This window comes from Euleptes europaea, chromosome 2, assembly GCF_029931775.1.
Source record: "Euleptes europaea isolate rEulEur1 chromosome 2, rEulEur1.hap1, whole genome shotgun sequence".
Lineage (NCBI taxonomy): Eukaryota > Metazoa > Chordata > Lepidosauria > Squamata > Sphaerodactylidae > Euleptes > Euleptes europaea.
This window is the reverse complement of record NC_079313.1, coordinates 86904144-87192501: the sequence shown is the minus strand read 5'-3', so window position 1 is coordinate 87192501 and position 288358 is coordinate 86904144. Positions and strand designations below refer to the sequence as shown.

The 288358-nt window shown below is 43.6% G+C and overlaps 2 protein-coding genes across 8 annotated transcripts; both read right to left on the bottom strand.

The window, feature by feature from the left end:
* Nucleotides 1-12967: 12967 nt before the first annotated feature.
* On the bottom strand, nt 12968-57570 carry MDFI (MyoD family inhibitor). Its single transcript, XM_056845247.1, has 4 exons — nt 57453-57570; nt 26464-26682; nt 15086-15358; nt 12968-13278 (listed from the first exon to the last, which is right to left on the bottom strand). Exons 1-4 carry the CDS (start codon nt 57547-57549, stop codon nt 13022-13024), a joined length of 846 nt encoding a protein of 281 aa, XP_056701225.1. The 5' UTR covers nt 57550-57570; the 3' UTR covers nt 12968-13021.
* A 50874-nt stretch (nt 57571-108444) lies between these two features.
* Nucleotides 108445-267928, bottom strand: FOXP4 (forkhead box P4). 7 transcript variants are annotated; one of them, XM_056844085.1, is made up of 17 exons: nt 267884-267928; nt 223221-223422; nt 193083-193172; nt 168484-168606; nt 163604-163690; nt 152708-152858; nt 151021-151225; nt 147561-147665; nt 143205-143292; nt 138819-138902; nt 134749-134950; nt 134231-134307; nt 130171-130272; nt 115975-116096; nt 113853-113919; nt 111222-111388; nt 108445-108971 (listed from the first exon to the last, which is right to left on the bottom strand). In XM_056844085.1, exons 2-17 carry the CDS (start codon nt 223404-223406, stop codon nt 108827-108829), a joined length of 2001 nt encoding a protein of 666 aa, XP_056700063.1. In that variant the 5' UTR covers nt 223407-223422; nt 267884-267928; the 3' UTR covers nt 108445-108826. The 7 variants fall into 7 exon arrangements, with proteins under 7 accessions (XP_056700063.1, XP_056700066.1, XP_056700064.1 ...); XM_056844088.1 differs by having other exon boundaries at nt 267863-267902; XM_056844086.1 differs by lacking the exon at nt 267884-267928 and adding an exon at nt 267596-267695.
* Nucleotides 267929-288358: the final 20430 nt, after the last annotated feature.

Genomic DNA, 288358 nt, shown 5'->3' with positions numbered 1-288358 from the left:
CCAAAAACAATACACGACACACCCCAGTGTCAACACCAGGAGTACTTTTCAGCTTTCCTGACACACGGACCAGCATGAGCCAGAATACTCTCTCTACCTTCCTACAAAGCTGAGCAGGACACAAGCTGAGATGTGCAGTCTGCTTGGCTGGCTGTGTACTGTGAATGTAGGGATTCCCTGGTGGAAAAAGGTTTCCTGGAGATATTTCTTGCACTTGAAATTGCTTGCTAGACTGAGGACCAGAACAGGAGAGTGGAAGCCTGCTGGTCGGATGAGAATCTGACAGACCTTTTGGGAGATGCCATGATTGATGCTACTGGATTCCTCAAGGCTTGTGGGACCAGCACTTGGATCTAGACCTAATCTTAGATGCTCCAGCCATGCTTGAAGTAGCAACACAAATTGGATGTCAAAGCATTTCTGTTTTGGAAGAAAGTTAAAGAGATTGGGGAGAAGTCTGTGAGAGAAGCCAATTTGCATTTTGGCTTTATAAGCCCAATCACACAGCTTTGTATAGAGTTGAAGCTCATGGGCTAATCTTCTAGCATTTGTTATATTTCATTCTCACACCAGCCTTGTGTTGTGGGTTTCTCTTATCTTGTTTTTGCAGATGAGGAACTAAGGTTGAGAATGACAGTGATTTACCTGAGGCCACCCACTGGGCCCATAGCAGACCCATGACCTGATCTCAAGACTCCTAAGAGCCACGTCCAGTGTTTATATGTATTAGACTGCATTGCCTCAGTAATTCCATTTAACCTCACTAGTCTTTGCCCAGGTAAGTAAAAGCTGTGCCCACATGAAAACATTTCAGAGTAGAAATATTGACATAAATAAGCAGATGGCCAAAACAGATTAATGTATTATTGGCTCTTCAAGCTGATTAGGTGGGTAGACAAGAGGAAGTGGTCTCCCCCGCCCCCCACATCACCAGACAGCACTGAGGGGAAGGCGCTTGCACTACTGATCAGGATTTATTTCAGCACAGTGGCTATTTCATTTTTCTTCATCCATTATGTTCAGGGTCAACAGACTTCGTCTTCATCTAGCTGGACTCTTTCCCTGGGCCAGGACTTCAGCCAAACCTCAACTGTTAATAAAAAGAAGCACATTTCCAAAAAAGCAATTCCCTTGCAGAGGCAGAAGACTGAAAGAACTCTGCGCCTTAATGCCTTTTCCCCAAGCTGTGCTGCAACAGCAGTGTGTGGGGAATGTAGTTCCCTCACAGTCAATTAGCAATTGGACAATAAACTTTCATTATTAATATGCTCCGTAATAAATCGCTGGTAGTGAAGCTGATGAAAATTAAAGCTCTCCTAAACGTGATCAGTCAAAGGGGCCCTCTGGATGAAGAAGCCATTGCACAAAGCCTATCTCTCTTGCTGCTTAATAGATCAGTCTGGAGTTCCAGAAAATGGATTCATATCTAGGGTGGCTTATTGAATTCTGGGCTCAGTTAGGTTTCAGAAACATTTTGGTGCCCGTCCAAATCCCAGGGCTTGGCAGGGGAGATTATCGTATTCAGGGTCCTGTAAAAAGACATTACAGGGGGTGTGAACAGAGGGACAAAGTGACTGAACTAGGACCTTCTTGCAGAAGAATAAAGGTTCACCACTGGCCTAACTAACATAAATAAATAACCTTTATCTGTCCTCCATAGGGAGAAGAAAAAAATTGAGTTCATATAGAAGGGACCGTCTAGTTTGGTTAAATTTGCATCACTTGCACCAGCAATGTATCAGGCTGGCACAATCCGATTTTGTCACTCCCCAGATTTGTAAAGTGGGTTGTCTATCTGTAAATGAGGGCAGGGCAGGAGGCATTCAAAAATAACAGGGAGTTAGAACAGCCGTCTATCTGCCTCTTCTCCCAGATAGATCCAGGCTAAACACTGAGTGTGATGCATACCACTGTTTCCCCAGGGGATATCACTGGAGATTTGCATACAGATGCTAATTTTTGGCAGGTCGAAACTGGGAACGTGGGCAACTGGGAAGCAAGGGGTCCGCTGCTTGCTTTCCTTTCAGCATGGTCCTTAAAGGATGTGGTGAACTGGGCTCTGAGAATGTGTGCTCTTTGGTGTGCATCATCCATGGCAAATTCTCTTCTCCAGTACCCTTTTGGCAGCAGGAGCCATCCCCTTGCCATTCTTTACGGGAAGGGGAAAGAGGAGAATGCATACCCCTTGCAGTCTTCATGAATACTTCACGAATCCCACCTTGCTGAGCTATGGTACATGGAAAACAAAACGGTCTTTTCAACAGTGGCACCCGAGTTTTGGTACTCTCAGTCTCGCAAGGTTTATGGTATTCCACAGAGTTGAAATATTTCAAGAAAAGAAATAATTGCACCGCAGTAACCCCCGCCCCCAGAAAATAGCAATTTGCTGCAGGGAAGGAGGCATCCACCAAACACATTAGCTCCTCTTTATCGGGCTTGCACCCATGGCCAGAAAATTCTAACAGCTTGAATTGCCAGGTCCAGTTAGTAGGAAGGTTCTTGTGCTTTTGGGAATTCTTTGAAGTGTGGCTTCTACTGCAGTGGCAGAAATGTGATGGAAAAGAACTTAGTAAAGTTATCCTTTTTTGCAACTGTAAGGGTGCTGAAGCCCTTCCAGAATCAGGCCATGACAATCTCCCTGGCAGCTTTGTAGCAAGGGATATTGCTACGTAGCAAACATTTTGTGCGAGCAAGCTTAAGTTTAGCCAGACCAAGCCATATTTTGTTAAAGGCCACCTAAAATCCAACATCAATGCTCTCCATTCATCAGATTCAACAGATCTCAAGTTCACATCTTTACCTAATCTGGACTGCTTTTCAAAGTCTCCCTGAGCAGGCAGTGCCAGGTGGCAGCAATTCCTGGGCAATGACCCACAAACCCCTGGGAAGTTGTCTGAGAAGTATGATGTGCAATGCGTCACAGCGGCCAACGTCAGGGGAAGCGTGCTCATCTGGCCAGCTGGCACAGTGCAAGTGGCAGAACAACAAACCCATTTACTCCCTGCCCCAGCCCATTCAGGCTGTGAGGGCACCACGTGACCCCCCCACCCCAAGGCCTGTAGGCATACAGCTTTCCCTGGCATCTGGACAGCAACTCATTTTGGAGAGGCTTCCAAGGGAACTGTAAATATCAAGTGTGGCAGGAGATTAATTAATTGAAACAGGAGACATCTGTTGTTAATTAATCCCCCAGAAGATTGGTTAACTCTTAATTTGCCTGTTGCGCTGTGGGTTTTAAAGCCTGATGGTAATCTCAAAAGTCCTCTCAAGATTCAAGGCTGTGTCTCCATGCAGCATTTTTGTACAGTGGACGAGTTATCAGGTGCAAAGAAAACAGCGCTCTTGTGTCTTTACAAAGTGCTATAGGAGAATTCCAACATGCAGCTTTTCTCAGTCTCTCACCCCCATAACACCATGCGACAAGCTACACCTGCTGAAATGTCTTCAGCTGAGTAACTAATTAAACTACACACACACACACACACACACACAGGTCTTCTGTTACTTCTAGTCACTCTTTGTAATGGCAAAAGATGTAACTGAGAGGAGGAGACAGAGGCTGGCTCCAGCTGCCTCGGAAGTGAAAGTTCGTGTGCCTTTAAACATTTCCAAACAGGTAGGTGCCCAGTTCACAGAAAACATAATCAAAGGTAACTTTAAAAAATCACTGCAAACAACAACAACAACAACAACACATGAACTCATGAAGCTGCCTTATGCTGAATCAGACCCTTGGTCCATCAAAGTCAGTATTGTCTACTCAGACTGGCAATGGCTCTCCAAGGTCTCAGGCAGGGGTTTTTCACATCACCTACTTGCCTAGTCCCTTGAACTGGAGATGCCGGCGATTGAACCTGGGACCTTCTGCATGCCAAGCAGAGGCTCTACCACTGAGCCACAGCCCCTCCCCATAACAATACCACTATGGAGTCTGCCATAGATTATTCCTTCATTGCTGTGTTGGATATACTTTTTTTTTTTACACGTTAATTATTTCTTTCCCTCCACTACCTGGTTATAGTTCCCTCCTTATAGTTACTGAAATAGATTTACAGGTTTTGTCAGATTTCTCATAATGTGACACTGGTACTTCCAGCTCAATGGTGAAAGTGGGCTTAAAAAAAAAAGAATAGTATTCCAATCCACTCCTGCCTGAAAAGCAGTACCAATTTTTCCACTTGTGTTGGAAAGATCCCTTTAAAAGCAGCTTGATGTGATCATTGACAGGTTTTAGTGTTCATCATCATGCTAGAGAAGAACATCTGATAATGCCTGCATATCGAGGAACTGGGAAAGGCGGTGAAACAGGTCGGGGTGGTTTATTTTTTCCCTAGCCATTCTGTCACTGGTCCATGACTCGGTTACATCAGGGTGAGTTTGTGTTGTTTAAAAGATGGGGGAGGGGATGAGGCAGTCGGGGCTTCCCCTCCCCTCCTTCAATGTTATGCGGCAAACACATTGATGCTGCAAGAAAGGATTTTTAGTGGTCAGATGAAAACATTGGCACATGGTCCAGTTTAACTAGGAACGTGTCTGCCAGCCGGTGTTCCTCCCAGCTGACCTGAAGCAGAACCAGTTGTAGGTGCCATGCGTACAAGAGGTGCAGGAACATTTTTTTTAAGTGTAGTTTCAGGGTAGGAGAAAGCTTTGCTATAGAACAGACATTTTAAGAGGAATGGTAAAGAAAGAATCTGGATGGAAAAGAGTTTCAAAGAGATGAGAAGCACAGAGAAAGATTTGGGATGCTGAGTGAGGACTAGTGAGCACTTTCCTGTCTTGTCAAACCAGACGGGTTGTTGGGGAAGAAATGCGCTGATAAGTATCCCATCTGGGAATAGAGGGTCACTAAACTAATTGTGGCTTAGATGAAGCCAAAGATTTAGATATGTGTTGTCCTCAGGTAATGGGCTCTGTCTATATGAACACAATATTTTAGGCTGTTTCAGCAATATCACCTAACATTCTCTTGATCATCCACAGCAACCTGTGCTTTTCAGTAAAATCTGAACATTCCATGTATGGCTTACTTTTATCATTTCCCTGGGTTACTAGATGTCAACCTCTGGAGCTCTGGCTGGTACCTTTAAAATGTCCAGATCAGCAAAAGAGGATACAGTTGTGTTTAGGCTTTTACACATTCTCAGTTTCCTCATGTCTAACTTCCTGTTTCTTTAGGGGTGAGGTTTCAGTTCTGCATGCGTTTTGCTCCCTTTGATGGTCGATTCGACATCACACAGCTTTAAATGAAGCGTTTCTCCCTGTAGTTTATATCAGCAGCTTTTTCTGCTTAGTAAAAATTGAATTGACCACTAGAGGGAGGTAGCAAAATGCAGAAATGACCCCCTCCAAGAAACAGTAAGTTAGATGAGAGGAAACGTAGAATGCATAAAAGCCCTTTTTCTCATTTACCAATCTCCATCTCTGCTTTACTGGTCTCTTTGCTTACTCTACCTTGCATGAGCATGCCAAGAGTCACTGATTCTCCTTCAAATCACTTAGATCTCTGAGTCACCTCTGAAACCTGTAAAACTGAAGACAATTCAAGGTTTATAAGTTAGGGTTGCCAGGTCCCTCTTCACAACTGGCGGGAGGTTTTTGGGGTGGAGCCTGATGAGGGCGGGGTTTGGGGAGGGGCTTCAATGCCATAGAGTCCAATTGCCAAAGTGGCTATTTTCTCCAGGTGAACTGATCTCTATCGGCTGGAGTTCAGTTGTAATAACAGGAGATTTCCAGCTACTATCTGGAGGTTGGCAACCCTACGTAGCATAGTATTCTCCATGTGAATTCACACATTTACTGTATTGACATCCGAGGCCATTTCCTTGCCATTTCCTTTCTAGTATACTTTTTTCTTCAAAACACGTGAGGAAATGTTAATATTGGAATGTGGTTTAAAAAAAAGGGGGGGGAGAAAATGCATTTTACTGCTCCCAATGCTTACACCAAAGAGTGCCCTCTATGCTTTTCTACAGTGGGTGCTGGCTCAGATGGAGGAATCTGCTCCCCATTACTGTTGGCAGCAGAGTTTTTTAAACAGCTGGCGTGGATGGAGCAAGTGCCTTGAAGCTGCCAGCAATGGCTAATTAGCACCATAAGTGAGGCCTGTTGTTGAAGGAGGAGGAGATTCATTTCCCTGCCAAAAGTGTGGATTGTTTGACTTAGGTTGGAGTCAATAAACATGTAAAAATATTTGCCATTGATTTCAATCAGCTCTTTTATCTGCCTAGGTTGCTATTCATGGTATTTCCCAGAGCATGGGACAAAATGAGCTGTATCCAAGAAAGATGTTGTAGATGTTTACCATAGGCTTGGAAGGCACACAAATCCACTCCAAAATCTCAGGGGACTTTAGTGCCTTTTAACACTCATTTCTGCCATGTCACCACAAAATTGTTAAGAAATGCAGTACTTCTAAAATGTTGAAATGTGTTAGGTTTCAGAGCTGCAGCAGGCCTAAAAACAGATCTGGCAAAGATAATCTGTTTTCAAAAAGTTAGTTGGTTCAGATGAGTCATACATAGGATTGCCAGGCCCCTGTAGGGCCCACCCACTGTGAGGGGCATGGCCTGGCAACCAATGGGAAAGGGACGTGGCAACATGAGGGGGTGCTGCCATTGGCAATGCTGTAATGTCACTTCCACAGAAAACCCCAACGTGCTGGAAGTTCTCTGTTGGCATTGCTGGAAATCCTATGGTAAAATCATAGAGTTTCTGGTGATTCCTAGATAGTACTGACATCACTTCTGCTTTTTCCCCAGATGTGATGTCTCACCACCAGACTGATGGGGGTCAGGGGATTTCCCCACCCCCTGCAGGGGGCTGGCAGCCCTACGTCCCAGCTCTGATTTCCCACTGCTGCTCTGAGAGGGCTTGAGGATTGGGTCTTGGGTCTTGGGCTAGCACTTAGTTGCCCCAGGATCTGTGGGACAGATGGAAGTTCTGGTGGAGAAGCCTCAGCTGTAGGCTCCTCAGAAGTGTCCTCTGGAACAAGTGGGTCAGAGTCTTCTACTGTGCTGAGGTCTCCCCGAGTTCCCTTCTCTTCCCCAGACTCTGTTTCTGGCTCCCTGGGCTCCTCCTCTGAGGCTTCTGAGTTTTTCTGAGAGAAAAAGCATGGAATCAGAGAGCAAGCAGAATCCTTGCCTTGCTTCCTTCAGGGCTGTGGCATCAGGGCTGTGGCATCTCTACAGACGCAGTGCGGAAATGCCACTGACAAAGCAGCTCCAACTTCTCCCTGACACAAGAACCCACGTGCGAACAGCACATTGTAAAGGAATATGAAGGAGCAGAGCTGTACCCAGGGGTTTTTTTGGGGGGGGGGGGCTGGGCTTATAGTGCCCAGGGCCCCCACCTCCTCCTTTCCATCCCCAGCATGCCCATGCATCCTCCTCTGGCTTGCAATCCCTCCCACTGCTCATACTCCATCCTCTGCACACCCTTTCCCCAACAGCACTGGCCAGCGTATGCAGCTGGAAGTGCTGCTGCCATGGCAACCAGGAGTGCCATCCCTGTGGACCACCAACATGCCCTTCCTCAGTTATGGATACAGACAGATGGCAGGGGAGTTGCATGGGTGGGGGTCAGGGGCAGTAGGCCCCACTAGAAGTCCTGGGCCCTGGCAGCTGCCCCACCTCAGGATATGCTGATTCCCAGCCCTGCAAGGGAGCTCTAAATGCCCGTGGTTCAACACTTACTGCAGCAGTTCCTCTCCTACCAAGCCTGCTTTACTGTACTTACAGTTAAAGGCAAACATTTGCTGGTTTATATTATCCCATGTTTAGGAAGACCCGGTGGCTTCTGAGCCAGCGGTCAGGGTCATGACAAAACCCGTGGGTCAAAATACACGTTGTGGAAGATCTGTGATGAGACGTCCCACTTTATTTCCATTTTAAAGTGGCCACAGAGGAACCAAATTGAGTCAGAGCAGCAGCACCAGAAAGTTACTAACCTTTTTTCTCAGTCAGTAACCTGATTGGGGCAGCAGCACTGGAGTATGTGTGTGTGTGTGGGGGGGGGGGGGTGAATGCTGTCTGCCTACCATTTCCATGTGAAAAATCACCAGTGTCTTCCAGAGCTGTCATTAGCCAATGTGTGGAGAAGGAGACAGCTATAACACAAGCCTCTGCTCCCCCCTCCCCCCAATTTCTCCCAGGAAAACAGAATGGGAAGAAAGAGTAAACCCTCCTCCCTCCCCATCTCTGCAGTCCAAATACAGATCCCCCCACCAGGTTCGGGGGCAGAGTGCCATTGGCATTGCAGCCAGGAGCAAGCCAAGCCCCAGTTATCTCTGCCAGTGCAGCAGGGGTCACTTGGTTCAGAGCTGGCCGGGGACACCAACAATGGGTGTCAGCTCAGCCATTGTCTCCTCCTGTACCACTACAAGGGCTGTGGCTCAGTGGCAGAGCATCTGCTTGGCATGCTTGGATGCTTGGCATCCCAGGTTCAATCCCCAGCATCTCCACTTAAAGGGACTAGGCAAGTAGGTGATGTGAAAGACCTCTGCCTGAGACCCTGGAGAGCCGCTGCTGATCTGAGTAGACAATACCAACTTTGATGGACCTAGGGGCTGATTTAATATAAGGCAGCTTCATGTGTTCATGTGTACTAACTGGGACCACTCAGCCTGGCTTGCTCATGAGCCATTTTAACTTCCCAGTCCGCCCCAGCCCAGGCAGCTTATGGAGCTTAAAATTACATAGCAGCGCTCTTTTCACACCAAGGATTTCCCACGTTTCAAGCCAACTGGTGCTTTTTTCATGTTTCTGCATGACATCGTCCTTTATTTTTGTACAGACTGTTAGCAGACTGTTCTTTCCACAAAAAACTGGTTTTAAATTTGCAACCCCTACCCCTGCCCCCACTCCGTGTTTCCTGGGCAGGCCACTATCAGCACAAGCAGTTTCTCTTGCCTGAAGGGGAAACAGCATGATTGAAGTGCTCATCAGTTACTCCATTCATTTGTTGTTGACTGCAAGGAGCCAGTCCCCAGCAGAAATTAACATAACAGAAGGGAATCGCCTGCCTTTTCAACAGAGGGGCGGGGATCCTTGATGTCTCTGCAAATATGAGGGTTTTTAAAAAGTTAAAGATTTTACATTATTCCCATCCAGTGTTACACATGCTTGTGGGTTTCTTTAAAAAAATCACTCATAGCCCAGCCTGCATTTGTGGGAGGTACTGAAGAAGGTGTCTGCAAATACATAGTTTTTTAAAAAAGTTATTGTGCTGTTTCTGTGCTCCTTAAAATAAAATTAAAAAAATCAAAACAGGGTAGGTGGAGAATCCTGAGGGTCACATGAAAACACAGCAGGATTGGGGGGGGGGGGGCTTCAGTGCACATCAGGTATGAAATGCAAACCACAGCTAAAAATGGAGAGAAAATGGATTACCCATTCCAAGGGCAATTTCACACAAACTCACATCAGCAACAAAACTACCACGGAAAATCGCCCTGCTGTGGAAGTAGTCTCAGAGAGCTGATCATAGATCCCCTAATATGATGAATATTTTTATTTATTTATTTAGCACATTTATATTTCACTTTTCTCTCCAGGGGGACCCAAATCTGTTAACAATGCTCAGAGATAAAAACAAATCAAACAAGACAGGGAGGGGGATGCTTCTGATGGTCAAGCGGATCTTCTCTCTCTGCCGGCTGATTTTCTGTGCAGCTCTAGGCCTGACCCTCAGGCTAGGAGCTGTGGGATACTTCAGCCCTACGTTATTTTCAACATCATTTGATCTGTGCCCCCAAGATGAGAAAAGGGTCATAACTTCTCATAGAGAGCAAAAGCAAGTCATGGGCCAGTCTGGTTCAGGGAGGCAATCCTGTTAATGATCAAGGGCATTTACAGCCCAGGGATGTTGCTCTGCTGGAGATACCACTTTGCATAAGATTCATGGTTGCCATTACTAGCCTTTTTGCCAAGCATCATTTTATTAATTGCACAGTGCAGCCTATTTCCAATTGTGCTAATTAAGTATAGCTTTAAAACTGCCTTTACACCCTCCCCTTCTCATTATTTTACTTTCCCTTTAAATAAAATGTCAGTAGAGGTTGCTACAGCAGTGAACGGGGTAGAGGCCCGGGAGTTCCAGGCAAGGGTATGCTATGCCCCAAGGAAATAGACTAAATAGGGGTGGAGACAAAGGTGATTAATTCCAGACTTCTGCATGCAAACAAGCCGATCTTTCCATGTGTCTATTTATTGTTTCTCCATGACCTTCCTGAAAGCAGATCCAGCAGAACAAACCATAAAAAACATGTACATTGGCAAAGAAATGAGATGAGGATTGTATTTGTGGGTTTCAATGCCTTTAAGAAATTCAACAGCTGAAAAGTTTCTTAGTTCTTATTTCTGTGGAAAAAACCCCTCAAATAAGGCATTGTGCGTGCAAAGTGTTGTCAAGTTGCATCCCATTTATGGTAACCCAATAGGGTTTTCAAGGCAAGAGACTTACAGAGGTGGTTTTCCATTGCCTTCCTCTGCATAGCAAACCCTGTTATTCCTTGGTGGTCTCCCATCCAAATATCAACTAGGGCCGATTCAGCTTAGCTTCTGAGATCTGACAAGATCAGGCTAGTTGGGCTATCCAGGTCAGGGCCAAATAAGGCATTATGGGCACATAAAGGTTTAGAAAGAAAAACACAAGAACTACAGGATTGGAAGCAGGCCTTAATTCATCAACACCATTAATAATGTGGAGACAAATTACTGGATACCCTGAAGTGATTTGTCTCTCATACCATTCCTCACATTAAGTGGGAAGAGGGGAGGTGACTGTGGCTCAGTGGTAGAGCATCTACTCAGCATGCTGAAGGCCTCATATTTCATCCCTGCCATCTCCAGTTAAAAGAATCAAGTAGTATGTGAGAGGAGAGCTGCTGACAGTCACAGTAGACAATAGTGACCTTAATGGACCAATGGTCTGACTTGTTTATAAGGCAGCTTCACATGTACAAATGTTAAAGGCCCTCCCATGGCATCCACAGTTATGGAAGGGTAGGGGAGATAATTTTAAGTTTTAATATAATCCTGGAAAGATATCTAGTGAGACCCACCTCGGATATTCCTATCTGTCTCAAAAAAGAAAAGGGGGGGGGAAACCCCAGCTATTCAAAAACCCTACTTGGATCAATTCTGCCTTTAGATACTAGTTCAGCATAGAAAAAACTGTGTATGATGTATGCATATGTATCAGTGGATTACCCTCCCCATTTTAAAAAGGACAGGTGGCTAAAAATACATGTATAGTTCAATAAGAGCCAGCGTGGTGTAGTGGTTAAGAGTGGTGGATTCTAATCTAGAGAACAGGGTTTGATTCCCCATTCCTCCACATGAGCGGCAGACTCTAATTTGGTGAACCCTGTTGGTTTCCCCACCCCTACACATGAAGCCAACTGGGTGACCTTGGGCTAGTCACAGTTCTCTTAGAACTCTCTCAGCCTCACCTACCTCACAAGGTGTCTGTTCTGGGGAGAGGAAGGGAAGGAGATTGTAAGCTAGTTTGATTCTCCTTAAAAGGTAGAGAAAATCGGCATATAGCTCTTCTTCTTCTAAGATATGTGGCATGCACATTTAGTATTTGGATTTCATATTCATGTACAAAAATATTTCATTTGACATGGCTGATGAGAAGAGTTGCACATCTAAGGCCAGAATGCAACACTGAACCACTCTCTGGGTCAGAAGTGAAAAATGTTTTTTTATTTACAATAACAAGTAAACAGACAAAATATAAACCCATCCCACACTACACGGAATCTGGAAGTCAGTAAGGGCCCCACCCCACCCTGTGGACCCAAGATGTGCTACCAATTTGATTGCTCACTTGGGAGGCTGTTATGTCAGTGACTAATATTCCTTTTATAGCGCTCCAACTAGGCTGTGCCTTTGTGTTAGGTCTAGTGTTTGTTTGCTGAGGAAAAGAAAACAGAAACACAGCTTTTCTTTGCAATGACAAATTGCCTCCAATTTATAAAGAAGCCTCTTTAAAGTATCTTTGTCAGACACCAGAGGTGGCAAAGAGGTATGGACTGAGCACATGGGTGGCAGCAAGTTGTGAGTTCTGGTCAAATCGGACTACCAAGTCTCAACGACAGTTGGGGGAGGCTGGGGGTACAAGGCAGGACAGGACACGTTCTCCATCAGCTCACACAACAGGTCAGCATTTAGCTGCTGACAAATGAAGAGACAGTGTTCAGAAGCCCATTTCTCATGGCATCAGGGACTGCTCTGAGGCTCTGGCTTCCCTTCATCATGCCACTGGCAGTATCCAGCCATAGCTACAGTTTCAGGGATGGGCCCAGAGCAGCTGCATGAAAATATATATTTTTTCCCCTTGGTACACTAGGCAGCCTGCCATTTCCCTGGGCGCCTGAGATGTTCAGTAGCCAGTCTGGAAACATCAAGGCTGCCAACTACTTGGCACCAATACACCCGAAGCACTTTTGCCAGACAATAAGCACCAGCGCTCAGAAAAAGAATGCCAACAGTCCGATAGCAGCAGGGCCCACGGGCCAGCAGCTGACACTGCTTACCAGCACACCCACCAGACACCCCTGGCTAAGAGTGCCTGAGATCTCTGGCCCCGTGTGGCTGCTTCAGGTCCCGGCCAAACACAAAGGCTGGCATCTGCGCACCTCTTCTGCTCCTGCTCTTGGCTCAGGGAGCAGGAACCACTGCTCTTCCCCAGCTTCCATCTGGAGGAGTCTGGAAGAAGGGGGGAGAGTGAGAGAGACCACATCCCCCCTTATCTTAGTCCTTCAAGAATCCTGCAATTTTTTGGCAATAGTTTGGGAAGAGAGCTGCCAGTTTCCCAAGCAGTTTTGCGCACCCAATACTGATTCCAACTGACTAAAAAGACATCACCTCCTGTGAACTCATCTCGTTTTTCAAACCTTAGTGTCTTTGGTCCTTGATTATTTGATAGCGGAGGTCAACAGAGACCTCATTGCCCGGGCGTTCCCCCGGGGCCTCCCTCTTAGAGCTCCTATCCAAGGAACGAGATCTGGGTCCAGGTTTCAGGAAGAGAAGCACAGACCACAGCACTCCATGCAGATCTCCAGGCAGTCAGCTGACTCACAGCATGCATCAATGATGCCACAGTCCATGTCACAGGGCAGGTCGCAGTCAGCGCATTCCCCAGAGCCGCAGCAGCAGCAGCAGATGCAAGAATCTTCAGAGCTGCAGGAGCCGCAAGTGGCACAGTCCAGCATGATGTTGCAGAGTGTCAGGAACTCACAGAAGAGGCAGGAGAGGATGCAGTGGACACAGCAATCTGGAAGCAGAAAGAGAAGAGCATCAAAGAGCAAGTATTAGCAGGGGAGTGTGGGAGCTGGAACAGGAAGGGAAGATAAGTGACGGGGGCACAATGGGAGGGCCAGAAGAAACTGTGGGTAGTGAGAGCATAAAAAGTGAGAGCATAGAAATTGTGGTGAGAGCACAGAAAGAATCTGCCAAGGCCATTTCTGGAGTTAAAAGGTGTTGCTCAAAAATTCTTGTGACAACAAGAGTACCATTGTCGAAGGCTTTCATGGTCAGAGTTCATTGGTTCTTGTAGGTTATCCGGGCTGTGTGACCGTGGTCTTGGTATTTTTTTTCCTGACGTTTCGCCAGCAGCTCTGGCAGGCATCTTCAGAGGAGTAACACTGTCCTTCAGACCCCGGTCACACAGCCCGGATAACCTACAAGAACCAACAAGAGTAACGTTAATATTTGAAAATAACCATCTACATTCCACCCTTCCAAGGTTTTGGGGACCAGCTTGGTGATAGTACTCAAAGCCATTGCAGATGTTGAAGAGCTTCTGAATAGCCCTACCAACGATCATAACAGGAAGTGAGGGCATATTAAAGGAAATGTAAATGGATGTGTGACTGGCTGGGATATTACAACTCGGAGAAAAGCATCTAATAATCTATCTGGCAGTTATGAGTAGAAAGTCTTATTCATTGTGGGAAAGTATGACAAGGCTATAGTATTAAACCAATAACCTTCTTTCTGAACATACTTAAAACTAAACATTGTACCCTGGCACCCATCATAGATTTTTCAAAAAAGGAGGACAGACAGCAAAGCTGTTGTGGACCAATTTCTCTTTCTCTTGCCTCTTTGAGGCCAGAAAGGTCAGAAATACAGCAACTGCCAAAAGGATGGTGAGCGACAGTAAGGCCCTATTGATTGACTGACTGATTTAAACATTTATACCCCACCTTTTCTTGTGGTTCAAGGAGCCTTACAATAATAGTTTTAAAAACACACACATAATTCAAATTACAAGCAAAATAAAATATCCATTGGCCTGTTTGGAATCTTGGACCAATTATTTTTTTGAAAAAGTTCTGAAACCTCCAGTAAACATTACATCCAGAGATCATTTGTCTGCACATCTTCATACTCTTCTGTGCTCTTTCCCAGTTGTGCCTTGTTTTTTTTAGCTTGCTCTTTGGGGACACAGTTACAGCTTTCCAATACTTGCATGTACACCATACAATCACTATATAAAGAAATAGATGAGATGGTAGCAGTTAAAACATTTGTGTTGGAAGAAAAGGTAGACATGTCTACAGGAGCCACAAGCAGCAAAAATGGAATTTGAACTCCTGGCCTCCCCATGTTTTAGCCCAGACAGCATTCCTTAAACATATGATTGTCTGGGTTCTGGGTTCAAGAAAACTGCACTGCCCCTATGCCAAACGAGAATGTGCAGTTTTCACAGGTGAAACAAGCATCCTGCAACTCCCTGCATCTGCCTATGGCCAGGTGGGTAACCAGGATAGGTTGTGAATGTGATCCCAGAAGGTGCACTGAATTAGTGGACCCAGACCTCCAAAAAAAACCCTCGGGAAGGCTTTAAATGGAGGGTCATGGTCAGATTCCACGGTTCTTGACTGTCTTGTTTAGGACCTCAATTTTGTCTATTTTGTCCCAACATGAAGCTATAATCAGGGTTACCAGTGTCTCCATCATCACATTTCCTTCTGTCAGTGTGGCTGGTGAAGTGGTTCTTTCTATCCTCTGATACTTGGAGGACTACATGTGTTTTAACAGCAGCTGAAAACCAGTAAACTGTGTGGGAGAAGTACCTTCCTGTGCTTCGGTGGGGATTTGAGATGATGCAGATTTGGAGCTGCCTTTGCTCTTTTTACTGATCTGGCTGTTGATGGAGTGATGTGACTGGAGCTTCCGATGAGGCTTCTGTGAGCTTGACAATGAGCTGAGTTCAGAACACAGGACACCATTCCCGGCCTCGCCGTTAGAACTGCCCAGGTCTGGCACACACCCAGCACCATTTTGCAGAAGAGGGGTATAAGCTGTAGTCGAATGCGTCTGGACAGTTACTCGGCTCTGGGGCTGGCCTGTTGGGGACAGGGAGAAGCAAACTGAGCACAATTGTGATACAACACATCCAGGGCATTATACTTAAGATGGATTTAAACTTTGCCAGCTCAAAATGAGAAACTCCTTTATGTTTGTTTCCTGAGAGCTAAAGATTTACAACCGTTTGTCGCTCCGCATTTTGTTTTATTTACCCCCCCCCCCCCCCCGCAATGTTTATGAAGAAAAATGTGAACAGGCAAATAAAAAAGATAAGTGCAGCATATTTCAGAACCTTAATTATCCATTCCTCATCCAGGTACATAGTGTGTGTCCTGTGCTGTGTAGCCAAGCACATCTGGTGCCCCCTCCACCTCCAAACTGAGTTTAAAGTTGCACAGAGCTGTGTGCTGGTATTTGCACAAGCTATGGCGTAGAAACTGCTCAGAAAGCTAGTTAGAAAAAGACAGTAACTGGTCCAACTCCACAACTTAGTACCCAGCCAGAAATTTTCAGACAGGAGCAGGCTGTATGCATGCTTCTGAACCTGAGGTTTGTCTACTACTGAACAGATCAGTGTTGATCAACTTCTCGGCAGAAACAAAGGTAAGCAAAGAATCAGCCTCACCATGTCCAAATAAGCGACTTAAGCCTGCTTTTTTCAAATGAGGGTACAATGACTCTGCAAGCCAGGCCTTTGTAAGGACAGAGGGTCTTTGTAAGACCTTCTAACACCAATCCAACTGACATTAAAAGGAGCCCTCTCAGGGCCAAATTGCATGTAATACCAGAAGAAAAATTAGTTTTGTCCTTAACTCACAAGCCCACAGATTAAAACTTGCTCATATCAATTAAAATTGACCCTCTCCTACTAATCTAGTTAAAGTTTAACTGCCCAATCTATTAACTAAATCAAACTGTACTTTTAATCATCTGAACCCATTTTTTTCTTTGTACATGGGTATCAGAAGATGTCTGTATGACAAAACATGTTCAGCATATATACACAGCACACATTTTTGTTGCATGTGAATGAACCCAAAATCCACACATGGATAGATTTAAAATCTTTATACCCCACTTTTTCTCCTTGGACACAAGGTGGCAGATGACAAAAGTTGCAAGGGCACAATCCGTAACAATCCATTAAGATACAAACAATTCACAGATTTAAAAAAAAAAAAACCCACACAGATTAAAAATGCAGCCGCATCTGCCAAAACAGGTTACTCACCTCAAAATGCCTTATGAAATAACAGTATCTTAGATGCACTGAGTGAAGACATTCTCTACCCCCCCCCCACTTCTGATAGGCCATTCGAGAGGACGGGACATACCACAGGAAAAACCTGTGACTTAATGGTTGCTGTACAGATTATCTAGGAGCCCCATGGCGCAGAGTGTTAAGCTGCAGTACTGCAGTCAAAAGCTCTGCTCACGACCTGAGTTCGATCCCAACGGAAGTTGGTTTCAAGTAGCCGGCTCAAGGTTGACTCAGCCTTCCATCCTTCCGAGGTCGGTGAAATGAGTACCCAGCTTGCTGGGGGTAAAGGGAAGATGACTGGGGAAGGCACTGGCAAACCACCCCGCAAACAAAGTCTGCCTTGGAAACGTCGGGATGTGACGTCACCCCATGGGTCAGGAATGACCCGGTGCTTGCACAGGGGACCTTTACCTTTACCTTTACAGATTATCTAAGAGGGGCAACACAAGCAGAACGCTCTCTGAAGAACATAGCTATGTGAGAGCATATTGGGAGATGCAGTTCAATAAGTATGAGGGCCCTAGGCCATGAAGAGCTTTAAAAGTAATAACCAGCACTTTGAATGGGACCTGGAAGCAAATATGTAACCTGTGCAGTTGAGGCAGCACTGAAGTTATATGTTCCAACTGGCTGACCCTGGACTGAATCTTGCTGCTGCATTCGGTACCAATCGAAGCTTCCCAGACATCTTCAAAGTCTGCCCCATACAGAGTACATTGCAGTAGCCCCGACTGTGGGTTACATTAGTATGGATCAGTGTGGCTAGGCTGGCAGAATTGAAATAAGGGGCCAGTTTATGATCTAGCTGTAATTAAAATGCAGGACTCCTAGCAACAGTGCCAACCTCTTTATCCATCAACAAGGCTTGGTCCATGAGTACCCCAAAGCTCTTAACCTGATTTGTTTAAAGGAGATTAAACCCATCTAAATTTGGTATATTGACACCAGCTGAACACTCAGCCTCCCAACCAGCACCACCTTTGTCCTGTCTCAGTTATATGCCTTACCATGTATATGTGTGGTAAAATATAGATGTGTATGTGTGCTTCACATACAATAGTAAGCATACATTGTATATATTTCACTGTCCACAAACACATAAATGCAATGAATATCTATGTAGGTAATGTGAAAAGTGCAAGAGATCACAAACTACAGTTTGGCACTTGCCTGGTTAATTTAAAAAATAGGTTAGATTCAATAACTCCTCTTCCCTCCATTGCCATGCCAAGTGAAAGGCTCATGTAACTGGGGTCTATGATTTCCCCTAAAATCAGGGGAACTGATTACTTCAAGAGCCCTCCCCAGCCCTCAGAAATAGCTTTTTTTTGGGGGGGGGGGAGAACAGAGAGCTGCAGCTGAAAGATGAAGGAAGCAGGAATGATCTGTTCTACAAACTGAAGTCAGCTTATGGTTCTCTGGATTCTGCCTAGAGAATTATCTTCACCAGGTAAGATATTTTTGGGAGGAAGGGATTCATACACAAAATTCACTGTTTGGAATCTTGTAGTTTCCAACTAACACACCAGCAGAATCTAGACCAGGACAGAGTTCTGGATTGGCCACAAAGCAAACAAATACCCAGTAGGAGGACCAGTGTTTTTCCCTGCTAGACTTTACATGTCTCTCCTCTCTGATCCATAAACAAGCAATGATTCAGCAGAAAGGTTTTAGGGCAGAATGTACTTTGAGCCAATTTAGGGAACAGAAGCTGTATTCTCTTTGGAGTGTTGGCTGCACAGGACTCTAAGACTTCTGAGATGGAAACGGTCACTATTGAATCATGCTGAAAACATCATGCAAGACTTCTAAACGCAACATGTTTCTTTTCTTGTGAGAGCAGGGCATTAGGCAATACAAGTAGCAGAGACACAATCTTGATGAGGGTGCCCAGCAAAAGTTATTATGTTTACACAGGATTCTTTTTTAATGCATATGGTCTTAAAGGACAGAGGAAAAATAGAGGTGGGTACTGAGAAATGCAGCTGCTGTGTCCTTGAACAGACTACAGGAAGGAGGCCTCCTGCCATGGAATTTAATTGTCTGTCAAATAAAGTGCCCTATGTTCCCTGACCTTGGGTATGAACCCACTTTCTACTCAGGTTTTCAGTCTGCTGCAATGCCAGTTTCAAGGCACCTTTTGACCCCAGAAACCATACATTAGTATGCTAATGTCCATGAGATGCAGTGGTCACATGAAAGTTTCTTACTTAATGCAAATGGCTTGAAATTTCCAAGAGTACCTACTTGGTCTCCTTATCTGTGAAAGGAAGAGAGTAGATGCAATTTCTGTACTTAAACTTTTCTGGAAGGAGACAGCCCCTTGCTATATGTATTTCCATCTAGTTTTCAAATTCAGCCAGAAATGAATTTCATCATTTGAGTTTAAATGAAACCCATGAGAATATGGGTTCACAATGACATGACCTTAACTGCAGTGGCACGAATGAACTATTATAATCATCATTATTTGGGGGGATGAAATTATAGAGTGGCGAATCCCCTAATCAGATAATTACAGGTGGGAATGCCACTGATGATAAGAATTTCATTCTCAGCCTTTTATTATTGCCCACCCTGTAAAATGCTCTCCAATATCAAATCAGGCTAATATTTAAGGCTTCTCTAGTTCAGGGGGTGAAAGAATGTGAGTAGGCTGTAGATATAGTAGGTACAATTAGGGCTGCCAACCTCAGGGTGGGACCTGGAGATCTCCTGGAATTACAACTGATCTCCAGACTACAGAGGTCAATGCCCCCTAGCTACTTTGGAGGGCAGACGCTACGGAATTATAACCCCCGAGGTCCTTCCTTCCCCTCCCCAAATCCTGCCCTCCAGGCTCCACCTTCACATTTCCAGGCATTCCCCCCCCCCAGAGTTGGCAACTCTAGGTGCAACGCACAAAGAGTTTCTTTTGTGCAAGCCAACCCAAATAAACTAGGCACAGAAATTATAGTAATATTCCTCTAGATTTTCCCCCCTGAGAAACAAAAACTCAATCCAATGGGCTGGGGGAAAACATTTTTTAGGTTTACAGCACTATCAGAGATAATTTGGGATTTTCTTTTCTGATTTTGAATTTTATTCTTCATTTTTCAAGGGTAGTTATAGTAATGAAACACAAGAAGTTGAAATTAGGGAGGTGCGTTCAGATATATTTAGTCAAAATATATCCAAAAACACCTTATCCATATTTTCCAGATATATTTGGGTCTCTGGATGGTATCCAGGATTTTTCAGGATACCAGGAAATAGGTCCCAAAAAGTCCTGGAAATATTCTGGAATAAACAGAAATATTGGGACCCGGTGTTTTAAGGCTTCTGGGACCGTTTTTTATTTTTCCAGTGTGTCTGTGTCTTCCCAAGGCTTGGTATCAACTTGCCATGTTGCTTTGGCTTTGATTGTGTCCTTTTAAATTGGTTTTGTTGGTCTTGCAACATTGTATTCTTTGTATAGATTGCTTCCTGTTGGGCTTGCTTTTTGTGGTGGATTCTCGGGTTCTACATTGCCTTTGATTCTCATTGGTTCTGATTGATTGTACATTTGCTGGGCTTCCAACAGAGGTCTTTTATGCATGGGTTGGATTTCTCGGCTTGGACCTGGGTTCATTGCACATTAAAGTAGCCCAGGTTGGGGAAAACTGTATGCATTGGCTTGAATGATCAGGGACAAAACTGTTTGCTAATCGAACCATGAATACAGAAAAACACTCTCCCAAGCTCAAATCATGTCCCACCCCTTTAAATGCTCTCTGTAATTGGCATACCTCACAATGCTCCCCGTGAGAGAAGATTTCCTTTTCCCCAAACCCAACTGCAGCATAAAAAAGCATTTTAAGAACAAAAAACGAAGCAATCTGAAAGAAGGGGAGGGGAGAAATCCAAGCCTCATTTTAAAAAAGCCTTTCTTTTGCTCAGAAAGCGCTCCAAGGTAGCAGGAAGCAGGAAGCACTTGAATCCCCGCCTCTTTACACACTGCTTTGTGATTGGCTGTGAGAGAAGCCAATCTTCTGTTTTCCCGTTTAACCATTGGCATGCTGCTTTGAGAAGGGGGTTGGAAAAGGGTGGGGTGTGATGGCGCGGGGAAGCTCAACCTGAGAACGGCGTATGCCTGCTCTGTGACTCCGGAATGAGCCAGGATGAACTGTTTAATTCGGGCCAGAAGAGGAATGAGAAAAGCCGGGTTCATTATGCGTCAAAACAGCATTGAGCTTCCAATGAATGAGATATCGTGCATACTGAAAAAATTGATCCTGGATGAAACGGGGAATAAAGGAGGTTAAAGCGACCATGCATAAAACACCATTAGGTCCTATTAAGTTTGGCTTGGATGATTCTCTGGTTTGAAATTGGGTTGGATTCTCACATTGTACATTTGTTATGTTAGGCTTGCCACATTGTCCTGTGGTTCTGCCAGGATTTCCTGCTTCGGCATTGGTTCTTTGGGTCTGTTGGTTCTGTCTGCTTTGAAAGGCTCTGGGCCAGGGGTTGCTTTGTTTGTTCTTGTGACCCTGGCTATTTTTTGCCCAGGGGAAAGCATGGAATTTCCCACCCCATTCCCCAATAGCAAACAATGGAAGATGGCTAGTGTCACCTTGTTCACGTCCAATTCACTTCAAATTTGGGAGTTACTTAGTGGACAGGCAACTGCAGGTCTGATGCAATTTAGGTGCAATTTGCTCAAAAACAAAACAAAAACAACCTCCAGCCTTCCAGAAAGATAGGGAATAATGGAGTCGAATATTATTGGAATCCCCCCCTCCCCCCCCAAAAAAAAACGGGATCAGAAAACTAAACCAGTATTTGGAACCCAGGATACCAATATGTTTGGGCTCCCTGACATCCAGATTTGAAAAATACTGATTTTTCTTCCTGAGCTCCACATCCCTAGTCAAATTCCTTTCCCCCTTCCTTGTTCTCTATATTGAATCCTTCCTAAAAACTGCTGGCCCTTCCTGCTGTATACATGCAGCAAAAAGGTTCAGTTCAGATTCTGAAATGACAGGACCTTTTGTTTGGAGGAAGCAGGAGTGCCATGATTATGTCCTTGATCAGGCTACTTATCTTTATAATGTTGCAATAGAGCTAGGATTTGTCTTGCTCTATTTACTTCAACAAGCACTATTTTTATGCAGAAGTTACAAACCGACATTCCAGTACTAGATCAAAAGAACCAGCTCTTCTTTGAAGCCAAATAGTCAGTTGGACAACTACTGTTCCATGGTCCACTGTTCCCATCTACCACTGAATTTTGTAGTTCCACACTCTGTCCCCCTACCCTCATGTCTCAAATAGGAATGTTTTACATGGAAAAAGTAAGGTGAATTTGCTTGCCTATGAATCTCTTGCAAGTGAAAATTATATAACGAGGACAGAATATGTAACATAAGAATCTCTCTCTTTTTTTGGGGGGGGTACTTTTGCCTTCCCCCACATTAGTATTGTTCCGAGAACTTTCAAACTGACCCATTAGTAAAGCCACATTAATATAGCCCGACAGAACGACACAGCACTGATCTTCTGGCATCTTTTCATATACATTAGCATAATAATCACAGGACTCCATACATGTTCAGGATGCATTGCACCAATCAGGGGATGTGCACATATTAGAGGAACTTCCTGCTCCCGGCAGCTACAGAGCCACCTTGTTTCATAAGCCAGCTAGGGTGGCATTAATACAAAAGCAGAGCTTTCATGGTGAGGGGAATCACACTGGCTCAATAAAGCTTTGAACCGCTACTTAGTGTAGAGCAGGGGTGTCAAACTCATTTATTACGAGCACCGGATATGACATAAATGTCACTTGGTTGGGCCGGGCCATGCCTCACCAGCCCAGATTGGGAGCAGGGGGTGGTTGCCTTGGCTGGCGAGCCAGCAGTGGGCTTGCCAGCAGCAGGCTCACCAGCCTACATCCAGGGTGTGTGTGTGTATGGCTGCCTTGGCTGAAGAGATCACAGTGGGCTCCCCAGCCCAGATTGGGGCCCAGAAGGGTGGCCGCCTTGGCTGGTGAGCCCACAGTGTGAGAGTGGGGGAGCCCAGATTGAGAGTGAGAGGAGTGGCTGACATGGCTGGCCCGCGGGCCAGATAAGAGCTCTCAAGGGGCCAGATGTGGCCCCAGGGGCCTTATGTTTGACACTCCTGGTGTAGAGCCTCTGGAGTGTGGAAATAACCTGATACAAATGGAATTTCAGAGCCACGTTTGCAGGCAACAGTCATGATATATACATCCTTCATAAGAGAACCCTCTACATGTGTACATTGTACTCAGGAATACATTGCTCAGTGCCCTGAGGCCTTAATAATTCAGTTCCATTTAATGAAGATATGAAGTTCCTTACAGTCTTTATTTCATTCATCCTCACAGTAACCCTTATGGGACTGGATTGATGGATTTAGCAAGCTGGTCATGCAGCAGACTTCAAGGCAGAGCAGAGATTTCAATCAGGCCTTTCCATATGGAAACCCAACATTCCACACATTCCACCGTTCCGCCCTTCAGCAGTATATGATTTCTGTATTCTTCTTCTAAAGAAAAGTTTTTTGTTGAACTGTTGGTTGAACATTAACTATAAAGCCACCTTGCTCTTAGGGCCAGACTGCAGGAGAAGGTGCACTTGGCATGTAATTTGGCTGCAAAAAGCTGCCAGTGAAGGTCAAATGTGGATTGGGCTGTGGCACTAGAGAAAGGGAAGACTACCTCTTATGCCTGTGGCTCCATCCCACCTATGGAAAATGTTACATGCAGTTCCCCCCTCCCCCAGCTGCTTTAAAGGGAGGAGGAGAAGGCACAATATAGGGACTTGTCTTTTTTTTTTTCCTACCAGAAATTAAAGCTGCCTGGGAAAGAAGGGCTAATAGAGAAGGTGTCTCTCTCTCTGTGTTAGGAGAGTTACAGCAGAGTTAGGAGGCAATGCAACATCTGGGAGCATAGCTGCTAAAAGCTCTCTCTGCACAGAGGGTGCAGCATGACTGAAGAGTGACTCATAGGTGCAGAATGTCAACAGGCAGGCAGCCCAGTACCAGATGCTCACAGACATGTGGTCTTGCAGTCGCACACAGTTTCATTGCAATGGCATTTCTTGTACCCGGTCTCCAGTCACCTTTTGTTCTACGCATCTGCCTGCACAACAGACGATTTGCAGACATAATTAAAATCCTTCCTGCTCTTCTCTTCCTCAAAGGGAAGATCCTTTGCATGGCTCTATAGATCAAGGCCCTTTTAGAATACATCAGGAACCAGTACACTTAATGTTAATGGTGAAATGGTAGCCCAAAGGTCCAACGTGGATTGGGCTGTGGCACTAGAGAAAGGGAAGACTACCTCTTTTTTTGTGAGAAAAGCTGCACTAGCAAGTTGCAACCAGAAAAAGGGATGATGGGAAGGTGTGCATTTTTGCAGGTCCTGTCCATGTTGATGTCATTTTGTTTCCTTCAGTCCCTGCAGTGGCCATTTCCCCACTCCACTGGAGGGCTTTAAAAAACTAAGTAGTAGCTATATTCCTTAAATGTTTAAGTTGCATTTTAAGAGAGCTTGTAAAACAGAACTCTTCAGAAGAGGTTTTGGCTCCTTAAGATGACAGTGCTGTTCTGTGAGTGCACTGAAAGACAGACATTCTGTTGAATTTTATATTAAGTGTTTTTCTGTTGGTTGTTTTAATATTGTTTTAGCACTGTGTTATCTTGTACTGACTTTGTTGTTGTTACCCACCTTGAGTCCCCCTTACATGAAAGAAAAGAGGGCTTATAAATGTTTTAAATACAATAATATGTTTTAAATAAAATAAAGTTAACAAAATAATGGCAGCAGCAAACCAGTACATACAACTCATAAAACAACAGCAAAATAGACCCACACAATGATGAGCCAGGTAACCATAAAAAGCATAAATGAGCAAACCATGAATGGTAAAATCAGAACTGAAGGACAGAACTGAAGGACAAGACAGCCTTCATACACCAAAGACTTGCAAAATGCATTCCGCTTCTTGCTTTTATTCCTTGCTTCACCCCAAACTCAATTCCTCTTTACCCCTTCTCCATCCCTTCTCTGCTCACTTCAGCCCTGTTCAGCTCAGTCATCTACATACCAGCAGGTGCCACAGGATGGCAGTGGAAGAGAAGGGGTGGACCTGGCAAGTCTTATCAACATCACTATGGTGTCTCCTTCAGTTACAGAAACAGCTGGTTCGTGCTTCTACAGAATGCTACAGGTTACTATGCAGGAGAATCATGTTGATATCAGCAGTGCCTGGACCCGTCTTTCCATATACACACTAATGCAAAACATGTACAGAAGCTCTCCTTTCAGTTACTACTTAGTGGTTACAGGTCAGTGCTTTTCACAACAGTGTATTAGCACAGCATTAGTTCCATCACCCAGTGTTTGACCCCTCCCCCCAAAATGAAATCACGCCTGCCAGCCTCTCACTCCAAACTGACTACATGATTTCCAAGAGTATACAGTGGTCACAGTTCAAAATGTTCTGCATTGCCTTGAATGTTAGACAAGGAGGTGGGGGGAGGGGGGAGTCAGGAAAAAACCTATCTAGCGAAATATTGACTAAGACCATAAAAGGTGAGATAAACTGAAGACATCGTTAAAAAGTGTATGACTACAAAACTGGCAAACAGCTCAATTTGCTAAATTGAGTGAAACTGTCAAACTGAGCTATGATAGAGCATAGAAACATTTGTTAAAAACCAGTGATCTTTTGTTGATGCAACCAAAGCAAGTATTAATTGCTTTTATAAACTTATTCATTTATCTGATTGTTTTTAAGGATTTATTCTATGGAAAGGACAAGTGTCTTTGATTATCAATATAGCTATTTCTCAACACGGCCAAATCTATGGATACTTAGATTCAGAGATCAGAGCCATGAACAGGGGCTGTGGCTCAGTGGTAGAGCATTGGCTTGGCATGCAGAAAGTCCCAGGTTCAATCTCCAGCATCTCCAGTTGAAAGGGACTAGGCAAGTAGGTGATGTGAAAGACCTCTGGAAAGCTGCTGCTGGTCTGAGTAGACAATACTGACTTTGATGGACCAAGGGTCCGATTTCTCTCAGTGGCTGTTGTGGGGGTTGCTGGGCAATCACAACAGTATCGCCCACCTTTAAGCCTTGGCATCTGTCAGTAAAAGGCAGTGGGAAGAAGCAGGGCCATTTAAATGGTGGTTTTGGCCTTTGAGGGAGGGACTGGCCTGGATGCAACCATTGGGCAGCTTGATACCACAAACTTGCATAACTTACTCAGGCCCAGCTACTTGCCCGGACCCAGCTATGTTCAACAGCAGCCACCCCAAAAAAGCCAGAGTGGTTAGAGTTTCATATTAGGTTTTGAGACCCAGATTTGAATCACCACTGTGCCATGGAAGCTAGATGGGTACACTTGGGCAGTCTGTCTCTATCTCACAGGTGAAAGGTGGGTTGGTTGGTGGACAAGAAGAGAAGGAAACAGGGAAAGTTGAGGATATGGGAGTTACCAGGAGGAAGGAAAGAGGAAAATCCAGTGAGGTACCTTCGACAAGTCCTTGCGGGTTCCCCACCCACAACTGTGTCTGGTGGCTGGCACTGCACAACTGGACCATAGTTTTCCTGGGTAGGGGCTGCTGGTGGAGGGAAAGATGAAGACAGGGGGGGCAGATAACAGTAGGATGGTTGGTGGGTGGGAATGAGAGAAGGAAGCAGGAAAAAGGGAGAGGATATGGGAGCTGCCAGGAGGAGAAAGAAGAAATAGTGTGTGTGTGGGGGGGAATACAAAGGAAAATGACATGCTCCCTGCAAGTCCTTGCAGATCTACCATTTGTATTTATATTATTTCAATAAAATTCACATTAAAAAGGACAAAGCAGGAGATGAGAGGAAGGGAGGACAAACGTACGTGTAACGGCTTCTGCAGCTACAGAAAAGTCACCCTCTGATTTTTCCTTGGAAGGTGCTTTTCCATTCACCAAGGATCGATGAGAGACTGAATGTTCTTGTGATGGCTTGTCTTCCTCCACAGCTGTGGACTGACTTTGAGAAGGGATAGAACACCGTGGAGTAGGTGGTGCTACCGCTGAATTCGGCATGGCGGAAGGGCTCGTGTTTGCATCCTGACCTGAAAGAGATGAGAGGTTCCAACATGAGCATTGTTTTAGTCTTCAATACAGCAGGCTTACTTGGTGTCAAAGGCTCTGGAAAAAAATGCATCTTCAGGCCAGCTCCTCAAGTATAGGATTGTGGTTAGAATGTTTGACTAGGATCTTGGAAGAGCCAGATTTAAATCTCCACTCTGCCATGAAAGTTCGCTGGGTAAACTTGGGCAGTCACTGTCAAATAAACTGGTAACAGCAGGAATATCATGGAAACATTAGCAGGGTTGCCAGCCCAGCTCTGGCAACTGGCAGGAGACAGTTGTGGGAGGGAGACATGTAAATTGCCATTGCTCCAATAGCACAATGTGACTTCCCATGCAAACCCGGAAGTGATGCCACCAGGAGCCACTCTAGGATTCTACTGAAATTCTGTAGTTTTGTGTTACTTCCAGGTTCACACCATAAATCATATCACACACGCCCCCATTTCACCCCACCACCCTACCAAATGGTAGAAGGGGACCAGGGCTGCAGAATGGAGGAGTCCCAACAGCTCCAGCAACAGAGCTATTTTTTTAAAATAACACAATATAGAAATGAAAGACTTGGTACAATAAATTCTATTAATATATTTTTTTCCTGTCCTAATGCAGGATGGTTCAAACATGCATTAAGCATTGTGTAAATAAAAGATGTGCATACAGTAATACTTTAACAATATTAATGAACATGAAAGAAGAAAGCAAGGGTGATATTCTGGAATTAATTAAGCAATGCGGGGAGTATGACCTTATGAATGCCTCCACCTTCACCAGACAGTAAATAATCTGCAGGCAAGTCCACATGATTAAACTAATTTGAATTAAGCCTTTCCACCTTTCTGCAGTTTGGTCTGAAAGTAAAGAAAAGAGTTCTGAGTTGGCATCTTTGTATTAAAATTAGACATGCTTGCTATAGGTATAAAAATAAGGGTTATTCCTCAGTAATCTATTATTATTCACAACTCTCTGTCATTTCAGGAAAAAGCAGAAAACTGGAATGCTGACATGACAAGAACACTCAGGGTTGCATTCTCTTGTGAACAAATTCCAATAATAATTGCTGCTTTTATTCTTCCATCAGTGCCCTTCTGTCCAGCAAGCAGAAACTCAACAGACGCTGCTTTCCTTATACCTACACCTCCATGTTGGGTCAAGCCTTGCCATGAAAAAAGAGCAGCAACTCTTCCTCTAGAACAGTGCTTCTCACCCTTTAATTCACTGCTTCCCTTCAAGTACACATTATCAGTGAATGCCCCCACTGATGTATTTATTAGGATAACTACATTCCACCTTTCCCACCCAACCGTGGCTCAAGGCTGCTTACAAAAACACCCCAAAACAAACCCTGACTCACAGGTAACAATTATAATTTTATGAAAAAGACAAGAAAACTCTGGGAAGATCTGAGGTGTCAAACAGGCTCATAACAAGTTTTAGAAAGGGGGACATTACAGCAACACTCCAGACAAGTTAATGTTATTTATATAGGTATACTTAGGACTTATGCATAAAATACACAGATCCCAGGCATAAATTCAACGTGACCCTTGTGCCTGATGGCCATTAGCCAACTTCTTAATGGTAGGGTTGATTCCTCTTTGCTGTGTGCCACTTTTTAAAGTGCCTGTCAGAGAAATCCAGGAACTCGGGTTTTATTTTCAGTGTGGGATAAGCTATTATAAAACTTTTCTTTTGTTTGCAGCCAGAATCCACTGCAAGTAAGGAGAGAGGGCTGCCTAAAATCTCAAATGCCCCGCAAGCTTAGTAGAATATCTTATGTGGGGAATCACTGTTTTAAACCTTCTACAAGCATGCCTGGTGTTTAAAGCCTGTTGTATTTTCACAGTAGTCACTCTACATTGATACATCATGACGACCCTCTGTTTCTTTATCATAGGTGCCAGCATGTGGACATCAAAGAAAAAGTTTCCCAAATCAATAAAGCCTTCAATCATGATTTGGGCGCAAAGGGGGGAGGAAGGGAGTGTGTGAGCACTGGGAACAAACAGATGTTTGTTTGTGACACCTGAATGCAGTTTTGGCAGACACCTGCTACTTGTGCATTGCAAATTACTTTTCAAATGTTTATTTTAAAAGGTTTAAGGAGTTACGCTCTCATCGATTATTGATTTTGGTCTCAGCACCTATGTTCCCTGAAGTATAAAGGTATGCAAGCTCTTTTAATCCACACAGGCCACACATGGCTGGCAGAGACAAGAGCAACCTGTCATGGGGTGTTCTGGGAGAAAGGTCCCAAATTTTCACTGGGATATGTCTTGGCCAGACAACAGTGTACTGCACAGGGGGGAGGCCTCCAAGAGATTCCACCTCTTCCTCGCCCCCAGTTCAAAGTCTGGTGGGGAGGAATGGGGGCACCAATGTTGCGCTGTTGTACAATATTACTTCTAGCGAAGACCAAAAGTGATGTTCTGTGCTGGCAAGATGCCAGAGCACCTGTCCCTGCCCCTCAAATCCTCCTGGCAGGCTGCCAGCTGCAGTTGACAACCATAATACTGCAGCTGTGAATCATATGCCATGAAAGTTTGCTGAGTGATCCTGAGCCAGTCACTTTCTCTCAACTTAACCTACCTCACAGGGTTGTTGTTGTGAAGATCAAATGAAGGAGGGGAGAATGATATTGTAAACCACTCTAGGTCCCCAGTGGGGAGAAAAGCAGGGTATAAATATCTAAATAAATGTAGAAGAAGAAAAAGAAGAGTTGGTTTTTATATGCTGACTTTCTCTACCACTTAAGGAAGAATCAAACCAGCTTGCAATCACCTTCCCTTCCCCTCCCCACAACAGACACCCTGTGAGGTAGGTGGGGCTGACAGAGCTATGACTAGCCCAAGGTCACCCAGCTGGCTTCATGTGTAGGAGTGGGGAAACCAACCCAGTCCACCAGATTAGCCTCCGCCGCTCATGTGGAGGAGGGGGGAATCAAACCCGGTTCTCCAGGTCAGAGTCCACCACTCCAAACCACTGCTCTTCACCACTACACCACGCTGGCTCTCAGGCACTATCTGGAAAAAACTTGACTCAACTAAGGAACTTAGTTCAGTGGGTTGAACGGGGTTAAAAGGGAATACAACATTTGATTTACTGAAATCAGTGGCATCAATCCCACTGAGACTCTGGGAAAGCTGACTGACTCATCCTTCTTCTTCCCTGCTTGAGGACACACTCCCCAGTGACACCCACAGATCTGTTCCCCTTCCTGCTCCTGCTTGGCACTGAGAATAGCAACAATTTTCAGAAGATGAGCTCCTGGAGCACAGCAGCTGGAGGGGGGGGAGGAACCGCACTTTATATAAACCAAATTACACCTTAGGCAAAGAGAGCGAGACCAAACACCCATAATTACACTGATGGTAACAACAAGGCCTACTCGTAAGCCAGGCAGGGGGCAGAGGACAGGAAGAAAGAGACCTTAGACCCCTCATTTTATTCAATATAACAAGAGGTCCTACATGCAGGCAGACAGGGAGGAAAGGAGACAGACTCACATATATAATTATAGTGACTATAACAAGGAGCCCCACATGCGGGGAATGGGCCGGATCCAAAGTCTACTGCAGTTAACAGGCAACTTTCTATAGGCTTCAGAATGCTGTGTACCAACCCAAAAAAGCATATAGATTAGGGGTTGCTGGCAGTGTGGCATTTTAGCCAACATGCTCCAAATACACCTTTGATTAAAAAAAACATCAAGCTTACCAAGAAAAAGTAAAATCAACAGTTGAGAGAGGAAAAGAACCATGGAGAGAGATAATGAGACCCACACAGGAATTGTTTTATTCTAGGAAACTGCTTTGGAAAACTGCTGTACAAATCCAGTGCTTAGTTTATTTCTTGTGAAAAAATGCCAGAGTTCAAACTTGAAGTGTATCATGATCTATCATATCATAAACCAGGAAACCCTGGTTAGTTTTATTTAATTATATCTCACCTAAATGGCTCACACTAGGTCCTAGTCAACTCACAATAAAATACAATGCAAACCAAAATGCAGTAAGATGCAGCAATCAGAACAATAACAACAATTAGTAAAATAGCAGTCAACGATAAAACACACCAAAACCAGTAGTAAAATCGCTCTGCAACAACACATTCAACATTTGCTTTCTGAAACAAAAGTCCTCACTTTTAATCCAACAGCCAGCAGTACAGGAACTTGATGGACCTCTCTGAGGAAGAGAATTTAAAGGATGGGTACCACCACCAAAAAAGCCCTGCTCCTTCTATCACCCGTGTAGCCTCCGAAGGCTATGGTACTCACAGTCTAATCTCATAAATGATCTAAAAATACAGGAGGGCATATATGGGTTCCTCAACTGTTCAGGACAAAGTGATCTTTGTATGCTCAAAGGGCTATTTTCTTATTGTTTTAGTTTATTATTCCAGGGCAGAAGTAGTGGCACAAACGAATTACTGTGTGTAGTGGGTTCCTGCTGCTAATACCCAGAATGAGACAGTTCACCATTTATGTTTTATAACTGCTTTCTTATAGCCATATTAGAGCCAACTGGCAATGTAACTGCAAAAATTGTAGTCATCCTGAGATTACTTGAATTATGTCAATTTCAAAATATTGTCGAAGGCTTTCACGGTCAGAGTTCATTGGTTCTTGTAGGTTATCCGGGCTGTGTAACCGTGGTCTTGGAATTTTCTTTCCTGACGTTTCGCCAGCAACTGTGGCAGGCATCTTCAGAGTAGTAACACTGAGAGAGTTATTGTCCTTCAGTGTTACTACTCTGAAGATGCCTGCCACAGTTGCTGGCGAAACGTCAGGAAAGAAAATTCCAAGACCACGGTTACACAGCCCGGATAACCTACAAGAACCTATGTCAATTTCAGTTTAGGAGTAGGGGAAATGGCAGTGGCTCCACGACAGAGCAAACACTTCGTGTGGAGAATGTCCAAAAGTCTAAGCCTTGGTATCTCCAGTTGAAAGCTCTCCAATCGCTGGGGCTGGGAAACACCTCTCTGCCTAAGACCCTGGAGAACAGTTGCTGCTCAGAGCAGACAATACTGAGCCAGACAGATGAAGGACCTGACTTGGTATAAGGTAGTTCCATATAAAAATAGGAATATAAATGAATGCACCTTCATGTGATATGAATCACATACGACATTAAAAAGTAGGGATCATTAACAGAATCCCTTGATGAGAGGCGGCAAACGAGTCTCATTATGTGTAACTGAGGTAGTTAAGATGACCTGAAAAAGTGCAAATGTAGCAAGTCATAATCTCCACAGGAAAAAAGAAGTCTAAAGAATAGGAGAAATCGTCAAGGAACTCAAGCCTTTGTGGTAAAGAAAAGATCTGACAGGCTCACGCTTTCCACGGAACATAAGCATTAAGAGTACACGGCGCTTTTCCTGACCCTGTTCGACTGTGCTCACCAAACTGCACTCCAGGGGAAACGGATGGCTCCCTCCACAGTCTGCTGTATCAGACTGGCCTATGATGGAAGAAAGGAGTCTCTGAAAAGCACTCTCAGTTGCATGTGCACATGTGCGCGCACGCACACACACACAGTCGTGTCCCAAAACAGGAAAACAAATATTGATTTGACCTACCATTTTTGTTTTCAATACTGGAATTATTTTAAGACACAATGTTTCCATGAGACTGTTTATCAGCAAAGCACCTCCTTAATTTTTTAAAAAAAAAGATACTCTGGAAAAGGTCCAAAACTATTCTAAAAGAGAACTGACTATTTATGAAAATGAATAATTTTGGAGTACTTGGGAATTATAATATTAAACAACGGAAATGGCAGATTAATCATTTTTCTGCCACACCTCCATATCCTCTCCTACTAGGAGGATGTAGTCACATACCAGGAATTACTTCAGTCACTCCTGCTTGAGCAGAGGAATGTAGTTGCAACACTGCAGCAGATTCTGGGTATAATAAAGAATATGACAAAATACAAGTTGCAACATTTTTGAGAGCCTTGGGTTCAACAAAGGTCCTTTTGCAACATGGCATTATCATCTAGTTTTATTTAGACACCCAATATTGTCAAATCAATGACCTTCGCAATCTGACTCTCCTGTTGGAATTGGAGATTCACATCTGCTAAACTGTTATCTTTCTATAACACCAAGGAAAACTAACATGCCAAACGGTAACTCACTTCTCACCAAACCAATATAACAACTGACTTACCTTTCAGCTTGTTGTTATTACTATAACTGTTAAGATGGAAAATGTTGAAGTTGATTAGTAATTTACCTTTCAACCAATTAATCAAATGGAAACATATCTGCACATTATCAAAACCTCAGTGTTGGTGCTTCTTTTTTTAAGAGAGATTTTGAAGGAAATGTGGGATAACATACATTGTAATTGCCAAAAGATGCCCTTCCTTGTTAGCAGGATAAACCATCTTTAGTATTTTCATTCTTATTACAGCATCAAACATTATCAAATAGGCAGGGAAACAGAACCGCTAACCTGAGGCTAATAGGCCTTGCCTCTAGCTTTAGCTCTTGCAGAAAGAAAAGAATCATATCCACATGCTCACTAAAGAAATGTTAAGTTAATTAACAGGCAATTTCTCAGTTTTTTAAAAGCCTCTTTTGAAAGAAGGGTTGCATGAACTATGGTACATATGCAATTTGCAACTATATTTGTCAAGAGCTCTGAACTTCTATAATGTCCATAAAGCTTTTTATAAAATGCACTACACTAAAAATCACTAAAAGCAGTGATTTCTAGGGCTCCACTTATCATTTTAGTCCACTGGCATTGCGAGGTTAAAAAAAATCTTTGTTTTTACAGTGATCTCCTGCTTGCCCAATGACAAAACTGAGCAATATGATTCAACCTCTGTGATAAACACTACAAATGTTTGTGTCTGAACAGGAAGACTGAAAGCAATAGCCATTGTGGTATCAAGTTGGCTAATTAGGACGTAGCTTACATATTATTCTTTTTCCTGGGTCCTGTCAACAAAGGCCTGGGAGTTCTGTGCTCAGCAGGATTCAAGGAGGATGAGGCAGGGATAAGGGAGTCAACACCTGTGATGTACTGATGTTACTTCTGAGAAAACCCCAGAAGTGATGCCATACCTCTCTAGCAATCACTGGAAACTCTATGGTAAAAACCAGCATTTACCACCATCTGTTTTGTGTCTGCACTCCCCCCCTCCCCCAGGCAGCTGGGGAAAGGATTTAGATTAGAAAAACTGCTTGGGGACAAAGCTATTTTCCTCATTAAAATCAGACCCTCCCTTGAGGGTCAGTGATAGAATATCTGTTTGGCATACAGAAGTTCCCAGGTTCAACCTCTAACATCTCCAGATAAAAATACGAAGTAGTAGGTGATGTAACAGACCTCTCCATGAGAACCTGGAGAGATGCTGCCTGTCTGAGCAGACAGTACTAACCTTGATGGATCAAGGGTGTGATTCATTATAAGACAGCTTCATGTGTTCATGACCACCCTTCACAACTTCCTTTATTAAAATGAGACCACCCCTTCTCACCCACTCACAGCTATTTTTTTTAAAGGATCCCGGAAAGCCAATCACAGATCTCCTACATTACACCCATTTTGGCCAACATTGTCTAATGTTACTTCAGGCACTGGCCCTTCAGTTGGCAATGCCTTTTCGATTTGGTCACTGTACAAATGAGGAAACTTCATGCATTTCCCATTAAAGTCACAGTTGGACTACAATATATTCTACCCAGGGCTGCCCTCAAAAGTGCTTCAGAAGTTACAATTGGTTCGGAAGTGGTCCACATACAACCTATTTGTGCTTCTCAGTTGTTTCTTTTCAGCTCTCAACTGCATGTGGAAGTACAACAAAGGAGCCAAACATTGTTGGATATTATGCCACTGAAATAATTTACTTCCTAGCTTTTCCCATTTCTGCAATGGTTTGGTTCTGTTCGGATTGAAACTCCACCCTTCCCCATTAGCCAACATCAGTGGAGGTATATCTCTATTTTATACTACTGGTACCACATCACTATTCCCACTAATCCTGCATCTAATCCCAGGGAAAATGTGTGCAATTCTTTCTCCCCCACCCCCAAATAAGGCTGCACCCATGTTTCAGCCAACTCTAGTCAGAAACTCCAAGTCCTTCCTTTAAAATTTCCCCTTTGGAAATAATACACTGAGAAATTGAGCTAATTCTTAATGCATTACAGTGCCAATGGTGGGGGAGGCAGTTGCTCGAAGGTAACAGATCAGGAAGTTCCAATGAAGAGGAAGGATTGACAAACAGTAGCACAGGGACCATCCATACCACAGAAATTGCCCTTCTATTCCACAACAGGAAAAATAATCATAACAAATTGGTTTCAGGGGAAATCAGGTGTGCAGGGGGAAAGAATGGGAGAAATGGAGACAGTTGCTGACATCTTCTGGAAACATCATTAGAACTGCCTGTATAACTAATGCCAATTGCACCACAACAGACTTGTGTGGAGTCAGCCTAGAATGCAGCAGCCAGGTTGGTATCTGGTGCAAGTCTCAGAGTCAGGGAGCAGGTATCACCTCTTTTGTGTGAAGTCCACTAGCTATCAAAGTGTTGGTTCTTACCTTTAAAATACTTTATGGCCTTGGCTCTGGGATACTTGAGAGAGTACCTTCTCTTGTACATTCCCTCCTTGCTTGCTAAGATCAGCTTCGGACAATTTCCTGGTGGTGCTGAACTAGTCAGAAGCTGATTCCATAGTTTTCTGTCGGCTGTGACAGAAAATCCTCATACAGTTGTGGCTACCAGTCTAATGCCACAACTGGGTGAGAATTTTCTTTCACAGCCAACAGATTATGGAATTAGCTTCTGGCTGCAGTTCATAGGGTTCAGGACCTTTGTAGTTTTTAAGATGACTTTGTAGACTCATCCGTTAAGGTGTCTGGACTGTAGATTAGTTAGCCCATAATTTTGACTATGATTTGGTTTTCTTGTTTGTTGGTGTTTAAACATTTTAATGTTCAATGGTATGATTGTTTAATATATTTTTCACTTATATGTTGGGTATGTTTTGTTGAAGAGTTGGATGTAAACTGTACTGCAAATAAAAACTAAATTCAGACATATGAATAGGAATGTACATGATGCTAAATCTATTAAAACTTAGAACCAAGAAAAACTGAATCTTGAAGCAAGGTTAGCTTTATTATACAAGTTCAGCAAATATATGTAGTCATTCTGTATATTTTATTCGGCTTCTGCTTGTGATGTAGCAGGTCACACAGAACTATGCATGGGAGATCTTCCCTCTATACCATTTGAAATCACGCGGTGCTCTATTCTGGCTTCTGACATTTTGCCAAGCATTGCCCACATATTTCCAAGCCTTCACGGCCCAATAAGGGCTAGAAACTTACTTTCATAATATAAAAGTTGAGATTCTCAAGATGCACTGTTTTTATTTTGTAAGGCACCTCAGGAGAGCTGGCATAAAAAATATTCTAAACAAATAAATACAGACGTTAAGCCAAGATATCAACATTGCTACTTTTTCCAGAGGATAAGATTCCTGCAATTTATTCTACAGGATGCAAAATGCTTTCAGAAGTGAACCCCCCCTCCCCCAGGTTCCTGTGCCAGGCTGAGATAGAGTTGCATTGCAAAACTTGTCATCTATTTTGTCAACTTGTCATTGCATGTTAATGCCATTCTAACTTCCCAATGCACTGAACATATCTAGGCAATGTCATAATATGAAGCATTAACTACTTACAATGTAAGAAAACAAAAACAAAGCACAATCTCTGCATTCATACTCTAGAATGTGTAGGAGGGGAAAGTGGCAAGGCAAGAAAAAAATCAACAATTTATGTTTGTAAGGAGAGCTAAGAATGTGTCAGCAGTGAACCTTCCCCCAGTTCATGGAGATTTCGCACTGTTCTTTCAGAGAAAGATGTATAAAAATAGCTTTGGTTGCAGACAGAAACCCACAATTGGGAGGATGTGTTTTGGTGGCAGCTGGGCTCTGTGAATTTTCTTCAAAGTTATACTGTTTGTGGGTAGACATTTGGACTTTATAAGGCAAAGCTGTGGCTTTATAACCTCCACGGATGCAATCCCGCATAGTTGACATAGACCGACATTCTATTGTTCACTCATGATACTTTTCTACTAAGAAAATTATATCAGGGTTGGGCAAAATGATATTTATTTATTTATTTATTATACTTGTATGGCACCTTTCATGGGAGGCAAGGCGGCATGGTATAAGCCAATCTTGGAAGCTAAGCAGGGTCCATTCTTGGAAGGGAGACCGCAAAGACTGCAGAGGAAGGCAATGGCAAACCCCTTCTGCTTAATCACTTGCCTTGAAAGCCCCTAACTGGGATCTCGTAAGTCGGCTGCAACTTGACGACACTTTACACACCCACATGTCACCTTTCCATTCACTGAAGGTTGCATAGATAGATTTGAGTCCAGTAGCACTGGGATTGACTCTATAAAGGAAGCCATGGCCCTCAATTTGCAAGATCTGAGCAAGGCTGGTAAGGATAGGACACTTTGGAGGACATTGATTCATAGGGTTGCCTTGCCATGAGTTGGAAACGACTTGACGACACTTAACACACATACATACACAGCACCTTAGAGACCAACAAGATTTTTGGGGTTTGAGGTTTTGAGAGTCAGACCCCCCTTTGTCAGAAGAATATTGCATGTTTTGGTTTCCTAATATATATCTTGCCCCAGACTGACAAGTTGACAGTTAAAATAGTTTCCCCTACTTGAAGATTCAATGTGAAAAGTCCCTTATACACACCACACATTACCAAGCTTTTGGATGCAAGGAAATGCAATTAAGCATTTAAACATGCAATTAAGCATTTAAACAAGATCACTATTTATCTAATTAAAACACTGTAGGGCAACAAAGAATTAAAACATGATCTGCCATTAGGATAACAATATTCACAATTCTTTTCAGGGATTTTGGTTTCTAAATGGATTATTTAGATTTAATATGAAATTAAAGCACCAGAAATATTCAGATTAAAAAGATACCTAGAGAAAAGACACTGGTTATAGAGGTGTCCATTGCTCAAGGACATCACAGCTGATCTTACTGAAGGAGAGCAGATTTTTCAGGTTCTTTATCTCATGGACTATCTTGGCCAGGGCGTCTTACGCGATGACTTAAAAATGCTTTAATTACTAGGCGGGTATTAAACTGGTTAAAAATGGTAGTTCCTATTCCTTAAGGAAAAAATAGCTCACCAGAATGGGGATGTAGTACTTCCTTTCCCACAATTTGTTTTATTTCTGTATTAACACCAAGATGTGCTTGAGGGCTGGGAGAAAGATAATAATGGTACATATCACCTTGAAGAGGTTCTGGAAACTGCAGCCCTTTCACACAGACAGTCATGCCAAGGAAAATTATGGAGAGTCTAATTAAGGACATGCTGGTACAGTAATTGTATAACCTTCTCAGGTCAAACCAGCACAGGTTCTTCAAGGGGGAAACTGTGCTTCTCTAACCCGTTAAAGAGATCTTTGGAGAAGTTAATTGAAGATTAAATATATGGGAGCTAGTGGACATTATTATTAATGAGAATTGTAATTTGAACTTATCCAACTCTTTCATTGTAAAACATACTCATCCCTTAGCTTTGAATAAAACCTAACAGTATCATCTGGTCCAGTTACAACACAAGATCTTTGTGATAATTTGCAGGCCTGAATTCTCATCCATTGAAGTTTCCAAGAACTCAGTTGCATGGACACTATCCTTTGTAAGATCTAGGGATGGTGTACATGATCTTTACACAAATCTTTTAGTACCCAAATATAACTACGTGATGCTTAACATGTAACAAAAACAAAAACAGCATGGGATTCAAGCTTGATTCCGAAATCTGCTTGCTCTAGCCAACTATTTCCTGCAACACTCTTCTGATCTTCTGTGTTCAATCACTTTTAAAATCTGCATGGGACATTCAGAGATAATATTACAGCAGATCAGTAGTTTTAGCTGCTAACTCACTCTTGGACCATATATACCAGTACAAGAAAGCCTTCAGCCAGCATAAGTTTAAGTGTTCTCCTCAGTTTTTTTACATCTGAGGAAAAAGATCAGAAAACAAATGGAATATGTATTTGCATATAGAGTATGGTTTAGTCAAATGAACCCAGATTGCAACACTTCCTAATCTGAGTCGTCATGATCTCCATGAAATAAATTTGCCATCTGGATAGCTTTGTGGCTAACCACAAATTGTGCAAAGTAGTTGATATATTGGCTGCAAAGCAGGCCAGTCACATGGGCAAAGCAAATTCCATCACACAAGGATAGCCAAAATTCAAACGCACCACCTTTTCCAAAAAAGGGCTTTGTGGCAGAGCTTTAAGTGTTGCAATTAAAGTTGCTAAACTGGGTAAACCTGCTGAGTGAAACTGGATCAACAGCACAGCAGCCTGAAGCCTTCTGGGATTTTCATACAGGCAAGATTCAGCATCATATCCCCATTCAAACGTTATGCGATTGACATATTTGCATGTCTTTCAGTGAGTACTATAAAGGGGAAGTATGTCATAGGGAAGGAAGCAGGTCTATGTGGTGGATATGGGAGACATTTTTGGCCCCTTGCAGGTGTCCACTGCATCTTGACAGACAAGCATTTCTCTATATTCTATGGTGTTTGCTATGGAAAACATGTCTGGTGAGTACAATGCAAATAAGCCCTCACTTTTGCCAACAGTGTACCTACAGATTGGACTTCGACACAAAATGAGAACCTCCAGCAGTATTATCCATTTCGCTGAATAAGCACAACTAGTAGAAGAAAAGACAAGCGGACCCATGGAGGTTATTAAGGGGCTGTCATTTCACATTTTTCAGTTGCTTCTAAACAAGGCTCAGCTTGAAACAATGCTCTAGTTATGTTTGCATAAGTAAGGCGCAATGGAAAATGTGTGATGCTAAGCTATGTGTGTTCAAGTAGGGCATGCTGGCCTCAGAAAATGAGAAACAGAGCAAGGAAGATTTCTCTCTTCATACCAACTAGAGCTCAAAATCCCGGAGGCAAGATTTCAAGTTACTTAGAACTCTTCCTCACCTTTAAGTGAGAGCTGGGAAATGCCTCTGAAGTACATCATTGAAATCCCTGATCTTTAGAACTATGATGTGGTTGTATTGGTTAGAGTGTTAAACTAGGATTTGGGAGACCCAGGTTCATATCCTCATTTTGCCATGGAAGCTTGCTGGGTGACTTTGAGCCAGTCACAAAGTCAGCTTAACCTACCTCAGAGGGGTGATGAGAGGAAAAATGGAGGAGAGGAGAACGATGCAAGCTGCTTTTGGTCTCTATGGGAAGAAAGGCCATACTTAGGACTCCAGTTGGTACAGAATGCCACAGGTCGATTATTATTGGGAGAACAGGCAGAGCATGCATATTACATCTACTCTGCAGACACTCCATTGGGTGCCTATCCGTTACTTAGCTCAAGTGTTGGCTAACACATTCAAAGCGCTTCATGGCCTTGGATCCTCATATCTGTAAGACTGCCTCTCCACCTATGTCCTACCACAACTTCACTTCGGCAGTAATTAAACACAGGAAATAATAGACATGGTGAAAACATGATGTATACTTTCATCTAGTGGGTAAACCCCACTCACACACAAATTATAGGATTTAGAGACAGTATTTGCTAATCCAAGTGGTCTAAATTACAGGACAGGTAAACTGCACCTAATTGTCTTACTAAATAATATGTTATAAATGCACCTGAAGGCTTTAGACTTTATGCCAGCGCTAGGTTGGGAAATACGTGGAGATTTTGGGGGTGGAGCCTGAGGAGGGCGGGGTTTGAAAAGGGGAAGAACTTCAATGGGGTATAATATCATAAGAGTTCACCTTCCAAAGCAGCAATTTTCTCCAGGGGAACTGATCTCTATTGGCTGGAGATCAGTTGTAATAGTGGGAGATCTCCAGCTACCACCTGGAGGTTGGCAACCCTACTTTACAGTGGCCTCTTGACAAGAGCAGACTTCACCTGACCTGCCCCATGCCACTTTGCAATACTTACCAGAATCAAAAGAAATGGGTAGGAGGCTCCAGTTTATGCTGTGAAAACCACAATACAGTACAAGGCCCGAAGGCCATGGTATGACTGTCTGGAAGACCCAGCCCAAATTTGGTACTATGTCAGCTCAAACATAAGACTTAGAGAGCCTGGCCTGAAATGGATCAGATTTCTACCAGACCCCCAAATCCTAGCCCAATAATAGCATTTATAGTAGCATCCTTATTCTATAAGGCTGCTAACCTCCAGGTACTAGCTGGAGATCTCCTGCTATTACAACTGATCTCCAACCGATTGAGATCAGTTCACCTGGGGAAAATGGCTGCTTTGGCAATTGGACTCTATGGCATTGAAGTCCCCCCTCCCCAAACCCCACCCTCCTTAGCCTCCACCCCAAAAACCTCCCACTGGTGGTGAACAGGGACCTGGCAACCCTATTATTCTATGTTGTTCCATTAATTATTTACTTCCACACTGCCATGAGAAAACAAAACACAATATGCTGACAACAGACTCCACAGCAGCATAAAAACGAAGTAGACAAGGCCTAATTGCTACCAAACTCTTATGAACAAAATAGAAATTAATGCAATGTAAATTTTCCAAAATTTAAGGCCAGTGTCAAATCCTGCATCCAACAAGTCCTGTTGTTGTCACAGGTTTTTAAATTTTGACCCTTCTTGTCCAAGGAAACAGTTTACTTGGAGACACTGTCCTTCAGTGTTACTCCTCTGAAGATGCCTGCCACAGCTGCTGGTGAAACGTCAGGAAAGAAAATACCAAGACCACGGTCACACAGCCCGGATAACCTACAAGAACCAGTTTACTTGGAATTTACAAGGCCGGTTGAGGACAGCTCTTCTGGCAATAAAAACACTTAACATGAACTGTGTCAGCAAGGATATGACCCAGGTGCTCTGAGCAGACCTTGAAGGGAATGGAAACTAAAGGAAAGGTTAATTTATCCAAGACACAACTTACAAAAGAAATGGCCACAGGTCAGCTGTTGACTCCTTTATCTCTCCGTCTTGTACAGATGAATAAACTTTGACCAGACTTTTGTTTGCTATCTTCCATGTCTTCCAACACTACAAACCTGGTTTACCCTGAGACCAAAACACTTATCTGTTGACACCCCCCATCCAAATTCATTCCTTGTTGCCCTTCCCACCCCCAAAACTGCAATCAGCTGAATAATAAAACAACACATGCCCAAGAAAAAAGTAACTGAAAACGTTTTAGCAAAAAATGCAAAATAAAATAAAATAATTCAGGGCAGCCCACAATGGAAGTTACCAAACTTAGACAATTTTGTGTAGATGGCAGTTATTTGCTTGGCTTTTTATAAAGTCAGTAAACTGTCACAGAGTCCAAGTGATAATCTGTTTGTTAATCTTTACAGCGTTGACCACCCTTGAGGGCTCAGAGCTTAATAATTAGATTCAGGATCTTTATTTTGGACCCGACTCTGGACCCACCCTGAAAGAAGGATAATTTTTAATATAAACATGTGGAACATCTTAAAGCTCCATAAAGAGTTTTCTCAGTATAGCTCAGTGAACAGAACAGTTGGCAATCAGATAATAATCAGTTGTATTACTGAATGTATTCCTGTCTGAGAAGGCTGAACCAAAACCAAGGGTCCACAATGGTGAGTACTGTAAAAACCACAAAGTATTTTACAGAGTCCTCTCACCTCTACTATATATTTAGAACAACAGAGATGAGACAGTCAGCGGACAAGAAAATAGACAAACTGTTAACCTAGTTTGAAGACAGCATAAGTGAGATTTAGGAATAGTGAAGGTTTTTTTAAACAGATAACCACAGTTTTTGGTGCCTACTTTCCCCAATACCATTTTGAAGACTCCTGAATTTCAGTTGCCTTTTAAAGGGATCTTAATTTATTCAAGCAACGAATCTTAGTTTTTTTTTAATATGCTACCAAATTCACAAACCACATCAGAAGCTGTTTGTGACTGTTCTCCCAAGATACATTTTTAATTTTTCTTTTTAAAAGTCTTATTTGCTCACTTTCCCACTCCCTCACTGTGTGGAATCAACCATAGAGCACATCAGGCACAAAAACAAACAACAGTCAAAGAATAAGGAATCCTCCATTTGGGGGAACAATGACCATGTTAGCTTTAGCACTATCAGCATGGATTAGGCTAAAAGGCATGTTGATGGAAAGCCCAAAGCCTCAAGCCTGGCATGCATGTGGCTTTGCAGTTCTGGGAAAGAATGAGAATTGAGAAAAAGAAATCCGAGAACACTCAAATGGGATGCTGCTTGGTTTCTGCAACTAATAGAATCTAGTCAGGCAACTTCAAAGAAAATTCAATTAGAAATTAATGCAAGAATACAATGCTTAAGCAGCAGGGAACAGATCCCAGACAGGGAATTTATTCATTTTGTTTTAAATCTGGGACCTTTGCAAAGAGCAAACGCTCATGTTTGTTCCTCCCCCCCCCCTTTCTTCGGTTTATTATTTTAAACACATGCAGAAATTTCACAAGTTGCAATAAAACCCGGAGAAACATGTGCCGCTCCACGTCTTTCAATGGGAAAAGGGCTAGTAAGAATCCATGGTTGAAGAAAACTAGCACTGAAGGAGGGTGGGGCAGGGAACAGAAACTGACTTGAGAAATGTCACATTTGATAAGGACATTAACCAGGAACTTGAAATTCTGGAAAAGGTGTGTTAATAAGAATATGTCCCCCCCATATGGAAATAAGCTTCAAAATAGCACAATGGAAATAATTCAGTCCCCAAGGGCTCACAATGTAAGAATTGTAATGGTTTGGAGGAGTTTAGTAACAGGCCAGATGAAGTAAAAATAAAACAAAACCCCAGTGCTGGGCTAAACCATTTCTACAGGCTTGGTATTTGTTGAAGAGGGGGGTGCAAAGGGCAACGACCTGGGTGGGAAGCAGAATGGTGTCTCGAGCATAGTAGCCTCTGTAGAGCTCTGCCCAGGAAGTTGGTAGATTTTCACTCTGAGGTCCTGAAATGCTGCTCCTCTCTAACAGCAGGACAAATTGATCCGGCCATTGCTATTTCAGTACTTACAAATAAGGCATTGGTTGAGCACAAAGGATAATAAGGAATAGACAGCAACTTAACTTCTTTTGAAAACCTTTCATTGAATTTAAAATCTCCAAAAGACCTCCTAGAGAGCAAAATGTTTTTGTTTCAAGCAGAAGCAAACAGTAAGACAAAAATTCAAAAGTTAAAATTCAAAAGGTGTAAAGACCATGTTGAAAGGAAACAGACGTTGCCACCTTTTAACAGCTACTAATGAATGTAGCATCAGTAAAAACTTTCACTTATTACAGTAAGTAAATTTAATATATGTGCACTCAGTATAAGTTGGAGGTGTTCAAGATGAAATGTTGATGATACACACAAATGGTGGAATTGTGAGACAATTCAGTACTATTTTTATGAAGTAATAAAAACTGTTCAAAATGTATCTTCATACCCATTACTCTTTGAAGTGTCTCTTCAAATGCCATGACAAACCATAGTTTGCTGTTACGCAGACATATCTTGAAAGTTCTTGGGTTCATGCATGGTTGGATTCCATTGAAGATTTCCACAGACAGAAAGGAAGAGCAATTTTAGCCAATCCCCTTGTCATGGCAGACCTCCTATCATGCTTTCCCTGTTCCCCAGATACAGCATTTCGGGGTTAACTTAGGGCTGCAGTGGATCCAAGCCACTATCCCTCCCTACTCCTATTATGTGTGGCTTGGAGAGTGAAGATTTCCTGGTTTCCAACAAACCACTTTTATCATGAAAATTATTCAATCCTGGTTTCTAGACAGAAGAACCACAGCTTGCTGCTTATAGGAACCAGTAAGTCTTCAGTCTCTGAGCCACGCATGACCCCAAGGGCTGTCAACTTTGTCAATATGTCTGAATGCCAGTTAGGGTTCCAATATGGATTTTCTCAGCTGTATAAAACCTTTTCTAAAAATGGAAACGGGTACAAAAAGAACATAAAGAAACTGTTAACCAATTTAATAATACAGCACGGATTAGTTAATGAATGGAGGACTAAATCAATAGACCAGTTAGAAATGACTTGGAACATGTTGAATTTGGTTAAACACTTGTATATTTGGTAAGATCTGGTAAAAGAACAGAGAGGTTACCAAGAGAAGACACTACTACAATAACAGGAACCAGTTTAAACCATTCCTTCCGGTAAATTATAATTAGAATATTCCCTTAGATTGAAACACTGACATTTGTTCTTGGCAGAATGAAATGTACATATACAAAATACAACTAACATTTTCATTTAGGCCATTGATATGCTGCTTTTCTATCATATGAAAAGAAAAATGATACTGTTGATATTGACATCTGATGTAGAGATAGAATTACAAAGAGTTTTAATTTTTCAGAGTAGGATTGTGTTCTTTTTTAAGATTGGCTCAGCAAATACTTGACAAAAGAATACATGAATGGAGGATGAATGTATGGATTTCAGTTACTGTCTGTATAAATTGCAAGTGGGATACCTGCAAGGACTCATAGGGGAAGGTATATCCCCGTCTCCCCTCCCCAGTTGGCCCATGGCCCCATGCTGTGTGGGACCCAACAGCCAGGAGATCAGTGGTGGCTTAGGCTGAAAGCATGTCCTGTGCACCTTCCGACCCAAGCCTATGGTTGCCTAATCCAGGTTTGGAAATTCCTAGAGATTTGGCGGTGGATCCTGGGGAGGGCAGGGCTTGGGGAGGGACCTCAGCAGGGTACAATGTCATACAGATACCTGTCTTTTTCTACAGCAGGAACAACAGCCACTTCAGGGAGTCAATTGAGATTTGGAAATGATGCGTGGCAGCAGAGCTAACTACTCCCTCCCCCAACACTACTGCCCATTCTAATTTGCAGCCCCTAGCTACTTTTAAGTTTTTTTAAAAAAAACTTTACAAAATGTCATGTGATTTGATCACAGATATCCTGCACCACATTTCTCTTGGCTCTGAAATTTTGTCTCTTCCCCTCCCCCTTTATTCTAACGTGCCTTGAGGGTCTACATAGGCTGCAGCACCAGTATAATCCTTGCTGGCCAATAGAGAAAACCTCTATTTGTGTTGGTACAACACTTTGATCAGAAGCTGCCTGGAAGGTTCTATCTTCAGTTCAAGGGAAAGCATTTCCCTCATAGACAAGAACAATCCTGATCTCGAAAGAAAACCAAAATAAACTCAACTACTCTTTCTCCAAGCAGTCACCACTTTCCTTGATCCCTATTTTCCTACTTTTATCTGCCACAGGATCTGAAAGTAGATCTCAGACATTCAGCAAACTGTCAGGCAAATTAGTGACAAGTGGAAGTATGGATTTAATATATTATAGAAAAGTCTCCAGACCTGAGCTAGCTAGGGTCGTGAAAAGAAGAAGTAAATTTCAGGTTTGAGTTTATTGGGCCCGATTTTTTTTGGTAAACCCAGAATAAGCCATATATCCATACCGGTAAATATGGATATTTGGCTTATTTCCGGGTTTACTGAAAAAATTCGGGCCCATTATAGTCTATGGGAATTTTTTTTAAGCTCCCGTGGGGGCAGTTTTGGAGGTAGAGTCACCAAATTTGCAGCGTGGCTACTAGGAGCTCTCCTTAGATGGTCAACGAAGTTTGGTGAACTTTGGGACAGGGAGTCCAATTTTATGGGCCAGCAAAGGCATCGCACCCATCCTCCAGGAATTTGTGAGCCGAGCTGTCCATCTGTTTGCAGGTTCAGAAGTTCAGCACTGATGAGGACTGGTGGAAAGAGCCGATTGGCAGGCTGGTGCCTCAAAGTCTGGGGCTCACTTCATATCTGGGGTGCATAGCCATGCAAATTAGCTTCCAAACTGAGGGAAAAGGCTTAAATGCAAGAAAAATAAGGCACGGAAAGCATTTCTTTTGGTGGCAAAAGACATCCTGTGAACAGTCCTTTATTATAGTCATCAAAAATCTAATTTCGAAAGATGATCACGGTGAGGGGAAACAAAGCCTCTACTCAGGGTGACCTTCAGTTTGAGAGCAGGTTTTCAGTGTGTGTGTGTGTGTGTGTGTGTGTGTGTGATATCAGAGCAAGGTGAAGTCATGACCAAGGCAGCTCTTGTGAAGATTGCTCATCTGCACAGATGAGGAGTCTTCTTCAAAAGCTTGGTAAGTAGCTGTAGAAGCTGGCGTTTTTTGGTTGGAGGGTATATCCCTCCAGATTTGACCAGATGAGCCCCATCTTTTAAATAACCCTTATGCTTGATGCAGAATTACAGATCAACCCACTGAATAGTTGTCAGATCAAGTTGGCTCCAATTACATGACCCCTACCTCAAAAGAGCCCCAACTATGGAGCACTAACAAAACCAGTCAAAGATAGAAAAATGGGAAAAAACACAGAGCGGTGCATCTGAGCAAAGGTGAATAGCTGAATCGGGAATTGCCTATTCGGCTTCGGGCAGATTCCCAGGTTTTGGTATTTGGTCCACCTGAAACCCAAATATTGCCTAAATGGCTAATTTCAGGTTTATTTTCGATTCGGGTATGCACAACCCTAGCCTGAGCTTTTAGAACATACAATGGATGGGCTGGAGGCCAACTGCAGCACTCTGTTGGCTGGATAGGCTGAACTCTGAGCAAAGCATTGGTTGAGCACTCTTGTGAAAGATGCTTTGCTTGGAACCATCTAAGGCTCAGTTGTTACAAGGGTTGATTATGACATAAATGTCACTTGGTCGGGCCGGGCCATGCCTCCCCAGCCCAGATTGAGAGGGGTGGATGGCTGGCTCGCAGGCAGATAAGGGCTCTCAAGGGGCTGGATCTGGCCTGCAGGCCTTATGTCTGACACCCCTGATTTAAAGGGCTGGGTATGCTGTGCAGCACAGCTAAAACAGGACCTGGAAACAGAATGGCTTTCAACCCCACATTATACCTCAGGGCAAACTGGCAGAGAACAGTTAGAATGTTCCTATGTATGACTACAACCAGTTAGTGCTCTCTGCTCCCCTCTACTAATGCAGAGTGAAGAAACCACAGAGATTTTTGGCTCTGGTAGCAAAACAGGGACAAAGGAGCAGTAAGGCAGTCAAAAGAGAAAAGTACTATAGGCCAAACATCATCCTAAAGGTTGCTAGTAAAGAATGTGCACTTTGTAATTGAGCTGGGGGGGCGTTGAGCTCTAAACAGAATGGAAAAGGGGTGTTCATTGAGAAAGGGAGCAGATCAAAGTGGGGCACTGGAAACAGAAGAGGGGACAGAGAGAGGTGACAGTCTGCAAGAAAGCAAAATTGAGCACTTGAGCAAAAAACCCGATCCATATACTGCTCTGCAGAGGGTTTGGCCTACTTGGCTCACTTGTTTGGCCTTGTTTTAAATAGTGTTTGTCTCCTGTAGTTCAGACGGAGAACAGTGAATTCTCATCTATGATTTCTATATTGTGACATCCAGAAGTGTCTTTACCCATACTGTGAACAACTGAGTTTCAGAGAAACTATTAAATCTATTCAAGGAAGGGTGAACAAAGATGCTGATCTTCAGTTAGGCTAGTTCACCCCTGAGTATTCTGCCACAGGGAAAAAGACATTGCAGAATCTGGAGAGCAGGGAAAGAAGCAGATTGTACATCCAAGCTATTTCTGCTGGAGCCATTTTGGCAAGTCAATAAACCCCTTGTTCTTCAGTGCTCCCCAGCCAGCTCATTTGCTCATCAAAGATACTTTGCAAAAGGTTCCTGGGATTAAGTCCAAGGAAGGAGCTCAAATTTGGGGTCACACAAGTGTAAAAACTGACACCTTTGTCAGATGTGAAGAAGCAAGCACCAGACATCAGATGGATATTTAACAAATGGCAAAAAGGAACAAATAATTGCCAATTGAGGCTGCAGACAAAAGAAACATTTCCTTCACCTCCTCAACATTCTTCAAAGTAGAGGACAACACTGAACATGCTTTTTCAATTGGACCTCCTAGATGATGTGATAGCCTCCATCTTGGCATTCACATATGAAAATCATCCAGTGGCCCCTTCTCCTACAGATAAATTCTTTACAGCTTTCCAAAGATCCAAGCGTCAAATTCAGGAACCCCCAACCTTGTCCTTGATAAATGACACAATTCACAGAAGCATATAAATTCTACACGTTTGTACAGATCCCAGTGGACAGTTACAGCACTTCAATCAGTCCCTCTTTTGTTCTCTTCCTGCAGTGCTGTACATGGCTGGACTTTAAGTTCATGGCTAGATGCTGCTGTAAATAAAACATAACAGCCACTGCCAGAATTGCAACTTTTTTGTGTGGAATATTTATGAAGGGATTACTACATGTGCCTCTTGTGGAAGGGAACAACAATAGCTCTTGATGAGCAAGGGCCAGACTAAACAAAATGGTGGCAGATCTGTGACTGAATCTCCCAAATCGTTTAAGGCAGGGGTGGGGAACATCAGGTCCAGGGACCGTTTAAGGCCCGCGAAATCATTGGTCTGGCCCTTCGTGGGTCCTGGCAGATCTCTAGCTCATAAGGATCTAAGACTGGAAACCCGCCTCTTCCCATGGACAGGAATAGCAGATGTTAGTTTGTTTTGCTGAGAAAAGGAACCTTTTCCCCCCTTGCAGAAGAGTTGTTAGCTATGGAGCTGCTAGGACCGCCCAAGGAACTGTGTTAACTCTTTCCCACCCGGGCAGTGGAGAAACGTATTCCCTCTGTACTACAAGAGGGCTAGGGGCAGAAGTGGTGACAATGAAGGGGTTAAAGGGGGCAGGGCCAGAATGTGCAAGGGGGGAAGTTCTTAACCAGTGTGTCCTCATTTCATCCCTGTAGGCGGAGGTAGTAGGAGCCGGCAGTAGAATCTGGCCCCAACCATGCAGAGCAGGAGCAACTCCAGCATGCGGCTGGACGGCTACGCCCGGCTGGTGCAACAGATCATCCTGTGCCACCAGGTTGGCAAGTGCACCACTGGTTGGATGCCTGCCTGCTTGCCAGCGCTGGGGGGGGGGTCATCTGGGGCAGCTTCCTGCTTGGGGCTTGGTCAGCTAATTTTTAAGTTGATAATTTTGTATGACCCGCGAATGATGTTATAAATATCCAAATGGCCCTTGGCGGAAAAAAGATTCCCCACCCCTGGTTCAAGGGGTGAACTGCAGCTGGGGGCCCCTGGTCTGAAATGGTTTTAATGAGCAAAAGGGGATTAACTTCTCTCTCACACATGAACCATTTTCCTTCCCTTAAAGGTCCGCCTTGAAGTGCTGTTTGCCCTGTTGAGAGAAATGTGTTTTCCATGTATTTCCCCAACAAGGCAAGTAGTAGCTCTTGTAGGGAGGGGGGTTCAAGTCAGGAAAATAACATAAGGCAGGAAAAGGTTAACCCACCGTACATGCCATGGTCCAAATTCAGTCAAAGATCCACTCTCCAGTAGCCATCAGTCAAAGAACCACTTCCAGTAGCCATCTATTTATTTAGTGTTTCACCATGTTTCTCCAACACAATCAGGATCCAAGGTTGATAACCCACAATAAACGCAAAACAATACTATAATAACAGTCTAACAAAACATTAAAACAGATAAGCCAATGATTATAGCCCTCAAGCTGCTTTGTAAGCTCTTCTAAAAAGGTCTTTCAGCCTCGCTGAATGGTCTTGTGAGCAATAAAGATGATCAGGAGATCCAACCACATACAACGTCTCATCTAGTCAAGCTTTTAGGCCGCCACAACCTTGGAAAATATATATATACCCAGAATTACAACAGATCTCCAGATGACAGAGACCAATTCCCCTGAAGAAAATGGCTGCTTTGGAGGGTGGACTCTATGGCATTATACCATGTCGAGGTCGCTTCCTTTCCCAAACACCACCCCTGAAGGTTCCACCCCAAATCTGCAAGAATTTTCCAACCTGGAGCTGGCAACCCTATGGGGGAACTGATCTCTGTAGTTGGGAGATCGGTTGTGATTCCAGGAGGACCTACCTGGAGGTTGGCAACTCTAGAAGGAGAAAAGGAAGCCGGGAAAGGGGAGAGGCTATAGGGACTTTCAAGAAAGGGAAAGAGGAAATAGTGGGGGAAAGGGAAATGAGATGCGGGTTCCTGCTTCTATAATACTATGAACGTTCTGCGTGCTGTCTTATTTTAGTAATCCCTAGAATGTAGATTATTATCCTCCTACTGGCTTGGTTCAGATGCAACACCAAACCATGGTTACATGAACAAGCTTGGAAGAAGCCTCAGGCTCCCACCACTGTTAAATTGCTGGTGGGAATAAGGCAACAGCATGCTTATTACATTTACAGCACCCAATATCTAGCCTGCATTCATTTAACAAGCTGGTAATGACTTTCAGTCCAATCAGCCTTCTATGTCCACAACAATGTTCCAAGAAAACATGCTGCCACGTTGCAACGGGCACACTAACCAGCCAAATCTATGAACGAGTTCATATCTGAGGATTAAGTTGCCTGTTAGCTTTTCCTGTGCTATTTATGTGAGGGCCATACTAGATGGGATGGCAGGCATTCACAAGAACATGCCATGTACAATTTCCATTTCTTCTTAAACCATGTTATTTGAAACAGTAACATTTACCACAATGATAAACTCATTAAACGGCAGCACAGCAAACTGAAAAAGTTCCTTTGGTTCCCTCCTGCTACAGGGTTCCTTTGCACTTTCTCCTTCATTCCTAGTAGTGGTGTAGTAGAGACTGTTGTAAAATTAAGTGTTCATGGGGACTGCAGGGCCTGAGTAAGATGCTTGCAGAAAGATTTTTCCTGCATCCCCCTTTCACCAGCAGCCATGCATGAACATAAAAGAGGGAGATGCTGAGGGTTGGGGGAAGAAATAAGCCATGCACATTGAGGAAGGTAAAGTGGGTAAAATCACTCCTCCCTGCCTTTTCTACCTGCAGAGCCTATTGGCAGAACAGGCATGAAGGGGAAATTTTCCCTTCTCTGAGCAGTGGTCTGTGTTGTATGGTTTTTCATTCACAAAGGTTCCCCAGTCCTTGACATTACCTTTTCAAGGCTCACAGGCAGTAGGGGTGGGGGGTGGGGGTGGGGAGGCAGAATCTACCTCTGCCAGCCTTCAAAACTGCACAGAACTCAGCCTATACAGAACCCAGCACCATACAGGTGATTATTTGTTTGGGACTATAGTGTATTTTGAAGGAACGCTTTGAAGGCAGGTTTACTCAGAAGTTTCATTGAGGTACAGTGGAATCCAAAGTAGAGTTACACATTTCTAAGCCTATTGACTTCAGTGGACTTAGACGGGGTAACTGATTGTGATTGCAATGTTACATAGGATTTGCGTATATATGTACTTAGGATTCCATTCCATGCTTACTTAGAAACAAGTATCACTGCGTTCAGTGGAGCTTATTCTCTGATACATGAGCACAGGATTGTAATCCTCAAATCAAATTTTCTATTACACAGATGCATGTAATATTACCCTGAAACAGCAGAAGTCACTTGCAGGAGGGTACTTGGGATCAGCATAGTGGCAGGGGGAAGAGGTGCTTAACTTCCTTCACCTCCTGTTTCCTTCTTCCAAATTGCATTCCCTCCCGCAACAGAGTTAGTTATCGCTTGATCACCTTTTCAGAATTGCTATCAACAATTGCAAAGCTGTGTTTACATTGCAGTTTGAAAAGACTACAGAGAATCCACAGGGTTCAGACAAGACTAGAGAAGTCCTTAAATAAAAATTTCCAACACTCCGCCTTCAGCTTCCTCTACTGCTCCTGACATCTCCCCAGAAATAGCAAAGGCAAAACAAAGTTACACAAATGAAAAAATGAAAAAAATCAAAATTGTTGAAGGATTCTGCTTTTCATGTTGCAAAACTCTGACCTTTTCCTTTAAGTCTAGAGTATGCATAGTTGTGGCCACTTGCTACCTCATACTTAGATGTGCAATTGTTTGTAGTCAACAGTAGTCACAAGCAGTGCTGAGCGAGGGCCCAGTGAATGGATTACAAGGTCTTGTTAGGTGACATACAAAATCTATGAAGGTTGCATGTTATACAGAAGAAACAGTATAGTGTTGTGGTTAGAGTGCTGAAAGTAGGACTAGGGATACTTTGATTCCAATCCCCACTCAACTATGAAGCTCACTGGGTGACCTTTGGCCAGAAGTTCTCTTAACCTAATCTATCAGACAGGGTTGTTGTGAGGATAAAATGGAGGTGGAGTGAATGATGTATGCTGCCCTGAACTACTTGGAGGAAGAGCAGACTAAAAATGTAATAAACTTAAGCTCCTATTTAGTTATAATGTTCACTGTATGGTCTTGGGATGTCCCCATTTCTGGGCACCTGGGTGAGGGATTCCTTGGGAATCTCATACATTCTGCTACTTTAACTCGCTCTACATAGGGCTGCCCTTGAGACTGACTCCAGCTGGTACAGAATGCGGCGGCAAGACTCCTTACAGGGGTCTTGCCCCGAGAGCATATAGTCAGTGCTCGGCCAACTGCACTGGCTCCAGCTAGAATATCGATTCAGGTTCAAGGTGCTGTGTTTGACCTTTAAAGCCTTACACGGCCTCGGACCTTTGTATCAACGAGACCGCCTCTCTTGGTATACCCCCTCAAAGATCTACTGGTGGTCCCCGGCCCTAAGAGTGTGCTGCTGTCCTCGACGAGAGCCAGGGCCTACTCCGCCCTGGCACCAGTCTGGTGGAATGCTCTGTCTGCTGACATCAGGGCCCTACGGGACCTTAAAGAGTTCAGCAGAGCCTGCAAGACAAAGCTTTTCTGCAAGGTCAACAGTTGAGGGCAGTCGCAGGTATCATGTTTTGCTGGCCTCTCTACTCCCCCCACATTTTTATGCTAATCTTGTTAATTAGCGGGGGGGGGGGGACCTGCTACCTGTTCCAGTCACTATGGGTTGAATTAGGCACCATCTGGAGTTTTAAGGCTTTTAATTGGGGTTTTACTGTTTAATTTTAGAAATTATTATTAATTTATTGTTGATATTTTGATGTATTTTAAATGATATTACCCGCCCTGAGCCTGGCCTTGGCCAGGGCGGGCGGGCTATAAATCGCTAAATAATTAAATAAATCTGATGTCTGCAGAACACTGGAAGTTTTGATCCGCAGGCGCTCTTGCCTGTCCACATTGCAGTGATCACAGGGCGGCCGCCCACAGCACTTTGGAGAGAGACGTGGAAAAGGTCCTCCTAGCATTCCAGTTTCACAGGAGGTACATTCTTCACCTGGGCACATTTCAAGTCCAATTTGCATGACCAGCATGCTCACAGTCAACACTTTACCTTCAGCCTATGTGTCTTGCTGCTCACAGCGAGCAAACATATCCTAGTGGGTTTTGATGGTACAGAAAGTCATGAGAATGGAGTGGGAAGGGCAACTAAAAGCAGGTGGGAATTTGCATTGAACAGATACCACACATACAAATCCCGATGTTTCAATGAAAGCTGATGGCTTACCACACATACCACAAACACCACAGAGCTGGTGGTGTTCTGTAGAGGTTGGGAACACAAACTGTGGTTCTAGGAATTCCATAATTTGAGTCTCCCCACAGCAAAGAATTCACCAGGAGCCCCAGGGTCAGTTCCAGGTTTTGGGAGGCCTTGGTCAGAAAGTGCCTGGGAGCCCCAGCCAAAGAGTGCTTATGCCCCCCCTGTCTCTGCCCACCGCTGTGCCCACTGCTCATAGCCCCATTTCCTGTTCAGCCACCCACATGCCCCTCTGCAGCTAGCCTTCTGGGCATCTTTCCCCACCAGCTCACTTGCTTGCAAGTCTTCCTAGCCGCATGCACCACGTACCATGCCCTTATACTGACAGTGCTGGGAACCGTGTGCAGTGGAGAACATGGGTGGCAGCAGGGCTTGCCAGGGGGCGGGTGGAAAGGTCCATGGGAGGTGGGGAGGTTCAGGCAGGGGATGGCAGTAATGGGTCCTGCAGGGAGCTCTGGGCCCTACCAGTCAATTCTGCTGGCCCCGAGGAGCCCCTCAAGCAATCCACTTTTTCCTAGTAAACAGGGATGACAAGCCTGATGATGTTCTTCTATGGATTTTTATGACAATGTTCACAAAGCGATAGGGGCGTTTGAACGAAGTTACTAAGAGTGCAGAGTTACTCCAGTAGAAATTGACTGAAATTAATGGGATGGAGTAACTGCGTAAATCTGTGCTCTACGTATTGTAGCTCCTGAGAACTGCACATCAGTAGGTTCTGTAAACAAACAAACAAGCCTCTTCCTCCTCTTGGAAAAAAATGGAATTTGGATGCTGCACACTGAAGTAGCCATTGGGCATATGCCCAATCTCAGCCCATACTCCAATTAAGAAAAAACACACCAGGTTCTAGTGTCCAGTGAATTGGCTGCATTTTAACGTGTCTGCACCAGCCAGGAGCATCCCTGCAGTTTCCTCTCCAGATCCAAATACAGCATATGTTGCCAAGGCTGCTGCATGGAGGCTGGAATGTACACTCTTAACTTCATAGTGCAGCCCCGCCTCCCACTCCAGCTATAGCGCCTGAAGCGCGATCTGTGGAACGGATTAGATGGAACAAAGAAGAAAGCTTTCCTGGCTACAGCTAGGTCTGGAGGATGTTATTAAGTTTAATATGTTCAGGACCCAGAGGGGAGCAGGGTGAATCCCACGAGGAGTTGGCCCAGGCTTAAGAACGAACAATGCCGTAAAGTTCTGGTTGAACAACCGGTTGAACAAAAAGTTGAAACAGCAAAAAGCCCCATTTCGCCCTTGCACACTGTTCCCATCCTGCATAGCAAAACCCCGGGGTGGTGATGGGGGGAGTGGCCCACAAGAAAATGGCTTTGGAGAGAGAAAAAATGGTGGGCTGAATGAATCTTAGAAAAAGAGACCCTCACAATCCACAGCGCAAAGGTGCTGGGTGAATAGAGCCCCCTAGGCACACAGAGCAACAGCGAGCCGAGGAGGCACCGCACCGTCAAGATCTGCCTCCTCTTGCCGTTTTCAAGTCGAAAAAAAATCATAACTTTTTAAAGGAGAGTCCGGGAAATACAACAGCAAGGACAGTGCCTTAGCGGGAGTCGCCTCGAGGCGTCCCTTCCTCGGTGAAGATGGTGGGGGGGGGGTGGATCTGCCGCGCAGGCTCGTGCATTACACACGCGCAATACCGGCCAGCTGGCGATGGTTGGCGTCGATCACAGTAGCTTTTAAAACTTTGGACTTACACGCGAAGTTTCGGCCGGGAGGAGGTGGGGAGAGAGCTGCGGGGTATGGGAGGGGGGCGTGCAGCCCTTTCCCCTAGTTGGAGCTGACTGTCTTTGAAGCCGATGAGAATCTGGTCACCACAGCTCACACACAAGCGCAGATCCCCAGTTCCTTTCCTTTATTCCATTCTTTATGCTCGTGGACCAACAGGTCCCGAGCAAAACAAATTCAAGACATTCCGCAATACATAAATAACCAAACATACAAAAATGTAATATCTAAACCAGTGGTTCTCAAACTTTTTTTGCTCCGTTTCACCATTGTTCAGAATTCCCCCCCTTCCCAAAATAGCCTATCTCAAAAGGTGCATTCCAAACAATATGAACTTTGCTGAATAGTGGTCCCAATTCTCCCCCCCAACCCTAAACCCCCCCGGGGTGGGGAATTCCCCCCTTGTTGAGAACCCCTGATCTAAACAGTAGTTAAAAGGAGGTATCATTAAAAAAAAAACCATAGATAAAAATTCTGCCAGGGCGAGGGTTACATTTGGATCGTTATCCGCCAATAACTTTGCAACTGTAATTCACAGCGGGTAGCCGTGTTAGTCTGTCTGCAGTAGTAGAAAAGGGCAAGAGTCCAGTAGCACCTTAAAGACGAACAAGAATATTTTCTGGTAGGGTATGAGCTTTCGTGAGCCACAGCTCACTTTTCTGGTAGGGTATGAGCTTTCGTGAGCCACAGCTCACTTCTTCAGAAGAAGTGAGCTGTGGCTCACGAAAACTTCTTCTGAAGAAGTGAGCTGTGGCTCACGAAAGCTCATACTCTACCAGAAAATATTCTTGTTAGTCTTTAAGGTGCTACTGGACTCTGGCCCTTTTCTACTACTTCAGATGAAGAAGTGAGCTGTGGCTCACGAAAGCTCATACCCTACCAGAAAATATTCTTGTTAGTCTTTAAGGTGCTACTGGACTCTGGCCCTTTTCTACTACTGCAGACAGACTAACACGCCTACCCACTGTGAATTCTCTTCATGGAAGGCACCACATTTAGCCGCACAGAATGGAAACCCATCAACCTCGTGAAGAAACTTGCACAGGTACAGACAGACATCATTTTTTCCCCCTCCCCAAACGCAGAAGGCTCAACATCCTACCTAAGGGACTAAGAGTAAAGAATCCACCGCAGTCTACTCACCCCACTAACCAAGGTGAAAGATTGGGTCCTGCTTTCTCCAAGAAACTACTAAAACATTTGATTGGCAACTATAGCTTGTTTTAGGGCAGGTCCATCCCCCCGCCCGCCTCTGAACGTGGATTGAGCCACAGTTCTGTTTTCAGAACTGAAGTAGGAGCGCTTTCTTATATGTGTGTGTGTAAAGTGCCTTCAAGTCGCAGCCGACTTATGGCGACCCCTTAGTATTTGGATGGGAGACCACCAAGGAATACCAGGGTAACTGTGCAGAGGAAGGCTTTCTTATATAGATGTATGTGTAAAAGTTGGAAAACTTTTTGGGGGAGGGGGAGGGGGGCTTCAGAAGTGGCGGGAAGTTGGGCGCTTACCTGTGCCGGGGGCTGGGCAGGGCGCCGGCTCCCCCTGGGGCTCCCCATGGCGCGCGTCTGCCGAGCGGCTGGGGAGCTGCCTTCTCCCCTGGGACATCGGCCTGAGCCCCGCGCGAGAGACGCCCCCCGCGGAGACAGAGCGGCACCGACGGCGAGGCGCCCTCCCTCCCGCTCCGGCCCGGCCGCCAGGCGCGCTCCCCTGGGGGGGGGGGGACGAAGCAGCCCGGGTGAGGCGCGGGACCCGCGGCGCGCCGGCGCAGCCTGGCTCGCGCCCGCTCCCCCCCCCCGCCGGGACGCCAAGGGACAGCCCTTCCCCGCCCGCGGCTCCCCGGGGCCCCCCGCGTGACCCCCCGCCCCGGAGAAGCCAACGCGCGTCAGGGGGACTCACCGTCTGGCGCGCCTTGAGCGAGCGGAGGGTCGCCCCAGGGTCGCCTCGGGCCGGCGCTCTCCCCCGCCGCGCAGCCTCCGCCCGCCTCGTCTGCAGCCCCCCTCTCAACTTTCGCTTCCTCCCCCCCCTTTTTTATGTTCACGCGCGCCGCAAACTCCCGCGTTAAGGGGAGGCGGGGGGGGCCCTCCGCAGAGACCGCGCGCCTCCACGAAAAGCCCCGCCGCTTCTCCTTTCCTGCAACGTGCGGTCAAAAGCGACAAGTTTCAATGGACAAGTTTCTGCTCTCTCTCCCCCCCCCCTCCAGCTCTGCCTCCAGCCTCTTACGCAGGCAATGGCACGCAGCCTTGAGCACCCCGTTTCCTTCAGACGAAGAGGTATTTGGGGCTCATGTCATCGACCGAAAGTTGCTGGGCGCTAGGGTTTTTAAAAAGCAGTCAAATAAACCGGGGGGGGGGGGGTAAAGCCCAAGCCCAAGCCCAAGACCCCCCCCCCCAACAGGAACAGGAAGGCAGGGGACTGGGGGTGGGGCAAAGTGGTGTGAGGATGATGCTCAACCGTTTGGCCTGGCAGAAATATCATCTTCAAATGTACAGTGGGTCGCCATGTCGGTCTGTCTGCAGTAGTAGAAAAGAGCAAGAGTCCAGGAGCACCTGAAAGACGAACCAAAATATTTTCTGGCAGGGTGGGAGCTTTCGTGAGCCGCAGCTCACTTCTTCTGAAGAAGAAGTTAGTCTGTCTGCAGTACTAGAAAAGAGCAAGAGTCCAGTAGCACCTGAAAGACGAACCAAAATATTTTCTGGCAGGGTTTGAGCTTCCCTGCCAGAAAATATTTTGGTTCGTCTTTCAGGTGCTACTGGACTCTTGCTCTTTTCTACATCTTCAAATTTGTTTGTGGCGAGCCTTTGAAGGCCCATTTTTGTGCCAACGCCGTGGTCGGTCGGTCTGTCGTTGGCCATTTATGCATGGGAGGTTTTGCCTTGGATTGGCCGCTCTTGGGGTACACGTTTCCCCCATCGGAATCATCAAAACTCAACAGTGGCTGTCGCCGCACTAGGTGTCCCCAGCAATGCAGCAAGAGTTTGGAAATGTTATAACAAACATCGCTTTAATAGGGTTTTTGGATGCCACGGCTAAAAAAATGGTTGGGAGACGTCTTCACCGCTAAAGGGGCCAAACAAAGTGCGAACAGTATTTTTAAAGCAGTTTCAAACTCTTAATACCTCGGTGGGAATACACAGAAAGTGCAAACTGTTTTTTGTAACATTTTCAAACTCTTAATACATCGGTTCTTGTAGGTTATCCGGGCTGTGTAACCGTGGTCTTGGAATTTTCTTTCCTGACGTTTCGCCAGCAACTGTGGCAGGCATCTTCAGAGTAGTAACACTGAAGGACAGTGTCTCTCAGTGTCAAGGGTGTAGGAAGAGTAATATATAGTCAGAAAGGGGTTGGGTTTGAGCTGAGTATTGTCCTGCAAAAGTATTGTCCTGTAAGTATCAAGATAATGTGCTAATGAGGGTATGGTATGTTAATATGGAACCATTGTATCCTGAAGTGATCTGTTAATGTGTGTAATCCAAAACTAATCTGTATGGCTATTGTTGAATGTTGTCTTTGTCTGGAGGTTTTTCAGGGCAGGAAGCCAAGCCTTATTCATTCTTAAACTCTCCTCTTTTCTGTTAAAGTTGTGCTGATGTTTATGAATTTCAATGGCTTCTCTGTGCAATCTGACAAAATAGTTGGTAGAATTGTCCAGTCTTTCAGTGTCTTGGAATAAGACCCTGTGTCCTGTTTGTGTCAGTCCATGTTCAGCCACTGCTGATTTCTCAGGTTGGCCAAGTCTGCAGTATCTTTCATGTTCTTTTATCCTTGTTTGTATGCTGCGTTTTGTGGTCCCGATGTAAACTTCTCCACAGCTGCAAGGTATACGGTATACTCCTGCAGAGGTGAGGGGGTCTCTTTTGTCTTTTGCTGATCGTAGCATTTGTTGTATTTTCTTGGTGGGTTTAAACACTGTTTGTAGGTTATGTTTTTTCGAAAGTTTCTCCATCCTATCAGTGACTCCTTTAATAAATGGCAAGAAAACCTTTCCTATGGGAGACTGTTTTTCTTGAGTTTTCTGATTTTTGTTTGGTTCAATGGCCCTTCTGATTTCATTCTTGGAGTAGCCGTTTGCTAGCAGTGCGTGATTTAGATGGTTAGTTTCTTCCTTGAGAAACTGTGGTTCACAGATCCGTCTTGCACGGTCCATTAATGTTTTGATTATTCCTCTTTTCTGTCGGGGGTGGTGGTTGGAGTTTTTGTGTAAGTAGCGATCTGTGTGAGTTGGTTTCCGGTAGACCTTGTGACCTAACTGAAGGTTTGATTTACGGATGACAAGGGTATCAAGAAATGGGAGTTTACCCTCAATTTCCTTTTCCATGGTAAACTGAATGTTTGGATGGATATTATTAAGATGGTTTAGAAAGTCCATTAATTTTTCTTCACCATGGCTCCAAATGGTAAATGTATCATCTACGAACCTGAACCAGACTGTAGGTTTGTAAGGTGCTGATTCTAATGCTGTCTTTTCAAAATATTCCATGTAAAAGTTTGCTATTACTGGACTGAGTGGACTTCCCATAGCTACTCCATCAATCTGTTCATAAAATTCTTGATCCCATAGGAAATAACTTGTTGTCAAACAATGGTGAAATAAGGCTGTTATATCTTCTGGAAAAATCTGGTTAATCAATGAGATTGTGTCTTTAAAAAAACATAACCTACAAACAGTGTTTAAACCCACCAAGAAAATACAACAAATGCTACGATCAGCAAAAGACAAAAGAGACCCCCTCACCTCTGCAGGAGTATACCGTATACCTTGCAGCTGTGGAGAAGTTTACATCGGGACCACAAAACGCAGCATACAAACAAGGATAAAAGAACATGAAAGATACTGCAGACTTGGCCAACCTGAGAAATCAGCAGTGGCTGAACATGGACTGACACAAACAGGACACAGGGTCTTATTCCAAGACACTGAAAGACTGGACAATTCTACCAACTATTTTGTCAGATTGCACAGAGAAGCCATTGAAATTCATAAACATCAGCACAACTTTAACAGAAAAGAGGAGAGTTTAAGAATGAATAAGGCTTGGCTTCCTGCCCTGAAAAACCTCCAGACAAAGACAACATTCAACAATAGCCATACAGATTAGTTTTGGATTACACACATTAACAGATCACTTCAGGATACAATGGTTCCATATTAACATACCATACCCTCATTAGCACATTATCTTGATACTTACAGGACAATACTTTTGCAGGACAATACTCAGCTCAAACCCAACCCCTTTCTGACTATATATTACTCTTCCTACACCCTTGACACTGAGAGACACTGTCCTTCAGTGTTACTACTCTGAAGATGCCTGCCACAGTTGCTGGCGAAACGTCAGGAAAGAAAATTCCAAGACCACGGTTACACAGCCCGGATAACCTACAAGAACCAATGAACTCTGACCGTGAAAGCCTTCGACAATATCTTAATACATCGCTGGGAATACTAGTGCGGTAACAGCCAATAAGCCCCCATGCAGAGTTCTGAGAATTCGGATGGGGGAAATGTGCATCTAGAGAGTGGCGAATCCAATGCAAAACCTCCCATGCATAAATGGCCATTATGTTTTATCCCACCCTTCCTCCAAGGACCGGGGGTTGTTCCTACATGTGTCTCCCTTCACAACAACCCTGTGAGGTAGATTGGGCCGACAGTAAGCATGACTAGCCCCATGGCCACTCATGGCGCCTTTCTAAGCAGGTTTATTTAGAAGAAGAAGAGTTGGTTTTTATATGCCAAATTCTTTACCTTTTAAGGAGTCTCAAACCGGCGTACAATCTCCTTCCCTTCCTCTCACCACAACAGACACCTTGTGAGGTAGGTGAGGCTGAGAGAGCTCACTGTGACTAGCCCAAGGTCACTCAACTGTGTAGGTGTGAGGAAACCAACCCGGTTCACCAGATCAGAGTCTGCCACTTATATGGAAGAGTAGGGAATCAAATGCGGTTCTCCAGATTCGAGTCCACCACTTCTAACCACTACACCACGCTGGCTCTTTAGAACCCCCCTCAGTTCTATTCAATGGGCTGTATTCCAAGGAAAGTGTTTTTAGAATTGCACTATCATTGAGCTTCAATGTGGCTTAGTGAGGATTTGACCCCTGGCCTCCTCGGTCGTAGTCTAACATTCTAACCATCAAAACACACAGGCTCTCCTAATTTATTTCACTTTCAAACAAAAAAGAGGTTTTTGAGGATAAAACAGTGGCAGGAGATGTAATTTTAGACTTTGTATAGCTTGTATGAAGAAGGAATTTGATCACCGATAATGGTGTTCCAAGTGAAGAATAACTTACCCTTCACCGAAACAACAACACAAGTATTTTTTTTCTCTTTTCAAGCATAGTCACATGTTTATTGTCTGGGGGAAAGTGCTAGATCTTTATTTGAAAGTTGATATGTTTTCAGTTGTCAGAAAAGTGATGGGAAAGATTCTGCTCACAACAACTGTCAGAAAAGGGGAGAGAGATATTTCTTATTGCTACTTGCTAGGGGAAACTTTTCAAAGTTAAATGTTGCATTCTAGGCAGTACTAAAATACTACACCAGAGCTCTAAATCTGAGAAGGAAAAGGTGATAATTTCAGTGGGTTGCCCGAATTCTTGCATCCATTAATTTCAACTCACATTGATATACTTGTTGAGCAACTGCATTCTTTTTTGCCCACATGGGAGAGTAAAGGAAGCTTCTGATATGGTGTGCAATGCACATGCTTGAAGTTTTTACCATCAAGTGGTGAAAAGAACTGATTAAATAATACTGGGTTTTGACTGCGTCCAAATCAAATGATACCGATAAACTACAGTTTTAGGGGTGGAATAAAACAAGCCACAGAAATCTCAGACTCCAAAGTAGTCATCTTTAGCTGTATAAAGCTGGAGATGTTCCAGTGAGTCAAAAAACAACTAGCGTAGTCCAAATATAAAAAAGAAGGGAATGGCTTACCTAGGCAATTATATCCACTTAAAATTCTTCCTGTAAGAAGGTATTACGGTAAATAATAAATCAAGTAATTGAAAAGCATTTACAGGAAAATTGGGCCATAACTAATAGTCAATGTGAACTGAACCTGTGGACAACAAGTATTTCCAGACAGTCCGTTTTTCTTGTTTGACTGGGTGTGTTTCCTCTACAAAGTTTTTGACACTTGAAATAATGTCACATGGAACGGTAAACTGAATGGCAGACTTAGGGCTACCATTAAGTGTCTGAAGCATATGTCAAGTTGGTGGTATTCCAGGGAGAACTACCTCATCTCCTTCTCAGCATGTTAAATACTTAAAACCAGATTATGGAACTATAGAAGAATAATCCTCCCTTAAGTGGAAGGCAGCATGGTATAGCCCAATCACGTCAGATCTTGGAAGCTAAGCAGGGTCAGTACTAGGAAGGGAGACCTCCAAGGAAGACTCTGCAGAGGAAGTCAGTGGCAAACCATCTCTGCTTAATCATTTGCCTTGAAAACCCCACCAGGGGTTGCTATAAGTCGGCTGCGATTTGACAGAACTTTACACACACAAGCCATACAACAGGATCATCTTTACATCAACCCTCTCTACAGGTTAAAGTCCAGGGAAAATGAAGTACAGGCAACAAAAGGACAGTTAGGAGACTCTTTCCAATTGATTGGAATCACTAGATAAATGGCAATGGATCATATGCATGCAATTGCTTTAAATAGGTGTTGCCCCATTGAAGAAGCAGCAGTATACATCCAGAACAGCTGGCATGAAACAAGTATGAGGAAACATTTTTGGCAGTTAAGAAACAAATTATTCATTATGGGAACAATTTGTTAACAACAGTAGCACCTATTCAGAGCAAGCCTTTGAAGAAATTTACGTTGTGTATGATTATGACACATGAGGGCAGGTCCTCTGGAGAGGTGGCATAATTTATTTCCCTAAATAAATAAATTCTAAATTAATTTATGCTTAATTTTTAAAAGGCAGTACTTGGCTGTTAGTTCATGATCTGAAATGTCTTCATGATGCTTCTGTTGTTGGTGTATCTCACCTCACTGATAGTACACTCCCAGAAGAGCAATACACCAGAGAATGAAGGAGGAAGAAGAGTTGGTTTTTATATGCTGACTTTTTCTCCACCACTTAAGGAAGAATCAAACCAGCTTACAATCACCTTCCCTTCCACTCCCCACAACAGACACCCTGGGAGGCAGGTGGGGCTGAGAAAGCTCTAAGAGAACTGTGACTAGCCTAAGGTCACCCAGCTGGCTTCATGTGCAGGAGTGAGAAATCAAACCCGGTCCTCCAGATTAGAGTCCACCGTGCCTAACCACCGCTCTTAACCACTACACCACCCTGGAAAGGAGTAAATCCTGGGCTGCTGGTGATTGCATCATTCACAGTGGCATGAGTCCACCTAGGAGCACGGGGGCCTGATAACAGGCATAAGAAGGAGCAAAGAGTACAGCCAATGAGTGTGTTTCAGTCCTTCAGTCCATGTGCATTCTACTGGTTTCAAGACTGAGAATTCACTTGCCATATAGGGTTTTTCCCCCCTTCTTACTTCTCTGACTTTGGAAATTCCCATCCCTTTGCTTGGAGAGACAGAGCCGGTGTTCATCGGCCACTGCACTACTCCAGTCAGTCAAGGCCACCAAAAGCACCCTGCCAGTTTTTCCACAAGGCCTCATTGACCAGCCATGACAGAAAAGCTGGCATGACTTGTGACACCCAGTGAGCCTGGCTGTGAGCATGCCTCACTGGGCGTGCCTTGGATTTCCTGACTACTAGGCAGTGTGGCTGTGAATCACCCTCGAAACATGTTGGTGCAGCCACTCAGGCAGCTTCTGCTTCTTCTTTGTTTGCCTGTTGGCCCTGCGTAGCTGATGCGTTTTTTTGTATCTGCCTCTTCTCTCTCCCCCACCCCCAATTCCACAGCTGGGAAGGGTGGATTGTATGCGGAGGAGGTCAGTTTCATAAAAAGACATCACAGCCCAGATTCCCCTCCCCCATTTATCTTTCTGGCACTCATCTGGGAATGCTGATCTTTTCACCCCACCCACCTTGCTGCCCTCACTGCCTGCTCCTTGGTGCCTCTCTACAGATGGGAGGTGGCCCAGGCCTGCGAGAAGGGAAGCCGAGTCTTTGATGATGAAATGCCAGCTCATCTCTTTCATCTCCCCATTAAGATTCATGCTCCCAGGCAGGTGTGATAGGGTTCCCCCCTTCTTCCCCCCCTTTTGCCTGATGGTTCTTTATTTATGCTGAAAGTAAAGTGGGTGTATTTTAAGTCTTTTTTGCTTATGATGATGAGAAAGCACCTTTCATCTGAGGTTCCATAACCGCTAATTAAGCCTCCTGGCCCCACTGCAAGGTAGGGCACTTCTGTCAGTCAGTCCAGGTTTATAGATGTGTAACACAGGAGAACTAAGTGGGCTGCCCAAGGTCTTATGTGAAATCTTTGGCAAGGCTGGAAATTTAGTACACGGTGCATTTTGAGATGATACAAATTTGTTGCTTCTTAATGCAATCAGCACAAGCCTCTGTGTGTTTACTCAGAGGTAAGTCTCACTTTGTTTAAGAGAGCTTACTCCTAGGTAAATGGGTATGGGATTGCAGCTGCAGCCATTCAGGGTGGTTCCATAAATTAAAGGCAAGCATCATCCCAGCTTACCAGTTCACATGTATGCACAGAAGGGCAACTCCAAAATGTTCATGACTGAGAAGACAGAACTGGGAATCGCAGTTATTTCATAGGAATGAATTCGGAACACACTCCTTGTTTCAGAATGTACCGGTATATAGAGCTCTTGGGTACTATGGGACAGAGTGCATTGTAAACTTAGAGAGCTGTTTAAGCAAATTAAAATCACAAATAAATAGAGCAGCTATTAATTCTGCCTAAAAGTCAGTTTGTACCCTGCACAGAGCTACTGGTAGATTTCCAGTGGGACTGAGTTCCACAGGCAGAGCCCAAGCACAAAGAAAGCCCTCTCTCCCTCATACTGGACTCAGTTCACCCTGCGATGAATGGTCTGAATTGCGAAAACCAAAAGATGATGTGGGGCATGGAAGAGATCATTGCCCAGTTAGCTAGGCTCTATGAAAGAGAATTAAAGTGTGTGATCCTGTGACTCATGTCTTTCCTAGGCAACCATTTGGCTGAACAGTCTTCAAAGAACTGGAGAGTCTTGTCTACTACGGCCAGGATTGTGTATATACTGCAAAACAAATAAAGACTCTGCACCAAGAAAAGTTGGATTGTGCAACATGTTTAAAGTATGCAAAGTATTAACATTTGCCTTTATTCTGCAGAATCGATTATTTTCTGTTAATCACAGAGTGGGTCACAGAGCTATGCAGAACACTGACCCCCTCCTCCAATGCCCAAGCATTGCTACTCTGCTTCTCGCTGGCTTCAGAGGTCTTATATTTCCAAGGCTACCTTCACAGCTATCATGGATAGCACAGATTAAAACTGAGCTGCACAGGAAACTTAATTCTATGCCCAGTATCAAATCTGTAGCAATTGGACTCTCAGAGTCAGCAAGTCACAGCCAGGCAAAAACGGGAAACAGCCTCAGCCTGGATTTCCCATATGGTTTCTCATGTAGGCCAAAGCAGAAGCATAGAGTGGACACAGAGATGGAGCAATTGCCTAGGGTGCCAGAGGGTGGTGGGTGCCAAAAGAAGCTTGATGGTGACTGCACATGTACATGGCATGAATGATCAGCAGTGGGTCATGTTTGCCTGGCCTGCCTTCCCCCACCCCACCCTGCAAAGGATGGAGGAAATGTAGGTAGCCACCATCTCTGCTGCTGCCTGGTTGTGCACCCACTCAGCTCACAGGGCAGCAATAGCACCCTAGGTTCACCCTGGGACCCATCTCCATTTTTAAAAGTGAGTACCCAGCTGGGAACTCCTTTAAATTGCACCATGGGGGCTCAATTCTGGTCCTGTCTCCACCCCCCACACCATTTTCCCTCCCCAAAACAGCACCAGGGGAGGCATGTGGACAAATAATGCCCACAGGCACTATTTCAGGGTGAAAAAATGGCATGGGGAGGAGGCAAGATCACCTGTGCAAGGTGGTTCCAACCAGAGTCAGGCCCTCCTGGTATAGTTTAAAGAAATTCCCAGCTGGGAATTAACTTTTTAAATGGCGGTGTATTCCCAGGACAAACCCAGAAATGCCCATCTCATCTAGATGGGCCCATAGATACATACGGTATTGCCCAAGTAAAAACGTTAACTAGAAAGGGGTGGGTTGGGAAGGGGTGCACAGAGTAAGGGAACATCCCATAAGCCTCTGGGTGTGCTTTCTCTTTACATAGGGGCCAGCTATAAGTCCCCTGGCACACAACTGCTTCTCCTTCATTATACTCCCCAGCTTCTTTTACCTGTTACAAAGGAATCTGGGGCAATGGGATGTCTCACGATGTCCTATGGATTTGGGAAGGCTGGAGGCAGCACAAGAAAGATTAAGGCTCGTTTCAGACACAAGGCAAAAGTGTGGTTTATTTTAATTATGGTTCAGCTTGCAGACAATCACTAGTTTGTCTCAACAAATGCTGCTTTCATCACCTTTGCTCTAGTCAGGCATCTCTGTAGCTAGGGTGGCGCCAGGGAGGAAGCCAGGATATCCACATTTTGTATATCGCACAAAACTGCAGTTAAGAGCAACTGTGGTTAATAAACAAACTTCAACCCATAGTTTCGGATCTGGTTTGATGCACTCTAATTAACCATAGCTAGGGGAGTGGCATGTGTTCAGACAGTCACACTAATCATAGTTTAATTAAATCCTGATTTCATGTTATGTCTGAACCTAATCTGCACAAAATGAGACGTGACACTCAGCTGTGTGAACACTTACCAAACTCCATGCCACAACATTTTGTTTAATGTTAAAAATACTTGTGAAGAAGAAATCCCTTTAGTTTGGCATGAATCTATTGTCCATCAAATTTATTGGATGTTCATGGGTTCTAGTGTTTTAGGAGAGGTTCTCCCTATCCACTTTCCTCATATCATGCATCATTTTATAAATCGCTTTTGATATTTTATTTTATAAACCACTTAGATGTCTTTTTTTACTTTGAAAAACCTTAAGCAGGTTAGTTTTACCTTGTAGGGAAGGTGCTCCCACACAATTTTCATTTTGGGTTGTCCTTTACTGCATCTTTTACAGGTCTATGATATCCTTCTTGACATAGGGTGATCATAACTGTACACAGTCTTTCAAATTTAGATCTATACAATGACATTACAATACTGACTATACATTTTTCAATTCCTTTCTTCACTGAGGTAACCAGTGTAGCTCTTTTAATATCGGGGAGATATATCTCCAGTAGTCCATGCCCATAGCAAGTGTAGTGTATTCTGAATCAATTCTATGCTTCTAAGTCTTCAGAGCCTATTAAGACACATAGAGTCTATTGCAAGTCCAATCTAGAAGAGGAAGAGGAAGAGGAGGAGTTGGTTTTTATATGCCAACTTTCTCTACCACTTAAGGAAGAATCAAACCGGCTTACAATCACCTTCCCTTCCCCTCCCCACAACAGACACTCTGTGAAGTAGGTGAGGCTGACAGAGTGTGACTAGCCCAAGGTAACCCACCTGGCTTCATGTGTAGGAGTGGGAAAACAAATCCAGTTCACCAGATTAGACTCCGCCACTCATGTGGAGGAGTGGGGAATCAAACCCGGTTCTCTAGATGTAATCAAAACATGAATAAGTATAGCCAAATCCTGTCAATCCAAAAAAGGCCACAGCTGATACAAACAGCTGAATCTGGGCAAAACAAGAGGACACTTGAACTTGTGTCTCTAGACCCAAGTCTAATAATCCAGAACAGATTCCCTTTTTAAATGTCAGCAATATTATGATTGACTGACAGCACCTAAATCTTGTCTGGATTCAGCTTTGGTTTAGTGGCCCTCATACTGTCTTCAAACACAATTTAGAACACCTACAGTCTTACCTGACTCAGCTGAAAAGGGGAAACAGAGTTAGGCATCCTTGGGATACAGATGACATTTCAGTTCAAATCTCCAGATGACTTCCCCTAGTGGTTTCCTAGATATTGAACAGCATGGGGGGAATGGGCGCTGTGCTTGCAAAATAGGCTTAATGCAGAGTGTACCTCTGAAGTGACCATTGGCTTTGTTGAAATTATGATAGTGAGGAAAAGATTTGGTGGACGTTGGGAAAAAAATAGGAACTAGCAGGGGAGAAGTGTCCATAGCATACTTCTTCAAACACTTCAGCTGGCTGCAACTTTCCAGTTTGCAAAACACAGCAGGCAAGACCATTGTTTAGTTTCCTATCCCAGTTACATGACAGACTAAGTCATACTGAAGGTTAATGGCTTGGCATAAGACAGGCATGAGGTCCTGCTGAATATTTGGGAGGGGGAGCATTTCTTTGGGTCCTTCACAAAATAACCAGCTCATCCTTGCTTATGCATAGAAATTCTTAGTGCCCAGCAATTGTAGCAAATGTGTGTGTGTGTGTATACAGAGAGGGGGGTTGCTCACAAATACAATATCCTAGCAGCAATCTGATAGTTCGAGAACTCATATTAATGAATGTATAGATGGAAAGAAAGCCCTGAGCTCAAAGCTCAAAGATGGAAGGAAAGCCCTGAGCAGACTTATGGGAGCCCCCTGAAACCAACTCTGAGCAGACAAGTGAATGAAATACATTTAGATCACTCATTTCTTAGTGATGGAAGCTATCTCCCTTTTCTGCTGCTTTTAGGCCAACAAGTTGCAACTCGAAATGCACGGTCACCACCAAAAAGGGTAGCACCCCCTTCTCATAATACCTAGAAAAGCTTACCTGTCACAACAAGTGTTCTGCTGCTGCTTGCATGTGGAGGGGAATACATAACGTCTGCCCATGTCACATGGTCCTCACACCCATTCTGCTTTGTCCTCACTGTTCTTGTAAAAAAAAAAAAACTGGGCTGAGAGGAATGACTGGCCCACTGTTACCCAGTGAGATTCATGATTAAGCAGAGATTTGAACCTGGGTCCAAGTGCAACAATCTAGTAGGACATGGGTAAATTCTACTAGATGTTACGGAGGGGGAACTAAATAAACTGAGCATTAATTGCATCCAGTTCAGTCTTCAGTACCGAAAAGGACTTTGTTAGAATGTTTTTCTATATCATTTTCAGATGCGCAGAAAGAAGCCAGGGAAGCCAAGTGACTGGAGAGGTATATATTTAAGATCAAGCCCTTAAACTGCAATCTACAAATCCCCTAACTCTCAACCAGACTCATCGGAGCCCCACCATCAGGATTTCTGAAGAGGTAAGTGGCGCTAAAGAGTGGCAGCACAGGCATGACTAGTAATAAGGGGATACTTCACTACATGCAGGCAAAATGTGCTGTGACATCATAATGTCAAGCAATATACTAAGGCACCAGCTTTTTGAAGCGAATGACCAAGGTCTTAAGATGCACAAATTGAACTGAGAAGATGATAGTGGCCCCAGGGGTGGAAAGAAATGCACTGAGTGGGACGTGTGGCGGCTGCCCTTGCTGAAAGAAAGAGAGGGAGAGCAGCGGCGGTTGGTACAAGCTGAGGGTGGGTGGGCGGGCAGTGCACACATCAGCCGGGCCACAGGTGGGCGGATGTGCCCTTGTTGCAGTGCGGCAGCATGCCTTCTCCCCATGCCCACGCTCTCCATGCCCGCACTGGCACCCTCCCTCTCCTTGCTAATATTTCTTCTTTCCTTTTTTTGTCTGCAAATAGAGCAGTATTCTTGAAGTGAGTTTAATGGGGGGGGGGCACTGTCCTATTTCACCTTTCTGAGATTCCCTGATAATTTTGTGAACATATTAGGGAGCTTCATTGGTTCTTGTAGGTTATCTGGGCTGTGTAACTGTGGTCTTGGTATTTTCTTTCCTGACATTTCGCCAGCAGCTGTGGCAGGCATCTTCAGAGGAGTAACACAATAGCCATGCAGATTAGCTTTGGATTTCACACATTAACAGATCACTTCAGGATACAATGGTTCCAAATTAACATACCACACCCTCATTAGCACATTATCTTGATACTTACAGGACAATGATTAGCACATTACCTTTGATAACTTTTTGCAGGACAATGATTCAGCTCAACCCAACCCCTTTCTGACTATATATTACTCTTTCTACACACTTGACACTGAGAGACACTGTCCTTCAGTGTTACTCCTCTGAAGATGCCTGCCACAGCTGCTGGCGAAACGTCAGGAAAGAAAATATCAAGACCATGGTTACACAGCCCGGATAACCTACAAGAACCAATGAACTCTGACCGTGAAAGCCTTCGACAATATATTAGGGGCCCTCTTCTATAGTTTATGAAGCCAAGTATCCATCTGCCTCTACACCTGCAATTCCTCTTCTCTGCAGTGTGGATGAAGGGATTAAGGCAGTGCAGAACGTGTACATTTGAATTGTTTTTTTAGAATCTCCACATGGATGTATCCATAAGAGCTCTTGTCCCAACACATTTATTGCCGTTGGTGGTCCTCTCTGTCCTCTAGCAGTAGATCATGCTTACTATGTGAGTGTCTTGCCTAGAATCCCACAAAGAAGCTAAAAACAACAACAACCAACCCTCAGATGTCCCAGCACCACAAGACCCTACTTCGCTTTTAGATCCTAAGGCTGATAGGTTGCAAAACATCCAGATCTCCACCCTTGTGGTTTCAAACCCTGAAATATGTCTTCAACATATGTAAATCAGAAAAGTTACAGTGATTTAGCAAGGCAACAGACAGCATATTTTCTGAATTCTAACTGTAGGCAACATTTTACGCACGCACACATACAATCTGCAAAACCTTACTTGCATAGGAGTGCCAACCCTTACTCACATGAATGGCAGAGCACACTTCAGTTTGCATCTTAGCACAAGGCATGGCTGTAATAGATGGAATGGTGTTTGGCCAGGGCTGGTGCCACAACCCCCTAATCTGTCTAGCATAATTACTATCCTTCGCACACAGGCAGAAATCGCTAAAAACAACAACATTTTCAAATCACTCTATTCAAGGAGAGGTGGGGCTATAGCCTGGTGTGGTTTGCAAAGTTTTTAAGTGAATGACCCCACTGTTTTACATTTTCAGCTCAAAGATTTGATGAGTCACAAGCTATTTCAGTAAATACTGAAGCAAAAGAGAGAAAGATAGAGAAAGAGAAACAGATCCTAGCAACAGTCTTTTTGAAAGGGAGTGGGATTTTAAGTATTGATCATTGGAGATGAATAAAAAGAGCTGCCAAAAAACAAAGTCAAATTGGTGGTCCAGTTAGAGTTAAAAGAATCGGTCTTGTGATTAATAGGAATGTTTTTGAATGATGTGAGCTTCAGATCTGGTTCTACGAAGAATTTATCCTTAATTCTTTTAATTTAATGTGCCAGTCTAACTGGAAAACTGGGACATGATATCGCATGACCAGAAGACACAGCAGTAGTAACCATTATCCCACATTTATATTAAGGTTGTTTGAGACCATATCGTTAACTGAAACAGTTACTGAAGTGGCTAAAAGCAAGATTGCTGAGATCCACCACAAGCTTCTCAGAAAAGATTCTCTTTGTTGCCCCACCCCCATTTCACACAATTAGAAAGCACGCTTGCTATGACGTCAAGCCAAACAAAGCGTTAAACAGATATGGATTCCTAGAGAGGCTTTTAGCTGTTTGTGAAACCCGGAGATTACAGACATCATTCTGTGTGATAGCATGAGAGCAAAGGCAGCAGGCAGATTTCTCAGAAGCCCAAAAGTAGTCCAGACCCTGGGGATTTTGTACCTCCAAACCAGGAAGTTTGTGCTTCTGCCAAGAACTCACTTGAGTCAGTAGTAGCGTTAGGTATGCCTTAGGTATGCTTCTTCTTCTTAGCCTATCTGCAATATGGGGATAACAATAGTGCCTAACTTTTAAAGTAGTCAAAAAGGGCAAGAGTCCAGTAGCACCTTAAAGATTTCACCAGGCTTTCAACGACTTCCACCCCACCATCAATCTAACTATGAATTATTCCGAACAAGAAATCAACTTCCTAGACACCACAGTACGGATCCATGGGGGACACACAAGCACCACATTGTACCGGAAACCGACAGATTGGCAAACGTATCTACATGGGTCCAGCCACCACCCCAACCATATCAGACAATCCATTGTCTATAGCCAAGCCCTACGCTATAGTCGCATCTGCTCCAATCCTTCAGACAGAGATACACAATTGAGAGACCTACAGCAAACATTTTTGCAACTACAATATCCTGCAGATATGGTGCGAAAGATGATTGAGAAGGCCAGAATGATACCCAGGCACAACTTACTACAAGATAAGCCCAGAGAGAATGACAACAGAACACCTCTGGTTGTCACTTATAGCTCCCAACTAAAACCAGTCCAACATATTATTAAGGACCTACAACCAATGCTGGATTGTGACACTTCCCTCACTGAAGCACTGGGGGGATGTCCCTTTCTTGCTTACAGACAGCCGGCTAACCTAAAACAACTTCTCACCCATGATGATAAACTACTTAACAAGAACATGGACTCTGGCACCAAGGCCTGCAACAAACCAAGGTGCCAACTTTGCCCTCATATAGATTCTAGGAACACCATCTCTGGACCCACCAATGTCAGCCATACTATCTCAGGTTCATATTCCTGTTCATCTTCTAATGTGATTTATGCCATCACATGCCAGCAATGCCCTTCCACAATCTACATTGGACAAACAGGTCAGTCTCTTAGACAAAGATTAAATGGACATAAGTCTGACATCAGAAACCACAATATTGAAAAACCAGTGGGTGAACATTTCAACCTTCCAGGACATTCTGTTGCAGATTTAAGAGTAGCAGTTCTCTTACAAAGGAATTTTAAAGGGAGATTGGAAAGAGAAACTGCTGAATTACAGTTGATATTCAAACTAAAGTCAATGCATTTACCTGGGCTGAATAAAGACCTTGCATTCATGGCCCATTACCAATGCTGATTTCTCCACACCCATCTCTCCCTTGGACATCACAGACTCTTTTGCATATCACACCTAATCCAATCAAGTTTGCTATTCACATTTACATACTGTTCCTCTACTTAAAGACCGATGGATTCACATTCTAGCTGTATCTGAAGAAGTGAGCTGTGGCTCACGAAAGCTCATACCCTACCAGAAAATATTTGTGTTAGTCTTTAAGGTGCTACTGGACTCTTGCCCTTTTTGACTACTGCAAACAGACTAACACGGCTACCCACTGTAACTTTTAAAGGTTATTGAAAGGATTATGAGAACCAGTGTGGTAGTGCAGTCAGGGTGTTGGATGAGGATCTGAGGCTAGGGTTGCCAACCTCCAGGTACTAGCTGAAGATCTCCTGCTATTACAACTGTTCTCCAGCCGATAGAGATCAGTTCACCTGGAGAAAAATAGCCGCTTTGGCAATTGTACTCTATGGCATTGATGTCCCTCCCCTCCCCAAACCCCACCCTCTTCAGGCTCCGCCCCCAAAATCTCCCACCAGTGGCAAAGAGGGACCTGGAAACCCTATCTTAGACCCAGGTTTAAACCCTTACTCTGCCAAGCAAGCTCGTTGGGAGACTTTGGACCAGTCACTGTCTCTCAGTTGAGACTGCCTCACAAGGCTGTTTTGAGGATAAAAACAGAGGAGAAGAGAATGATGCTGTACACTGGAAATAAATTGGAGTATAAATGTTCAGAGAAATAAATACACATTGAACACTTAAACTCTACAAAAATGATAAGTATTATTATTGTTAGTTACATTATATGATAGGAATATTTGTTACAAATGCTCACTTTAAGCAGTGCCTTGAACTCTGAACTACTTCTCCTCCTAGCAGATACCACAGATAAGAAATTGTTTTAGGTTTGTTGAACTGCAGAAGAAGAAGAGGGGAAAAAGAAGAGTTGATTTTTATACACACACACCTCTTTTCTCTACCTTAAGGAGTCTCAAAGCGGCTTACAATCACAATCCCTTCTTCTCCCCACAGCAGGTACCTTGTGAGGCAGGTGGGGCTGAGAGAGTTCTGAGATAACTGTGACTGGGCCAAGGTCACCCAGCAGGCTTCATGTGGGGAGTGGGGAATCAAAGCCAGTTCTCAAGATTAGAGTCCACCGCTAGGGTTGCCAGGTCCCTCTTCTCAACCAATGGGAGATTTTGGGGGCTGAGCCTGAAGAGGGCAGGGTTTGGGGAGGGGAGGGACTTCAATGCCATAGAGTTCAATTGCCAAAGCAGCCATTTTTCTCCAGGTGAACTGCTCTCTATCGGCTGGAGATCAGTTGAATTAGCAGGAGATCTCCTGCTACTACCTGGCAGTTGGCAACCCTATCCACCGCTCTTAACCACTATACCAAGCTGGCTCTTTGAGCTCTCAGATAACTTAAGTAGACATACAGTCCTCAGATTGTGTCCACTGGGTCCACCAGTAGGACTTTCAATCAGACATACTGCAAGTTTCCTATTGGGATCTCCAAGTTTCCTATTTCCAATCACATGGGGCCTGATTCAGATCAGGACTGTAGCACATGAGGAGAGGGGGTCTCACCCTTTCTCCCCAGCTTTTATTACCTGGAATGGCTCTGGGAGGGTGCCATTAGCTACACTGAGGAAACTTACATACAGCAATACACGCAGAACACCCAGTGGGCAAAGAGTGTCTCCCCAAGGCCATTTCAGGTCCAAGTTCGAATGAAGCCCCCATGCTGCTTGGAGGCATGGATTCCCAGAACAGTCTGCCAACCTAGCCTGGGAAATGTGTGTCAGGTGGTTAGTTCCTAGGTTGCTTTGCTTTTGTCTGGCAGAAGGCAGTGGTAAGCACCACTTCCTTGTGCCCCATTTTGTATAGCTCTGATTACTTACATTCTTATCCTACTCAAGTTCATTAAAAACATAAGCCCCATTAATTTTCATGGAACTTACTTCCAAGCTATTGTGCCCAGGACTGCAGCTGCATAGTATAATCCTAATCATATGTACACAGAAGTAAGCTCCACTGAATCTAATGGGATCTACTCCCTAATTTTAATTCATGTATTGAAAAATTTATATTATATAGCTTTTTGACTGTACTCCTCAAAGAAATTGGAGACTGACAACGTTAAAATACTAACCACTTTAAAACCAGCAATATCTTAACAACATTAAATAAAAGGGAGCATATAATTAACAGCTAATTTATAAAAATATATAAAAAACCAAAGGTCTGTTTATATCCTCCCCTCCCCCAAAAAAGTCAGCTGCAGATCTGACAGTTCCTCAGTCCCCAGGCCACTACTGGAAAGACATAGTTATCAGAAGCAATCAGTCTCACTTCTGCTGGTGTCATCCAAAGAAACCATGTTCAGGAAAGTATATACAGGAGAAGAAGCTCCCTAAGGTTTCCTGGACTAAGGCTATATAAGGTTTAAAAGCTTAAATCCTCATCCTCAGCATGCCCTTAGCTCCTCCCGATTTCTGATTGCCATTTCTGCAGCCAATATCCCTGATTTCTAACGTATAACCAATCCATTGCTCTCTTCTGACTTTTTCTCTATGTCATCCAAGTGTGCTCAAAAAGCATTCTTCACAAGCCGTGCCTTGACCTATCCTCCCTCTCCATCTATCACCTGGTTTCCCTTTTACCCTTTTCCTCAAAAACTGTGCAGCATGCCATTTACCCTCTCTCGTTCCTTTCTTGAAACTCTACCGTTTCACTTGTGTCCTCCACATTCCACTGAACAACCTTCATCAAAATCATGGAAAATCTCCTCACTGCCAAACCAAGAGTTGTCTATTATGTCTTCCTCCTCTATGTTCAATCCCTGGTATCTCCAATTAAAAGGATCAGGTAGTAGGTGATGTAAAAGACCTCTACTTTTGCATCATTATTAATGTCTTGCTTATGGTGGCCTATTAGGGTGGTCATGAAGGTTGTGATGTAGAAATTTCACAGGGGTGTACATGACATTTTTATTAAATAAATAAATACTTCATCAAAATTTAGCAATCAACAGTAAAAAAGAAAATCTATTTACCTTCATCACTATTTACATTTTTGACCAAAGAAAGGGGTCTTCAACTCCCCCTACAAATGTTAAAGAAACTATTCCAGTCCAAGGTGATCCTTTATTTTTTCATGTCCTTTCCCAACATCTTTAGCCATTTGCTTTGGGAAGCCAAGCACCGCTGGATTGATCTCACTGTTTTTTTTTTTTGGGGGGGGGGAGTGGGAAAGGGAGTGGTAAAGTGCTGTAAAAGTAACCCAAAGTTATGTTTTTGTTCACATGTGCCCAAGCAATGCCTCTCTAAGGACCTGATCAATTAAAGCACCAATGTGGTGCCTTCCAGGCCACTTGTCCCTCCCAGGAAGTCAGTGCTCCTGCTGGGTGGGTTCTATGGGGGGGGGGGCATCCTGTTGCCATGATGGACCTGAAGGGAAAAATCACAGTGGTCATGTTTGTACTTTTGAGAAGAGTAACAGCATGCTGTTTTAAGACTTCTTTGCACTGACCCGCATGCGTCCATAACATATGGATTAAACAAATTCTGCCCTACTTGCAACAGGTGAAGGCAGGGCGTGGACAGGAGAGATGGGTGGGATCTCTTCCATCTCCTGTCCTTCACCAAGGTCCTCTTGCCCAACCCGCTCCTTGCCCTCTCCTGCTGCTTTTCCTACACCTGGGGGCTCTTCTTCATACCTCCGTGATGTTGCTGTGTGGGAGAGAGGTGATATGTTAAAATTAACTGGGTCACTGTGCATTACACATGCTAGATCATATTCTCAAGCAAACCCAAAATTTATTCAGTGCAGCCAAAACACATAACAGTTTGTAACAACAAAGGGTTTTTTTGGGGGGGGGGTGAATCACAACACTAATTGAAGTTGCCACTTCGGGGCAACGTTAAAAAGTGGAGGCAGTATGGGGCAAGAAGTGGATTTGGTGTGTATGGGAGAGGAGATACAACAGGGTACATTGACGTCCCCCTTTTCCTTGTCTGCGTTATTGTTCTTGAACTTCCAAGGAAAATATAAATTTCTCCTTAGCAGGATATTCATTCAGTGTGAGCACTGCATGGAGTGAGTAGGATTGATGTAGAGAGGCACAGAGACTGCATTGTGGTACTGTATTGGGGATAAAAGTAACTTGCACTATTTGAAGGCAAACAGTGCAGATTTGGCCTCCACAATGAATATATGCGATGTCCTTCCTTTTTCTAATGGGGTCCCTTGCAGAAAGCCATTAACAATTCAGGAAGGATGAAGCATTACACATTTCCATTTGGAGTACAGATGGGGACTGTCAACATACAGCATTCATTACCAATCAATCCTACACTGCAAGATTGTTGTGTGGTCTAACATGGCTGCTGTGCCTTGGCCTAAAGTATGGTGAAAAGGGGGTATGCTGCAAATAATTACCTTCATGATGGTGGTCCTCCCAACATGGATGGCCAGCAGCCTCCCAGAGTTGCAGAACAGTGGTTCCCAAAGTGGGCAGTACCACCCCCTGGGGGACATTGGGATTACCTAGGGGGCACTAAGAGGCAAGAGGGCAGCAAGGGGGTGCTAGAGGTGGTCCCCTTCAATTGTGTTGTTCACTAATTTACAATAGATCATGCTATGGCACCATGCTGGCAAATTTGGTGGAAACTATCAGAATTTTTTTCCAGACTTTGAAGAGCTGGTACCACTGGATCAAGTTAATCAGTTTTGTTGAATAAATTTCAACTAAAAAGTTTTAATTTGGTTTTGAATAGATGTACAAGTAATTGTTACTGTTTTGAAATTGTATTGTTATTATCTTCTTTAATGAATCATGCAACCCTCTATTTTGAATAATGTTTTTTATAGGATAGGGTAGGGGACACCGGGGTTGAGTTTGTGGAACCAAGGGGACGGTGGTCCGAAATGTTTGGGAACCACTGTCGCAGAAGGTGGTTGAAGTGGGGTGGCTGCCCAGTTTCCTGCGGGATGCCCTGCCATGCTTCCAGGACATCCATAAATGCTGTCTTTAGTCTTTTGAATTTGGAGCGGCGCTGCTTCAGACTGCGCTCATAGCCTCCCACCTTGAGGTGCCTCACAGACTACACCTACATGCTACAGTTCTTGAGATGGGTAACATTCTTTTGCTTGTCCTCAGGGATATAGGATAGTTGAGGGGGAGGTCTACCTTTGAATTAGCCTAGAGTTTCCCTGAATCCTGAACCATTATTTTTTAAAGAAAAGTCTGCAGAGCTGAGAGGCACACTGGGAATTGAAAATGACTTGGAAACCATCCCCATAATGGGCTGCTTTGAAAGTGCGCCTGTCTAGGGCTTTTTATATTCAAAATCAGTTCCCTGCCACTAGTTTTCCTGGAACATTTTTGTCTTTTAAGTCAAATCTGTGCCCCTTGCCTTTTCATTTTGTTTGTTTTTGATATAAAACTATTGCTAATGTGCTAATATTTTCCAGTCCAGGCTTCCTTAGCACTTTCACCCTCTTAAGAACATAAGAAAAGCCCTGCTGGATCATACCAAGGCCCATCAAGTCCAGCAGTCTGCTCACACAGTGGCCAACCACGTGCCTCTAGGAAGCCCCCAAACAAGACGACTGCAGCAGCACCATCCTGCCTGTGTTCCACAGCACCCAAGATAATAGGCATGCTCCTCTGATCCTGGAGAGAATAGGTATGCATCATGACCAGTATCCATTTTAACTAGTAGCCATAAATACCCCTTTCCTCCATGAATGTGTCCAGTCCTCTCTTAAAGCTTTCCAAGTTGGCAGCCATCACCACATTTTGGGGCAGGGAGTTTCACAATTTAACTATGTGTTGTGTGAAAAAATACTTCCTTTTATCGGTTTTGAATCTCTCACCTTCCAGCTTCAGCAGATGACCCCGCGTTCTAGTATTATGGGAGAGGGAGAAAAACCTCTCCCTGTCCACTCTCTCCATACCATGCATAATTTTATAGACCTCTATCATGTCTCCCATCAGCCGCCTTCTTTCCAAGCTAAAAAGCCCTAAGCGTTTTAACCGCTCCTAATAGGGCAGTTGCTCTAGTCCCCTAATCATTTTGGATGCTCTTTTGTGCACCTTCTCAAGCTGTGTAATATCCTTTTTTAGGTGTGGTGACCAGAACTGTACACAGTATTGGTCTCACCATAGATTTGTACAATGGCAGTATGATATCAGCAGTTTTATTCTCAATTCCTTGTCTAATTATGGCCAGCATGGAATTTGCCTTTTTTAAAGCAGCCGCACACTGGGTTGACATCTTCATCGAGCTATCCACTACCACCCTGAGATCCCTTTCTTGGTCTGTTGCTGCCAGCACAGATCCCATCAGTGTATATGTGAAGTTGGGATTTTTTGCCCCAATATGCATCACTTTACACTTGCTCACATTGAATCTTATTTGACATTTTAATGCCCATTCTTCCAGTTTGTAGAGATCCTTTTGGAGCTCTTCACAGTCCAATTTTGTTTCAACCACCCTAAATAATTTGGTGTCATCTGCAAACCTGGCTACTTCGCTGTTCAATCCCAACTCCAGGTCATTGATGAACAGGTTGAAAAGCACCGGTCCCAACACAGATCCCTGAGGGACCCCACTAATCACATCCCTCCATTGGGAGAACTGACCATTGATTCCTACTCTCTGCTTCCTATTTTTCAGCCAGCTCTCAATCCATAAGAGGACTTGTCCTCTTATCCCATGACTATGAAGTTTGCTTAGCAGTCTTTGGTGTGGGACTTCGTCAAAAGCCTTCTGGAAATCCAAATACACAATGTCCACAGGCTCATTCCTGTCCACCTGCTTATTGACACTTTCAAAAAACTCTAAGAGGTTAGTGAGACAGGACTCACTAACATGACCTTTACAGAAGCCATGTTGGGTTTTGCTCAGCAGGCCTTGCCCTTCTATATGCTTGACAATTCTATCTTCAATAATGCTTTACATCAATTTACCTGGAACAGACGTTAAGCTAACTGGCCTGTAATTTCCTGGGTCCCCCGTGGAACCTTTTTTATAAATGGTTGTTACATTGGCCATTCTCCAGTCCTCTGGTACAGAGGCTGATCGAAGGGACATTACATATCTTTGTTAGGAGTTCAGCAATTTCCCATTTGAGTTCTTTAAGAACTCTAAGATGAATACCATATGGTCCAAAATCTCTGTTCAGGAGAAGGAATCTGCCCTGTATCTTCAACAGTGAAGACAGATGAGAAGAATTCGTTTAGTTTCTCTGCAATCTCTTTATCCTCCCTTAGTGTTCCTTTATTTCCATTGTCATCCAATGGTCCAACCCCTCCCCTAGCTGGTTTCCTACTCCTAATATACTTAAAGAATTTCTTATTGTTTGTTTTGATGTGTTTAGCATCTTGTATCACCCCTTTCCTTATCTCCCATACAACACTTTATTATTCATATCATAAAATGACTAATAAAACTGACAGTGGAAAGGGAAGCATGGTTCTCTGGTTTGGTCTAAAAATGGCTGCTTTGCTTAGTGCAAGACAAAGAATCCCAGCACTGAGCTGGTGACGAGTTTTCAAAAAATCCAAACAGCCAATCACAAAGGCATGATTGAAATCCATACAGCAGGAAATAATGCAACCAACCATGTAACAGGGGAAAGCACTTCCTCTAACGCACCAGCAGGGGAATCCCTAGCGCGCAGGTGTGAATTTTAAAAAATTAGTCACATGACAATCTCACATCACTACTCATGTTTTGTGGGGGGGGGGTCTCATTGCATGCTAGAGCACATGTACAAAGAAAAATGGGAGTGGGATGGAGCTGCAACATCAGTGACACATTCACTGTATACCTCATTGAAGCCCCTCCCCTCCCCAAATCCCACCCTACTCAGGCTCCACCTCTAAAATCTCCAGGTATTTCCCAACCCAGAGCTGACAACCCTAATAAGGCTGTCTGGAAAGTGCCAGCCTGTCACAAGATTACTGTTCAAAACACAGGTCCTACCACTGAAAAAAGCTCCTCTCCTTTTAAAATGAATTTGAGTGTCTCTAGTTAGCAATGGACTGGTTCCCAACAGCTTCAGCCCAAAAGACAGAGACTGACCTTTCCCCTAAATTCTTTACTAATTAACAGCTGAGGTTCAGAAAGGTTCTGGACAAAGCTGAAAGCATTGGGTGTTGCTGCTTTAGATTCTTTCTCACCCACAGAAATGGCATAAGCATCTGCAGCAGAATTATAGATGGTTAACACCCATAAACTGAAAAACTGGGGATGTGAAAAGATAAACTACTGAAATAACACTGTTCAGTCTAAAGTTTGCTGGAGTGGAGTGGGGGATGGAAGAATTCAGCCCATCCCTCATAAAGACTGTTTAAATTCAAACACAATCTCTTTCCCAAAGACTAAATGTTTTGGCATTTCAAATTTCTGTAAAAAATATTTTTTTGGGGGGGGGGATTTTAGACCTAGTACAACATTAAACAAGATCATATTGTACTGATCAATTAATTACTGTTGGAAAATATTATTTAGTGCTAATTTAATACCGACCAATAAAGACAATGAGAAATTGGGTGCAGTGCCTATTACACAATAGGAGGCAATGGAAAATGTGACGTGTCTAGGACACTGATCTTCAACACAGTGCCTGCTGGTGTATTTCCTGCTGCCCACTTCCTTCTTAGCGAAAGCAAAGAGCCAATCCTGCCTTTCCTCTAGCTCACTGGAGAAGGAAATGCTTCAGAAGAGGACAGCAGGCATCATTATTGTTGCAGGGAGCTCCCATTTAGAAACGGTGGCCTCTATCATAGGAAGATTAGGGCTGTTGAAGAAAAAAATTCGGTATAGTTTGGATTCGGCCGAATTCGGCCCATCTGGATTCGGGATATGCCGAAGTCTGAACTCCCCCGCTTCGGGTCCGTGCAATTTGGCGCAAATTCAAAGTTCGGGAAAAAAATTCAGCCGAATAAAGCCATTAAAAACACAACCGCGCCTTTCCGCGGCTCCGGGGGGGCATTTTGGGGGTAGAGGTCCCAAACTTTCAGCGGAGCTTCAAAGGACCCTTCTTGCAAGACCCCCCAAGTTTTGTAAAGATTGGGTCGGGGGGGCTGAGATATGGGCCCCGAAAGGGGTCCCCCCACCCTTAATGTGCATCTCTGAGCAGAGCTTGTCGCCCACGCACAAAGCTCCCAGCCCTGACAAACAGCTGAGCTGCGGGGAGCAAGGGCGGGGCAGGTGCGATGAAGTTTGCAAAGCAACACAATTGCAAAGCAACACAACCGCAAAGCAACACGTTTGCAACCATGCAAAGCAACACCTGACACCTGGGAGTTTGAAAACCATGGAAAGGGACAGAGGCAGCTAGCTATGCATAATGGGCGGGGCAGGTGCGAAGAAGTTTGCAAAGCAACACAACTGCAAAGCAACACAACCATGCAAAGCAACACGTTTGCAACCATGCAAAGCAACACCTGACACCTGGGAGTTTGCAAATCATGGAAAGGGACAGAGGCAGCTAGCTATGCATAATGAGCAGGAGGGGTGGAATTTCCCCTTTTGCATCGGACTCGGGACCAGGAAAATGCATTCTTTAAGTCTCCATTTGAAAACCAGTTTTGAGCAAGCATCAAAATAGACCTAACCGATCTTATGAATGAGGGAAAACCTGAGGACACACAACTGAAGCCCCCCTCAGACCAGGGAGAGAGAGACTCGAGGGGGCACACCCCCCCCAGGCAGAACAGGCGAAAGCCCCCTTTGGCTTCCCCCCCCCACAGAAACTGCTCCCTCCCCACACACACACACTCTGCTTCCCCCCCACACACACAGAGAGGAGAAAAATTATAGATTAAAGCCCCCAAAGGGGTGTTACTGTGGCTGTCTTCTGTTCCATCAGGAGGGGCTGGGAGGACTGGGTAATCCAATACAATTCTATTTAAGCACGGAAGGTTTTGCCTTGGATTTGCCGCTCTGGAGATGCATACAGGATCAGGTGATCCATTCATCCCAATAGGGAAAAGGAGAAAGCCCATATCTCGGGACCCCCTGACCCAATGTTTACAAAACTTGGGGGGTCTCTTAAGAAGGCTCGTCTGAAGCTATGCTGAATGTTTGGGGGCTGCAACCCCAAAAATGCGCCCCCTGCAGCCACGGAAAGAGAAAAGGGGGGAGCCCATATTTCTGCCCCCACTGAACCCATCTTTACAAAACTTGGTGGGTCTCTTAAGAAGGCTTGTCTGAAGCTATGCTGAAAGTTTGGGGGCTGCACCCCCAAAAAAGCACCCCCTGCAGCCACGGAAATGGAAAAGGGGGGAGGGAAAAGGGGTGGAGCCCATATCTCGGGACCCCCTGACCCAATGTTTACAAAACTTGGGGGGTCTCTTAAGAAGGCTTGTCTGAAGCTCCACTGAAAGTTTGGGGTCTCTACCCCCAAAAATGCGCCCCCTGCAGCCATGGAAAGGAACGAATGTGCACACTCACCCCCCCATGAGGATTTCTCTCTCTTTCTCTCCCTGGCCGGGCCGCGCAGCAGCTGATTCCTCCAGTACTCAATCCTGACTGATTGGCCAGAAGAAGACCCAGCTTGGCTACCGATTGGTCGGGGGAGAATGCTGCTTACTGACGGTTATGCTGCTGCGTCCCGAATTTGCCGAATTTATTCATGAACTCCCGAACTCGCTGAATTCGGCTCCCCCGTTTTTCCGCCATTTTTGAGTTTGGTTCGTCCCGAACTAAAAATCGCCGAATCAGGGGAAATTCGGCTGTTTTTCGGTTCGGGCCGAACCGAATCAACAGCCCTAAGGAAGATGCTTGGCTTGGAACCTCTCAACATTTTGTGACTGGATGCAGCACCCATTACAGCCATGGTAGTCAATGCCCCCACCCATCTTGGCAACCATTTTATGGTGGCATATCTGTTCTGTTCACAAAAACTAAAATTCCCACAGGTGCCATCTAATTAGGATCCCTGTAGAAACTATCATGCCTATTCTGAAGAAGAAAGGGCGGCCAACTGCCAGGTGGGGCCTGCAGTTCTCCCAGAATTATGACTTATCTCCAGAGGTTCATTCCCCTGGAGGAAATAGGAGCTTTGGAGGGTACACTCTATGGCCGTGTTGGCGAACCTATGGCACGGGTGCCACTTCCGGCACGCGTAGCCCTTTCTGCCGGCACGCACTGTTCCTCCAAGCCGCTGGCCTTTCCGGCTCTGCCCCACCCCGGATGGGGGAGGCTGTAGCCCAGGGGTGGGGAACCTCCGACATCATTGGCTGTGGCCCCCGGACTCTCCCACAGAAGCTGCCGCCATTGCCGCCGCTGGAGCGTGCGCGGCCAGCCAGGCGGGTGGGAGAGCGGGGAACAGAAGCCGAGCGCTCACACTCGGCATGGCCGGCGGCTTCTCCGGCGCCCTCTGGGCCTGTGCGGGCGGAGGGGCATGGCTGGTCGGTGGGTGCGAAGGAGGCGCCCTCTGCCCCACCCTGCTCGCCTCTCACAAGCCTGCCGCCGAGCCCTACCGAGTGGCAAATCCAAGGCAAAACCTCCCATGCATAAATGGCCTCTTTCTTTTTCTGTCTCCCTCTGTCCTTTTCTTTCTCTCCCTTGCTCCATTTCTTTCTCCCTTTCTCTCTCTTTTTCTTTCTTTCTCTCCCTCCCTTTCTTCCCTTTCCCCCTCCCTTCCCTTCTTTCCTTCCTTCCTTCCTTCTTTCCCTCCAGCGGCTTCTCCGGCACCCTCTGGGTCTGTGCGGGCGGAGGGGCGTGTAGTCCTATTCCACCTTTGAAGTGCCCACAAGCTATCCTCCAAACACCTTTCCATTTGTCTTGATATGTAGAGAGAAAACACTAAGGAACTAGTTACCAATCTCCAGGTACTAGCTGGAGATCTGCTATTACAGGTGATCTCCAACCAATAGAGATCAGTTCCCCTGGAAAAAATTGCCACTTTGGCAATTGGACTCTATGGCACTGAAGTCCTTCCCCAAACCCCGCCCTCCTCAGGCGCCACCCCAAAAACCTCCCACTCATGGCGAAGAGGAACTTGGCAACCCTAGCCTCTCCCTCTGGGCCCCCTCTGGGGGTGGTATTCAGGTTAAATTGCCGCATTGGCACTCGGCGATAAATAAGTGGGTTTTTGGTTGCAGTTTGGGCACTCGGTCTCTAAAAGGTTCGCCATCACTGCTCTATGGCATCACATCACTGCTGAGCTCCCTCCCTTCCCTATACTCTACCCTCCTGAGCATCTGCCCTCAAATCTCCAGGAATTTCCCCAGCCTGGAATTGGCAACCCTAAGTGCAGAGTCTCCTGCTGGCTGTAGCTGGGACAAATTTAGCAGAAAGTTATCTATTACTTTTAATATCTCATTCTCATCCAAAAAGTTATCTATTACTTTTAATATCTCATTCTCATCCAAACTTGTCTCCATGGAGAATTAGCTTGGCAATTAGTGTAGCAGGAGCTCTCCATTCTTTTCTTTCCCACTTAAAACCAGAAGAATGTGCTTAGCTGCAAGGTGTAGTAATTAAGAGCGGTGGTTTGGAGTGGTGGACTCTGATCTGGAGAACCGGGTTTGATTCCTCACTCCTTCACATGAGCGGCAGAGGCTAATCAGGTGAACCGGGTTCAATTCCCCACTCCTCCACATGAATGGCAGAGGCTGGTCTGGTGAACTGGATTTGTTTCCCCACTCTTACACATGAAGCCAGCTGGGTGACCTTGGACCTTAGTCATAGTTCTTTTAGAGCTCTCTCAGCTCCCCACCTACCTCACAGGGTGTCTATTGTGGGGAAGGGAAGGTGACTGTAAGCCAGTTTGATTCTTTCTTAAGTGGTAGAGAAAGTCAGCATATAAAAACAAACGCTTCTTCAGAGAAAAGGCAGTAGGGCTCCATGGAACAATAAGCTCCTGGTCCTTCCAATGAAAGTCTCAGCAATCTGTGGACAGCAACAGGAGTCAGTGTGGCTGTGATGACTGTATCAGGCTGACAGCTGCTATTCTTGGTCTTGAGTCAAAAGTGCTCACCAGCTAAATAGAGCTAACGGCTCTTTCTGTGAATGAAATGGAAGGCATTAAATAAACAAATATTTGATTCAGGAAATATTTTGCAATGTAAGGTAAGGAAGAGTGTTGGGATGGAGCCCAACAGTGCTGGGGGCTGTCTACAATTTCAGCCCCATTCTAGAAAAGAGAGCTGAGTGGCTTTGTGCTCTGGAATAACCACAGCTGATTCTTGCTCAACCAAAGTTTAGCCCAAAGGAGCATGCCCCATTTCCTACTGCCCTCCCAACAGACCACGCCATTTCACAGCTTGTCCTGTTGCAGATGGTTCCTCTAAATGCAGTAACAGCACAGCCTGCTAGGAGGGCTGATACTAGTCTAAGCTTTTGATCCACTTGCTAGCGAGGCTTGAAGTGACCTTTGGTAGGCTCATCTGGACTCTGTGTGGTGCCTCCAGCAGACAAGAGACTCTTTGTTCTCCAACCCTGAGCTGTGAGCATCATATGGTGGTTGCTGCTAGCATTTATTTTGGTAAGTTATTTTACTGTTGCTTTTTGTTAGGATTCCACATTGAAGTCCCACTTTGAACCTGACCTTGGTCGGGAAAGGTGGGATAGAAATCTAAATACTACTGCTACTACTACTAATCGTAATAATTGGGCTTGAATAAACTAAGGTACCCTCCATTTCCACTAACAAGTTCACCTTAAAACTTTTGTTGTGAGCCTAACAGTGCATTCCTAAGGAGAGTTACTCCAGTCTAAGCCCATTCATTTCAATGGGCTTAGACTGGAGTAACTCTCTTTAGGAATGCCTTGAAACCCAACAAAACAAAGATTCTTCTTTCAGCCTCTCAGTTATACTTTCACTTAAATTACTGAAACTCCAGCGTATCATTAGAGCCCAAAATGACTAAACTCGTTTGGATTCACCTTGGTAAAGCTAATAATGAGGATTCACCCCCGCTCTGCTAAAGAAGGCTTCTTAAGGAAAATGTATAACAAGTACACAGGAGTGGCTAGTGAATTTTGAAGCCGGTGGAACTATAGAGGGGATGCATGTATGATTAAGTGTGCATTGTACCTTTGTACCTCTAATGTACAGCTGAGCATTTTCCTTGAGGGTGCGCAGGTGCTTTTGGATATCCCAACATCTCTTGCCTTGAAAGCCCTACAGGGTCACCACAAGTCAGCTGTGACTCGATGGCACTTTCCACCACCACCACCAATGAAAAATCACAGCCATCCCTTACTCCCAGTTCACTGAATTAGTGGCTACATTTACATTCTCTGTAACTTTTCAGGCAGGTATGTGTCTCAGAACACATACAGAGTACACTTTCCTTCTCGCTGTTGAACAACGTGACTCATGTTCTGAGGACAAGACCAGCAAGAACTCCAAACCCAAAATGAAGGCCAAGACCAGCAAAAATTCCATACCCAAAATGAAGGCCAAGACATTTTCATTTTATTTATTTATTTATCTAGGAATGGTGTTGTCAGGTGGCTGTTCTAACCCTTGGAATATATTAACTAATTGCCTTGGGTTGTTTAAGTCTACTGCATACAGTTGTAAGTTGGGCTATCTTTTGTTGTTCTCAGCTTCCTAAGGGAGGGGAATACAATCACCTTCTTTTGCTGACCATTAGGCCTGGCAAGCTTGACTCAGCTGGCTAAGTCAGTATAGAAGGTGGGTGGAAAAAAAACTCAGAGAGCTTCACTGTAGGCCAGGACACAGAGAGTGTTGTGGAACAAGGCCTTGGGGTGTGGTTGTTGCTTCAAGGCGCTCCCACCAACACAAAGAATGTAAGATACTGCCTGTCTAATTGTCTTTGGTTGCTTTTATTAAAACAACCCTTGTATTTGACAATATGTTGCTTCTGTGAGGTTTCTGACTTTCCAAATTCCTAAAACAACCTGGCAGAACATTGGTACTTGAGGATCATTGCTTGGGAGAAAAAGGTGCTGATATTTGGTACTGGTGAACACTGCCACACACAAAAAATACCTCCCAGCACAACTTTATTTGGAAATTCCAGTTCCACTTTTATTTTAAAATCTTCAAATGTGAGCCTAGTAATTTTGACATTAGAAAACTATTCCAGTCCAATATCTAATTTCTCGGTCTGGTGAGGATTTTGTTTTCAGTAGGTATATGTTTGTGCATTGATCCATAAAGATGAAACTTTGTGGCTGGGTGTGAGAAAAAGAATCTCTAAATACAGCTTGCCATTACAAGTTTAATTTCCAATCAAAACTCAACACATATCTTCATTTTCAATTTGGGATAATTCAAATTGTCACAAAAATGCAGCCACCTGAGGGCAGCAAATGAGTGTCACAAAGGAGGCTGTAGAGAAAGTTGAGATGAATTCTAAGCTAGAAATAAATCAATATTTACACAACTAGACTGTCAATTTTTTAAAAAAGGTTTATAATGTTCCTGTTTTCTCTGAAACAGTGCCATTAAATCTGACTGGAACAGAAAGAACTTCTAGCCAACTCAAATCTATTCCTTTTTAGTTAGCAGGGTAGGTGTTATAACCTCTGGCTGAGCCTCAGTTTCTCTTGTACAAACAAGCTTTCCCCCCCACACCAAATTTTGAGGACATTTCAGCCTATAGAGACAATTCAACTGATCAGATGTCCTGTTTGCTTTTGACAGGAAATCAATGTATCTTTAGTGTTTAAGGCAATGGGAGTACAAAATGGCAACATGCAGTTTTAAGTAGGACTCTTCACTGTGTGTTCAGTTCCGGAACCCATTTGGGGAGGTAAGTCACATGGTAATGAATTAAATTTGTGATACCATAGCATAGAAGATGAGTGCATCTCCCTAGGGAGACATTTGTCTCACCACTGAGAAGTAGGGTTGCCAGGTCCCTCTTAGCCACTGGTGGGAGGTTTTTGGGGCGGAGCTGGAGGAGGGCGGGGTTTGGGGAGGGTAGGGACTTCAATGCCATAGAGTCCAATTGCCAAAGTGGCCATTTTCTCCAGGTGGAGATCAGTTGTAATAGCAGGAGATCTCCTGCCACTACCTGGAGGTTGGCAACCCTACTGAGAAGCCACAGTGTATCCCAAGGCATCTGGGGAACAAAGGGCAGAGCTTTCTGTGAACAGGGTATGGCTTTTATACAGCCTTGAGCTTGAAAACTCTGGGTTGGGAAATTCCTGGGGATTTGAGGGTGAAACCTGGGGAGGGCAAGGGTTTGGGAGTGGAAGGACCTTGGCAGGATATAATGCCATGGAGTCCACCTTCCAAGGCAGACATTGTCTTCAGGGGAACTGACATCTGTAGTCTGGGATCAGATGTACTTCTGGGAAATTTCCATGCCCCACCTGAAGGTTGACAACCCTACTCAAGCTCCAGCACTTCTTTGGAAACCAAGTAGCTACAGAGTATTGTCCCTCCAAACTTGCCATACTGGAACATGCTTCAATTCAGCTTCTTAGTGAATGCAATTTCACTTTCTACTCCCAGTGCAGTTTGGTTTTTGCTAGTTTGGGGCCTGTTCAGTTCAAGTTTCCCTCCAGATGTACCTTTGCGCATATAACTTTCCTTTCGGTTCTGTAATTTCTGCGTGGACTCTTCTTCATGCTACTTAAACATTGGCAACCTGAAGGTGGATACTTCCGAGGCTAGAGAAAGCAAAAGTTAGAGGATTTTGCCCTAAGTAGTGTTCTGGGCTACATGGAAATCACTTCAGGGCATTTTAAGTCAGCGGAGCTATCTTGTGAGACCCAAGGGCATATTGACAAATGTAACTGCATGCCCCAGCAAATAGGGAAAATATGCAGCTAGACTAGGATTTTAATCAATAGCCAATGGTATTACTGACCTAGACAGGAATTCTGCTGTATTACTCAGTGTCTACTGGGCAGCCCAGGCTCTTCTAGCACCAGCTCAACCTGCTTAACACTCCTTGGTGGGGGGGGGGGTTATCCTATCTTCACAGAGCATTTCTCATCTGAAGCTTCCGGGGTAGCTCAACAAGCGTACACATATTGCTGAGTTATGGCACCTGGCAGAGTACAATACACCAGTTTCCCAAACCTGGAGGAGATGCTGAGTGGTCTTTGGTCTGCAGCCTGCACAATAAAGCCCTGCAGAGGTGTCTGTTTGCAAAGAAAAACAAACAAACAAAAATGCTCACGTTCCAAAATTCTTAAGAGTGAATTGTTACGGGGAGTAGAATTTATTTTTTCAGACAAACTTTTGCAAGATCTTTATTTATTTAAAATGTTTTCATTCCCCTTTCCCACTCAGCTTAGGGTCCCTAAGGCAACAATGAAAGGCTTTAAAAACACATACACAGGTTGCCACCCGCCTAATCTCAGAAGCAGTCAAAGCTGGTAAAAAGCACTCCTGGCCACAGTTGCCACCTGCTTTTCTAGCAGTAGGGCTGGGTCCAATAGGACCCCCAGACCACAGACCTGTTCCTTCCAGGGGAGGCAACTCCATCCAGAATGGGTGACACCTTAGATCCCAGGTCAGACCTTCCACGCACCAATAGCACTTCTGTCTTGTTGGAGTTAAGCTTCAGTTTATCTGGCTTATTTCCGAATTTACTGAAAAAATTCGGGCCCATTATAGTCTATGGAGATTTTTTCAAAGCTCCTGTGGGGAATATTTTTGGAGGTAGAGTCACCAAATTTGCAGTGTGGCTGCAAGGGACTCTCCTTAGATGGTCACCAAAGTTTGGTGAACTTTGGGACAGGGGGTCCAATTTTATGGGCCAGCAAAGGAGTCACCCCCATCCTCCAGGCATTTGCAAGCTGAGCTGTCCATTGGTTTTCAGGTTCAGAAGTTCAGCATTGCCAAGGTCTGGCGGAAAGACATTGGCAGGCTGGCGCCTCAGAGTCTGGGGGCTCCCGTCATATCTGGGGTGCAAAGCATGATGCCCATGCAAATTAGCTTCCAAACTGAAGAAAACGGCTTAAATGAAAGAAAAAATAAGGCATAGAAAACATTTATTTTGGTGGCAAATGACATCCTGTGAACAGTCCTTTATTATAGTCATCAAAAATCTGATTTCAAGAGATGGTTACGGTGCGAGGAAATGAAGCCTCTACTTGGGGCAACCTTCAGTTTGAGAGCAGGTTTTTTTGCGGGGGGGAGGGTGATGTCAGAGCCAACCTAAGTCTCGACCATGGGGGCTGATCTGAAGGAGACTGCTTATCCGATGGGTGAGGAAGTCTCCTTCGGAAGACTGGTGGTGTGATAAGCTGTTGAAGCCGGTTCTTTTTAGTTGGAGGGTATATCCCTCTGGACGAGACTGGGTGAGCCCGGTCTTTTAAATGACCCTCTTGCTTGATCCTGAAAGGTGATGGTTGGTCAGACCAAGTTGGCTCCAATTATATGGCTCCTACCTCAAAAAGGCCCCAACTATGGGGCCCTAACAAAACCAGTCAAAAGATAGAAAAATGAGAGAAATCACAGAGCCGTGCATCTGAGCAAAGGTGAATAGCTGAACCCGAGAAAGCTGAATATCTATTAAGCTTTTTCAGGCTTCTATTCGGCTTCTGTCAGATTCCCACGTTTTGATATTCAGTCAACCTGAAACTGAAATATTGCTGAAACGGCTAATTTTGGGTTTATTTTCGGTTCGGGTATATTGATATGCACAACCCTAATAGCAGTTGATTTTATTCCAAATGTCTGGAAGTGATTCTTGTTTATCAATGACATCCCAAGTCATTATCTGCACAACAGATGAAATATCAGTCACTGTCATGTCAGATAATGAGGCTCAGTTTACATGGGAATTGCATGCATTCCTTGATAAAGGCTTGATTCATCACACCACATTCACCTCCTTCCATCAAGCTACAGATGGCTAGGTCAAGCAGATGACCAGAAAAAACAATTCATGCTTTAAGATGTATCATTAATTAATTTGTATACTAAGATGTATGGGGGATGCCAATCATGAGGAGGTAGCGTATGCATGGACACTGCCTCCGTGCATAGGCACCATGCTCTGTAGTCACTGACCTCACCAAGGTACCAGTGCACTCACGCCCGCTTTTCCTCTCCATGTGTTCAGTCAATGTGAGGAGGGGGTTTGTTTACACAGCTTATATAAAATGCAAGTCACATAAAAACAATTGTGAAATGCAGAGGCTATATAGTAGAGGGACAGTTCTGAGTGAGAACAACATCAAAGCAAATGATAACAATACACCTAAACAATAAAAAGGTTAATTTGTTAAGTTAAAAAAAAGGCTATAGGAACATTTAAAAAAAGGGGACAGGACATAAGATAAACAAAATATAAGCATAGACACATAAGAAAGCAAATTTCAAAAAAAATGTTTAAAAGATACTTAAAATACATTAAAAAAACAAAGTAACTCTACAAAATTAGAGAAGAAAAGGAGGGAAGGGGAAACAGATGAGCAAAAATGGGAAAGGAGAAAAGAAAAGCATTATCCAAACCACTTCCCTTCATCTTATATCCCATAATGCCTGGAGACACTGTGGATAAAACGTTTTGGGTAAGAATTCAAGAAAAACAAAACAAGAATAAAATAAAGAAAAATAAAATTCTGGGCAGACGTAGACTGATATTTTCCCAACCAAAAGAAAAGTTGAATGCATGTCAGACAATGTAAAATGACAAAAAACAGTGTTTCACATTTTTAAAGCTTTAAAAAGTTTACATTGGTTAATAATATGTTTAGAATAAACTACTTTCAAACGAGAGAAAGTAAATGCGTAAAACATTAATAAGAAAAGGAATTGTGGAAAGAAAAAGCAATTTTCAGATGCTAGTATAATGCTCTGTATAAAGCAACTAATAAATACACTAAAGGCTGACATATAGTTATTAGCATACTTTAAAGGATGTTTTACTGTTACAACTAGAAGGGGGGGGAATGGATATAAATAAAAACATTAAACATGTTTTTAATTTCTTCATAAAAATGGAAATAAAAAAACTCAAAGTGAAACATTTTAGTGGGATCTTGTTTAACCTGATGCTGGTGCCAGATCTCTTTGCAGAGCGTGTGCAGGTCTCAGAAATAGAACTGAAACAGAGCCTTTGCAGCAATTCTGGCACAGCTTTAGCAGTCCGGAAGAAAACGTATGTGCAAACAGACTTTATGGAGTTAAACAGCTTTGCCAGCAAATGTTAAAGCAATCAGAACCATATTCTTTGCATACCATTTGGCAGCTGCACAGAGCCAAGCGCCACTCGCAACCCTCAAGCTGTCAGGAAAGTGCATTGTGCAACTGTGCATCATTATGCCACACACAAGAGATGCCAAGGCATACTCTGATAGGGCTGATGAGGAGGGAAAATTCACCCAGCCAGTTCTGAGGAGAGAAATCCATCTGGAGGATGTGCCACGGTCTCAATACAAATCAAGCACTCCATGCTGATAAGAACTCACATTTGACTTATTTATACTGGGGGACTCTTGAACCATCTGACGTATACGAGGATATGCCTCTGTCAGTCCTTGCTCCTTCCCAGTTCCCATCCTACCACTAAAAACTGACTTGTGCCATCATAATCTGGTCTACTTTTACTTTAAAAAGGCACTACAATATATACATATTTAATAAATTAATAATAAACCTCCCGGGCCACCCAACTTGGTATCCAAATGCAAGCAAGCAGCTGCAGTGTGAGCTACCAGGTTCAGTTTCATGCACGGGAAACAGAGACCATGTACTAAGACTCAGAGGGCCTCCTCACACATTAGGTTTTAGGTATACCCCTATCAAGTATAAATGGAATGTATGCCCCTATCAAGTATAGATGATAATGGAAAATACAGGCTGTGCAGAGGCTGTGCCTGCCTTCTAAGTGTACTCTTGGAGGTATTCCAATGTTGGTTGCTGCATAGTGTCAGAGAAGGCCCTCACCGTAGAGGAATAACCAACTAGAAACTGGTCTGTGTGAAGTGGGGGAGTGTCATTGTAGCATTGAGGTTGCAGATCACTCAGGCATTTCTTTACAAACTGATATTATCAATAACTCCAGGATGTTAACACAACAGGATTCAATGTTCAAGCTGTGGCTCAGTGGTAGAGCCTCTGCTTGGCATGCAGAAGGTCCCAGGTTCAATCCCTGGCATCTCTAGTTAAAGGGACTAGGCAAGTAGGTGATGTGAAAGACCTCTGCCTGAGACCCTGGAGAGCCGCTGCTGGTCTGAGTAGACAATACTGACTTGGATGGACCGAGGGTCTGATTCAGTATAAGGCAGCTTCATGTGTTCACCATGTACTCATAAGAAGCTTTTTTGCAGAAACTACTCACCTGATATCTGAAGAAGGGAGCTGTGGCTCACGAAATCTCATACCCTGCCATAAAACGTTTTAGTGTTTAAGATGCTGCTGAACTCTTGCTCTTTTCTACCACTCAAAAGCTTTCCAAAATGCTCCTTAAGCTAGACTTTTCTGCAATGTTTGTCAAAAGGATAAGCATGTTTTGCACTGCAGGTACTTTCCCAATGAGCAGAAAAGAAGAAGAGTTGGTTCTTATACCCTGCTTTCCTCTACTATAAGAAGTCTCAAAGCAGCTTACAATCGCCTTTCCTTACCCCCCCCCAACAGGCACCTTGTGAGGCAGGTGGGGCTGAGAGAGTTCTGAGAGAACTGTGACTAGCCCAAGGTCACCCAGCAGGTTTCATGTGGAGGATTTGGGAATCAAACCCGGTTCTCCAGATTAGAGTCTGCCGCTCATGTAGAGGAGTTCCCTGTTGCTTTAAGGCAGAGACACTGAGGTCAGGTACTTGTAAGTTGTGTTCACTGTAACAAATGGATATTTTCCAGCTCCAGACCAGAGGCTTTTATTTTATCATCCCACTCCAGCAAATGGGGAATTTATTTAAAAAACCAGTTTTAAATGGTGTTGTAGGGCATGGTGGCAGCTTCCCACAGACACAAAGATCCTGTTGTCTTAAACCAATTAATAAGTAGTGGGGGACAGTCCTCACAGAGGTGAAGAACTCCTCAAGAAGCAAATTCATTTTGCTCACTTTTTAAAAGGACAAACACTCTTGCTCCATATTAATGACAAATAAATAGCACTGGTTTTGTCACTGATATTTAAAGAAAATAAAGTGGCAGCTTGTTAGGATCAACATTCTACATATAAATATAGGTTAAGAAAAACCCTCCCTTAGTCTGTTCTTACTCTTTAGTTACTTGAACTGTGACTGGATAGGATGGCCATTAACGATCTGCAGCAAATTAATCTATGCTGAAACTGACCTGCTGAGAACCCAACTTCCACAGGCATAAATAACACTGTTATTAGCTAGTTGGACAGCAGTACATTTCTCTTGCACATAGGGGGAAGAGTGGAAGATTAGTGGTGGTGGTGATGGGAGATCCCAAGCATCATAATCTTTGGTTAACACAGTTGCCACTACCACACTCTTCTCTGCCTGTACTTTTCCATCTCTCAGAGTTAGAATACAGCACCGACATTCCCCTGAAAATGATGTAGATCTGAGACAACAGCGCTTTGAAGGACCCCCCGCCCACTGCCAGCGTACAATTGCCCTCGTTTCCACTCACCCCAGCTATTAGAAATACGGACTGCTTATAACAGGTACCACGTTTAAATCCAACACCACCCTCTGGTGGTCAATGATAGAGAAGTGGGCTGTTCTGAAGGTAATGGGTTATTTCAATCGATTGTTCTCAGTCACAGATTGATCTTCTGAAGAGATAGAGAAATGAAGGGTGAGAAAACAATTTTGGCCAGGTTTTCCAAGATGAAATGCCACCATATAAATTGGTAGAGGGGAGAGATGGCAGATAAAAAGCAGACACACTGCTTTGCTGATCTAGAATAATAGTTACATAGTCTAGATGTGGATCAGTATACCAATAATTACTATTGGAGCTTACTTTAGATAGAGGAGGACTTTTAATGTAATATTAAAGTATAGAGGAAGAAATGGCCAGGATAGAGGTGGCTTTAGGAAAGCAGAGATCCATAGTGCAGCAGATGTAGAACTAGATAAATGTACAAGCAGTGAAATTCAGCTGGGATTGGCATTCCAAGAGATGCAGAAAAAGAGGCTGTCTTTTGGTGGTTTAACAAAAGAACTGCAATGTGCCATGATGAGTGTGGAGCTTTTGTCCAAGGTCTGGAGTCTGCCTCTCTAGCCTTTGGAATGGGACATCTTTCATCAATTGGGAGAGGCAGAGTAAACAGTGGGTAGAAGTTTTGCATTGTGGACAGGCAAGAGGCATAGAGAGTTTTTAGTTGGACTACCAGTATCAGGAGGGGTCTGTGGGAAGTCAGTGCTGTTTGGAAATCTGATGCAGGATCAGTCTTGTTTCTGCCTGTTGTAGGAGTCTGTTGGTTTCTATTACACTCTATGTATTTACAAATAGATATTACAAAACCCATGTTAAGTCTCCAGTGCTCTGTATTCAATGGAACGGAAACTCTTCAGTATTGACCTAGACTTCTTATCATTCAGTAAAGTGGGGAGCATTTAATATTGTTATCAGATATGCCAATTGTTTCCTGGAGAGAAATGGTAAGTGAACAAACAACAGCACTTCTGGCAAAAAGTACACACATTACAAGAGCAAATCTAGTGCAGAATGGAGGTTTCTCAAAGCAGTTTTACAACTACCTTAAAGCAAAAAAGAAGAACTTAAAGAACCCAAATGAACTGCACAGACAAGGGGACATAGCACATCCGGAACTTAGATGGGAGTGGATAGGAAGGCAAGAGGTTGAAGAGCAGACGGCAATACCAGGCTACGGAATGATGCAGTTGATAGTTGAGAAAAATGGGGAGCAAAAGGACCAGTCCTAGGATTGAAAAGCTGCTTAGGAGAAAGGAGAAAGACTGCAGGAGGTAAAAATGTGCAGCCCAAAATGGAGATAAGTGGCTGGGTTGCCAACCAAGCTCCAGGTAGTGGCTGAAGATCTCCTGTTATTACAACTTATCTCCAGGTGAGAGAGATCAGTTCACCCGGAGAAAATGGCTGCTTTGGAAGATGGTCTCTATGGCATTATAACCCGTTGACGTCCCTCCCCTCTCCAAACCACACACCCCTCAGGCTCCACCCCCAAAATCTCCAGGTATTTCCCAACCCGGAGCTGGCAACCCTAGGGAGGAGGCAATTGCCTCTTGGAGCCATGGGTGAGGAAAACCCCTTCACATGTTTGTTTTATCCTGTGTGCCCCTAGGAAGGCCTTATTGAGAGCAGGCCTCTACCATTTCCATACCCCAAAAACAGGTTCTTGGAGCAAACTTAATTTAGAATTCCTTGATGACTGAGAAGATTTTCCTCAGTGTTCTAGAATCTCTCTCCAGTCTGCTAATGGCAGAAGAACAGTTTGTAACATTGGTGAATTGTAGTGGAGGGAAAGAATATTAAGAGTTTATGTGTGTGTGTGTGTGTTAAGTGCCATCAAGTCGCTTCCGACTCATGACGACCCTATGGATGAAAGTCCTCCAAAATGTCCTAACTTTGACAGCCTTGCTCAGATCTTGCAAATTGAAGGCTGTGGCTTTCTTTATTGAGTCAATCCACCTCTTGTTGGGTCTTCCTCTTTTCCTGCTGCCCTCAACTTTTCCTAGCATGACTGTCTTTTCCAGAGTGTATAGCTGGAGTTAATTGGACTGGAACCACTGTGGAGGCTATATTGCAGCAATCCATGCTGTTGTTTTGGGGAACCCCAGGCAGTTATGGTTGTTTGCTGTAGGAACCTGTTTCTACTGTGCTGATGGTACATTTAAAAACAAAGGCATCATCAACTCTCTGGTGTATTTTCATTAAAGGAAAACTAAACCCTTCAGTGCTGCACCAAGCTTCTTGCTGTAAGAGGAATTGCTTAAGATGGTGAAGGAAGGTACCAGAGTGTGAGTTAGGGATGCAGTTTACAGACACACAGCAATGCTATCTGCTTTGTAGAGTTGTCCTAGTGTGAGCCACTTCACCTGCCTGAGGGGCAAAGACTGATAATTCCTCAGTTAGTTTTGACAACCACTGGAGCAGGTGAACAAGGAGGGACCATAAGAGATTCTAGGAACAAAGTGGCAGGGTAGCCATTTTGATCTAATTGCCCAGGCTTTAAACTATCAAGGCCAGCCCTGATGCCCATAGCACAAATAGATCAAATTTCCATTCGGGAAAAGGAGAGGTGTTTCCTTTAAGCTATTTCTGATAATTTGAGCAGAACACTTAGAACTGCAAATAGTTAGACTGACACCATACTCAAAGGGGGAAATGAAATGCAGCACGGCCAGAAAGCATAATTCGTTTAAAACTCTAAACAAAAATGCATCAATCCATATGTTAAATTTGTGATTTCAGGGCATGACAATTATTATTCCATCTCTCTCAAGGGAACTCACCATCCAACGTCACTGTCCTTTATGCAAGTTCCCAGAAGAACAGATTAATTGCAGAGGGCCAGCTTACACAAAGCAATCAAGCAGAATGCAGGTTAACTCAACACACAGAGCTAAATCACCACCTGTGGAAGATGGGGGCTCCCTGCAACATTATGAAGTTACAGAAGTGTTGAAATGCTAAGCAACAGGCTAGAGAATCATATGGAGAAAGCAGCAGAAACACATGAAAGAGAAGAATGGTCTATTATAAAGGAACTGGAGAAGAAACCTTTTTAAAAAGTCACAACCACCTCATAGGTAATTTAGTTTTATTGCATTTTATAATGCCATTGTCCATACAGATTACATGCAGCTAGATCTACTGTACAAGGGTTTACCGTCTGCCAGGGCAGACACACAGAAGTCCAGAGTACAAATACACAGCAATGCTATTTCCTTTGTACAGAGTGGGAATGTGGCAGTGTGAAGCAGTAGAAGAGGATGGTTCAAACGTTTAAAGACATTCCCCCATAGCCTTTCTCTTCACACTGACCTACCACCTGCCAAAAGGAGGATCACATCAAACCAACAAATGTGAGGAAGAAAAAAAAATCCACAATACTAAGGTCACTGCATGTCTTGCCCCTTACTTGCACCTTCCTGGGTACCAGGAACAGGAAAAGACAGCGGACAAGGGCTAACATGCCACATTCCCCCACCCCTCCCACCATATGTTGGGGACTAGGATGAGGGAGAAGAGATCCATTCACAAGATAAAAGGTTTAATTAGAAGAAGCCCCTGAGGGCCATAGTAAAGTATTACAAATGAACAAAACAGGTCATTTCTGGATACATGTTAACCTCCCATTTCCATTCAAGGAGATTAATGACTCCTCCACTCTTGGCTCATACTGAACGGATATGATCTCAGAAGTCACTAATCATTGGTTCTTGGGTGTTTTTCTGCCACCTGAGATTCAGTGAGAGATTTGGAAGACGAGAATGTCAAGTGGTGAAAAGCTGAGAGAAACTGAGCCTCAGCAATTTGGGAAGGTAAACACAAGACAACTGCTCCATCTAGCATGTTGTCGGGGTGAAACAATGAGTTCCCAATATTTCACTCCTATCGGGGAGCAACCCCTCTGCCTCGAATAAGAACTCCTAGTTGGCAAATCTTTCAGCACTTTGAATGGTCTCAATCTGAACCCTCCCTTCAAATTATGCAGTGTGGCCGCACTTCTGTGCAACTGAACACCGCAGTCCAACGCCTTTGACATTCAGGGTATGGATAAAACAGAACAGGACCCTGTGGATTCTTCTAAGTAGGATGTTTGTCTCTGTCCTTGAAACACCTATATCAAAATCATGTAAACAAAATACAAAACAGAAACACACACCTTTGGTTTAGAACAACATGTTTTGCTTCTGATCTTACTTCTCCAACTCCCAAGATGCAAGGAGGGAAGAAAAAGGAGTACACCGGTGTCCTTTTCTTTCTTTCTTTTTTTGGCAATGGTCTTTCTGGCCCTCCCACCCTCACCATTTCTACCAGCTAGTTTACAGGGGAAAAAGCCCAAAGATGACATAAAAAATTGGAACAGCATCCAAGTCAAGTCAAACAGAGATACAAGAATGGCTTCCTAAATTCCAGAACAAGGAAAAAAACCCTTCCTAAAATATTCCCTGCATTAGTTTCATCACAGGATAGTTAAACAGACAACAATAAACTACTTTTAGTAGGTTTTCAACCAGCATATATATCAATATATACATACACACACTATCCTGCTACAAGTTGAGTTTGGTCTTTCCCACATTACCCCTTTAAAATCCATTTTGAGGTAACAACAAAGCCATGACATTTTAAATGTGAGTTTTATTTGTAGTTTGGGTGAAAGAGTGTGTTGTGGAAAGCTGTGTGTGTAAAACAGGTGTACCTAAAATAGAAGAACCTCAAGGAAGTTTAGAAATGTCATGATAATTGCAGGCAAAGAAAAAGATGGCTAAGAGCCATGCCGACTATGCTGATGGACCAACAATGGGGGTGGGGCAGGGAAAGAATACAGCAAAACCATAACAGTTTCAAGCTAAGTAAAAGAAATCATACTTCTATACAATTCTTCCCAGGTGACATGTGGAACAATAACAATACGATACGAATTTTTTGATGATGTGGAAGAAACCAAATAGATACAAATGAGTGTTTAAAAGATGGTCTGGTATATTCATTTTTGTCAGTTCCATATGTGTACATGTACATGCGGGGTGTCTTTTTAAAAATGGCATTATTAATCAAGTGAAAACTGCACAGAAATAGAATGGCTTTTGGAATCGGCCGTAAGAAATCAAAGGCCAGCTGGCTACAAGTCTGTGGAAAAGGACAATTGGCTTTTGCAATGCCAAAGAGATAACCTTGCAGATGAAAACATGACTTCAGTACAGGTTTGGCCAGAAGATTATGTCACTATGGGGTATACGTTAATGTCTCTCCCATTTTACAGCCTGATTTTGTCAGAAAGAATCCAGGAAAAATTATACTGATTGCCCAAACTTACTCTGCTAATACTAGGGAAATCCTATCCTTCCATTACTTGGAGTTTCCCTTGATCCCTGGGTACTCTTGACCTTTACTGTTACACTGGTATAAATCCAGGGAAATGTACACACCCTGCACCCAAGAACAAGAGCAGGGTAAACTGGTAATTGTGTACCCTAGAGTTGCTTACATCTTAGCTGCCTCAACTATGCCTGATATTGTTGATTGGTTCTAAAGTGTTTATGTTACTAGCTTGGAAAGCCCTTTTGTTAAAGTGGCCCCAGAAAGGTTGAATATTAAAGAAACCTTCCCTGGGTTTCAAGCATAAGAATTCTACAACATTCAAAGCCCAGGTTTGCACTTAAGAGGTCATGTGAGGTAATTTGAATCAGATTTAAGCAATAGAAGATAAAAGAACACGTTGCTAACTAAAGCCCTAATCTCTTTTTAGCTGTTCACACAATAAGAAAATTATCACAGCACATTTCCCTTCTTTAAGGTAAAGTGGAGCACAATAATTTTCAAAATCAGTCTCAGTGAACACCTTGCTTCAGCGATACTGACCTATATTCTCTGCTTGTTGTCCCTTTAAGGGTTGAGTCAGTGTTAGTCAAGCAAGTTTAAAGCCGAATGAAAGAACATCCTGTTGTTACTAGTCAAGAACATTCTGTGGGATGGGTAGACCTTGATCTATTGATAGGGGGAGCCAACAGGAAACCTGCGACTGATACGAATAAACCTGAGGTCTGCTACTCTGTTGACAGTGTCAGCAGTTCCACAAGAGCGGATCTTTGTTGTTTAATATATGTAGGTGGACCAAAAAAGTACACACGGTAACCTATCATCAAAGAGGCCCCCATATACAAGTGTGTGAGGGTGTGTGTAAATGACCCAGAACTTTAAGGCGTAAAGATCAGAACACCCTTGCTTTGCATTGCACTTTTTTATAGGGGCCGGGCATTTTACAATGGTTAAGCTATATAAGTGAGCAAGATTAAATCAGATTCTAGTTGTAAGAAGTGCTTGCTAGTAAAAACAGAAACTTAATTAAAAACAACAACAGAACCCCCGCTATGGGGAGGGGGCAAGAAATAGAAGAATGGCTTTCCTTTAAAAGCCATTCCAACTTCCGCAGATATAAGCTTGACATTGTGACCCAGGCTTCAATATCTCATCTTTTATTATTTAAAGCTCAGAGGTACATTCTAGTTCCTATCAGGACCAGGAATTGATTCAAAAGCTAGAGAGAGTCAAAACAAAGCCAAACCACACAGTGATATATTTATATACACATATACATACATATCCGATCTTGCCAAGTCTGTAGCAAAATCCTGGCTTCAACATGCAAGGCAGTGATGTTGGAGAACAGCACATCCAACGTTTTATTAAAGTTTGTTGATCACAAACTTGGACTGCGTGCCAATCTGGCAATCTGTGAGGGAGGGATGACTTGTCTGGGGAACCAAACACTAATAATTTCCATCATAGATGAGCATACTCAGTTCTCTTTCTACGATTAGTTATACTGTAGCTTAGTTTTCACTGATACGTTTTCACTGTCTGTACTGAACCACTTCAGACTGTACATGGGGGTTTGCATGCTTGAATGCCTTACTATACAAAAAAACAACAACCCTGTTACATACGGAAAACCAAGCACCAGTTCAAAATGCTATATAGTTTTCAGTGGAAACATGTTTTGTATGGAAGAACATTCAATCATGTGAGGCCCCTCCTCGAGTCTGTATGGCCCAGGCCCACAGGATTATAGTTCAGTATAAACATGGTCCAGAACTATCCTCTGAATGTATACATTAATACTGCTGCATGGAGAGGGGCTATAATTGACAGAAATGGCTAAGAGAGTGTTATGGGCTGGAAAAGATTCCTTCTGGGTGAAACCAGGTCCTGGGATCCCTAGAAACACTATACTCAAAGGTCTTGCTTCCACAGGAGGTATAATAGGTGCCTAATCCAGTGATATTTTAGCCATCATTGGTAAGTCAATATCATTGCAATGCAAGTCATTTGAAACCATCATGGTTGCTTCATCTCTAGATCAGATCCCTTTTTTATATACTCTGATTCTGTTGGAAAGCTTTTCCTGAACTGTACCCACTTGAGGCTGCAGGTATGTGCATATACAGAAGGGGTGTTGCATGTCTGAGTGGCTGCCCTGTGGAAGAAAAGTAGCAAGTCAGGGAGAAGAATTCAGCGTAGCTTTCTCCCTGTTAACAAGCATATCTTAGAGCCGCCACCCCCCCCAATCAGAGAGCAATCAAACATGGATACCCTATCTGCAGCCCCAACTGACACAATTCAGGCAGTTTTACCATTTTAATAACCTGGCTGTCATATAACCAACAATAAAGCAACAATTTACCATTAGTTATTTCTCTTCCTACTGGTTTGGGATAGTGGGTGGTAAACATATTACCCATAAGCACCATGCTCCCTTTTCTTGGACCTCTCCTTTAAGTAGGTCAAGGTGAACAAACCCAAACAGGAAGGCAAAGGTTTTGGTTTAAACAGAGACAATTATATTTCTAGAGAAAAAGAAAATCCCACAAGTGGGAATGGTTACAGTTCAGACCTTGGCTGTACACAGTACCAGGAAACACCATGTTAATACTGGCAGAACAACATATATACTGGGCAGCTCAGGACCAGCTGCGGGTGCCCAACACACAGAATGAATATTGTACCAGGCAGGAGTTTAAACAGACTGAGGTCAGTGAGTCAAGAAGATGGTGGCATCTTTGAAGAGTTCAAACTGATAACAAAGCAGCTGCATCAGTAGGAATGGAAGGAAAGGGAGAAATTTGTAACACTGGGGAACAGGCCCTCCATTTTGGAGTTGTTTGCAGAGCAACTCAATAGAAGACTATCTTGATTCATGATTGAATGAGCATAAGTTTACACACTGCACAGAATGAGGTTGTAGATTTCTGGAAGGTGCCACTTCAGATTGCAGCAATGTGGGGTGTCTAATTTTTCCTGCTCATTTTAAAAGTTCCTTGCATATAATAAAATCCTGCAGCAGGAAAACAACAACTCAGTTTTCTTTCCAATGCAATAGTTTAGAAAACTATTGAGCTTTAACAAAAGGAAACACTGCAAAAGTATGACATCGCCCCTCCATGCACACACCACCCAGTTTGAAACAGGACAGTTCAGAATTCTACCACTTAATTCTATGAAATGTGTAGGGGGACTCATACTACCTTGAGGGGCTACAATGAGTCTGCTGATTTTCAGCAACATCTTTGTCCAGATGATATCCCAAAGAACAGACATGGTCCCCAATCATTTTGGAGGATGAGGAAGAGGGATAAGGATAACAATGCCTTTCGAAATCAGCGAAAAGGGACAATGGTTGAAAGAATATATCAAATGCTGCAGAAAACAATTGCTGAAAAGTAAAGAGCTGAAATGAAGGCAGTTATGATATATGAAGGAAGGACAAAAGTGAGGTGGAAAGAGGTTCAGAAGTGACCCATGGAATGCAAACCCTATCTAGGGTCCACAGTGTACCCTTGGTTAAGAACAAACAGCAAACAAAGCAGCAATCCATGATTCTGGCCTACCTTCATTAAAGATGTACAAAACAGCACCTGTAAACTTTGGTTTAAATAATAACTTAAAATCAAAAGAAAGTGACAAAGGGCTAGGGGTGTAGGATCTTTGTGAATTTATCTTTTTTGGCCAATGCCAGTTGGAAAAAAAATCAGAATAAAAGCACCAAACAAAACAAAATAGGAAGTGTTTTGGTTTATGCTTCTTGTCTAAGAAAGGTCTTTGGTCAACGGTTAAGCCAATTGTAAAGCATTCTGTAGAGGGTTGTTAAGGAGACATTTAAAAGTGGTCCCAAGAGGAGAAGTGAGGTGTGGTATGCATTTGTTCAGACTAATGATGGGTGGCTTCTTGAGTTGAGCTGGAGTGATAGATGGAAAGTCATATGGGACTTTGAGGTGTTCTCAGCTTCCACGTTCCAATCTTGGCTGTCTTTGAAGATTAAACCACTTGCTGGCTGTGAAGTTTCTTCAATTTAATTGACATCCCTTAAGCATGGTCACCTCCAACTTACCACAGCTTAAAGGTTGTCCCTTTGTCACTATAGATATACAGTCTACTTCCCTTCAAATAAGAGCCATTACTTCAGCTCTTCTAGATAATCTCTCCAATTTTGCTGTCTATTGGAAACACTAGGAAACAGAGTAGGAGGAAAACGCATGTTCAGCAGAGACCTCTAGTGTAAACTCCAGGAAATGGAATCTCCCAACACTGGTAGTTTTCTGAGTGAAGACTATGGCATTCCTGTATTCTTGCAGCTGAAATTCAAGAATGGAGAGTATTTTCATTCTCCCAAATTTTGACTTTGTCTAGATTTGATAGAACCTGGACCAATTCAACATGTCATTTGAAGGAATGCTTTAGTGAGGAAGTATAATTTCTGTGAGTTACCGGACAATACAACTGCTTAGATAAAAATAATCTCTCAAACGTAAAGCAACAATAAATGGTGTGGATTAAGGGTTAAAGTCGTCTTCCATTAGCAAAAACCTTAAAGGAAAAAGGGAAATGGGCCACGAAGGTGGCAGAGACCATGCCATGTACCATACTGGAATTTAAGACAAAATTTGTTAGCATAACTGACCAGGGATCCTTCTAGGAGATATGTCCATCAGAAAAATGGAGCAGGCTGACTTCAGAGGACTCTGCTAAATGGCTTTAGAGAAGTTGCTACCCAGAGAGCACCTTTTGTTGAGTGATACAATCATTCTTGGCTAGAATGAGAAGTTTGATCCCAACCATTATTGATCTACTACAGAATCAGGGCTGTGAGGGAAGAGTGCCGTCCTGTATTCTTAAGAGAAGATAAAGCCAAACTTAAAAGGCTCAAGGAGTGCCAATTGGTTTACTGTACCCCTCCGAGCTAAACCTGGGGATTAAAGAGGGGGAACTGTTATGACCTGTCAGCCACTAAAAGTGCCCTTTAAATAGGAGTCCCAACACCATTAGAATGCACTGTACAGGGAGAAACAGACTTTGCTTTGAGTAGCTGAACGACCTCCTTACCCAAAATGCATTTCTCCTCACTTTACTAATTGCCCCCTGAACTGAATGGTGCTTGGAGCAATCAACAAGCATTAGATAACTGTAGAATTTCTGTACCGCAGGTAGGCCTTGAATGCAGGTTACAGATGAGGCACGATAACACATGGTTCGGCTTCAGAATCAGGAGCACAGCACCCATCTTCCTTCACTCACCACACCCTCGCCCTGCAGTCACCTCAGATTTACCTCAACTTGCCAATCTCAGTGACAACACGGAGCTTTTGGAAGCGGCAACAAAAATAGAGTTGGCCCTCTCATGCAGGGAGGGCAGGGAAGCTTTGGAAACCTGTTGCTTTCTATGATGAGAAAAGTTACAGAGACAACATTTTTCCTGTATTGTGCTGTGAGGCAACCATACAATGAACTGGGGGAAGGGGAATCAAAGGATGCTGGAAAGTTTTTTTGGTTAACACTGCTTGTTCACCTGAATGATGTACTTCATCTACTTAACATTTTGGAAACTTTTTGTTCCCTCTTATTAGTAGCTTCTGTCTAGGTATTAATAACTAACACGTTGGCTGTGGGGGCTGGATGTATCAGCACCAGACTTGCTAATGGCTAGAAGGAGCCGAGTGCTTCAAAGCTTTGCTGTGTTTGGTCACAAATTAAAGGTTTTGCTGCCCGTACGTATATAATCTCTCTTTATATATTTATATTTATATATATATATATATTGCTTTGAGTTTTGCATGGTCAACCAGCTCTTGGTTTGTTTTCTACAGCCACATACATTGGCCAGTTCCCTTCCTTCCCCTTCCCTCCCCCACCCCAAGTGCTTTAGGTTCCTGGCTTTGCAAAGTCAACTTCGCTCATACCTACTAGGCCTTTCTACTTCCCACCACCTCTCCCCATAAACAAGCAAGAGTCATGCTTTCTGCCTCATCCTCAGAGAAGTGTTTTTAAAATGGGAGGGACTGAATGGAAGCTGGGAGCAGGAAGCCAATACTTTCACTCGCAGAAGTCAAGTCACACCATGAATTCAGTCTCACATGGGACCCTCATCAGCCTGATTTCCAATTGTCAAGGTGTTGGCTTCTCGGAAAGTTTTACAATACATGATGGCATGGAATGGACACTCATTCCTGGGCTTCGTTGATGATGGCTTCGTTTATGGACTGCTTCTTGAACTTGCAAGAGAGAGAGAGTGGCACAAACACAGGTTGGAGAAAGAATAACCAAGTGGTTTTTCATGTGATAGACCCTTTGGCGGCTTGCTGACCTACAGTGCGTGAATTGTACCCAGTGTGGATTTTTGTTTCTCTCTCAGTCAAGAAATGAACAGAAACATCATGGCCACTGCAGAGGGGCTTGTTTCCAGCTGCTGTTCCAGAATGTATAGATGGTGTTAGATGGATCAGGGGATATTGTGTGAAAAGATTCCTCCTAGTGCAAAGTTCTCAGTGGGATTAACTGGAAGGCTACTGGAAATGCTTTCCAAGGAAAAGTGGGGAACATTCACAGAGGCTCATGGCTTGGATGCTGTCCCCTGTTGGACTGGATACTTCCAAAATCTTGATTTGTGGGAACACAGCATTTGAGCTGAAAATGACAGAACACAGAGCAGACAATACGAGACACCTTCTGTTTATCCCCATAGGGGTGGGGTGATGGGAGAGGGGGGAAACAAAGAAGTCTTCGGACAGAAACAACCTACCATCCTCGTTCACCAATTACAAATAAAAAAAAATCTAAAAAGAAAGGAAGGAAAAAAGCTCAACTCTGGTATTTTTTTCTTTGTACATCCCCCTCTGTGAATGTCTTTTTAAGAGTCACTGGGATGTAACAGAGGGGAAAAAAAGGTGTGCCTTCAGCAATGGGTAGACCCAAGGAAACCCTTTTGCTTTGCAGAAGTGCCTTAAACAAGATAACGCTGAAGGTCACCTTGAGGAGGTGGGAGCCATTGCTTTGTCTCTGGGGAAGTGCTGGGCCCTAGATGAGGAGGGAGGGCCCTTAAGACAAGTCTTCCACTGGCAATTCCTCCTCCAGGTCTCTTTCATCAGGAATCGTCACATTCTGATTGGTTGTGGCCATAAGAGAAACAGGTCTGCTGTCATCCTCTGTTTCGGCCGGTTCTTCCTTCACATGGACTTGATGGCTAAAGAATGGGAAGATGGAAAAAACAAGTAGAATCAGAATAGTACTTTGCTTAAGAAAACAAAGTTGTCCAGGAATCAGGTAATGAGTTTTCTGGAGCACCTACCTACCTGACCAACTCATACTAATAGACTGAAACTGTGCATTTGGCTAGAGGAACACTGATGGTACAACTTTGTTCAAGTTCCCCAAATATTCGTGTCTTAATAAGTTTCCTATAGAACAGAAATGTTTGTAGAATCAGCAGAAGCTGTTGCCGCTAAAGGAGTCTCCTTCCAAACCTTGCTGACCTTTGGTTGTCTATAAGAAATGACCATGCAGCTCCTAGATACAACCATCCAACAAAACTGCACACACTGCTAAAACTGGGCAGGAGCTCCCCTCTTATTAGGACTTTACAGTCAGATATTGCACAACATGAAAGTGGTCTGCCTGACCCAGCATTGGATCAGGTAGGGTATATCTGAGGCAGTCAAAGGCTCCACAGAATGATTCCCAGATCTGACAACATCATGAAATAATTCTGGGAATTTAACAGAGTCTATCTGCCTGCTTTTTATTTCTTTAAAAAGTTTCTCCCCATTCTCCAAGGAAACCGCATTTCTTCCAGCTAATCTTAGCCCTAGGATCAATCAGGTGTGTTGCCTAAGCCTTGGCCAAACACAGTCTTTCTTGGAGGGGACGGAAATTTTAAACTGCAGCATCCATTTACATTGGCCATTTTGTGCAGTGTGTGTGAGGTGCTGTTCCTTGCATCTTGGGAAAGACACCTTGTGGGCACCACACTAGACAGACTCTGGTTGTTTATGCATGGGAGTTTTACCTGGGGCTCAAAGGTCACTTAACCTACACTTTTCTGTTGCAAATTATGCACCAGCAGTCACCAAGCTCAGGAAGCATTTGAGTCCCCACCCTTTGAAACACTGCTTTGTAATTGGCTGCAGTGCTTTCTGTGAGAGAAACGTCCATTTCCCCTCTCCCCTCGGAGAAACCCGAGTGCTGTTTTACAAACCTTTTCAAATAATGGAGCTCTCTAAAAGGTACGGGGGGTGGGAGAGAGAAACCCAAGAATCGTTTTAAAATCTTTTCTTGTGTGAGTCTGCTCAGAAAGAACTAAGAGAAAGCTGGAAGCATGTGAGCCCCTGCCCCTTAAAACACTGCTTTGTAATTAGAAAGCAGTAGTAGTGCTTTCAGTGAGAGAAATGTCACCCCAACTCCCCTGTCACGCACTTTGGCTTATGCATGGAGATTTCATCTGGGCTGAGAATCGGGTTATTACAGGAACAGAAAGACCTGGGATTTGTGGGGGCTGGGAGCGAGGTGATCTCTAATGGATGGAAAACTCATGCATAACTCCAAGGAATGACCAAGTCAGACCAGGAACAAACATGAGTGAAAGTACCCATACACAAACAACCACTCTGGAAGGACTACTTTTATTTGTAGTTACCGTCAACCATTTTTGCATGTTTTTCCACTATGCAGAGAGGATGGCTGGGGGGACACCTTATTCAAGGGGCTTAAAAATCGGACCCCTCTATCCAATTCATTTGAAACTTAGGCAGTCTTTAGAACAGAGAGTGGACTAAGTTCACAGATATTTTGATACCATTTGGTGGGAAACAGTCCACTCAGGGAAATCTGCCCTTTTCCAAACATGAAAAACAACGGGCAGACATCTGATACACTCTTAATAAAAACAGAAATATAATCCAACAAGTCTTCATAATATAATAACATTTCTGAGGACTCTTAATACTGATATTTCTTCTGTTTCTTAAATTATGATACATAATTAAAACAATATTTTTCCAGAGCTCTTCCCTACCACTTGCCCCATAGTAGTGGTGAGATACTACACCAGGAAGATATGTACATTGCCAGTTTGTGCCGAAGGAGAGTTCTCATGTATAAAAAGAAAGTTAAAGTGCCTTGAGTGGCAAACTTGGCAAGGATTATGAAGGAACCCATCTAAAACACCAAAGGCATGTTTGCTCATTGACATTCGCAGTTGACCATCTGTAAATCTACCTATATTTTCACTATAGCCATCATAAGGTCAACTTCCGTGATACAGTTTGGTCCATTACTAAACTACAGCACATCTGTGCCATTTCAACATTTCTGGATTTCCATTTACTTTTCCTTGATGCCAGTGTTTCTCCCAGCTACACACCATGCTTCCAAACGATACGACAATCTCCAAACGTGGCAGCAAAAAGGGAGCAAGCCTATGAGAGATAGTGCTTACCTGTACTGTTGTGGTGAAAGTCGGGGGCTATTGCTGCCATTACTGTTGACTTGTTCTACAGTGCTGCTTACGTCGTCATGACCCACATGCAGCATGCCACTAGTGGAGCTTGTGTTCATCATGGTGGGGCTGTTCAGAAGAGGGAAGTTACTTTCTGCCAAGGCTGCCTGAAAACAGACAGAAAGCTAGGGATAAAGCAACCACAGTACAGTACAGTAATATTCCCTAATTACACATTGGCCCTGACCTGGATGGCCCAGGCTAGCCTGATCTCGTCAGATCTCAGAAGCTAAGCAGGATCGGCCCTGGTTAGTATTTGGATGGGAGACCACCAAGGAAGTCCAGGGTTGCTGTGCAGAGGAAGGCACTGGCAAACCACCTCTGTTAGTCTCTTGCCATGAAAACCCCAAAAGGGGTCGCCATAAGTCGGCTGCGACTTGACAGCACTTTACACACACACACACACACACACACACACACACACACACACACACACACACACTGATGCTCAAAGAGTAGGGTTGCCAGGTCCCTCTTTGGGGCTTTTGGGGCAGAGCCTGAGGAGGGCGGGGTTTGGGGAGGGACTTCAATGCCATAGAGCCCAATTGCCAAAGCGGGCCATTTTCTCCAGGGGAACTGATCTCTATCGGCAGGAGATCAGTTGAAATAGCAGGAGATCTCCAGCTAGTACCTGGAGGTTGGCAACCCTATCAAAGAGGGAAACAATGATTCTGCCCAGCTCCACATTTTCTAAGTGAGCTTCACTGGCAATGGGTTTGCTGACCACCCTACTTTTATTGGATCTAGAATAATGGATGCCCTGACCTGGATGGCCCAGGCTAGCCTGATCTCATCAGATCTCAGAAGCTAAGCAGGGTCAGCCCTGGTTAGTATTTGGATGGGGGACCACCAAGGAATACCAGGGTTGCTGTGCAGAGGAAGGCACTGGCAAACCGCCTCTGTTAGTCTCTTGCCATGAAAACCCCAAAAAGGGGTCGCCATAAGTCGGCTGTGACTTGAAGGCACTTTACACACACACACACACACACACACACACACACACAGAATAATGGGACTAGACTCTTAGAAGGTGAGCTTGTTATGAGTGCTGACTAGGATTTTCCTCGTGTTAGCTCAGGGTGACCTGAAGCTTAATTTGTTAGGACTGATTAAATGGTTCTAGGTAAGGCCTACATCTTAGAAAACAAGCCAGAACCTTTGTTAGTGTTCTTAGTCCATCACTCTAGCATCTTTACTCCATATTTGAACACTCTTCTTATTCAAATTCCTAACATGGTCTTATACCTCCTATAGTCTGTCAGCCTGATATTCTTCACACAGAGAGAGTAAACAGAAAGGGAATTATTTTGGCAAACCCAGAACTTAACCAGTTGCAGTAAGGGAGACAGAGAGATTGCCTAGACATCTGCCTTCCTTTTCTATCAACCACACACATGCTCCCAACCTAAACAATTAGTCCTTACCTAATATGAAAAGTCTTAACTACAAAGCAAGAAGCAGGTCAGTGGGCTGCTGGCAATTGAAAACCAGGGCCACGAATTATTATTCTAGAAGTGAAGTTACTTAAGCTGCTCTTGCTTTGTAGTTCATTTTTTTGAAAAATGGGATAGTTTAGACTTTTAAAAAAATAATTGAATGTTCTAAAGTCACAGAAAAAGTTTTAATGCTTGTCCTATGGAGAAAACGTAAAACAAAACTCCAAACCTCTCCAATTTACATGTAATCATAATGAAAGGGGGGTTTCCATTCAAATTTATGTAGAAAGCAGCATTTCTTCAATGTTTATAGCAACATTTAACATGTAACTTCAAAGAGCTGCAAACCAGCAAGGTAAGGGGACAATCTGCAGCAGTAGTGGCAAATAGATACTTCCCCATCCACTATTCCTCCTACCCCAGTCACTGTCCCCTGTGAAATAGCTTACAAGCATATGGTCCCCCTGGGTAGAGAAAAGCAAAAAAGCAGGAGGTAGAAGAATGATCAGGTTGCATAGTATGGAAGAAGTCAGCCAGCAGTAGCAAGTAGAAGAAAAGAATCAAGGTGTTGAATAAATCCTTGATTGTGGCCCTGACTTCTACTGGCTCAGGAAGTAACAATAAAGGATTTCTTCAACACCTTGATTCTTGTCCTCTGTTTGCAGGTTGCATAGTCCTCCTCACATCTTTTGGCTGCAGAGTTATCATATCTGGGTTTGCAACTTGTATTACTGGCCTTAGTTCCTAGATTAAAGACTGAGGCACCACTGGGTATAGTATGCCAAAAATGTAACTGACACGGCTATGTTTTAACAGAGACACACAGACGTCTATACCCATTATACTTCTGACTTCTATAATTATTTATTTCAAACATTTGTATGCCACCTTTATACCCAATTTGTACCCTCAAGTCGGTGAACAGTTAAACATATTAACATTAAAACAATATATAATAAAACAGCAACTAAAAAAACAAGAAGGAGGGCTGTCCCTTTTGAACAATGCCACAATGAACCAACAGAGTGAGAGCTTTCCTTGTTGTGTCTGAATTGTAAATACAGAACTCGTACTGATTAAGCTTTGTCTAATGGGAGCAGTGTTGCATGTAAAATCTTCACTAGTGAGGTTTTACCTGGTAACTGGCATTAAGTGCTCCATAACTAAGGCCAGAAATCATGTTTTTGACTAAAGTTGGACTCCTGTAAATAAAAGAAGCACATGTTAGCATTGCTTTCCAAGTATAAGATGGGATAACAAAGATGACAAGGAAGGAAAAGCAGCTGCAGACATTCAGCGTTCTAATAATACACTGCTGCTGGTAAAAGTTGGCTATCAGTCCCGCTCCTCCCACCCCACCTTTTCTAATCTGTTATGACCTAAACTTTTAAATAGTGCCAATAGTGTGCTAGGCTCTGTTGCCATCAGTCTGTTGTGTCATTTAAGGTATGTCCCCAGACTGGATGTATAACAGCTAGGATAACAGAAACCCAGACTCGCACTAGAAGGCAAATGCTGCATTGCCCTACATTTCAGACTTTGAGGTGCAGTATTGTTGCAAATGCCATACATTTTTCAGTCCAACTGCTCAACAGCTGGGAAATATCTCCCTTTCAGGTCTCCTCTCTTCTCACATGAACACACATGAAGCTGCCTTATACTGAATCAGACCCTTGGTCCATCAAAGTCAGTACTGTCTACTCAGACCGGCAGCGGCTCTCCAGGGTCTCAGGCAGAGGACTTTCACATCACCTACTTGCCTGGTCCCTTTAACTGGAGATGCCGGGGATTGATATAGCCACTTATGCATGAGAGGTTTTGCAATGGATTTGCCGCTGTCTAGATGCACATTGCCCCCATCCGAATTCTGAAAACTCTGCATGGGTGCTTATTTTTGAGTTCTTGAGAATTTGGATGTGGAAAATGTGCATCTAATCCAAAGCAAAACCTCCCATGCATCAATGGCCTATGTGACCTTGGGCCAGTCACACACTCAGCCTAAGTTGTGAGGAAAAGAGAGAGGAAGAAATATTTCCTTTCATACACAAATGAAATATTTACTGAAATTATCTCAGTGAAGGAGTTCATGACATCTTTTCTCTCCTCTGAGTTCTCTTTCTTCAACTGAGATTCAGACTATTACAAGTGCTTTTTAAAATATTTTTTAACTCCATATGATGATTTGTTGATGGCATATGGTTTTTGGAAATATAAATAATTCCATCTTGAAATAATTTAATATAGATTACTACATAAGTGACTGGACCAGGTTCAGCCCCGTGCCCCGTCCCAGGAGATTGAGAAGTCTATGCCCCTGATGTTAGCAATATTTGACCTCTATGCTCAGAATATTTCTGAATACAAGCTGCTGAAGACAAGCCACAAGCTAGGGCCGATGCCTTCATTCCCCGCATGTGAATTTTCTCAAAGTATTTGGTGTGTACAGTTGTACAGATTATTGGACTACTCCAATAATTGGTTCTTGTAGGTTATCCGGGCTGTGTAACCGTGGTCTTGGAATTTTCTTTCCTGACGTTTCGCCAGCAACTGTGGCAGGCATCTTCAGAGTAGTAACACTGAAGGACAGTGTCTCTCAGTGTCAAGGGTGTAGGAAGAGTAACATATAGTCATTACATTGAATGAATAAGGCTTGGCTTCCTGCCCTGAAAAACCTTCAGACAAAGACAACATTCAACAATAGCCATACAGATTAGTTTTGGATTACACACATTAACAGATCACTTCAGGATACAATGGTTCCATATTAACATACCATACCCTCATTAGCACATTATCTTGATACTTACAGGACAATACTTTTGCAGGACAATACTCAGCTCAAACCCAACCCCTTTCTGACTATATATTACTCTTCCTACACCCTTGACACTGAGAGACACTGTCCTTCAGTGTTACTACTCTGAAGATGCCTGCCACAGTTGCTGGTGAAACGTCAGGAAAGAAAATTCCAAGACCACGGTTACACAGCCCGGATAACCTACAAGAACCAATGAACTCTGACCGTGAAAGCCTTCGACAATATTTTACTCCAATAATCTTTGGTACAATCTAGAAGGGTTGTTGTTACAATTGAGGGTGCGGTCCATAAGGGAAGGCTGACAGCGGAAGTTTTGTTAGTCGTGCACCATAGCTCCTGCGTTCTTCCTCCCACCCCCTCCAATGTTGAAAGACCAAGTCACCCTGATACTGAACTGTAGCACTCCTCTACCCAAGGACTGGCAAACTGTCAGACACACCCTGTCATCTTTGGTGGCCTTCTCTTTTGGTACTCAAGTTCATCTACAGTCCAGACAGCTCCCTTGACGTTCTCCACTCGCACAAAGCACTTATGCAGGCTCAGGTTGTGGCGTACAGCATTCTGCAAGTAGGAAAGAAAAAAGGTCATCAAAATGGATGAAGGTCTTGCACTGGACAATTTCCCTCCCATCAAAATCTCCCCACAAACAGACCTTGTTAGCAATAATTTGGTTTCTACAAAGATGCTGTTACTAATCTGACATTAACATCCAGAAAACTTGTTTCGAAATACAAGTTGCAAGAAGATGCTCCTACCTTGCCATATGCTGAAAACAATATGCATGCTTATTGCAACGGCTGCATTTTTGTCTGATTGATCCCAACCGTGTTTACTTCTACTTACTTTAATGATACTGTTCATATGGACAATTTGGCCCCGAACAATGTGTGTTTACTTCTACAGTATGGATAATTTACAGTGGTGGCTGACTCAGGACTACCTTCTGAAGGCTGTCAACGTGTACATCTGCTGTTTCCTTTACCCAGCCATGATGCCTGTTTTGAACTTTCCTAGGCCTATGTGGACATGCCTATGTGCTATCATGAAAAACATGATTGCTGTAGGGAGCAGAAGAAAGGATGACTGTTATGACAGTAGAAAGGAGCGTATGGCTTCCCCGTGGACCACACATGGGGTCAGCAAATGCCAGCAGCAACTGAGAAAAGTATTACTCGAACAAAGAATGGGCTCCTGTGTGACACACTAGCGTTACAGAAAATGCTACAATATGGTTATTTTAAAAGACAAGAGGAGTACATAAGAAGGGAGGCCATTCCACCCTAGGTTCTGGGCCATTTGCTAACAAAGCTGTCACAGAAAAAAAATGTTTTGTGCGGATGGATCTTGTTCTCCTTTTCTACTGAAGTCAACCGAGAATGGTTGGTTGGTCTACTGTAAACCAGCCTACGTAATTTGCCATTATTGGCCAAATGTGGAGAAAGGGAGGGAGAAGAAAAGATTAGCAATGAATTGCCAACACTCTGCAATGCTTGGAAATCCTCAGGGTGCCTTTTTTTTTTTTTTTTTTGGCATCTTGCAGCCGAACCCTCCTCTTTATTCTGTGTTGCCCATCTTTACATTTCTAAATGTAAAATAAAGAAAATGCATGTACACAGGCAGTGCTGCCCCAAGAGATACTGGCTCCCTTTTCCCCCTTCCAGCTCCCTGCCATTTGCTACTGCCCCTATTTCATTACCAATTTTAATTTGCCTCTAATTAAATCCTGTGTATTTTTCCGACTCACTTGCTAATCCATGAGGGAGGCAGGAGGCTGGAGTGGAATCTCTCCGAGCTATAATTACAAAGGGCCTAATCACGCCGGGGCTCTGCCTTTGAATAAATTTCCTTGCATTAAGGTTCTCAGATTCTCTGCCTTGCAAATGAGAATGACCCCAATTTCAGGATGTTGGCCTCGGAGGGTTTTTTTTTTATTTCGAGTCCTGATTCGTGATGAGAGACTAATTCGTTACGCTAAAACATTAACAGCAATTTAAGAGGTCGAACGGGGGCCGTATAAACAAAAGAGCTGGCCAAGACAACAAGGCAAAAGAGAGAGATGGGGAATAAAACCCCCACCTTAGAAAGTGTTACCATTCTTACAAACTCAACAAATTGGACTTTCCCTTACATTTCTAGTTACATTGCATTTTCCAAAAGAACATATTCTTCCCTGTACATCAGATTATTTACCCAATTGAATATTTGTGATGATGCAGATTAAGATTAAGTTGCCTGAGTAGTCCCTGAGCACCTGTGTTGAAGCCCAGGGCCTTTTCACATGGCAGTTTTTGTGAAGCATTTGCATCCAGACTTTGCAACAGCTCTAGAGTATCCACATGGCATCGTGGCTTGAACCTTATGATACGTTAAAGGAGTCAAACAGCAGCCTTATAACAGATAATGTCAGTTCAGCATACTGAACTGTGTTGATCCTCCTGCACCACCTTTCCAATGACATATGACATGACTCATGACCTCTTTCTTTCTTTCTCTCTTTCTCTCTTTCTGTGACACTGAAGTGGTTGCGGTATAGGGATATAGAGAAGTTCTCAGACCTCCTAGTGGATCCACCACAGTCTTGCAATTTACCTAAGTCATGTCTCAAAAGCGTTATTTTGGGAGGGAGCCCGAAATGACTTGCTGTGTTTCTCAAAGGGGGCCCCCCCTTGTGTGAGTCCAGACAGTTGAATTCTATAGAATTCAAAAGGAGGAAGCCAGGCAGTCACTAAAAATTCTGTAACCTGGTGTTTTGATTTTGGGTACAGCAAAATCCTGTATGGGATTGCTTACTACTGGAAATCACATCTATTAGAAATGACTGCCTTTTATTATTGGTCCTTTACTGAAAACACTTTGAAAACAAGCCCCTTTGGCCCTGAAACCAGCAGATTAACAGGTAAAGAAGAATTTTTTGGAAACCCACACTGGGGATAATTCTAACTCTATTTCATTAGTGTGGCTGGACAGATAACTCTCTCAGAGAATGCAGCTTTTTGAGTCCCTTTCTTTCTTTCCTTGGCCTGCGAGGTCCAGGATGAACTCTGAAATTCACGCCAGCAGTAATTAATTTTGCTTTTGAGAGGGCTTTGTGAACAATGGCCGCCAATAATCAGAGGGCTGCCCTAGCTGTTACTATTTAAGAGCAATGCATGCTTTTCTGATCAGTCCCATAGATCCAAACTCAGAGGCTGCCTTAGCACCCACTAGATGTTCGACTGTATTGCCCTGCACCCACTCACAACAGAAAGTGGGATCCTATCTTAGATGAAGGCCAGAAAAGAAATGGAAGCAAAACAAGGCCCACCCAAGGTTGTTCCATCAGCCAATGAACTACTGTGTCATTCCTGAAAATTCCACTTTAGATTTTATGGCAAAATCAGTCATTTAAAGTTTAAATAGCAGCCCCATCTGGGAGGAAAATGTGTTTTTTTCCCCAGAATCAACCCCTTTGTTCTTCATGGCTACTCTGGTAACATTCACTTTTCTGAAGAACCTCAGCTCCCAAGCACTTTGTGTGGCTCCTTTACAAGGCACACAAACTTCTAGTCAGTCCACTAGACAGAAACAGAGTGGTGCTAAGATGTCCTTTCCCTGCGTCGCTTCTGCAGTCCCCTGCTCCAGGCCCCCCCCCCTTCCTGCAGGATTTTCATGCGGCTTTTGTATTTCGACAGAGTATTTGTTTAATGCCAGACTTGGCTGCTGTGTTTGCTTCTTATCTTTGCCTTTTCTAATGATGTTTGCTTTATGCCCCCAGCCCTGCTTTTTTCCTCAGTTCCTGCCCCAACCATTCAGCATCACTCTCGGCTCCCTGCTACGTGTGCTGCTGCTGTCATCACCAACACAATCCTCCTCATGCCTCCTTCTTTGCAGGCACCTCTCACTTCTCCTCTTGGCACCTGTTTACTTTGCACTCATCCAGTTCCTCCTACCTGAGTACCTCAGAGTGTTCTAAAAAGACAGCAATAGATTAAATCGTCATTAAAAAAATGGAAATGCTTTGTCAGACAAACAAAATAATACATGCTTCTGCTAGAACATGTCTCCCTGCCAGGATTCCAGTTTCTTTCCTCAGCACTTTTCTAGTGGGGTTGTTTTTCTTTAATTTTGCCAAAGAGGAAAAAGGATACCACATCTGGATTTTTTTTCCCTTTAGAGAAGTTACAGCCATTTTGAAAGGAACAAAAATATTTTAAAGGCAGCTTTCACAGTATGAGGCTTCTGAGTAAAGTTAACGTTTCTGATTTACGGAAGATATAATGTACATCGGAAATGTGCAAAACATTAATGACAGATGCAATAGTTGGCATATTTCTAAGCCACTACTCACTCTTCTTAGAGTCAAAGCCATAGCCCACACCTTTGGGTTCTCATGCCATTACCACTATTCTAGACATAGCATCTTCTATGAGGGCACATTATTTTAAATATGACTGGCATATCAGAGCTGAAGAGCAAGTTAGTGATTTGGCATTTCTTTAAACAGGACTCTATTCGAAACATATACAGGTTGTTGTCTGCATAATTATTTCTGGCTTGTATGAACATGGTGTATTTATATGTAATGTTCCACCTAAGCCATTAGGGGGACTCAATGATCGACGCACAAACTTGCCAAGCCCTAGAGAAGATTGCAGCCTTTCCTTCAATTTGTTTAAAATTATCTTTTCATAGACATCTGTACTTGTTAATATTGTGGCTGATACTCCATGTTTTGTAAGGAAAATAACTTTAGACATATCATCATCTTTCCCTACTCTAAAATGTAAATGTCCCCATGACTTATGCAATTACTGGTCAAGATACAAGAATCTAAACAAAGTCAAGATAATTAACCTTATAATTCTTCACATCTAAGGGTGGGGGAAGCAGGTAACTGCATTCATGTTAATAACACACTCAGTTAGGACTATTTTATGTTACTTTTCAGATATACTCTAACTTCCACGTCAAAAAAATGTATGCAACTCAAAGGGTGTGCAAATGCTTTTTTAACTGCTGACATGTGTATTGAGAAGCCACTGGACAGAGGGGAAAAGAGACGGAGACACATATGCTGCAAGTGCCATTCCTACATGCCGAGCACACACTTTCACCACACTGATTTTTAAAGAGCAGCACGTGAAACAGTCTTCAGGAGGTCTCATAGGGTTAAGTAGGCAAGATGAAGGTAGTGAAGCTAAAGGAAAATTCAGTGGTGCAAGACACTGGAATGAGAGAATGGGAGGCACTTTGGGAGCAAAGGTTCCAGACAGAGAATGAAATGAATAAGCGTATAGCAGGATTGGACCAGCCTTGCACATCCATTTGTCGAGGGAGTGGGGGGAATTGCCAAGACAAGCTTTTGTCGATGATCCATCCTGTGGAACAAAAACCAGCTAACAAAAAACTCCGAGGATGAGCCCAGTCTGGAACCTGTAAGCCATGCAAAATTAAATACAGGCAAAGTAATACAAAGTGCAAGGCAATGGTTCTCATGCTGGGGACATTTAAGCTAGGCATTTCCCTTCCTTGATGCCATTATTCATGGTTGATCACCCACACACCGGCTCAACACAGCAGCACGAAAACAACCTATTTGGAAGCATGATGTTTGCCAACTGGAGGAGCGGCATTTTGGGGGGGAAGGTGGGGGCAAGGGCTCATTTGTTTGTAGTGCCAACCTGTGAAGAGTTCTCAGAAAAGCATGTTCACCTGTATGGAATTGAGAGTTTGTACTTACATTCTATTTTAAGAAATGTTCATGAATTGTATTGAATAAAAAGACCTGTCACAACTAACTTGCCACAATGATCCTTTTGATCTTATTCCTTGCCTGATAACAAGTAAGAGCCCCAGCACTTTACCATCCCAGTAGGAAGTCCAATGCAAAGTCTGGACTGAAAATGTGTACTGTTTAATGTGTATAGAGTACCAATCATGTAAGCAGCAACCTGGTTTCTGTCTAAAGAGAGAGTCAGCATGGTGTAGTGGTTAAGAGCGGTGGTTTGGAGTGGTGGACTCTGATTTGGAGAACCGGGTTTCATTCCCCACTACTCTACTTGAGCGGCGAACGCTAATCTGTTGAACCAGGTTGGTTTCCCCACTCCTACACACAAGGCCAGCTGATGACCTTGGGCTAGTCACACACTCTCAGCCCCACCTACCTCACAGGGCGTCTGTCGTGGGGGAGGGGAAGGGAAGGTGATTGTAAGCCGGTTTGATTCTTCCTTAAGTGGTAGAGAAAGTTGGCATTTAAAAACCAACTCTTCTTCTAAAGGAAACACAATTTTTTAAACCTGCCCCACAGAATCCTAATAATAACAATAGGTTTAATCCATACACACACCTGCACATATTATTTTTGCAACGTTCTTTGCTGACAAAATCTCTGTTGTCCTTTCTGACTTGGAGGCCAAGTTGAGGACAGGTCCTGTACCTGAGGTGTCAAAGGGGCCTGTTTTTCTTTTTGTTATGGACAGTTTCAGATTGATCCTGCCAATGGATGCTGACAGGGTCCTTGGAAGTGTGAGGGCCACTACTTGTGTTCTGGACCCATGCCCATCATGGCTTTTAAAATCTTTGCAAGGAAAAGGTAATAGAGACATTAGTGAAAATCATCAACTCCTCTCTGATTGAGGGGGCTCTCCCTAAGCCTTTGAATGAGGCAGTTATTAGACCACTGATCAAAAAACCTTCAATGGCTAGGGATGAGGGTCCAATTACAGCCCAGTCTCCAGTGTACCTTTTCTGAGGAATGTGACAGAGTGTATGGTGCTAGAACAGCGTAAGGATTTTCTGAATAAAACATCTGTCCTTGATCCATGTGTCTGGCTTCAGGCCTGGGTTTGGTAGTGAGATGGCTTTAGTTACCCTTCAGTGGTTTTACTCTTTTATGTCTTACCAGACATAGAGAGTCTCCACCAGAGGTCCGTCTCTCTCCCCTGAATGAGATTGCTGGAGCTCTGGGGTTGGATGTTACCAATAAGTAGATGACATCCAGCTCTATGTTTCATTATCCAAGCCTCCAGAGCCGTCCATCTTGGTTCTGAACGGGTGCTTTGAGACTGCAGTCAGGTGGCTAAGGCAGAACAAAGTGAAGCTGAATCTGGACAAGACTGAGGTAATGCTGGTCAGAAAGGCTGGTATTCTAGAGGGACCAAATCCACTTGTCTTAGTTGGAGTAACGTCAGCTTTTTCAGAGCAGATTAAAAGCTTGGGGTGCTCATGGGCCCCGCCCTGCAGGTTGGCATGGTGGTCAGGAGGGCCTCTTCTATCAGCTGCATCTGATTTACCAACTTTCTCATTACTTAGACTCAGCTGATCTTGTCATGCTGATCTATGCTTCTGTAAATTGATGGTTGGATTACTGCAATGTGCTCTATGTGGGGCTGCTCTTGAATACAACCTGGAAATTACAACTGGTCCAGAATGCGGCAGCCTGACTGTTGTCAGGGGCAAGCTGCTGGAAACATATGTTGCCCATTTTGAAACAGCCTCATTGGCTGCCAGTTTGCTTCCAAGTTCAATTCAAGGTGCTGGTTATGATCTTTAAGGCCTTTCATCACCTAGGACCCATATATTTGAAGGACTGTCTTCTTCCATATGTCCCTGTGTGCCAACTACAATAATCAGGCAGCCATCTGTTGGCTATCTCACCACTTAGAGTGACCTGTCTAGCACTGACCAGGGCCTGGGCCTTTTCCATCATGGCTCCAGTTCTATGGCATGGGCTCCATGAAGAGGTGAGAGGGGCCCCCTCCGTGGAGATCTTCAGAGGTCACTGCAAGGCCTGCCTGTTTGGTAGGGCTTTTGAGGGGGTTTGAATAGTAGGCTCCTTTTAAGGAGGAGGCGGAAGGATTTGGGTCATTATTTTATCTTTAGTTTTAGCTGGGGATGTTTTAACTATCAATGTTAGCCATCTTGAACCAAGAGGAAAGGTGAGATATAAATGTAATAATGATAATTTTTGAAAGTTGGAACACAAGACCCAGGGCATGACTGGAATTCACAATATTTGCTGAACCAAAGTAGATATGGGGCTGGTCAGTGCCTGGCCAGAAAACCCCCTAGGAATCCTTTGTATGCTGCCTTGAATTACAGGATGGAAGAAAGGCAGGATACAAATGTAACAAACAAATACAAATGTAAAGGGGATTCAATATAACCTCCGAATCAACAACTGGAAAAACCTGCATGCCAACAACAGGAGATGGATCACACCAGGTTTCTAATGTGAAGGATAGGAGAATAATAAAAGCTGCTTAGGGTTCCCATTAGAGAGAAAGGTGGGGTATTTAATTTAATTATTATTTAATAAATGATAAATAATTTATTGTTCTGTTTTCAAAGCACACTCATTTGAAGCGCTTAGCTCTGGCCACTGCTAGATGCAAAATGCTGTACTATACACTTGTCTGAGGTATTCTGGTCTTATCTGAGGTATTCTGCTCTAGGGACACAACCAAATTGGTGGCTCACCCTTCTCACCTTTGGCCTTCTGCCCTTCGTTGGCTCACCCATGAGGACATTTTGGGGTTTAGATATGCAACAATTATATTAAATGGCACGAAAAACCACAGAACAGAGGACTTACTGTCCTCTGGACCACAGAATTCTAGAAGTTCTCTATCTCTGGGGTAATCAACATCCCTTTAAATCTATGCATGCCCCTGTCTTCTTCTAATAGCATGCAAGAGCCAAACAGTGCAGCAATTACAGATAACTAGCTGGGATTTCATTTTGTTAGTAATGGATTGGTATCTATTTTATATTAAATTTATTTACAATTACTTTCATGCTTAGCATATTTTTAAAAGAATGCTATAACCTGGCTTCAGCAAGGAAATGAGCAGGATAGAAATCCAAAGGAACCAGAGATCACACTCTGGCAATGTATCTGCCTAGACTGGCTCAGAGTACAGCTGCAAGCACTCTCAATACCTGTACTTTAAAACTGTAAGCAAAACATAAAAGCGCAAAGCTATACACTATTAGTATCACAGCTAAACACATCACATGCTGCTCGAAAATTTCACAGCGGTTGTATTCCCTGAAGCACTTTCATATCTGGTGTTTTGAGAATGCGATTATAGCATAGCATAAGCTATTATAGCTGAAATTTGTTGTATTGTAAATAATTACATAGTAGGAAAAATTCCTCCTCTGGCAGGTGAATTGACTAAGTGTCAGCTAATAATTGTTTTCCAGACTCTAGCAACCAAGATTATATAATTCTTGAACAAGCAGGAGTGAAATTTCTTTCAAGTCTTTCATTTTGCACTTGAGTAGGTTAACTATCTGCCTCTGTCTGTGGGTGAAGCTCAATGATGTGGTGAGCAATGCCTCAGTATCAAAGCTTCAAAACAACAACAACATTTTACATAAGTAGAATGCTGTACTGGAAGTTTGTGTTAACCGGAAATGCAAAAAAAGCTTTCCTCAGTTCATTATTTGCAGTTCCCTGCTGGAGCAATCCTTTTTATCTGTGGCTTGTTCCCACTGTTTTGTGGCAATATCTATGACCTGTGCAAGCCCAACCACTTGCCTGCACTGTCATTGGTGCTGCCTTTCCTCCTTCCAGATTCAGATCCATGTGATGCAGTTGGCACCAGTCTTTTCAGCAGCTGAAACTGGACAGGTGTGCAGCACAGCCTCAGAGAGGCATCTGCCAAAACCCAGGCATCAACAGGGGGCCAGGATTGGCTGTAACTCCCTCTCAAGACCCTCAGCTGCTGATCCAAGTTTCCTGCCACATAATATTCTAACCTTTTGGGCAAGTGAGTGCGTGCCTTAGACGCCATTGCCAAATTCAGTGGAGAGGTAATGAGATCAGACAGCAGGGGCAAAAGAAAAAGGCATAAAAAAAGGTTCAAGGGAGGGAAAGGGGGTTATAAAGATCGTGGGGAAGCACGTAAGCAACAGAGACAGGGATGCAAATTCACCTGTGGTGCTGCAAAGAGGGGGAAAATGGCAACAAATGAGATGGATGGAGATCAGTTAATTAGTCTCTCCACCTTTCAAAAAGTCTAGACAACTGGGGGCAAGGAAGGGAGAAGGTGAATTAACTGAAGTGGCACTGGGTGAAAGGACCATTTAACTCTACCTCCCCCCCTCCATTCTTCTGATATAAATCCCCCGCCCCCAGTTGCTATTTGTCCTGCACAGAAAAATTATCTCTCTTCCTTCTATGAGACACATAGCAACATGGGGAGAGGCGATTTAGGTCTGGAAAACAGTGCTGTTTCCCCAAACCATTCCTCATCTCCTCCCCTCCTGGCTCCTTAGACTTAAAAATAATCTGCAGGAACCCTAATCATGCTTTTTCCATCAAGCCATCAAATTTGGCCCTGGCTACTATGGAGTTCAGGGAGAAAAATGGGCTAATAGAGATGGCATACAGACAGACTTGCAAGATGGAGAAGCAGAGAGAAGTAGAGAGAGATGAGGACACAGAGAAAGAGAGAGAGACAGAAAGTATGCTGTGATGTGAGACAGCATTATGGGGTAGGGAAAGCAAAAAAGAAGTTTAACAGAGAGCACAATTTTGCTCCTGTTTCGGTGTTTTGGAGCATAACCAGAAGCAAAGGAAATGGGATCAGGTACCATGCTGCATGGGGGAAAGTGTGCTATATAGACTGAACAGAAGGAAAAAAGAATAGGCAGAAATATTGGGTCACAAAGGGGAGAAAAATAATTTCCCATAGTTAATGTTGCAGTGCAGACATCTTGAATAAATAAAACATGTTTTATCATAATAAAACATGGCCCTCAAGCAGTTTGAGAGGTATTCCAGTTAGAAATCAGGATGACACAAAAGGGCATTAGCTATTTCAAAGAATTTGCTGGAGAGCCAGTGTGGTGTAGTGGTTAAGAGTGGTGGTTTGGAGCAGTGGACTCTAATCTGGAGAACCGGGTTTGATTCCCCACTCTTCCACATGAGCGACAGAGGCTAATCTGGTGAACTGGATTTGTTTCTCCACACCTACACATGAAGCCAACGGGGTGACCTTGGGCAAGTTACAGCTCTTTTAGAGCTCTCTCAGCCCCACCTACCACAGGGTGTCTGTTATGGGGAAGGGAAGGTGATTGTAAGCCGAGTTGAGTCTCCCTTAAGTGGTAGAGAGTCGGCATATTCAAATATTCTAAATATTCAAGAAGAATGCAGGTAAGCTACAGAGAATTAGAAAGCTAGGCCCAGTCAGGTGAAGAATGCATAAAGGTTTTAGGAGCTTCTTATGTTCCTTAGCACGTGACCATAAATCTTAGCACGTACACATAAGTGGAAGGAATGGGACCAGGTACCCCGTTGCATTGGTTTGAACATCTTTCTCCTGTCTCCCACAGTGGGTACACAATTCCCCCAGCTACATCATACATACTGGCGGAACAGCAGATGTTGTGTGGCTTTCACAGACCAGATGCAACTCATCCTGTATCTAGTAGTATTACACTTATTCTTAGACAAGATCAAACACAGATCTTGACAATTATTGCCCTCAAGCAACCACAAACAATATTAACCTCACACCATAAGAACCAGTGGTTGTCAAGACAGGAGAATATTGGACACACACCCCAGCCACACACAAGGGCTCTGCTCTTGTGCTCTTGTTTATTGTCCTCCTGATGTAAGGGAAGAAAGGAAAGATGGCAACAAAGAAAAGTGCAATTCCCCCTCCCCTTTGCACTTGACACCTTTAGGCTCATTCTCTTAAAACCAAGTCTGCTCACACTCTTTGCAGACATGGCAAGACTTCACAAGCTAGACTGATAAAGTAGATAAAAGATGACAGAAAAGCAAGAGTGTTTTGGCCTATGTTGAATTCAAGCATTTTAGGATTAGGATAATCTCTCCGTTTGTTCCTCAGGAGCTCGAGTTATAGGGAATTGGGCTGCTGCTCCAAGGAGCAGTCATCTGCAGCTATAAGCAGATCATTTAGCCTGGCAGAGGTAGACCTGGGCAGCAGCATCTCAGAATCACCAGAATCCCTGCCCTGCTCTCTCTATTTTAAGAGATCCCACAAACAGACCCGGTGCCTCACCCTTGCCACCCGTGCCTACTAGCATAGGACAGGTCTCTCTCTCCCCAAAGACAGGATTTCCCATTCCTCTCAGAATTGATCCATATCCATTCACTCCCTTCTTACATTGCTTGATGCCACAGTCCCCTTTTCACTCTCAGAAAGTAAATTGTCTCGTGACTTACAGTCGCTTAATGGGCAGCAAGCTTTGCCTGGCTGTTATCAGAGTCTGACGGCTACACAATGACTCTGGCTTCCCGTCTGAGGGAGCGATTGTATCAGGACTTGCGTGTGACACTTGCAGAATTATGTCATGTCTGGAGGACGGAATCTTATCAGGGCTCCCACTGAAAGGCAGAGATGCCCAGCTGCAGGGATGTGGCATCCCCTCCTCCATGCGAGAGTTTCCCCCTCCGCTCTCCCACTCTCCCGCTTTGCCTCTCTCTTGCATTCCAAGAAGGATTTGTCTCTTTTGCTCTCCAGCTCTAACTGAAGGCACATCAGAAGCAAGGAATGAGCGCACACAGAGATCAAGGCCTTTTTTCCTTTCTTTGTTTTTAATTTAAAGGGCAAAAACTCAGGGCTGCTTCACACAAATCGTACACATACACACATGCAAAACACATGAAGGCAGCCTTTCACATGATAAGAAGTGCACATTTTTCTAACATGGAGATTCATCAGCAAAAGCATTACTTAGGAAGTGGTATAAATGGGTGTGAGTTTATAGAGATGAAGGGAGCCAGACTATTTTTTATTGTGTTCAAGCCCAGGCACCTTAGTGTCTTTGCCCCACATCTAGAGTTTGCTCTCTACTGCTTGGTGTGAGAGAGTGCTCAGGGCCTGGTTTTCCCATGCAATGCATAAAAGAAGCTGTCCTGTTCTAGAGCCTAATGAAACCGGTAACTGCTAAAATTGTGATCAGTGATCAGCAGCATCATGTGTAAATGCATAACAGAGGGAACACACTCCTTCCTGTCAACCCACAAGGAACTGAGTGAGATTTATCTCGCATTCCAAAAAGAGCCTGAACAGGCCACATGTGAATGAGCGCGAGCCCTGTTTGATGCACAAAATCCTTTCTGGGGTAACGTTTATTCCTCATGTTCTCCTCCTCACCTCCCAAGGTAGAAAGTCAAGCAGTGGTATCACTCTTTTTCACTTACACAGTCTTATTAAGAGAGCATCTGCATCTTGGGAGAACTCTCGATGCATTGAAAAGCCAGTCTGGATGGTTGCTATCTTGGCTGAGGCATCTTCTATTTGCCACATGCGGCGAGATACTAGCTCCTCAGGTTGGCATTAACTTTGTTTTCTATTTCTGGCATCTCCACCTCCCTTTCTGCTTTTCCTTTAGCCATGCCACATAACTGCCTATGCCTATTTCTGTAACCTTGACAAAGGAACATGTTATTGACACCCACCCACACTTTATTTGCCCCCATGTCAGAGGACTGAAAGATTCTTTTAAAGGATGGATCATAGTTCTTGGTTGCTTTACCAACAATGAAGGTTGACTAATTGTTAGCTGAACAAGTTAGAGTGACAAGGCCCAGTACAGAGAATGACATTATGTCATCTCTACTCTCTTACTCAAATGCACTGCAGCTGGCTTAGTGGACATTTAACATATACATTCTGTATGTATATGAAGGGAGCCTTGTGTCCACTGGCTCAGCTAAGCCTACAGACAGAGAGAAAACTCCTAGACAATATCACATTTCAGTGCATTTTAGCCACTTCTGGGGCCTCTCGTTAGCAATCTTTAGGTGAACGAGCACTTTCTGCATTCAGAAAACTGGCAACCATAAACCCCAACTTCTCCCACTGAGCCATTTCACATTAACTAAACACAGTGAAAAACGGATGCAGAGTGATTTGCATACCTACTTTTCCCACTGCAGGTAATGACCAAACAGGGATCCAATGCATCTTACATGTAGCAAGTTCCAACTGTGAATGGAATGTGCATATCCCAGAAGTTGAGAAATCTCTTCCTTCAGTTACAGTGGAAGCAAGGAAAACAGATGTGCAAGTAACCCACACACTGCTTTACCTGCTTCAACCTGCATGTGAAGCCAGCTTCAGGTATACATAGTGTACTAGAGAAGACAGTTCACTTTTTAAATAGGGGAACCTTTTAATAAAATGATTTCTTCATTACCATAGCATCTGAGCACCTTACCATAAGTTCTGTCTTACGCTAAGTGGAACTGAATTTGAGGGTGATGTCATATAAAGGCAGGAATGACTAGATCATCCTTTCTTCCTAAAATGAAATAGGTGCTCACACATTTGAAACAATTCTAGTGCCTCGTCCTACTACCCCACAAATGGAATCCTTAGAGGGTGTTACTGAGTAAATGCCTTGATGTATCATTGTACATTAACATCTGTATAGTTCCCAGAATTATGCCCCTAACCAGGATCCAGCCACAATACTGGACACGTGCAGCTGCCAAGCAACCCATTGTCTCCCATCTACTGGAACTCCTCTTTTAAAAAGTAGCTCTTGTGTTTGTTCCCATCTTCCAAATCTAGCATTTTGAGCAGGCACCCACATTAAGGAGAGCAGCGTTGTAGGGAAAGGATGCCTGTGACTTGAAACTGTATTACAATCTTAGGTTAAGTATTACCTTCCAGGTAGCTGTGTTTCTTCTGAAATAGGCAAACATCCGCGTAAACCAATTGTAGATTTCATTCAATGTTAGCTGCCTGTCAGGTGTCTCGAGGATAGCCTGCATTTAAGAGAAGGGAAAGTTACTCCAAGAGCACTGGCTCCAGCAGTCCTGGATAAGGATTTCAGAACACACACACAAAAAATGGCAGAATACACAGCAGGGTTTTGCAGGCTGTTCAGTGCCCTTTCAAAACACACTTCAAAGTACTGGACTAAGGGCAAGTTCATCTGTGTTTCCAACTGAATGAGCAGAACTTGAAATGATTCAACAGATCCAGCTCCACAGATTTCACGTTACGTGCTGTCACCTCATAGCTTACGTATTTCCAGTGAAGTTCATTCATTCTCTGAGAAGCAAGTAGGCGAATGCGCGACATGCATTCACAAGTGAATCAGTCCAATGGCAGTGGAACCCAGACACAATACTTACCTCAAGGTTGCAGAGCAAACAGTAAAAGCCAGAATGGATAGACATAATGGGCTGAATGGCCAGTGCTTACTTTGACTGAGAGGGAGCCCAAACTTGTCTGGAAATCACACACTGGGGTATGTAGATCTCTACTCTCTTACTCAAATATACTGCAGCTGCCTTAGTGGACACTTAACATATACATTCTGTATGTGCCCAGAGGCCCATTGGCTCAGCTAAGCCAATAGGCAGAGAGAAAACTTCTAGGCAATATCACATCCCAGTATATTTTAGCCGCTTCTGGGGCCTCCTGTTAGCAATCTTCAAGTCAGCTGAAGTTTTTCTATTGTTCTTCCAAACAGACCAAGCAGACCTTATAAAACTAGCTGGGGGATGCTATGTTTGCATCATCAATTTTAATCAATTCCTAGCCTAACATATTCCTGTACATCAAAAGTGGATAAGTCTGAAAATAATGTAAATAGGGGCTGAGAGATGTAGAAGATCCTCTAACCCACGTGCTCTGACATCCTGTTTCCCAACTGAAGAAAACAAGCCCTAGTGAATACTCCCTCATCAGACAAACACTGGAAATAATTGATGGGTATGGGGAACTGGATAACTGCCCAAACTACAGATAGCAGAAAAGACACTAACTACCCATGTTAATATGGTGGGATAGAAAAAGGTTGGGGCTATTAAATTCTTCCCAGAATGCAGGGCAATAGAGCTGATTCAGTGAAGGGGGGTAGCAACCATTACTAGGAATTTCACCTGAACACGTTATACTACAAAGTACCCCTACACTCCTACACAGAACCAGACCAAAGCTTGCCTTTGTGATCCTGTTCCCAATTATGTATACGAAGATTAAAAATTTCAACCTGATCAGGGTGACTCCTGCCTCTCTTCCCCCTAACCAAGGTCACTGAGTTGACAAAGGCAACTGAGGACAGGCAGCAGGTTGATCCCCTCATTTGCTAACCTGCCTCAGGGAATGCTTCAGGCACCTGGTGCCAGCCACAACGAAAAGAACCTCCTCAGTACTGAGTAGGTATCATTATAGAACTAAAACAACCAAAGGAACGAAACAACATGACAGAGACTTATAAAACTACAGATAGCATGGAGAGAATGCGTAGAGAATGACAGCCCATTCCTGAGATCCACCGGCGGCCGTGCCGAAAAGTCTTTGGAGGCTGGCGACGGCCCATGACAGCGCAAGGACCCACAGCCGCCGGTGTCCGGATGCCGGCAAAGGCTGCTGCGTTGCCTTCTAAGCACGGCGCAAGCATTCCAGTCAGGAATGCGCTGTGAGTCTGTGTCTTGCAGAACACTAGAATTTGGGGTAATCCACTGAAGACTGATAGGCAACTTTCTGGACATATAGCTTTTGGCCATATAGCTTTTGCAGTACTCGCTTTTTGAAAAGTATTTCTTCATACCGTGCATGTACCAGAAAATGTAAGTGGTGGCCATGAGCTTAGACGGCTTTAAAAAGGCTTAGATAAATTAATGGATGGTAGCCACTATGAGATTTATTACCCAAAGAAGCCAAAAGCAATTCCCAAATGGAAGTAGTCCTAGAACAAGGGGTATTACACTCTAGTATGCCCCACTTGTGTGCATCCAGGGGCACGTGCTTGGGGCCTCCTCGATTCTGGACTAAATGGGTCATTTGACTGGATTCAACAATATCGATTTACTTACATCAATCATAGCCTGCAACAAAGTTTCTAATGATTGGAGATGGAATGAGGAGGGAGCGTAAAGGCACCCCTCACTCTTTGGTCTGATTAATGGAGATCACATATTTTCACTTGGAGCACTTTATCTTGGAAGCCACTGCCATATCTCAGCTACCCAGAGAGGTCAACCTCAAAGAGCTGAAATAGCAGGGAGAGAACCCTGGAGTCATTCTAATTCAGTCGTCTCTGTATGGGCTTTAGAAGACGTCTAGTGCCAGCAAACAGGCAATGAGTGATCTTAGTATTCTTATCAGTATATTTGTCCATGCAGAATAAAGGCATATATTTGATCAGAGGGAAACAAGGGTCAGAACTATGGGAAAATGCTACATCTTGTACTCTAAGCTAATTCTGGAGTTCATAGAATGTAGATACACCAACAGCGAGGAATTGAAGTCATCCTCGGTGGGGAATTTAACTTTTGTCAAAGATAAGCTATTGGCAGTTCTGGAGACAGAAAGCCGTAGCTCATCTAAGAAACTGTGACATATCCATTGTGCCTGAAAGTGCAGTTGTTATGAACCACTAGGACTGTTATCTATCAACTTTGTTGCTTGCACTTTGACAACAGGAAGCTTGAGAAGGTACAATATACCTCTTAGGAGCCAGTGTGGTGTAATACCTAGAGTATCAGACTAGGAACTGGCAACCCAGGTTCTGCCATTTCTCTCAGTCTAATCTACCTCACGGTGTTTTGGGAATGCAACCGGAAAGGGATAATAACTTAGGCCTGTCTGAGCTATAGAGCTGGCATAGTGTAGTGGTTAGTGCTGGACCAGGACCGGGGAGACCAGGTTCAAGTCCCTACCCTGCCATGAAGCTCACTGGGTGACCTTGGGCTAGTCACTCTCGCTCAGCTTAAGGCACTGCAGGATAAATGGAGGAAAAGAGAACCATGCCTCAGCTTCTTGAAGAAACAGAAATGCACTAAATATATAAATAAATCATTAACATTGTCGTGCAGAATGAACCCACTGCTGATTCTGTTTCTAATCTCACACAAAAGGAACAGAGTGATTGAGTAGCAGGCGGGGCACTCTGTATCCAATCTGCACTGTATCCACAGAGCCAACTTGTATCCCTGCAAACTATGAACAGGTGCCAGTCAAATCAATTTAATTTAAACTGAGACTTCTATTATTAAGGGAAAGGTTTTTGCAGATTTTGCAGAAGGCATCTTGTAAATAATTACTTTGCTGGGTATGTTTTCAAAATTCCTGAAGACTGTAAAGAGGCAGTATCTTGTAATGAGGTAAGCACATCACCGCCATTTATGTTTGTGTATTGCATTTCTCCTTGCATTTCTGCCTGAAGTGTCTTTCCAATGGGGGAGGGATTACAGAAGTAACAGGTCAGAGCTATTGCAATAAAACTAAACTGATTTATACTTTGAGGAAATCAGGGAGCTATTAACCTGGCCGTGTAAAGGCAAACGAAGAAGCACCAATGCCAGAAACGAAACCAGCAACTCCTGGTCTCCAGGACTCTGACCCCAATACAAAACAGAGGACAGAAGAAGAGTGCCTTACCTACCCTTTTGTTCACCATCCTAGAGTGCTTAGTGTTTTTTATGAAAGGGGAAGAAGCACGCATACATGGGCCATCTGAAAGTTCAGGGTCAGATTGAGATATGGTTGGAGAGCACGGTGGGGGAAATTCCCTATTTCACAAGAGTCATATTTGCACCCAGTACACTGAACCAAATTCTACTTCTCAAAATCCAAGCAGAAGCAGCATTCTAGTATATACCATGGGCCACCTCAACAAGTTGTCATGATGCATGGCATTCAAGTTGAGTGTGAGCATTGTTCAAAAGCCTGTGTTTTCCAGGTCTAACTGATATACTCGAAGTTTCTCACCTGCCGGATAAGCGAGGCATACGTGAAGGGGGGGCGGACATCTGCATTTTTGTAAAACTCATGATTCTGTGCAAGCTCTAGGAAGAAGAAACACAGTTATGAAGAAAAGCATTTTCTGAAAGTACAGCTTAAAGGACAATTGAAGCCAAGGGTCCCCAACCTTTTTGAGCCTGTGGTAACTACTGGAATTCTGACACAGCATGGTGGGCGCAACCACAAAATGGCTACTGCAGGAGGCAGAACCAGCCACAAAATGTCTGTTGCAGTTTACCTTCAATCGCACAATGAAGACTCTTGTGTTGGGGTGGCAGCTGCTGCCAAAGCTGTGTTTTTAACAATCTGCACAGCCAATCAAATCTTCAATGGCTAATAGCCCCACCTGGCCCCACCCACTTTCTAAAAACACTTGGCGGGTACCAGGAAAGATGCTGGCAAGTACCATGGAGCCTACGGGCACCACTTTGGGAACCCCTGATTTAAGCAAAAGCAAAAACGGTGACTTCCTCTGCTACACTCACCTGACGAGATTGGCGTGCAGAATTTCTCTGAGTTCCTTCTGCGAATGGGTCCTACGCTGTGTAAAGTGGATGAGCTGATGACAGAAGGACCCTGCCGTAATGGAGTAATGGGTGCGGTAGCAGAGGTGGGGGGATGAGGTAATCCATCAGGGAAAGTATCAGAAGTGCTCTTGGAGAGGGTGACGCTAGAAACCAGGTTCAGCTGCTCAAATAGGATGAGGAAAAGGCCAGAGTTAAAAACCAGTTCAGAGGCAATTGCTTATGGGTAGACAGACAGTACTATTTGTTTGCACAAAGCTGAAGATAAGGATAAACTAGATGGGTGAAAGGGAGTGAACATTACACCCATCAACCACTAATCCCAATGGAAAGACTGCATTTCATTGGAAATTGGGTCACATTCTGCAAAGCTGAATCTTGAAACAAGGTACAAAAGTGTTTAAAGTATTTTTTAACACAAATAGCAATAGAAGCCAGACCTCAGGAGGAATAGCTTTCAGTAAGGTCAACCCCTCTATACTTTTTCATCTCATCTGAATTTGCAATTGCAAATGGAGCAGGGATAAAACATGGCATGTGCAAAAGAAAATATCAGGTATTTTCAGAAGGAAGTTAGGAATTTTTAAAAAAACATCAGGCTTGTTTGGTCAGAAACAATAAAGCAATTATAGTGCAATAGAGTACTGACATACTTTATCTCTCTTTACAACAATCTTATACGACCATTAACATTAATGTCATGTGCTACAGATGGAGGTATTTGTTTGGATAATTTCTATGCTGCCTCACCAGGGAAGCTGCCTGAGGTAGCTTCCAACATAATAAAAACATAAAACATCATAAAAGATATTAAAACCTACCATTCCAAACAAAGCCAAACATAAAACAGTCAAAAGCACAAAGCAGCTCATAGTGGATCTTAAACCTTCTCAGGTCAAAGAGAAGCTACAAAATGATCTTTAAAAGATTGCCTAAACAAACAATTTGGCCTGACGCCTAAAAAAAAGTTGTGTAGGCACCAGGTGGGCCTCAAAGGGGCAGGGCATTCCACAGGCAAGGTGCCACTGCTGAAAAAGCCCTGCCTAGCTGCCACCTGCCTCACCTCCAAAGGCAGGGGCAAACAGAGCAGGACTTATGAGGCAGGTCTTTACTAGCAGGCCAGACAATATAGGAGGCAGCAGCCCTTCCAGTACTAGGTAGGAACCCAGAAGCAGTAATTGGCATAACAAGCCTGATCCTATGCATCTTTACTGAGAAGTAAGGATAACTGACTTCAGTGGGACTTCCTCTCAAGTAAATGTGCCTTATTGAGTTCATGGCTGAGGTAACATCTGAAATTACAGCTTCCTGGGCCACAACTCACATTCTTAACTACACAACAGCAGTCCTGAAACAACTGCCCAAACTTTCAAATAACTTTCAAATCAAGTCTGATGTAGGAAGATGTTCGGGTCATCACTGTTGCTTTCATTTTAGAAATAAAATTTATGGTATCATAACAAACCTTTCTCAAAAATATTGGACCAATGTTGTCTCAGTAGAGAGTACCACACCCAGCAGACTACTAGAGTAACCCGTAGCTATGTCCCAACATTGGCAAACTAGGGCCTTTTAAGAATGGTCTGTTTCCACTGGATCTGCTGCTCTCTAACTGCACAGTATTTGCAGCTAAATTCTCAAAACACTATGCACAGGGGCTTTCTCCCCTGAAGAAATTTCAGGAGTATCTTGTGATCAATTATGCATCCCCAGTGAAAATACGGAGCTTAACTCCCCCCTGAAAATGCTGCTTTGTAATTGACTGTAGTGTGTTTTTTTAAAATACGTCACCAGCCCCTTCCAGCCCCACAGCGGGATTCTTTCTTTTTAACTGAACCAAGTGGCCACTTTACAGCCAAAGCAGAGAAGGGTCCGGACCCCCGCCCCCCCAACCAATTTGTTTCTGGCTATCTCAATGTAGGGTCATAAGAACATAAAAACACTCGCATGGTCATTTCCATTTCATCGTTCCATCTGTAATCTTGCACTGGCAAACCAAAAAAAGGCTTTCATGCCTATAAGAGGATGTGTATAAGGGGAGGGCAGGAAATCAGCCTGGCTCTATTCAAGCCCTGAGGTCTGAAAACACTCCCTGTGAAACTGGCCAAAGGAGACATATGAGGGGAGGGCGCGAAATCAGAGAATGGGCTGGGGGAGACAAACCTGAAGTAAAACTATGCACAGGACTGGCTTTTAATTTGGGATTGAGGCAGACTTTAAATTTATGGCAAAACAGCATCCTGAGAATGCGGGGGAAATGCGAGAGGAGAGCAAAGTGACTATTGAAGGTCCGAAAAACCATGCATAATTCCAAAGAAGCCCTGAAGTAGTTTGCTGGTGATCACGATTCAAACTACCCATGCATGAAAGGCCCAGGATAAGCTTTTGATGCTCCAGAGGCCACATACAATTCCACCTTGGCTAGAGCCAAGAGAGAAGGCTGTAATCATATACTGAAACATTGCAGGATACAAGTGTGGAAAAATGTGAGCATATGAGCTAACAGCCTAACATTTCAGCAAGATCCTTTGGATTAGGAATGCAAGTCTAGGTAATGATGGGAATAGATTTGGTAGCTCCTTTCCTCAAATTACAGCCACATATGCTTTCCCAGGAACAAGAGGGACTTTCAAAAGCCAAAGGGAAAAGGTGAGGGAACAAGGGAGAAAAATTAAACATTTTGTTGATAATGCAAATTCTTCCAGGAGGGTCACACAGTAATATGAACAAAAGAGTGCAGGACCTCCAGAGGGGCATTGACCTAGTACATAAGCAGCTCACATTTCTTGCAAAAGGCTTGAAATGGCCAATAAAGCAGTAAGGTAGACAATGGCTCAGGAAGGAGCCAATGGGACACCCCGCAGGAGACAGGCCTTGTCTAGGGATCATTTGTACCAGATTTAATTTCTGAACTGGCTGTACTGTTTTCAGCACTTCCAAACCCCAAATGCACAGTGCTTTCCAGCTCTTGCTGGCCTCTACATCAGTCCAGGCAGTCAGCAGGACAGAAGCAAGAGCAATTCAATCTGTCTACATGAGTAAGAATTTTCAGCCAGAGCTCAAGTATAGTGTGAACATGACCAGAAGTATCCCAGACTACTTTCCGCACTTCTTAATTTTGTGTTCTACAGCAGTTTTGGCAGCATGAACATACCCTTGTCAGCCATATTACGTTTAGGATGCCTTAGCCTGGCTCGGCATCGTGTTGGTGATTCTACTTGCCAGGAAGTGGGACCAGACCATGAAACTACGCAGTTCAGAACATCACATGGAGATGAGAGCAGAAAGCCTAGAAGAGCCTTTGGAGGCTGCAGCTAGAGGAAAGGGATAGCTAACTGACAGCCTGAAGGCAGTATCTGGCTGGCACTGTGATTTTATTTCACCTTCCATGATCCCACCTGCAGACAGTGTGTGCCAGAACTGTAGTAGAGGGGAGGAGGCTTCAAGGAGGGGGAAAGGAAGGAAGAGGAGGCCAGGTTTAATGAGGGCAATAAGGTCTTAATTTCCTCTTCTGCCCTCATATCATCACCCCCTCTACTCAAGGCGTAGTGACTCCTACAGACTCCCAAGGAGTAGCCGACCTACTTCTAGCCTGGCAAACACTACCAGAGACATGGTTGGTCTAGCCCTTAGCATGGTGTAGTGGTTAAGAGAGGAGGATTCCAATCTGATGAACCGGGTTTGATTCCCAACTCCTCCACATGAGCGGTGGACGCTAATCTGGTGAACCGGGTTGGTTTTCCCACTCCTCCACATGGAGCCTGCTGGGTGATTTTGGGCTAGTCACAGTTCTCTCTGAACTCTCTCAGTCCCACCTACCTCACAAGGTGTTTGTTGTGGGGAGGGGAAGGGAAGGAGATTGTAAGCCGGTTTGATTCTCCTTAAAGGTAGAGAAAAGCAGGGTATAAAAACCAACTCTTCTTCTTCTGCCAGGAGACTGACAGCCCAGATTATCATGAATATAAGCAAGCTAAGACAGTACAAGAGGGGGAAAAACCCTATAGATTGGGAATAGCCGGAACATTACTTACAGGTTGACTGAAGGGTTTTGGCTCTGAAGGTCTCATATGGAGATGGGCCATCATTGCCTGGAGACGCTCACTCTCTTTAGCTAGCTGTGGAGAGAAACAAGCAAGAAGTTGTTGGTTTGGAGGAAGCTTATCCCCTGCAGTGAAAGCTTATCCCCTGCACTTAGCCCACATACTTAGAAGGGTGTCCTGGATAACAGTTCCCTTAATAATCAAGCTGTTGAGTGGCTCCTAATCATCAGAAGGGTAATGCACACCTTCTTTTGCTTGCTCCATCTAGTCTCAGTGAACATACACCAACCTCTGTCTTGCCTAACGTTTCATATGAACAGTAATTTGACAGCACGGGGCTGTTTTCCTTTAGCTCTTGCTGCGCTCCCTTCTTAGAGCGTTCCTTTAAGGGAAAAGCTGCCATCTACCCTAATTCCCTGGTAACACTGAATATTCCTGAGAGCCATGAACCTAGCGATGGTATCACATTTCCAGACCTCTAAGGGGCTGCCTTTACCTATTGGATATCAAGATCAGGATGCATGGTGGTGTTGGCTGCTCTGGCGTGCCTGCCTTAAGAGTAGTATCATAGCAGTGGCATTGACATCGCAGTAAGGGCGACGCCACAAAAGCAGATAAACTACTGACCACTGGAGAGATGCACTATGTACAAAGCTCAACTCCCCCCACAAACATTTCACCCCCTGCCTTGCCCTTCATCAAATGGTCTCCACACATCCCAGGTATCAGAACCCTTATCTAGCGATCGGACTTGCAGGATTACTTCTCCTACCTTTCCTTGCTCTGCTCCCTCCTGTCTGTCCCTACCCCTCCTTCCATCCTGCACATGTCCCGTTTTTCTCCGGCCCTGTTGCTCATCCATTTTTCTGATCTCTTCTCCCATGACATTCCACTTCCTCACTCATCACTCCCATCATCCCTTTCTCAACCCACCCCCTCACCTGCCCATCCATCTTTCCAGATGTGCAACATTGGTTTAATTGCGTGCTCCTGGGATGTGTGTTTATTTCTCAGTGTGCGGAGAAGGGTGAAAGATTCGTTGTGGCACAGGGAGAGACTCTTGAGTGCTGCAGCGGCAATGGGATCTGACACCATATCCCCTTTGTGTCACCTTCCCTTTCAGAGGGCTCCGCTCAAACTTAGCCTCGGTTGCTCCCTGGCCTGATAGGCCCTGATGCAGGAGCTAGGACACACCCAAAGAGGGCATCTGCCACCTTCTCCACCCACTCACCCGGCTCGACTCCCCTCCCCAAAACAAAAGGAAGAGGGACAGCGAGCCGGGAGTTAAAAGGCAGCAGCCAGCGCAGAGTTTGCTGAAAGTTTGAGCGGCTCTGACGCAAGGACGCCCTGGCACTGTCGCGGCTCTCATTAGAGCTGACAGATCCACTCTCGTGATGCAGGCCCTCTTGCTGTCGACACAGCAGGAGCTCTGCAGTGAAAACTTTCTAATTGGGAGCTCTGGTGGCAGCTTCTCCTCTTCGCGCACGGAGCTTTCCGTTCTCTTCAAGGATTCCCTCCCCCACACTCCCACTCTAAGCTCCTGTAATTGCTTTCAACCTTTTACTTTAGTAAGTGTTTGGGAACAGGATAGAATCACAAATCTTGACTCAGGGTATGTAGCTATCTTAACTCTGTTTTTGAGTGGTGCGCTGCTTTTTTTTCTTTTTGGCACATCTGCTGCATTCTCGTCTAGGTGCACCATTTGCAGCCACTGGTTTAGTTTAGCTTCCAACAGAGGCTGCCAGAGCCCTACATTATAGCTGGCTGGCTCTTTAGCATTCTCCTTCCTCTGCCACTAATCCTGCTCCTCCTGCAAAGTCATGTTCTAGAGAAATATGTTTCTTTCATCCCTACACTATTTTGCACAAACACAACCTTGCAACTTTGATAAAAATGAACCCTTTGCCCAATCCCCTCCATCATGGAAGTATCACTGTTGACAGATTCCAAGAGATAGTGCATAGACTGCAAAAACTAAGTGGCATTACCACTCACAACCCTGTGTCATAATTATGCATCATAGACTGTATGCTTCTTTAACTGGTCCCATATAATATACAACATCTACAGACACTCCATATGCTCAAAAGCAAAGTCTTCTTTCATCATCCAGAGCAGTGCCTTTCTTTGGTTTAGCAGTGTTCCATCTTCCTGGAACTTGTTTACAGCCTCTCTTGAGCCCAGAACTAAACATGATGGGACCTCTGTAGCTGCTGCTAAAAACAGAACCCTTGCACCTTCATCTCCTCCTCTTCTTGCTCTTCATTACACCCAGTAATAGAAAATCCTTGATATGGTGCTGCGTTGCTGTAAAATTCCACCCCTTGCCAATAGACAACAAAATGAAGGGGCTAGCAGTGAGGAAACACACAGCATGGTGATACTACTAGGTGTTGCCCAGGTGAGACAACTCACAACTACTATTTTCAGTGGCCATCCCACATCCCATATCTCTAGTTCTAGGTTGGGGAGTAGGCAAACTCACTAAGTAACATTGGCACCACAAAATAAGAGACCTAAGTAATGGAAGAAACGTTGTACTCCACTGAGCTGATTTTCATGATGCTTGCCAATTTCAGCAGGTATCATTCTATCAATTCATTGTGGATTCACATGCCTCATGTTCTCCATGCAACTCTGAGGGGTGGAAACAGGTTTTTCTAACACAACAGCTTGCAAGAGAGTAATAACGAAGACCATGCAACATTCACTGTACACGGCTTGATGATACCACAAATATGGTCCACCATCAATGTCATTTTGTTTGCATTCACTTCCCAAAGACTCTCCCTTCCCCTTACATGCCTATCTTTGCTATTGCTATCCACCATGTGAGCAGTCCTAAACCATCAGTGGGCACACACAGTTGTGTGGAGAAGCGGAGGATCCCTACTGTTGGGGATCCGTCGTTTGCGGATCCGTGCCGGGTGACGGAGGCTCGACTGGCCGCTCAGCCACGGGCGTGTGGGGGGGGGAGCGGCAAGTCCTGTGCTCCCTCCTGGCTCCCGGCGGCTGGCTGGGGGGGATGAGCATTCTCACCGGGGGCGGTCTGCGGCGAGATGGACCGGGGCCCGACATGCTTCGCCCCGCGGCGGCGGTGGGGGGAACCGGAAAGGGGAGGGCAGGATGTCCCGCCTCCGCGCGCCTTCCTCCCCCCCCCCGCCCCTTGGTTCTCCATGGGAGCCAATGGGGGCCTGGCTCTCCGTCCCTCCGCCCCCGGCCGGCGCTCTAGCCAGAGGTCTTCTGCCTGGTCCGCCGGCCGGGTTTAAATTGGAGGGGGCTCTTCGTGGCTGGCCCTTCTTCCAGCCTGCTTTGTCCCACCCTCCCTCCCTCTTTTTTCAGCTATCGTTGGGCCGCTTTTGTGCATAGTGCTTAGTAGTTAGGGCATGGGTCTGATTTTGTTCTCTGGTTTCCTGTGCGTACGGGCTGTGACGGTGTGTTCTTGTTGCGTTGGGGAGTGTATGTCTAGTTGTTAAGGGTTAAATTGCCATGCTTCTCTGTCACAACTGTCGGGGGTTGGCGGTTGTGGGCATGGGGCCAGAATCCTGTTGTGGAAAAGCCGGCCTGTGTGCCCCCTTTTCCTGGGCTGGGGACCCCAATAAGGGGTTTTGGGGGGGGGAGGCCAGTGGGTTGACTGCCCGGCGGGGCAGTCCGGATGGCCTGCCTCCTCCCAAGTGGCAGGGTACCACACAGTGGCTGCCGTCCATGTGGTACCTGGATCTGCCATCTCAGGCTGTGCCCAGCAGGGGCTGGGCACAGGATACATCAGCGGGCATCGGGTCACCTGATGTCAGGATTCTGCCTCCATGCTAGCCAATGCCTAATGATGTATGTTTGATGTATGTATTAAAGTTGTGGCCTGTTTTATTCCATATTTGTGTCGCATCATATCTTTTATTCAGAAGGGTTTAGAGGTCATGCACCCCCCCCCTTTTTAGGTGAGGGGGGACAAGTTTTCATTGTTGGTGGGAACAGGCGGGCCCCGGGACCCAGTATTGGCCTGGACCCGCAAATGAAGTACAATCCAGATAATACACACGTAACATTATGGAGGCTTCCATCATTGAAACATTCAAAGAAGTGCAACTGTGAATCTGGTTGTTGCTGGCTGAATCTAAACACAATTTCTTTTCTCCATGCCACCATGAGAATAAGTGTGGGGAAAGAACAGTTCAGTTATGGAATAGAAATAGTATTAGTTGCTTCCGTGGATGATCTGCATCTACCAATAAGGGAAATTGTTGCCTGCTGATTCTGTTAGACCTTTCTTATGACTGACAACACCATCTTATCAGCTCCCTGATTTTGCTGCACTCAGGATTTGGGCTGAAAGCTGGACTGAGCTGAACATGGCTCACTGCATACACTTATACCCACCTGTATTTCCAGCTGCTGTACCACTTGCATTTGAACTCGACACTGAGCCGTGCTTCGGTCATCAAGTGCATGTTCCGTATTGAGGTGTCTAAGAATACAAGACACAAGTTAAAGATTTAGCATGAACAGTTCTTGTAGCACAACCATATCCCTTCTCACACTATTTGTCCATACATGACAATTATTTAATATGCTAGCTTAGGGATGCACTGCAGGTGAAAATGTGCTATAAAATCCTTGTATTTCTTCATTTGTTTATCACATTTGTACCTGAAAGAGAGCTTGGGGCAGTGCATATGGGACTACCTTGTTTTATTACCACAAACATTCTGTGAGATAGGCTGGAGCAAGAGACAGCAACTTGCCCATAGCAAGTTAGCATGATTCAGGGCTGAACAGGGACTTGATCTCTGGTGTCCCGATTCAAGTCTAGAGCACTGGCATGACCATATATACATTGGGGGGAGAGCACATGGGATAATGGATAGAAACTATGCTGGCACTATATATACATAGCAAGGTCAATGCTCTAGATTACCGAAGATCTGAAGAGGCAGAACAAAGGAGGAGATGAGCTACAGAAAGACAAAGTGGTGTGCTTACAATTATACCACCAGAAATCTATGTTCAGAAAAAGAAATTTATGTTTTCATGTGCCAGTTCTTCCACAGATTATAAGGGCACAAAAGGCAATTTCCCATATGGATTCCAGTAGCATTCTCTGCTGAAAGCTCACCACTTTCCCTCCACTTAAAGCTCTGCTGCTACCAAGTTCGTATCCTGGGCTGAAGCATCACGGCAGCTCTCTATTCTAAGTCTAACAAAGCCAGAAGTCCAGACTTTCAATCCCATTTCCGAGTTTGTATTTTTAATCTCTGAATTTATGTTTGCTTGATGTAAACCAATGAACCTGTGGTAGTGCAGGGAATAAAAATAATTTTATTTCTAGAGCTGTTAACTAAGGATGTGTGTTTGGATATTTCTGGTCCTAATATACTTTTTAAAAAAGCCTTATCGGTATTTTTTTGGATATATTCAAACTGTAAGGATGTTACACTGACAACCAAGATCAAGTTAATTCATGCCATAGTATTCCCCATTAATGTGTATGGCTGTGAAAGTTGGACAATGAAGAAAGCTGACAAGAAGAAAGTTGATTAATTTGAAATGTGGTGTCAGAGGAGAGTTTTACGGATAACATGGACCGCCAAAAAGACAAATTAGTAGGTTCTACATCAAATCAAGCCTGAACTCCCTAGAAGCTAAAATGATTAAACTGAGGCTATCATACTTTGGTCACATTATAAGAAGAGAAGAGTGGCTGGAAAAGACAATAATGCTAGGAAAAGTTGAAGGCAGCAGGAAAAGAGGAAGACCCAACATGAGGTGGATTGACTCTAGAAAGGAAGCCACAGCACTCAGTTTGCAAGACCTCAGCAAGGCTGTTAATGACAGAATGTTTTGGAGATTATTAATTCAGAGGGTTGCTGTACATCGGAAGTGACTTGACAGAAATTAACACACACACACACACACTCAAGTGTCCAGATGGTATTTGGGATTTTGCAGGATACCAGTTAATGGATCCCAAAAAATTCTGGAAATATTTGGGAATATACAGAAATACTCAGGGCCAGCATTTTAAGGCTCCCATGACTGTTCTTCTTCCATTTTACAGGGTGTTCATTTCAGTGTCTTCTTGACAGGTCTTGATATTGACTTGCCAGGTTGGTTTGGCTTGGATTCTGTGGTTTGAAATGGATTATGTTCATCTTGCAACAGAGTCCTTTGTTTAAATGGGTTTGCCTTGGATTCTCTAGTTTGACATTGATTGTGTTGGGCTTGCCATATTAGCCCATGTCTTCTGAGATTCTTTGGTTTAATGTTGGTTCTGTCTCATTTGATAGTCTTTTGGCCAGTGGTTGCTTGCTCTTGTGTGTTTGGCCAATCTACTTGAAATTGGGGGGGGGGGGGCATTAGTGGATAGGCAGGATGTTCCCTGCAATTTTGGTGTCATTTGCTTGAAAATCAGCCAGTCCGCCCCCCTGGAAAGATTCCCCATAGGGAATAATGGACCTGAAAAATTTAGGAATTCTGAAAGAAAATCCAAATCCTAAAATGGTATTAGAGACCCAAATTACCCAGAATACCAGTATGTATGCTTTTCCCCAAATCCAAAAAATAACAAACTTTTTTCAGGTGCACATCCCCTACTGTTAAAAACATCCTAAGCAAGGTTTCCTTAGTATTTTAAGCTGTGTCGTGGCATTGGATAGTTGGTGAACCTACGGCACGCGTGCCGGACTTGGCCTGCGGAGCTCTCTGTGGGCACACGCCCGCCGCCCAGCTGGGCGGCGGGGGCTTTCAACTGCGCTGCGCTGCCTACAGGCAGCGCTGCACGGTTCAAAGCCAGCCCCTTCCCTGGACTGTCCGCCGCCCAGCTGGGCGGCGGGGGCTTTCTAACGGGGGGAAGTTGGGGGAGGTTGGGGGGGGCAGCAGGGCCAGGCGCCCGTGGGAGCCCGTCCCGCATTTGTGCTCCGTCATCAGCGCCAGGCGCCCAGCGCTCGCGCCCCTGGGCCCCTCTGAGGAAAGTGGGACCACCGCCTGCAAAGCTGGAACGGCCGTCTGGCTGTTGGGGGGGATCCCAAGCCGCCACCGCCCACCACCCCCCGGCCTGAGCTGGGTGGGAAGGCGCCTGCCACCACACACCCTGGCCAGACGGCCCTTCCAGGCAGCGTGGTGCGGTTCAAAGCCCCCCTTCCCTGGACTGCCTGCCGCCCAGTTGGACTGCCCCCCCCCTGCCCGCGGCCCAGTTCAAAGCCCCCTGTTCCCTGGACTGCTCGCCACCCAGCTCAAAGCCCCCCCCCTCCCTGGACTGCCCCCCCTGCCCCCCTGGACTGCCCCCCTTCCCTGGACTGCCCACGGCCCAGTTCAAAGCCCCCCCCTTCCCTGGACTGCCCACTGCCCAGCTGGGCGTGTTGGTACTTTGCGATAAATAAGTGGGTTTTGGGTTGCAGTTTGGGCACTCAGTCTCTAAAAGGTTCGCCATCACTGGCCTAGTTGGAGGAGCAAGGTACATCTGACTAATGCTAGAAGGCCCCTTTTGGATCAGTCAAGCTGCTTTTCACCTTTGCTCATGCACATGCAAAGGATAGGAAGGGCTTTGGAGGATCACCGAAGTCTCCTAACCATCTGCCTCAAGCCCACTGTAGTTGGCACCTGTTGGCTAGTAACTGTTACCACTGAATAGTAGAGGGTGGGTGGGGGCCAGTAGGATTCACCGAAATACACTTGTTTGCAGAATAAAACTGAACACACAGATTAGACACTCAGGGCTGCGCTTCTTGCCTGTCTCCAGCCTTTCCAAGTGTCGTTTCCAACCCTCACGACATTCTGTTCAAAGGCAGTAGGGTGGGAGGTGGAGGGAGGGGGGAAATGAGGTGAAGTGTATGCGCATGTGGAGGAGGGGGAACATGTGTAGTGGCAAAGCATAGAAGGGATGGGGGGGAAACGAACCAGCAAGAAAAGAAAACCTGTCAGTTTCATCTGATGTCTTTGCTAAAAATCCTGGCTACAAAGAGATCTAATTGCAAATGAACTAATTAAGTAAACCTCTGACGAAGCGTGAAAACAATTTGTTTGACCCTGACGCTAGCAGAGGGCTCTTAGACAGCGGAGTTAATCAGTCAGTGACAGAGCCCACAAGCGGTGTCAGCAGGCTGCCGCGCTGCCATCTGTTTCTCTCTAGTTTCAACCCCCCCTTCCCTTTTTCCTAACATGGACAAGCTTAAACTTTACTGGTCTGTCTTCTCTCCTCCACACGCCTAGTCATTTCTCTGGATCCCAGTCAGCCTCCCTCTAGTATACTCTGTCCAGCAGCTTTATATCCTTCAACTTCCCATATACCTACAGTGCTTGTAAGAGCAATTTCTAACACCAGTGATGCAAGGGGAACCTAGCTGCGTTGCACAGATTGGAAACCAAGGCTCAAATACGAATGTCAAGTTTTTTTTTAAGTCTAACTGTGCCAGATGTCTCAACTTCAGTCATGGGGGGGGGGGGGAAGGGGGGGACAAAAATTGTCAGCCACCTGCTCTGCAGAGATCAGATCCTATTTTCTGAACTACCAAGATACCCCCAAACCTACCAAAATCACTGTTCTTCAGTTTTGGAAAAATGCCTCAGTGCTGTGCACAGATAGAAACAGAAAGATCTCATGGTTTTTCTAGCATAAACAGCCAAAGCTCTTGTAAAAGATTTTTTCCCCTTTTTGACAATTTGAGAGCTACAGTATACAGTATCAGGAGGCATGAAGTAAGGGAAATAGGGGTAGGGCCAGAGAAGGATGCCACCTACTTGACAAACTGTCCCAAGTCCTCACAGAGGGTTTCACAACCAGGCCATTTACACTCTCCATGTCCATACAGAGGGTGAGAGCCAGGAGTCTCCTCGTAAGAAGAGCTGCAAAGAAAGGGGGGGGGGCAAGAGGCTATAACAAACATTACAGTCAAACTATTCAAAGCAGAATACATTGGAAACACATTTGCTTTGCTGGTTGTAAGGGCATGCTCAGCAAAGTTCATTCAGGTCACTCATAGATCTGACCTCATGCTGGCGCCCTCACCATCAGCATGACTAGAATGAGCTGTAGGATCCCAAGATCCAGGATTCTTAATACAGACCTGCAGAATGATCTTCCTCATGCTAGTTCATTTTTCAACATCCAGTGCTCTAAGTAAAACCCAGTTAAACTGGCTATGGGCTTTACCATAGAATTATACTGAAGTCAGAGAAGCACCCTATAGCACATTGGTTCCAGACAATGGTTTGTATGGCCCTCATAGGCAGATATCAGAGGATGCCCGACTGGGTGTTTGTTCTACAGCTGTGGCTTGGGGAGAGTCTAATACTTGCTTTCATGACCTCCATTATCAAATCCAAGATTGTTTTTTAGTGCTAGCTCAACATACCTTTATGGACATGCCAACTATGGAAAGGGTGATTATTATTTTTTAATGGAAACCAGTGCAAATAGGAAGACTACTTAGAACACAGCTGACTTTGCAGTTTGAACAACTAAAACACGATTTTTATACCAACATGTGATTTGCTATGAAGGTGACATAACCATGCCCTGTAAATTGTCGTGTCGTGCCTAAACAGAATTTTTTAAGAGACTGCAAAACATCCCAACATCTCTGTATTTTGTCTGTTGTGACTTTAATTATTAAAGCCTCTGGTATAAGCAATAAAAGTGATGGTGAGACAGAATGGTGGCAAATAATTATCCCGTGTGATATCGTACCCACTTTTCCCAGAAAACGTTTGTCTAATTTTTTTTCGCACAATTACAAAAAAGAAAAGAAAAAGGGGGGGGGGAAGGCAATAGAAGTTCCTGGTCAAACATGCAGCTGAAACTGCCTGGACTAGAAGAATCAAGGCAGGGCTTTGGATCTCTACGGTTTAGATCTACGAGATGCGTTGTCTTGGTCCTGCTAGTCCACAAGGATAACCAGACTGTGTACTTAGCACAGATAATGTTCTGTCATGAGGGCTGGGCTGTCCCAAGGTCAAGATCTTAACCTTTCTTCTTCACATTCCTTGTTGTGTTTTGGAGCAGGCGGTGTGAGAAGTTGCGGTTTGGATATTTCTTACTAAGTGTTTCACTGTTATTTACCTGTGAGGTCGGTGAATGATGAAAAAAAATCATACTTAATGACGGACAAACTTCTCCCCATTCTAAAACATATTCAGCTTGCCAATTACGGGTGCCATTCTCAAATGCTACAAGACTAGTTTGCAATTTAAAAAGAGCTTTCCACTTGCAAAGAAGGTGTTGTTACTTTAAGTTGATTTTTGTCCTCATCACAGACACTAATTACAGCTAACACAGGCCTACACAAACAATCTGAGAGAGGGATTTTTGAAGCTCTGGGAAGCCCAAGGTGCTGTGCAGCTGGGGGGGGGGGGGATGTACAATTTCTGAGCCTGTCTGATCAAGTTCTGAGAAATGTCTAATTCCCAAACCAAAGATGTATATGAACTCTTTTGTGTAGTCCCTGTTAGCTGTTCTCCTTTACCCCCTATTCTCCTCTCCTTTTAAAATATTATTCCCCACACACCCCAGTTGCCCAAACAACCCTCAGTGTGAAACCAGGGATCCTCTGCCTCCAGGCTCCAGAATAACCTTGGGCTTGTCCACTGTTCATGTGAACCTTAAAAATAATTCCTTGGCACTGTTTTTTCTATATTTTGTCTTAGGTGTTTCCCACACGGGAACAGGTTGATGCGGCTGCCAATACAGTGCAGTGGCAAGGGCTTCCACATGGCAGGTTTCCCTACTCCCCTGCAGGGACTGTTCTGCCTCTTGCACCACCAGAGATTTGTCAGTGATTTTTTTCAGATCAACAATTGAGTATCTTTCACAATATGTTTAACAGGATCTCTAAATTCCCAGCTTTCATTTTTTTCTATAAAAAAGTGTCTAGCCACTTTTATTGTGGAGATATACCTTTCCCCTTATATCTCCCCAATGAAAGAGGAAAGAGACTTAAGGCCTTTTTTAAAATAATGAAAGTTGCACATATTGTTGTAACTTATTGCTGTAAATTATATCCATATAACAATATTCAAGTGCCAATTTAAAACAAAAAGCCCCGCCCCCCAGGTGGCAGGGGGAGGAAAGGGCCACTGGGAGAATGGCTTCCTGATAGATGGGGCCAGGAAAAAAACCCAACTTCCCAACCCACATGGCAGACATCCAGGCTTTGCTGCAATCTTTCCCAAAACTTCAGAGCAAAGCAGGTTTGGGAAAGATCAGGGGGAAGCCAAAGAAACCCCAGGAGACGCACAAATGCACCATGATGCTGTAGGGAAGGAGGAAAAAGCCCACTTCCCAAAAGCATCAAACCAGTGGAAAATAAGCCATGTGGAAATGGCCTCACTTTCAGACACTAATAGCAGCTACACAAACTTTCCAAGCACTTGCAGCATCTTTCTTTACATTATGAGCTAACTCAGAACTTCTAGAAAATTAGACTCTTTTCATGAAGTATGTAACCATTACAAGTTATGCAAATTCATATTCTGAGCCAAGTAATTATGAATTTCATCAGTATCACTAATTTTACTTCACAAGAAGGTAAACTAAGTAATACAGTTATGTTTGCATCAGTGCACTAAGAAAAGGGGGAGAAACTGTGCCAAGAGAGCCATTTTATGCAAACATGTAGAAAGGTATCTCCTTTGTGCCATTTCCTAGTGGCTCTGTGCTGTGTGTGGGTGTGCTAAGTGCAATCAAGTTGCTTCCAACTTACAGCAATCCTATGAATTAATGACCTCCAAAACATCCTATCGTTAACAGGTTTGCTCAGGTCTTGCAAACTGAGGGCCAAGCTACATAGAATCATAGAGTTGGAAGAGACCACCAGGGTCATCAAGTCCAACCCCCTGTACAATGCACATGCTACATATAACTTATTAATTATGCTTAAGCTGCAATTCCCTAGGCCTGAGTTTAAGGAGCCAAGCTCTCCACTATCAGTTCCTCCAGTTGTAGGTTAAGCAGCTTTACTTCTCAGGAGCAGGTACAATTACAAATCTGACCCCATACCAGACAGCTGGCACTATATCAAACTGCAGTATGAACCGTGACACAATTACAGATCTGAACAAGAGACAAAAGTAGACTGTAATGCTCTCTCAGTCACCAATGTAATACTTCACCCAGTGGACTTCAGGGGCTCTTGTGAGACAAACTCTACAGATTATCCATCTCATAGTTATAAGGCCCAAATCAAGGCCTGTGAGTGTCTACCTGTCCCTCCTTTGTGCGAGCATGGCGTTCTGTCCATTGGGGAGAGGGTGATGGGAAATTGAAGGAGAGACCTTGGCGGCCGAAAACGAGGTAGAATTGGAGGTGTTGGTGGTCAGGTCAAGTCCTTCTTGCTTGATGCTATCTTCTACAGGCTGAGTAGCAGTCACCTCTTTCCACAGCTGCTGAAGGTCTGAGGGACAAACAGCTTCACACATGTTGGAGGAGAGAACAGGAGAAACAAGCAGAGTGGGGAGAGAAGAAAAAGATTAGGAAAAACAAATTCTCCAAACTCATATCAGAAAGTCCATGAAGGTGTGTTCTTTTAGCTGGGTGGGGAGGCTAGTTTACATTACTTTTTAGCCTACTGGTAGTTCTCTTTATTCCCTTTAATAGAGGCTTAATGTGTGGAAATAAGCAGCTGGGGCTTTTCCTGACAGGAATTTACCTCCATGCCATAACATCGCCTAGTAAATAACATCTCATCAAGTCATGACGTGACGTCACCCATGGGTCAGTAATGACCAGTGCTTGCACAAAAGAGTACCTTTACCTAAAGACCTGACCTGGATAGACCAGGCTAGTCTGTTCTCATCAGTTCTCAGAAATTAAGCAGGATGGGCCCTGGTCAGTATTTGGATGGAAGACCTCCAAGGAATACGAGGGTTGCTATGCAGAGCAAGGCAATGGCAAACTACCTCTGAACGTCTCTTGCCTCGAAATCCCTATGGGGTCACCATATGGTGGCTGCGACTTGACAGGAGGGGGAGGGGGAGGGGGAGAGAGAGAGAGAGAAGGCATCCTCCTGAAATTTGGCTATTTATCTACAAAAGCTACATTGCTAGAATATACAGACAACTTCAGTCCTAGCTGTTCTGGGTTGACCACATTATCTGGGCTGAATTTTGGTCATAATGATCAAATGAATCCAGATGCCAGACTGAAATTACAGCCAAATACCAGAGCCATTTCCGACTTTCCACTTAAAAACAAAACACTTGCATATCTTTGCTACTGCACAGCCATGCTCAGATTATCCCACTATGAAAACCAAAGTGTGTGTGTGTTGGTAGTGGAGGGAAAAACCAATCAGCATAGGTCACACACACAAACACAGAGAGGGGGAGAGGGGGAGAGGGGGAGAGGGAGGGGGAGGGGGAGGGAGAGAGAATATGCTTGTACCAATCCATTCAAGAAAGTAGATCGTAAATGTTTTAGGACTCCCCCCCCCCCACTGAGCATGAGCTAGGCAAAGTATATTAGTCTAGGATCTGCTCCTTTCTGTATGGACTGTCTCTTTAGCAGACAGGGGCATAAAATCTCCGCCTACAGCATACTCCCCCACACATACACCGAGAAGCATCACCACATGGAAGATTCTGCTGGTAGGTAATTACTGTGTTTCAATTTAAATACACAATACTAAGCACCAGATCTTTTGACATCAGCAACACAGGTCCCCAACATTCCTTGAATGGGAGCCAGCTCAGGTACATTAAATTCCGATCCAGCACCACTTTGCTGGTGCCTGTTCAAAGCAAATGCACGCCAGACGTTAGGCCCAGAGTGCACTGTAAGCAGCCAGCCTTTAAAATTAGCAGCCAGCCAACCGGCGACGTTAATTGCTGGTCTGGGTAAACGGGTTCTGCCCCACGACATGTTAAAGAGCGAGAAAGCGCACAGGTATTACCTTGTGGAAGGGTCTGCAGAGGAACGGTGCCTTGTCCTGGCTGTAAACTGACCAGCCCTTGTCGTTGGAGGTTTAACAGGTGCTGCTGCTGCAGCTGCTGCATCTGCAGTAGCTGTTGTTGGAATGCCAGCTGCTTATTCCCTAATGGCTGCTGGAAGACAAAAGGAAAAAATCAAAACACATTATTTTCAGCCCTGTAGCACAGGCCTGGCGGGACTCTCTCGGGTCTTGCGTAAGCAGCCCAATCCCAGTTTTAGCCTGGCTCACAGCCAGCACGGCTCACAGCCCTGATCTCTTGTCCTCAGTGGCCACACAGCATATAACGAAGAGCCTTTGATCTATCAGAGAAACAGAATGAAAGGGGGGGCGGAAGGGAGCGAAAGCCTGCTTGGCAGAGCTCTGAAAATGCTGAGTCTCTCTGTCAGACGTGGAGATCCATAACGTCTGCGTGTGTGAACTGTGCAGAGATGCAGAACGGCAGTTGCTCAGCGTTACCTACCCCCTGACCATCGCATCACAAAAGAAGCTTTTCTGGATCAGAACAGAAGACGGCCTGAAACAGTACGCTGTTGCTCATGACAACCAAAAAACACGGACCCAACGGCACCCATGAGCAACTATCCCACGGATTCCAACGAAACGTGGCCAATTCATTTCAGTGTGAGGAAGTGTGCATTTTTAAGCCAAGGGCCCACAGCACAGTACATGAGAAATGCGTGGCAAAGCCAGACACAGAATGAAATAGCTACATGGAATCTCTTATGTTCAAAGGGTACTATGCCACTAGTAACTGAGAGGCTACAGTAACAGAGGGCTTTCAGTGGGCATGTGACCATCTTTTTAAAAAAAAGTAAGGCTCAAATGCCATAAAAATCATAAAATAATAAGCAAGAACATCTCCTGAGTGATTTTCCTAAGAAAACTTTGCAACACATTTGCTGTTTTATTTCTACTTTCAATGAGTTTTAAATTAAACTAAATTAAAACGTTGGTTCTTGTAGGTTATCCGGGCTGTGTGACCATGGTCTTGGTATTTTCTTTCCTGACGTTTCGCCAGCAGCTGTGGCAGGCATCTTCAGAGGAGTAACACTGAAGGACACACAGCCCGGATAACCTACAAGAACCAATGAACTCTGACAGTGAAAGCCTTCGACAATAAATTAAAACGATTTAATTAAAAATAACTTTTCTGGAAAGCTAAATGGAACGTTTTTAACCACTCCCAATAACCAGTTTCTTAACCCGACTGGTTTATGCCAGCTAAGGGAGATGTGAAATTCATTTCCCAAACAGGATGAAGGATAATGATGCAGCCCTAACTAATATCCACAAATCTGTGCTGGTATGTGAACTTCAAGAGCTCCGTGGCCCAGAGTGGTAAGCTGCAGTGCTGCAGTCAAAAGCTCTGCTCATGACCTGAGTTCGATCCCGAAGGAAGTTGGTTTCAGGTAGCCAGCTCAAGGTTGACTCAGCCTTCCATCCTTCCTTGGTAAAATGAGTACCCAGCTTGCTCGGGGTAAAGGGGAGATGACTGGGGAAGGCACTGGCAAACCACCCCATAAACAAAGTCTGCCTAGAAAACGTCGGGATGTGACGTCACCCCATGGGTCAGGAATGACCCGGTGCTTGCACAGGGGACCTTTACCTTTTATGTGAACTTCCATATGCTTTCACACAGACTATGCATGTATAGTGACTGGCAACACACATTCAGGTAAGTACGTGAAGAGGAAAACACAAAGCAACGAGAGAGAATTAGCCAGAAGAGAGTTCTGAATGGAGAAATTGGACTAAGGAGAGGAAAGCAGTGATGATTTGAACACTTGTTTTTTGAGTAATTGTTTTAGTACTTAAAGAAAAGCAGAAACTGCTGACAAAGTACTCGTGTATTATTTTATTTATTTAATGTACTTAAAATTGAGCTAATGGGGGGGGGAGTAGTATATGAATATTTTATCTTTCTGGCTGTGACATTGTGCCTCTTCAAATAGTTACATTATAGAATACAGGTCTCTTGTGATGGTTTCATGGGACTAGAAACCACCTCAAAGGATTTTCCATCACAATTTCCCAGCTACCTCATTGCATTGGGGCTCCCAGAGGGAATCAAGAAGGTTCAGGGATGAAACCCGTGCCTGGGTATAAAACCTATCCAAGCCACTGGCTGCTAACTGTAACATGTGGTAAACTGACAGGGACAAGATGGTTTACTTTTCAAAGGAACCAGCTTAACTCCTGCTTTCCCAGTACTCAGGTATGATTGGTGGTTTGTGGGTGCCACTCTCACTGGTGCCTGCGTTCCTGGTGGTGCCTGGATTGGTCCTGTGTTGTTTTCACTGCTCTACTGTCACCTTTGCCTGCCGGCCACTTCACCCCCCCTATGCCCAGGACAGCCACTGCTGCCATTTTTTGCACTTTGGTACCACACAAGCTCATGTGAAACACAGAATATAGATTCCATGTTTAACACTGGTTCTAATATTTTATGCCTTATCAAATGCTTCATTAAATGCATATAGGTTTGCTCCTAAGTAAAGGTAAAGGTCCCCTGTGCAAGCACCGGGTCATTCCTGACCCATGGGGTGACATCACACCCCGATGTTTACTAGGCAGACTTTGTTTACGGGTTGGTTTGCCATTGCCTTCCCCAGTCATCTTCCCTTTACCCCCAGCAAGCTGGGTACTCATTTTATCGACTTCGGAAGGATGGAAGGCTGAGTCAACCTTGAGCCGGCTACCCGAAACCGACTTCCGTCGGGATCGAACTCAGGTCGTGAGCAGAGCTTTTGACTGCAGTACTGCAGCTTTCCACTCTGCGCCATGGGGCTCTTAATTTGCTCCTAAGTAGGACACAGAAATCAGTTAATTTTGCAAACTGTAACTGTCTTTAAACTATTTTGTGTATTCAGCAGCTTTAACAATGTTAATTTCCGAACAATGTTTTAAGACAGAGAATGTCAGCAAGCGCATGTGGGAAAAGGAAATGTGTATACACACCAGAAGTAACATCTAAGCCAAAGATCAAGGATCCCCTCCCCAGCCCTGAAACAGACTGTCCAGTAGGGTTGGCACACACACACACCCCGGCATGGATTCTTGCCTGGGACCCTCCATCTGTTCACTGCTAGACCAGGAAGTCACAGGCACAGAGCCCTTCAGTAAGGTCTGATCAGCCCTGGGATAAGAAGCCAAGGAGCCACAGATGCAATTCTGTACCTACGACTCCTCCTGCTACATTCCCCCTTTCTGAAGTCAGGATCTCTGTAGCTCCGGCCACTGCAGAATCAAAGCCTAATTAATTAGGAGGCCCTACACTATGAAAAGCAATCCATTGACCATGCAGCGTGTGCATACTCAGATAACTTGAAGAGGCAGAGAGAGATTTGTAGCAGCTTTATAGGGGGCTTCAGAGAAAGGAAAACTGGTGGAAGATTCAGAGCCCAAAACATTAATCTTGTCTTTGGTCTAATCTTTGAAGCCTTTGCCTGGTGACTCTGTGAAGAACAGAATGCCTGGTTGAAATGTGAGATGGTATCATTTTGGATTTGAGTAGAATTGCTAACTAATGAATCACTGGGGACACTGGCTCAGCCAAGGGGCATCACAACTGGGAAGAGGCATCCCCTCCAGACTAGAGTGCAAGCAGTACTGTAATGTGAAAGCATTTCACTGTAATGTGAAAGCATTTTTATGGATGTGTGAGCTGCACTTTGAATGGCCTGCAGGGAAGGGAGGGTATCCTTGTTACAGTCTACAAGCAGTGCTGCACTGCCTGTTTTGCCCCCTCCCCTCGTAGGCTTTCCTGCAAGCACAGGTTTCTGCCTGTTACATCAGGGTGGTTAAACACTGCCCCATTCACTCCACTTCCAGGCTGTAAAACAGAAGGAAATTGGGAACGGATTAAGTCATTAGAATCCCCAGGGCATGTGGCTTTCATCGCATAACAACGATTCAGTATCTTTTCTCATCTACTTGGGTTGTGCGCTCTAGCATCCCAAAATAATAGTAGGCAACAGCTGCGCTAGCAGCTTCTGGGAGTCTGAAGCACAGGAAGGCAAAGAGATAGAAACAAGGGGTAACATCAGCAGGAGAAACCGGTTTCAGCAGCATAGCTGCTTGCCTCTCTAAAGCTCCACTGAGAAGGGACATCGTAGTGCTGAATGCCCTTCTGAGAAGCTCAAGCATCAGGAGAAACTGGACACTGATTTCTAAAGTCATACAAGTGAGTGGTGGAGCTAAGGGCCTTTTTAAACAGCTCCCCTTAGAGAATGGATCAATTCAGTACATGTCACATGCAACACTGTAGTAGTAACATACCAGCACAGTTGCTATGACACGCCTATAACAGCTTCAACATTAAGTACTCTCATCACACAAATAATTATCCACTAGTGGAAAGAAAGCTTGTTGAACTGGTCTGAATACATTATAGCTAGTAAGATGTCAATTTGACTTAAGTTGACTTGTGACAAGGAAAGGTTTCTGACTGCTCAAACTTCCTGCGGCTGACAACCTACTGTCTAAAGATTCTAAAGCAAGTGGGAAGTTACAATCTCATCAAGTACTGAAAAATCATTCCAAGTTTTGGGAAATCATTCATTGTACCAAAATTAAGGGGCATTGCTAACTTACAGTAAACCCAGTGGTGGGGGAGGGGACTGCCTGATTACCAGATCATGCAAACAGAAGTACTGGATGCAAGGTAAAATAATGCAAGACAGCATATGCTAATTTGGGGAAAGGATTCAGCTTAAAATTTAGCCAAGTTTACCTTTAAAGATTTGCAAACTTTGTTGGTTTATTAGATCTAGCACTGAGCGCCGTGTGTGTAAAACTGCACAGTCCATCAGATGCACTTCTATCTTTCTTCCAACCTACCTTGAATAAGCCACATTCCTGAAACATCTTTCTCCTATCACCAGGAGCTAAAACAATAAAGCTTCCTTCTGATGTTTTCTCTCACCCTCCCCTGCCTTGCTGCTGCCAGAGTCTGAGGGTTTCTCTGGACACTTTCACTTTTGGAGGTCATCCACTGTGTACTTTTGATAGAACCAATGAAGTATGAAGCTTATCTGCCCCACCGATAAAAATCTTAAACACAAAGAAAGTAATTACTAAACCTTACTCTGCCAGTCACTAGCGCCCACTGGGTTCTCCAAGCGTTCCCATTCTCAGATGCACCTATGGAAGGTTTCCTGTTCGGGTGCAATCCCCAAATCCCACCCTCCCTCTTCCTCTCCTTACCCTTTACTCCCTTGATCCCTGGTCTTCTCCCTAGCGATGGGGTTTGAGTTCCTTAATGCATTTTGTCTGCACTCTGTTTACATTAGACGCAGCTGAGTGGGTGCAGCTACTGGGGTAACAGGCCCTGTCACTTTGATTTATGAGCACATCAAGAAGAGTTTCAGCGTGACACTCTGGACTGACAGGAGCACTTCATTAATCTGACTGCCTAGGTTACTCGCTGGCCAATCCTTGTATGCTGCCCCCCTCCCAGACTGTGCAATATCCGCTGGTGCACTGGGGCAACTGCCAGAGAGAAGGCTCCATAGGAAAGCTCTCCTCCCTTGCCTCTGGAAGCACAAATGAACTAGGTGTGTAATAATAATATTACAGAGATACAAGAGATACTATATACAAGTAAGGTATAATTAGCAGTGCAGGTACAGTTCATAATTTGCTAGCAATGTGAATTAAGTCACACCTTTCAAAATAAAAATGCTGTTTGGTTAAAGGAAGGAACAGTTCACATCAGAAGGCTAGAAGAACAGAGGTGTCACTGTTAGGATGCTAGTTTCAGATTTAGAAATCCTAGGTCTGACTTCTTGCTTTACCAACTTTTTTGTGATTTTAGGCAAAGCATGTGCTCATTAAAATCAAGTCCTTAAGCACTCATTGTGCAACAGGTGCCTTAAATATTTCTGTTCTCTAGTAGTATTAATTCTTACACTGACTCAGGGGTGGGATATCAACTCAAAATCAAACAAGCAAGCAGATACATGTCCACATACCTGGTTTTTCTCAAAGAATGGCCGATATTCTGCATAGCAATGCAATATTTTCAGACAAATTAACCCACCACATCAATTCTCTAAACCTATCCCAGAACTCATGGTTCAGAATGGAAACTCTTCATTTGTTGTCTGACACTCAACCCGAAGTAACCAGATGTTGCCCCTTGCTGCTCAACAACTTAATTTGTGAACCAGCAAATTGCTGTGCTTTAAAGCATAGCTGATGCAACTTGAACATTATATGGGGGAAGATGCCATCCCCGCATATATCAAAACTACACTAAGTGCAGGCCACCAGGCCAACATTTGCCAAGGCCATTCTGAGGGATTGTTTAAATGTTATATACAGATGTGCATTTGGTATATCGAAGGCAACCCCCCCCCCCAAATACGTTACTGATATTTTCAGGAATTTTTTAGCTGAATACACATCATAGATTCTAATCCCCCATCCTAGCCAGTTATTCTGATCCTGGAAAAAAAAACCTAAAAAACAAATCGAGTTTATTTGGGAATGCCAAATAGCAGCAGTTAAAGGGCTCTACAGTTGCCCTATGCCCTATGGTGTCCAGAGCAACAAGAGGGAGGGGGGGGATGAGACATTTCTCACAAGTAAATAGGACAGCATGTTAGGGGGCGCTGTACTGTTTGCCCAATCAAAGCTATGGTTTTACAAAGTGTTTGGCTTCAAATGGGGAGTCCAACAACCTTGTTCCCCCCATTAGCAGGTTTTCCAGGGAACAGGAGGAAGGGGAAAGGAGGCAGTGGCAAATCGGATTGCATGTTGGGGGAGTAGTGTTCTTTGCCCAATCACAGGAGTGGTTTCATGGCTGGTATTCTTTCAGATTTTTCTGACAGTGGGCGAAGAGCATAAAAGCAGGCCCTGACTGCAGCTAGACTCCATTACAGAGAGAGGTTTCTGGAATGTGCATTGCTAAGCTTGGCCTCAGCTACTGCTCTGAGCCTCTGGAGGTCTGCTGCTGCTGCCTGCAAGTCTGCTGTGACTGGAGCTGCATTGGAACCTGCCTGCCTGGAGAAGTTCACTGATCATCAACTGGTTTGAACAAATCAGTTCATTTTATAACTACTTAAAAGTTTTCTTAGTTCTTTATCTTTGCATTTGTTCTTTGGGTGTGGTGGTGAGTTGTGGTGGGTGCCAAAGGGCCTAATAAGCTCTAAATGCCTTTTGTTTCCTTCTATTTGGTTCTTTGCTTTTGCTGTTGTGTTGCTTGTATTGTGGTTCATCTTGGTTGGTTGGTTTGTTGTGATTTTTTGGGCTTGTGGGGTGGCTCTTTTTTAAAAAAAAAACTATTTTACTTTGTTCCCCCCCTTTCCATTCCAATCCTTTGCTGGGGGGGTCCTTTTTTGGGCAGTTGGTGGGGGCTTTGTTGCTTAGCTTGCTTTCTATGGTTGTTTCTTCCTTTCCCCCCTTTGCCTTGACTTTCTGATTTTATTAGTTGAAAGACTTCTGTTCTGCTTTTGAGTTGTAAAAGGGACTTGAGGTCTGTTTATTGTTGCCTGTTTTACCTTTTAATTTCTCTAGGGTTGGTTTGAGGGGTTGTTATTTGGAAGTTTAGTGTTGCTGCTGTGTTCTTGTGGTTGGTGGAGTTCTTGTGTTGTGCTCCTGTTGGTTTCAGTTGAGCCATATAGTTGTTGAGATTCTGGTAAGGTTTTAAATAGAGACTACTTTTAATGAGGAAGTGTTAGGAATTGGTTAAAAATGCTGAAATTAAATTTCAGCATAGGATTTGTGTTCCTCCCTAATTAGGCTAGTGCTTGGCAATTAAGAAGAGGCAAGGTTGTTTGTCAAACAATAATTAGCATAGATTAACTGTAAAAATCTTTTTAGTGTCTGCTCTGAGTTTCAAAAAAATTAAAGCCAGGTGGTTTTAGAAAAATGGTGCTTCAGGCTGTCCTATAGTTCCATTTTTTAGAAGAGAGCACCTGAATTCTTGAAAAGGAATTAGGTGCTCATTGCAGAAGAGGCAGAAAAAAAATAATACAGTTCATTGACACTTTTTAAAAAAATTTAAAATTCCAGTGTGGTTTAGTGGTTAAGAGCGGTGGTTTGGAGCGGTGGACTCTGATCTGGAGAACTGGGTTTGATTCCCCACTCCTCCATATGAGTGGCGGAGGCTAATCGGGTGAACTGGTCAGTTGCCTCATTGGTGAGATGATCACTCTAGATGGGAAGCTTTTTCTGTAGTTGAAGACACTGGCTTCTGCAGGCTGCTCCAGGATGCCTATCCCTGGTACATGGTCCCTGTCCATGCTGAGCAGGAATGTGTTGCTGTCATCATATGGCTGGCAAGGACTATGTGAAGGTACAGTTGTCCCAGCTGTGTCTAGCTCATGGGAGAAGTGTGCACATCACATCTGACATCTTGACCTGCCCTCAGGCACATCATGCATATCTCTCGCTGATGGTGCACTGGTGACAACCTAACAATGTTCTGGGTGGGGGTGGGGAAACCAGCATTAGGCAGGGTGAGGGCTGCTGGGCCAGCTACCATCAGGCTCTGCTCCACTCCAAGGTTCTCAATGAGGTAAACATGGCAGACAATATCTCTGCCGCCATCAAGAAACAGTGGGGTAGGTGGGCAGACAGGAACATCTCCATGGGCTTCATGGTGACCAATGGCGGTGCAAGCAATGGCTGTGCAGTGGAACAGGCACTGGTCCTCAGGCACATTTACTGCATGGCCCACCTTCTCCACCTCATGGTTAAGGATGCCTTGGGTCTGGGTTTTGCAGAGAATCCCAGCCTGGATACTGAGATTCGTGATTTCCGGTATCTCCTCCAGAAATGCCAGCATCTGCATCCTCTCAGTCTGTGTTGGGAAGTCGGGGCAAAATGCTCTTCTCAAAATAAAAATGTCACTAGAGAGAAGCAGTGGGGCAGCTATCCAATTTGACTGGAAGAAGAAAAAAAACATCCCTAATGCCATTCTGAATCCTCTTGCATCAAAATAGCTCAACTGAACCTTAGTAGCTGTGTGGCACAGGGGGATGTTGGAGGTGGGGCTGACTCTGTCACCACCCCAGTCCAAAATTGCTTGCTGAAAATAATACAGCTACACCAAAACTGTTCTTCATCTAGCTGGAGATTAAAGGGATAGAATAGGATAGGGGCCTGTGTGTCTAGCAGAAACTAGCAGAACCCGCATGCTCGTCTGCATGTGTGTAACATTAAGAACATAAGAAAAGCCATGCTGGATAATGCCAAGGCCCATCAAGTCCAGCAGTCTGTTCACACAGAGGCCAACCAGGTGCCTCTAGGAAGCCCACAAACAAGACAACTGCAGCAGCATCCTGCCTGTGTCCTGCAGCACCTAAACATTATTCTTTGCAGGGCTGGGAGGTAGGAAAATAAGAGACAGTGATTAAGGGCAGCTGCCATATCTAAAATTTCTCCTCTGAGGCAGTGATGGTGTGCAAACTACTGACAGAGGAGGATTAGTGTGCACACAAACCTCCTCCCTCTCACTTTCTGAGGCCTTAGTTGGGGAAATAATGGCTTGTATGTTTTTCAGTGGATAGCCACTGAGTCTGCTGGGTTTGCCAAAGTGGTTTCCTGTGCTTAAGATTGTTTTGCTAGGCTTCTGTGGATTGCCCTTGGTTCTGCAAAAAAGGGAGGAGGGGAACACCCTGCTGGGGTTCTCTGGTTTGACATTGGTTCTGCTGTGCTTCAAAAGTGGCCCCCTGTGAAGATTATTCTGCTGGGCTTCTGTAGACAGTCCTTGGTTCTGCTGGGTTTGCAAAAGTGCCCCCCTTGCTTAAAATTATTGTGCTAGGCTTGGCCGTTTAAAAAAATCTGGCTGGGATTCTCTAGTTTGATATTGATTCTGTTGGGCTTGCACTGCCACATTGGCCCTGGGTTCTGCTCAGCTTTTCATTACACGTCAGTTCCACAGGCCTTGCAAAAGTGCCCCCCTGATTGATTTTGTTCTGCTGGGATTCTCTGGTCTGACATTGGTTCTGTTGGGCTTGCCACGTTGGTTTGTGGTTTTGCTGGGATTCCTGGGCTCTGCTTTGTTTCTCTTGAGCTTGTGTTGGTTCTTGGCATGGGAGGCATTGACCAGTATTTGCTGCAGGCATGCCTCTCTTCTTTTGCCCAGGAGGGGGGAAAGCTGCTTCCCCCCTCCCATTGGAAACAATGGAGGATGGATGGAGGCTTCTTCTTTGGGGGCCCATAGAATTGAACCCCCTGACCCAATCTTCTTGAAACATGGGATTTCTTTGTGGACAGTTACCAACAGTGCCTCTAGCTTAAAAACAGACCCCAGATAACTTCCCCATAGGCCATAATGGAGACAAATAAATTCATATTCCCAAATAAAACCTGAATACAAATACCATACTGGTATTGGACTTTGGGGATACAGATATTTTTTGGCTCCAATATACCCAAATCCAAAAAATACCAAAAGAAGTTAACGCACACCCCTATATAGCAGGCACCTGTAAAGCACCACAGAGGAACACGCTCTGCCTCCCCTCAGCATGACAGAGGCAAATAAACCATATGTATTACATAATAAAAAATGTTTAATCAAGACAAATCTTTTTTTTCTGATAAGCGCTTCCCCTAAATTGAAACATTTACTCTTATTAGTCTGAAATTTGACACAAAGAATCCCTTGGATGAATGGTACAATCATAAAAATATCATGCAAATTGGATGTAAAACAAAAAAAGTGACACTATCGGAGAAGTGATTCCTATAGATCTCAAAAGAAACAAAAACAAAAGAATGCAATAACCAATGCAAATTAATTATTTTGACACAAAATAATAAAGAGAAGGTAAAACACCACCCCCATTCGTTCCTGTACATTTATATCTGTAGCTAGAGACCAAACCTACATGAGGACAAACTCACCTCTTTGGCTTGCTGCTTTCCAGCTTGCTGCTGAGTCAGTAGCTGCAGATGAAGTTGCTCCTGTTGCTTCTTGTAGTATTCCTGCAGCTGGGAAGAAGTGGAAGGGAAGAACAGAGATGGCACATGAGACATCTACATTCTCAGAAATTCCAGCACCTGCATGGGTGCTTGTACATTTAGCACCGCCCCACCACACACAGCAGTTTCAAAGCATTGATGGAGGCTGAAAAAACTGTACTGAAGAAAGGATTATCCCCCTCTCGCCTTGTCCTGCACCAAAGATCCAGCCTGAATTGGGGGCCTCACTGCTATTTACTCTTTAATCGTTCATGAATCTTTTGACATAGCATTTAGCCATAATCTGAGCATCAGGACTGAGCTGTAAAGAGCTAACCTCTTTCCTGGGAGTAAGCCCCATAGAATAAAACGAGATTTACTTCTGAGTAGTTCTTCTTAGGCTTGCTACATAGGTACTGTAAATGTGCAAAGTATACACTGACACTATGTAACAGGCTCAAGAAACCACTGAAAATGAGTCTGTGGAAGCAGATTCTTTACATTTACTTTCTTCATCATTTGAAGGAGGTTGTTAACAAGCCCATTTTAGTGATAGGGAAACAGAGGCTGAAATATTAACTTGTTCAAGAAGGAATCTCCCGGGAACGTACATGTCATACTCTAACCACTGTATCACTTTAGCACCCAGAAGCTGCAACTGATATTTCCTTCTCAACCTCTTTAGAACTTCACACCAATCTGGTGTCATGTGGATGATAACTTTCAAATTATCTAGAAATACTTCATTGGTATGCCTGAAACCTTCACAGAAGCAAATGACTGAACTCTGAATTACATTCTACTTTCTTTGTCTCCTTGCACCTGCAGAATCCAGTTAGATGCTCCTTAAATTTCCACATTAAATCATCATTTGCAGAACAGTAACATTGGGAGAACAGTAACATTGTGAGTCACCTTTCTACTTAAGCAGAGGCAGATAAAACCTTAGCCATTGCTTTATAGCTGAGAAAGAAACTGCTTCTTCCAAACTACAGAGCTCAGAATATTCTTGCAGTGGAAGCAACTGCCAAATGTAATGTTTTTCTAGAGGGTGTGGCAAATACATGTAAACAAATAAAGAGAGAGAATCGAAAAGAACATTCCCAGAATTTAGCAATATGACTCACTAACATCTTGAATTACATGAGACCCGGGCTGTAACCTCCTGTCTATCACTAAAGCTATTTGGAGTAAGGGAAATGGGAAAAGAAAGAAATAGGGAATGTGTGCATTTTTTGTGATGGGTTGTAGCCAGAGACTAACTGGTTTAGTGCAGAATATGCACAGCCTAGTCTCTTCCCAGGGTCAAAAGGGAGATTATGGAGGGTCCCTTCCAATATTGTCTACAAAATGGCTGTTAGTTGACTGCACATTGTATTCACATTTAGTGCTCCAGCTAAATTGATTTTGGTATATCATGACTGTAGAAGCACCTTAGAGCACCTCTTGCACTATTTGTGTGTGTGTGACGGGACGAGGCCCTGTCCCGCATCCCAGACTCCCCAGCGGCCATGCCAATCACCGGCCCAAGATCCCAGGCTGCCTCCTGGGCTGAGCCCGGAGCTGCCCAGGGAAAGAGGCAGGGGGAAACGGGCTCCTTCTCGCCCACAGGAACATCAGAGGAAACTCAGAGTCCTGCCACCCTCACTGCCACCGTGGCTCAAATGCTGCCCGAAGCCTCAGACCTATGAAGAATGTCGCTGAAAGACGGCCCTTGCCCCACCAAAGAGCTGAGCATCCGGAGAGCGAGGGCGGGGCAAGGGCGTGCGGCATGTCCAGCCTCTCCACATGGGGCTGCAGGAAGCACCCACACAGAAACCCATTTATGGACTTCTGGGGGGTGGGGAGAGTGGAGAAGGGGTGGAGCCTCTCTGGCCTGGAGAGGACATAAGGCCAGAGGAGAGCAGAGGCCGGGGAGAATGCTAGAGGCTGCCTGGGATGCCTGAGTGGAGTGGCAACCTGGCAACCACCGAGGGGGAGAAAGCTCGGATTCCCCCTCGGACTGATCTGAGGCCAAGGAAGCTCCCACGGCCTGGTTCCTCCCCAGACCAGAGAGCCCTAGGGGGGTAAGGGTGAAGGTCCCACATGACAGTATGAATATGGTTGATGTTAGATAAAACCACAGGGGGAAAAATCAATATGGTCAGTACCTTCACATTAAACATGTAGAAAGGCTAAAGTTGCTTAAGACTACTGATACAATGCCATCAAGTAGCACTTTACAGGCCTTCATCAGCAAAACAAGAGAGTGGTCCCTGCCACTGAGAAGCTTACAATCAGAGTGGTGACAACGGGGAAAGACAACAGAGTGTGGCCATGCTTAGGATGGGGGGAAAGTGTTAAGCAAACGTTTTAACAGGCAAATGATACGCTTCATTGCAGCTGTGTGTAATGAAGCCTTGACAGCCACCAGAGAGAAATTTCAGGAGGAAAGTGACTGGCAGGTGAAGGGTGTTTTGCCAGGGAGAAGCAGCTGCTGTGTCATACGTTTATTTACTCCTTTGAGGCATATGTGGAAGCGTCCTTATTCCACTTCACATGTTGCCATGTTATAATTCAGCTATTCTCTAAGAAGCCACAGCACTTTGTATCTTCCAGCTTCTACAAGAGTGTGCATTATCTTGTACTTTACCTCTCCCATTACAAAACACACTTGGGCTGCTTTTCTACAAGGCAACGATTGTTCATGTAGCTCTCGTCGCTGGTGCGAATGCATTAGGGGCATTAGCTGCCACAACGTAGCTTCCACCCAGAAGTTCTCCCCGAGCTTTTCTTAGCTCAACCCCCCCCCCATGGTCACCATGCCCCCCACACACCACCGAAGGACTTTTTCAGGCTTTTTAGAAAAACCAGTAACTGCTCTATCACTATAGCATACTGTTGTTGTTTTTAAAAAAGAGCCCCCAAAAAGCCTTGAGTGGGGGGAGCATTTTGTCCACACCATATACAGACATGCCTGAACAGCAACATTCCCCAAAAGGTTATATTAAACCGGGGTTGGGGGAGATCAGAAGCAAGCAGGGAAAACCCAGACAGTGGAAGATTAGGGGATGCATTGCTGCAGTTTGGAATGCAGTTTGGAATGCCAAACCAGAGCAAAACATCCATGTGGAAGCAACCTTGGAAATGAGATTACAACCTTTAACTGGTGCACAACACGATTGATTTCTACGGAACCACGAAGCAAATACTTTTGCTCAACATCTCACTTATACCACCTGCAAAAAAAACCAGTCATGCCACTATCTACAGCTCAGAACACTTAAAACTCTGTAAACGATTCCTGGCTAAAGGAAACTGTTCAATATGTGCTAGGTAACATTACTCTAGACTTTCACGGGGAAGCCACTTCCAGCTCCTTATGCTGTGCCCTTCCGAATGAAATGATCTGCAGATTGATTTTTCCACAGGAGGGGGCCAGAACCACAAGAAAGGTCAGCACAGACTTCCATAAAGCTGGGGGGGGGGGGAGAAGCTGGCTCCTGAGGAATGCCCCTGGGCATTCTGGGAAAGTCCTTATCAGCTTGTAGTTGACAGTGCTGACAGCAGAAACTTCTCTCTTTATGTCTGCTGAACAGGTTTGGAAAGCCTCCCTGTTTACTCAAAAGCCAATCAAAACCAGGCCTCTGTATGGTATTCTGAGTACATTGGGTCAAGAGGTGAGAGGTGTGATGTTTGGTTTTCTTCTTGTGGAGAATGCCAGCTATTCCGGCCTAGGCTGTTTAATTTGCAGTCAAACGTGTTTCTCTATCTGGCTCCAGAGAGGCTCTGAGAAGGAAGGACCCCACCCAAGTTAGTGTTTACCTTTTGTTCTTTCCCTGGGGCCAACCTTGACTCCTTATCAGTATGTTGGAAGTAAACAGGTACTGAAGGGTGTGGAGGATGCTGTAACTTTTCATATTCTCTCCCCCTCCCTGGAGCAAATGTTTGTCCAAACAGTTGCATTCTGTTTGGGAGTTTTATTATCTCCTCTCTTGTTCTTACCATTTCATAGTCACCTTCTGCCAAATAGAAGCTTGATTTGTGAAAGATCCAAGTCAAACTGCTAAAATTTTCAGAGCTAATCTTTCAATCCAAATATGCAATTCTAGCTTTGTGAACAAGTGGGGGAGGGGTTCAGGATCATGCGATCAAGAACAGTTAGGCATAGAATTAGGGGAAGACATTAAGTCCCTCCCTCCCCCAATTATCTGCGGCTATAATAAAAAAGGAATTCCTTATGGAAAATAATGGTTTACTTTAAAATAAAGCTGTATTGTTCCACATGCATTTCAAGGTTACTATGTGTCATGAAAAAACTTAGCCCGCAGCTAGGGTTGCCAGCCCCAGGTTGGGCAATGGTAGCTTTAGAGGGTGGACTTTATGGCATTATACCTTGCTGAGGTCCCTCCCCAAACGCTGCCCTCGCCAGGCTCCAACCCCAAATCTCCAGGAATTTCCCAACCCAGAGTTGGCAGCCCTATTTCCAGATTATTTTTAAGGTTTGTATAGAGCTTTTACCAAGATGGAACTAAACAACTTGACCTCTGCTAGGGAGATTCCAAGCTGAACACTATTCATAGGTTTAGGACAATGGAAAGAATGCATCCTGGAAGTAAAACACACTAGATTTGAAAATCCAGTACTAATACCCTGGTTCCACCACTTGGGCAAGTGACCGTGGCTCAGCCTCAGCACTCCAAATGTGAAAAATCTGAATAGAGTCCTACCTCAGATTTTACAAACAGGAAAAACTCCACCCCTCACACAAAAGATGCTGACACAAAGGTCAGCCCTGTGACGTCTCCCTGTGAAATGCCTGCCTCCAGGGCAGACAGCCTTACCTGTTGCAGCATAATTGCTTGCTGCTGCTGCAGCAGTGCCTGAAGCTGGGGAGGAGACAGGATCTGCTGCATCTGCTGCGGTGTGATCATCTGAGGAGACATCATGGCCACAGACACTGGGACCTAGAGAGAGGGAAAGGGAGCAGTAAGGGAATGGCATTGTGTATCAATTGTTGGGATAGCTGTCACTTATCATTTTGGGAATACACCCTCATGAGCAGCTTATGCTCCCATTTTATGTTCCCATAGTGCAACTCCAAAAGTGTGGGAAAGAAGATGTAACTTACACATGAATTCGTATGCCTGCAGCATTCCTTCCCCACCATGAAGGCAAGAGGGGGTGGGTGGGCATGCTCTGAGGACTGCATATTTAGGTAGACTGAAGGAGCAGAACAAAGATCTCCTCTCGTCCTCAGAATGAAGATCAGATTCTTTCCCCAATCATATTTTTACCCCAAAACCTAAGACAGACCAAATATGCCCAGGACCAAATCAGACTTCGGTGCCAAAGACGAAACAGACAGCAGGGTCCACATTTTCTTTTGCGTTATCAACAGAATTTGTTTTTATACTGCTCTTCCACCCCACAAAACTGCAAGTTTGAAATGATCATTCATTCTTGTCAAGGAGCTGATAGCCTTTTTACACAGTTCTTTTTGAAAGACTACATGAGTGTTTATGAGAGTACACATTTATTCTTTCTTATACTAAGAAAGAGCACTTTTAAAAAAAAATCCATCTAGGTGTAAGGGCGGGGGGAATGTTCCCCAAGAGATGTCATCAGCACCATCCCACAGTAACCATTCACACTTCTAGTGTGGCAGTCCTGGTTGCACTACTGAGGGGCGGGTTTGGTGCTCCCTTTACAGTGTGAAATGCTACAAAATGTAGCAAAGCTCATTTAAACAGGCACATGCTAGGCAATGATCCTTCCATGCCTTTGAAAAACCATTTCTGTATATACCCTGAGATTGCAAACCCACCTGCCCTGGCAGTCATACCAAAGCCAGAAAAATGGAACACATTCTAATAGCCCCGAAGGTTGCTGTTGCGGTGGCCTGCGTTGCTATCAAAATAGAGCAAGCACAGCTTTAGAACTGGGTCATCATAATTCACTGGGGCTCATAAGTGGGTCAGAAGATACACATGAATTTCAGTATACCCTTGTTGGAATACAGAATCAGGGATGATTCACATAACCAATCTGCTTGCAGCTGACCACTTTTCTGCTCTGCTCACTAACAGCAACGCTACCGGTAAACTGACCGTCTGAATCCTTCACCACAAACCATGCATTTGTACACAACAGTTCATTCTACATTTGCAAGTTTTACGTAAAATTGTATTGCTCCTCACAGCAAGCAAATTTCAAAGAACCCCCATGAGACACGAAGGGAGTTGCAACTATGAGCTGAGTAGCCTGTGTGAATCAACCTTCAGCTTTAGGTGCATTTGTTAGGACAGAAAGTACAGAAAGGACAGAAACTAAAATGGAACAGGATTTATTTCTATCTGAAATGACTAGAAGATATTGCAATATTCATGAGTCCCCCCTCAGAAAACCCACAGCTAGGTATATAGTCCCAACTCTAATACGACTAAGGAGGTCTCTCTTTCAAATGAGGTCACTGCAGTGAATCATGCGCCAATAACCCACTATCTTTTCATACAGGTGTAATTGCAAAATATTGATTAGTTATCCACCATTCATCTGATAAGTTTCACTTTGACTTAGATTTCCCTTCCATTTTCCTGTTATACCCACATAACAAATGAGAATGTCGGTGCAACAAGTTAAAAATGGCATCTCTGCCATTGAGTCTCCCTCCACTTCTCCAAATCTTTGAGCTAGGAAGTCTGCGAATAGCAGTTCTGCAATGACATTAGGGATCCCAATGATTTCTAGCATCCTTCAAACGAAACCTCTAATCTCAGAGTTCATTGTATCCTAAAGCCCCTGCAATTTAAATAACTCCAGGAGACATTCTCAGTGTGTGCCTTCCTTTTCAAACAAGACTGAAAATGGAAAGCAAAAGGAATTAAGAGAATCATGAAACTGGCCTGCTCTCGGCAAACCACTATTAAGTGGCGCACAAACTACTGCTCTTGCTATTCTCCAACAGCTAGGGGAAGAATCTGTGTTGACAGAGTGTAAAACTATTTATATGACACATGTACACCCTGCCTTTCTATATTTGTTCAAGGCAGCTCACAACAACACTGGGGAAAAATAAATAAAAAACAGCTCAAGACATAATAAGACATTGGAATACAATCTAATTCAAATATATGTTAAGAGGCAGGCCTTACTCTTGCCTAAACTGCAGGAGAAAAGAGGACAAACCCCCTGCTGCAGAAAGCTGTTATATCGTCCACCAAACTGGAGCAGTTACCAGAAAGATTCGTGCTCCACAGTTCAGAGCACTTCACCTCCTGGACAGCGGAAACAATGACCACAGCACATAAAAATGATCTCCAGGTAGGGTTGCCAACCTCCAGGTACTAGCTGGAGATCTACCGCTATTACAACTGATCTCCATCCAATAGAGATCAGTTAACCTGGAGAAAATGGCTGCTGTGGCAATTGGACTCTATGGCACTGAAGTCCCTCCCCTCCCAAATCCCGCCCTCTTCAGGCTCCACCCCCAAAATCTCCCGCCGGTGGTGAAGAGGGACTTGGCAACCCTATCTCCAAGTAAATGGGCTCATATGTTGAGATCTAGCCTGTGAAGGGCTTTCAATGGTCAGTATCAGCAACCTGAATCAGGCCCTGAAGCTTCCTGGCAGCTAGCACAGTTGGTACAGGAGTGGTTATATGTGTTCTTATCCTTGAATTATTAAGTAAAGGCATTTTGAACTATCTGCAACTTTTGAACAATGTTCAAAGACCATCCTATGAAGAACATGCAACAGTAATCAGTTCTTGAGGATATCAATGCATGCATAAGTGTTATAAGGCTTTTGGGTCTAATACACTGGCTGCAAACCTTCCTAAATGGCGCCCGATACAATATACTTTGTTAAGTTAAATTATTGTTAAATTAACCAATAAATGCAACATATACTCACCTAGATGGTCCCTTCAAATATTTTTTGATAAAATGTTGGAGCAAAAAACCAAGGTTGAATGACCAGACCTAAATCCAATTTATCCTGGCACTATCAAAGTATTTTCAGTTACCCATACCTTTAACTTCAAAAGAAAGTGCCTAGCATACAGCTTCCTTATATTCTAAGTACACCCACATATTTAACCATCAGTAACTACTAATCCAGAATCAACCAGATTACATACCTACTACAAAAATGCTACATAACAGATAAAAAGTCCATGCTTAACCGTGCAATCCTGAAGGGGGGGCAAATCCCCATAGGAGCCAGAGTAACCCTGCGCTAGCATCTGTGCCACTCTGTGCTGTGATAAAGTGGCACAGATGCTGGTGCGGAGGCACATGCGCCAGCGCCGCAGAACAATGCAGCAGTGTTGGCTTTGGCCACTGCCGCGCAGGCAGCAAAAAACCAGAAGTGGGTGCCTGCACTGTGGTTGAGTGGGCTTTCCCTGGGCGTTCCCAGGGGTGGGGCTGACATTAGTCAGCTTCCAACCTCCTTTCAGCCTGGGAACACCCCTCAATGCTGCAGCATTGCTACACCAGCAAAATAATGGTCATAGCCCCGTGTAACTCCATGGAGGAGTTTCACAGATTTTTAAATGCATTTTAAACCTTTATTTTTTGGCTAGGAAACTTCTGTGGAGGCGGTGCGACTGCACCGCTCCTGGCCGCTGCCTATCTACCCCCCTCTTCAGGAATGAGCTGCCTGGCAGTAAACCTCCTAATCAGTGTCACTCCTGCCTTCTCTGGATTCAGGCTAATTTTGATAGCCCACATCCATCAAACCACAGTCTCTAGGCATGAGTTCAGGCCACAGACCATCCCTTCCGGCTACCTAGATAAAGTTGAATGTCATCAGTTTATCAATGATATCCCACCTTGGAGTTAATGGCACCTTTGCCCTGAAGCTTCCTCTACTCACAACTGATGCTCTACTGCTAAACTAGAAAATGCATGAAGAAATCCTGCCAACTCCAAAGATACCATGGATTATCCTAGTCCTTCCCACATGGAATGTGCTGACCACAGTCACCCTGGACTTCCTTTGGTCTGCCATTCAACTGGGGACCATCTGGGTTTGTATAAGGACTGGAGTGAGCAAATTAGTGTGCATACAACAAATATCCTACTATTGTGCAAGAAGAAGGAGAAGAGTAGAAGTTGACAAACCACAACCTCCAGAATCCTCCGGCCTGAGCATGTTTCCATGCAAACAAAAACGAAAGTGGTGGCACACAGCAATCTGCACAAAAGGACTCCAATTGAGTAATATTTCACCCAGCATTTTCACAGCATGGAGTGAACTGGCTCACTCCCCAATGCCATACTGAAAGGAAGAGAAGATATTGTCTTGAGCAGATGCATGAGATTTCAATTAATAAAGTAAGCCTATAGATACATTCCTATAAGCAAAGGGAATTATGTGCATGTGTTGGAAGAAGTAGGTAAAATCTAGCTAGTATAAGATCAAAGGTTCATGAAGGGTGTAGAAAAACAGATGGGCTATAAATGAACTATAACGGCTCTTAGTATTTGCATTTCAGAGCAACTTTTAAATTGGTATCTGGGGAGAAAGTCACCAAGAAACATCCACCTCCAAGCTATTAGCGACCAGTATTGTGAGTCTTAAGAGGAGAAATATATAAACAGAAATTGTTAGTACTATTATTATTAAGCAAGACTCTGAAGAGACAGCGTAGAAAGATCCTAAATAAATAAATAAGCAAGCAGCAAATAACTATAAATAATACCACTCTAGAACATACTATATTCTCAAAATGAAGTCTGATTAAATAGCATGCATTCATACAAAGTAAGCACTAATTTGCATGGGGAAATCATGAAAATCATCTATAGCAACATATGACAATTGTATGTGTATACATTTCACTGTAAATGACCTTCGAAGCTGAAATTAGCTGTGTATACATGAAGTGGGTCTTCATTTAAACATATCAGAAACAGAAATCAGCTATAGAAAATGGGATTGTTAGTTAGCAAATAAGAACTGAAGTAATTAACAGTTAAAGAATATATCCAGTTTCTCTGCACCACTCTTCACAGAAAGCAGTGTTTGAAAACTACTCACATCTGAACCGTTTATTTATTCATTTACAAAATGTATGCCCTGCTTTCCCACCCTCTCCAGGGCCAAGGCACCTAACAGACATACAAAATGAAAACACACGTAAGAACACATCTTAAAAACCATTAAAACCAAATAAAAACACATCATTAAAGCAACTAAAACCAAGCTAAAATATAGATACAAAAGCAATACAACAACAATTAAAAGGAGGGCAGGAAGGAGGGATCCCTGAGGGAATGACAGACAAAACAAACAAAGTCTTCACCTGCTGGCAGAAGATGGCAACAGAAGGGAACAGACAAGTTTCCTTGGGGAGAGAGTTCCAGAGATTTGCTGCCATGACAAAAGAGGCCCTGGGTTGACATCTGCCTGATCGTGGCAGGTGGGGGTACCCGAAGCAGGGTCTCAGAAGATGACCATAGATGTACAATAGGTTGATAAGGGAGTAGGCAGTCCCTTTCAGGTATGCTGGTCCAAAGCATTAAAAGTCTACACACCACCTTTAATTGTGCCTGGAAACATGTTGGGAGCCAGTGTAGATCAGCAAAGATTGAAGTGATACAGTCCACACAACCCACTCCAGTCCACAACCTGGCTGCAGCATTCTGCACCAACTGAAGCTTCCAAACACTTTTCAAGGGCAGCCCCACAATAGAGTGCATTGCAGTTATCTAATGTAGATGTAACCACGGCATGCACCACAGTGGCCAGCTCTTCTCTGTCTAGGAAAGGCTGCAGCTGACTAATGAAGCTGTTAAAAGGCACTCCTGGCCACAGCTGCCACCTGCTTACCCAGCAGTAGACCTGGGACCAAAGGCTTCTCCAGATGACAGGCCAGTTCCTTCCTTCATTGTTCTACCTGATAGCTGCATAAGATCCTTCCGTCCCCGTTACATGGCAATCAACTGACAAACATTAAATGCCAACAAGTCACTGGAACTAAATAAAACTTCTGAATGGTTGGTATATAAAATACGAAAACAGCCTCCTAAGTGTTACACTCTACCAGCCCAGTTTTCATTTCAATTAGCTGGAAAACATTAATACATACTGTTAAACCAGTGGTTCCCAACCGGTGGTCCGCAGACCCCTGGGGGTCCGCGAGAACTAAACCAGGGGCCCGCGAAACAAAGTTTACCACCAGGGGTCCGGCACGCAGCTCTCTCCCTCTCTCACAGTTGAGCTGCGGCCGTGGCTCAGGGGCCGTGTGTGAGGTAAAGTGCCCTCCTCCTCCTCCCCCCTTTCCCTCTCCTCACAGCGCGGCCGGGTTTTGCACGCGGCGCTCGAGGGCCGGCGGCACCAAGGCGGGCAGCGGCAGCAGCCAATCAGCGGGCAGGATTTTCCCGCTGGTTTTGGCTGGCGGAGGAGGCCGAGGCGCTGAGGACGGGCGGATGGCAGGCCCCCCAGGGAGGGAAGGAGCCCAGGCGGCGGCAGCGAGGAGGAGGTGGTCTTGGATTTGCCTTCCCGTGGCGATCCTCCTCGACCTCCACCCCATTCCCTCTTTATAGGGCCGTGTCTTCTCCCCCTCGCTCGTCCTCCTATCTCCCAGCCGTTTGTGGGGAGGTTTTGCCTTGGATTTGCCACTCAGATGCACGTTTTCCCCATCCAGATTCTCAAAACTGTGCGTGGGGGGTTATTGGCCATTTGTGAATGGGAGGTTTTGCCTTGGATTTGCCACTCAGATGCACGTTTTCCCCATCCAGATTCTCAAAAAACTGCATGGGGGGTTATTGGCCATCTGTGAATGGGAGGTTTTGCCTTGGATTTGCCTTTCAATAAAAAGTTGTTTGTATAATTGAAAGCTCTGCTATTGTGTTTTTCTTTTAAGGCAAAAGATGTTAACATATGAGTTGTTTTTTCTAAACTAAAACCTCAGTATTCAGGTTAAATTGCCGCATTGGCGCTCGGAATTTTTATTTGGAACCTTGGGGTCCCTGCACCGAACAAAAGGTTCTAGTGGTCCCTGGTCAAAAAAAGGTTGGGAACCACTGTGTTAAACAGAGAAGAACTCAAATGTGAAACTGCTGATCTTCTAACTAAGATCCCTAAGATCAGCCTCTGTACTGGAGGAGTGGAGAGTGGCCAAGGCAACAACCATTTTTAAAACAGGATATGCGGGGAGGGATCCAGAAAATTCCAGGTTGGTTAAATATCTTGGGGTAAATAACCCCAGGTAAATTGACGCAAAGCACTGTTGAAGATAAAACTGTAAAGCATATAGAAGGGCAAGCCCTGCTAAATAGAAACCAACATGTCGTCTGCAAAGGTAAGTCCTGTCTCACTAATATTTTAGAGTTGTTTGGAAGTGTCAGTAAACATATGGGCAGGAATGAGCCAGTAGATATTGTTTATTTGGATTTCCAAAAGGCTTTTGACAAAGTTCCTCACCAAAGACCCCTGAGCAAACTTCAGAGTCATGGGATAAGAGGATAAATCTTCTTATGAATTGGAAACAGGCTAAAAAACAGGAAGCAGGGAGTAGGAGTAAATGGTCAGTTCTCACCATGGAGAAATGTGCGCAGTAGGGTCCCTCAGGGATCTGCACTGGGACTGGTGCTTTTCAACTTGTTCATAAGTGACCTGGAGTTAGGGGTGAGTAGTGAGGTGGACAGTAGCGCAGATGGCACCAAATAATTTAGGCTGGTTAAGACAAAATGGATTGCCAAGAGTTCCAAAAGGATCTCTTCAAACTGGGGGAATGGGCATTTAATTGGCAAATGTGATTCAAGTGTACAGTGATGCATATTGGGGCAAATAATCCCAATTTCACATATACACTGTTGGGATCTGAGCTGGCAACATCAGACCAAAGAAGGGACCTTGGGATGATAATCGATAGCTAAATGAAAATGTCGACCCAGTGTGCGGCTGCTGTAAAAAAAGGAAATTTCCATGCTGTCCGTAATTAGAACAGGAATAGAAAATAAAACTGTCACCATCATACTGCCCTTATACAAATCTATGGTGACACTACACTTAGAATATTGTGTACAGTTCTGATCACTGCACCTGAAAAAGGATATTGTAGAGCTTGAAAAGGTACAGAAAAGAGTAACCAAAATGATCAGGGGGCTAGAGCAACTGCCCTTTGAGGATAGGTTAAAACACTTAGGGCTAATTAGCTGACAAAAAGGCTAGTAAGGGAAGACATGACAGAGGTCTATAAAATTATGCATGGTGTGAAGAGAGTGGGCAAGGAGAAGCTACCACAGGATGTGGTCATGACCACCAACTTGGAAGGTTTTAAAAAGGGAGGGGAAAAATTCATGGATGATAGGGCTATCAATGGCTACTTAATCGAGATCATGGTTATGTATTCCCTCCAGTACCAGAGACAGTATACCTCTTTATATCAGTTGCTGAGGAGAACAGGCCAGAGAACGCTGTTGCAGTCATCCTGTTTATGGGTTTCCTAGAGGCAGTTCATCGTCCACTATGTGAACAGAGTGCTAGACATACTGGACTGATCCAGCATGGCTCTTATGTTCTACGTGTGGCTTCTGTGAAGGGAAGTCTTCATTCACAAGTCATTGCACATAGCAACAAGATGTAGATAGGAATGACCCAACCAACATTGTTTAGATTTTCAAAAAATGTTTAGGGAAACTCAGTGAATATCTAAAACAGCAAGGCCTTATCCGCTCTACCTGGAACAACTGCCGTCAAGCCTTTTTTTCTTCTCAGAGCAAATTCCAGCAGTAGTTACCTATTTGGTAACGTTCACCATAATTTTTCTTTCTTCTTCTTAATAAAAGGGGGTGGCTTAAGACATTTAAAAATGGGGAGGAGAAGAAATCAGCTCAACAAAAATTAGCCCTTCAGGGCTAGTACTCTGAGCATGTCCCGGGATAAGCAGAACAGGGGACATAAAGAAGACTGATAGGTAAACAGATGCAGTGATGAACCAATGAGTTGGCCAGTTGCCACAGGCAGCCTAATAGCAGCTTGATGCACACTAAAATGAGTTGCATAGACTGAGGAGCCAAGCCAGAGGCTTTGTAAGACCAGATCCACTTCTGTATGTGTCACCCAATAACAGCTAAGTCATCAGCTGAAGAAGTTCCTTCAGGCCAGCTTCACTGGTGTACCCCAAAAGCAGCAGAAGGTGGACCAAGGGTTCCTTTTTCTGACTTTGTGCAAAGTGCTTAGGTTTGGCCCCCATTGTCAGACATTTGCTTACTTACTTCATTTATACCCCCCTTTTCTCCTCAAGGTGGCTCACAACATTCTCAGCCTTTTGAGAACTTATCTTTAATTCCAACATATGACACATACTTATAACGTTTTGCTACATAAGTTTATCTTCCTGCTTTGCCCTCTTTACCTAGTGTTTGGCCCCATCCTACAAGCTGAGGACAAATTACTTAAAAACAGAGAGTAAAAGTGATTACTTCATTTCAGCCATATCTTTTGCTAAAGGAACTGGCCAGCCACAATCTGCACTCTATTAGATAACGTGAAAAAAAGAAAAACCCAACCAATTATGTCTAGAGTTGAAATGGCTCATATCTGAGATGCATCTTTTTAAAAAGCTGTACAAAACCTACCAGAAACAGCTGTTACAATCTGCACCCAATCCCTGCAGTGTCTCTCATTAGGAATCTACTGCATTCCCCCCTGAATGCAGACAGAACTTCATTAGAGACACTGCAAGAATATTGCTTCTTTCCCTCTAGTTAGTGGATCTACTAAAAAAAAAAAAAAGCTTGCTATGTGTAGTGGATCAACCCCATATCAGCAAGTGCTAACACAGAGACATTATTCTTACCTTTAATTTTACTCAGAGTTTAAATCTCAGTTGAGGAGCAGACTGAACTCTTGAAGAAGAGGGGATTCCACTTGGGAATTTTATCCCCTCCTGTCCTGTTGGATCAAGCAAGCAGGAGCTTGCTGACCTTTGGGGCAAGTTGCGAGGCTTATCTGTTTACTCAGGTTGCTGGCTTGAGGGAGGCACCCAAAATTTCATTTGTCATTTCAGGAGTCATTCTGAGTTAACTCTGAAGTTATTTATTAACCGCCCTGGGCTTACTCCTAGTCTGCTAAAGAGGCACTGTCAACCAGAATCAGTCAATGAATCAAGGCTACGGGACCCCTTGGTCCATCCTGATGAAATCCAGATGAAGGAGAGCCCAATCCAATAGTGCAGGTAGCTGCAAAACTCTCCCAACCTTTACCCGAAAGCACTTGTACAAAGCCAAATATATCACTGGGACATCAATAGGGAAGAGCCACCAGTGTGGTACTTCACTGTATTGTAATGGAGTAATTCCACTATCATAGCAAGGCCATTGCCTCTGTGACCTGTATTTCATTGATGAACAACACTGCTGGTAATTTGTGCTTTGTCTATCCAATTGAATGGGTGTTCCTACATGCATGAAGCAATGAAATCAACTGAGAGAAACTCAGGAGGGGGCACCAGGAGAATGAGAAAGAACACCGTTGATGCCCACTCACTAGGAGACAAGCATCACACTAATTTCCCTTTGCTGTTCATCAGCCTGCAATGTGCTCTGAATGAGAGCCTGTAATTAATTGCTCATCTGCATCCCCCATCTGAACTCCCTCCCCACCAACCCCCACCACTACACCGTGCATCCAGCTTGATACACGTTGGCTGGCATTTTCAAAATCGGAGGCATTCTAATTACCGGAGAGTTATAACACCTTCCATTTCGCGCCCGTCGGACTGACACCCTGTCAAGAGCAAAGAGACTTGCCAGAGGTTTTGACAACACTAATTGCCCCTATAATCTAAAAACACAAAGGAGAGGCGATTAGTCGTGAGGGCCGCAGCTCTCGATCCGACATGAGGTTTTCACAACGTTACAAGAAAACAAAAGCGGTGCTTTTTAGAGTGTGATGGCTGCTAACAAAGCAGAATTATATTTTCATACAAACCTTTGTCTGCATCAAATGGCTTTCCCTTCTCTTGTAAAATGCTGCGCTGACACCAAGAATGGTGGAGGCTCCTTAGAAAGAGGAGCAGGAAGATAAAAATGTGCACGAGCTTCAGTTCTTAAAAAAATAGTGTGTCCTGGGGAGGTTTCTCATTTATTTATGATTGTATCATGGAAAAGGTGTTCATCAGTGCTCCATCAGCATATCCAGAGATGTGTTCTACCTTGCTCACTCATCTTCCTCTTCTGCCCAATGCTACTATGAAAACTGTCAAAATAGCAGCTGTATCTAATTTAGTATGCATTAGCCTTCATAATGTGCTTGAAAGACAGTTCACTGCATCAGCCCTGCAAAATCATAGGTCAAACATGTATGGTGGTTACTGATGGAACCAAAGATGGTATTCTGTGTCTAGGATAAAAAAGAAGACTTTAGGCCTTTCCTTTCTGCTCACAGCAAGTTAACTGTGACACACTTAATAAAACTCACAGTTCTCTTACATACAGGAATAGGGATTTCGGAGGTAGGTGCTATCAGCCATCAACATAGTTAATCCTGGTAGACATTGAAGCCATCAAAGTAGGAAGCAAAGAATGAAAACACGTGGGAACTTTAAAATGGAAAGGTGGAGGACTCTTCTACGTTACATGAAAATATTCTGTCTCTCCTTGCAGAGTTCAATGGCAAGAGACAGAGCATCTGCTTGGCATGCTGAAGGCCCAAGGTGTAATTCCTGGTATGTCCAATTAAAAAAGATCAGGTAGTAGGTGATGTGAAAAACCTCTACTTGAGACCCTGAAGAGTTGCTGCCAGTCAGTCCAGCTTCGTATAAGGCAGCTTTATGCACTGGGAAATTAAACAGAGAGATCAGGTGTAAACCTGCTGGATTCCACCCCATTTCACAGAGAGACCGACATTTGACTACCATTCCTGGCTAATCACTGCTCCAAGACGACCAATGTGTGGTAGCAACTATGCTATGGAGAGCAAGTGGTATTGCCATCAAAAAGGCAGCAGAGTAATCTACTCACCCTAAAGGCCTTTAATAGCAGTGCCTTGAGCTGCAGCATACTAGAACATAAGCACTAAAGCCCAACTTTAATAGCTCACATAGCTGTTGCAATATAGCAACAACATGACCATGGAGAACCAGCGGCAGCTTTAGATCCAATAAATATAAATTACATTGATATATAGTCAGGTGCAAAGGCAAGTCAGACAGCTACCATGGAAGATTACATGCAAACTGACTTTGTCCCCAGCTAGTTTCTTCTTTCACAAGAGCTGAAGGCTCTTCTTTGCTCAACAAAGCTTAACACCCCCAATACCAACAACAGAAGCATTGTGCCTGCAGACTGGGAGGCTGAATTTCTCTCTCCAAGAATGGTTTGTGGGTGTGTGTGTGTCATAGCTGGCATCTGGCACACAGTGAGCTAAGGCAGGCAGTGACTCACTTGCTGGCCAGCTGCCATTCCACAAAACTGCTTACTAACAGCTCTGGCCTCCTAACAAATCCTTGACAATGCATCTGAATGGAGAACTAAATCTCTCTGGGGTGCTGCTTTTCCAAGAAGCCTTAGCCAGAATCCCACCACACCAGAGTTAGAGATGGAGCATGAGAGGAGAGCCAGTTCATGGGTGGAAAAATAAACCTATCAAAGAAAGTGAGACCTAGTATAAGTCTGGGAAGTTCTCCAGTCTCGTTGCAGTTGATAAAGATTTTCAGCAGAATAAAGGAAAGCCGAATTGAATGGCACAAATTCTTAGGACTAGAAGAATGTGGTATCGAAGGAGCACTGTGTGGGGGAAAGCTGTTTTGGTACCCAGAAAGGAATGTACTGTTTACATCAGGATAATACTTATTAATACTGTAGGTACTCAGTTGCTTTGGCCTTGCTATATGAAAACTCCTAATATTAGGAATGGGGTTTAATACCCCAGACTCAGTATTCCTCAAAGTAGAGCCTGATTCCATACCCAGCATATTAATTTGTCTTTGAAAAACATAGTATGTGGAGGGGGGGCACATGGTTCAACGGGCATGATTGGCATAGTGCTACAGCTCATACTTAGAAATGATGCTAACTCCGAAAATCTTGTTGTTGCTTTTTGCTTATAAAATACATCTTGTATAAAGACAAAATAATGACCACCACATGAAGAGATGTGAGTGAAGCAGTAGATGCAAAGGTGACAAAAGTAGTTAACATACACAGAAAGGATAAGCTTGGCAAATCCTTACATAATATGCCTTTCGCTAGTCTGACATACACTCACGAACAGACTCTAGACCTTATCTTACTTTTTAATCCACATAAAGGAATCAGAGATCTAGCACTCAGTCCTATTTATTCCATCTGCCTGCCCCACATACTACAACATTAGGTCCTACCATCATAGATCTATAAGGGTGCAGAACACCATTAACCGCCACAATTAGAAAACACAGGGAGAGAATAAGAACCAACCGCAGTAAGATCAAGTGAAAAAAATTCTGTGCTGCAGCAGACACATAGGCCATTCTGCTTTTCCTGAAGTGAATGAATGCAGAGGGGCCAGTATTGATCTGTCTTCATTACCCATTTCACTCAAGTTCAAATCAACAAAATACACTTTTCCACACCAGTGCCCTCCCTGCCACAGCAGACAAAAGAAAAGCAATTTCCTGCGGTTTGCTCCAAACTTGCTACTCTTTCCTTATACCATTCTTTCCTCTCCCGTTACAAACATGTCTCAGGGTGGCAGATCTGCTCCTCAATCTTCCTTCAAAATGGACAAGGTACCAAGGAGAAAGGAATATAAAAATCTGTCATTGCTGTTGCATAATCAGAAGTCCTACTGATCTTTACAGCCATGGTCTTGCAGCAAATTCAGCCTCTAATGCAGAATCCAGAAGGAGGGTAGAGCATCTGCTGGGCATACAAAGGGTCCCAAGTTCAATCCCAGGCATCTCTAGTTGATAGGATCAAGTAGCAGGTGATGTGAAAGACCTCTGCCTGAAACCCTGGAGAGCTGCTGCCAGTCTGAGTAGACATTGCTGACCTTGATGGACCAATGGTTTGATTCAGTATAAGGCAGCTTCATATATTGATTTCAGCTTTTTCAGCTTAGTTATGAGGTAAGGGTCTGAAAAAGACATAACCTTTGTGTTTTAGGGCGGTTCCACCAAAGATGAAATGTCACTACCTCTGTGTCCAAAATAGCAGCAAGCCACCATTTAGGTCATCGTGTTTGAGGACAGCATATACCTATGCACTACGCTGTAGGTAAACATGCTTAGAATATGTTGACAATTTGGTACAATACCTACAGATGCTGCTCAATACACAAAAATGCAACTGAAATAACAGTGTAGACACTGTTGCACCCTGTTGCTTGCACATGATTTCTCTGCAGGAATTTGATCTTGTATGAGATAGTAAGTCCTAGACATAGAAGGATCTAGGGACAGGTTTGTCAGCTCCAGGTTGGGAAATACCTGGAGATTTCGGGGGCAGGGCCTGAGGAGAGCAAGGTTTGAAGAGGGGAGGGACTTCAATGCCATAGAGTCCAATTGCCAAAGCGGCCATTTTCTCCAGGTGAGCTGATCTCTATCGGCTGGAGATCAGTTGTAATAGCGGGAGATCTCCAGCCACCACTTGGAGGTTGGCAACCCTATCTAGGGAACACTTCCTTTGATCAAGGTAAGGCATAAAGTTTTGGTGCCATAACTGAGAAGGCCCTTTCTCGAATTGCCGCCTATCTGGTTTCAGATGGCAGGGGCAACCAAAGCAAGGCCTCCAAAGATGACCGGAGTCCATGGGTAGGATCATATGGGAGGAGGCGGTCCTTAAGTTATGTTCCAGGCTGTACAGGCTTTAAAGCACCTTGATTTGTGCCCGGAAGCAAATTGGAACTCAGTGTAGACGTAACAAGACTGGAGTGATATGGTCCCTAAAACCCACTCCAGTCAACACTCTAGCCGGAGCATTCTGTACCAACTGTAGCTTCCAGATAGTCTTCCAGGGTAGGTCTGCAGAGAGCACACTGCAGTAATCTAATCCAGATGTTACCAGGGCATGCACCACAGTGGCAAGATCTCTTCTGCCCAGGAAGGGCTGCAGCTGTCTTGCATTGTATTGTGTTACCCTCTCTTCCAAAATCTCATTCACTACAAATTATGGGAGGAAATGCAATAAAGATGCACAAGTAAAACTAAGAATTTCATGCAGAATTGCCCAATTTGCATGATTTGACATTATTGGTTAAGTTATTTCAACCACAAAATGTTTCTCAGGGTAGGAAATGTGTTACTTAAGACAGCTCATTGCTACTCATCCACACATAGACATCTACCATAGTGGAAGGGAAAAGTGGAGACAGCGAAAGAGAAATCTTAGAATATTTTTTTAATATATTTTTTATTGCATTGGAGGTCATTTTACATCTCCATACCTTTATAATTACAATTTACACTTTCCTTCTTCCAATACAAATTTCCCCCTTTCCCCCCCTTTCCCTCCCCCCACGGACCAATCCATAATATCATATTTTCATATTTTCAGCCATGAGCATAGCCTTTTTAGTTTTACTAAAGTCTCTTCGTTGGCTTCTCCTCTTTTCACCCAATTAATGTATGGGTTCCACTTAGTCTTCAGTTCCAGAGAAATCTTAGAATAGTGGACTGTTTTACAGGATGGATAGTAGGCAGTCCAGGTTTTGTTAAACCACCATAGGATCATGGGAATCGGTATGTAGTGAAACAGACACAAAAATGGCTTAGATGGTTTTATGTCACCTGGTATGAACCTATTTTGCTCTGACCTGGATGGCCCAGGCTAGCCTGATCTCGTCAGATCTCAGAAGCTAAGCAGGGTCAGCCCTGGTTAGTAATTGGATGGGAAACCACCAAGGAATACCAGGGTTGCTGTGCAGAGGAAGGCACTGGCAAACCACCTCTGTTAGTCTCTTGCCATGAAAACCCCAAAAGGGGTCACCATAAGTCGGCTGCGACTTGACGGCAATTTACACACACACACACACACACACACACAAACCTATTTTAAAAAACGTATCAAAGTCACACACACACACACACACAAACCTTTTGGCAACTGTTGGGAACCTCTGCACACAGCTGGTCCAAAGCCCAGGGGGATACTCTCCTGAACTGAGAGAATGCTTCCTTCATGTCTGAGAAAGAAAAGTGAATGGGTAGGGGATCGAGCCCTCCAACTGAAATTATTCTATGGGTAAGCAGAAGATTGCCTTCTTCAAATAGCTGCAGACTTCTTGGATGGTAAGCAGATTTAAAAGAGCATCAGAGGAACTTTGTTTCAAGCTATCTAGTTTAGAAATAAAAACTTCAATTCACGTCATAGTGAACCAAGAAACAGCAATATGACAACACTGAATCACAGCCAAGGACAGATTTCTCAGAAAAACTTAGATGTTCACTCTAAACACTTAAGGTTGATATTTTTTATACATTTTCAGAAGCAGCTGTTGATTTGAACCTATGTCAGTAGTTATCCAATCAGAAATATCAGTGCCAGATCCATCATTTTTAAAGGAAGATACAAGAAATCAAAGAGATAAGACAGATAGGGCAAGACTAAAAAATAGCAGAAAAAAAGCTCATGACTTCTTTGGTAGATGTGAATACACATCAAGCTGCCTTATACTGAACCAGACTCTTGGTCCATCCAAGTCAATATTGCCTACTCAGACAGGCAGCGGCTCTCCAGGGTCTCAGGCAGAGGTCTTTCAAATCACCTACTTGCTTGTTCTCTTTAACTGGAGATGCCGGGGATTGAACTTGGGACCTTCTGCATGCCAAGCAGATGCTCTACAAACTGAGCCCCAGCCCCTCCCCTAAAGATCTACTCTTGGGCAGGAGACAACAGGGAATCCCAAGGGAATTTACATGTTGCCATTGATAAAGCGCGTTTGGTCTTAATCAAGGCAGCCATAATTAAGGTCAAAATAGTAAACACAACACATTTTAGTATCATGCTTCAGAAGCCTTGCTGCCAAGGCAGCATGGACCTAAATTAGCAAACATCTTAGTACGCATCATCTGCAGTCAAGTGTATAACATCAATGTATGTTTCTCCTATTTTACTCACCTGATAACAAAGCACCCTATAATTGTCATCACATTGAAGATACACTGTAGCACATGAAACAGATTGCATGCCCACACAGGCTGGACAAGGTGACCTTTAATTTCCTTGAACCTGCACAATTCTATGCAGATGTTACATTTTGTTTAGCTCAATTCAACAAACCATTTACTCAAATATTTCAGATGTTGAATTGTGATCAATGGAAACTCAAGAAAATTGTTAAAAATAGGTGAATACTTCATTTAGACCATTCAGGCATATTCATCTATGTGGCTGAAATCTGGGCAAGTGTGCATAACATAACATGGACATTTGGTCCATGTAGCCCAGACACATAGGGTGGATTCTGTTTGTATTATAGAATCATAGAGCTGGAAGGGACCACCAGGGTCACCTAGTCCAACCCCCTGCACAATGCAGGAATTTCATAACTACCTCCCCCATACATCCCCAGTGATCCCTACTCCATGCCCAAAAGATGGCCAAGATGCCTATCAGGTTCCCTCTAGTATAACAAAGCTAGTACAACACGTTGACAGGGACCAGTACAGGTTGTCCTGGCATAGCAAGAGTCCTCTGGTGAGCACTTGTGCAGAGACCAGCCATGAGTATGTGAAGCTACCATCTGGATGTGTTTCCAAAGCCAGGCTGCTGAATTGGGGTCCAGCTCTGGATCCAAAATGGGACAGTGGCTCCTGAAGTCAAGTGGCAGGCAGACATGTTGGTCCTGTTTATCAAAATTGCATTACTAGGCCATATTTGGATAACACACACAATTTTTTTCAAGAGAGGTGAAAGTAATTGAACTTCTTTGACTAAACTTTCAAGGTTGACACAGGCAAAGTGTTGATATTTGACACTGTGCCATTTATTAAGAACAACAGCCAAAACAAAAGATTTTTGGCTGTGCTCAATATTCGCAATGTGTATACGAAGGTAGAATGCAGTGCTAAAAACAGCTTGTCGGGGGAAGATGCTGCCCACCAATTTCTGCCTTGGCTCTAACTCCTGGTGCAGCACAGCCCATGAGTTGTTGGTTACACAGATCCAGACGTGGGACCATTTTCATGCTGCTATCCTGTGCCCACCCCATTACTGAGGAAGAAATCTGTACTTCACTGCCCACCCAGAAGGTCCTATCACTGTCACACCCAAACTTTCCTTTCTGGGCCCAGCAAGTGTTACAGTTGCAGCCCCTTCACACATACAAAAGTTGGGTTCAAAAGCTAGCAGACTGGGGAAAGGGATACTTTTCCTCTTATTTTTAAAAATCTGGGTTGGGAGTAAGTTTGGGACTCAGCCATTCTAACCCTGCCAAGCAAGTGGGAAAAGGGAAAGTCCGTGGTTTTGCTTCCTTGAAAAAGAATCAGGGAAGCATTCCTGCTCCATGTGAGCCCTGCTGTGGCACAGACTTTATATGAAGTATAAGTTCAGAACACTTGCATGCATATACTACAGTCTGCTCTCTACACCCTATTGCTATATCCAGACTTTGGTCTTGTTCTACACCTTCTTTTTCTCACCAGTATACTCTCCACCCACACCCTCCCTGGCGAAGCTGTCCTGGTCAATCTCATCGACACCATTCCTCTGTTAGATAAACTTCCTTTCAAAGACTCTGCTTAATCCCGTATCTTCTCCTCATTTGGATCCACCTCCGGCTGTAGCACTGGGGCATGAGGAGGGAGAAAGGCTGCTGAATTATGAGCTACTCCTGACTTATGTCTACAAGTTTCACAAGTTTCTTTGCAAAAAAAAAAAGTGGGGAGGGAGACAACCAGAACTTCAGGCTCCGTTAACTCTGGGCAAGCCAGCTGGATGGACAGAGAGAAAAGTGGGAAAGGGGGGAGTGGGGTTGGAGGAGAGAGAGCAAGGGGACTGAAAAACAAAGTGCAAGAGAAAAAACAGACCACTGGTGAGTGAGGGTGAATGGGAAGATAAACAGGCAGTGACAGAATGAGACTAGCTTAGAAAGAGAAAGCTACACGGACGCGCACACTCAGTCAATAGGAAAACAGTCAGTAAGGGGAGAAAAACAATGGGGGGGAGTCTGAAAGATGGGCAAGCACACACACACACAAATAATATGGGGAGACACTCACAGATTACAGGAATCTGACTTCACCCTTACTGCCTTTGTTCTTGCAAGATATTTTCCATTCAGTGACTGCATTTCCTTCCTGAAAATGCTATTGGAAAAAACAACTGGCTGCTGGCCTCAAAAGCAGACCCAATGAAATATTGCTGTTAATATCAGCAGTGATTTTGCCTTCTTCACTTTCAGTTAAACTCATTAATGGAGACGGCAGCAGATCTGCTACCTCCACCAAAGGTCTATTTCTTTCAGCCAGGTGTGATGGAGGCCTGAGGAAAAAAGGAGGGGGGGATAGAACAGACAAGGGGGGGAGTTTCAGGGCAGGTCTGGATTCCATCATGTCCCACAAACTCCCTGCAGAGATGGCATTTTTATGGTGCATTTTCAAGACTGGAAAAGACCCATTAGGACATTAAGGCAGTCCCTCTGCCAATACAGGATTTCCCACCACAATCATCTGCCCTGGCTAAATGTAAAACATTTCAAATAACGGGCTTCCAGAGCCACTGTTCCATTATGCGAGGTGTTTGGGCCTAATCCAAAGCTTGTTTTTTCGTTTTTTACTCAGTGGAAAATTCCCAAAAAAAACTCATTCAAAACATCTTTGAATAAAGCCATTTCACATATTGCAGGGAAATTATCGTCATGTCTGATAGAGAAGAACAAATGAAGCTAAGCTTCTTTGTTGAACGGATACTCCAAATACACAGAGCTGGTCCTGATTTAACTTTTCCAGAGATACCAGCCCTTCATTACACTGAAATAGCCAGACACACCAATTGTGACATGCTGAACTGTCAATCTTCCCCCAAGCTGGCTTGCCAGTTTTGGTAAGTGGTTGTAAACTTGTGAGGTTGTTCTGAAGACTTGCCTCTTCAGCCATCTTTGAGACACAAGTACACAAAACTGACGCTGGAGCAGGCTTCTTTGTGAACTGGACATCAGGAAGCTACATGAAGGGGAAAGCGATGCAACCCCCTTGCTTTCTTCTAGCCTTGCTCTCATTCCTTGCCCACTGATACAGACAGCGCTAAGACCATCCTGTGGATCTAGTTCTCAAGGGCATGTGGATAAGCAGAAGGCAGCCACTCCCTACACACCATCATCCAGAGTTTCCTCCATTGCCAGCAGACTTTGGAGGCAGTACAGTGTGGTACAGGCAGGACCTCCAGCTCCAAGAGAGCACTTGCTAATTACTTTCCTTTGTTAATTAAACCCACGTGGCTCCAATAAGGTAACCTGCTGTTCGCCGATAAATTTAATTAGCCTGAAGGGAGAGCCCCTCCACACAGCTATTTAAATTGTCACTTTCCATCCACTTGGGCTTTCTCCCTGCTTCTTTCGCCGCTCCTCCTTTAGACCTGAATTTATGCTCATTTTGCAACCGCTTTCATGTCCCGAGCCTACTGCCCTTGCTGGAATGTACATGGGCAACAACCTCCATCTTGGCAACATCTCCAGGGATATTCAAAACCGAAAGAAGGATGCTTTTAGACTTGCAGCTAAAGAGCAGTCAGGGCAGAACTGGATGTTTCAAGAGGCACACAGCTGCTGTCTCTCCCACTTTTCCTTGTAACATTTATTTTTAACACACTGTATAATGTTTATCATCATGCCATGTGCCACCCCCATCTCCCACCTCACATAATTGGCTGATGTCTATGAAGGTGGAGCAAGGAACAATGGGATTACCTCACATGGCATAATTTGTTAAATGAAACGTTATAAGGGTGGGAAAGAGACACAGAGCAATGGCAGCTTTGAGCCTCACATAATACATAGTTTTGCCCTTGTACATACACTATAGGGCAGGTGGACAGAAGTGAACATAACAACTTCCTTACTTATGCAGAAGCCAATGTGCATATTTAAGTGGACAGCCAAATAGAACAGTACCAATTCTGCCCCAATGTATACAATAATAATCCTAGTGGAGTCTTAACTACTGGGTAAAAATATAAATAATGAAGTCCGAGTTACTTGAAAGGTATCAGTTTCCAAAATGTGAAATACATACACTGTTACCTCTTAGCTTAAAAAAATGTTTTGAGCTCTACTTTTGGCAGTGGGCTGAGGGGGGTGCATATACCTTGTCTAAATAAAATAAAGCATCTGCTGTTTGCAAAAAGTACAGCAGATCATTCTCCCCTCTTTAGGCAATTGCCCCATAGTCCTTTTGCTGAAGGAATTGGTCTTGGCCAGTTCCAGTTCACCTGTTCTCACTATGATGACAGAAGCAAAAGAAAAAGAAAGCTGGTCTTCCTGCAAAAGGAATTTAGGAACACAATCTCGAAAGGTTGAAATGGCTTGTTCTGATGCCCTGAACTCTGTTGCCTCACCTTACCATCTACACTTCCAGCAAAGAGTTCATGAGTCAGAAATTTTAAAATTTATTTTTGCTGAAAAAATTTATTAGCTGTCTTTCTATCTTACGGAACACAAGGTGGCTAGCAATGCAAGGTGGCTTATAATGGAAGCCACAATGGTTTTTAAGTGAGGAGGATGACTTGATTCCAGCTCTACCCCAGGTTCAACTGCGCTGTTGGTTTCCTTATACAGGTAGCCATGGGACACTATTGTACCCAAATTTCACTTCAAGTTACAAAAGGGTACTCAGTCACCCCTTCTCTGTCATCTCTCCATGTGCTAGCTAATTGGGCTGCCCACTCTCAAGCTTCCACAGAGTCCATCCCTGGGTTAATTCATTACCTGTCTCCTTTCATTATACAGCTCGTGTTTTCTTACCGTACACATCAGCTTTGTACCTTCCGATGGAGTAGGTTTCTCTTTTTGCTTACATCCAAGTTAAAAGCTAAGCAGGGTCAGCCCTAGTCAATAATTGGAAGGAAAACCACCAAGGAATACCAAGGTTATGATGTGGAGGCAAGGGGTGGCAAACCACCTCTGAACATCTCTTGCCTTGAAAACCCCACAGGGTCACTGTAAATCAGCTGTGACTTGATGGGGGAAAAGTTTTAAAATATTTCTGTAAAGGTGCAGTCAACATGGCCTGTTCCTTATGGAATCTCTTGGTATTTACTTCCCTTATGCAGAAGGTATTTGAGCCCTTGATGACCCAGCCCCTCTTTAGCTACACTAAAAAGTCACAGTCCTGGTGGTTTCAATGTTATTATTATTTATTAAGTTTACACCCCGCCCTCCCTGGTACTGCCAGGCTCAGGGCGGCTCCCAACAAATAAGTACAAAGCCATATACATCAATATCAAAACCTACAATGTAGAACTTTAAAACTAAACCCAGTTTGACATAGATGCTGCCCTACTCAATAACTGGTTCCTATAGAATGCCCTCTGTGGGGAGGATGGCCAAAGATGGAGGTCAGCAAGGCCAATAACCTCCAGGGGACACACACACACCTGGCCTATGGCCAGGCAAGGTAATAACAACAGGGATGGAAGGAACAAAGAAAGGGGGGAAAGGACAAAGATGTAAGGACAAGGGAAGGGGAGGGGAAGGAAGAAAAGGAAGGGGAGGGGAGGGGCAGGGAGCTTGCTGTGTTAGTGAGCTGGCTGCTCCGTGAGTAGGTCCACCTCACATTCAGTTCTTGAAAGACAAACAATACTGTTATCAAATTCAGGCTTTCAACTGAATATAGTTTCTCACAGTCACATTCTTCGATGGCTAAACATGCCCATGTTTTCCTCCCCCACAGCCTCAGATGGTGAGCACACATCTCTGCATGAACTGGCCTTCCATGCAGACAAGCTTTTTGTGCATCCAGCTCTCTCTGTGTGGTCTACAGGGGTCTTGCTGAAGAAGCTTTCTCCCCGGGAAGGCTATTTCATACTACTGTGAGCTGTGGCGATTCCTGCTTTTTACCACTCCACTATGTCTGTGGTGGCTCTGCAGCAGTCATTAGAGGCCCATCTGCTGCTGAGCATCAAAGTACAACAACCAGGTCTATGCCTTGACTTCTGTCAAGGACAACTGGTTGGATCCAACCAATCATTCCACTGGTGAAAAAGACCACACAAAAGGCTATACTGGGAATCATGGGACCTGCATGAGCAAAAGCTAGGTGGCACAAGGGCTGTAGTAAGGAGGGGAACAGGGTGAGATTGAGTGGGGAAAGTTGACTGGATTATTGGCTGCAAGCTTCAAAAGAACTGCCCTAAATGGATTCTGCCTTCTACTCCCTCCTCCAAGTGAGCTCACTCAGTCTCCCATATGAGGGACTTCGCTGAAGGAAGACTGCAATCTGCAGCAGTGACAAATGCTGCGCATTGGTTTGTCATGAAACAGTGCAAAGTAATCTCAACAGGACATTTGAATTTAAATGCCTGCTGGCTATGAAAGTCATCCCAGTTTCAGCTTAAGGAACCCAGTTATATGTTCTCATGAACCAGTGCCTCCCATAACACGTGCATTTGCAGCAACTGAGTTCCCAGCAAGTTCTTATTGCTCATTAGTATTTGTGAGATATTGGGAGTAGTGCCACAGGGTTTTTCCCACCCCCTAAAGCACCACAACCAGCAGTTCTTCTGGCAACTTTCCTAAGAAGCATGCCTTTATACAGCTTCTAATCCAAAGAAAACTTTTTGTAAAAGATTTCTACCACTCCGTGTATCACCACAAATCCATTACTCTAGTTCAGACTTTCAAAATGTTATAGCAACAGTGTGAACCTGATGGACAGATGCCCAAGCCAAGCTCCAGCTGGATGGCTCCATCAGGTAGAAGTGAACCCAAGGACAAAATCAGAATATGAATGCCAATCAAGATGATCCAGATATTCTCCCACGAATTAATTAAATCATTTCATTAAATTTCTGCACACCTATTCAACAAGTTCAGAGATCTAAACAATATAATTTTAGTTGCTGTGTTTTAAAGGTCACTTCAGCAACTTTGTGTGCATGATGTTACAATCTATTGTGTGTGCCAAATTACTATGAAACATCCACAAACAGGGCAATCATTTGTCAGGAAGATGATCCAGTGGCTAAGTGTGTGCCTGGAAGATGGAAACTGCTCTGGCACCTTGGACGAAGAGACCACCTTCATCTACATTGTGCCCCCTTCACCCTTATTTGTGTAATGATGGCAACGGTGTCTCCCAAGAATAATGAAGTGATTGGCAAGCAAAGATTCTAGTACATATCTTATTATTATGTCATCAGATGACCAAACGGTTGATTCGGAAAACTTAGTGATGCTTTTGGAAATCACTTACTGGAAACATAATTTTTTAGAGGCCTACTTTGTAAGAAGGCTCTCGTCCTCACATAGCCTATTAAAGTCTGAAAGAAAGCACCCAAGTTTTTACAACCTCTCACCTGGACAGCTGGCTGCTTATTTTCATTGTTGCTAGGAGAGGTCAGCCCTGTTGCCTGCTGCAGAAGGAACTGCCGTGCCACCTGAAGAGCCTGGAGGGGAAAAGACAGAATATGATGAAAACGGGTGCGGGGAGAAAGTTAGTCTCCCTCTTCTGTACTCCTCTCAGTGCACCCAGATGAAAATATTATAAGCCATCAGATACAGGTAGTGGTACCTGCTCATGTGATACAGAATGCAATAAGGATGGCAACAACAACAACAACCCACAGTACACAGGGTCCCCTATACAGTCATGTTTTCTTGTTAGCATTCCACCTGAATAAGGAAGAAGGGATGCATCTACTGTTATGGAAAGAAGGAAGAAAAATGCATCTACTGCTCTGGAAAGTCTGAAAACCACCCAGAAACCGGAAGCTCTGGAAATTAAACTGGAGTTTTCTGCTCTGACAGAATCCACAATGCCTTTTCCTTCTGTGTCCATTTCGGACACAAACCCCATAGCAACATGTGATTACATCTTAGGAAGGCTGCAGTGTTGGAGGGCAAGCAGCCATAAATAGCTTCAGTGGGGCTATGAGTAAAACAACCAGTGCCTTCAAACTATAGTTCAGACCTAGAAGAATTAGGATCAGTTCACATAAACTAAAGCTTCTTCTGCATTGGAAGTGCCACAACCATCCCCAGTGATGCGCACATATGCAGGAAGATACCAAATGACCCAAGTCCTCCAGAGAGACAGTTGAAGCTCTCCAGCATCTAGCCCTGCAGTCACTGCTTGTAAAAAAAGTGCAGAAATCACCAAGAAACTGGCCACAAACTAGTATACCCTGTACTGGGCCTCATTGGCCAGTCTTAGTGTACAGGGTGTTCATATGAGAGGAGGTTCTTCTTAAGATCCTTAAGATCCTTGACCTGTGTCCAGAACCACACTGGTAACCAGTGGAGCTGTAATATGGTTTGTTCTGTTTGTTCCCAAGCAGCCACATTCTGAAGTAACTGAAGCTTCTCTTTAAAGGCATCCTGACACAAAGTGTACTGCAACAGCCTAAGTTTGAAATCAACAAGTCCTTATGTTGTGGAAGTAGAATAGCTGGTACATCAGCCAAACCATTAAAAAGCACCACAGTGACAGAAGATATCTGGGAGTTCCAGAAGCAATGCTGGTTCATCCCCCCTCCCCACACACAAACCTGGTCTTTCAGGGAGTACACGCTCCCAACCAGAACAGGTGCTTCCCCAGCCAGCTGATCCACTGAGTCAATCCTATCATGTCTGTATAGATCTTAAATTCATACAGCTGAGGCATTCAGAGATGTCACCCATTCACCCAATTAGGTGGAAAAGGTGAATAAAGCGTCATGTTGTCTGTATACTAACAACATCAATTTTCACAACTCCCAGACATTTCATAGGAACAATAGTTCCCCAGCAGTATCTTTTAATAATCTCCTCCAGGAAAGACCAAACCACTGCAACACAGTACTCCCCACCCTCAAGCAAGAGAAGAAGTAGTGTTGGTTTTTATATGCCGACTTCATCACTTAAGGAAGAATCAAACCAGCTTACAATCACCTTCCCTTCCTCTCCCGACATCAGACACCCTGTGAGGTAGGTGGGGCTGAGAGAGTGTGACTAGCCCAAGGCCAGCCAGCTGGTTTCATGTGGAGGAGTGGGGAAACAAATCCAGTTCACCAGATTAGCCTCTGACACTCATGTGGAGGAGTGGGGAATCAAACCTGGTTTTCCAGATCAGAGTCCACCGCTCCAAACCGCCGCTCTTAACCACCACACCGGCTCGGCTCGCTGGAGGCTTACCATGGCCAATAGTATGGAAAACTGCTGACAGTCGCAGGACAATCAGCTAGTTCAAACTTCCCTTATTACCCCCCCCCCAATTTAATTACCCTGGATGACCAAAACTTCTGCAGTCCCGAAACCAAACCTGAGAGTATACCGAAATGATCGATACAGCCTATCCTTGGAGGAGAACAGTTCAAGGAAAAGGTTATGAGTACCCAATCTGGGAGGGGTTTTGTTTTGTTTTCAAATTGGGCAGGTCTGTCAGGAATGTTTTGCAGGCTTGTAAAAAGCCACTTGCCTAGCCCCCTCTGGTAAGTAAAAACTGCCTATAGGGGACATAATATGAAGCTTTTAGGAAAGGTCCCCCACCCTCCATCTTTCAGACCACAAACAGCTATCAGAGGTATGTGTGATCAGGCAACATTTATAAGCTGTTTGGACTTATTTGTATGGCTGATTTTATAGGTATAGATCTTTTTTAACACTCTGCATACTCAAAGATTTTTTGGCACCTAAGAGTAACATGTACATAACACCAAACAGCTCATATACTATCTTTGGATAGGGTTAGACTAGCCCCTTGAACCTTAGAGCAATAAATATAGAGAAATAAATTCTCATCTCCCAATACTTCAAGTGGCTAAAGGGCACCGCAAAATAAAATCAACATAATTAATACTCTAAAGTAATAGGGGGTGGGGGGAATGCAGACAGGCTGGTCATAACCATGACCTCCAAGGAGGAAAAGAAGGGCAGAAAAGAAAGGTGTGCATGAAGACATAGACCTTGTTTTTAAAAAAGCATGAAAAAGCATGCTCTAGTGTGTCAGAGCATGGAGGGGGGGGGAGGATGTCCTTGCATGAAGGAAAGGGGTTTCGGACAGGAGCCAAGAGCAGGTTGCAAGCAGAGAATAACTTCTAACACAAACAACCCTGTGGTACCAAACAGAGGCTGCTCCCAAAGCCCCGCTTCTTCCTCATACGTTCCTTATTTTTGCTTGGAGAAGAATGTCAATTTTTGGGGGGGTACATTTCTGAACAACAAAGTCATTGTAGCCCTGCCTGCAAGACAGGTTTTTATTACAGCACAGAGACAGGAGGGGGGAGCACAGGGGTAGAGGTCGGCGGGTCATAGCCCAGCTTGGCGGTGCTGCAAACAGCATGTGGGTTCCACTGAGCTGTCAACACCGCAGCCGTAAATCAAGGCTCTGGCTTCCAAAGGGCGGCTGTGCTCTCCCCAGTCGGCATAGGCACTTGCAGGGTGTGTCCCAGAGAAAGAGCCGCTTGTTAATTTTCCACATTTCCAGCTATAAAGAACAAAGTTACTTTCCGTCAGGCATTTAAACCTTACATACTGTACTGAACTCTCTCTGTTTGGAGGAGCAGCTGATTTTGTACACATGGATCAGATTAGCGCGCACACACTTAGCCATACGCAGTATAATTGCATACACTGCCACATGGAAATGCAAGACAGAGATCGCATTGTTGTAGCTGTGTATAAGACCTGTGCATAACTTTGAAAACATGCACAACCTAGTGTGCCAAATTGGCTATATATGTTTGTGACACAGAATTGCATGCGCACAATATAAGCATATATATCAACAGGCACAAAAGTTACACACTGCTCACACGTATGAGTTTCTCTCACACATGTATCCCATCTGTGAACACAGAAAGCATAAAATATTGGTCAGTCCTTTGATTATATACTGCATAATTGCAAAGCATATATTAAGTACACAATTCATTTTACATGTAGCAGGGTAATTTTAAAAGACCACTATTTGTCACTTTCGATATGATCTGTGTTGCACACTGCATATTGACCAGATATCCTATGAATGTTAGCACAGTTACAGAATAAAAGCACACTGTTAGTATGCATCTTTTGACAAATACCAGAAATGTTGCAGGTTGTTTTAAGGAAGAACAGATGCCTGAAGGAGATCAGGTGTTTTATGTAAGTTTCATTAAAAAAGGAAAAGCAGCAAAAAAAAAATTTTTTTTTTTACTTTTACGTACTACTTTCAGATTTGCTCCTCTCACATTATAGAAACACTTCTGAAAGCCTGCCATAGTCATCTTTAGACAAAACATGCAGGAACATACAAACATCCCAAAGCAGGAAATCCAAAGCACAGCTGTCCACACACACACCCCAAAAAACTCCCTCAGAGTCATAATTATCTTACATTCAGGACATGTAGACACCACCACATAACTTTTTTTATTATAGTCAGAAACTGAAAGATAACAAAGGGCAAATGTTTAAAACACAAAGGCTAAAAACCAGAGTGTATAGGTTCACATATGCAAAGGATAATCAGCAGCCTATTTCTGATTTGCTGTATAAATCTGTGAGGTGGCTGCTTTCTTCTGGAATGAAAGTAAAGTTTCCTTGGATTTGTCTACTAGATGGGCACCAGCCAATATGACAAAAGAAAACAGTCACAATGAAATGCCATTCAAAATTCAACAGGTTTAAAGTTTCAGTTGTACCATCTGGCTTTCAAATACCTGTGGCAACAGCTCAGCTGACACTTTTATCCACTTCCAACATGTTCAGAGAGCCGCCTGCTGCCCTTTAATGGCTTCCATTTTGCAGCAACTTTTGTCCAAGGTCTTAGTTTCACTGAGGAAGGGTGGACTTATCGCAATTCAAAAGGTTTAGGGCTTATATTCATGACACAGCGGCACTGACCTGCCGTGTGACCTGGACTAAATCTATTCATTTCCATAGCCTCCATTGGCTAAATTGTCGGCTCTTAAAATACAGCTGACCCCGCAATGGAAAAAAAATACATACATACCGTAAAGCTACAAAACTAAGTTCAAGCACAACTTTACAAATGAAGAAACAGTGGTAACGGAAGAGGTAGTGATTTTTCCCTACTAACAGTCAGTATTGGGCACTGAACAGGAGCTTTATTCAACCAGACTCTCTGAAAGGAACCTTCTAAAGTCTCCAGCACTTCACAAGGCTGTTTCCTAGGGTGTTTTTTTTTAACGTTTCACTTTTTTTCCCTTGCCAAAGTTCAAGAGGAATCGAGGAGAGAGAAAGGGTTACGCTACAGCACAAACTACATACTGATTGGAAGGCCAGCTTGCCAGAGGAAACTGCGATGCCACAGCCAGCTGTATGAAGTCTCCAATAGACCCCAATTTAATTGCATTAACCACACAACAGGAGCTTTGTTCACAAAGGGACAGTAAGGACAGCCCCCTGTTTTATGGGCTTTGGGAACCCTGTAAAGTCTCTGTGAGTTTATTAAGCTGGTAGTGGCTTGTGCGAGAAGAATACGGCTCGTGACGGGTGCCGGAACATGTCAAGAGGGCACCAAGCCAGGCTGGTACGCAGGAGGTAGCAGGAGGCCCGCTGCTCGATTAAGGGGACGCACAGCATGGTGCATGAGAGCCCAGGGAACTGTGGACAGAATGTAAGAAGCCCACCCCACACAAGCCCTCATGGGGGAATTTAATTCACTCCCTGCTGACTCTCTCACTTTGTTGTGCTCTGAAGCACGAAATTACAAGATTTACAGGAAAAAATGACATGGCCTTACATTCTCACACTGGGGCCTCCCTGTGACAACTATGCAGTTCACCCACAGGAGCTTGTACTACCCTCCCCCTCCCCTGCCACTAGACAGTTATGGACGGGAAATGAGGAATAAAAAGTTGGAACATTTGCTGCTAGAAAGCAGCGGCATGGTTGAGCCCCGTTTCCTTTTTATTTACTTAAATATTTTAGTGCTTTTTTTCCAATACACACCAGGTCAAATTTGTTGTAAGCCAGTGACAACACAGTAGCTTCCCCCCCCCAACACATTAATACAAATAAATCAACAAAAGTATATGACCAAGGAAAAGTCTTCCTTCTTATGGACAACAACCTCTTTTCCAGCCACATGATACTAGGGAAACCCACTTTCGGTCCCATCCAGAACCAATCTGACACAGGCAGGAACACCGAATCAAGTCTAGGGATCTTTCAGTCCAGTCAGACAGCTGAGACGTCACCAACAACCAACACTGTACTAATCTACGGTTTGGAACAGGCAAGATCTTAATTTCCTCCTCCACAATGAACTGCTTATGTACAGCAAACAAGTTCCTTTCTCCTCAGTACTACATGGGTAGCAGCAGTACTCTGACAAGCAGGGGTGATTAGCCAGCTAAAATTTAAATGTATTCTAAGCTTCCAAAAGATTGTTGTACTATGCAGTACCAACATAAAACATTACTAAGAAGTTGTTGGCCCTGACCTGGATGGGCCAGGCTAGCCTGATCTCGTCAGATCTCAGGAACTAAGCAGGGTCAGCCCTGGTTAGTATTTGGATGGGAGACCACCAAGGAATACCAGGCTTGCTGTGCAGAGGAAGGCACTGGCAAACCACCTCTGTTAGTCTCTTGCCATGAAAACCCCCAAAAGGGGTTGCCATAAGTCGGCAGCGACTTGACAGCACTTGACACACACACTCACTCAAAAGTAGTTGATGCATTAATCCACTAATCTTTTCCATAGCTAGGACCACATTAATGGAGATAGCTGTCTTCCTAAGCACTCCATCACAATTTAGTATCATCTTGTTGTTTTTTGCCATCAAGTCACGGCTGACTTATGATGACCTCCTAAGGTTTTCAAGGCAAGAGACATTTGAAGGTGGTTTACTGCTGCCTGCCTCTGGGTCACTACCTTGGAGGTCTTCCATCCAAATACATGCCAGGGTCAGGGCTAAGAGGGTGTGACTGGCCCAAGGTCACCCAGCAAGCTTCCATGGCATGAGGGGGATTTGAACCTGGGTTTGCCAGGTCCTCATCCGACAATGTAACCACTACACTATGCTGGCTCTCTTAGTATCATTTGAGAAATGCAATCACCCCTCCACTGACAGCACTTCTACTAGTTTCCATGATGTCTGCAATATTGTTGTGCAAGGGATTTGAGTGGTGACGTCACATGATGCATCAGTGGTGCCCAGCTACACACTACCCCATCCCTATTCTCCCATAAAAACCCCTTCACTGTGAGCTATTTGATAATCCTATGAGCATGTCCCCATCCCCCTTAAATGATAATTTATATATACTAATTTATTTTAGTACAAATAATGGTTTAGAATTATTGTGAAACTTAATATTGGGTTTTAACAGGCAACAATGAAGAACTCAAAAGGAACAGAACAGAAACAAATAAGAAATAAAAGGGAAAGAATCAACACAATGAAGGTAAGTAACAACATTTTTAAAATGTAAGGAAAAAGTAACCAGTGAAGCAGAAGCGGATTGTTTTTCAAGTACAGAAACAAATAATAAAGTTGGCCGCAGTATGCAAGGAGAAAACAAAATGCTTACAGTAGGAATGGGGGGGGGGACAAAAAAAAGAACACTACAATAATGTAGTTGGGTAAAAAATAAAAGAATGAGCCCAAATATGACCACTGTTAAAAGAAAATAATATATTTGATCAATGTTTGACAAATGAAAATGGCATGGCTCAAATACTGATGAAAAGTATAAAAATCCCCACCAAGACCATTAATGTAAATTTTTTTTAAAAAGTAACACCAGAAGCAGTTGTCTTGATCTGTAAAATATCTCTAGTGTAATGACAGAAATGCAATATATGAATTAATAAAATAAATAAACCAATAGAAGAGACAGGGAGAGAAGAATGCAAAGGAAAAGGAAATTTTTAGCTCCAGAGAACGTGAAATTCAGGCATGGGAGGAGAAATTGCAAGACTATGAGTTGAAGACGACAAGGACAGATTGGAGATTGAAAACAAGAGCAAAACCAAGATCGTGCAAAGAATAAGGAAGATTCATAAGGAGGGATTTTTTAAAAAAATTGGAGGAAGTGAAGTAAAAATCCAAAGGAATCTCACCAGAAACCATTAAATGATTAAAACTAAAAAGCAGCAAAAGGTAAAGAAAATGATGTCTAGGAAGAAGAATAAGATCCAGAGGCACAAGTACAAATCTTAGATGAAGACAAGAAAACAGAATGATCACACAAAGCAGCACAGGAGAAAGAAAAAAAACAAGGTTGAAGGCAGAAAAACTCAGAAAAGTTAAAGTCAAAGATAACCAAAGAAGAGAAGAATGAACAGCATCTGATTTGTCATTTAAAGATGGGCAAAAATTGGGGCGTTAAATGTTGGATGGAAAGAAAAAGGATGGAGAAAAAAATTGTGCGGGCCCATTGCAACCATTCATGGGAAACTGAGTTTTCCCGTGATTCTTGGGTACGGTGTGGCCATTACAGACTGTAAAAGTAAGTAATTTTAAAATTCGCGCGGGGATGGCATTTTTGAGGTAGAGTCACCAAATTCACAGCGTAGCTTCACGAGCCTCTCCTTGTGTGAATCCAAAAGTTTGGTAAAGTTTGGGACAGGGAGTTTGATTTTATGGGGTTCAGAAGGGGTCGCCCCCTCCTCCATAGAGAAGTGTGGTAAAGTTTACAATGCTTCTCTTTGGAGGAGGGGGTGACCCCTTCCAGACCCCATAAAATCAGACTCCCTGACCCAATCTTCACCAAACTTTGCAGTTCAGGCTAGGAGAGTCCCTTTAAGCTACCCTGAAAATTTGGGAACTCTACCTCCAAAAATGCCTTCTCTAGAGCTAATTTGAAAAAATTCCCATAGGAAAAAGCCTGCGGAAAGCTGAAGCCGAAAAAACCCGAAAATTTATTCGGCTGATTCAGCGATCAGCTATACAGCTTTGGCTTTATTCCCAGGTTTTGGTATTTGGTAAAACCAAAACCTGAATGTTGCCGAAATGGCTAATTTTGGGTTTATTTTCAGTTTGGGTTTGTCGATATGCACAACCCTACTCAGGATAGGAAGTTATTTTAAAAAACCTGTAAAATATGTGTGGTTCTACTTTTGCATGTAATGAAAAGATCACATCTCTGGTCACTAAACAGTTCTCCTAGTAAGGCCTCACTTTGCTCCCAGACTCTGACACTGCTCTCTGAAGAAAAAGAGTTCCCAAGCAGCCATTAAAATCTCCTTACTGCATATCTTCACCATTTGTACAAGACTCACTGAGACCACCGCCAATTGACAACAACAATCATGTGAACAAAGGAAAGGAAATCTCCTAAATATGCAGGCTCCAAGCAGTAACAGCCTTTATAATTTGAAGATCTAGACTAGAATTATGTGTGCTTGACTATGGGAAGCTAGAGTGCTAGCATATGTGATTAGGGCAATCCACTACCAACAGGAGATAAGCAGCCACACGTTCCACACTAGTCAAAGTTTCTGAGTAATGTTCAAGGGGAAAATCTATTGAACTCTCTAAATTGATCTAGCCACAAAGTTCTAAAACCCATTAAATACCATTACAGTTCTAACCCTGAAAGAAAGAAAGAAAGTTGCCTGGTCTTCACATGGTTTAGACTGCAAACCCAGTAATGTGAACATTAGCCTTTCCCACAAGATTACAAAAACAGATCACAATAATTTACTTCTTCAGCCGTGTCTCATTGTTGCTCCAGTTTTCAAACATTCGTTTCATATGTTCACATGTATGTTGTGGCTGAATTAGCTATTGAATTGGGGGCTCAAGGGGCAGCCCCTACTACCTGAATAATAAAAAAAATCCTTTTGTTAGAGCATGCATATTTTAAAGTATGCATATCATCATTGTGATATACAATTAGAAAAGGAGATACAATGAATCTCTTGTTCTTCTTCCATCACCTAATTACTTCCTTATCAAACTTAGTAGCAGTAATGGTTATTGCAAAGATTAGGATGCATTCCATGGTAAGTGCAAAAAGTAAGTAAAGGGAAAAGGCAGGCATTTATTTGAAAGATTAAGAGGAAAACCTTGCAGCAATTTAAAAAAAAATTTTTTTTAAATGTCATACTCTGCTGAGTTTATCTAAGACAGCATTCCATTTTTAAACATTTTATATTATTACATGTAATTATTCAGCGAATAGAAATGTACCAAGAGGTGATAGTTATGAGCAAGTTTCAGAATGAAACAAAAAAGTATCAGCTTCAAAGGCCTAAACACAGGATTAGTGAAAGTTTCCAAATCTGCTCCCTCCTCAACCCTCACTTCCCAGTTTTAATCCGCACCAATCAATTGCATTTCTGGAGAAGAAATTTGAGCTTTAGAAGTATATTGGATTTGACAAAGTAAATTTCAGTTCCAACTTGTCCTCTGAATTTCAAGCCAGAGCAGTACGGATCCAAGTATTTGGCTTGAGAGCGGTTTCTGTCTCTAGTTCTTCACGTCTGATTTTCATTGCTACTTTATGGCTTAGCTGCAAAATATCTAAAGCAGCTAAGACTGGACGGACGGTGTGCACACATGTATAGCAAAGAACGTCTGCAATTAATTCCAGGTGTGTTTGGGCTTTACGAAAGTTTTGCTGCTACCAGATTAGGAAGAAATGAAAGCTGTGGTGGAAAACCCCACACTTTAGAAGCCTGAGGATCATCACTTTGCTAGAAATGAATCTGCAGAATCTGCTGTTGTCTACTTGAAAATGTTATGTGGGAATAGTTGAAAGGGGATAAAATTCCCTTAAATTTCCAGCTGACAAAAAATTTTTTGCCAAAGCGTATGATTGTGGTCAGTCAAAATTATGTTTTTACATAATAAACGAGCAGCTGTTTTCCTTCAGCTAAAAGTGACAAACCAAAATCAAACAACTTACTCTCTTCACATTAGATCCTGACTCCAAAGGCAGAGCCTGACTCTCTTTTTTTTTCCTGAGCAGGAGCAGGCTCATTCCATCAGTTCCCCAAGACTCTTCCCAGGCAGTTTAGCAGCTCTGAGCCTTACTTTTGTCAGGAAATAGCAGAATAAAACTCGAATAGGTAAATAAAATAAAATAAACAAACCACACGCATGGAATATTACAAAAGGTTATTCATCTGATTGCTCCAAGTTCCCTTTGACAGGAACCTAAAGGAATTCAGGATCCAACAAGAAACTGTTCATTAATAGTTTCAGACCATAATTCTGTTAGACTGTACATGTGCAAAAGCTAGGTCAGGTCACTTCAAAAACAACTAAATGTTATCTTCAAATTGCTTTTTTCATATAGCTAGGAGGTGAATTCCCAAGAATAACTTTTATATTTTTTTAAAAAACCCTTGACAATTATTTTCTTCTTATTACACAGCAGAGTATGCTATGCTTAAATACAAATTCAAGTTAAATTCTTTAGAAAAATAAAGCTATGCGTGGGACCGGAATAGAAAGTTAAATGTGATTACGTGCCTTCTCCCTGAACATTTCAAAAAGTACTTCCCTTGTGGATGGGATGGAGCTGATAACCTTCAATGAGACACCACTATAAGAATACTCCAAAATACACTAAAATATTCTTAGAAAGTCATACACAGAAGTGTTCCAGCTCCTTCGTTTCACCCAAAAATGACTCTTTGAAAAAGTCTGCCCTTTGTTTTTATACCAAACTCATAAAAATGGCATTTTCACACTGCAAATTGAGAAGTGTTCTGGCATTTTAATACATATTATCAATACAAGGGAACCCATTGAATAACACTCTTGCATCCACCCCACCCTCTTTTGTTTGGTTAGAACAAAATGCTGTAACCAACAAAAAAGTAACATATGGTCAGATTCTTCTAGTCTAATGTCTGTCTTCAAAGGAAAAAACAAAATCCATACACACTTTTCCTGCCTCTAAACTGACTATTCTTTAGGTGATGCCGTTTCCACATAGTGGTCTGACCTAGATTGCCCTCTGATGAATCTATCATTCTTCTGGGTTAAACCCCCTCCCCACATCATTTCTACCAAGTAAGAGCAGAAGAACCTGGTTCGGCCTTTGAACCAGCCCAGTCCTTCCTCTGAATTCTTTCCAAAAATCAGTTTCATGTTCACACAAAGGACAAAGAGAAGAGGTTAACTTAAAAGTGTTCTGGTATTTTATTTTTCCCCTTAAACACCTAACAATGTATAGCGCAAGATATAAAATGCCATCACATGGTTACAATGAATAACATGTTTACATGTGCACATTACTCCTCACCCCATGCATACCCTCTTAATTCACTCTGCAATATGAAATGGCTCCATTTTGAAGGCTATTTTCATCGAACACTTAAACAACATAGGTATTTCATAAAACTGTTAAAAAAATACTCGGTGGATGAAATGGTTTTTCCAGATGGGCCATTATTATATAATTGTAATTTGGAAAGACAGGCAGGAATAGCCAGGGTCATAGTCTGGTGTCAGCTTACAAAAAGGGGGGGGGTAAGATGCTTCTGATGGTTTCCCTCATGTGCTTTAGCACAGCAGGCTGCCCAGTCAATACCAATGGGCTTTTGAGTACTAGGTGACCACTTTATTTGAAGGTCTACAGCTATTAAAGCCTGAACAAGGGAAGGAAAGGATTTCTGAATTCCCTTTCCCCACAGCAAGGCCTAAGTTTTGAAAAGTAATAAATCTTGCCTTTGCATACACAAATACTACTTTGGAGTGTGGGTAGACAGGAATATATCAAACACTCCCTTCTAATATTTATTCTTTGAGGCTTTAGGCTACATTTCAGCAGAATTCTGAAGCTTTTTTTTTTCAACCCAGGAACAAAGAAGGCCAAACAACTTTTTAAAAAGGTAAAAAAATCAAAGATTTTCACAACTGCTAAGGCCAAAGCTTTAAAGAAATTACAGTGAGGCTTGCGAACAACTTACAAGAACTGATAACATCACCTTAATTCTAATACTACTACTATACTGGTAATCTATTGAATTATATGTAAAGTTTTTGAAACTACTTTAGAAGGGAGATTTATTTTGCTGGAAAGTGGGGAGAGAAAAAGGGTATAGAAAGAAGTTCCTCATTTGAACAGAAGTAGATTTCTGCAAAGTATTGCATGAAGCCATCCCTGTATCATACTACCCAGACCTGGATAGCTAGGGCTGCAAACCTCCAGGTGACGGCTGGAGATCTCCCGCTATTTAGGGTTGCCAACCTCCAGCTACTAGCTGGAGATCTCCCGCTATTTACAACTGATCTCCAGTCGATAGAGATGAGATAACCTGGAGAAAATGGCAGCTTTGGCAATTGGACTCTATGGCATAGAGTCCCTCCCCTCCCCAAACCCCACCCCTCCCTCCTCAGGCTCCACCCAAAAAATCTCCCACCGGTGGCCAAGAGGGACCTGGCAACCCTACCACTATTACAATTGATCTCCAGGTGACAGAGATAAATTTACCTGGAAAAAATGGCCACTTTCAAAGGTGGACTCTATAGCATTATACACATTGACGCCCTTCCCTCCCTAAACCCTTCCCTTCTCAGGCTCTACCCCAAAAATTTCAAGGTGTTTCCCAACCCAGAGCTGGCAATCCTACAGATAGCCCAGGCTAGCCTGATCTCGTCAGATCTCAAAAGCTAAGCAGGGTCGACCTTAGCAGGTATTTGGGTGACCGCCAAGGAATACCAGGGCTGTGACGTGGAGGCAGGCAATGGCAAACCACCTCTTGCCTTGAAAACCCCACCAGAGGTTGCCATAAGTCAGATGTGACTTGATGGCAAAAAATTTACTATACTTCTATTTAGTCACCCCTCTATTGGCCTTTCATCATCCCCTTCTGGATCAAGCAAATATACCATTTCACCTGCTTTTCAGAATTGCTTTTGAAATGCCCTTACCCCTTCTAGATAGCATTTGCCTTACTCTGCAATTACTTTATGTCTTCTATGGGCCCTTAAGCAATAGCATCTGAGACACTACCAAGGACAATTCCAGAGGAGTTGCTGTGAGAACAAACAGGAGTCTTGTGGCACCTTAAGGACTAATCATTTAGAGTCTCTATTTTTATTCTTGAGTCAGCTTTCTCAGATGGGTCCTCACTTGGTAGACTGTAATCGCATACACAGGGTTACTGAGGACAAAGTTGCAAAATAGTAGGGTCAAATGGCCTTGAAAGGCAGGAAGCACCCCACACACACACACACACACACACACACACACACAGAGTTTAGGTGGGGTTTGGAGTCCTCCCCTTCTCTTAAACAATTTCAGAGTGATTCCTGCTGTGCATCTCCTGTGCAGCAGGACTCTTCGTGTAATTATTTCACTCAGGGAGCACGGACGGAGGGGAAGAGCTCCCATAAGATTTGTCACCTATGCATGGGACAATTTGTCAAAAATTTGTCACCTATGCATGGGACAGTTGGAGTTGGCCATAATGATTTCTAACAGTTCACATTTAAAACTAGCATTATATGGAGATAGGCTGTTCAACATTGGCTTTGTAACAAGACTATAGCCTGGCCCATACCGTCCTCCTTCCAACAGTTTTGAAGACTTTTGCATCAAGGATGTAGACACCAAATAGTGTTGACTATCAAGCAAATGAAAGAAAAGCAGTACGGTCTCTGATGGACTAATCTCTTCCCCAGATGTTCTCAGCAGTGGCTCCTAGGGAAGTCAAGAGCAGTCAATGGGAAGTGCGGCTGTCTTCAGTGCAAACCTTGTTACCCTGATTTTGGGGGGGATCCTTCCCTCCCCAATCCTGTTCTATTGAGCAGAGTAGAAGATGATTTCGCATCACATCGCCTTGATCTCTCCAGTCTCTGCTATGCTATTCCTTTCTGAAGATTAAAGACTATCTGCACTTGGGAAAGTGGGGTTCTGGAGGGGAGGACACAGCCCCCAAGTTAAAAACTCATTAATGTGCAAAGACTGAAGTCTTTTGAATCTCGTTACAGGATGTTAGCACACTGGAGGTCTCTTGATGTTCCCACAGCAACCGCTGTGGGAGTTCCCAGACGCTAGGCAACCCTCCCATGACCCTGCCTGACCTTTCCCCTCCCGTGACCCTTGCCACAATGTAAGCGCATGCTATTGAATCCCAGGACGTTTTTCAGCTGGGCCCCACCACTGAAACCTAAGGATTTTCCTTTAACACCATCAGATTTGCGAAAGAAAGCTGGGGAATGATTCCTCCATTCTTTTCATTCTCTTCAGAAAGAGTATGCGGAAGCCTTGCTGGAAGTTGTTTCTAATACGCTACTTTTTGGAGAGAGATGGGGGTTGTTCTCCCCACTTCCCCAGCGCACGTTGAGAGCAACAGGATTACAATACAGAAACTTCATGTTTACTGTAGCTAAAGCAGCCTTCAGACTACAGATATATACAGACTCTTCTGGGCCAAGACACCAAGCAGGAATATAAACAGACACTCCAAGATTATTTTCTAAACACATTTCAGGATGAATGTGGCACTCCAGAACATGTTGTTGGAGCCACGTTTCCAGACCTCGGCTGCCTAGAATCAAGGGCTCTTAACCTCTAGACCTCCAAAAGGGTGGAAGAAGTCACAACCCATGAAACCCAACATAATCTGTATTACATCCAGAGAAAACAGGCCTGCACTCTAATTTTAGCCACAATTAGAAAGAATTAGTGGCAACAGCCAGAATATTAACAAGTAAGGTTGCCAGCTCCAGATTGGGAAATACCTGGAGATTTGGGAGGCTGAGGAGGGCGGGGTTTGGGAAAGGGAGGGACTTCAATAGTGTATAATGCCATAGAGTCCATCTTCCAAAGCAGCCCTTTTCTCCAGGTGAACTGATCAGTCGCCTGGAGAGCAGTTGATATAGTGAAAGATCTCCAAACACCACCTGGAGGTTGGCAACCCTATTAACAAGTCTAACTCCTGGATAAATTAAGTCAGACAATTTTCAGGAGTAAAATTGGCCACCAGGGAGCTGGGCACTCTTAATCCAGCCAATTCAGTCTGCGCTGAGATCAGAGTACTTCAGCTTCCCCTTCCATAAGCCATTCCCTAAGGACCAGTTTAGGTACGCTCACCTGTACAAGCCACTGAATAGCTCTAATTTATGAAGAGTGTCATGTAATACTCTCTGTTTTGCACACATACAACTGCATATAAAGTAGCTATGTATAATCCAGAGCCGTGGTTACAGGTTTGGGCCCTCAATCACATTCCCTGCATGCAGCTGTGCAGTAAGGAGTATTTAAATATTACTGCTCCCACATGTCACACCAGCACATATAAAAGGTGTTTGAAAGTGCAATGGAGTAGTAACTACAAAACTGTCCTTGATTATTCTAGTTACACATACACACACACGCACCGTGGACATGTGCATATGTCAAGCAACTATTTCAGAATGCTTGTAGAGCTAGAAGTGAATACTGTGACACTGTCATTTTGTATTATTTGTCCCCAATTCCACCAGAAACTGAACCACAACCACCAGTCCTTGGCCACAAGCTCACAACCCGATCACAGACCAGGTACATTTGATACGACAGGGAATAACAGTAAAAGTGAAAAATGGAAGGTAGTTGCTTTCTTTTCTGGATAGCAACTAACTTTTTTCAGTCTGAATGATGTCAAATTGACAAGGGCAAGATGGACAGTCACCACTGAGAGGGAAGTTACTTGGAGAAAGAGATGGGGATCCAGAGCAGTTACAATACCATTCCAAGCTTTTGAAGGACATAGAAAACATGACCCGGTATGCTATTTTCATAGTTTCAATGCCATTTCCCTCTGCATAGCATAACAAGGTTCTGGGAGGACTGACATGTTCTACAAAGAAGCAATAGTTGGGAATTGGTTCTTGTAGGTTATCCGGGCTGTGTAACCGTGGTCTTGGAATTTTCTTTCCTGACGTTTCGCCAGCAACTGTGGCAGGCATCTTCAGAGTAGTAACACTGAAGGACAGTGTCTCTCAGTGTCAAGGGTGTAGGAAGAGTAATATATAGTCAGAAAGGGGTTGGGTTTGAGCTGAGTATTGTCCTGCAAAAGTATTGTCCTGTAAGTATCAAGATAATGTGCTAATGAGGGTATGGTATGTTAATATGGAACCATTGTATCCTGAAGTGATCTGTTAATGTGTGTAATCCAAAGCTAATCTGTATGGCTATTGTTGAATGTTGTCTTTGTCTGGAGGTTTTTCAGGGCAGGAAGCCAAGCCTTATTCATTCTTAAACTCTCCTCTTTTCTGTTAAAGTTGTGCTGATGTTTATGAATTTCAATGGCTTCTCTGTGCAATCTGACAAAATAGTTGGTAGAATTGTCCAGTCTTTCAGTGTCTTGGAATAAGACCCTGTGTCCTGTTTGTGTCAGTCCATGTTCAGCCACTGCTGATTTCTCAGGTTGGCCAAGTCTGCAGTATCTTTCATGTTCTTTTATCCTTGTTTGTATGCTGCGTTTTGTGGTCCCGATGTAAACTTCTCCACAGCTGCAAGGTATACGATATACTCCTGCAGAGGTGAGGGGGTCTCTTTTGTCTTTTGCTGATCGTAGCATTTGTTGTATTTTCTTGGTGGGTTTAAACATTGTTTGTAGGTTATGTTTTTTCAAAAGTTTCTCCATCCTATCAGTGACTCCTTTAATAAATGGCAAGAATACCTTTCCTATGGGAGACTGTTTTTCTTGAGTTTTCTGATTTTTGTTTGGTTTAATGGCCCTTCTGATTTCATTCTTGGAGTAGCCGTTTGCTAGCAGTGCGTGATTTAGATGATTAGTTTCTTCCTTGAGAAACTGTGGTTCACAGATCCGTCTTGCACGGTCCATTAATGTTTTGATTATTCCTCTTTTCTGTCGGGGGTGGTGGTTGGAGTTTTTGTGTAAGTAGCGATCTGTGTGAGTTGGTTTCCGGTAGACCTTGTGACCTAACTGAAGGTTTGATTTACGGATGACAAGGGTATCAAGAAATGGGAGTTTACCCTCAATTTCCTTTTCCATGGTAAACTGAATGTTTGGATGGATATTATTAAGATGGTTTAGAAAGTCCATTAATTTTTCTTCACCATGGCTCCAAATGGTAAATGTATCATCTACGAACCTGAACCAGACTGTAGGTTTGTAAGGTGCTGATTCTAATGCTGTCTTTTCAAAATATTCCATGTAAAAGTTTGCTATTACTGGACTGAGTGGACTTCCCATAGCTACTCCATCAATCTGTTCATAAAATTCTTGATCCCATAGGAAATAACTTGTTGTCAAACAATGGTGAAATAAGGCTGTTATATCTTCTGGAAAAATCTGGTTAATCAATGAGATTGTGTCTTTTACTGGAACCTTGGTAAAGAGGGATACAACATCAAAACTGATTAATATATCCTTTGGATTGAGTCTTAACGGACTGATTTTGTTGATGAAGTGAGTTGAATCTTTGATGTAAGAAGTGGTTTTTCCAATGTGGTCCTGTAGGAGGGTGGTCAAATATTTAGCTAATTCATATGTTGGGGAACCAATGGCACTCACGATGGGTCGGAGTGGAACGGAATCCTTATGAATTTTAGGTAGTCCATATAATCGTGGTGGTTGTGCTTCAGTCTTGCATAGTTTTCTGTGTGTGTCGGGATGAAGAGTGGAATTCTTGATCAGAATGCTAGTTTTCCTGGTAAATTTGCAAGTTGGATCTCGTTTTAGTTTTTTGTATGTGGCAGGGTCCAGAAGTTCCTCAATCTTCTTTTTGTATTCTTCTGTTTTCATGATCACTGTGGCATTGCCTTTGTCAGCTGGTAGAATAATGATTTCTGGATCTGCATGGACCGTGCAAGACGGATCTGTGAACCACAGTTTCTCAAGGAAGAAACTAACCATCTAAATCACGCACTGCTAGCAAACGGCTACTCCAAGAATGAAATCAGAAGGGCCATTAAACCAAACAAAAATCAGAAAACTCAAGAAAAACAGTCTCCCATAGGAAAGGTATTCTTGCCATTTATTAAAGGAGTCACTGATAGGATGGAGAAACTTTTGAAAAAACATAACCTACAAACAGTGTTTAAACCCACCAAGAAAATACAACAAATGCTACGATCAGCAAAAGACAAAAGAGACCCCCTCACCTCTGCAGGAGTATATCGTATACCTTGCAGCTGTGGAGAAGTTTACATCGGGACCACAAAACGCAGCATACAAACAAGGATAAAAGAACATGAAAGATACTGCAGACTTGGCCAACCTGAGAAATCAGCAGTGGCTGAACATGGACTGACACAAACAGGACACAGGGTCTTATTCCAAGACACTGAAAGACTGGACAATTCTACCAACTATTTTGTCAGATTGCACAGAGAAGCCATTGAAATTCATAAACATCAGCACAACTTTAACAGAAAAGAGGAGAGTTTAAGAATGAATAAGGCTTGGCTTCCTGCCCTGAAAAACCTCCAGACAAAGACAACATTCAACAATAGCCATACAGATTAGCTTTGGATTACACACATTAACAGATCACTTCAGGATACAATGGTTCCATATTAACATACCATACCCTCATTAGCACATTATCTTGATACTTACAGGACAATACTTTTGCAGGACAATACTCAGCTCAAACCCAACCCCTTTCTGACTATATATTACTCTTCCTACACCCTTGACACTGAGAGACACTGTCCTTCAGTGTTACTACTCTGAAGATGCCTGCCACAGTTGCTGGCGAAACGTCAGGAAAGAAAATTCCAAGACCACGGTTACACAGCCCGGATAACCTACAAGAACCAATGAACTCTGACCGTGAAAGCCTTCGACAATAGTTGGGAACTTAACATTTTGTGTGTGCATGCTTGATTCTTAAGCTCCCAGATTCTTCCCTTAAACACATAACAACAAAGGAGTTTGTCAGTCAGAGGTCTCACTTGGTGGCTGGCTATCTAATTTTTTGCTGAAATCTCTGCGTTACTTTTGATAAGTGGAGATCCTTTTGCAAGCTGTAAAGGAAACTGACCCAGGAACAGCTGAACCCCCCAACTCATATATTGCAAGCTGCCTCTATATTGTAAACTGCCTTGAGCTCCATATGGAAGAAAGGTGGATAATAAATATTTTAAATAAATAACCAAACTCATCTGCATGGAGCAATCAAACTCTCCACTGGCCCATCCTAAATGTCTTTCTTCAAGGTGTCCTGAATGCAAGTTCAGGACTTCCCCTCTTCCATTTTTAACACCCCCTCTCCCTTTTTCTAGCCTCAGGACCAAATGCAGGCTGCAGGTCACACAGACTCCTTGTTCCTTTCATCTCTATTTAAACAAGCTCTTCAGCTCTGCCCGTTGCATGGAAACAGACACTCTGTCTTGTTCAAAAGTGACGTGCGCTCTCTTGCCAGTGCTGTTTGTTTCAGTCTAAACTCCTGTCAGATGCCTGACTTCTGACTCTCTCTGTTTATCTCTCTCTCCTTCTGTCATCTCATTACTCCACAGCCCAGCTCACGTTTCCAGGCCTTGTTTACCATAAGCTCAGGAGCTGGGCACACTGTCTGCCCATGAAGAAGTGGAGAGAACATGTTATACCTGAACAACAGCTGGAATAACCACAACAAAACCTTGCACTGTGATCTTCAAAATGCATCCTAAAACATGTGCCTTGGATAAGTCTCTTCAGAAAGACAACATCCTCATCAGCAGGATCTTGGCTGTAGCTTCTTTATAAATTCATACAGAATAACTAAGATCAAGGACTCTACCAGGACAAGCAGAGGCCTGGAAGCCAGGCATTTGCTTGTTATAATCCCTGATTCTCACTGCAGCTTGGGCAAACCATTTTGTTTCTCTGGCAGAAGATGGATAATGCACTGCCTTCTCAGATGGACCAAAATTAGCAAAGGCTTCCACCGTCAGATCGCTTGCATTGATCTAATGGCATCTGCATGAAAACCAGCATTTAAGAACATTTCCCACAGTGCTGAAAGGAGAAGATGCAGATTTAAAGGGAAATTTAGCCCATTGTGTGAGCAAGAGGTGACACATTTTAGATAGATCATTACAGTAGATATGCTTCAGGGGGACAGCTGCCCAAAAACTTCTCATGCTCCTGCTGGGCACTGTAGCACATGACCAGAAGTATCCTGAAAAATGTCTTTCTCCCCCCCAAGGATGTGCAAACAAAAAGAAGTAAACCATTCCACAGTCATCCCCACCAGGCATGTGAATAGGAAGGTAACTAAGGCAACTGTTAGCATTGGAACATACGGAGATCAAGAAGAGAATAGTGGCTTGCGTGTGAGACTAGAATCTGGGATACCCAGGTTCAAATCTTTAACAGCCTTGCTCAGGTCTTGCAAACTGAGGGCTGTGTCTTCCTTTATAGAGTCAATCCATCTCATGTTGGGTCTTCCTCTTTTCCTGCTGCCTTCAACTTTTCCTAGCATGATTGTCTTTTCTAGTGAGGCTTGTCTTCTCATAATGTGACCAAAGTACGATAGCCTCAGTTATTATTTTAGCTTCTAGGGTCAGTTCAGGCTTGATTTGATCCAGAACCCACTTTTTTTTGGTGGTCCATAGTATCCATAATGCTCTCTTCCAACACCACATTAAAAGGAATCCACTTTCTTCCTGTCATCTTTCTTTATTGTCCAGCTTTCATACCATATATAGTAATAGGGAATACTGTGGCATAAATTAACTTGATCTTGGTTGCCAGTGACACATCCTTACACCTAAGAACGGTTTCTAGCTCCTTCATGGCTGCCTTTCCCAGCATCATTCTCCTTCTGATCTCTTGGTTGCAGTCTCTCTTGGTTGATGATGGAGCCAAGGAATAGAAAGTCTTGAACAATTTCAATTTCCTCATTGTCTACCTTAAAGTTGATAAATTCTCCAATAGTCATTACTTTTATCTTCTTGATGTTCAACTGTAGTCCTGCTTTGGCACTTTCTCCTTTAACTTTCAGCAGTAATCATTTCAAGTCTTCGCTATTTTCTGCCAGTAATATAGTATCATCAGCATATCTCAAATTGTTAATGTTCCTCCCTCCAATTTTCACTCCACCTTCATCTAAATCTAATCCAGTTTTCGTTACAATATATTCTGCATACAAGTTGAAGAGATAGGGAGATAAAATACATCTTTGTCTAACAGCTTTGCCAATTGGAAACCATTCTTTTCTCCATATTCTGTTCTAACAGTAGCCTCTTGTCCAGAGTACAGATTGCGTGCATCACAACAATCAGATGCTGTGGCACACTCATTTCTTTTAAAACCAGCCACAGCTTTTCATGATCCACACAGTCAAAAGCTTTGCTGTAATCTATGAAACATAAGCTGATTTCCTTCTGAAATTCTCTTGTATGCTCCAGTAACCAACATAAATTGGCAATATGATCTCTAGTGCCTCTTCCTTTTCTGAATCCAGATTGAACATCAGACATTTCTCATTTCATATATGGTAACAGTCTTTGTTATAAAATTTTCAGCATCATTTTACTCACATGAGAAATTAATGTGATGGTCCAATAGTTGCTGCAATCTTTGACATCTCCTTTTTTGGGACCTGGAATGTAAATTGACCATCTCTAGTCTATGGTCCATTGTTGTTTTCCATATTTGGTGGCATGTTCTTGTCAAAATTTTGATGGACTCCATTTCTGTGGCTTGGAATAGCTCTATTGATACCCCCATCTGCTCCTGGTGACTTGTTTCTGCCAATTGCTTTCAGTGCAGCTTTCACTTCACTTTCTGAAACTGTAGGTTCTTCTTCAAAAGATTCTTCTTCAAGGGAATCTGCCATCTTTTCATCTCTTTTGTATAGTTCTTCAGTGTATTGTTCCCACCTATTCTTTATTTTGTCCTGTTCAGTTAATGTATTTCCATATTGATCTTTCAGCATGCCTAACCGTGCTTTAAATTTTCCTTTGATTTCTTGGATCTTGTGGAACAGATCTCTTGTTCTTCGTCGTCTTCTTTTTTTTGGTGGTCTTCTGTTTCTTTACACTGGTTATTATAATGGTTGTGATGTTCCACTGCCAGACGCCTCTTGATTGGATGTGCAGGAGCCCTCGGTTATTAGTCCAAACAGCTTTATTCACATAGTCATTCACACACACGAGTGGGGAGGCAGACGTATCATCTAAAATGCCAAGGAGGGATCCCGCCCTCCACACTCTAAGGAGCTAAATACATCCCCATCAAATGGGAAGCAAACTCCTTAAAGATGTACACACATCACAATGGTTCTCTTTGTCTCTACATGAGAATCACTAGAACGCTGTATTTAGACTTTTGAGTCTGTTTCTGTCACCTTCTACTTTTGCTTCTTGTCTATCTTTAGCAATTTTAAGAGTTTCCTCAGTTATTCATCAAGACTTTTCATTTCTTTTGGCTACAGCAATAGTCTTTGCGCATTCTTCCTTGATAATATCTCTGGTTTCAACCCATAGTTCTGGTTTACATTCACTTGAACTTAGTAATGCTAATATGTTCTTTACATGGACTTTAAACTCTTCAGGAATGTTGCTTTGGCACTATGAATGTTCTGGTGTTTTTCTTCAACTTTATTCTAATTTTCGATATTAACAATTCATGGTCTGTACCACAGTCGACTCCTGGTCTTGTTTTAGCAGAAAGAATAGAGCTTCCCCCATCTTCTGCTTCTAATTATGTAATCTATTTGATTTCTATACTGGCCGTCCGATGACGTCCATGTATACAATTGTCTATTTGGTTTCTTGAACCATGTTTGTAATGAACAAATTATGTCTTCACAGAATTGTATGAGTCACTTTCCTGCTTCATTTCGTGCTCCTAGCCCAAATCTTCCAACAAGATTTGATTCTGCTTTGTTTCCTACTTTTGTGTTTCAGTCACCTATGATTATCAGCACATCTTGTTTAGGTGTGTGATCAATTTCTTCCTGGACACTTGCATAAAAGCTTTCAATTTCTTCCTCAACAGCATCTGTAGTTGGGGCATAAACTTGAATGATGGTTACCGTATATACTCGCGTATAAGCTGAGTTTTTCAGCCCAAAAAAAGGGCTGAAAAAGCCGGCCTCGGCTTATACGCAGGTCAATACGGTAGAGGGAGGAGGGAGGAGGGAGGAGGGAGGAGGGAGGAGGGAGGGGGAACTTACAGCCGCCATCTTTTCCAGCCTGGGAACGGCCTCCAGAGCCCCCCTGAGGCCGCAGGGAGGGCGCTCAGCCGCCCCCGCCGCCTTTTCTTGGCCGGGAGCGGCCTCCAGAGCTCCCCTGCAGTCGCAGGGAGGGCGCTCAGCCGCCCCCTTCTCCCGCCCGGGAGCAGACTTCAGAGCCCCCCTGCAGTCGCAGGGAGGGCGCTCAGCCGCCCCCGCCGCCTTTTCTTGGCCGGGAGCGGCCTCCAGAGCTCCCCTGCAGTCGCAGGGAGGGCACTCAGCCGCCCCCTTCTCCCGCCCGGGAGCGGACTCCAGAGCCCCCCTGCAGTCGCAGGGAGGGCGCTCAGCCGCCCCCGCCGCCTTCTCCCGGCCGGGAGCGGCCTCCAGAGCCCCCCTTCGGCCGCAGGGAGGGCGCTCAGCCGCCCCCGCCACCTTCTCCCAACCGGGAGCGGCCTCCAGAGCCCCCCTTCGGCCGCAGGGAGGGCGCTCAGCCACCCCCGCCACCTTCTCCCGGCCAGAAGCGGCCTCCAGAGCCCCCCTTCGGCCGCAGGGAGGGCGCTCAGCCGCCCCCGCCGCCTTTTCTCGGCCGGGAGCGGCCTCCAGAGCCCCCCTGCGGCCGCAGGGAGGGCGCTCAGCCGCCCCCACCGCCTTCTCCTGGCCGGGAGCGGCCTCCAGAGCCCCCCTGCGGCCGTAGGGAGGCTGCTCCGCCGCCCCCGCCGGGCCGCACCACTTCCCGCCACCAGGAGCGGCCTGGGGGGCCTCCTGCAGCTGCAGGAAGGCCGCCCCCACCGGATCCGCCGCTTCCCGCCGCCAGGAGCCCAGAAGGTAAGTCTGCGGGGGGGGGAGGGGTTATAAGCCGACCCTCGGCTTATACGCGGGTGCCTAATTTTTCCCCATTTTTGGGGAGAAATTAGGCACCTCGGCTTATACGCGGGTTGGCTTATACACGGGTATGTACGGTATGTTGATAGGCTTTCCACAAAGTCTGACTGGTATTATTCAGTCAGACTTTGCATTATAGCCTCGACTGCCTGGGCTACATCTCACCTCATTATTAAAGCAACTCTTTTTCTTCTGTTTTTGTCATTCCCCAAGTAAAACACTTTGTATTTTTCTGACTGAAAATGTCCCAATCCAGTCCAACTTTTGCTCACTCACTCCCAGGATTGAAATGTTTAAACGTTCCATTTCTCATTTACAATTTCAAGCTGACCTTGATTCATGCTTCTCATGTTCCTATTATATGCTTCGAACAGCTTTGGACTTTCCTTTTGCATCCATTCACGTCAACAACTGAACTTTACCTATGCACACTAACCTAAAATAAAGGTATAATGTTTGCCAAATGTGATCAGATTTACTGTTCTACAGTCCAATGTGATCAGATTTAGACTGTTCTACAGTCCAATATTCAACGTCCACAGAAAACAGTAGACATATCTAGCACATCAGAAGCTGTGGTTTTTCACAGTGTAACACCCAGCAACATATAATTGTCCACTTTTGCTGAATTCTGGTAACATTATCAGAAGGAACTGGATGTGAATTTGTGAAACTGATTGTCATGCTTACAAATGGCTTTTGACACAAGAACATGTCCAAAGTTGCCTAACAAAAGATTGCCTTGAATTTAGAAACCAAATTTGTCCTTCCATGTTTGGTATCATTAGCCATTCCCCTTCTGGGAAAACCATTCATAACCAGTCTTTTCTGCAGTTTTGCAGCATGCCAGCCCTTAATTCTTTTTGTGGCAGGAGGCGTCTCCAACTGAGCACATAATATGTGAATGAATACTTCCCTTTTAGCCTTTCTTTTACAGCCCCCTTGATATTTTTCTAACTGTCCTTCTCTTGGTGCTGCCTTCAAAAATAACAGGCAGCCAGAGAAGGCACATTTGGGGTCTGAAGCACAAGGATGAGACAGGAGTTGTCAGACAGGAACAGACCAATGGCTCAGTATCCTCTTTACGCAGGGGCAGACATGGGATTCTACTGAAGAAGGTGTAAATCCTTCATGAAGTACCTAATTGTGCAAAACTCTATATATAGGGACATTTATTACTGACCCCAGCTGCTGCTCAGCTTGTTCTCTGAAGCACGAAGATTGATGGCACCAATGGTTCTCATCTGAGCTACTGTCACTGCAGATGCCAACTGCGTCCACAAGTTTAGTTTGCCTTTAAGTACGGTCTTGCATCAGTGAGTTCCACAGGTTAATTATATGCATTCTGCAGTGCAGGCACTCAAGTGAGGGCAGCAAACATTATTTGGGATAATAATCATAGCCAAATCATCTTCCTTTATAGATAAATTACGTGACTGGAGGGACAGTTGTGGAAGACTGATTGCTAGCTTACTCCTAGCTCTGAAATGCCTGAGAAAGAAAAGGACACAGGATTCTTAGCTTCTCTTTCCCACTATGTCCATTGCTACATACTGGTCTACAGAGAGGTTCTTCTGGGGGAGGGCACAGGTTGCTTTTAATTAACATTGCCCCATACAGATATTTTGGGCAATCCTGTAGGGCAGTGGTATTCAGTCTCTGGCTTGCAGAGATCCGTTTTCACAATTAACACTAATCAAAAGAGGCACATTTGAATTCATCCCTGGCATGAGGCCTGCATCTCAGGGAAGCTCGCAGCTTACCTGTTCCACTGAGTGAGCATCACTGCTCTAGGGGTACTTGGAATAGTTTACATTGATCTGTCTTAGGCGCATGTGTGTTCAAATGCCTGCACAACGGCACACGAGTGTTGCAATTGAAAGCAACCTTTCATACACACCCCTTCTGCTGGAGATAAGAGAACATCTCCATGAAGTTCACAGACATTAAGCACAGAAAGAAAGACAGCAACCATATTGAAAAAATATGTACAGATATGGGGTGGAGACATTGGCAGATTTTGCACTTGGGTTTTTTAGGGTAGCCTCAGCCTAGCAATTAGGATGAGGGACTCAAGTTGGTGCTTTTGTTTTCCATTTCTTAACCCTGAAAGGGTAGAAGAAGAGAACCAGTGCTCACTTGAGGGATTCTGGATGAATTCCTACAGAGTCACACATATGAAAAATATTTGAGTGTTTTTTCACAGGGATCCATGAATAGGATATTTGATTCCTGCAAGCTCCTGTTCAAGAGCATCACAGAAATATCCACATCAATGACCAATCCAGGTATAAACATTTTTTCACATGTGTTTCTGCAAGAGAACTGTTCCACAGATCAAGACCAAAGACTGATACCCTGTCAATGCAATAAAAATGTGAGTACAGCATTTACTTAATCTTAGCAGCCTATGGATATGGTTGCCAGCTCCGGGTTGGGAAATACCTGGAGATTTTTGGGACGGAGCCTGAAGAGAGCAGGGTTTGGGGAGGGGGGGACTTCAATGCCATAGAGTCCAATTGCCAAAGCAGCTATTTTCACCAGGTGAACTGATCTCTATCAGCTGGAGATCAGTTGTAACAGCAGGAGATTTCTAGCTAGTACCTGGAGGTTGGCAACCCTACCTATGGAGTCTCCACTAGCATCACACAAATGATCCCATCAGGCCAACCCATGCAGCTTGAAAGTGCTGCAGCCTCCACATGAAGCCACTTCCATGTGGAAGTGTTTCTTTCCCCATCTGAGGTGGGGAGAGAAATGTAATGTGAGAATTAGTCCTAAACATCCCATGTGTGAGAAAATTCAAGGTCTTAACTAACTACTACTTAACTAACTACTAAGTGCAGCTGCTCAAGCCAAGAAAAACCAAGCTCAACATGGCAGCACACAGGCCGGCCTCCAATGTGTTTACCTGGCTACAAGTGAACACAAGAGCTGGCCAGCCCTTAACCCACATTGCTATCAAGGGAATCACAGTGGCCAGCCCCAAGACACCATGAAGACAGCCTCACTGCAGCCACACACAGGCTGGGAAGGAGGGAAGAACTGTGTCCTCTTTCATTCAGCAGGGGTGACTCCAAGAAGCATGACATGCATGATTACCCTTCAGATCAGGGGAACAGTGGCTTAACCACATGAGAAGCGGCTGTTATTCAGGTAATGGATTTACAGTGCTCACTACTAAAGTATCAGACACAGCAATTTTTTACAGCTTTCACACTGGAATTTATGGCTTAGGGAGATGATCTCTCTATGAGGCTGGGCTCATTTCCTTATTTAGTACCTTAGGAGGAAAATTTATGTTTTCTCTAAAATTTTGTTTTGAAAGGTAACTTGCAATTGCATGCACTTACATGCACAGCCATACATATTATCTGTGCACATACAGGCACCATATAGAAATCATATGCAAATTATGTCCTTGTAGAAATGTGTTCAAGATAAATACACATGCACAAAGGAGATCCCTACAGTGCACACAACAGTGCACACACTTAAACTGTCTCTTATACCCCACATGTACCTCTTCTCAAAAAAGTGAGCCAGCCGAGGCAGCCACCCCCACTCCCCCTCAATCTGGGCTGGCAAGGCCTGGCCTGGCCTAATCAAGTGACATTTACATCATATCTGGCCCTCATAAAAATTGAGCTCAATACCCCTGGCCTAAGAGATGGGGTTGTAGCCTGACCCAGCTTCAAGCCAACTTGCTTATACTGCTGGGAATATGCACATGAAAAATGATTACAAAAAGCAGAATGGTCCACTCTCAGAAGATCAAGTCTCAATGGAGTTGCCAAGGAGAATTTGTGGCAACAGTTTTAGTTAGAAGTGGGCGTATGTCAGACAGGAACAATTTGCCTGCGCCAGGGGTGTCAAAACACTGCCACTCACTCTTCCTCTGCTGATGCTTGGGAGGATGCTAGTGGCTCAAGATTGCCTTTATAGGGGTTCCACTTCAACAAGTGAAAATGGAAGGAGAGTTTTAATTTTATTTATTTATTTTCGTATTTCAAACCCACCCTTCCCAGCCGCAGCTGGCTCAGGGTAGGTAACAACATCTAAAACCATACACAAATTCGTAGCAGCCATAAAACATCTGTAGAACAATTAAAATAAATCCCTAAGGCATAAAATCATTAAAATTAGAAATCAAAACCAAAGATGGTGTATAGTCCCCCTTGTGCTGATTGTAGAGCAGGCAGTCACCCTTCCAAAACCATACAATATACATATGGGGGGGAGGGGAGGAAGGCCAGTAAAGATGGTACCTGCGGCTGCCCTCAACTGTAGGCCTGATAGAAAAGCTCTGTCTTGAAGACCCTGCAGAACTCTGTAAGATCCCACAGGGCCCTGATGGTACCAGGCAGAGCACTCCACCAGGCTGGAGCCAGGGTGGCTCTGGCTTGGTGGAATGCTCTGCCTGGTACCATCAGGGCCTTGTGGGATCTTACAGAGTTCTGCAGGGTCTGCAAGACAGAGCCCTGGCTCTCATCGAGGACAGTTGCACATTCTTTGGGCCAGGTTCCACCAGCAAATTATCATCCGATGATCGTAATGTCCTTTGGGGGATATACCAGGAGAGGTGGTCCCAAAGATACAAGCATCCCAGACTGTGTAAGGCTTTAAAGGTCAAAACTAGCACCTTGAACCTGATCCGATACTCCAGGTATAGCCGGTGCAAGTGGTAAAGCACTGGCTGTATGTGCTCCTGGAGTGAGGTTTCCATAAGGAGCCTTGCCACCGCATTCTGTACTGGCTGGAGCTGTCGGCTCAATCTCAAGGGCAGCCCTACGTAGAGCAAGTTACAGTAATTAACGAAGAATGCTTTTAATCAGCGGCAAGGTGATGGGCAGGTCTCTTCACGTAACCTGCTGCAACACAGAGGGAACACAGAAACAAAAGCAAGGTGGAGTCCTTAGCAGGGTGGGAGCCAGCGTGGTGTAGTGGTAAAGAGCGGTGGTTTGGAGCGGTGGAGTTCGATTCCCCACTCCTCCACATGAGCGGCGGAGGCTAATCTGGTGAACTGGATTTGTTTCCCCACTCCTACACACGAAGCCAGCTGGTGACCTTGAGCGAGTCACATTCTCTCAGCCCCACCTACCTCATAGGGTGTCTGTTGTGGGGAGGGGAAGAGAAGGTGATTGTAAGCCGGTTTGAGTTTCCCTTAAGTGGTAGAGAAAGTCGGCATATAAAAACCATCTTCTCTTCTTCTTTAAAGTAGTAATTGGCATAAATAAGAGCAAAAGCTCAGGTAAAAGTATACCAGAGTATTAAATTAAGACCCAGTCAATAATATAAGAAGCCACCTCTAGCAGCACAGAACTTTCATGAGAAAGTATTCAAACATGATAGAAGAATGCCTTTGAAAGCAAGGGGCCAAATGTGCCTGAAGAACCAACAGCAGCAAATTATCCCCTCCTCACACACACACACACACACACACAAATCCATCTCTCTGCAACCCCATCAGAAAATGGTATGGAAGACAATGGGGAAAAAATGGAAACCTATTTTAAAAGCAAACTGTTTCTAAAGCAGGCCTGAGAGAGGCATTCAAAAGCTGGGTGAGCAAGAGATTAAAGAACAAGGGATCCCCCACTACCTGCTGCTGCTGAAAGTGAAGGAGTTCCACTGGGCTGATCTCTCCATTGGTTTCGCCACTGGCTCCGCCCTCTCTTCCACACCCACCGCCGCCTCCACTGCCATCAGTTGGATTGTTAAGACTGCTGACCCCGTTCTGACTGGAGGGAGTGGAACGTATTGTCTCAGAGGCAGATTCAACCATCATGACTTGCTAGCAGCACCTGCAAAAGAAAAGTAACATCTCTGAGCAAAGGTTTGAGCCAACAATATTGTCTGAGAAACACCAAGTGTCTTCCCCTGCTGAATACTGATCCCACTGTGATGACTTAAACAGGCAGGCATCCTTTTTTGTAGGGGTCCTAGTCCTCACTCTTTACCACAGCCTCCTCAGTGTATGCATGCTTTAAGATGGAGAACGGGAATTTAAAAAAAAGAAATTTGCCTCTGCACAGATAAGCCCACAGAATTATTTACATAACTATATCTTCAGTAGACACAGCCAACATTACCGTACCTTTTTAACAGAGGAAAAGCCATACAAAAATTTGGTGTATCAGCTGCTAGGAGCAGCTTTCACAACAAACTAACCTAAATGTGATCCCTGATATCAACTTGCTTGGGCCAGAGAAGCCCCTGGAGTCCTAGAAAAAAGGACATGCAACTTTATCAACCCTTAAATGTTTTTGTTGAGCAGCTCCTTTCCAAAAGCTTTGAGAGGACTAAAGGGTGACTGGATTATAGATGCCTTCCAAGGGGATGGTAAATAAAGTCTGCCAGAGTACAATCCTGATATCCCTACTTGCAGCCATCAATAAACAATTTTTAAAAAAATTACATCACAGAAATTAAGCAGTCCTAGGATCTCCCATGATAAGAGAGGTTGTTCAATCACAGTACTGATGAATTTCTCACCTACCCATGCAAAAGTGTTTCTTCAAACTCTTTTAAAGAAACTAAATCCTTCCATCACAAAAAAAAGTTGCTTTGAAAGCTTAGAAGCCCTATCTTAAATGCCCAGGCAAACGCCAATGGCCACTTTGGGGTCAGGAAGCTATTTTCCTCCAGGCCAGATTGGCCAAGGATCCTGGAGGGTGGTTTTTTTTGCCATCTTCTGGGCAGGGAGCAGGGGTCACTGGGTGTGTGTGGGGGGAGGTAGTTATGAATTTCCTGCATTGTGCAAGGGGTTGGACTAGATGACCTGGAGGTCCCTTCCAACTCTATGATTCTATGAAGTAGTGTCCAGAAAAGAAGGTATAGTCCAAGCTCCTACAGATATGCAGCAGTTTAATTCTGCAAAGTTCTTGGCAAACTAAGACTAGATTTATTTTGAAAATTGAGTCCTAACAAAGCCAAAAAGGTAAAAAAAAAATCCATTAGAGAGAAGGGCTCAGATTTTAAACTCAAACATCTGAAGTCTGCTTTTCACAAGACATTTTTACTGTACATGGCTGAAAAGGTGGAGGCATGGGTAAGACCAATCACCATCCCAACCACGATCTGCCTACTTTCTGTGCAATAGATAACACCATAGGAGTAGCAGTAGTTGGGTAAGCAATGCAGTAGACTCGAGTTATGTCAAACAAACAAAACAAAAAACATTTGTAATGTCCATTAAAGTTTATTTTCTCTTTTAAATGGAAGCAGGGGGTGAGAAGAAAGTACCTTAGTTGTACCATACACACACACAATCACACAGGAGGCATTTATTCTAGCATCAGAAAGATGACACTGAGGAAGCCAGCGATCAAGAAGGGGCAGAAAGGACTATGGGTGACTGCATTTTAGAAACTGGTATACACATGTAGCAGAGTGAAGTGGTAGAATATACTGTATTATATCGGGCTGCAGATAGGGGAATGGCATTTTTAAGTGTTCCTCCAATTAAAAAACTCCCTTCATGGGAAACAAAACCAAAGAAGATGATCACATCAGAAAGAAGCAATCTAACGCACCTACAGGCTGAATTGGCATAATCTACCACCTCAGAACTTATCACCTCATCTCTACCACACAGTGCTGCGTGTATAGCCAGTCTTTGTAGTCAAACCTCAAACCCTCTGCATCTGAGAGATTCAAGAGAAGATTCAAGAGAAGATTCAAGTCTGGGAACACGGGCAGGGCAAATGCAGCAGCATGGCTTTTCATTTCCTGTCCTCTCTTTTCCAGCCAAGCTTATCCAAGGTCCTCTCTTTTGTTTGGAAGTAGAGCAGTTGGTGGGTCATAAAACAAAGCAGCAAGGAAGGAAAATGATGCATGGCTCCCTTCCACAACACTTCTACTCTTCTTTCTATCCAATTTGGATTTTGGTGTTCTCAAGGGGTCCATCCAGACACCCTCACTGAGATGGGGGATATGGAGGATCGATTTAGCCTAATCGGTTCTGGAAATAACATTAGAGAAAGCATTATGAGCGCTCTTTAAAAGTGCTACAGAAATCCAAAATGTTTATAATATCTTTAGTAGGCACACCAGTTCTATTGAGGAGCCTCTTTTACTGCTTACAGGGAGAAAAAGTTGTAAAAGAAAGCAATATTGGATAGGGAGGACTAGATGGGGTCTCCCTGCACAGCAGTGAATATGCTTCTAAGGAATTTATAAATATACAATAATTGTGTCTTCCCTAAAGGACTCATTAAGAACAGTTTCTCACACATACCAAGATAAATTAACTGGAGGCATAAGAGGAACAGAAAGGAATCCCCCCTTTTTTATTTTACTTTGTTTCTCTCACACATTCCAGACCACACCTTATGAATGACTTTATTTGGAGTAAGTCAACTGCTGTTTCAATCCACAATCAAGAGCATGACCAATGGGAAAAAACTGAGTAAATTGATAGCAGGAATTATCTGTTGAAATCCTCAATGGACAGCCACAACAGTTGGTATCCACTTCCGAAGGGCTACAAAACTCTTAGTATTAAAAGTTTTTAAACACTTTCAAAATGCATCTTGATTCCTTTTTAAAATGTCTGGCTCAAGGAACCATTAGAACTCAACACAATCAGGTTCTTGGGCTTCCTTCTGCAACCACAGAAGCTCGTAGTTTACTTTACACAAAGTGAAAACAGATTCCAGTGTATATTCCCATGATTTCAGTAAGACAGCAAACAATTATGCAAATAAAAAGGAGCAAGCACAATCTTGAAAACCGACAACACCAATTCTTTTAAGATCAATGGGCAAAGTTTTGACTCTATATGGTGCTACCATTTCACCCTAATAATCCTATCTACAATAAATCTAACAGTAAAACAAAGTGCTAACACACAACAGACACCCTGGGGTATCTCTCATTTTAATTTTGTCTCTCAACAAAGGAAACAATAGTGGTTATGTCTCCTCGTAGGCAGCTTCTTCCCATAGCAGAAAAGCTGGAGCACAAAACCTTTACGGACTGATCAGACAGGCGGCCAGCAAGTTTGAAAGTGGAAGGGCAGGAGGGGGGAAGAACGAGAGAGGAGAGGGAGGGATGTTTCTTTTTCTCCCCCCCCCCCACCTTTTCTTTTCTGTGTGTGGATTTTCTCCCTTCTTTTTTGGCATGATAGACCGACAAACTGAGAACAACATAATTGCTGAAATGTGGCATGTAATAATAGCTATTCAGAAGCTGATCATTCATATTAAACAGGGTGAAGCAAGCTTCTCATTTGCATGTTTGAGATTATATGCATTTCAAAAGTCATTTCCGCAGGGTGTATGAATGACATTAATTCCCATGTGGAGTTGTCGACTCCCTCCTGTAGTCCCTCACACTATCAAACACACACGTACGCACACTTGCACGCACAGGCTGAATGGCATACTTGTAGCTGCAGGAGAATTCAAGGGCGCGGACAGTACTGCATTTTTTGTTTTGTTATATATGTTTGTGTGTATGCACACACATGTGTATGTATGTTTCAGGCTAGTAATGCATAACATGGTTTTGGAAGAACAACATTTGGAGAAAAGGTTTGGGGAGACGGTCACAAGAGCTACAAAGTTACTAGAAAAGGTGGCAAATGTTTTGTGCAAACAGACAGGAGTATCATTTAGTTTTTGTACTTGTACACTAACTGTACAGTGTTGTATGACAAAGCATTCCAAACTTGCATCCTTCTATTTTGTGGAGCCCAGAAGAGAGCTGCTCTCTTACACCATAAAAAGGTATAAAGGTATCAGGCCAATTGTCAGAAAGGGAAATTGCCTCTCAAAATCTCAGATCACACAGTCATTTTTCTTGACCTACCAAAACTCACTGTGAGCACATCACATCCAATACTAACTCACCACTCTCAGTGCCCAAGTTCTTCCGTCTCTTTATTTTCTTACAATTTATCAGCTTCCTTCCTGAGTCTAACATTAGGAAAATTTTCACAATAAATGTCTAGAAGCCTCTGGTGTATTATTTGTAAGCATGCTGTTAACATCAAAAGGAAAGCAGGAGAGACATTTCACATGCATGTTCTCACCAATGCAAAATTTACTTATTACAAGCATGGGAAATGCAAAGCCCATTTTATAGCTCACATATTAGCTTCCTCAGTCATAGGGTTGCCAAGTTACAGGTGGGGCCTGGAGAGCTCTCGTGATTTACAACTGATCTCCAGATGGTAGTGATCAGCTCTGCTTGGGAAAATGGTTGCTTTGGAGGGTGGAGTTTATGGCATTACACTGCACTGAATCCCCTCCCCTCCCCAGGATCCATCCACAAATGTCCAGGAATTTTCCAGCCCAGACTTGGCAACCCTGTTCTGACATGTTGATGGGGTTGCCAACCTCCAGGTACTAGCTGGTGATCTCCTGCTATTACAACCGATCTCCAGCCAACAGAGATCAGTCCACCTGGAGAAAATGGCTGCTTTGGCAATTGGACCCTATAGCATTGAAGTTCGTCCCCTCCCCAAACCCTGCCCTCCTCAGGCTCTGCCCCAAAAACCTCCTGCCGGTGGCAAAGAGGGACATTGCAACCCTACATGCTGAACAGATCTTCTCCTATCTCCTGTTCCATTATAACTTTTATTCCGCAGGTAACTCAGAATTGCTACCCCTACACAGTAAGGGGGGAAACCATGCAACTTGCTCCAAAAATCTTGAGATTCCATTTCAGGTCAAGACAGTTTGAGCTGGGGTGGAGGGAGATTTTTCTCAGTTCAGCAATTATTTTTTATTCCTCAGAGCATTAACTGCAGTTTTCTTTTCTAGCTTTACTTCACAGACAAAAGAATTAGTTGACTGTATGCACACAGTTAAGCATATAGGGACTAAGGGCTGCCTCACACATTGAGTTCATAGGTACCATAAAATATTTGCATATATTTGTAAGAATTCAGCAGGTATGCACAAAGATGTTTAGATGAATTATGTAAGTTCATGCACCAGGGACTGGATGCAGTTCCCTGCTATATATGCACCCTGTGACAAAAATGTGTTTGCTACCATGTAGTACATGATGCAGCCCTGAAGTAGTTAAATATTTTCTTGTGATTGAGCATAGATGCTGGAAAAAAATTCCAGTCTGAGAAAATCCATGCACACTAGGAGCTCAACCAAAGATAACCACTATGGATCTGCCCCATGAGAACCAAATTTTCAGTATATGGGCCTAGAGAAGACAAGAGTTACTGGAAAAGACAATCATGCCAGGAAAAGTTGAAGGCAGCAGGAAAAGAGAAAGACCCAACATGAGATGTATTGACTCAGTAAAGGAAGCCACGGCCTTCAGTTTGCAAGACTGATTAATTAATGATAGGACATTTTGGAGGTAATTAATTCATATGGTCACCATAAGTCGGATGTGACTTGACGGCACTTAACACACACACACCATAACCCTGTAAGGGTCCTGAGATTTTTGTTAAGAGAAAGGGTTTCAAAGCTACGTAAACTCATGCACCACATAATAATTTTAACTTCCTACAATAACCTCCCAGGTATTCAACAGCTTGGACTGCATGGGACTTCCAAGTATTTATTATCCATCAGAATGCATATATAACAATTTGAATACAAATTTATGAGGAAACATTCCTTTTTCCCCAAATAGGAAATATTGCATAATATTCCGAACACATGGGACATTGTGATAATACTGACAATAGGTCATACATGAAACCCTAAACAAGCAAAGCACTACTGCAGAACACTAAAGTGAAATGGTCCCTGCCAATCTTGCCTACAGACAGTGTTAAATATATGGTCTGAGGAAAACCAGACAGTAATGCCAAAGACATTCCAAATCAAGCCATGCCACGTTAGGGTTGCCAACTGCCAGGTAGTAGCAGGAGATCTCCCACTAATTCAACTGATCTCCAACCAATAGAGATCAGATCACCTGGTGAAAAATGGCCACTTTGGCAATTGAACTCTATGGTACTGAAGTCCCTCCCCGTCCCAAACCCCACCCTCCTCAGGCTCTGCCCCAAAACCTCCCACCGGTGGCAAAGAGGGACCTGGCAACCCTATGCCACATGCATGCCACCCAAACATTATTCTTCCCCGCAACCTGCATTTAAACTACACAAGATACTACTAGGGTTGCCAACCTCCAGGTACTAAAAGCAGTACAGGAAACTTGTATACACACAAAGTGCAAATATTTATAAGCTACTGAGGTGAAACCTAGACCATATACTTGACATATACACAATTATATACAATATATACAATTCACACAGAAAAATTGAATAAAAGTTCCAAAGGTCTCAGCAGAGACCTTTGGAACTTTTATTCAATTTTTTTGTGTTGTGTATATGTCAAGTATATGGTCTAGGTTTCACCTCAGTAGCTTATAAATATTTGCACTTTGTGTGTATACAAGTTTCCTGTACTGCTTTTTATAACCATTCGGTACAAGTACAGAGGTGCCGTTTTTCTCCCCAACCTCCAGGTACTAGCTGGAAATCTGTTATTACAACTGATCTCCAGCCGATAGAGATCAGTTCACCTGGAGAAAATGGCTGCTTAGGCAATTGGACTCTATGGCACTGAAGTCCCTCCCCTCCCCAAACCCCACCCTCCTTAGGCTCCACCCAAAAAACCTCCCGCCAGTGGCAAAGTGGGACCTGGCAACCCTAGGTACTATGCAAGGTACTAGCAAGGAATATACCAGAAATCAAAATATTGTCGAAGGCTTTCACGGTCAGAGTTCATTGGTTCTTGTAGGTTATCCGGGCTGTGTAACCGTGGTCTTGGAATTTTCTTTCCTGACGTTTCGCCAGCAACTGTGGCAGGCATCTTCAGAGTAGTAACACTGAAGGACAGTGTCTCTCAGTGTCAAGGGTGTAGGAAGAGTAATATATAGTCAGAAAGGGGTTGGGTTTGAGCTGAGTATTGTCCTGCAAAAGTATTGTCCTGTAAGTATCAAGATAATGTGCTAATGAGGGTATGGTATGTTAATATGGAACCATTGTATCCTGAAGTGATCTGTTAATGTGTGTAATCCAAAACTAATCTGTATGGCTATTGTTGAATGTTGTCTTTGTCTGGAGGTTTTTCAGGGCAGGAAGCCAAGCCTTATTCATTCTTAAACTCTCCTCTTTTCTGTTAAAGTTGTGCTGATGTTTATGAATTTCAATGGCTTCTCTGTGCAATCTGACAAAATAGTTGGTAGAATTGTCCAGTCTTTCAGTGTCTTGGAATAAGACCCTGTGTCCTGTTTGTGTCAGTCCATGTTCAGCCACTGCTGATTTCTCAGGTTGGCCAAGAGAGACACTGTCCTTCAGTGTTACTACTCTGAAGATGCCTGCCACAGTTGCTGGCGAAACGTCAGGAAAGAAAATTCCAAGACCACGGTTACACAGCCCGGATAACCTACAAGAACCATACCAGAAATCAATTTGCTGAAACCAAACTTTCCCAGTTGTATACACCTGACAATCGACCCTACATATATGCCCGCCCTCCTTTTTGTGTGTCAAAGCATATTTTCCTCTCCTTCCTTTTACAGTTCTTAATTTCAGTTGTCAAACTTTCACAATGTTTAACAATTTTTTTTCAAGCACATGTATTTTATATGTAGAAAATCTATTTTCAAATAAAAGAGAAAAGCCTAATGAGAGTATAGACTGTAGACTGTTGGATAGAAAATGCTGCTTACAGTTTTAGAGGGACATGTCAAATAGCTAACTTCTATTGATAAATGCCAGCAACATTAAAAAAAATTAACTGCTGGGGGATACAGGGGGGGAAAGTCTTATTCCCATGTATGATGGTTGCCAAGAAAAACTTGACATGCAACCCTAAAAGTGGCTTTAAACCCAGGAAAGCAGTAACAAGTTATTGCTTTTAAACACACCATAATTTGGAAAAAGTTTTAAATTATGAGTTTTAAATATGTCAGGTTCCAGTGCTATGGCACCCAGAGGGCTCTATAAGCCAGAAGCATGTTCAATATGTTATATGCATCACGTGTTTCCTGCTCTAATGAGCTTAAGGATTGCTTTTCATGGTATTGTTGTAGAATGTGCATCATGTGTATGCATATGCACCTGTGAGGGAGGGAACTGTACGCTCTTGACATGCGTACAAGGCATTTACGCCTAAGTTTAATTCACACATAACAAGACCAAGTGCTCCCTGTTCACCCATTTCCTGGATTGTTCTAATCACAGTCGGCCATGACGTTCATTCAGGCTAGCAACACCCAAACCATGCACTGCAAGCCATAGTTTTAAGTCCAAACAAGATTAGAACTAGCAGGAAATGGAGGAGGAAACTGGAGAAGGGAGTCCATGGCACATTTTTAACACTAAACTATGATGAAACACATAGAAGTAGTTACTTAAAAATAAAACAAAGATCACTATGAGAAAGGGGCATCGTATCAGCAGACGACCCATTGAATCAAGGTCAATGTACAGCTTCATACCTTGGCTTCTCTCAAACAGCTCCAGTATTCCATACACCTTAGCCTCATTTCTGTACACACCTAGCCCACTACCAAGTCCAATAAAAAGTAGTATAATGCTACCTACAGAATTGCCTTTCTTTAGATGCTTCCTTCTTGCAAAAACTTGAGGCACTGGGGCTGAGTTGTTTCCCTGAATTCCTTATTCACAGACTAACAGTGCAATCCAAAAGAGAGTTACTCCAGTCTAAACCTATTCATTTCAATGGATTTAAACTGGAGTAATTCGGCATGGGATTGTGCTGAAAGGACCCTATTCTAGCCATATCTTTAGTAGGCAGGCAAAATAACACATGCTCAACAACTCATTTAAATTGTGCTGCTATGAGTGTGCAACAGTGCAATGCCCACCCAAGTGACACATCTCTGGTATATTGGAGTTGTGCATGAAGTGGCAAAGCTCAGTTTAAATGAGATGCTTGGTGAAAAACTACATGGGTATGATCTTATCTGCCAGCATCAAATTTAAATCAGGCCTCATTACTAACTTTTTAGAACCCTTGAGAGGATTACAGAGGGGGTTGTTGCTATAACTACAACCCATTTCCACAGCATAAACACATACAAGTATTCCTCTAAGCAACTGTTATGACTATCTACACCATTTTGTCTAAATATAGAGGAAGAGATGTGGGTAGGGTTGCCCGCTCCATGGTGGGAAAAACCTCAAGATTTTTTGGGTGGAGCCTGAAGAGGGTGGGGTTTGTGGAGGGAGGGACTTCAATCCCATAGAGTCCAATTGCCAAAGCAGCCATTTTCTCCAGGTGAACTAATCTGTCGGCTGGAGATCAGTTGTAATAGCAGGAGATCTCCAGCTAGTACCTGGAGGTTGGCAACCCTAGATGTGGGTACAACCCCAATCAACTCCATGGGCTTCGCTTATCAACAATGTGCATTGCCCCAAGCCCCTTGAAGGAAGGACAGGTTAAAATTATAACAGCATAGAAAGCAGGTTTTCAGGCAAGAATATACCCAGTGTTCCACGACTGATGTATATGTGTGGTTCATATCAAAATGGCAACCAAATAGGAGGACTGCTGACAGGCTAGATTTAAAGCAACCTGATAGGCCTTGTTTTTAGTAAGAGCATAGCCTAGATGCTGGGGAATATATATAAACATTTTTAAAAAATAAGTGAACGATGGTAATTTTTCAGCCTTTCTGTGAGAGTTAACCTCATATATAAGCATGAAACACATATACAACACAGAGCCTAGATTGGGGGGGAGCGCTCATCTTTCAGTGATTAATTGAAGCATTGTGATTGGATCACTAATTACTGTTCTTTGTGACCAGAATCAAAATAATTCATTCAACAATTACCCTTCCATTTCACTTTCCATATTTGTTTGTTTCAAAGAATACCTTTTATTTGACAATGAAAGGGGGGGAGAAGAAGGAAAAAAAAGTCAGAGTAAAGGAGTATAGAGAGAGATCCAATACCATATGGCAGATAGGCATATTAATTACCGCTGCTTTTTAATTAACAATTGCTTAATCCGAGCAGTAACATTTGCCTTGACATCTTTTGACTCTCTGCTAACCTGTGAAGTGCGCATGCCATGCCAAGTCATCAATTAATTTTTATTGACGTTTTCTTCCCCTAAACAGGCACAATACCAGGGTTTTCCAATTAACACCTCCGCACTCTCTAATTAGTGCAATTAACAGGCTGATGGATGCCCGGAGTTTCCCTGGGAGAGAGAGCACAGAGATCAGCTGGTTTTGCTATGTGGACAGATCTCCCACTGAGAGCAAGCACACATAACAACGCACACTTGTTATCTCCTAAAATGGAGCAACTGAAAATAAGGGCATATATTCTAAGAATTAATCTGTATATGGGGGCAGGCATATTAATCATCATACCAATATGCATGCACACATCAGAACATTCAGCAATGTAATGATTCATACCTTCTTAAACTCTCAAATACACCATTTAAGCAAAGCTCTCACAGCAGCAAAAATTCCCTTTCAGGTGAGTATTGCCAGTCATTCCAGAAGTGTCTTAATCCAATTAAACATACTATTTTCTTTCTCAATATGGCGTTCCCAAGAGACCACAACATCTATGCCTATCCCATTCCCATTTAGCGGTCCAAACACCTCAAACCAAAACAGAAAAGATTTGAGGTTCTTGTAGCACATTTTGAAAAGCATTTGCAGAGGATCATTTCAACCTGCACAAACCTTACTAGAGACCTGGTTGACATAAGCTCACTACCCCATACCCTTGTGCTTTGCTCTTGTGAACATTAATCAATAAGTTATCTTGCACCGGTCACTCAAAGCTGCCAGAAAATCCATGTCTCGAACTCCTCCTCAAACGAGAGCCTCCCCAACTGTCACAGAATCTTCAGGCATCAAAGATTCTGTCCTCACCATACATGCATTTGATTTGTGGCACAAGCCACATGTGTATCATCTGTTCATGTTTCCTTCCCCACACCCAAATAACAGTGAATGATGAGAAGAAAGGAAGAGATGACAACCACACCCCAGAAGACAATGAAGTGAAGAAGAAAAACTCCCCATTGTTTCCTACTTGTAAAGCAGGTTTAAGAATAAAAATGCATCTTCTTTGGAAAAGTGTAAAGACATCTAAGGACTGAACAGTATCTGGCAGAGGGCAAAATCCACTTCAAGTATCTGATCTGGGTGGATTTACTTTTAAAGTAGTAAGACAACAGACAGAAAGGAGGTAGTTGTGTATGCCCCACCCACCTCCTTACACATAATTAGAAAAGAGGTCTGGTGAACAATATAACCCATGTGCAGTTCATACAGTCAGAGTTGAGAGAGCAAACATCTATCTAGCCCAGATCTCTGGTCAAATACAGGAGCATTCACTCAGTGTCCCACCCCAGTCTTTGATCAACATACAGCAAAAACTGGTGGTGTCCACACTGCAAATAGTTCCAGATTAGTGGAGATGATTGAAATAAATAGATTACACACACATAGCATTGTGTTTTTCTCACACAGAGTTCCAATTTACAGACCAATCTGAGCAAAAGGAAGATTTCTTCCACGCCAACGTACAGTGTTCAGACTAGAAATGTATGGAAGAGCAGAACTATATACTACCCAGAATCTCATCTGATCTCATCATTCAATGATCTCCGAGAGAGATGAGGGTGTAGTAGGAGAATCTCTTCTTAACCCTAGTTAACGTGTACACATACCCAGATTTGCAAATGCATCTCTAAATTTTCTGCACCGTCTATCACAACTCAGCTGAAGGTTGGCAGTGAATGAGCTTTTAAACTACTGGCAGCAATCTGGGCTACAATTTATTTCTGGCTAGAAGACGGAACATGCTCTTGTCATATTTTAATAACCATAATCTCAAAGATCCTAATTCACACACCTCTGGGCAATTCCCATTCAGTTACCAACTCTGCAATTTCAACCCCTCCCAACATTTCAACCAAACCGGTTTGCCCGATACATTCTTTCATGCTCCAGACACATTGAGACAGGAAAAGTCTGCAGCCAGGAACAGCACTAGGATTACCACCCCAAGTCAAGTGCACAAAAGGTCTTCCCCCACAGTTGTGAATGCCAGGGATGAAGCACATCAGCATGCAGTTCTCTGAGGAAGAATACGCTACAGCATAGACACCATATGGAAAAGTAGCACTAGGTGAATAAAGCGTTTACCTTCTTCACTCAAGGCTGTTCTTAATAGCCTAGCGGTGTATGTTGTTGCAGAGTTCCAGATATGACCTTCAAGATGTTTAACAGGTTGTGCAGTCAAAAGGCACAATGGTTGATAGTGATAGTGTGGGACTCTAGCCGCCACAATAAACTTCCCTGAATCAACTGTTCAGCCTTCCTTAGGGCAAAACCTAACACGTGTTCACCCATCGCTCTGGCCCTTAGCTAGACAGAAGCAGACTAGAAGGAAGAGAATAACAAACGGACTTGCCACAACTACTCTTACTACTGAAGGACTGTATACACATTATAATGGTGTTCAATCCATGTATACAGAAAAGGAAACAGGATTGTGCCAGACCCTCCATACAATCAGCATAACATTTGAAACTGCCTATGCATCTACACACATAGTATCAGTCTCCATGATTGGGGAACCTGAAAGACAGAGTTCCCCCCAGAGAAGGCAATTTATAAATAATAAATTATTTATTATATCTACAGACCACCTTTTTCCATCACGGAATTTGGTACTGTACACAGAATTCCAAATGGGAATCCCATCCAGAACACACTCATACCTGCTTGGGTTTCAACAAGATTGCTGTATCATGTGCCCTTCAACCGTACCTTGGTGCCAGGGTATTTTGTCCTCTTTCAAATGCTATACCAACTGCATTTATAGAAAGGGGCTGAGAGAGACAGTCAGGCTCCTCCCTCCACATACATTGGCTGTAACACACTGTAACGTGTACAGAGAAGCTAACTGTGCAAGAAACACCACACATCTAAAGTATATGACACCACACTAGCTCCAGTTCCACCAATTGTCCTGAATATTTAAAACTAAGAGAATACAAAGGAATGCGCCATAGTCAACTGACCACTCACACCTTTGATATTAATGGATAATGACAAAGTGGTCAAAGGAAGGAAGATAAAGCTCTCACAACAGTGCTAGAAATTTCTACCACAAACCTTTACATACTCTCAACCTGTACTCAAAGGTGTGGAGTGTTGTGCAGCATTCCTTGCCAGGCGCTAGAAACTCTTTAGAAGAAAGTGCTTTAATCTTAAAAAGCTTTGGGTTCAGGAGGGGAAGAAGAACCTGGGATTGCTCAGAATGGCTTCTTACCCTTTAATTAACTCACAAACACATGGAAATGTGGATGGGGATTAGAAAATGAAGTCTGCAAGCGCTAAAATGAATTTAAAGCATTACAGTAAATTAGAAGAGATTTAAGAAAGCAAGGACTGGCTTAGTCCAAGCATCTCCTTTAATGGGATCATACCTATAGATGCTTTCATCTACCACTTTCATCTCAGGAACAGCAACTATTTTATTTTGGAAGAAGTCACCTTTGAGCCCTGCCCATATACTAGTAGCCTTAACAGAACATGGCAAAAATCCCACCTGCCATTCCCCGTTCCTAAACTTCTTCCTTGCTAGCATTACTTTCAGTGATGATTTTCATTCCCAAACTCACAACACTGCACAAAATAAAACAATGTTTAGGTTTCATCTCTTTCCAAGTTTTCTTATTTTTCCAAATCTTTGAATCTGAAAGAATTCCATAGAAATGTTCCCACAAAAGCTAGAGCCAGGGAGACTAGGCTACATGAATTTGCATCTCACAACATCTTCTTCCTCTCTTTTCACTATTTCTTTATGAGGACCGTGGAACAGTTTTGCACTGCAGAACTAGGGCTTCTATTTTTAACTGAGGAAAAACAATTTTAAAATCTAGTCCAGAGGGCTGAAGGGGATTACTAACTAGTCAGGATTATACAGAGTATTTACCAATTACCAATAACAAGAATATTCACAGGGTAGTGCAAATGGTGAGAAAGAGTTAGATGAGAAAAGAGTACCCCTGCCCTTGAAGAATTTTCCTTACATCTCCACCAATCTGAAGCAAAGTCTTAGTACATTAAAATCGTCATCCAGTTATTGAAAGACTTTTGGAGGTTTTTAAGCAGAGGCTAGATGGCCACCTGACACCAATGCTGATTCTGTGAACTTAGGCAGATTATGAGAGGGAGGGCAGGAAGGGTTACGTTAGTGCTTGGCTGTCTTGGCCCTTTCTTACATGGCCAGGGTAATGCCAATTGCCACTTTGGGGTCAGGAAGCAAGTTTCCTCCAGGCCAGATTGGCCAGGGATCCTGGAGGTTTTCTGCCATCTTCTGGGCATGGAGCAGGGATCACTGGATGTGTGGGGGGAGGTTAGGGATCCCATCCTTCTGGTGATAGCTGGAGATCTCCCACTATTACAACTGATCACCAGGCGTAAATGGCCGCTTTGGAAGGCAGACTATGGCATTTTACCCCATTGAAGTCCTTCCCCTGCCCAAACACCGCCCTCCTCAGGCTCCACCCCCAAACCTCCAGATATTTCCCAACCCGGACCTGGCAACCCTAGGGGAGGTAGTTGTGAATTTCCTGCACTGTGCAGGGGGTCAAACTAAATGACCCTGAATGTTCCTTCCAACTCTATGATTCTATGACTTCTAGAAGCAGCACTTCCTCTACAGGTCCATAAATCCTTATGGGATGGTGAGGGGTCTTCATATTATATTATATATTATATGGTGCCAGTAGTAACATCTTAGTTGTGCTTTGTGTTGCTCTTCCTGTCTCAGGGATGTACCTTGGGCATGGCACGAGCTCTGGCACTTGGCCCTTAGCCTGTGGGCTGAACAAGTGGCCTGCTGGATGGGCACCAGGATAGTTTGTTCTTGTCAACTGCTGTAGTAGGTGTAAATTATATTTCTTTTATTCTAACCCAGTGGTCGGCAAACTCATTAGTCAACAGAGCCAAATCAACAGTACAACGATTGAGATTTCTTTTGCGAGCCGCCTAACTGGAGATGCCGGGGATTGAACCTGGGACCTTCTGCATGCCAAGCAGATGCTCCACCACTGACCCACAGCCCCTCCCAAACGGTGCAAGTGCAGACTTCCCCCCCTTCTGGTTCCCAAGCTCCCCCCCAAATAAAACGGCAACCGAGGCTGGCTGCCCAACCCTCGGAGGCCCCCCCGCAGCTGCCCCCCCCCAGGAAGGGGGCTCCTCTCTGCCCCCCCCCCCTGTGCTGGGCATTGGCAGGCGGTCGGCTTAAAAGGTCCAATGAGAAGAGAGATTCGGGGACCCCCCCAATTGCACTCCGGGAGGGATCCCCCCCCCGCGCGCCCCACTGCCGCCGCCTTCCCCTCCTTCTCGGGCAGGCTGGGCGAGGCTAGATGTGCAGCCTTACTTTCTGCCATCCTAGAAGGAAAATTCAAGAAAGTCTCTAGGGCGGAGAGACTCTGCCCCTTTTACTCAGGGGAACTGGAGACTATTGAACATTAGGGTTGCCAGGTCCCCACTCACCTTCGGCGGGTTTCTGTTCAGTTGTGTGCGTGTGCACCGACGCAGCACGCGGGCCTGCAGCGGGTGGCCTGCTCGCCCTGGGGAGGGAGAAGAGAGGCTTCCTGGCTGGCGCGCGGACCTGCAGTGGGCGAATTGCTCACCCCGGGGAGGGTGAGGGGAGGTTCCCGCTTGTGCGTGGGCCTGCAGCGGGCGGCCCGCTCGCCCCGGGGAGGGAGAGGAGAGGCTTCCTGGCTGGCGCGCAGGCCTGCAGCGGGCGAATCGCTCACCCCGGGGAGGGCAAGGGGAGGTTCCTGCTGGTGCGCGAGCCTGCGTGTGCACGATAGCCCGCCGACCCTCATTAAAACAAAGGGTTTTTATAAAATAAATATTTGTTCACATTGTACCTATGTTCCTTCTGTTGATCTGGAATTACCTACTGGTGTCAGAATACTGGCTGGGCAGATTTTGAAGAAGTTGCTTTGGTAGCAGCTGCCACCACAGCATTTCTGGGTAATATCAGAAGTACATGATAAATTTAGTAAAGCCCATCCAAGGAAATAAGGCATCTCCGCCCCCTCCCCGCCAGAGAAAGAGAGAGAGGAGGGGAGGCCGGGGAAGGGGGGCACCTCTGCCTGGCTGGGCGCGGGGATGCAGAGAGCCGCACTCAACGGGCCAAAGAGCCGCATGCGGCTAGCAAGCCGCAGTTTGCCGACCACTGTTCTAACCAATAGTAGTTTTACTTGTTATAAGCTGCTTTGGGTCCCATTGGGGGGAAAGCAGCCAAATATACTAACTAGAAGGTTTGTTGCTTTCCACTTCTATCCCAGTCTACCTTGGAACTTTATTAAAAGGTTTTTAAACTGTCACCACATACCCAACCCTTAGGAAAGAAAGGGATGTGTTGTATTCACAATAATTGGTCAGCACGACATCAAATCTTAGGGGGGAGAAGGAACCAAAAAGATCCATTTTCTCTTATTCCCCAATGCCTGCAAGACTGGATCATCCAGCTCTCAGCCTTCTGTTTGGGTAAAAAGCATTAGGGAGCAATGCCCAGCAACTAATAGAAACACCAGCTTGGTTTGTTTCTTTCCAAGAGAGAAAACCAAACAACTTTTAAAATCCTCCTGCAGCCCACCATCTCCAGCCACTATTGGGCCATTCATGGTGCCAAGGATGGAACTGGAAGCCTTTCCTACCCCCCAAAAAAGGAGTGATGGGGTGAAATGGCTTTGCCCGCTTTAGCTGCCTGCAGTGGCTGAAAAGGTGCCAGGCACTGGCATCCTGACTTCACCCAGTGCTTGCTTTCCGCTGAGCCCTTGAAAAGATTAAAAAAGAGCCCCACTCCATCTCATTAAGAAAGTAAACACAAGAGCCATCTAAGTGTCTAATTAAGCTTCTAATTAGTCCCTGCTTGTTACTAATGCAAATTAGATTACGCCGCTTAACTACAGCATGTCCACAACACCCTTGTTAATTGCGGCCTTTTGAAATTAAATTACTCCCTAATTAGCATATCAAAGCCATTGATTCGAAGCCAGGAAAGATGAGGGCAGAAGGAAGCTGAACGCCAAGTTTTGTTAATCAGGGACGACTAATTAAATAGTGACGTTGCACACACACAAGGGCTCCTGCTGCAAGGTTTGGGAGACTCAGGAAACCGTATACGTCTGTGACAGGGAAAAGACCCGGGTCTGAGTGGGAGGTGGCCAAGTCACCCTGCTGGATGGGGTGGGGGTAGGGGGAGCTGCTGGCTGCCTTCACTGATCTGTTGGGAGATGACAGAGCTAAATTTCCCACAGGCTTTGGCGGAGGGGGGAGGGAGTTGCACCCCAATGGCCACCTCATACAATAATAGAACAGTGTGATCTACAGTACAGCTGTTATTAAGCCATCCTCCAGCTATGACAGTGCATAAGGAATAATTCTGAATTGATATCAAGTCTCAACACCTGGACAAATTCCAGACTTCAGCTTCCTTGCATCTAAAATGCGCCTGATTTTGCCCACCTTCTGGCTCCCTGATGACCTCGGCAATCCTGTGTCAGAGAAGACCAGCAAGTGACACATCCAAGATACGTTTCACAAGTTGTGTTTGCCACCAAGTGCATAAGCAGCCAACCACAGCTCCCTGTCTTATATACACATTTGTCATATCCACACATGACATTTTCAGGTATATATTCAAAATATCTCCAGAGCTCATCTAAAAATGTGATGTCCATGAAGAAATCCCAAGTTTAAGTGTGCTCCAGCTTTGTCAGCTAAGTTCACACCCAGGTGTTTTTTTCAGTTTCCCTAACCCTTTTTTAGCAAACAATGCTACACCAATATTTGAAAAAGTGGAAGGATTTCAGAATACCCTATTAAAATTGAAGAAATGAAAGAGAGAAGAAATACAGAGGTGTGTTTCTGAACATTGATTGATTCAGGTATTTTCTTGTGTTTACACATGAAAACACAAGAAAATATCTGAATCAATGGGTAAACATCTATTTCGCACAGTTAATACCTGTATAGGGGCAATAAAGTTCTTTAATACCAGGTATTTCCCCCATGCACTTGGCAGACCTAAGTGATAAAGGTCCCAATTGTCACTGCAGGGGCCCCATAAGACTTTAACATAGCCCTGTAAATTACACAGCTGTCTAGCTTTCTAGGTAATCATAAAGATGTTCCTTGTAGCTAAATTCTAAAAAAATCCAACACAAGAAACCAGTCCAAGAGTTTAACATTAATCCTGGCTTATAGGAAAGGCGTCTCCAAAGAATGGATTAGTCTGGGTGGGGTGGGGGGATAAAAATAATTTAGCAATCACAGCCTTCTGGTTAAACTACAGCCCATTGTGAGATATGTATCCATCTGCAGTAGGTAAAGCTATCCTACAAATGTCTATTTAGAGTAAATCCATGCATAAGATCAAGCTGTCTATTTAACAGTGATACTAATAATATCTTTGCACAAACCAATCTTGTGGGTGTATATCCACAAATAAGTCCCATGTTCAATTTCAATAGACCTTGCTCCCAAGTATGCATAGTATTTCAGCCCTGATACCTCATCTCTGAAATTTAAAGTGAAATCTATCAAAGCAAAACGTGTCTCTTCTGAATTTCCAGGATGCTTGAGCACCCACCAGTTCAGCTCATGTCCCACTTGCCCATCACAAGCAGGGAGCCAATTGTTCAGAGAGCAGTTCAAGTTGCTTGCAAGCAGTTCCAGCCTGTTCAACAGGCTGCTTTCCAACGTCACACATAATTGCATATTACCCACCTTACCCAGTGCTGCACAGCATAGGTAGTGAACAGCAAAGGCATAATAAGCCGATCCAAGGCTCAGTTCATTAAAAAAAGGTATGCGCATGTGCCAAATAGGCTCACCATGAAGTTCTCAGCATTCCTACTGAGTTCCCAATAATAACAATGCTCATAGATGCACACCAAGAGCAAAGAGAGTAAAAGGTAAATTCTAGTGCCATGTGAACCAATGATAAATTAAGGTAATATGAACATGAACTACATAGGCCATAAATCACTATTGCTACATTGTGAGGAAAAGAAAATTTGGACATGCAATTTTACATTAAGCAATTTTAATTTTTTGACTTCACATAAAAATGCACAGCTAACAGTACAAATAAAATGATGAAAACCCTCCTCCTCCTATACTTCATCCTTCCTAAGGCTGCTTTTTAATGATAAAAAACACATTGGGTTAAAAAAAAAAAAGAGTACAAAAAACCACAGTCATGGATCTCCTATTAAAAAATTAAGTGAAATAAAAAAACGTGTAGTTCAACCTTCTGACTATACTTTATGCAAAAAAACAAACGAACTATGGAACTGGAAATAAGCAATCCACCGAAGTATCACAGAAATGACTTCTTTCTTACTCACTCCTGGAAGTACTCCCGTCATACTACTATAATCATTTTGAGTACATCTTTCAAATCCTGATTGCTATTTGCACTTTTCTTCATACCCAGACAAGTCTATAGCCCTTGCCTGGTGGTGGAACTCTCTGTCTAATGAGATCCAAGCCCTGAAGGAATTAGCTCAATTTCGCATGACAAGACTGAGATGTTCCGCCAGTAGGGTTGCCAGTTCCAGGTTGGGAAATGCCAGGAGATTTTGCGGGCGAATCCTGAGGAAGGCAGGGTTTGGGGAGGGGAGAGACCTCAATGCCATAGAGTCCAATTGCCAAAGTAGCCATTTTCTCCAGGGGAAGATTCTCCAGGGATCTCCAACTGATGGAGATCAGTTGTAATCCCAGGAGATCTCCAGCCACCACCTGATGGGGATCAGTTGTAATCCCAGGAGATCTCCAGCCACCACCTGGAGGTTGGCAACCCTATCCGCCAGGCTTATGGCTGAAGGCAGTAACAGTGTCACGCAGCATCTGGCCTCCTTCACTGGACACTTCTTTGGACTCCCCCAATTTACCTGAACTCCTCTAGTCATCTTACTGTCACCAGCACTCCTCTAGTCATCTTACTGTCATCAGCACCATTACATGTAAGGGTTTTTATTGAGTCCTGCTGGAAAATATAGATTTTAATATAATATGTGGGATGAAATTAGGCCCGGAAATGGTAGGATATAAATCTAATACAATAAAAATAACTATAGGAACAATCTTCAGAAAATACTCTAAATACGAAAGAAATGGTATAAGTCTGGAGATACACCCATTGGTCAAGTGGTCATCGATTTCTGGAACAACTTTTCTTGTAAAAAATATCATAAATATCTGGGAGACTTTGAAGCTACCACTGTAAAGGAGGGAGATGGCACCAACACAAAGCTTCATCCCCTCTCATATCACACACACTTTGTGCCCCTTACTCAAGATGGCCTCAAGATACAGATGCAGGCCACAACCATACTATTCTTCCCTGCAACAAAATATAATTCTACATAATAATTATAATTCTATAATTCTACATGCAACCCTGGCATAAACATTGCCACTAATACCATCAGAAATAAACTAAGGCTAGTCCATAATGTTTCTTGCTTTGAGCTCTCAGTCAATGACGGTGATTTCCAGTCTTTTCTGTTTTGTTTTGTTTTCTGTAAGGCAGATATAGGCACCTGTAACTTTTTCACAATGAGGTAAAAGCAGTTTGGGCATGGCAACTTTCATTAGGAAAATGAACGTGTTGGGGCGGGGACGTGAAAAAAGAACAAGAACGTGGGGGGAAGCATTAACACAGACTTCCCTTTAAGTCCAGTGGCATCTTAAAAACTTAACTTTTTCCAGGATCAGCTTTCATGAGTCAAGGCTAATATCACTTCCTCAGATGCTATGAAGAGGAAATCCTATTCCATATTTTTATAGGGAAAATTACTGAGGAAGGGGAGGAGAAAGAGGTTTGGTATTAATCCCATCATAAACCTTTCAGATGTGATTCTCTATGTAAGGGAATGGAACAGATTGGGTGGTTACAAACAATGGATTATGCCAGTCTCCCTCTTTAAATCACAGCCCCAGTTAAGCTACATTCTGTTAAGAAAAGAAATAACTGGGAAAATGAAAGGAACATATATCCCCCACCTTCCATTTTCATAACTAGAACTTAAGAATCTTCCATCTTAAGTGTAGAATCTTCTTGTCAAGGTTAACAAATTCCTAACATGCATACAGAAAAGTCGCTTGGTATCATCTTGTTTCTAATACACCAAGATGGAAAACTCATAAATACTAGTCTTGGGTTCAGTAGGGTTGTGCAAAAAAAATTTTCAGTGAATTTCCGGTTCGGATTTATTGGGTTTGATTATTTTTGGTAAACCCAAAATAAGCCGAATACCTATACCGGTAAATATGGGTATTCAGCTTATTTTCGGGTTTACCAAAAAAACTCGGGTTAATTATAGTCTATGGGGATTTTTTGGAAGCTCCTGTGGGGGCATTTTTGGAGGTAGAGTCCCCAAATTTGCAGCGCGGCTGCAAGGGACTCTCCTTAGATGGTCACCAAGGTTTGGTAAACTTTGGGACAGGGGGTCCAATTTTATGGGCCCACAAAGGGGTCATCCCCATCCTGCAGACATTTGCGAGCCACGCTGTTCGGTTTTCAGGTTCAAAAGTTCTGTGTTGCCAAGGACTGGCGGAAAGAGCCGATTCCAGGCTGGCACCTTAAAGTCTGGGGGCTGCCTTCATTTCTGGGTCACTTTGCATGATGTCCATGCAAATTAGCTTCCAAACGGAGAGAAAAGGCTTAAATGCAAGAGAAATAAGGCATGGAAGCCCTTTCTTTTGGTGGCAAATGACATCCTGTGAGCAGTCCTTTATTGTGGTCATGAAAAATCTGATTTCAAGAGATGGTTACAGTGCGGGGAAACAATATCGGAGCCAGCTGAAGTCATGACGAAGGCAGGTCATGTTAAGGAGACTGCTTGTTCAAGTGGGTGAGGAACCGAACCCAAAAAGCCGAATACGTAATTGGCTTTTTCAGGAATTGCCTATTCGGCTTTATCCCCAGGTTTTGTTATCCGGTAAACCTGAATCCCAAAAATTACTGAAACAGCTAATTTTGGGTTTATTTTTGGTTCAGGTTTATCGATATGCACAACCCTAGTGTTCAGCTTTACTACTGACTGCTACATGACCCTGGTCAAGTCACTTCACTTTTGCATTGGCATTTCTTTCCTGGTATAACCCAGAGAATTGAAAAATGCAACCTCTGGGCTGAATCTGGATCTCTGTGCAGCTTTGTGGAGCCCTTGCAGAATTAACCTTGAAAACATAATGGCAAAATGTGCTGCAGGCCAAGAAACTGAAGGCAATTAAGAAGCCCCAGAATTGTCATGATGTTCCATTCTCATACCTGCAAGTCATTTGTATGATTTTTGTAGTGCTACTTTCAGGCTCTTATGTTTGGGACCAATTATTTTGTTTTTGTTTTTAAATATCATTACTGTGCTCACCAGCTAAGTTTTGCAGAGTTGCCATGTGCCAGATTTTCAACCAGTTTTGCTTTTTTTGGCTTCCCATTAAAGCTAATTAAGTCTGTTAGCAATTTTGAATCTGCATATCTTTAAATATATTAATACCAGCAGTGATCTTTTCCCATGTTCATTCCGAAAGGCTTGACAGCATTAGGTTTGCATCTACTATAGTCATGTAAAATGATTAAAAAAATGATACCAATTCCTCAGAACTAAAATAAGGAACAGATACAGTGAACAAGTTGCCCAGTCTCTACAGAAAGTTGTTTCAGATTCTTGTGGGGGGATTAAATTCCCAGCTGATCATACCCATGGTGTCCTCCAAGTCCTGCCACCCTTCAAAACAGTTAAAATTTCTCAATATAGTTTCTCATATCAATACATATTTCTGTAACACAAGCCTATGAAGCTCTACTCTTAGTAGGACCTATACTAATCTGAAGAGCCACCATTTTGCAATAAGAGTTCCACAAAAATACTTAGTGGCAAGATCACAACCAGGCAGAAAAACCAAGTGACACCTCTCTTGTGCAAGCTTGCTCCTGCCATTGTCTGGACTTGTGGTTGTCTACCAGGGTTGTCCTGGCATTAAATATTTTACCCAACAGAGAGTAAAAGGTAGGAAGCAAGAGAATGAAAAGCTTCCCCCCACAACACACACATACACAATAACTCTTGCTGGGAAAAACATCATTATGGTTAAGCCATCACAGAAGGGGTTCTGCCTGCTGAGAAAATGGTGGGATAAGAACAGTGTATACAGCCGGTACAGAAAACACTTCCTATTTTCATACCTTAGATAGGAGTGCCCTTCTTGAAGCAAAGGAGGGAATTGGGAAAGGGGGGGGGGGAATTGCACCATCAAGTCACAGCTGACTTACAGTGACCCCTAGTAGGGTTTTCAAGGCAAGAGACATTCAGAGGTGGTTCGCCATGGCCTGCTTCCACGTCGCGACCCTGGTATTCCTTGGAGGTTGTCCATACAAATACTAACCAGGGCCGACTCTGCTTAGCTTCTGAGATCTGATTAGATCAGGCTAGCCTGGGGCTATCCAGGTCAGAGCAAGAAAAATAATATATAGAGAGAAATCCACTCTACTGATGCTGCACAAGTTTGCCCTAAAACTTTCTTCACTACAATTATATAGTATTCAGTGTGTTATAGAACTGAGGAGATTCAGAGTCTGAATAACCACAGTTACATGGGAATACAGAGAAAGGCAGGCAAATATTTAAATATATAGATTTTTAAAAACTTTTAATATATTATTTAAATAAACTTGTGCGAATAAGTCAATGTCTTTGATTTCCAGCTTTTTGTTTAAGGAAGCAGAAAAAGGGGACAAAGAGTTGAGAAGTTAATAAAGTGGGAGTAGGAGCCTATTCATATCCTGAGAGCCCATCTTGTGGGAAGAACTGAAATTTACAACAAAAAAATTACTTCTGCAAAGAAAAGGCACAGGTTTAAGAGAAGGTGCAGTACGTTTTAATTGAAAAGGAGATTCAAATGAAATATCCAATATCCCCATTTGAAAGAAAATGAAAACCCAGTAGCTTTGGCAAGAAATTGTGAGGGCACTATTTCCCCCCCCCCAAAGTCTTCTTAGGAAATAGGGTGGAGAGAAGTAGAAGTTTCCTTTCTATATGAAGATACCCCAAGAAAGGGTGAAGAGGAAGGGGGGAGAACAAGTTTTATTCACTTATTTTACAAGGAGAGTAAAATAATAAAAGAAAGTTTTATAATGTCATAGTGTTTGGAACAAGCGGTAGAAGGGGGGAGAGAAAGAGAGGGGTTTTTTTTAAAGGCAGTTAAGAACAGAAGGACCAGCTCTAACCACCCGCCGTACAAGCCTCCTTCCCAAAGAGATTCAATTAATTGATAACAAGAGGCATCAAATTAATTTTTCAAGGATGTTAGATTTTGATGAAGGAAAAAATCTCTCTGATTTTAATCGGGGCGGCGTTTAAAAGGCATAAATGAATATCCCTTTCTAATCATCTGAGGCGCTGAGGAAGCGCCAAGCAGTTAACGTGCAAATTCAAACCGTTTAATTAGGGGGGGCGGGGAGGCGGCAACATGGGGAAGGAAAACATTTTCTCCTTTAAGGAGCTTTATGAAGAAATTATTATTTTTAAGTTTATTCCCCCAGCCATTATGTATTCTTGTACTATTTCATCCTGGGACAGAGACAGGAGCTTTACTGTTGAATAGAGATAATGTCCCATCACAACCTAATTAAACAGAAAAAAATATATAAAGTGGGGGGGTTAAATGCTGGGGAGAAAAAAAATGAATTACTTGGATGCCTGGCTCACAGTAGGCTCGTAATGTTTTAACAAGAAACTTTGCCTTTTCACATCTCATGCTTGCACACAGGTAAGAGTGAGTTAAGGGATCATGCACTGAAATGCAGGCAAATTAAAATAGTTTTAAAACTCGCCTTTCCCATCTTCATTTATATGTTTACATTTTATAGAGAAACTATTAATTACCTTACCACTTAACAAATGTTAATTGAGTAAAGGAAAGTTAAGGGTGAATGTACAAGTAAAAGAAGTCAGATACAGACAATTTGAATGTAGCGTAGTCCTCGATATGCTATACAGGGCAAGTCATTGCCAGATATTGTGGGGGGAGAGATTATCCCTTGACATATTCATAGATTAATGAATAGCAGCAATTATAATGAAATTTAGCTCTCTCCCCCTTTAGATCTTCACACTAGGCACAAGACCTCATTTGTAAATTAAAACTTACCACTCTTCCCACGTTAAAAAAAAAAACCCTACATTTGGTACCTTTTAAAAGTCATCATCTCAAGCACCAGCTATAGCTAATGACCTAATTGTCACCATACAGATGATTTCTTCCTCCAAACAGTATAGAATCTAAGATTTCCAGCCACAATTCCTAGAGCTCACCATGCCTTTCTACAAAAGCAGATGTAGGTGTGTAGACAAAAGAAAATACTTTGCCCTGTGGATTGGCCATACCATGGAACTAACAATGCTATTTGCCTATCACACTTATTGAACTTGTACACTCATCAGCGCTATTCAATCTAGAGAAGAGCAAAGCAGTTTAACAGGCATCACCAGACACAATATTCTAGGCTGAGGAAGCGGAGGCAACCCTTTCTGTCTAACTGTGTCCCAACACTCCCCAAACATCAAATGGGAGGGGGAAAGGCATGGGACTGTGGCAGGCAGTCCAAGTAACAAGTTCCCAGATATAAGCAACAATCATGAGATGCACTCTACTAGTGCACCTGTTATTTCTTTAGAAAATAAGAATCAGCCTTTAATATGACTTTCAAATTAATTGACTTAGTTTGAACATCTGTTTCTTGAATCTTAAATGCGTATTTTGTTTGCTATAATGCAACCAACCAACCAAGAGTTAGGGATTTTTTCCCCAGCATGATACCTCAAGTTTCAGCACCAGGCAATCTTGGATCATGTAAATATTACAGAGGAGCACACCACAGAATCTAAGAAAAGAGGTAAAGCTTACTACTAGTAACTTGGTAGTAGTTAACATTCCCAGTTTAAGTCTTCTTCTTTGTTACATATCTCCAAGCCTGCTGCTGAAGTTCTTTGATACTACTTTGTACTACAGTCCTATGCACACTTACCCATAACAAAGCACAATTGACATCAGTGGACTTAACTTCTAAGTAAATGTATTAGCAAGGTTTTAAAGAATCACGTCTTTCCTCTCACATACTTAAAGCAAGCACAGCTTCCTCCACAAATCTCCAATATTTTCACTATCAAAAAACTCTTCTGGTCTGCAACATTTGCAACAGAAGTTTGCAGAGTGTGATAGTTACACAAATTCTAAAGTTGCCAACCTCCAGTTACTAGCTGGAGATCTCCTGCTATTACAACTGATCTCCAGCAATAGTTCACCTAGAGAAAATGGCCACTTTGGCAATTAGACTCTATGGCATTGAAGGCCTTCTCCTCTCCAAACCCCACCCATCCTCAGGCTCCGCCCCAAAATCTTCTGCCGGTGGAGAAGAGAGACATGGCAACCCTAATAAATTCCCACAATTTCTTAGCACAACACAGTGCAAACATAAGGAAGCACATGGCTCTTCTCACACTGTTGCAGTTTTAGGCCTTCAGCTTCATCCATAGTTTTAACCATAATAATAGTAACTAGCAAAAAGTACATCTATCCTAGGCCTCCACGGAAAGATGAAGCATTAGCTTCACTGGCTGGGATTGACCTGTTCTTAAGTGGTGCTTAACATATAATGTTAGCTTGTACTAGAAATATAAATATCTTGCATTGTGCTTATCAGAAGGATGCCTCACTGAAAATGGCTTATTGAGATGGAAAAGGGAGACATGAAGAAAAGGTGGCAAGAGAAGGAGACCGATGAGATAAAAGATGAATCAGAAACAGGACACAGAGAGTTTCCTATAGTTGTTTGATTGGGTTTGTGGGGGTAATGTGCACTGGAACTTTCTAGCCAAGTTGGTTGCAGGAATCTGATATTGTATATTTTAAGTAAACTTCTATACAATTAGCAACGTTTTAGCACCACAGGTAGAGTGGCCAGCCTTGGCCTGGCAACCAGTGCAAGACTGGGGAGGGGAGATGGGGGGCAGCCAGTAGTGATGGTGCAATGTCACTTCTGGGAATATCCCAAATTGACATCATGCTTCTCTAAAAATCACTGGAACTCTGTGATAAAACCACAGATTTTTTGGCAATTCCTAGAAAGGACTGATATCACTTCCAGGATTTCCCAGAAGTAACATTGCACCATCGCCGCTGGTAATTTTTTTTTTCATTTTTATTTTCTCCCACTGGCCACTAGAGTGCTGATGAGCAAGGACCACTGGGGGCAGGAGTTCTCTCAACCACAGTGAGCACATGGCAACCCTAAATGGACAATGCAAACAGCCAGATTGGCATGGATGCAAATGATAAGAGCATTGCTAAGGCATTAGGAAACGTGTTATCTAAATGGAACCATAGTTTGGAGACAAAAGATATGCTATAGGCTTGTATAGTCCCTTCCCATCCTGACAATCTCCCTCTCCCCAATGGTTTGCAGTAGCTATTGTTTACTGTTACATCTGCAATGAGCTAAGTGTGGGTAGAGCTACAAATATTGCCCAAAGCCATGGTGTACTAAATTACTTCACTCCATGGTTTGGACACTTGGAGATATGATTGCCAATTCCCTCTTGAGAAATTCCTGGAGATTTGTTTTTTTTGGGGGGGGACCTGGGGAGGGAATTCAGGAGGGATGTGTTGCCATAGAGTCCAACCTCCTAAACTGATATTCCCTCCAGGAGAACTGATCTCTATTAACTGGAGATCAGCTGTAATCCTGGGAGAAGTCCAGGCCCTAGCTGGAGGTTGACAAGCCTACTGGGAGACATAATGTCTGGACTGGGCCTCGGAGACTTACTCCTACTGCATGTTCTGCTTTTAACAAGCTCACCGTTCAGTTTAAATTTGATTCAGTGTTCTCAGGTCAACCCTCCTGGGCATGATAGCCATAGCTCACTGACAGCAGAAACATGCAACTTCCATGCTTGGGAAGGTCACATAGTATGGCTGTTTTATGTATGGCTGTTTCCCTCACGGTCACCCCTCTGATGACTTTAGGGCTTTATTTTGATTAAGCATGCCGTTTTCGACCATCAGAGGTTGCCTCGCTCTCCCCCTGTGTTTCCCTGCGTTTCGCCCAGGTTTTCAGGGATCTGTTTTATCACGAATTTGAAAACATGGGGAAAACACAAGGAAACACCGGAGGTGGGCGAAGCAACCTCTGATGGAAACGGCATGCATGTTCAATACAAAGACTCGAAGTCATCAGAGGGGTGACTGCGATGGAAATAGCTATGCATAAAAGGCCATAAAGTGGGCCCATTGCTTAGCACGGAACTGTTTTAGCTGAAAGTACTTTTTCTTAGAACTGGTTTTGTGTCCCACAGAGTGGATGTAGCTCATTGATATTTCTCATCAAGCATGGAAAGATTAGAACCACTAGTACCAACAACATCCAAAACAACTTGTTCATGAACCCTCTTGGCAAGTTTTTGAAGTTATTTAAATGTGCGTCTCTCTACTGTATGAAATGGTATTCTTTTATTGGGGGTGCCAAGGGTGCACAGCGAAGAACATGGCTCAGTTCAGCAGCTACTTTTTCTTCCAAGTTTGCAACAATCCAAATCAGTGCCCTCCTTCGCCATGAAAAACACCGAAAAAGAAGCAGTCTACAGTTTCAGTCCAGGCCATTAAGCAAATAATTGAGTTGCTCACTTCACCAAGATGATTACATGTATGCACATGTTACATCTTACCAAATCTTAACTTCACATTCTTTTGGCCTTTAAAAAAAATGACAGCTTTTTTGGCATAACTGGCTTCGTGGAATATTAACCCCAACTCAATGGCAGCAGAAATGACAGCACTGTTTTGTGCCTAGAACAGCTTCCCCTATTATGCTGAACAAGGCCTAGAAGAAATTGCATCCTCTTAGGAATAAAAAGTGAAAGGACCTAAACTGAGCAGAAGTGGGAAGAAACAGAGTTCCTCTTACATGTCCAACCAGTCTTAAGCCTATTTCTACCCAAAGAATCCCACGGCACTGTTAAACAATTTTATTACGGCATCATTTTTTGTGAACCAGAGCTGAGGCTGGCAGATGCATGAAATGGGTACCCTCAGTTGGGAGTTTAAGTCTTCATGCACCTGAGAAAAGTGGGGCTCCATTTAAAAAAAAAACACAACTTATGCAAATATATATATTTATATATTTAGCGCTTTATAGCCCACCCTCTTATTCTTTATAGTTTGTTATTCTGGCTTTAAGAGCTATCAGGGCTACTACGTCTGGAATCTGAGTTCTACCTCTGCAGCAGAAATTAAGTCTCCCTACCCTTTAAATCACTGACCTGCAGCAAAGACTCCAAATGACAGCAAATTAACACCTATTGTGTTGGTGGCTTTTATGACAGGGTTATCACTCCCATTGGGAACTGGAAACAGACTCAACAATCCAGCTCACTGAGCGCTGAATAACCAGATGGTGGTGGCCTTCCATGCCCATGGGTCATGTTGGAACATCTCCTCCACCATCCCCCTTGCCTTCAAAAAGGTCCATGTGGAATTGCATTTTCCAGATAATCAGCCTAACAAGTGTTCCTTTATCAAGTCTGAAGCCTACTACACAAAGTGTTTGCAGTCAATTGATTCTGGGCCGGTGAGTACTGTGCCAATGTGAGACTTTATAGGCAATGTTTTCATTTTCCCAACCCAATGCCTTCCCTCTTGAAATGGCACACATTAGTAGAGCTGCCCTGTCATTACATAGAATTGTTAAGAATAAAAATATATAAACGACTGCCAGGAGCATTAGAGACTCCAAACATGCCTGTGCAATGTCTAACATGCTGACATTCAGGAGTGCAAATTCATAAAAGCTCCCTTTAAAAAAAAAGCAACCCTAGATTTTAAAGACTCCTAGACAGCTACATGTATTGAGATTTTTATACACACCAACCAGCAGAACATGCAAGATACCACCCTATCATCCAGAGAGCTGGCTGCATTTAAGTACCTAAAAGGGTAATGGTAAGTTCTACAGCAGTTAAGAAACAAGATATAATTCTCTCCCTACAATCTTTCTGAGAATTGAAGCACTGTCCTTCTCAGCAATGTCTGAGGAATCTCATTTAAAGTCAAGGGGGGGTGGGAGCTTCAGAGTTTGACAGAACATATACACACAAACAGGTGTTTTCCACAAAGGGACAGGCTTTTGTGGTTTTCCTGTTGTTGCTGCAATTGCTGATACGACACAGCAGCAACAGGACTTCCACATGGTAGGTATTCCTGCATTTTCACTGTCCAGGTCCCCCCAGAAGCAATGCCCCTCCTGGTGCCTTTTTCAGGTTTTTCTTTAAATTAATTATTAATTGAATAAAGCTATATCATCATAACATTATGAAAAAGGCCCCAAGTGGCAGAGGGGAAATGGCGGCTGCAGGAACAGGGAAAATGGCTGCCATGTGAGCAAGACCAGGAAAATCAGAACTTTCTCGTCCTCTTTGCAGCCATCCAGGCTTCGGTGCAATTGTTGCCACAACTTCACAGCAAAACAAGTTTGGGAACAAACAGGGAAAAGCTAGGAAAAACCTGGGAGTGAACCATGACATTGTGGAAAATAAGAAAGTATTAACCTTGTCACTGCAAGAAACCAATCAGATACCACCAATGCGCTAATCACCAATTTTCAGTGCAAAATAGTATAATTAAACACCAGTATCAAACTACTGAATTCTATGCTCTTTAAAGAAAGACAGGCATTCACAAACAAGGTTCCTCTTAAGATAATTGTATTGCATTGTGCTTCAAATTGACTGTCTTTTTTCCACAGAGTATGCACACAGTCCTTATTGAAAGTCAATGGATCCATTACCCATCAACAAACAAAACCAGACACTTTTATGAAACATCAGAAATTTAATGGATTACCAATTCCTCTAATAGAACGTCCCTGAGTTGGGGAGGGGGGGAGAGCAAGAGAGTGCAGGTTATGCTAGGATAGAACCAGAAACAGCACATCAAGGTTTTCGGACTACGAAAATTAAGTAAACCAATGGAGACATGGTCATTTTTATTCAAGATGCTGAAAAAATGACACAACGCCTCAAAACACTTCCATTGTTACTAGGGGACAAAAACTTTGAGAAATTATTACACCACACAGTTGAACTATAAAGTGATAGAAAAAATGGTCATTCTGTGTGCAAGATATAGAAAAGTCTAATATACTACTAAGAAACATATCATTCCACTAAGAAACACATCATTCATCATAACACGCAGTAAGACTTCATGATGGGTACCCATGTTAGTCTGTCAATAGGAGTAAAAAAAGAGCAAGAGTCCAGGAGCACCTAAAGACTAACGAAATTTCTGGCAAGGTATGAGCTTTCGTGAGCCACAGCTCACGTCTTCAAATACAACTAGAATGTGAGTCCATTTATAACTTTATGTGAGTATACCAGATGGCTGCAGAAGGCCAAGATCAAACACACACCGAAAGATTCCTCACTCTGAAAGTTTGCATTTCCCAGAATTCAGTAAAAGAACACGAACATAACGGCAGAGCTCTGATCTAGTCTAAAATGAGCATATCACAAAGCTCCCTTTACTTTGGGCATATTTTAATTCTTTCTTGTTACCACCTTTGAACTGACACTATAGTTTTCTCACTGGAAGGAGACTAATAGTGCAATCTTATGCCAAGTTATTTCCAGGCTGGTCACGAATTTTAATGAGCTTTGACTGGAGTAACTCTGCATAGGATTAACTTTGCATAGGTATGCCATGACCTGTCCGCTGCAGGATAACTGGTACTTCACTGAGAGATGCTTCAACAGGGAGCAGGTAAGAGGAGATATATGTAAAGGCCATTTGCAGCTACTATAGCAGTCTCAACAACTGAATCTACAACATCACCACATTTCTGTCAAGACAGCTAGCTAAGCTCCGAGCAAGCCAGAAAGCAACTGAGACTGATCAAGAGCTCATGGTTTGATTTCTCTGTAGCTCTGGCATAGCAAGAAAGGTCACTATACACAATTATCACTAGAAGCCCAAAACAGTGTCATGTGGGATGATCTGCCACCAAATCGGCACAGGACTCTGGCCAACACAAGTTGGCAGTAATTTAGCCAATCTGTGCCAGTTACTGATTTCAAGTTTCCTTGGCAGCCCTTTCAATTCCAAATCTGACTCCCCGTCCTAAGCAATCAACAATGTTGGGCAGAAACGCTCCACAGCACATCTTCCTCACAAGCATACCAGCGAGAGGCTCTGCTGCTTTGGATTTAACAGACTCACTCTTAACCTTTTTCAAATGTCCAATGTAGAACTGTTTCAGGATCTTGCAGCAGAAGAGATTATATTTACCTAATATTGAAACTCTATGACTTATCTGTTGGGAGATGCACAGGTTCAGAATGAGAGCATCTGAAAAAGCTTTCTTTTTTAAACTGGGACCACGGTGATGAAGCCAACAAAAAAGTATGCTTGCACGGAGGCACTTTTCCTTTTGTTAAAGAGCTGCAAATACAGAGTTCTGTTTAGCAAAGAGCTAAGGGGCACACATTTTTCAACAGAACTCACTGTATATTGATCATTATGACTATGAGCAACGCTGAAATCCAGCACCAATGAACCAAGTTAACAGCATGGAGCAACAAATTTACTGGGTGACTTTGGGCAATTCTCTAGTCTTTTCCATACTGAGTCCATTCTGTACAAATCAGGCAATTCAAGCTTAGAATCAGCTGATTGTGAGGTTATGACTGAAGATCCACATGTTGTGCCATTGAAATAAACTGTTTCTTACATTTTCCCATCCATGCCAGGAGTAGTTTTATTCTGATTATGATCCCGGCCTCACCCCGTTCACTGACATAAGCAAAGGTATGCTCCATGAAGGTCTTTATTTTTAATGTTAACTGATGTAGTTTTCATAGCACTATACCAAACATAGCACTATACCAAACTGTTTCCAAACTGCTATTAAGCAACAAATTCCACTAACCCTGCATCCTGTTCCCAGTGAGAAACTTCGGCAACTCTCCCTCAGAACGGTGCTCTCTAGTTTCAATTAAATCCTGATACAAACTCCAAGCTTTCACTCTCAAATGTAAATGTTTCCCTTAAAAACCACACACTGAGAAATGGCACTAATTCTTAATGGCATCATACTGCCAAAGAAAATAAATTAAATTGTGACTGTGGAAGCTGTCACTGCACTGCCCAAAGGTTACAGGTAAGATGAGAAATAATGCTTTTTCTTAACAGCATTATAACGCCAATAACTTTTTAAAAAAGCAATTACAGCAACTATCAGTATACTGCTCGTAGGTAACACTGTTGGAAGTTGCAATGAACAGAAAGGATCAGCCAAAATATGAGAGCAAATGGTATAATGGCATGTTCCCTAGCAGTACTCCTGCCCCCAGAGAAGTGTTAAAGCGCATGCCACTGTAAGGGTATGGTGGAGTATTAGCCCAAAGGCCATCAACACAATAGAAATTGCCCTTCTCTTCCACACCAAAAGGTGTGGAAATGCCTTAGGAAATCAGGAGTGTAACATGGAAAGAACTGGAAAACAGGAGTGTAACATGGAAAGAACTGGAAAACAGTGGATTGTTACCAGTGTCATCTGGAATCAACATCGTACTGCATAGACAACTGAACAGTAATCCGGACATCCTTTATCTCAACTTAATTTCCCAAACTAATAAATGGGAACAACAGAAATCTTCCCCCCAGGATAAAATAAACGAAACATGGATTTAAGAGTGGTATAGAAATGAATGTAGCACCCCAACTCAAGCGTAGTATATTTCATTCAGGCATATATTTTGAAAATTTTAAATGCAAAGAGTTATACCTTATAGAAGACAAATGTGTGTGGGGTGGGGGGGTGCCATATAGATTTTTGAAGCAATTGTTAAACCGGGTAGCATAAAGAAAAGGACTGCACCTCACATTAAAAATATGTCAGTATTGTCTTTCCACCATATTGAATTCTCAAATGTACATAACGTGAAACATGGAGTGGGTGTGCTGCAGCCAAAAATCAGCAAGTCTCAATGACACATTTCAATCTGTTCTTCAGGAAAATCCTGTCAGAGAGCAATCACACACACAAAAAGGGGGGGGGCATCAGCAGAAGCACCATTGTTTTCTTGTCATTTTAGCCAAAGGTGGGAGGAGCTTCCTCATTTGATACACCCTGCAAAGATTTTTGGCTGACATAATATTGTCTCTTTCCATGAGTGTTATCATTCCATCAGAGGCCAAAATAGGAAGAGAGATAAACCAGGGATATGCTGGACATAAATCACCTCCCTACCTGCAACAGACATCATGAGTTTATTGCAACAGAAATATTAAAAATATTAAATTCTATTTTCATCACTCATAGAAGTTAGTGCAAGTCAGCCAGCAAATATTCTCAAATGGAGAACAACTTTGCTGCCTGAGAAAATAACTTGGGATTATTAATTGCCATCCAATGCACACACCCCAGCAAAAAAAAAAAAAAAAAAGGCAGAGAAGAAAAACAGAGCAACATAAATTAACAAACAGGCACAGCCTACCAGGCCCCATGGCCAAAGCCTCAAGCTAGCATAGCTGCTTTTGGAATAGGGGTAGAAGACCAATTAAATATTTAGTGTAGCTGTACTTCTAGGGCTTCAGGCTGGCTTTCATTATCTACCAAGCACTAGTTAAGTCACCTTAACCCTTCCCCCCATTACAAGATACAACAGCAGAGTACCCTTATATATAGAGCTACAGCAATGCCATACAGCAATGCCTAGAACTTAATTTGAAGTTAATGACTGCATCAAGATGAATGGAAGGACAAGTAATATGTGTCCAAGTTAACTACCTGGTTCCCTATCAGCAGGTACCATTAAACAGAGGCAAAAATGAAAGGGAAGCTTAAAACCACCATTGTTGGGCTATCAGAGCAAGCATAGTCAACAAGGATATTCTGTTAGACTCATCAGATTTGGCCACCCATAGCATCCCTCTCTCCTCCTGCTCCTATCTTCCTGAAATGCTTTTAAACCTAGCAAACTGGGCCTACAGAACTGAAAATATAGTTAAATCACCTGCCCTTGATAAGTGTCCTCCCTCAAATTTATTACAGACACAACATCAACAGGAAGACAGAGAAATTGGTACAGCACTATTGCCACTGCTTTGATGGCTCAGCAAAGGGTGGAGGTTCTTTAGTCTGAACTAGCATGAGAGAAACTGATTGTTTCTTGTGAAGCTAATGGAGCATAATAGTAAGACTGCAGCATAACAAATTGCCACCAAGGCAGTCACTTCTCACTCAGCTGATATTTAATGTCATCACCAACTCTAGCCTCAAGAGTTTGCCATCCAGAGCCTGAACTGCTTCCAAAGGCAACACAGTCCTTCTTCAAGTTAACAGAAAGAGGTCTGGACTTTAGAGCTGCATTCACTTGGAAAGCCATCACTGAAAGCTCTGAGAATGTCCAGATCAGAAAATGGATATAAACAGGGACCAAGCCATGCTAAACAATACTTTCTATATGAAACACCCTAGGTTTAAGCATAAATATTCATATCCCAGACAATAGTACAGAGTTATTTGGAAACACTACAAGATTAATTAAATTTGGACAGTGCATTAGACAGAAACCATATGAAAGGGTATCACCTGAAAAATTAGCTTGATTATATCTAAAATAACTTTGCTCTATCACAATCGCATGTGTTTTTCTAAAGACAGCCATTTGTACCCCAGCTCAGTGAATGAAGTCCCATAGCCACACTACATACGGCCAAGTACAAGATCTATTGCCTGTCCCATTACACATTTTCAGTCGTTCTGGTACTGCCAGAGAAACAGACTTTCCTCCACCCTGCCCTAATCCTTCACATACTCCATGACTGATCTTTCCTCACCCCTCCTTGCAGTTTCAAGCAGCTCATTTGCAGCATATATTGTGCCCCACACCTCAAGTTGCCAACAGGCCTGGGAAAAGTGTCTCCCACTTTAACAGAAATGCGCAGTTGAAGCTTTTCGTGGCATGGAGGTAAATAACATCCCATTGTTTACCAACATGCCATGAAAAACTTCAACTGCCCATTTCCACACATTAAGCCTCTGTTAAAGGACAGGAGGACACTTCTGTGGGCACTAGGCTGTACATCTGACTCTGCTGTACTTAAATCCCCAAAGTAGGGTTACCACCTATTTCAATTAAATCTTGAGATTCCAAGGTCTAAGCAAATAAAAGTTTTTGAAGAAGCAAAATTAAGTAACACAACCAAGCCCACACAAGATTCTCACAGCAATGTCAAAAATTGACAGCTCCTAAGTTCAGGACTTGAAACACAGGTGAACACCATCTAACCGCACCATTAGTGGCTGAGCATTTAAAACATTACTGTGTTTTCATTTTAAAATATTCATTCAAGTTATTGTTAGGGATGAAGCCAAGTAGAACGATTAATGTTTAGGTCATTGTAAAACCGTAAATAAGCCACGCTAAAGAGGCATACCCATGTATAACCAAGCATCATTTCTAGTATCATTGTGAAAAGATACACCCAAGCAATCTCACGAGTCCCTGGACAATGCAATATACAAGCACTTAACTAAAAGACGGATCTGCAGATTTACATTTTGTGCTCGTTCTCAACCAGAGGCAACGTCTTTTGCCAGCTTCAAAATGATAGTTTGTAGCAGCTAGTTAAAGTGTGTAGGGGCCAACGAAAGTCACAGTCTGGCTCGTGGTAGAGCTCTCGGGCAGCTTGGCCACACCGGGTTGGAAAACACTCACCACAGATGACAAGCGAGCTTCAACAGCAAATCAGTTCCATATTTTTTCCCGGACTGCCTGAAATATTGCAAGTAAATTTCCTGCACTGTTCTTTGCAGCGTCTTGTGTTTTACTTGTTGTAAAGGGTGAGGGAAATGAGAAAACAGTCTCTGGCCACACCTCCTGGTCTTTTAAAGGTGAATAAGCAGCTTCTAAATGAAGTAACTGCCTCTGCAGTGATGGGATAAATTCCCTAAAACTTCTTTGTTCGCTCCCGCACGTGTGAGTCATTACACAAACGGTTTCCGTTTGAAAGGATCAAATACTGGCAGATAAATCCAGAAGCATGTTAGCTCCCATCCTGCCCTGAAGGAATACTGCATACACATGCCCTGTTGCCCAATATTGTATATGCACATTGGCCATTATTACCATGCTCATACAGGACACTGTATTTCTTCCCTACACCTTTGTAACACGCCAACAATGCTGTTCCACCCATCTCATGCTCATACAGGCAAGTAGGGCTTTGTGTTCTTCTAAACCACACCAGTGAATGCCCAGGTCATCATGCAGACCAGCATATAGTAATTCTAAAGTACCGCTTATGCTGAAACTGAGTGCAGGACCCATGCAGATCTTGCCGATACATATAAACAGGATACCCAGCTCCCATTCTTTGTAAATATACAGACTGTTCCTGCCTCATGGATTCACAGTGCTTCCCCTTGTTCTCATTTCACAAACTAGTGAAACAGAATTAAGCTTCCCACAAGGGGAAGAGTCTGGGACAAAACCTTGGCTTCCCAATATGGAAGTCTGGCCCTTTAGCTACTACCAGCGTGCCAACTTGCACCCGAACGGCATCACACAATCCAGTTTTGCCAGCAAAGCAGAACAAAAAGCTTACCAGTTGCTTCCAAATGGCATTTCTCTCTCCACTGGTACCTTTAAAGTTTATATTTTCATAAATGCCTACAATTTAAACTAACCTCTTAGAAAATTTGCATATGGGTTAAATAGGGATTTATTTGGTATGCAAGGATTTACAACTAGCCTTAAAAAGGTAAGAGATTTTGTTTTGTTTTTTCATTTGCCGCTGTCTCAAAACTACAATGCATTTCAGAGTATTAAGTAAAAGAACTACATTTTGTCCCAGTGCAAGTACACAAAGGCTCGGCAACATGCGCAGCCTGATGCAGAGTAGATGATGGATGCTAATACAGCCATAAAGACCAACTCAACCGAGCATGATGCGGGACACAAAATTTCTAACTCAGACTTCACTGTGTGAATACTTCCTCTAAGCAACTCTATGGAACTGACAGAATACTTACTCTAAGTCTTCAGCAACCACCTTCCATAGAGTCAGCCCCTTCCCCAGAGATTTCAGGGACTTTATAAAACAAAATGGGAGCCCAATGAACGCCTGCCCTCTGGATTGCAGATGAAGTTGGTTTATACACGCAAATCCACAAGTGTAGCAACACTTTTTAATTTCTCCCTTTGCTCTGTGTTTTAGCTGCTTAACCCTTTCCACAGAGAATTTGTTTAGAGAAAAAGCAAACCCTTTAATAGATAGAAATTCAGTAATCCACAGCACAGCCCCCCAAGCCTCCCCACCTTGAGATCAAGAATTGCGATTGGATATTTACAGAATTCAGCCTGTTGCGCTCTCCCCCCCCCCACATTACTTCAAAATCCTTCCCCACACAGAAGAATTTTTCAAAGAGGGCAAGAAGTGATTCAAATTCTATGTGCAAACTGCACATACTAGAACTGAAGCTCCAGTGTGGGTGGCAGAACAAAGTCAGACACAAAAATATCATTTACAAATAAAAACAAAACACAAATGTTTGCAAAAGCCATCCGTCTGACTACCAAGAAAAAAAATACTTGTGACCAGTGAAAGAGAGAACTGCTAAGACAAACAAGAACCACAGGGTGAGTGATACATTAATGCACATATTAGAAGCAGGAAAAAATGAAATTAACAAACACACGAGGGGGAAAAACAAATATTCCAAAGTACTCTGTAAGATTTTGCCCTCTATACATTATTATTTGGCAACAGCTGTCTTTTAAAAGCGTTCCTCCTACAAACACACACATTTCACAGGTATAGATTCCTTCCTCATACTTAAGTCTTCACTCTTTCCTATCAACAACAATTCAAAAGGTGTGTTTAAACCTGCCATGTGGCAGTTACTGCCAGCATAAGGAGGAAATCACTCAGCCCTGGAGGCAAGTGAATTAGCCAAGTTTGAAAGGTGGCATCCTGCTCTTTGCAGAAGCACAACAATGCCAAATGGGAAACAATTAAATCAAAAATGGCATCACTGGGATTTGTTTTGAAGTTGTTGTCATGTTTTTAAAAAAAATTATTGCCCTCGCTCAGCAGTCAAGATAAAACAATACATTTTTACAGGCAAAAAGGTGAGTTCCTGTATATGGATGCAATAGGAGAGGCCATTTCAGCCCTGAAGGCCAACCTATGCGCACATTCAGTTTGATTATAGTAGCTGATAATGAATTTCTTGCAGGATCTCCATCCCAAGCACCTACATTACAGTGTTGCTTTCACAGAACGTGGGCATAGACTAGCAGACCTGTGCAATGTTATTCCCCCTTCTCTTTGGAAGGAATGCCAACACTAGAAACAACCCCGCACCTGCTAGTAGGAAAAAGCAACTCTGAAGGAGAAATGCCTTTTCCTGCTGTATCACCTTTTGAAGGAAACAGACATTTGTAAAAATAAAAAAATAAAATTTTTAAGCTTGTCACAAAAAAATCAACTGTAGCATCAAGTTCCAAAATCCTAGCAGGAGAAGATTCACAGAAGAGATGAACATATTTGGGTGACCTCTTTCTCATCCCTCAACGCACTCACCCACCAATTTTCTTTAAGATAAAGGTTAAGAATTCTCCAACTCCACAGAGATTTCTCACACAAAGACTTCGTGTCTCTTTAAAGGCAAAATACAACTGCATCTTGCCCTCCTTCGATCTCTCCCCCTATGCAACAGAAAGAAAAATTTCAGCCACCCCCTCCCCATTCCAGCCCCACAGCGAGACACACAAACATTATCAGATTCAAAAGCATCCCCTCCACCATGAGAAAAGAAAAGCTCTTAGGCTTCTCTGGGCAAAAACTTCACAACTGACTGCACATAGTTCCCGGCTTGGTTATTAGAAAAGAAAAAGAGAAAGCGCCTGAAGTGGTTATTTTATTTGCTCTTTGTTTTATAGATCTCCCCCGCCCCTTCTTAAAGAAACTCTCCTTTCTATAGAGGGAATCTGAATTAGGATCTGCCAGATTTCTTTGGGCTTTTTTATTTTCATCTTTATTTTAAAAAATTTTAAAAAGAAAAATTGAGAATGCTAATAGATCAGGACCAAGTACATCCCCTGCAGATTTATTAAGACTACTCACCCCAAAACTATTTACTCCATTATAACTTCCTCTAGACTCAGACATGAAGTAACAACTTTTCTTATTAGAACCCTAAATTGCAACATGAGAACATAACTTTCTTGTGCATGAAGTTGTCTGGCGCATGTTATCAGTGTGCAAAAAGGGGGTCCATGCCTATTTACCAAGCTTCCCTTACAATGTTTCACAATGGAAATGTGAAAAGGCAGTCTACTGTATGCATCTTACTCTGCAGGAAGGTTTTTGCCTAACACCAGCATTCAATGTCTTTGGAATGGAATAGAAGAACATTTTTAAAGCTTTGACAGAGAAGGCCTCAAGACTGGATAAGGGAGAGATTTACACAAGCTTTTGATCACATTTCTCCTCACAAAAATACTCACAATTTAATGATATGAAATGAAATTTCCCCCCTTTTAATGCATTAATTGATTTTAAAATATTAATTGCACCCGTTTTAACTAAAAGGTTATCTCCCCATTCAAGATTCACATGTTAACAATGCATGACAATGAATAACAATCATTAATTTTTAAAGATTCAGTTAAACTTTCCAAAAATTTATCTGAAAACGGTGCAAAATTCAGGGCTCACAGGGTCTCAGAAATCCGTATCACCTCTACAACACCCCATCCCTGAAGAAAAAGGTTTGGAATAAGAACCATCTGGTCAATTTATTAATCTTTCTGACTTGGTTTACACAATAAATTCTACATCTGGTGCTTACTGTTTTTTCTCTCAGTTTCAAGGTGTGGTTTTAAAAAAGAAGGGGAAACTTGAGAAGGGCAAGGGATTATTTTTTAAGAAATTGAATTCTCTGAATATCACTCACTTGCAAGACCTAGCCTAATTTTAAAGTGCAAATAACAGAAATTAAACAGAAATTCTATTTGCGTAAACTTTATTTAGACTCCTGAGTGATATTGTAGGGAAGTGACAAGGGCCCCATTGCCTACGGAGGTAACACACTGTCAATTTGACACAAAATGGCCTATTGGCGGCACAAGCCCCTTCTTGTGTTAACTGTTTTAACATGTACTAATAAATTAACATAGTATTATACTATTTCTGTTGTGGGTTAAAAACCCACAAAGACAAAGTAATAAACACAAAGTAATTTTTTTTTTATTGTACACCCCACAGCTTTCCTAAAGCATTAAAGTGAAGTTTTAATCCAATGCAAAAAACTAGCAGACTGTGGCATACGGGCAGCCTCGTGTACAGTTTTTGTCTCCAAAGAAACAGTATCGCGAATTGGGCACTTGATTGAAGTCTGCAACGGACCCTGGAATGAGATCTGCAGAGAAATTCCTCAGGGCTAGACTAGGGAAGAGACAAATCTCACGATGAGTTTGTCAAATGCGTTCCTTTTTTTAATATCGAGCTACAGAAGGAACCGAGACCATTATTATTCTCTAATGAATTATTATGCAAGTCCTCAACCATTCAGAAATGTATTTTGAACTTGAGGCCAGAGATGGGATACAAATATTTCCATTTCACAAATGCCAAATTCAAGAAGAAAGTTTGTGTTTCGGAACCCCTTCTATTTCCTTGTAATCTTACTGAAAATGTGATTTGTCTACACAAAAAGCATTTTGCTAAAAGAAAACAAATCTGTGTAGCTGGAGTCACATGCCTGACACAGCATTTTTGAAACTTTTACAGGAGTGACATAAAAACATTTTTAGAACAGAGACCATTAACTTTAGCAACGGTTGGACTGGGAATTGGTCTCAAACTATTTGCTCTATTGGGAGTTTGATAATAGGAATGGATTAGAAGTCTTATAGATCCCCATGCCAACTACAAATTCTAAAATATATTTTGCTTGACACTTGTCAGGTGCCCCAAAAGACTAATGAATTTGTTCCCTTTGTTGTAATGACTATAAGCACAAAGTATGTAAAAGTAGCCAATCCACAGCAAGCATATTAAAAATTAGAATTGGGTCCAAATATTTAAGAAAATGCTTAAGCAATATTAACATTTTTAAAATATGATTTCCCAATTAAGAGAAACCTACATAAAAATAATGATGTTAAATATAATTGTTCCCCCTTTTAAATGTAAATACCATGACAGGTTTAAAAAATCATTATGTTAAATATAATTTTTCCCTTTTAAGTTTAAATACCATGACAGGTTAATAATATATGTAGAGATATGTGCATCGTTTTCTGCTCTTATGCATTTATACAGCTCATCCCACTCTTACAGAGAACTGAGATTGGCATCACATTACATTGAAGATATTAATGTATGTGATCATTTTACTTTAGATTTTAGTTCAAGTTTACCACTTGTAGATTTGTTTTAAATCATGAGTGAGGAAGAAAGAAGATACGCTGACAAACCACCAAATGGAAGACTGATCACAATGAAACCATTCTCTGACCTCAATAAATATGTTCTGTGCATTTTAAAAAAGGTAAAGCATGGAAGATCCAGCCCACGCAAGTCACAGGAGAATATAGTTATAGTATAACTACTGAGGGCATCCATTGTCACTGCCCCATCAGAAAACAGAATAAATAAAAGCACCAATTATTTAGAATTAAATTATTTCAGATTCACTTCTCCTATTAAAAAGGTGCGGAAAAACATCATGGACACTTCTGGGACTTGTGAAAGGTTTTTCCAGCATCCCAAAGTTTTTTGTTTTTGTTTTTCAGACATAAGAACAGACCCTGAGAGTTGGTCTTCTCGCTAGACAAAAACTTTCCTATTCATAGCCAACTCGACTGCCAGGGGGAAAAAAATTGTTCCACAAAAACCCAGGTGTCCCGGTTCAGGACCTCCCCCCCCACCATCATGTATACTCAAGTGGACCACAACTGTGAATACCTTTGAGTCTACCCATCCTGTCAATCACAATAAATTGTAATTCGCGGACACACTTACTGGCCTGATTGATCTGCGGAAACCCCAACGCGGTTTGGCAAGGTCTACTCCCCCAACCCTGTTCACATTCACAAAACAGAACCAACCTCCCCCCCCCCCAAAAAAAAAAACCCAGCCAGGCTAGCTGCCCGCTCCGTCCGTCAGTTTCCCCCCACAGGCGAGAATCTCCTATCTCGTCCTCCTATAGACACCCCCTCCTATAGACACACACACCCCCCAGGAACAAAGAGAGACCCCCTAGACGCTCCAACTCGCTCCCGAGGCGCAGCCCCTTCAAGTCACGCATCCTCCTTCGTAGGATCCCAGCCGAAAAGTTGCTCCCGCCGGGACCCCTCTCTTTGTCCGGCGCGCTTCTCTTTTACCCCCCAACTCTGACGCGTCTCCTTCCCTAAAAGCCCCCCAACGATCAAAAAATACGACACCGGGGGGTGGGGAGAGGCTGCCTGGCCCCCGACATCACCTGCCGGCCCCCCATCCTCGAGCATGAACTGTTGGGAGCGACGCGGGGAGAGGAGAGGAAAGCCGTCCACGGAGCACGAGGCCCCACTTTCCTGCTCCTCACACCTGTTTTGTTAACAAAAATACCTGGGGGGGGTGAGAGAGAGAGAGGAGCCCACCGGGTCGGCCGGCATTAACAACTTTAAACGGTCGCTCGGCGCAAAGATTCTACGCAACGTGTTTTCCTCCCAAGCAGGAGAGGTCCCTTTAATTTGAAAAAAAACGACCCAAAAAGAGAGAGAGAGAGAGAGAGAGGAAGGCGCTATCAAGGTCCTCTCCGCGCGCCGGGGCCAAGCCGAGTCCAAAGTCGGGGAGGCACGCGGGGGTGTTCTGCTCTGCGGTCCCACCAACCTGTTCGGCTCTACAGCGCCCGGAACCGAGACTCAACTTTTAACACCCCCCGCTCGGGAGCATGTGGCTGCTTCTTTCCTGCCGCCGCCTCTGCCGCCGCCGCGTCCAGTTTCTTCCCTCGCGGAGCAGCAGTGCCTCCAGCTCCCAGGCAGCCCGAGGTCCCCCAAAGTTAAACACCTCGGAGACAAAGAGAGAGAGAGAGAAAGAGGGGGGGGGGAGAGAAAGAGGAGAAGCCGACACAGGCAGAAGGAGAAGGAAGCACTTCACACAGTTCGGGCGCGAGCGTACTTTTCTCGGGCCAAAGGCTTTGAACCGCTTTCTTCTCTCTTAGGGCGCGGGGGGGGGGGCGCCTGCTGCTGCCTCTCCTCCTCCTCCTCCTCCCTTCGCCCCCTTCTCCCGTTCCGATTTCCTCAATGGGAGCCTCAAGGGCGGGCGGGGGAGGGTGGGGAGTCAGCCTCTGCCTCGGGTCCCTCCTCTCTCTGTCCCATTCAGACGGGGAGACCAGCCTCTAATCGCAGGGGTTGCGTCTGTACTGGAGATGTGACTTGAGCGCGGGGAGGGGGGGAGGGAGGGGTGGGGGAGCGAGCGAGCGAGCGCCGAGAGTTACTTCCAGCGCTACCATAATCCGTCTAAAGCAGGTGCAGCGCGTTTCCCGAGTCCCTGAATGGGAAGGGAGGCGGCCGCGGCGAAAGGGGGATCAAAGAGGTGAAACGCGAGGGGGGGGGGCGCTTTCGAACCGATGGGGAGCGGGACGAGACGGGGCCTGTTGCATACCTGCGGCCGGGATCGCCGCACACTTGGACGGGTGGGGTCGGCCGGTCGGAGGAGGCGCGGTCCCTGCCCACCCTCGCCGCTTTCCCAAGTTTTTGTGGGTCAGTGGTCCTGAATAGCGATGGTGTTAACTGATGCCTCGAGGCATCGCTGTTGCAGAAGACTCTGCGGATGCGTGACCTGCCTCGCTGCTGTGTCACACGTTACTTTTTTAACTAAGCGGTTTCACGTGTACGCTTTTTTTTTTTTTTAAAGCCCTCCAATGTATTGTGCCGGCACATAGGACAAGACTGACCTCTGTGTGCGTGCGCAATAGCGAACTTGGGTGAAACAGTCTTTACCAAGTGGTCGGGATTAATTGATAAGGGAGTTTTCCTATATGAGGCTTAACCCTTTGTTCGCATTTCGCAACGGCAGGAGCTGTAATTACAGTTTGTTTTTTAAATGCTTGTTTTATGTACTTTCTCTCTGAAATTAAAAAGCATTCGCGTGGGCCCATGCACAGTGTGGGCAGTGTGCAGATGTGTTGCACATCCACATGTGAGGATGCCCTCAAACTTATTGCTATACTATCCTTGATGTTAAGCACCGCCAACCATACTGGGATTTGCTTCTCAGTAAATGCACAGCAAACCAGGATTCATAGGCATTGTAAAGTTCTTTTCACGCTGGGGTTGATATTCTACTTACACTCTTTTAACTTCCCTGAATTTTGAAAGATCTTTCTAGTATTTCCTTGAATTTCACTCCATCTTCCAAGTAAATATGCTTAGACCTGTAGTAAAGAAAGACTCCAGATGTAATCCTGATTTATTCTTTATTCGTCTTCTCGATTCTTTTGCGCAGGACAACTTGCATGTCCATTTTTACCAATCCCTCAATAACCCTGATCCAAATCTGTTTAAAGAACATGCTATGCCCTGCATAAATATTGTATTTTGTTTATATAGTAAAAGAAGTATATCCCAGCTTTCTGTCAAATTATATTCAAGCTGATTTACTTAAAATATTAACAATACAAACATAAAATAATTAAATTTAAACTATCCCCCCCAAAAAAACAGAAGACTGCTGTCAGAGCAGCAGTATTTAAAACTATCCACTGTTAAAATTGAGCAAAAGCTCAAGTAAATAATTTGCTTTCATCTGGCACCTACAAGATATTCAAATTGGTACCAGGCAGATATGTTTAAGGCAGGTGTTTGACAGGCAGGGTGCTGCACCAGAGAAGGCCCTGTCACTGGGAACTGGCCAACTAACTTCCAAACATGGAGAAGCCCCAAAGCAGGGCCTCAGCTGAAGATCTCATCAAAGTGGCACATTCTTCATAGCTTTCAATAGCTTAGCCCAAGGCCATTTAGGCATAGAAAGTTGCCTCCATACTACAAGTAGATGTACTTATACAGCACATGTGTTGTTATTACACTGGTCTACAACACAGCAGCTTCTTTATTAATGGGGTTTAGTTGGTCTACCCATATGACAACAGTATTATAGCAGCTGCACTTTAGGGTTGCCAGGTCCCTCTTTGCCACCAGCGGAAGGTTTTTGGGGTGCAGCCTTGGAAGGATGGGGTTTGGGGAGGGGAGGGACTCCAATGCCATAGAGTCCAAGTGCCAAAGCAGCCATTTTCTCCAGGTGAACTGATCTCTATCAGCTGGAGATCAGTTGTAATAGCAGGAGATCGCCAGCTATTACCTGGAAGTTGGCAACCCTAACTGTTCACCTGTTTGCTTCTGGATCCAAGGTGCTGTTTTTTCTCTTTAAAGGCTTCTACAGTCTGGGTTGAACATATTTAAAGTACCATCTCTCCCCATATGAATCCAGACAGACTTCAAGATGATCACAGTGAGGTTTGCTGTCTCCTTAAACGAGGCAAGATCTGCGACGGCCAGGACAAGAATGTTCTCTGTGGTAGCCCCATCCTTATGGAATGGGCTTCCCTTTTCCCAGTCTTTTCAGATGGCAGTGTAAGGATGTTTACTGCTTTTCCTCATTGTTTTTATTGTACATAAATGTACACTCTTATGAAGACAAAGATTCTTAAAGAATGACAATGATTCAGCTCAACCCAACCCCTTTCTGACTATGTATTACTCTTCCTACACACTTGACACTGAGAGACACTGTCCTTCAGTGTTACTCCTCTGAAGATGCCTGCCACAGCTGCTGGCGAAACGTCAGGAAAGAAAATACCAAGACCACCGTTACACAGCCCGGATAACCTACAAGAACCAATTCTTAAAGATCATTCAAAACACTAAAAATTGACATGGCAGCTGAAACAAAGGAATTGCTGCTCATATGCATGATGCATGGTCCCTGTCCCACTGTGACAAAACACTGAAATTAAGAATGTCCTACACCTAACTTGTGTCAAACAATGTAAAAGACAAGACTGCCAATTTTTAAACTGGTCCCTTTAGATGTCCCTTTTAGTATCAGTTTTTTTGCAGCAGTTATCAGGTGATGCTATTTACCTCCATGCCGTGAAAATCTTCACTTGTTTTCGCACATTTTCAGCCCATTCCTGAGCCTAAAGGATGAAAGTCCTTAGGAGGCCAGGAAGGGGCTGCATCAACGTTCAGGCCCCCTGAGCCAGTGCCTGTGCCACTTACACTGCCCAGGGTGGCACAGATGCTGGGGAGGGGGCAGACATAATTTCCCCAGCTCTGCCGTGGATGCTGGCACAGCCTCACACCGCAGTCCAGATGGCACACTGCCATGCGCCATCCTCCCGGGGCGTTCCCATGCCACGCCAGGGGAAGAGCCACCTTCAGGCAGCCTTCTAAGCCCTTTTGGTCCAGGAACGCCCCCTTTCCCTTACCTGGAGATACACCACTTTTTGAGGTGGTGTGTCCCCTTGCAACCCAATTGCAGTTGAATGGGTTTTCCAGGTAAGGGCAAGGTTTCGGCTTCATTGGGGGGGGGCAAAACCTCTGGCGCAGCCCTCCCCCTCAGGAATGAGCTGTAAGGGACAAGACAAGTCTGGGGAAATTCTAAGTCATTATAAGGGAAATTAAAAATATTTATATGCCTTCCTTTCTCCTGAACATCTTATCATCATCCTATGCACTCATGTTACTCATGATCTTTTAAAAGACCACAGATAATGTAAATGATGAACAAAGCAAGAACCCTAACAAAACAAGCATATACACAAAGAGCAATCCATAGAAGTCCCTAACAATGCAATCCTAAACAGAGGTGCACTCTTCTAAACCCATTGATTTACAGGGTTTAAAAAGGGATTAAGTTTAGGATTGCACCATAAAACTTGTAGTTTGATTTTACTTTCTCTTTTTTCAATTTTCTTTGCATTCTCCAAAGTTTCAAAGTGGCTGTATACATTTTGTTTAACTATGCAGCAATTAAGTCTGTTTTTAAAGAATAATTTATTATGTTTTATCTGGCCCTTTCAATGAACTCTGAACAGTACACATGTCCTCCACTACCTCCATTTTATTACCATAACCCTGTAATGAAAGTTAGGCTAAGGGGCAGGACAATAAGTTTTAAATTAAAGGCTGTATGCCAAACCTTGAGACATTTTTTAAAATGAAGGTGGTAACATACTTTGTTTCTGGTTTTATGGCGAGATTGCTAAACTTTTAGGGGAAAATCTTACAAATACCTTTGATTACCATATTTTTCATTACCTCTAATAATAACAATTATAATCAAGAATTATCTATAACATCTCCAGTCATGATTTCCAGTTCAGCCTAAAACAAGATTGTTCAGCCTAATACAAGACTGTTGTGGAACTACCTGAAGCATAGGGCTGGAAAATTTGCTATACTTTCTATGCAGTAGACAGAGTCCAGTCTTTGGAGGAAGTACCGTGTTTCCCCGAAAATAAGACACTGTCTTATATTTATTTTTCCTCAAGAAGACACACTATGGCTTATTTTCAGGGGATGTCTTATTCCGAGGGAATCAGAACTGTCCTCCCTCTCGGCTCCCGTTCTCCCCTTACCACCCCCTTCCGGTCCCGCCCCCAGAGGCCCGGGCGCGCTGGTTGCCGGGCCTTTGAAGTGGCCGCGGGAGACTGCATCTGCTCAGCTGGGCTCCTCCTGTCTTCCCCGCCCCCAGAGGCCCGGGCGCGCTGGTTGCAGAGCCTTTGAAGCGTCTGCGGGAGACCGCCTCTGCTGAGCTGGGCTCCTCCTGGTCTTTTCCACCCCAGCCCCAGGCGCGCTGGTTGCCGGGCCTTTGAAGCAGCCGCAGGAGACTGCATCTGCTCAGCTGGGCTCCTCCTGGTCTTCTCCACACCAGCCCCGGGGTGCCTTATTTTCGGGGTATGGCTTATATTAAGCAAATGCTTAGAAATGCTGCTACGGCTTATTTTATGGGTATGTCTTATTTTCGGGGAAACACGGTAGTTTGAGAAAGATACTGTCAAGACCACTAAGAAATCATCAGGACTCTGTCTCCCTAGGGGGAAAAAATATTCTTTCCATCACCAAATGTTTCCATCACTAAGAACTGGAGCTCCACAAACTTTTAGGAACTATAAGGATATGTGGAATTACAGTGTTGAGGAAAGGACTATGTGCAGGTGAGCCAACACATGAAAGGGATGTGGTCTTTCTTGCCCAATTCAGATCTGTCAGTTATGTTTTCACAGCTTCAAGGACAGTGGTTTTTTGGGGTTTTTTTAAGTGACAGTACTCATATATAAGGCTGTACCAATTTCTACCAGTTGCCCCCTCAGGACTTGGGACAGCCCAGAAAAAGGTGCTGATGCTCAGTACAGGTGTGCAACCTCAGAAAACAAGCTCTCCTCAAGGTAATCTATCATAATGTAGTCCAGAATTGTTAGTCATTTATCTGGTCGCCTGGGACTAGTAAAAACATAACCTTTACAAAACTTAGTTTTTTTAAAAGGCCCCAAATAACTAAACTAGGTGTATGAACAAACAGGCCAGGAAATGTTTTTGTTGGCTGCTGGTCTCTGGGGAGTTGGTGTTGATGACTTTCAGTATCTTCCGACTACTGCAAAATGCTTGGATCCTGTTCCACTATCTTGGTGAAAGCAAGGATGGACAAATATGGGAATTACACATATATTTTACAATTTGGCAAAATCAAGATGTACATCAAGGTTTAAAAGTTTACAATTACATCTAGCTTGAGCAGAATATTATCAGAATGGGTGCAATATACATTTCCATCCTTTTCACATGAACAAAGTGTTGTTTTTCAAGCATTTTGCTTTTTCAACCAAAAAATGAAAGCTTGTTAAGAAATTTAATTTCCATGCTACATAGGCAGTGTCCTTTCACAAAATAATATATATAAAATTACCAAATTATGCTTGTTGGTGGTTATGTTTTGTGTGGCTGTTTTACAAATTGAAAGCTTGTGAGATCCACTTTTTCAACAATACTGTACCTTGGTAAATAGCCTAGTTTTGAAACACAGCAATACTGGGCACATTCCAGCTCAAACTAATTGTGGCCAGGTTTCATTGAACACTAGGCTATTGCCACAAAGTCCCTTTTTAGTTTTGTGCACACTTTCCTGGGAGTCCTGCTGAACTTAATAAGATGGGCAGCCCATTCCTAAGGGGGGGGTGTTATGACAGCGGCCCTGGACAATGCAGCCACGCCGCCCCATGAGGTTTCCCAAATGTAAAAAATACATTTAAAATCAAAAAAATGAAAAATAGCCCCATTGACTGTAGCGAGGCTCTACCAGCAAAATAGCTAGCATAGCAATGCTGCAGTGTGAGGGGACGTTCCTGGGGCAAAGAGGATTTGGAAGCTGACTAATGTCAGCACCGCCCCCAGGAACACCCCGGGTATGCCTCCTAAGATGCCAGTGGGGAGGCTGCGTCGTCGTCCTAGAGCTGCGCTGCCGCGTCGCTCTCTGGGGCAGGCATAAGTGCCCTCAAACTAGCATTGGTGCCCCTTACCTCAGTGCAAAGGGGCACTGACGCAAGCGCGGGGTTACATTGGCTCCTATACGCATTCCCCCCCCCCCAGTATTGCATGGTTAATTCTGATGCAGAGGGTAGAGCTATTAGTTGTGATCATCTTGTGCGACACTGTTTTGCTGGTCTTCGGTCTTTCCCATCCTTGTTTAATTGCACAATGAAAAAAGAGCTGCTAATGAGCAATAGAGTTGTTTGCACATTTTCAGCCAGAGTTTTGTAAATTGTTCTCATAATATACTTCCATTTTTTCTCAATAATTCTAGATATGACATCAACTTGGACATTGACATTTTGCCTGGGGCTGCCAATATGTGTTTCAGAGTTCCTATTCCTATAGTAGTTGTCTGGCAATGAGATGCAGAATCTCTTATCAGAGTGGGATAGAGGTAGGAGAAACTTTATTTCTCTACCATTCAGTTATTTAAAGGCACAACAAAGCTAGTCAAGCCATTTAAATTATGTGTTTAGACTTCAGCAACTCTGCATAGGATTGCACTGAAACTGTTCAAAGTCCCATTCATCCTTAGCCTTGAATCTTCACACAATGATCTACTTAGTTAGCGTTTGAATGGGAACATTTATTTGCAAATATTCAAGATGTGCCAACATTTCTAGTTTTGTCCTACCATTTTAAATGCAAATTTTCAAACTTGAAATACAAATCTTAATTCTGAATATGAAATTTCCTCTAGGAAATTTGAAATTCACGTACTATAGATAATTTTGATTTTGCAATGCATTGAGTGTGAATGCTAGAGATGACTACTGGATGCTTCTACATGCCAGCCATGAAATATCAAAGGTAGGAAACAGAGGAGCATACTCCAGCTCTCAGTAGGGATAGTATATTTTTTTCTTCCAGTTCTTCAATCCCAGCCCCACTGCATTATATTGTTTCACTTTGCTGTTAGACTCAAATATTATCATATTTTATAATCTGCTTGCTAATTAACTAAATAGCTTTGTTTAATTAGGAATCTTTGCTATTAGATTCAAATGTTATCATATTTTGTTATCAGTTTGCTAATTGATTGAATAATTCTATCATATTTGTAACCCAACTTGAGTCCTAGTAAGAAAGATGGACTATAAATGAAAATAAATAAATTCCTGGTCTGTGTCTAAATGTATGCATATGTAATACCAAAATCAAACATCAACAACTATAATATATTCAATTTGAAATCAAACATTCAAGTCAAATATCAAATACTGAAAGCAAATATCATTGGATGTCAAATACATATCTAAACTACTCAGTGCCTTTCTAGGGACCATCAGGAGAAGCCATGGCTTAGTAGTATGTCTCAGCACACAGAAGGTCCCATGTTCAGTCCCTGGAATCTCCAGTTAAAAGGCTCAAGTAGTGGTTGATGTAAAAGAGGCCAGGAGATGATACAGGCTCCCCGCCCTCCCTGCCAGCTCTAGTTCAATCTGGCTCCTGGCCCAACAGCCAGTTTCCTGCTACCCCTCACAGAGCACACACTGGATCCAAACCTGCACACTTGTAAAACCCAATCCATGTCTACTTCTTCCCACCACTTACTTTTTTTGGCTTTGACCCTTCAAATAAAGAGAGACTCTTTGAAGCTTCCATAGAGAGGTAATCCTATCCGAGTACAAATGTATTAACATCAGATAATGAGCACAGCATGATCACCATATTAGAAAATACTGGGGGACCCAAAGATGGAAGAAAAATTAAAGCAGCTCAGAAGCAACAAAGAAACATGAGATGTGCATTATATTGTATGAGAATATGCTAAGTTGTCATTATCAGGACCCTTGAACCCCACAAAAAAGAAAGTGACCCATACCTTTCCAGAAGTGTGTTCCTTCTTGGCATGAAGTTGGCACCTTTAGCTAGGGATCAAATGGCCAGGTGGGTTGCCATGCTTTGTCCCTTGGCTACTAAATTCCAGTTGCGCAAGCCAGTGGAATTATGTGATCCATTTACTGTAAGTGATGAGAAACCTTCTGGCTCTGCCTTTAAAAACAACATGCTCTACTCAGCAGTGGGTTAAAAGCCAACCCACTAGCCTTAGTCAACAAGACTGCATCATGTTTTCCCAAACAAATATTCACAAGGGAATGTGGTCCTCCCTACTGGCTCCAAATGCAGAAAAAGAATGAGGAGAGTCACATGAGGAGCATTCATCTTGAATTCCCAGAAAACTGAGATGCATATGCAGGAAAACAGTTAAAGGGATGGGAGTGCAGCAGACATAAATGGTACTTGTAAATGATTCTATGCTGGCAAGCATTATCAACTTTTAGTTTGGCTGGTATCAATGCTTCCTGTTTTCTAGAGTCCAAAGCAAGGGAGTGCTTTAAAACCATTCTTTCATTTTTTAAAAAAGAGAATTTTGTCACACAATTTATAGTGCAATAAATGTATAATGGTTACATGGTAGTTGCAGATCATCCACACATCATTCCTCAAGGAGATGTATCATATTTCCTCAACACTGGGGGAGCCAAGTAGCCTTGTAGTGGCATGATCACATTTTCTCAGCCTTGAATGCACTATATTTTGTATCTGAAAATAGGTCCTTCCTTTAGAGCAGTGGTTCCCAACCTTTTCGGTACGGTGACCCACACGTCCTAATTTACTTGGTATGGTGAGCCATCCAGGGCTCGCCCAAGGCTTTTTAGTACCCTAGGCAAGCTATGACCTTGGCACCCATCTAGTTCAGCATTCCGTTTTCTACAGTGGCTAACCATGTTTTTGAGAACACAACAACCATCACAGACAAAGGGTGTAGCTGCCCCCTCTATGAGCCCCAAGCAAGTGGCATTCCAACATACACAGCCTTTCCATATAAAGGTTACATCCCAGCCTTTGACCACCCTCTGCTTCTCCATTACTCCCTGTAATCCCCCCTAAGATTCTAACAGCGTATTCCTGACATGCGCTGGTGGCCCATACCAAAGGCCTTTGGAGGCCGGCGAAGGCCTCCGCTGGCACAAGGGCCCACAGCTCCGGTGTCCAGGTGGCACACGCTGGCGTCTGTGGCCCCAGCGCTGGCGTGCAGGGCTGGATGCCGGCCACTGCCACAGCAGCGCCAGGCCCAAATGCCAATGGACCCTGCCGCCGGCATCCAGACACCAGCAAAGGCCGCGGCAGCGTCCCAGGAGGCATTCCCGGGGCATCCCGGCACTGGGTGGGGCCGCCGTTATGGCTCAGGATCGCCCTTTTTCCCCAGCTGAGATATGCCACCTTTTAGGTGGTGTATCTCCTGTGCAACCCTATGAGGGCTGCATGGATTTTTGCTGCCGGGCGGAGGTTTCAGCAGGGCCGAAACCTCCTTAGGAGGCAGCACCACTGCTTTGCCTCCTAAGCCTGGCGCAGGCATTCCGGTCAGGAACGCGTGGTAAGAAACTCACTTGACTATCCATCAGGACACATTTTACTTGATCAAAATGTATATGCAGTGAAGAAAAATACCAATTAATGTATGACATGGAAGATACTGTTTCCAGGATCACATGCTGGTTTCCAAAACACAAAAAGAGAGCAATAGAAAGGACGGGGTGGCCATTAAGGAGGGCTGGCTGCAACCCATTTTCAGAGGCTTCATGACCCACTTTTGGGTCCTGGCATACTCATGCACACTGCTGAAGCTGCAAGGAATGTGCTGATGCTGCAAGGAATGGTTGCAATGATATTGCAGGCACCTACTGGACAGTGCTTGTGCCATCGCTGAAAACGAATAATACAATTTACCTTATTCCTGACCCATTTTGAACACTTTATTTTAATCGGTTTATAATGTTCTCCTGGGCTTGAATAATCATCCAGTAATAATTTTGTACAAATAACGCAAGAATCCTACTGCCTTCCCTTTCACTACCCTGGCAACTCTGGAACCTTTATGTTTAATTTTCTTGCTGGCTGTGTATAATACCAAGATCATTTGGAATGGGGGTAGGTGAAGGAGGCAGTATGGCAGTCTTTCCATGCCATAGCAAAGCTACCTCCCTTGCACCACAAAATTATTTCTCCACTTTCACCCTAGTAAGGTTTACACTTCCCACCATTATTAAGGATGAGCTGGTGCTAGATCAGTGCTAGTACTACTGTCAATCCAAGGATAAAATCTAGGTTTCTCTTTGTTTTTTTAATTGACTGGAAAGGTGTTCATTTTATTGATTCTCTGCTGCTAACCATTTTTTTTTCCAAATGGCTTTTGGCTAGGCACAGGGTATTCCCAGAGGGAAACCTATTTTGGGTAAGGGAGCCAAAACAGGAATGCTGCCTTCTTTGCCTACCCTGCTCCATCCCCAGCTTTTATATTCTACCCCTCTAGCCCTTTCACCTGGGAATCTTCAGCTCCAGATGGGGCTTAGTCAGCAGGGAGTCTGCATCACGTCTCTGAAACCTCAGACCAAAAGGAGAAAAGCTGGGGGCTCGGAGGCTGTGTTTGAGCAGGAGAGAACAATGTAATTCCAGACCAATGAACAGCTGACCTATGTGTATTGCTTGCTTCTGCCAGGTGGAAAAAGACCAAGGCTGTAGTACCACCCGCCCAGAGCCATGAACACTTTACCACTCACTCCTTTAGACACAGCAGGTCTGGGTTTCATTTTTCATTTATCTGCTTTTCAAATAATGTTACTCATACAGATCAGGCTGTCTGTACACACCACTCATGGTGCTTGTCTGCATTGTTTCCTTAGATTTAGATTCTTCTCTCCTTACTCCTTTAGAGTCAGCTGTGAGTAATCCTTTTGAAATCGATGGGGCAATGCAGACTAAATAATGCTGCGTAAGAATATTCTTCACTCTGAGGTTTTATGTTTCTCCTGTTCTTTTTGTTTTCCCTCTTTGGGCCAAGTCTCCATTTACTCTGCTTTGGGGCAAATCCTCAGCCAGTGAAAAGCTACACTAATGATTTCATTTACACTAGACAACTCTCTGATCCATTGACTTCTATTAATTTTGCTTTAATAATTGCCAAGGCACAGGGGGAAGCTGAGACTTTATTTTCTTTTTGTTTCTTCCGCTTTGCTTATTGTTTTACCAGCTCCAGTGGTGTGTGGATGCAGCACCAGTTCCCTCTTTCCCTTCTTCAGGTTCCCGTTTTCATCTCTATACTGCCGTGAGTGTTTTGTTCAACTTTCTCCCAGTTTTTTGTTTGTTTTGCTGTTTTATCAGCTCAGACAGCACACAAAAGCTAGGCGGATGTAAAATGACTGTCTTGAGCCATACCGCCAAGGCACAGCAGATGTGTGAATTCTGTTTCTCTATACCATCTACAAGAGCAACATCATTCCTGTACAAAACATGCCAGTTGTCTATTCCATTCTCTTTCTGCTTATCTGTCTTTGTTTTTTTCCCCTCCTTGAGAGAAGATGGTGTCTGCTTTTCTCAGAAGAAGACCATAGTCTAGGATGGAAAACCTCAGCAATCATTACACATAGAGATGCAACAGAAAGATAAAAAATCTGTGTCATCCAGGGGTCTTGGATGGAGTCCCTGAAGGTCACCTGACAAGGTCTGATGTGTGAATTACCACGTTTGTAATGCTGGGGCACAATCTTCTGTTTTAAGTGCGTGCTTAGGAGGACTCCACGGAAAAGCATTTGGGACGCAGCCCTTTCCTTTCTCAATGCAAAACTACAGCAGATCAATGAATATTTTAACAAAGAAATGTTTCATTAAAAGGGTTGATTGCTTAATGAACTGTCCCTGTGAGCCATCAAAATGCAATGGTCCCCCCCCACACACACACACTCCCTTTAACGAAAGCAAAGATTCATATCACGAAGAACGGGCTTATCAAATTACCGTAATAGCCTGAGTAGAACATGCACAATTCAAGAACAGTTTGTGATGTAAACGGTACCAAGACTGGCTCACATGGCAGAATGATGGACAGTTATTTTTACCTGTATAGACTGTCTCCAGCGTCAGATTCAGACAGGTTCATATCAGCATCACAGAGTGAATAACATCTACGTTTTTATAGGGCCTAGAACTGCTACGCCCTGGATTGGCTCCTTGAGAATGCATCATCAACCGTTTTATTCAGAAAACACAGAACAGTAGCTGGGAACATGTGAGAGCATTCAAGATATAGATTTATTTGTCAAGGCCTAGACCTAGCAAGAAGGCATTTGTGGATGAGTGTCTGTATTATTTCCCTCCAAATAACATTGTTTCTATCTACCTCAAAATAGTAATCTTTGTATTTTTAGCTAACAAGAATGTACAAATATTCTCTCATGATTGGCTTTCATTGAAATTAATAGAGGTCTTGGTGGTGGCAGTAGTAACAGAAACAGCATTTGGTGGACTCAGAAACTATTTTATAAGTCTAATAAAATAGTTTTCCCCAATGACCCTGTAAGTTGGAACTTCACACTTTGCAGTATAAGATGGGAGCACAGAAAACCGAATTATTTAGCTATATAAAACCAAGTTTTCATGTAAATCTTAGTAAAAAAAAAAAAACATTTTTACTAATCTCAGCCTGTAGCAATTACTCTTCAGTCTCTCACTGACCTAATGAAATATCTTAAGAGGGCAGTATATAATGTATTCAGAGCCACGAGAAACAATACGGGTATTTTATGAGATCTCAAATCTGTGCCCTGATTGGTAGAACACACAAGTTTTTAAGGACCAGGAAATGAACAATAACCTGACAAGAAACAACCAATTTTCCATCAATTAGAATGAGACTTCCTTTTTGTAAAATTAAGGTTGCTGATCGTCGATTACTTTTGTCTGATGACAATTCATTAAAATTTACAGGAAGAGAATGTTAACATTAAAACTAACAAAGAAAAGCGAGACTGCAGATGCGAGGAAGGCTGGTGTTAGAGCAACTCTCAGCAGCCTGATGAAGGCGGGATTCCAGAGGTCCAAATCCTGCATGACTCTTGTCCACGGTTCCTCTAAATATCTGATTCCCCATTCTCATTTTCCTGCCACTGTTGTTTCCCCCAGCAACTTGTATTCCAAGGTATACTGCCTTTGAACATTCTGTGGGAATCTCTGTTACCTCAGTGGAAGAGAAAAAGAGCTGGGTCAACTTGGATTGCACTGTGACCTGCAAGATTTGGAATTGCCCTCAGGAATGAACATGAAAGCTTCATTTAACAATCATGACTAATAGCACTGATGGACCTATTTCTAATCCCCTTTTAATGCAGCCTAAGCTAGCAGCCATCACTGTTTGTGGCAGCAAATTCTGTAATTAATTATGCTTTGTGTGTCTGTCTTAAATCCTTGAGTTCTAGTATTTTGGAAGAAAGAGAAAAAGTTCTTTATATCCATTTTCTCCAAATTTGTAAGAAGGTGTCGGTTGAAATCTTCCAGTGGACAACTTGAAACAGAACTGCACAAGGAAACAGGAAAAAAGCCCCATGTGTATCTGCCCAGTCTTCTACAAGAAAGATTGGCTTAGCAACACTTGAGCTCAGATTGTAGGCTTGCTGCCTTTTTATGGTGAAAGACTTTGTGACTCGAACAGTTGCCAGAGTTGACAGACAGAAGCTGGGGGTGGAAACATGGGGGGTGCTGTCAGGCAACAGCATTATGTCACTTCTAGGGGAAACCCAGAAGTGATGTCACGCCTCTCTAGGAATGGTTGGATTTCTAGAGTGATGTGACATCACTTCTGGGTTTTCTCAAGAAGTGATGTGACTGTCACTCATATTTATTTTTTTCCTCCTTCTAGCTGCCACCATACTGGCAGACAACAGGGGCAAGATATGTCCCACCACTAGCAGACACATAGTAAGCCTACTTGCATAACAAGCAGATATCAACAGATGAAATTGTGGTTGTTGCACTCCATGCCAGGAAAAGCTTCATCCATTGATTTCTGCCTGTTAACACATATATGAAAGGCATAGAGAGTACGTGGACTCCCCAGTGCATTTTTAAATGCTAAAATGCAGCTATGGGGAGGCCTGGGGGGGGGGGGTCCATGATACAAGCTCCCCTTTTAATCTTCCCCCACAGCACCACCAACCTAGAAGGACTTTCCAGTGGATTGTTTCTAATGATTGGGTTACCACCTTGTTTGCTGCCATTAACAGCAGCTTGATCTTTAGACATTAACCAATAAGAAAAGGTGCACATGCTGAGTTCCATAGACCAAGCTGCTAAAGGGACAACAGGCCAGACTGTCTTTTTTTCTAGTCAATTGTCATTGGAGGAGAGTGTTTCTAATCCCGAGCATTATACAGTCATTACTCCTAATTTTTGCTAGAGATTGCAGAAAGTCTTCACAAGATCATCATCTTAGAAAGAAAATAACATTTCTGGTTGTTGTGTGTGGGTGGGGATTTACTTCTGCATTTCAAATACCTTTTGGGGGTATTCTGTATTTCTCCTTACTCCAGGACAATCAAGAGGGAGATCTGAGTGTGAGATTAGGATTTTGCCATCTTTAAGATTGGGGTGTGTGTGCAAGTTTTGAGGGAAGGAAACTTTTGATTCTGTTATTTCTCCTTGCCTTGGTAAAAAGGGATTGAAATCATCTCCCTGTATATGAGGATGCTGAAGCATGTGAAGCCCTGGGAGATCCTGAGAGTGCAGGTGTTATGGATATTTGCATTAAGTTTCTTTCCATCTCTAAACTGACTATAATAATGATGAATTTATGGAAGAGAGACACACTTAAATGAATGAGACATGAAAGGGGGAGGGGGAATAAAAGGAAAAACCATCTGGATCCAAGTCGCCTTCCAGCTCTGAACACATTTGTGCCACTAGTTCCTAAATGCACAAATTATGCAGCCATTTCACGGGACACTTAGGACTCAATTTGCAACGCGGCAGTGGGGGGAAATTGGGCACATAATTCCCCCTGAACAATAACAGGGAGTCGTGTGGTTAATTTAACTCAAAGCCTGGAGCCAGTTTGCACTCCATCAGAGAACGCTGCTGCAGGCGCATTCCAGCGCACAACCATGAAGCAGGCATCCAGCGTGAGATGCACTCCTGTGTCCTTGCCCAGATTGGAACCAGAATAGCACTCGTGTTTTTAGCCTGTGCTTCTGAAGGGGCCACTAGCTACTCGGACTGGGCAGGATGGGTTTATCCCAGATGGATTGCAGCCTTCCTGTAGGAAGCATCTTTTTTTGTGTACTTTCATCAGATGTGCCTCTTCTATATGAGTATTATGGGTCTCAGAGATATGTAGCTTGACCAAAAGAAAAAAGAAAAAAGGTCAAGCCAAGATAACAGAACGAGCAAGGAAGGAAAAACAATAGACCTGGCTAGTTGTGAGCTGGAGGAAAAACGGGCTGGAGAGATGCCTGTGTAGTCCTTGTTTACTTTCCAAGACAGTGGCTAAGCAAGGTCAGTTTTGCGCGCGCACAGCCACACACACACACATACAAAAATGCTTCTCACACCATTGGAATCCAGCAGCTGGGAGCACAGTGGCAGCAGGCTGTTCTCATTACAGACCAATGAGGCTGTTTACTCACCCAGCTGGAGATGGTTAGAGAGTGATAAATAATGAAAGAGAAAACATGATTTTCCCTTCTGTGGTTTCTACTTGTGTAACCATATGTCACAGCTCAATACGTCGGCATTTTTCTAATTCTTTTTTTCAGGAAACAGTTGATTTTCCCCATACAATGGCTATTTTTTTTTGTTCATTTTTGGTTCAGTGGCAAACATTTTTGGGGTTTGGATTTCCTTAAATTCGAGCTTCTGTCTGCTCCAGGAGTTTACTGGTCCCAATGACAACCATCTTTTAGTAGATGTGTTCCTTCTTTTAAAATACTTCTCAGAGTTGTCGTGGCAATGTAGCTGAAAAACTGACTGCCCAGATCCTACATGTGAAGGGGGCATAACAGATAGGATTGCTGACAGAAACCCTGTGCCTTTAACAGATACAAAGTTGTAAATGGAACATAAATGGAAAATGCTTCCAAAAGTTTGAAGTTTTTTTGTTTGGTTTAAATAAGCAGTGCTGAATATAAGAATTGTTTATGTTAGAGTGTTCACTGTAAATATAATATAGCAACTCTTTGCAAAGTTACTTTGGTCGAATACTGCTGTCTTTATAGAGTATAACCAACATCACAGCAGGCTGATTACTTGTTTTAACAGATACAAGACAGAAATTCAACAAGTGCTGCTTTCAGCCACATGCTGGGGCAGTGAAGGGCTGCACCTACTGAATTTCTCCCTGCAATGCATCTGTTAGAAGCACACACTATCATGAAAATTGTTGACAACCCTAGTTACAGATAAGGGTTTTAGCAGCAGCAGATATCTGCTTTTAACTGGAAAAGCTCCAAACTAGTATTCCTGATTAATACCAATGGGAGAGAGGTTTGTTCCTGTATTTTAAACAGCTGCCTAATGGCCAGAAGCAGAAGAAGAATTGGTTTTTTTATGCCGACTTTGAACACATGAACCTGCCTTATACTGAATCAAACCCTCAGTCCATTGAAGTCAGTATTGTCTACTCAGACTGGCAGCGGCTCTCCAGAGTCTCAGGCAGAGGTCGTTCACATCACTTACTTGCCTAATCCCTTTAACTGGAGATGCCAGGGATTGAATCTGGGACTTTCTGCATGCCAAGCAGATGCTCTACCACTGAGCCACGGCCCCTCCCCTTTCTCTACCTTTTTAAAGGAGACTCAAGCCGTCTTACAATCTCCTTCCCTTCCTCTCCCCAGAACAGACACTTTGTGAGGTAGGTGAGGCTGAGAGAACTCAAAGAGAACTGTGACTAGCACAAGCTCACCCAGCAGGCTTCATGTGTAGGAGTGGGGAAACCAACATGGTTCACCTGATTAGAGGCCGCCACTCATGTGGAGGAGTGGGGGATCAAACCCAGTTCTCCAGATTAGAGTCCACTGCTCTTAACCATTACACCACACTGGGGGGGGGGGGTTGTGGCATCCTAGTTCCTGCCTGTCAAGGAATGTAAAAGGCACAGAAACTCTGTGGTTAAAATGCTGGCAATTCTCAAGTCACAGTACTGAAGGTTGGAAAATGATGTCCCCTCTGAGATTATGTATCTCTGTGTCCAGGTATCCTTTGATCTGACCTGTGCTGACCGATCAGTTTGCCTTAAGGAAGGATCTGGTTTCAGTTGCTTAATATATAATCACATCTTGCTTTTGGTGTCGGGTATGACACCTAATCTGTGTAACTACAATTCAGAAGCCTGCACTGTGTTTGAATTACATCCATTGAATTACAGCCATTAAATTTAGCAAACACACCTCCTCTCAGAGTTGATCGAATTTTTCAATTTATGGGAGGGGGGAACTCTCTAGAGGTGTCATGAACATTATTCCAGGAATGTCTGAATGGGGTATAATCTTCTGCTCTCACACAAAACATCCATGCACAGCTAGCATTTCAATCCTGTGGCCGCTGCCTTCTGTTATACATTTTCCAGTGTTCTGAGGTAACCATCTCCTTTATGTTAAAGCCACAAGATATCAGTTTCACATAAAGCCCAGAGGCAGGTCGAATTTGTTTGATCGACACAGAAGATATTCAACAGGGAAGCCGAACAGGGTCAAGATGGTGCTGGTAAATCTTACTTGTCCCCTCCCACTCATTTCTGGTCAATTAAAGCAAAGGATAATAAATCCATTCCAATTAAGATAATGTCTTGTATGTGCAACTCTGCAAGTTTGTTCAGCCCAGAATGAAGTTTCATAAAAGGCAAGAAAAGGAATCATGTCTGTATCATCATATAGTCCAAAGTGCAGAGGTCCTTAACTTCCATCCCCGGGTCTTGTAACTCATCAGATATGAGTGGGGAAAGATGACTAATATCTATAACTCATTGTGCTTCAAAGAATAATGTGACCTCCATGCTATGAAAAGCTTCAACAATCCATTTCCACATATTAAGCCTCTGTTAAGGAGACAGGACACATTTGTCCAGGCCTGTTGGCAACCCTACCAGCTACACTCACTTTTTAGAATGTCTCCAAGCCTACACACCTGCATCCTTGCCAGTGCTCTAGGTACCCTACAGTCAGAGGATTAAGAAGATTGGAAGAGTGGATTTCTCAGTGATTTGTGTACTGGTGCTGATGTTGCTTGCTATGCTTGACTCAGACCACTGTTCTGAACCCAAAATGAGTGCCGAGGAGTAAGGGAGGTCATTTATGGTTTATTGTTATTTACTTCCTCCTCCATTTTATCTGTGAAGCAGGTTAGACTGAATGTGTGGCTGGCCCAAGGTCACCCAGCAAGCTTCCACAGCAAGAGTGAGTCTCCTAGATCCTAATCTACCTTTCTAACCACTACACCATACTAGTTCTTGCTTATCTTCCTTCTGTTGCCTTCTCCTGTAAATCCTTTGCCTGGAGCAGAAGCAGGCTAGTGTTGCCTTAGGGGAACACATGTATTTCGCAAGCGTTTTTAGTTGAGTGGGATTTCAACTGTAATGTTTTTTTCTAGCAGAAAAACTCATTGGTTGTCATTGGGAGGGATAATTATGGCAGTAGTTACACTGCTTTTTTTTTAATCCAACTTTCTGTATCAAGGTAGCCCATGTTTTGGGCTAATAAAAACTGTAATAATTATGCAGATTTCCATATTTTTGCAGCTTTGTATATGTTTGTCTGTTTTGGCTAATTGTGGTATAAGGCCCTGCACCTATATCCAGGTCCCAGTTAAGGTTGCCAATGAGTCTGGAAAAAAATGCCCTGTCACTTTAATAATAATAATTGTGTGCTGTCAAACCACAACTGACTCATGGTGACCCCAGGACCATAGGGTTTTCAAGGCAAGAGATGAACAGAGGTTGTTTGCCATTGCCTTCCTCTGTATAGCAACCCCAGTCTTCCTTGATGATCTCCCATCCAAGTACTAATCATGGCCAATCCTGCTTAACAGCCAAGTTCTGATGAGACTGAATGGGCCAGAGCTACCAGGCTGCACCCTGCACCCTGTCTTTTTAATAGTGTCAGAAAGGGCTGTTGAAGCTTTTCATGGCATTAAGGTAAATAACATCATCAGGTAAATAATAGCCCATTACACATCTATAAAGGGACAGGGGGACTTTTTTCTTCAGGAATGTTGTCGAGCATTTCGATCCAGGAGGTAAACTTGGAAGGGGACGGAAAGGCTGGATCATGGGGGAGGGGGGGGAATGGGATAGAAGGCTGAGGGAGAATGACCCAGAATTCTCCATTATTTCCCCACCAACAAGTCAGCCAAATTTTGTAAGCATCGATACAGACCTCTTAGATTTTCCCAGTCTGATGAATCTTTACCTACTTACTGCCAGAAATGTACTGGTTCTGTCTACTTAGTTTGGACTGGCCAAAGTTTGCAACTGTCAGTTATAGGAGAGCCAGTGTGGTGTCATGATTAAGAGTGCCACATTAGGACCTGGGAACTCCAGGTCTGAATCTTCACTCGTGCCATGGAAGCTCACTGAGTGACCTTGGATGCTCTCTCAGCCTAATCTACCTGACTGGGTTGTTGTGAGGATAATGTAAGCTGCTTTGGGTCCCCATTGAGGAGAAAGGAGGGGTACAAATGGATTATATAAACAAATAATAAATACATTTGCCTTTTCTTCCTGGCTACCACACTGCTGGCTAACACTGGTATATAAAATAAGACATTAAAAGTTATGTGCAGAACAAATAACCCTGCAAAATGGATTATATATTTAAGGTTCTGGTCATTTCATTCTTCAATGATGCTCTATGTAAAATATTTTCATTGTGTACAAAATGATACTTTCATACTCCCATTATGATATATATAGTTCTCAATGAAGATTGATGTTTATTTAGAATTGATTGATGCCAACTGTTATCCTGGGGCTGGATCTGAACCAGTGATTTGGAAAACGAAAAGCTCCACTAATCCATTACCAAAGCATTGAACTATCCCAGCCCTAATCACACATGCACAGAAACCTTTCTAAGGTTCTTGGACTCAAGAAGAGTGACACCATCGTTACATTACATCAGGGTGAAGTTTGTTCTTTTGACTGAAATGCACAAGTGGCAGAGAAGCAAGGAGCTTACTGATGTGTCTGTTAGCTTCAATGGGAGCTCTGCATATGTATTAAGAGGAGAATAAAAAGAGG

Bases quoted from the DNA above. Each gene is read 5' to 3' on its own strand.
- FOXP4 (XM_056844085.1), bottom strand. From the start codon at position 223,406: ATGATGGTTGAATCTGCCTCTGAGACAATACGTTCCACTCCCTCCAGT. The intron at 163,691-168,483 runs GTAAGGCTGTCT...ACTTCTTCCCAG, and splicing joins AAGCAATTATGCTGCAACAG to CTGCAGGAATACTACAAGAA. The intron at 113,920-115,974 runs GTGTGTCTGACA...TTTTATTTACAG, and splicing joins AGGCCACCAAAGATGACAGG to GAGTCCAACTTTAGTCAAAA.
- MDFI (XM_056845247.1), bottom strand. From the start codon at position 57,549: ATGTCCCAGGGGAGAAGGCAGCTCCCCAGCCGCTCGGCAGACGCGCGC. The intron at 15,359-26,463 runs GTACGTTTGTCC...TGTCCCCAACAG, and splicing joins AGCTGCAGAAGCCGTTACAC to GCCAGCCCCAGAGCCGAGTA. The intron at 13,279-15,085 runs GTACTTCTCCCA...TTCTGCTTCCAG, and splicing joins CCCCACCGAAGCACAGGAAG to ATTGCTGTGTCCACTGCATC.